This window comes from Urocitellus parryii, chromosome 3, assembly GCF_045843805.1.
Source record: "Urocitellus parryii isolate mUroPar1 chromosome 3, mUroPar1.hap1, whole genome shotgun sequence".
NCBI lineage: Eukaryota > Metazoa > Chordata > Mammalia > Rodentia > Sciuridae > Urocitellus > Urocitellus parryii.
Window position 1 is genome coordinate 209,840,560 of NC_135533.1, and position 275,788 is coordinate 210,116,347.

Below are 275,788 nucleotides of genomic sequence, written 5' to 3' on the forward strand. Positions count from 1 at the left end.
CCCAGCCCCGCCCTGCTGCCCCCTCCACTGGCAGCTCCCCTCCCCTCCCCCTCCTTCTCCTCCCCCTCCCTCCCTCTTCTTTCTCTCCCTCTTCCTCCTCCTCCTCCCTCTCTCTCTGCCCCTCCCCCTCATCTCTCCCCTCCTCTTTCCCTCTCTCCCCCTCCCTCCTTCTTCTCCCCTCCCTCTTTCCCTTCCTCTCCCCTCCACCTCCCCCTTTCTCTCCCCTCCCTCCTCACTCTCCCCCTCCCTCCCTTTCCCTTCCTCTCCTCCTCCCTCTTCCCCCCTCCCTCCTCTGCCTGCCTCCCTCCCCTCCCCCTCCCTCTCTTTCCCTTCCTCTCCCCCTTCCTCTCTCCACCTCCCCTTCCCTCCTCCCCCTACTTCCCTCTCTCCCCCTCCCCCTTTCTTTTTCCCACTCCTCCCCCTCCCCTCCCTCTCTTTCCCTCCCTCTCCCACTCCCTCTTTCCACCTCCCCCTCCCCTCCCTCTTTCCCTCCCTCCTTCCCCTCCCCCTCCCCCTTTCCACTTCCCTCTCCCCCCTCCTCCTCCCCTCCCCCTCCCCCCCTCCCCCCATGCTCCTCCCACCCCCTGTGGTCACCCTGAGCTGTGGCCTGGGGAAGGCCAATACTCTGTCCTCATCTGGCAACAGGAGACATGTCCCCGGGCAGAGCCCAGACGGGAGGACCAGCTCAGGCCTGGCCACGGGTCTGCGGCAGCCCCAAGGGCTCAGGATGCAGCAGCTCAGGGGACAGGGTGGGGTGGGGGGAGCACACGCTGCCGGGTGCCGTCTCGCCCTCTGCACAGGCCCCGGGCTGAGCCTCAGCTCACCCACTCTGTCCTCCACATCAGGGACCCTGCTGCCCGCCATGTCCCCTTCCCAAGCTGACCCCGTTTCTGCAGGGGGGCTGCAGAGGACCAGCACCCGAGCCCTGGTCGCTGTCCCGGGCCGTGGGTACCACGGCTGCGTCCAGGTCTGCAGGCTGGGACCTCGCTTTAAAGCATCCCATCTGCTCAAACAGGTGTCAGGGGCTGGGCAGAGCAAGAGCAGGTCCCACGCAGCCCCACAGTGATCACGAGGAGGGGGAAGAGGGTCCCGCCAGGGCCTCGGGGTGGCACAGACTCGGCCCCTTGATGGACGGACTGTTAGGCTCTCTCGAGTGCAGTCATGCTTCACTTATGATGGGGACACAGGGTGAGAACGCATCCCAAGATGATTGTCACTTTCTGTCACTCTGCAAACATCACAAAACAAACTTACACAAACCAGCCCTGCCCTGTCCCTGGGGGTCATGACCTGTGGGCCACCTGGACCAGGTGTCTTTACCCAGAGCTCAGCTGTGTGCCGTTGTTCCAGGGCATCCAGCCTTGCCTGCAGCTCACAGAACGAGCCACCTGCACCAGGCTTGGTGGCACACGTCTGTGATCCAGCTCCCCAGGAGGCTGAGACCGGAGGATCACAAGTTTCAAGGCCAGCCTCCAGACTTTAGTGAGACCCTGTCTCAAAACTTTAAAAAAAATTAATAAATAAGAAGGGAAGAAAGGAAGAAAAAAGAAATCTGGACATGTTTGAAGTGGAGAGCACTTGCCAGGGGGCCTGAGACCCTGAGGCCACTCCCCAGCACCCAGAGGGGGAACACAAAGCCACCTGCACCCTGGAGAGGTCCTGTTTAAAACTTTTTAAATCCTTCCTGTGCCAGGAAAGGTCAGGACAGGGATGCCAGCCCCCCACCCCACCCCCCGGCCTTGACAGGTTTGCAGATCTCGCAGGAAGTGGGAGCATGAGGTTTTAAGCGTTCTGGCAAGTGCCAGGAATTCTCTAGAACACAGCTTCATAGCAATGAGCGCACCACAGGGGGCACCTTAAAACCAGGACAGTGGGCTACAGTGGGCTGGAGAGGAGGCCGAGGCCCCGCCCTCCTCCCTGCTGAGTGTGCAGACCTGGCGCCGCTGGCTGGGCACCTTGATCCAGCCACTCCTGCACACCCGAGACCCAAACCTCCAAACAGCCAGAGCAGGAGCCCTGGAGCTGCTGCTGCCTGGTTCCCAAAGCCGCCCCCTGGCCGCAGGTTTCTGACCTCCTTTGCCTGAGGCGTGTGGCCTGTGAGGACTGTGTCGTCCTTTCTCGTCTTCCCATGCGGCTCTTCTCCTCTTGGATCTTCTGCTGTGTGTCCGTCTGCTCACAGAGAGGGCAGGACACCCCAGCCCTGGGCCAGCCTCCTCTCCCAGGACAGGCTCCCGCGTCCAGCTGAGTGTCCTCGTTCCCCGTGTCCCCTCGTAGGGACCCTGGGCTGGAGGGCAGGAGAGTCGCCCGGGTGCAGCCTTGACCCCCGGGGGCTGGGGAGGGGCACAGACCTCTCAGTGGACTCTGCGGCCACAGCCCACAGACAAGACCCAGGGCCCCGGGAGCCGGGGCTGCGAGGAGGAGGCTGCCCCTGGCTCTTCGGCCAGGTGGGTCGAGGCCGGGACCCTCCCCGGTGCCGTGACTGTGGCCCCGTCTCTGTGTGGGAGACGCCCTGGGTCCCCCGAGGGTGTGTCGAAGCCTCCTGCCAGTCTCCACCCTCCTGCCCGCTCCTGCCCTCTGCTCTGTGTGGTGTGTGTGTCCCTCATCGCTGACCAGCCATGTCTATGTGACCACCATGAACGCATCATTTCACCAGCCCTGGGCCAGCGTGGCCCGCTCCGTGCCCGTGCATGGGGCAGCCGGCTGACGTTCCCCGGCAGCCGGCAGATCATCATCCCACCCTCGCTGCCAAGGGTCCATCTGGTGCCGCCACTCGTCCCCCAGGGCAGGACCACAGCCGTCCCAGCTGGCACAGCACCCTGATCAAGCCGCTCCTGCATCCTCAGGAGCTGCGCTTCCAGGAAGCCAAAGAGGAGCCCTCGGGCTATCTGCCCCTCCCACGAGGGCACCATTTTTCTTATATCTGATGAAACCGAGGCACATCAGAGCTCCAGATAACGCACCTGGGTTTGAATCTCCACCTGCCACTTCCTGGCTGTGTGCCCTTGGGAAATCAGTCTCCCTCTCTGGGCTTTAGTTTCCTCATCTGGAAAATTGGCATAATGGTGCCATCTTCCTGCAGCCAAGTGCAGTGACATTCAGAAGACTTGGTCAATAGTTGAGGCTAACATTTCTGTCACCGGATGCCTCCTAGTCGTGAAAGTAGAAGCTACACAATCGCACGTGTGTCACTTAATTCTCCAATGCTGAACCCTGAGGACCCCGTGCTTTGGAGAGGCCGGCGGAAACTGCAGAAGCGTCTCCCTTTTAAATTCGGCAGGTTTTGTTTTATTTTAAGGGTCTCCCTGTGCTGCCCAGGCTGGCCTTGATCTCCTGGGCTCAGGAGACCCCCCTGCCTCAGCCTCCCTCGGAGCGACCACAGGCCCCTGCCGTGGCGTCTGGAGGCAGAACAGCCTCAACACCCACCCACGGTCCCGGGGCTCCCGCATCCCTCGCGCCCTGCCCTGGTCCAGCCTGGTGGTGCCGGAGTGGACTCAGGGCCCGAGGGACGCTGCAGACCCAGAACCGGCCTTGGGCCGGCCCAGGCTGGCCCTGAGACTGAGCCTGGTTCCAGGGCGGTCCTGGAGGGTGCGGCCGGTGCAGAGGACCCCGAGGGTGGCCTCTGCTGACCTGGGATTCCAAGGCCGCCGGGCACACTGGAGGCCAACGGCGGTGTCACAGATGAGGACCGCCAGGCAGAGGCAGGCAGAATTCAAACCCAGGTCCTTCCCCAAAATTCTGCCCCTTTCAGAGGCTCCCGCAGCCCCTGGCAGTGACCTGGACAGCTCTGGGGCGTCCTGCCGCTGGGACAGACTGGGACGGACTGGGCCTGCCCGGGGTGGGGGCCAGGGGGAGGGGCTTCCGTGGAAGGATGGACCCCAGGGTCAGAGCCGGAGCCCGGGGGGCTGGGGCGCCCGGGTGTGGCCAGTGTGTGTCCCGAGGCCGCTCACGATCTGTCTCTCCCTCCAACGCCACCTTGCCAGGAGCAGCACACGGTAAAGTCTCTCGCTCTGTCTCTCTCGCTCTGTCTCTCTCGCTCTGTCTCTCGTCCTCTGGGTCTCTTCCGTGGCCTGTGTCCTTGCTGCTGTCCTGTCTATGGAGGTGACCAGAACCTGCTCCCGAGGGCCACAGCCGCGACCCACCGGTTCTTGCAGAGACCACCGAGGCCAGGGGTGTCCTCTGGGTCCAAGCTCAGCAGGGCCAGGGAGCCGGGGCAGGGCGGCGGTGAGGGCCACGAGGGTCCCAGGACCCCGGAGGGAGCAGGCGCTGGCTCTAGGGGGCATGTGCCCTGCCCAGTGGCTGGAGGCTGAGGCAGGAGGATGGCGAGTTCGAGGCCAGCCTCAGCCACTCATACCAGGTGGCCGGCCTGAGCCAGAGACCCGCGCTGTGGCGCCTGTGTCCAGTGCTTCCTCCCAGGGAGCCGGTGGGTGCCAGGGGCCCCAAAGCCACCAAGGAGTGACCGTCTCCCCCCACGACCGGGTGCAGGATTCTGTGTCCTGCTCTGGCTGCCCCCACGGACTCAAGGCTCCCGTTCGGGTCGCAGCCCCGCGCTCCTGGGGGGACCTGGGTTTAAACCACGGCCCCGAGCTGCAGGCCCAGGCGGCCCCTTGGGTCCCCAAGAAACGAGGGGGGAGCCCGAGGGAGCAGATGGCGGGAAAGACCCTCTCGCGCTGCATGCCCTGGCGCCGGGCTGGGGTCCCTGGAGCCCGGAGGTTGGGGTCTGCAGCCCCGACTCCGACGTCGGGGGCGAGTGAGGGGTGGGGAGAAGAACCCGGTGATGTGGAGGATGGCCACGGAGGAGGTCGCAGCCGGGTGGAGGCTGAGATACTCCCCAAATGGCCCCAGAGGCTGCCTGAGCCGGAGGCAGGGAGGCAGGCCAGGGAGGCCAGGGAGGGGAGGTGCACCCAGGGTGCACAGAGAGGTAAGTGGGCACGGGTTTCCAGGAGCCCTGAGGGCCACACCTGGAAGTCACTTGCTCTTCTGAGAATTCAGAGCCCCAGCAAGCCGCCACCCTCGTTGGCCCCTGGGTACAGAAAAGAGGGAAGAGGAGCCGGGCGCAGTGGCTCAGGAGGCTGAGGCAGGAGGATCTCAAGTTCAGAGCAGCCTCAGCAACAGCAAGGTCCTAAGCAACTCAGTGAGACCCTGACTCTAAATAAATACAAAACAGGGCGGGGACGTGGCTCGGTGGCCACGTGACCCTGGGTCCCATCCTTGGTACCAAAAAAAAAAATAGGTGGAAGAGGAGACGCAGGCCTGGAGAGAGGGCGGCGGGACGGGGGTGGGTCTGACCTCAGAGGGTGGCCAAGAGGGACGGGACGTCCAGGCCGTGACCTCAGGGTGCAGATGAAGGACAGGTGGTTCTGGCTTGGTCACCTGGGTCGGTGCCATCGACAGCCTGGGCCACCCAGCGCCGTCCCCTGGAGTCTGAAGGTGGTGGCCGAGGGTGTGATGTCTGTGGGTGGCACGCGACGGCCCAGGCTGCTCTGCCGTCACCTCCCTGGCAGAGAGGGCTCGGGCGCCGTGGAACCCGGCGCCACCCGGCAGCTGGGAGGGCGGCTGCTGCCCCCGTGGGCCGGGGACGCGGAGGGGGCCTGGGGGCCACTTTAAATGCCCCCCGTCCTGCTGGGCGGAGGGGACGCCCGTCTGCTCGGAGCCCCCAAGACGGTGGCTAAGTGACACTCTGGCCACCAGACCCAGGCCAGGCGCTTTCTAGAGGTGGCCACGCAAGCCTTTGGGCCTGGGGCAGCGGGCGCCCCGTGCCAGTCCGGGGGCCACTGGGCACCTGCTCAGGTCCCGCCAAGGGGCAGAGCCTTCAGCAGACCCCAAAAATCAAGCCACGAGACCCGCTGCTCGCGGCTCCCTGAGCAGGGGGTGGGAAGCCAGCCCTGCGGGGAAGGGGAGGGTGGGAGCGCCCGGAGCTGGGGCCTCCCGCCTCCCAGCCTGACACCCAGCCTCTCTTCCCTCTCCCCCTCACATCCGTCCACAGTGGCAATAGCAAAGGGAAGGACATCAACACCATCAAATCTCTCCGCGTCCTCCGGGTGCTACGACCTCTGAAAACCATCAAGCGGTTGCCAAAGCTCAAGGTGAGACTGGGGCCCGTGGGGAGGGGGCCATCAGGTGGCCGTGTACAGTTGAACAAGTCACGCACTGCTCAAAACCACCACCACCCATGGAAGGAGCCGCTGGTAAAGCTCAGCGCTGGCTGCCCTCCTCTACGGGTCTGGGTGTTACTACAGATGGCCCGCAGGTGGCGGTGAAGGGCCCGACCTAAGGCCCCCGGGTGTGATTTCCCACCAGGTGAAACGTGTGGCCTTCAGGGTCCCTCTCCTCATCCTCACAGGGTGTCCCGTGGGCGACGGGCAGCAGGAAGCTGGGTTTCCGGTCGTACGTGACCTCTCACCTGCCTGGTCTAGGCCCCCAGACCCCACATTCCCAAAAGCTCCCTGTTCCAAAAAAGGACGGAAAACAAACCCTAGCATGCCCACAAGTGCGGTGCCACCGAGGGCCACCGGTATTCTCTCGACATGTCAGGCCGGCACTGGCTTCCCGTCAAGCCAGGTTATCAATTTTACTTTGAAAGGAGGAAGCACGGCCTCACCTCTCTCAAGTTCCAGAGCCCACTCTCACAGGAGGTCAAATGCGGATCTGTCGTTAACACGTGGCCAAGGACGGCCGCGCAGCGGCCCTGAGCCTGCTATGGGCCCGGGTTGGAGAGAGTGACCAGGGCAGACGGTCACCCCACAGTCGGAGGAGGAGGGGGAGGAGGTTGTGACCCGAGGTTCAGCCTCATCCAGACCAGCCTCTGATGTCCCCTCTGGAGGCAGCACCCTGAGGAATTTGGAATCCGTTGATGGTGTCCCTTCTTGGCTCGGTGACAACCAGAGGGACTGTGGCTGCCCTTTGGGGTCAGGGCTGGCACGGGGATGCTCCTCCCGGGGCGACTGGGGACCCTGCCTCTGTGTCCCACGAGGTGCCTTTGAGGTGGAACCGGCATTGCCCTGAGGAGCTGGGGCGAGGCCAGGGAGGCCAGGGAGAGCGCTGGGGCCGGGGGTGGGCCCTGGCTCCTGGGGAGCACAGAAGGGGTCCGTCTTGCGTCAGGCGCACCAGGTCACCTCAAAATCCAGAGAGCCCCTGACTGCCCGGGAGGAAGGAGGGAGGAGGCCAGGCACCGGGAGGCGGGGCTGTGGTGACAGGAACACAGGAGTGACAGGCGAGGCCTCTCCAGTGAGGATCCTCCCCTGGTCCTCAAGAGCCCACGCCAAATTGGAAAGGCCCTGGAAAGGGGCAGCCGGCCCAGGGGTTCAGGTGCATGGAAACCCAAGACCCAGGCTGGGTGTTGGTGGTGCCCACCTGTGACCCCAGCGACTCAGGAGGCTCAGGCAGGAGGATCCCAAGTTGGAGGCCAGCCTCAGCACCTTAGCAAGACCCTGCCTCAAAAAGAGCTGGGGACGTACCTCCGTGGCAGAGTGCCCCGGGTTCCACCTTCAGTGCCAAAGAGAAGGGGTTGGGGGGACACCCGAGACTAGACGAGTAGCAGCTCCGACACTTCCGCCAGCCAGGTGACCCTCCCTGAGTGACTTGGGCCTGGCCTCCGCGGTGAGGTAGCAGGTCAGGCCTCCCTCTGTATCTGCAAGGGACTGGCCCAAGATGCCCCTCGGATACCAAACTCCCTAAGGGGGCCGGGCGCGTCCCTGGGTGGCGACCGCAGAGCGCCGTGCGCCCCCTGGTGGCCGGCGCGCTCACGCCCCTCCGCCGCAGGCCGTGTTCGACTGCGTGGTGAACTCGCTCAAGAACGTCTTCAACATCCTCATCGTCTACATGCTCTTCATGTTCATCTTCGCCGTGGTGGCCGTGCAGCTCTTCAAGGGCAAGTTCTTCCACTGCACCGACGAGTCCAAGGAGTTCGAGAAGGACTGCCGGTGGGTGTCCCTGCCCAGGCAGCCCCCGGAGTGGGGACCGCGGGGACAGGAACAGGCTCTTGGGCCTGAGCCTGGGGATGAACCCAGGGCGGCTGCCTTCGCTCTGGAGGAGGGAGGTTGGCCATCTGAAGGCCCTGGGTGTCGCAGGATCAGTGGGAGCCGCTCTGCCTCTCGGTGACCTCTTAGCAAGCTCAGAGAGACTCAGGGAGACCCTGTCTCTAAGTAATAGATGAAGAGGGCTGGGGAGGTGGCTCAGGGGTCGAGTGCCCTGGGCTCAATCCCGGGACTGCACAGTTTTTAATTAATTAAATATAATAAAAAGGGCTGGGATGTGGCCCCGTGTGGAGCAGCCCGGGTTCCAGCCCAGCACCGAGAACCGACACCGCCAGGTGTGACTTGGCAGCTGGCCTTTCCCTGCTGCAGGGTGGGGACATCTCCAGGCAGCCTGGTCCCCATCTGGACCCACGTACAGCCCCCCAGAAAGCGCAGGAGGAGCCATCGGGGTCACTGCTTCTGGGCTGCCTGGGCTGCTGTCCCCCTTCCTCCTCCTGTCCCTGGGGGCCCAAGCCGAGTCCCGTCCCGTCCCGACTGGCTCACGGCCCCCCCTCGGCAGCGGCAAGTACCTGCTCTACGAGAAGAACGAGGTGAAGGCCCGGGACCGGGAGTGGAAGAAATACGAGTTCCACTACGACAACGTGCTGTGGGCCCTGCTGACCCTCTTCACCGTGTCCACGGGAGAAGGCTGGCCGCAGTAAGTGACCCTCGGGCGGGGCTCGGAGGGCGGGGCTCGGAGGGCGGGGCTCAGGGGGAGGGGCTCGGGAGGCGGGGCTCGGAGGGCGGGGCTCAGGGGGAGGGGCTCAGAGGGCGGGGCTCAGGGGGAGGGGCTCGGAGGGCGGGGCTCAGGGGGAGGAGCTCGGAGGGCGGGGTTTGTGGCAGGGCTGGGGCGGGGCTCGAAGGGCGGGGCGGGGCGGGGCTCAGATGACAGGGTTCCTGGGCGGGGCTCGGAGGGCAGGTCGCCCACCTCCCGAGACAGGAGGGACATCACCCAGCCCCCCCGAAAGTGCCCCTGCATCTGGGGACTGCACACTGCACAGAAGGGCCCCACAGGGCAGGTTCGCCCACCTGTCCCCATGATGAGGTGGGGATGTCACTGGGCCAGGGTGACACTCTCACCCAGGCCGGGCCAGGACCAGAGTGAGAGAGGAAAAGCCGATCGATCGTGCAAGCCCGGGTGGACCCCGTCTTTATTTTGGTATTTGGCCCAGTGGCCAAATACCCAGCTGGCGAGGCTGAGGCAGGAGGATCCCAAATTCAAAGCCAGCAACTTAGCGAGACCCTGTCTCAAAATAAAAAAATAAGAAGGGCTGGGGAGGTGGCTCAGTGGTCAAGTGGCCCTGGGTTCAACCCCTGGAACCATGATATGTGGCTCACGGTGGGCTTTTTGGAATTCATTTTGATGTTTTTTAATGTCACAGATTTTTTTTATCTTAATCTCTTGTATTTTGGGAGCCCCCATAATTTGTGTCCAAGGTAAATGTGTCTCCCACCTCACCCCTGGCCTAGTTCTCCTCCCAGAGGACTTGGGAAGGCCGGGATGAAGGCTGCAGAGTCTGGCATGTGCTGTCAGCACCTTTATCCCCAAGCCCACTTTGAATGAATTCTTAAAGACACCCCTTAGACAGCCTTTAATCCCACCTGTCAGAGAACCATTACAGTATACTTAATGATTTTATTTGAATAAGGCACCTAATAGTGACCTTCCAAAAAAATATATCATCTTGCACGCGTGAGCCTGTCACATCTACTCTTTGAAGGTGTGGCTTAAACAGAATTCTTCAGCAGTGCACACCCTTTGCAACTGTACAGGGCTTCCGTGCACATATGTGTTCCCCACTTGTCACACCTTCTCAGCACCCACCAACACTGTGCTTAAAAACTACCCCCCCACATGACAAACTCCTGCCCCTGTGACCCCCTACTTGCTCCCATTCATGACTGTTAACTTGGTTTCAAATCCCAACGTGACTGCTCCTGAGTAGGTGCCTTCCACGAGTCCCTTTCGTTGCTGAGCCTGGGCTCCCCATGTGCAGGAGGGCACCAGTAATGACCTCCCTGAGACGGTCACTGGGAAAGTAAATCAAGCTTTGAAAATCCCTCCCGGCACTTCACCGGCCCTAGATCCGCGGCAGGCTAGGTGGGGCCACCATCCGCCTTTCAAGGATCGGGGGCTTCCTCTTCCTGTCCCGCCCACCCTCACCCTCCCGCCCTCTTGGTCCCCCCACCATGCCACGCAGGGTCCTCAAGCACTCGGTGGACGCCACCTTCGAGAACCAGGGCCCCAGCCCGGGGTACCGCATGGAGATGTCCATCTTCTACGTGGTCTACTTCGTGGTCTTCCCCTTCTTCTTTGTCAACATCTTTGTGGCCTTGATCATCATCACCTTCCAGGAACAGGGGGACAAGATGATGGAGGAGTACAGCCTGGAGAAGAACGAGGTGCCGTCCCCTGCGTCCTGTGGAAACTGTCACGCACACCCAGGACCCCACTTCTGGGGGCACCTGGGGACCGAGGGCAGCCCCGCTGGGGTTTCCCGAGGAAAACACCCCTCACTGTATCGGTCAGTTCAGACCAGGGCCCGCAGCAGTAACGAGCAGCCCCGGGCATTTTCAAAGGCGCTGACTTCTGGCTCACGTCCCTTCGCCTGTCCCAACCGTGGGTGGCTCTTCTCCATGACATCTCTAGTCCTGTCCCGGGCTGGTACGGAGGCTGCGGCGCAGAGCAGGAGCAGGTGCAGCCCAGCTCTGGAGGCTGGGCCCTGAGTCGTGCCCGACACTTTTGCCCCATGTTCTTGAGCTCGAGGGAGCCCCATGTCCGTGTCGGACGTCAGGAGGGTGGGGAAGCAGCACCTTCCCGTGGGAGGGCCAGCAAGCGGTCACAAATGAAAGTCTAGTCACCGGGGAACAGCACGGGGGCCCTTTGCCCTCCTGGGACCACCCAGGCTGCTCAGAGGACCCAGGGCACCTGCCTTCTGTGCCACTGATCCCTCGGACTCAGTGGCCACTATTTCTCCTTCTCTTTATCCCTCCAAGAAAAGGAGAAGGAAAGCCAGGCGGCCCCTTAGAAAGAATGGCCAGGCCCCGAAGTCAGACCTCGGGTGTCATTCAGATTCGGCCCATGCAGCAGCTGAGCCATCTCAGGCAAGTGGCTCAGCCTCTCTGGGCCGAGACAGCGAGGCTGTTGATCAACCTTCTCTGCGGGGTTCCAGGGGATCACAGGGAAGCCGAGGTCCAGACACCCCTGGACTCCTGGGGCAGTGGGGTCGGCAGGGCCCGGCGCCGGGCCTCCCCACCCCTCCGCCTGCTCACGGCGGCCTCCTCCCCACAGCGGGCCTGCATCGACTTCGCCATCAGCGCCAAGCCGCTGACCAGACACATGCCGCAGGACAAGCGCAGCTTCCAGTACCGCATGTGGCAGTTTGTGGTGTCCCCGCCTTTCGAGTACACCATCATGGCCATGATCGCCCTCAACACCATCGTGCTGATGATGAAGGTGAGCCCCAGGCCTACCCTCGCCCCCAGCCAACGGGGTCGACTGCAGCGCCCCAGCCAGACCACACTCGGGGACGCCCGCGAGTTCCCTACCTGCTGTTCCCACTGCCCGCGCACTCCCCGCATTCAGCCTGCCCAGCTGCATGTGCAGACCCTTCTTCCAGGAAGCCTTCCCTGACTCCCTGGACCGCACAGAGGGCCCGTCCTCACCGCCTCCTGGCGATGACCTCAGTGTGGACGTGCAGCAGGACTTCCCTGCCCCTGAGGGCCCCAGGGAGCCCTCACCAGAGTCCCCAGGTTCAGAGGGGGCGAGAAGCCACACAGACGTCTGGTGGCTGAAGTGCAGGGAGAGGGCTGGGGCCTCGGGCCTGGAGCCTCCCGGGGTGGGAGCCACGTCCACGGGCCTGGGTTCAGGTCCAGCTCTGCACCAGCTCCCGGGCTCTGCTGGCCCCAGGGCGTCTGTTTCCCAGTCAGTGAGAGGAGGAGGGGTGAGGAGAGGACGCTGCAGCCTCCACCCCCTGGGCGTCAGAGGACCGAGGGAGGGAGCTGCCGTTCTCTTCGTTCTTCCCCAGCCCCGGAGTGGAGCCCAGGGCCTCGTGCGCGATGTGCCCGTGTCCACCACCTGGCCAGTCTCTTTTTCTTTTGTGCCAGGGATTGAACCCAGGGGTGCTGACCGCCGAGCCCCAGCCCCAGCCCGAGTTTGTATGTTGTTTGGAGACAGGGCCTCCCTAAATTGTTTAGGGCCTCACCATTGCTGAGGCTGGCTTTGAATTCACGATCCTCCTGCCTCAGCCTCCCGAGCCGCTGGGGTGACAGGTGTGGGGCTCTGCACCCAGCCTGGCTGTTAATTCTTGATAGTGAAAAAACTGGACCAAGCTCCCCTGAGGCCTCCCCTGCACGGTGGCCCTGCTCTGGGGAAAACGTCCCAGACAGTCCTCAGATGCCTAAACCACGGAAGGAGCCCGACCCGCCTGCACAGACCGGGCTCTTTCCCCCAACCCACGCACCCACTGGATGAAGGCTGTGAACCAGGGGCAGGGCCTCGGGGAGCCGGGCGGGCGCTGGTGCCAGGCCCTGGGCTCCACCCCAGCGGCACCAAAGGAAAAAAAATTAACGTTCAGTTGCCACAATGTCACCTGACCATTCAGTCACCATCGGTGGCGTCTGGTACGTTCACCGAGTTTGCCGCCCTGCCCACAATCGGGACACCCCCACCCCAACAAGAGGCCACCCCCACCCAGCGGCCAGCCGTCTGCACACTCTCTGGGTGACGTGCCTCTCACGCTGCAGCTGTTTTGGGTTTTGTTTAATTACTGTAAACAGGAGGCCCAGGACTATGCCCTTGAACTCTTCAGGAGGTTTGATTCCTTAAAAATCAAACTTTTGCCGGGCCCCTGGTGCGCGCCTGAAATCCCAGCGGCTCTGGAGGCTGAGGCAGGAGGATCCCGAGTTCAAAGCCAGCCTCAGCAATGGCGAGGCCCTAAGCCACTCAGAGAGACCCCGTCTCTAAATAAAATACAAAAGAGGGCTGGGGAAGGGGCTCAGTGGTCGAGTGCCCTGAGTTCAATCCCCAGGACCAAAAATAATTAAAAAATAAATAAATAAATAAAAGAATGAAGACAGGGCTGGAGATGTGGCTCAAGCGGTAGCGCGCTCGCCTGGCATGCGTGCGGCCAGGGTTCGATCCTCAGCACCACATACCAACAAAGATGTTGTGTCCACCAATAACTAATAAATAAATATTTAAAAAAAAAATAAAAGAATGAAGACAGTTGCACTTTTTCACTTAAGATTTACTTAGACCTCAATGGATATTAATCTTTTAAAAAAGAGAAGGCTGAGGGGCTGGGGCTGTAGCTCAGTTGGTAGGGTGCTTGCCTTGCATGCAAAGGCCCTGGGTTCAATCCCAGCACCAGAGAGAGAGAGAGAGAGAGAGAGAGAGAGAGATCTAAGCTGAGTGAGGTCCACCCCCATAGTCCCAGCTACACAGGCGCCTGAGGCAGGAGGCTCGCAGAGCCCAGGAGCACTAGACTGGCCCCAGACTGCAAGACCCTGCTCAGAGAGAGAGAGAGAGAGAGAGAGAGAGAGAGAGTGTGAGTTTTCTAGAAATGCTAAGGTTCTGATGGAGACGCCAATCACCTTTATGATCATTGCACGTCGTATACACGTGTAGAAACATCACACTGTGCTCCATAAAAATGAACAATTATGGGGCTGGGGATGTGGCTCAAGCGGTAGCACGCTCACCTGGCATGCGTGCGGCCCGGGTTCGATCCTCAGCACCACATACCAACAAAGATGTTGTGTCCGCCGAGAACTAAAAAATAAATATTAAAAATTCTCTCTCTCTCTCTCCTCTCTCACTCTCTCTTTTAAAAAAAAATGAACAATTATTATGTGTCAGTTAAAAATTATAAATGTTTTTTTTTAATTTCTTTATTTATTTTTTAGTTTTCAGCAGACATAACATCTTTGTTTGTATGTGGTTCGAACCCGGGCCGCACGCATGCCAGGCGAGCGCACTACCGCTTGAGCCACATCTCCAGCCCCCATAAATGTGTTTTTTTAATCTAAATTTTTTTTTTTTTAGTTTTCAATGGATCTTTATTTCATTTGTTTTTATGTGGTGCTGAGGATGAAACCCAGTGGTACAAGGGGCTGGGGCTGGGGCTCAGCGGTAGAGCACTGGCCTCACATGTGTGAGGCCCTGGGTTCCATCCTCAACACCACATAAAAATGAATAAATAAAATAAAGGAATTAAAAATTAAAAAAAAAATAAATAAAAAGCAAAATGCAAGTTGGGTGGGGTGGGGCACAGCTGTAACCCCAGCCACTGGGGAGGCTGAGGCAGGAGGATCGCAAGTTCAAGGCCAGCCTGGGCTACTTCGAAGACCCTCGGCAACTAAGCGAGACTCTGTCTCAAAAAGAATACGAAAAGGGCTGGGGCGGCAGCGGGTGGAGAAGCACCCGGGGCTCAGTCCAGTGCTGCACAAGGAAAAGAACAAGAGGTGCTACGGGGGGCGGTGGACACTGTCCTGCGCGGCCAGGCGGCCCAGGACACAGAGGCCGGGATGGTCTCGAGACAGTTTTGACTCTGAGCGTGCAAAGACTCCGGGCGGCGGGTCTGGACCCTCGGTGCTCCCTCACAGCCCTTGCTGGGCCTGGTGGGCGGGCCAGGTCACTCCTGGGAGGACGAGGGCCAGGCCACTCTGCTGCTGACACCCCCCCTCCCCCCAGTTCTACGGCGCCTCGGTGGCCTACGAGAACGCCCTGCGGGTGTTCAACATCGTCTTCACCTCGCTCTTCTCCCTGGAGTGCCTGCTCAAGGTCATGGCCTTTGGGATTCTGGTGAGTGGTCTGGGCTCTGCCCTGTGCTGGGGGCAGGCTCTGGGCGGGGCTGAGGGTCTCCCCACCCGGTCCCCAGGCCCCACCCAGGTGGCGGCTGCACAGCTCCCGTGACTTCAGCCTCTCCCCAGATAGTCAAGGGACACCAGTGAGACCAGGCACTTTGGTGACCTGCTGGGCCGGGGACATAAGGATTCAGTTTTTCCTCCAAAGGATCCCAAGGAGGGAAAGTAATTGTCATCCATTTCAGAGACAAGGAAGCAGACCAGGGAGGCCAAGTCTGGGGGATTCAAACAGTTTTACCCACAATCCACTGGGAGAGTCCACCTAACTGTGGAGCCAGCACCCAGACACCTCAGCCAGGCCAGGGAAGTCAGTGTCCAGCCTCCCCGCCTGCCTTGTGCTCTGAAGCTGTCGATTCTCCTCGACTCCATTTTTCTTTTTTTCTTTTTTTAATGCATTCCATGACCCGCTAACTTGATTCCGTCTCCTCTACTGCATGTAGTCTCAGCCCAGGACCCTCAGCCTCCAGGAGAGCTGAGGATGGGGGGAGGGGAGGTGTCTGTGAAATTAGGTGGGAGAAAATCACTTCTTTACTTTTCTCCAGCCACTAACTCAACTCGAGTGTTTTCTTTCATCTTGAAGGTAGATGTGCTGGTCAGTTTCCCATTACTGTGACAGAACACCTGAGGTTGTTTACTTATAAGGAGAAAAAGGTCACTCTGGCTCACAGTTTCAAAGGTCTCCGTCTGTGGTTGCTGGGCCTGCTTGGCCTTGAGCCTACAGTGAGGCTCATGGAAGGGCACAGGAGAGCAAGGTGGTCCCCACAAGGCAGCTGGGAAGCCAAGGAGAAAGGAAGAGGAAGGGCCAGGGTCCCGGGATCCTTCTCAAGGGCACGTCCCCAAGAACCTAACTTCCTCCTGGGGTTCCCCACCTCCAGTAGAGCCACAGCTGGAGAGCAAGCTCCAACACAGAGGCCCTGGGGCACACTCAGATCCCAACTGTAGGTTAGGGTGGCCTCTCGAAGGCCCCCAGGGAGAGGCCAAGCTGGACCTTGAACCAGGACGTCAGCTGTCCCGGGCCTCAGCCCCTGGTCTCAGCCAGCGGCTCAGGAGCCGGAGTCCCCCGTGCTACCCAGGGCTTACGGCCTCCTCCAAGGGAGCTCGCCCAGCCCCTCCCCACAGGGCCCCTGGGAGCGCCAGATCCAGGAGCCTGGTGCAGAGGGCCACCAGTAGGTGCTGGGAAGGGCTGTCAGAAAGGCCACCACTGGCCTTGGTCCCCCAGAGAAACGGCTTTGTCTCCATCAGCAGCACTTGGGGAGGTCTCTAAAGTCGAATGACGGGGGCTGGGGACACGGCTCAGCTGCTAGGGTGCTCGCCTCCCAGGCCAAGGCCCTGGGTTCAATTCCCCCCAAAAAAGGAATGATGGCCTAGGGCCACCTCCAGAGGCTCTGCCCACCAATATGTGCTGTGTGTGGTGTGTGGAGTGTGTGGTGCTGCGCTGTGTGGTGTGTGTGGTGTGGTGTGGTGTGGTGCTGTGTGGTGTGGTGTGTGTGGTGTGGTGCTGTGCTGTGTGGTGTGTATGGTGTGGTGCTGTGCTGTGTGGTGTGTGTGGTGCTGTGTGGTGCTGTGCTGTGTGGTGTGATGTGGTGCTGTGTGGTGCTGTGCTGTGTGGTGTGATGTGGTGCTGTGTGGTGTGGTGCTGCGCTGTGTGGTGCTGTGCTGTGCTGTGTGGTGTGTGTGGTGTGGTATGTGTGGTGCTGTGTGGTGTGGTGTTGTGCTGTGTGGTGCTGCGCTGTGTGGTGCTATGCTGTGCTGTGTGGTGCTGCGCTGTGTGGTGCTGTGCTGTGCTGTGTGGTGTGGTGTGGTGTGGTGTGGTGCTGTGCTGTGCTGTGTGGTGTGTGGTGCTGTGTGGTGCTGCGCTGTGTGGTGCTGTGTGGTGCTGTGTGGTGCTGTGCTGTGTGGTGCTGTACTGTGCTGTGTGGTGTGGTGTGGTGTGGTCTTTACAGTGTTGAGATTTGAGCCCAGGCAGACTCTCCTTACCTCTGAGCCACACCCTCAGAGGTAGAGCAAAGCTTTGTTTCTGTTTTTCGTGAGTCAGGGCCTCACGAAGCTGTTGAAGCTGACCTCAAACTTGTGATCCTCCTGCCTCAGCCTCCTGAGTCTCTGGGGTTCTAGGTGTGAGCCACTCTGCCCAACTAAATATGGGGGAGGGGTTATTTGTTTATTTTGGTGCTCGGGGTTGGACTAAGTCGCTGAGGCAGGCCTTCACCTTGTGAGCCTCCCGCCTCAGCCTCCCGAGTAGCTGGGGCTCCGGTGTGTGGATGTCCCATGAGTGCCCTGGGGTCTGAGTCACACCAGGACTGTCAAGCGCAGGGATCAGCACCAGCCTGGTGGAGGGGGCGTCCCAGAATTTTGGTCTCGGTGCCACCTACGGGCTGTGTGGCCCGGGGTGGAGCACAGGAAGATCAAGGCCCAGGCTCCTAGAACTGCCCCGCCCCCTGCCAGCTGTGTGGCCCCAACCAAGTCCTCTGGTCCCCAGGCCAAGAGGAGCTGGCCTCCACTGACCAAGCGGCTCTCCTGTGGGGCCGAGGCCCCCTGTCCCTCGCCCTTGCCAATCCTGCCCAGAGCTCCCCTTCCCATTTTAGACAAAGCCCCAACTTTCCCCCGTGGGAGTCAAGCAACAGAGGGGGCCCTGTACCCTGGGGCTCAAGGCGGGTCCCCAGACACCTGGGGGGCGGGCTTCACCTGGGGTTCCTCAGGAGCAGAGCTTGCCACAGGACTGAGTGCCAGGATGTGTCTGCAAAGTCACCTGGCCAAGGACAGGAGGTGGGGGCGGTGGGGAGGTCCAGGGAAGTCCAGGCCACTGGGGATCAGTTCCACTGGAGGCCTCCAGATGGCAGCAGAGGGCAGGGCTCCGAGGAGGGCGCTGCGTCCTCTCTGGCTGTGGTCACAGTCCAGGCTGCTTCCAGGGGCCCAGGGCAAAGTAGCCAGGTGGCCACAGAGAGGGGTCCACAGCCAGACCGCCCTGACCTCGCCCCATCTCCTCTGAAATGTGTGGGGACGTGGGTAGGTCCCAGCAGCCCCTGCCACACACCAGAAGTGCCTGCCTTCCTCTCAGGCAGTTTTCAAACAGTGTCACCTGCTGAATACTCAGTAGCGACAGTTGTGACCCCCTGCCCCCCAGAACCCCGAGGCCCGATGCTGCAACTCCGAGGGAAGCCTAGTTCTGAAATGTGGATCCTTCTAGGCTGCAGGGCTGCCTGGGGTCAGGCCCTCCGCTGGCCACTGAGAATGAGGCCCAGGTCCTGGCCCACGTTTGCCACGGGTCCCGCAGAGCCTGGAGGTGGGAGGTGTCTGTTTGACCCAGATTCTTAGATCCCAGCAGGGTGCTGGAGGAGGAAATTGGAGGAAGGCCCCTCTCCAAAAGGACCAAGCGTCCTCATTTCAGTGCCAAGTTAAGGGGAGCAGGGGACTCTCAGGGGGCTCAGGGCTGGGGTTTTTTATCAGATGGTGTGGGGTAATTCAAAATTTAAACAACACAGCTGTCCCAGGGTGTCTGAGTTGAGCCAGCTGCCAGCCCAGAGATGTATCAGTCAGGATAGATCAAGTTAAGCTGCAGTAACAAAAAACCCTACCTCTCAGTGGCTTTAATCAACAAAGGTGGTTTGGGTTTTTTCCCCCCACACTCGACACAGGGAATTTTGGCCTTCTGTTTACTCACGACCCAGGCTTATGGAATAGCTGCTATCTGGATGTTGCCGGTCACAGGCAGGAGTGACTACGCTACCTCAGCCACACAGCCCCATCTAACCAGGGGCCAGGAAGTGTAGCCCTGTGTGTGCCTGGAAGGCTTCAAGGCCCTTCCTCCAGTGCCCAGTGACCTCTGTCCTCCTCCTCCAGATCAGGAAATGGAGGCACAGAGAGATCAAGCCACTTGCCCACAGCCACACAGCTCCAGTAGTAGAGCTGGGATTTGAACCGAGAACCTTCCCTCCCTTAGTGGGTGTGCTGTAAGCACAGCAGGGTCCTAACCTAGACTCACCTGGGTGCAGAGCAGGGCCACCCCTCGGCTGCTGACCTCCTCCAAGTGAAAATGGGTGATGCTCTTTCCCTCTGGAGGCCTCGTGAGGCGAAGTGACGTCCTCTATAGAGCGAGCAGGGCTTGGAGAGCCCTCCCAAGTGTTGGAGAGAGGCCTCAGCCCCAGAGGGCAGCCCCCTCCCCAGCAAAGGAAGGCCAGGCCTGGAGGCCCCGAGAGGGGACTCAGCAGAAGCCCTCCAGCAGCCCTAGATTGGCAGCAGGGCCTTTGAGTGGGTGTGACTGTCCCCGGGCACCAGCTGTCCTGCCCCTGCCAGCTGGGGACGGGGGCCTGGAGCCCTTGTTGGCATCTCTGTCTTGTGGGTCCCTGTTCTAGAATTATTTCCGCGATGCCTGGAACATCTTCGACTTTGTGACTGTTCTGGGCAGCATCACAGATATCCTCGTGACCGAGTTTGGGGTAAGTCTCCTGCCGGCTTCTTTCTGGGGTCTCGGGGCTGGACTGGGGGGGGGGGCATGGCGGGGGGGGCGGGTACTGACGCTACAGATTCTGGTACCATAGTTGGCTGTGGCCAGTGCTTGGCCAGGACCTCAAGGAGACCCGGGGCCCCTGGGGACAGGGCAGCCCTTAGGAGGGGGACAGTGAGGGAGATGAGGGCATCCAAAGCCCAGACGCGGGGCTGCGCTACAGGGTGGGCTTCCCTGCCTCCCGGCCGTCGAGTGTGAACAAACAATGCGGATAGGTGTGTCAAGGGCCGGGGAGGCCCTGAAAGGCCCCCAGGCTAGCCCATCCGGACACCCAGTGGGGCCAGAGAGACCCCCGCTGTCACTTGTCTGTGCAGACCCTCTGCGGCTCACAGGCAGGAGGGCATCCTGGTCCTCAGGCCAAGGCAGGGGTGACACTCCCGGGACCCCAGGAGAGTCCCCAGGACACCCACCCTCCTCTGCCCCCGTAGGAGAGGCGGCAGGTCCTAGGTCCCAGGCCCTCAGCCCTTCCTTCGTTCCCAGACCCCAGAGGTCCTGCCCAGGCCCTCTCCTTGGCCATTTGCCAGCGAACCGAGGCTTGGGGCCCCTCGGGAGATGGTGGGGAAGAGACCCTCAAGGGGGAGCAGAAGGAGAAGAGTGTGGAGGTGGGGCCGGGTGGGATGGACCGCGCCTAATAACAGTAAAAATAATGCTAACCGCCGAGGACCGGCTGTGCCAAGCGTCTCCGTGACGGGCTCCTGCAGCAGAGCATCCCCCAAGGGGACGTCCTTCCCCTGAAAAGGACAGAGAGGAAGGGAAGGGACTCGGGCCACCAGCCGCCAGCCACCTGGGAGCTGTTACCTGCCCAGGCGCTGAAGTGCGGAGGGGCCAATTCAAGACCAAAGCCACAGAGCAGCAGGGGCCAGCCCACCGTCCCTCCTGACCCCCCAGGCACCGCCCACTGGCCTAGGCAACCCGGGGGAGTGAAGAGACCCGCCTGGTCACTCAGCCCGGCCCTGGTGACTCTGGGGAGCACCTTGGCAGCCCCAGGGCGTCCCCGCCTGTCACCCAGGAAGGAGATCCTGGGGCCCATCCCCCACCCTCCTTCCAGGAGGCTGCCACAGAGAAGGGGGCGTTGCTGATGGGTCCCGCCCAGCACCGGGGCATCACGGCCACCTCTGTGCCCTCAGCTGCAGCAGAGCCAGGAGCTCCCTCCCCAGCCCTGAAGGCTTTCTCTAGAGGAGTCTCCCCCACCTGCAGGCTTCCCCACCAGGACCCCCAGGTGCTCCTCCTTGGCAGAGAGCGAGGGTCTGACCCAGGGCCCCGCCGAGCGCAGGAGAGCCTGAAACCCATGTCCCTTTGGGTGAGGAGGCTGGGAGGGGCTGCTCAGCTCCCCAGGACAAGTGGAGGAAGTTGGTTGAAACTTGCATTTGCCAGTGAGAGATCTGCAGGGCCGGACGCCCAGCTGTGTGTCCTGTCTGGCCGGAAGGCATAGGAGCCTAGATACCAGGACATCGCAGTAGCCAAGCAGCCCTCCGTACCAGCCACCGGCGTGCGGGCAGCTGTGTCACCTGTGTCCTGTAGAGTGGTCAGAACTGGTGCAACTGATCCCATCAGTTCCTTATATGACTCCCATTCATGCACACATTGAGTGCCTACTGTGTGCCAGGCATGGTAATGATGCTGCATGGGGACACCTGCTCCCAGAGGTCGGGTGTTCTAGGGGGAGCGGCAGCGTTTTTACAGATGAGGACGCTCCACGTGAAATGCTTGGCACAGAGTCTCCCAGGAAGTCTCCCTAACGGTGGTTATTATTATTGTTATTGCTATTGTTGCCGTGGGTATCTGGGCAGTGTGGTAGCCAGCCCTGCATGGTCATATCCTGAGGGGAAGGCTTCAGGGGGTGTCTGGGCCCTCGGGCATGACCAGGTCCCAGCTGTTAGGTCTCAGGGCCCCCCTCTGCCTCCCAGGTAAGGCACCAGGTCTGAGGCCAGAGCCCGGCCACGCTGCAGCGGGGGGGGGAGCCAGGCCCCGGGAGGGCAGGTGGGGGGAGGGTGCCGAGCGGCCTGGGGACGGGTTGGCGCTGCGCGGTGGATAATGACTGTTTCTTGTCTTGTCTCTTTCCATGCCTGCTGTTTAAACTGTATATTGGCACAACGCCGTCTGAAAAACTCATCCAATCAAAATGCACTATGAAATTCATTTGTTCATCCATGACGTGGTCTGTGTGTTCATACACCAATGACTTATCTCCCAACCCACCGCCACCACCACCCCCACTCCCCGCCCGGAACCGAAACCCATTGGTTTTTTGGCACTGGTTACAAATCAACCTAAAAAACGCTGAACTCCGCCCCCAACCGCCCCCGCCCGCCCGCCCCCCTCCATCTTCAACATCCGCATCTAGAATCCGGTTGGTGTTACTTCTTTCTGAAGTCTAAATGCCTTACATTAACTGTGAAGCATCTCGCATCCGCACGCATGGCCTGCCCTGGCTTCCTGGGGGTGCCTGTCTCCCCTCCCTCCCGCTCCCGTCTGTCTGTCTCCCCGCCCCACCCGCCCTCCCCTCCCGCTCTGGGTGTTCCTCGCAGGTTCTGGATGGAGGGTTTCCATTCGGGTGGGTTTTCATCATTTGCAGAAAAAGGACTGTGCCTGGCCCGGTGTTCCATCCGGGACCCAAGGGCCGGCCAGCCAGCATCACCCACACGCAGCCCCCCAGGCCCACCAGCCCAGCCACCTCCCCACACTGCCGCCCGGTTCAGCTCGGGAAGCCCAAACCCACTGCCCACCTCCTGCCACCCCTGAGTCTCTTCCACTCTCTCCCCTCTGGCCTCCAGCCTCAACCCCTTGCAAGCCCACTGCTCCCCGGCCTCCATCAATAGACATGCTCCCAGGCCAGCAGGGAGGCCTCAGGGCGAGGCGGCATGCAAGCAAAAATTTAGGGACAGGGGAACCCAGAGTGGACAGACCCGGGTCTGGTGGCCCGCTGAGGCTCTCCCTGCAGCCCTGATAGGCAGGTGCTCATGCTGCACCCACACCCAGTAAGTGCTCAGCCAGCACACACCTGGCGCAGGTATGGCCTCTAATTCACACTTTTCCTCTCGTCTCTCTCTATGGCTTTACCTCTTGCACGCACACACACACACATGCACACACACGCTCACACACACACATGCACGCACACACACGCAGTCCCTCTCCTATATTACTTCCACCCACCCTGAAGGGCCACACCCCACCCAGCACACACCTCCTTCATCTCTCCCTCTGACTCTGCCCCTTCCCCTCCCACCTCTGCCCTTCTGCCCATCATCACCAAGGAGCCCCTGAAGGGCCCCACTGGTGGCATTTTGCACTGGATCCCTCCCTGCGGACAGCGCACTCCTCCACCGAACAGGGAATGATCACCAACTGCAAGGTGGGCAGAGCCAGCCACCGTCTCTGCCCCTTGCCTGAGTGAGGTGGGGGTGGCAGGTATTGGTCCAGTAACCCTTGACCTCCACTTGAAATCGTAGCTTCTCTGCAAGCTGAAGGCTGAGCAGCATGAACAAGGTAGAGAGGGGAGAAAAGGGCATTCCAGGCCCCAGGACGGTGGGTGAAAAGGCCCTGGGGCAGGGGAGAAAGCAGGGGTCCGGGCTGCAGGTGAGGGGGTGTGGCTGGAGCAAAGCGGCAGAGGAAAGCTAGCGGAGAGCTGGGGAGGGAGGGGCCCTGCCAGGGGACGCTGCTGTGGAATCTTAAGCACCAGGAAAGGCCTGGAAAGATTGAGGCGGTGATGTGATTTGAAATGGTTGAGATGAGAGCGCCTGGCTACAATGAGATGAGGCTGGGCTGGAGGTGGGCACCAGGTCCCAGAAAGAGGTGACAGGTGGCAGTGGAGGCAGCAGGGAACTGGAGGGACTGGCTCAGAGCATGGGGCTGGACTGGGCAGGAGGGAGCTGGCCCTGGGAGGAGGAGGAGTGGGCGTGGTGAGTTTGAGGTCCCCGCAGGACCCGGGAGGCAGGCAACCGGGCGTCTGGAGCTTTGGGCTGAGGTCGGGCAGGAGGAGGGGTCTGTAGGGGGCAGAATTTCTGTGCATCCCTTGGGCAGGTGGTTCCCATGTCCTTCTGCATGCTCGAAGGACACCAGGCTCTGAGCTGTCACTGGAGAGAGGACCACAAAGGGAAGGACTCCATGCCCCCAGGGCCTGTGGCCAGTGGCAGGGCAGGGTCTGGGGAAGCTAGGAGGGGGCTCTGGAGGCTCCGGGGGCACTCAGGACATGGTACAGGAAGAGACGGGTGGACGAGGGCTGCCGGGACCCTCGCCCCACCAGACCCCTCCGGTCCCTACCCCACCTCCCTCGTGTCTCCTCCCTCGGCTCCCCAGGGGCAGCATGCTGTCTGCACGTCTCCCTGCCAGATCCCGCTGCTTCCGCCTGGTGGCAGGCTCCATCCTGAGCCCCGAGACTGCTTCCAGGGCTGCCTGCCTCTGCATGCTCCCGAGTCCACATGTTATGATCCGCCCCATGGAAGGGATGGCTTGCACTCTGGGGGTGTACGGGAGGGGGCTGGGGACACCTGGGCTGTTGGCCCCGTCCCCAGGTGGAGCTGGGTGGCCAGGCAGGGCTGGGGTCAGGTCAGGGGCACGGAGGGTGATCTCTGAACCAAGCTGGGCTGGGGCTCTGGTGAGAACTTGGGTGTTCTCACTGACAGGCCAGTATGGTCAGGTAGGGCCCAGCCCCTTCGGCCACCAGGCCTAAGGGCCAGCTGCTGCATCCCATAGAACACCTGACTCCCCAGCCAACCGAGAGGCCTCTTGCCAACCTCGGAAATTCCACTCCCAGGCCAGAGCTACTGACAGACACAGGCCCCATAGCGGGGAGTCCCCCACAACCCTGTGCCCCAGAAGCACCAAGGACAATGTCCACGTCATCATTGCCCAAATTGGCACACGCTTGAAACCGGGAGGGTTGCTGCGATACCTGGGCTGCCTGTATGGGTCGCCCTGTGCCATTCGAAGGGTGAGGGCTCAGCACTGCTAGGCCTTGCCATGGGGCCTGAATCGCTGCTCCCACGAATCCCTTAGGCCAGACTCCAGGTGGGGTCCCCTTAGCAGGAGACCCACTACCCCCCGCCTCCCACCCCCCAAGTCCTAGCCAGCGACGGGAGGTTTCCACATCTGCCCGAGGCAGGGATCACTCAGAGGCCATGAGCCAGGAAAGCCAGCACCACTGCTAGAACGAGGGGCCTTGGAAAGCTGCAGGGCATGTGGCCAGCCTCCAGGGCCATAGGGGCCCAGGCCTGCCCCAAACCAGACAGTGACCAAATCCTATTTTTAAACGATGTCAACTATTTTTCATAATCAAATAAAAAGATGCTACTCAGGCCCAACAAATTAGCTTCACTGGCCAAACAGGTCCACTTGTGATTTCTAGCCCCCCAGCCAGGGTCCCCTGAAGCCTCAGGACGGTCATGTAAACACCCATGAGTTGTGACCACCATTCCCGCCAGCCTCCTGCTCCACTTTTAGCTTGGGTGGGAGGACACCGAGGCAGTGAGCAGACAAGCTTTTTTGAGCAAATCAGAGTCCATCCAGGGAGGTCCTGGGGGCAGGGACGGCCCCACCTCCCGGCCCCCCGCACCTGCCCCTTGGTGGGCTGGGGTTAATTCGGAGCTCACCCGCCCCATGGGAGCTGAGTCGTTCCTGCTTCCCGCAGGCCTGGTCCCGTGACACTCCACCCAGCCCCAGAAGCTGAGAAGCCATCCCTGAGAGGGGGGAAAAGGGCCCCAAATGCATCTTCTCCGACTCAGCGGGCAGCGAGGACTCACCCTGCAGCCGAACAGCCCCAGCTCCCTCCCGTCCTCCCCATTCCCGCTCGCCAAGGGGGTAAGGAAAGATGCTCTTCTGCTTCTCCCCATTGGCTCCAGCCGCTGCTCCTCTTGGCCGTGGGGTGAGGTCAGGGCGGGCAGGAGCGGGTGGGCAGCTCGGCAGGGCAGGGCAGGGCAGGGTGCCCGGTGAGTCCCGTGACAGATGCATTTCTGGCTCGGAGCGTAACATGCCCTCGGAACCCGCACATGTCCTCCAGGCCTGAGCGTGCTGGCGACCCCCACCCCGCCCCCGCCCCGGTGTTTGTGCATCGTACACGTGTGATGGGTTCCGCAACTTGACCCGCTTGTGTCCTATCGTCTCAGTGCATTTGGTTGTTGGGAGAAATAAAAACCATCTCGATTTTTTTCCTGATTGGATGATTCGGATATATTTTCTTTTCCTTGACCTTTTGTTATTTCTTTCCCACCCCGTTCCCTTCTCCTCCTTCCCCCTTTTCTTTCCTTTTCCCCACTGCGGGTGGGGCTGGCAGGGAGGGCGGATGCTTTTGAGTTGATGCCTTTCCTTCTTCCCACCCTCTGCCCCTGACTTCCTTCCTTTTTTCGAGTTTTCCCTCTGCACCATTGCATTAATAGTGCTTTCTCTCCTTTCCCTCCTTATTTGGGGTCTGGCTTGCTTTTTTCCTGTTGGTTGGCTTCATGTAGGGGCCTCTGTGAGTGGTGACAGCTCTGAGCTCCTGGGGTGGGTGGATGGTCACCCCTCTCCCTCCATCTCCCCAGAATAACTTCATCAACCTGAGTTTTCTCCGCCTCTTCCGAGCTGCCCGGCTCATCAAACTCCTCCGTCAGGGTTACACCATCCGCATTCTTCTCTGGACCTTCGTGCAGTCCTTCAAGGTGAGCCCCTGCCCCTGCCCCTGGCCCAGGGCTCAGAAGAGCGGACTCCTGTGCTCCAGAGGAATCAAACTGGACGTGACTCTGTGCAGGAGCCATCCTGGGATGCCATCTTCGGGGCTCCTATCTAACTTCCTGCCCCTGGGGTGTCTTCAGAGCTCTGAAGGCCTCATCACAGAGCCCCAGTGACCAGCGCTGGCGGGACTCGCGCAGCATGTGGCCCCCCGACCAGTGGGGGGCGCGCTGGGACAAGGGAAGGAAATGGTGGGCCAAGGGGCCCAGCACCCCTCACTGCCTTCCCTCCCGCAGGCCCTGCCCTATGTGTGCCTGCTGATTGCCATGCTCTTCTTCATCTACGCCATCATCGGGATGCAGGTGAGCGCGCACTCTCAGGTGTCGGGCCACCCAGAGGGGCAGCCGCCCCCAGGCAGGAGCGGCCCAGTGGAGCCCAAATCGGGTGGCAAAGAGATGGAGCTGGCTTCCCTGAAGCCACGGGCTGCGGGGCGGCAGGCTGGCCCTGGTGGTCACCCTCCCATTCCGCAGGTGTTTGGCAACATCGGCATCGACGTGGAGGACGAGGACAGTGATGAGGACGAGTTCCAAATCACTGAGCACAACAACTTCCGGACCTTCTTCCAGGCGCTCATGCTTCTCTTCCGGTGAGAGGGGGCGTGGCTTCTCCCTTCCACGGGTGGGGAGGCCTTCATTCTTCTCTTCCGGTGTGTGTGCCCACGTCCATCCCTTCCGGTGGGGAACATGCGCCAATCTCTTAAATGTCCCACTCTCCTCCTCCCTTTCTGGGGAGGTTTGGTACGGGCGTGCGGAGCGCAAGGGTCCATGGCAGGGCAGTTGCTGAAGGCCTTCTTCAGGCTTCAACTCGTTGAATCCCCCTGACTGCCTCCTGAGGTGGGGACGCTTGAAGTCCCCATCCGACACTTGAGGAAATTGAGGCTTAGGGCTGTGGAGGTTGATTCTTTGGTGAAGCCTGGATGCACGTCCTGCATTCGCCGAGCGGAGGTTTATTGAGCAGCTACTGTGTTCCAGGCACTGCCACACCCCGGGATACCGCAGAGGGAGAGGGAAAACACTTTCTATCCTTTGGAAGTTAATTTTCCCATGAGGAAGACACATAATTGGTAAAACAATTATAGGAGATCCTAGATGGAGATAAAATTTTAGATCAGGAGGGCATGGGGATTTGGGTGTGTGGTAAGCCCAGTTATTCCGGAGGCTGAGGTAGGAAGATCATAAGTTCGAGGCCAGCTGGGCAACTTAGTGAGACCCCGCGTCAAAATAAAATGAAAAAGGGCTGGGAATGTGAGTAGCTCAGTGGTGGAGCACTCCTGGGTTCAATCCCCAACACCACACACACACAAAGAAAACAAGGAGGAGGAAAGGGGGCACAGAAAGAAATAGCGTCTGATGCCCCTGGTGGGAGGTGAATTCAGAGCTGGAAAGTGGAACAGGGGTGCGGGGCTGGGGGCGGAGAGCAGGGAGTTACTACTTACAGGGAACAGAATTGGGGAGGGTGAGAAAGTTCTGGGGTGGGCGGTGCTGACAGTCACTAGCGGTGTGACAGCAGTTGGTGCCACTGAGTCGTGTGTTTCAAAGTGGTTAAAATGGTCTATTTAAGAATTTTGCCGCAATAAAAAAATAGGTTCATCTAACAACCAAAAGAAGGGGATGGAGGGCCTGTTGGTCACACCTGTCTGGAGGTGTGACGTTAGAGGGACAAAGGTGAGGAGGGAGCCATGTGGATGTCAGGAAGGGTGGCCAGGCAGAGGGGACAGCTGACACAGGGACCGTGGCCCGGACATGGCTGGCACATTTGAGGACAGTGAGGGGCCAGCTCACCCGGGGCACAGTGACCCAGGGAGAGGAGACTCTCGAGGAGAGTCGCCTGGAGGGGGAGAGCTTTTAGGTTATGCAGATGTCCCTGTGCCCAGTCCGGCCGGGTCCCGCCTGTCGGGTGGAGCGTGGGCCTCAGCTTGCCCCATCCTGGGGGTGGAGCCCAGCGCCTCGTGTGTGAGCCAGCCCTCTGCCCCTGACCAGCTCCTCACCCAGCACCAGCATTGTCAAAAGTCCCCGTGGGCTTTAAAGCTCAGCCAAGGAGGAGAATGTCCCCCCGACATCCTAGGGAGGGGAGGCAGCCCATCCAGCTCCAGAGCCCAGTGTCTGACCCACACGCACCCCTTCCCAAGAGGCCTTGGCCTCCAGCCAGAGCCGGGTGCCCAGGCCCCTGATGCCCCTCCCTGTCCTCAGGAGTGCCACCGGGGAAGCCTGGCACAACATCATGCTCTCCTGCCTCAGTGGGAAGCCATGTGACAAGAACTCTGGCATCCTGACAGCCGACTGTGGCAACGAGTTCGCTTATTTTTACTTCGTGTCCTTCATCTTCCTCTGCTCCTTTCTGGTGAGTCTGCGGGCGGGGAGGCCGGGCGGGCCTGGACCCCTCTGGCTCAGGACCAGATTTCTCTAGGATGAGACCCATCTGCTCCTTCAGGGCTGCTCCCAGCCAGCCTGGGGCTCAGTGAACCCAAGCTTCCCAGTGTGGCTCCCGCTGAGCTTGGGGGCACCCCAACTTGCACCCTCTGGGTGCCCCCGACACTAGATGACCAGGTCAGCCCAAGGAAAGTCAGGCGCAGCGTAATCCCAGCAGCTCAGGAGGCTGAGGCAGGAGGATGGCGAATGCAAAGCCAGCCTCAGCAACTCAGTGAGACCCTGTCTCTAAATTAAATACAAAACAGGGCTGGGGATGGGGCTCAGTGGTCGAGTACCCCCGAGTTCAATCCCAGGTACCAAAAAAAAAATGCATAAGAAAATCAGCTTGAAGGAGGGAGCCTTCTCCTGGCTCAGGGCCTCAGCCACGTGGGTCCGTGGGCACTGGAGCCCCTGGGACGGGCCCGGGGAGGCAGGACATCATGCAGCCAGGAAGCGGAGGGAGACGGAGAAAGAGCCAAAGACCCAGCAGACCTTCCCGGGCGTGCCCCCACTTCCTGTTTCCACCACCTCCGACACCTTCGGTTATGACCCTGTCCGTGGGTCAGTGTTGAGGAGGTCCCAGCCCATGTGACCTGGTCACTTCCCCAGCCCCACCTCCGAACACTGCCCAACACTAGGTTGAGCGTTCAGAGATCATTCCAGATCCAGCTGACAGCCCTGTCCCTCCCCGAAATAGGGTGACAGCCAAAAGTGTCACCAGACATTGCTGCCATTCCCTGGGGAAGGCCAGGATCCCCTCCATTGGAGACCCAGATGGGGGAGGATCTGGGGTCCTCCCCAGCGGTGGTCCCCTGGGTGTGACCCATTTCCCAGCCCCGCCACCGTCCTCTTGGTCTCTCTCAGTCTCCGTCTGCCCTTCTCCCTCCCCGTCTGCACCCAAGCTCAGCGGAGCTCACCCTCGCGGGTCCCCCTTGGGTCAGCGAGTGTCTCCTCGGGGTCCCCTGCCGCTCTCTGTCCCCGGGCCTCTGCGGGAGTTCAGTGGGTGCGTCGGCCAGCCACCCCAGCTCTCTCCCTCCTACTCCCGTCTCCCCCTCCCCGGGGCCCCACAGATGCTGAACCTCTTCGTGGCCGTCATCATGGACAACTTTGAGTACCTCACCCGAGACTCCTCCATCCTGGGCCCCCACCACCTGGACGAATACGTGCGTGTCTGGGCCGAGTACGACCCTGCCGCTTGGTAAGGAGGGCCTGGGGCCTCCGGCCACACTGGGGCCTCCTGCCGGAGCTGGGACGTGGGCAGGCGGGTCCTGGGCGTGGGTCCCAGGCTCTGGCAGGGACCCCACCTGCGTCCGTCCAGAGGAGAGAAGGAGAACCGTGACCCTGAGCGCCGAAGCCTAAGTGCTCAGGGTCTCACCCCTGCCAGAGCCCTGTCCCCTAGGAAGAGAGGGGAGGGTCACCCGGAGTATGAGGGAGCCCTGCCGCGCCCTGAAGGGTTAGCGCAGCAGGCCCTGGGAGGAGCTGAAGCCTCCAGTGGACTCCGCTGGGGCATAGGGGAGAGGCTGGCCCAGCTGGGCAGCCGAGATCTGGCACAAGACGGGAGCCCCAGAACCCCATCCCAAACCTGGAGCGAGCTGGCTGCGGTGACGCCCGCCTGTCACCCAGCGGCGATCGAGAGTTCGCAGCCAGCCTCAGGCAAAGCCAGGTGCTACGCAATTCAGGGAGACCCTACCCTGTCTCTAAATAAAAGACAAAATTGGGCTGGCGAAGTGGCTCAGTGGTCACGTGACCCTGAGACCGATCCCCAGTGACCATTAAAACAAAACCACTAGAGTGGCCAGGGGGTGGGCCCTTGCCTCCCCATGACCTTGAAGAAAGCGCATCCATCTCTGGAGAGCAGAGGCCATTCGGGCTGGGGGGGCCCAGCTCGGCTCCCCCGTACCTGGGTGGGCTCTGAGTGCGCTCGACACCAGGCCCTTGCAGACACTCAGAGGCCCCCGGAGCGGCCTGGAGCCCCCAGCCATGGGGACTCTAGGTGGGGCTGCTCTCGGCACCTGAAAGCATTACTGAGGGGGCCTCCTGTCCCCTGGCCACCGCCCTGGCAGGGAGGCCTCAGGGAGGGGGCGGGAGGATGGGTCTCTCCAGCCCCGCAGCCCAGACAAGCCCTCCCCAGGCCAGAGGTGCCGCGGGTTCCTAACTCTTCCTCTTCCGATTTTAGGTGCGCTGCTGTCCCCCTTCTCTCTGTCACCAGCCCCTCAGTGTAGCCCACATAGACTGTGCCAGGAGGCAAGAAGCCCAGGGCCTGGGGGAGGTGCGGGTCTAAGACCCCCAGCACAGCCACCAGACCCGCCCGGGGCCCAGTGTCCGAATGTCCCCAGAGACCAGGAGGTCCAGCCCCTGCTGTCCCTGCCCCGCCGAGGGCTGGGGGCGGGGGCGGAGCAGCCTGGGCGGCGCTCACTAACCCTGTCTTCCCTTTCAGCGGTCGGATCCATTATAAGGACATGTACAGTTTATTGCGCGTAATCTCCCCCCCTCTCGGCCTAGGCAAGAAATGTCCTCATAGGGTTGCTTGCAAGGTTTGACTTCCACTAAAACCTGCTAGCATCCTGGAATGAGCGTGGCTTGGGGTCTTCAATATATATATTTCATATATATATATATATATATATATCTCTAAACACAGAGCCATCTCTCTCTTGCATTGAACTAGAAGACGCGTAGGCGACAGAATGCGGCCATGTGGTCGATGAAGCATGGACGCACACTCCTGTGTTCCCTCGGCCATCTCTGCTTGCTCTTAGCTGGCCGCCCATCCCGGGGTCTCCACGGCACCCCAGATCAGCTCCACCTCGGGGTGGGGTGTGACTCTGCTCTGCCCCACGCTCCACTCTCCCCCGGACCCCACTCCCAGAGCCCCAGCCCCCTCCCCACCTGGCCCCTCCCCCTCGGCCCCCTCAGAGACCAGCCTCAGCCAAACCAGAGAATGTCGCCCCCCTTTCCAAATGACCCCGCGAGCCAGGCTCAGCTCCCGGCTGCCCGCCAGGAGACCCCCCTCCGCACCCGCCACGTCCCAGCTCCCACCCAGGTCGAGCCCGACTCTCCCCTGCTCGTGAGCAGTGAAATACTCATTTTTAATCACCTTTTCTTCCATTTTTCCCTCCTCTTTTCCATTTGTTTGAAATCTCTATTTTATCATTTCTCTGCATCTTTCTCTATTTTTTCGGCTCGTGTGGTTTGTTTGTTTTGGTTTTGGTTTTGGTTTTCCTCCGTTCCCCCTCCTCCGCCCCCCCCTTGGTTCTGTCCCTGTTTTCTGTTCTGTGCTGCCAGGGGCCGCATGCCTTACCCGGACATGTATCAGATGCTGAGACACATGTCTCCGCCCCTGGGTCTGGGGAAGAAGTGTCCGGCCAGAGTGGCCTACAAGGTAGTCTACCTGTGCCGACCGCGGTGTCCAGGCACTGGGGATTTTTCAGTGCTCCACAGAAACGCCCGGCCGAGTCTTCTTCCACCCCCTCTTTTCTTCTTCTTGTTTTTCCTTTTTTCTTTTCTCCTTGAGTAACTGGCTCCTGCCGTCCCTCTCCTCTAAGCAGCACAGTGTTGTCCTTTCTGATGAGTGTCTACGTGCTCTGAGACTCCATTATGGCCGACATGCTGGAGGGAGGGGGGACACCCAGGTCCCCTGGCGGCCACTCGGTCCCTGGGGAACCACATGGGATACAACCTGCTTCCAGGGAGTCACAGTGGCATCTCTGACCCCAGAGCAGCCCCTGCACCCAGGACAGGACAGGGACCCTGCAGGACAGAGGCTAGGCCCCGGCCCATCTTCTGTGCCACCTGAGTCCCCAGGCCCCGGGACCTTCCACGCACACACCTGAAGCTGATCTCTGACTCAGGCCTTGGGGATCCGATGCTCCCAAGAGCTCCCCCTCCCCTGGAGGTGCCTCCCCAGCCCCCATCCCACGCCACCCATCCCCCAAAGTCACCCCAACCGGCCTCTCCGTTGTTCCAGAGCGGGCAGGCGGGCCGCAGCTGGACCCCTGGACGGTGGCACACTGACGCAGGCCATGCACGCTGCCTTGGCGGGGCCTGGGGCGGGCAGGCGCCGTGGCCGACCGGGGGGTGCATGCTTGCTGAGGGTGTGAGGGGCTGCCGCCAGGCGGCTGGGCCAGGCCCCAGGCCCCCCCTGGAATCTCCCGTGGCACCCCAGGACAAACGCTCTGTTCCCCCCACTCATCCTCGAGAAGCTCAGGGACATACACCTGCAAGACCCCACCCCCCAGAACAGTCATCCTCTTCCTGTCCAACCCTCACCTAACCTCCGCGTGTCTCCTGTCTGTGTGGTTCCCGCAGCCCCCCCCACCCTCTCACCTGGTCTGCCAGCCCCCCTCCCCTCCTCATCGGAGGCCACGACCAGCTGCCCTACCTGTCCCCCTCAAGCTCCCCCACCCCACACTGGGGATGGAACCCAGAGTGCCCTGCCTCTGAGCCACACCCGGCCTTCTTGTTTTGAGATGGTCTCACTAACCTACCTGGGCTGGCCTGGAACTTACAATCCTCCTGCCTCAGCCTCTGAGCAACTGGGATTCTAGGTGTGCACCACCACACCGGCTCCATTTCTCCTGTCCCTTCTCTCAGGGTGTGTGTGGGCACAGTAGAGGGGGAAGGAGACCCCTCGCTCTGTGTCTATGCAGAGCCTCCAAGGCACCTTTGTGCAAACTTAAAAGGATGCCCATTCCACAGAACACTTTGTCTGCTGGGAAATTGTTGGAAGCCACGGATGTGATCAGACCAAGATACTTTTATGCTAATGAGAGGAACTGTTATATTAAATATGCAAATCCGTGATTTCTGAGATGGGGAGCCCTTTGTGCAGTGCATAGCCTGCACAGCTGTACACCAAGCCCCCCTCTGTGTTCTTTTATTTTTTTTAATATTTATTTTTTAGGTGTAGATGGACACAACACAATGCCTTTATTTTTATGTGGTGCTGAGGCTCAAACCCCTGTCCCAGCCCCAGCCCCACCCTCTCTGTGTTTAACCACTGCCTCCCTCTCTGACCTGCCCCAGACGCCACTTGTTCCTTCCCCAGGTTTCCTGTCCCCCACCCTCTTTCCCTGTTTCCTGTCCATGTGTATCAGAAATCCCTGGTGAATCCCAAAGCCCTATCTGTGCCACCTCTGTCTGGGCTGGTGCACACCAGCCTGACACCCCCTCCGTCACCACTCAGCAGGGGACAGAGCCCCTGCTTGGGACACAGGGAATATCATCTTCCCTGGGCCTGGGAATGCCCCACCCCGTCCCCTCCTGCTGCACACAGCCCAGGTGCTGCCATGCCCCAGATACACTTTCCACAGAGCTATGACTGAGTCTCGAGATTCCGTCTGCATGCGCCTGTCTGTGCTGTTCCGTGTCACCTCGCTGCATGCTGCGAGGGGCCTGCCCCACCCGCGGGGCGCCTGCCTGCTGCCTCCCAGAGGAATGTGACCTGTGCCCAGCGGGGCTGCCCGGGTCCAGCCGTACAGGGGCGGGGCGGGTGCCTGTGACTGTGCCGGGGACCCTCTGCTGGCTGCTGCACGTGCTGGACTGGGCTTTGCTCTCTCTGAGGTCCGACGGGACGGAGCCATCCAGGAGAGCTCTGAGGCCAGGCGCCTGGGAGGTCGGCGGGACGAGGAGGGGCGAGGACGCGCAGGAGAGCCGCGTGCCCTCCCTGCGGCCACCGGAGGAGACTGGGAAACTCGGGGCTGGGCGTGGGGCCGCCGTGGCCTTCAGAGTTCTCCTGGAGGTCCCCCGATGGGGTGGGTGTGGCTCTCCGGGGACCCCCGTGGAGGACCCGAGAGTGACGGCCCTCCCCCCGGGTTCTCTGTAGAGGCTCCTGCGGATGGATTTGCCCGTCGCCGATGACAACACCGTCCACTTCAACTCCACCCTCATGGCGCTGATCCGCACAGCCCTGGACATCAAGATAGCCAAGGGTAAGCGCAGGGCCGACGGGTCGCCAGGAGGGGGAAGCAAGCACAGGGCCGAGATGTCGCCGGGCACTCTTACGCAAACCCTCAGGGTGTCCTGTCCTGTGCGCCAGACAACGCTGTAGACAGGGGGGCTCCCCAAGAAGGTTCTGAGGGAAAAGCCTGGGGAGAAGGCTCGGGAGGCGCAAAGGCCCTGAGGCAGGGGTGGGGCAGGACAGAGCTGACGCAGCCAGGGGCTGCCTCAACCCACCCGCCTCCAGGAGGAGAGCCCGGCTCTGGAGCAGAGGCGGGGACCCCTCCAGCCTCATCTCCACGGGCGCCCTCTGTGGGGACCACAGACCCGGGCGGTCCACCTGAGTTAGTCCAATGTCTGTCACTGTCGTGAAATAACCTGAGGCTGGGAACCTTATGAAGAACAGCAGCTGGGCCGGGGACAGCTCGGCGGCAGGGCGCCTGCCCAGGTGCACGGGCCCTGGGTCCGGTCCCCAGCCCCACAAACAAACAGAAAAGCAGCTCATTTAGCTGCGAGTCTCAAGTCCCACCAGATTTAGTGGCCGCGGACGCCCCTGAGTCAGGAGGCGGTTCTCAGACGCCCGAGGGCCCTGAGCTCCACACTTGGGTCCTGGAGGCCGGAGCCCAGGGCTGGGCCAGGCCGGGCTGGTCTCTGACTTTATCCAGGAGCCTTCAGTCCCCGGCCACAGGACCGAGGCCGCCTCTTCCGGGTTCCCTGGAGCCTGCCATGGGGGCGCCCTGCCGTGGGGCACCCACCCGCCCCTCCCTGGAGGCCCTGAGCGTCCTCTGCTGCTGGCCTAGGCCACAGGGGACAGATGAGCCCCCTCACTTTGCAGGTTCTCAGATATGATGTCGCCACCCTGTGCACCGGGGAGGCAGGTGGGGACCCTCTCTGTCCCTCTGCCTCGGTCCCTGTCTTCTCTGTGTCTGTCCAGGAGAATCTGGAAAAGGCCATTCCCCCGTCCTCCCTGGGTCCTAGATGTTACGTTGGACCCGGGGCCTCCTCCTGAGGGACTCAGGCCTCCCTCTGCCCCAGGCCAAGAGGGCAGAGCCGCCACCTGCCTGGGGAGATGTAAACCCGCAGCCCTGGCTGCCCCTGGAGGGCGCTGACCCTGATGGGCAGCAGTGTGGTCTCCTGGGGGACAGGAGCTCCGGGCGGGGCAGTAACAGGGGCCAGATCTCCTGGTGGCCACACCGTCCTCCCCCGCACAGGGCATTCCCAAGGCAAGGCCGCCCTTGCCTTGTCCTTGGAAGAGCTCCTAGCCGGGAGCCTCGGCTGGCCCTGGCTTCCTGGCACCCTGTCTGGGGCCCCCACTGGCGACCGTGATGGTGGCTCTGAGCAAAAGCATTAGTCGAGCACCTGCTGTGTGCCCAGCCCTGCCCTCAGCATTTGGGATACCACAGGGGATAGCGACCCCCTGTCCCCAGGCAGCGAGGAGAAAGGGGCACAATACACACTGCGGCTGAGGCAGGAGCCGGCCAGCCACCTGGTGGAGGGGCAATCTGCAGGCCTGGGTCCCAGGAGCCACCAAGTAGAGTTAACAGCTAGAGGGTGACAAGCACTACGGCGAGAAGAACGGGGGAGGTGGGGTCCAGGTTCAGAGGCAGAGGCAGTTCCGCCCTCAGGGACACTGGCCAGTGTCCAGGGACCTTCTTGGTTGTCACTGCATGGAGTGGCCTCTGTGTGTCGAACCCCGAGAGGTGGCTCTGCGTTCCCCACACAGGGGCACCTGCAGCCATGAGGTGGGGTCCAGCTGACCACGCGGGGGAGACAGGAGGCAGACCCCTAGGGCAGCACCTGAGGCAGCCAGCTGGGGTGACTGCTGCCCACCTGCCAGGGACCTCCTGCTGCGGGATCACCAGTGCCAGCAGTTCTGTACCCAAGAAGGAGCAAGCCCAAGGCAGCCTCACACGAACCCGCCACCTCGCAGAGGCCACACCATGCTTTTCCCAGCCTGAGTGCAGCCCAGAGCCACTGGGCAGAGGGACGGGTGGTTCCCATCGAGGGCATTCTGACCCAGGGACACCTGGCAGGCCTGCCACGGCCTGGGTCTCCACGTGGGCAGGGTGGTGCTTCCTGCAGGGAGGCCGCTCAGCACCCACGGCTCCAGGTGCCTCAGCCAGGATCGTGCCCAGCGTCCTGGCTGGCGAGGTCAGAGGCCCTGCTCTGGCCTGAGCGCAGGTGTTTGTCTGCTCAGGCCACCAGGACCACACACTGGGTGGCTGCAATGGACGAGGGTGGCCGCAGGCTTGTCCTCAGCCTTAGCCTTGGCGCCCAGGGGCCACCCTCCCCGGCCCCTTTGTCCAGGACGCCAGCTGCCCTCCTAGGGCCCCACTGACCTCGCTGAGGCTCCAGCCACAGCCATGGTGGTGGTGAGGGCTGCACCGTGGGAACTTGGCAGGGGACGGGGACGCAGTTCAGCCCCTCCTAGCAGATGGTTCCTTCTCTCCCAGAGAAACTAGAAACATGTTTGTAGTATATTTCTTTTTATAATTTTATACCTTTATTGATTGATTGATTTCTATGGGGTCTGAGGATGGAGCCCAGGGCCTCGCACGTGCTAGGCGAGCGCTCTACCCCTGAGCCCCAGCCCCGCCCCAGTTCATCTTATTTTAAGTTGACATGTAATAATTACAGGTGTCTGTGGGGTGCGGTGTGCGGGGGATAGATCAGGGTGTGTCGTGCGTGATCAGATCAGGGCAGTCAGCACCCAGTGCCCCCAGCGCCTGTGGTTTCTTTGTGTTGGGAACATTTAAAATCCTCCTAAGGGCAGGGCGCTGGTGCCCACCTGTAATTCCAGTAGCTCAGGAGGCCGAGGCAGGAGGATCTCAGGTTCCAGGCCAGCCTCAGCGCCTTAGCGAGACCCTGTCTTAAAAGAAAAAAGGAGGCCGGGAGTGCAGCCAGTGGAGGAGCATTCCTGGGTTCAAGCCCCAGCTCTGCAAAGAGAAAGGAAGAAGAAAAGGTTCCCGCGCCACGGGGATCCCAGGTCATCACCAGTGGTCTCCACCTCCCAACCGGAGGATCCGCCCAGGGACCCCAGAACTCCACATCCCTAGACCCTGTGCCACGAGAGAAAAGAAAGGGAAGCCAGGGGCGAGGTGCGGTGCTGCACGCCTGTGGTGCCAGCCACCGGGGAGGCTGAGGCAGCAGGATCACTGGAGCCAGGAGTTAGTTGCCCGCGTGGGCAACAGAGCGAGACCCTGAGTCCAAAAAGAAAGGGGTGAAAACGGGCGTGCGCGCGCCCTCTCGCGGTGATATAGGGGACAACCACTTAAGTCAAAAGAGAAAGCCGAAGTCAATAGAAAGCGATGGGTGGGGGGACGGTGCTTGGTGACCGAGGTCCCCTAGGCCTCTTCGGCAGAGGATCTGAGCAGACCGCTGCAGGAGGAGCGGAGAGAGGGGGCCACGCAGATTTTCTTAGGAAACTGTCCTATCACAGAAAGCACGCCGCACAAGGATCATGGAACGGCCTGAGGCAGGAGCATGCCGGGCACATTTAAGGAGCAGTGGGGAGGTCGGTGCGGCTGAAGGGGAGTGAGGAGGAGCCGCGGGACTGAGGACAGAGCAGGCAGGGAACCGTGAGCCTGGCCTGAGAATTCGGGCGCTCCGCCCGAGTGGGGCCTGACGCAGGTGCTCGCGGCGCCCTCTGGTGGCGGCAGGCGGAGTAGACAGCGGGAGCCGGAGCCAGCCCAGGTCCGAGGAGGCGGGGTGGGGCAGCAGTTCAACTGTCCCTGGCTTCAGTGTCCTTGCTCCAAAATAGATCTGAGCTTTGAGTTTCACCTGCGCGTTAGCAAAAAGGCCCTTCTAGCGCCAGGGTGCAGCTCAGTTGTAGAGCCCTGGCCTAGCTTGCGTGAGGCCCTGGGTTCCATCCCAGCACTAAAAAAAAAAAATTTTGGCTCAAGGTATGGAAGGTCCGGCATCAGGGGACCTCGTTTGGTGAGGGCCTTCTGGTTATCAGAGTCCCAGGCACCAATCACATGGAGAGAGACGGGTAGTACCCGAGGCTGTGTGTCTTTGCTGTCTGCCCTTTCCCTCTCCAAGCCTCAGGATCCAATCCAGGGACAGAGCCCTCGTGGCCCCTCCAGACTGTAGTCCTCACACCTCACAAGAGGAACTGGGTTCCAACAGGGGCTTGAGAGGGGGTGGCCCACGTTCAAAGGATAGAGCTGCAGTACTGACCCTGGGGGAGACGCTGTCCGAGGGCTGGACGCACATTAACTCCCTTGGTCCTCAGCCAGACAGATTAGGGACCCTTGCCACCCCATTCTCAGATGAAGTAACTGAGGTTCCTAACGGTGCACGTGCAGAGGCTGGGTGTGGCTCGGTGGCAGAAGGCTCTGAGTTCCATCCCCTGCACAGAGAGAGGAGAGTCTAGCGACTTAGCCAGGCACTTGGTGAGAGTGGCAGCCAGGACTGGGCCCTCAGCTGACCCAGCCCCTTGCAGCACTGGACTGTCCCTACAAAGCCGTCCCCCAGCCCTGGCCCTGCCGAGGACCAGGACTTCCTCTGGGATCACAGTGGCTGTGGCCACACTCTAGGGAGCTGTGGCTTGGCAGCTGCCCCAGAGGCTGCTGGTGCCGGGGAGGCGGTCAGCATCTGTTGCGCCCACACTGCAGGTGGGGCCGACAAGCAGCAGATGGACGCAGAGCTGCGGAAGGAGATGATGGCCATCTGGCCAAACCTGTCCCAGAAGACGCTGGACCTGCTGGTCACACCTCACAAATGTAAGAGCCGAGCCCACCCTGGGCCGGGACCCCCAGCACAGTGGGGGCGGAGCCAGGAGGGGCGGGCGGCACCTGAGCTCTCCTGTGCCCCCAGCCACGGACCTGACGGTGGGGAAGATCTACGCAGCCATGATGATCATGGAGTATTACCGGCAAAGCAAGGCCAAGAAGCTGCAGGCCATGCGCGAGGAGCAGGTACCAGCGGCCATCGCCCTGGGGACACCCAAGCTGGAAGACAGGGGCTGGCTTGTTACCATGGGAACCAACCAGAACTAGGGCAGGTCACTGCCAAGCAGGGCCATCTCAAGGAAATGCAGCCTGGACAATTCGTCCCCTCCACCAGCACTTGCTGAAGGTCACTGGGTGTTGGGTGCTGTCCCCAGTGCTCGGGGTCATCGGTCACCGGGGGGTTGCAGATGGGAGCAGAACAGACCAGATTCTAGCCGTTCTAGGTGGGGACCCACCAACAGCAGCAAGTGACTAAGCACATCTCATGGTGGCAAATAATGAGGGCCCTGCGGACCTGAAGAGGGGAGAAGAGGGGAGCGGTGTTGGAGCCACGCAGGTGGGGCCTGGAGACCGGAAGGCAGGGAGGGAGGACGGCAGGAGCAGGCTGGTACCCAGGGAACAGCGTCCTCGGCAGAGGGAAGAGACAGTGCAAAGGCTGAGGCTGGAGGACGAGGAGGACGGAGAGGGGCAGAGGACGGTGAGCCAGGGGGACATTGGGCTGGAGTCACAGGGCAGAGCTCAGAGATGGAGGGGACACTCAGTTTTGTCCCAACTGAGAGGGGAGCTGGAAGGGTGCTGCACAGCGGAGGGCCCAGGTCTAGCCCATGGACACCCTCCGGGCACTAAGGTGGGGGAGCCGGGAGGGCTGGGCTGCTCCAGGTGCCAGGTGCCGGGCAGAGGCCAGGGCGGGGCCGGCTGGGGAGTGGAGGAGTCCAGGTGGATCAGACCTGAGTGACTGATCAGCAGGCCCAGGGTTCCACCCCCGACACTGCAAAAAAGTGGTGGGGGACTTCTGGAATGTTGCAGGGTGGGGTCTAAGCACCCCCTCCAAAGCCTCCCCCTGCTCTGCTCAGCCCAGCCTCGCCCACAGCCTGAGCCTCCGTTCCCCTCCTCCGTCCCCACCCTGTCCCTGCCCCTGTGCACACATGCTGCTCTCTGCCCCCCAGAACCGGACCCCTCTCATGTTCCAGCGCATGGAGCCCCCGTCCCCGTCACAGGAGGGGGGACCCGGCCAGAATGCCCTCCCCTCCACCCAGCTGGACCCCGGAGTCAGCCTGTGAGTGTGGGTCTGGCCAGAGTGGGGGGGGCAGTGAGGTGCCAGCGCCCAGGCAGAACCCCTGAGTGCCCCGCCCACCTGCCTCTGTGTCCCCCACAGGATGGCTCATGAAGGCGGCATCAAGGAGAGTCCATCCTGGGTGACGCAGCGGGCCCAGGAGATGTTCCAGAAGACGGGCACGTGGAGCCCAGAGCGAGGGCCCCCGGCAGACCTGCCCAACAGTCAGCCCAGCTCTCAGGTGCCCCTGCCCCCACGGGTCCCAGGTCGCAGGGCCTGCAGCAGGCACCCCCCACAGACACCGAGCCTTCCCTGGGGCCCCGTGTCAGGCCCCGGGGCTAACCAGGCCCTGCCCTCTGCCCCCGCAGTCGGTGGAGATGCGCGAGATGGGCACCGATGGCTACTCGGACAGCGAGCACTACCTCCCCATGGAAGGCCAGGCCCGCGCCGCCTCCATGCCCCGCCTCCCGGCCGAGAACCAGGTGAGGGCTTTCACCGCCCCAGCGGGGCCACCGCACCGCACCGTGCGGGCAGCCCCCTCCTGCAGCCCCCACGCTGGCCTCACCGAGAGCCCCTGACGGGCCTGGCCCTTGGCCCCCCTGGTGGAGCCAGGAAGGGGAGGGCCCTGGGGTGAGCTTGGTGGCCGTGGCCAGTGGTTCTCCTCTGCCCTGCTGGGGACAGAGAGGGAAGGGCCGCAGCCGGGAGAGCTGCCCTCCGGAAGCCATGGCCCAGGGGGCACCGCCCTGCTCGGAGCCGGCCCTGTGCTGGGAGGATCCAAGTTCAAGGCCGCCCTGGGCTCTGAAAACCTGAGGGAGGGCCGCAGTGCAGCGCGGGGTGGAGCCGCGGGCTCAGTCCCCAACGACAAGCCCAGGCCACTACGGGGCTGGGCGTGGCCCTCGTGCCGCCGCCTGGCCCCCGCACACGCCCCGGGTTCCCTCCCAGCACTGGGGAAAACCCAGCACGCGCACCCCGAAATTCCACGCACCTCACGCACACGCACCTCACACACGCACCTCATACACTCCCACTTCACGCACCAGCACCTCACGCACACCTCATACACATGCACCTCACGCACCCGCCCTTCACGCGCGCAACTAACACGCGCAACTCACGCACACGCACCTTACACATGCACCTCACGCACGTGCACCTCACACCTGACACCTGCATACCTCACGCACCCACACTTCACACCTGCGCACCCCACTTACCCACCCCTCACACGCGCACCCATGAACGCGCACCTCACACGCGCACCTCACGCACCCGCCCTTCACTCACGCAACTCTAACACACGCACCTTATGCACCTCAAGCACCCACACCTCAAGCACGCGCACCTCACACCTCCACCTCACACCTGCGCACCTCACACACCCACCCCTCAAACACCCACTCACGCACGTGCACCTCACGCACCCTCACACCTCATGCACATGCACCTTACACACCTCATGCACCCGCACCTCACGTGCACGCACCTTGCATGCACACCTCACACCCGCACCTCATACACCCCACATGCGTGCACACCAGCACACTCACTTGTGCGTGGCGTGTGCCGGGCACGCACACTCGTGGGTCTGGCATGGGCGGTCCGGGGAGGCAGGGCTGGGGGTGTGGGCAACTGCGGGCGTGTCCCTGTCGGGTCTCCGTGCGGCTGCGGGGCAGCGTGTGCCTGCTGCGTGTGTCTGCGTGGCCGTTTGCCCCGCGGCTGGGCTCACTCGCGGGGAGGCAGGAGGGACCATCCCACCGCCCTCCCGAGGAGGGCAGAGGCCAGCAGCATGGCGGGCTGCCTGCGGGCTTTCCAAGTGCGGCTGGAGTGCAGGGCAGCGCCCCTGGCGGCTGCGGGCGGGAGCTGCGGGTGGCGGGCGGCATGTCTGGCTGGGGAGCTTCAGTGCTGTGCTGTGGCTGTCTGCACCCGGCGCAGGCTGTGCTGTGCCTAGCGGGGCCAGGGTGGCCCGAGGGCCTGGCCTCTGGTGGCTGTGAGGCTGGGTGCGAGGCCCTGTGCTGCATGTGGCTGCCCGGTCCCTGGACTGGGACGTGGCTGCTGGGCCCCAGAGAAGACCGGGCGGGGCAGCTGGGGCCCCCCTGGAAGCTGGGGGCCTCCCCGGGAGCCAGGGCCAGGGCACTGCATGGGCAGGGGCCTGTGGCCAGCCGCCCCCTCTGTTGGTGTCGTGCCTCTGCCATCTGTCTGTGTGTCTGTCTCTGTACCTGCTGGGGACAGCCAGCGGCCTGCTCACCAGGACCTGACCCCCCTCCTCACACCTCTCCATGCTCCGCCCTCCACCCCCTCCTCCCTGCCTTTTATATTTATTTTCTTCTTTCTGTTCTTTCTGTGTGCACCATCCCGTGGGGCTGTGACAGAGGAGAAGGGGCCGGCCACGTGGGAATGACCTCAGTGTATGTACGCCCTGCCGCCCAGCCGGGCTCCGGCCCCTCTTCCTCCCCAGCCCCGGGGCACGCCCCATCTCTGGCCGCCTGGCCCCACCTTTCTTTGCAGACCACACCCTCCCCCATGGAGCCCTCTCCTCATGTGTGTGTCCTGTGTGTGCGGGGCCATCCCCCACTCCCCTCGTCACAGCCCCCCGCCGGCCCCTCTCTCTGGGGGTCGTCCTCCAGCTCCACCGTGGACCCCAGCCCTGCAGTCTGAGTCCTTCACAGCCCCCGCCTAGGGCAGGGCGTCCAGCAGCAAGCAGGCGGGTCCTGCGTGAGGGTGGGGTCCACGCCATGTCCCTGCTGCTGTCTTCCGCCGGCCACAGAGAATCACAGGCCCTGCACGGGTCAGCGCTTGACCCAGGGGTGCAGCGAGTGAGGCCAAGGATGGGGTTCACAGGGCCTCGAGTGCCAGGGCAGCCCCTAGCCTGGACCTGGGCAGCTGGCACCAGGGTCAAGGGGTCAGAAGATAGTGGCCCCTGGGCCAGCGAGGTGCTGAGTTGAGCTGGGCCCGGGGAACCTGGCTCCTCTCCATCCCTGGAGGGCAGGTGTGGACCTGCAGCCCAGGGCTCCCAGGCTTGCACCCTGTAGGGGGACAGTGCTTCCCTTCGTCCACCTGCCCACCCTGGCTGGGCCCCCAGGGCTGTGGGTCCTAAGAATCAGTGGCGCAGTGAGGGGCCAGTGGACCTGGAAAGAGGACAGAGGAGTTCCCAGGGCTCCGCTCTCACCGCACCTAGCCAGCCTGTGTCCAGGACCCTAGCGCACCCCTGGACCCACTCCCCAGATGGCCACACCCCAGTCTCAGATGGCCCTGCACCAGCCAGCCTGCCAGGACGGGGCGGGAAAGGATGGCACTTCTCAGTGCTGGCCTCTGACTCCAGCCCACGGCCTGTCCCCCAACCCCAGACCATCTCCGACACCAGCCCCATGAAGCGCTCAGCATCAGTGCTGGGCCCCAAGGCTCGGCGCCTGGACGACTACTCCCTGGAGAGGGTCCCCCCAGAGGAGAACCAGCGGCACCACCAGCGCCGCAGGGACCGTGGCCACCGCGCCTCTGAGCGCTCCCTGGGCCGCTACACGGACGTGGACACAGGTGGGCTGCCGCAGGGACTCCACTGGGCGGAGGAGGTGGAGAGGGACAAGACTGGACAGGGGACAGGCGCCGCTGCAAAGAGTGCAGGGACCGGAATCCCAACCGGCCTTGGCTGTCGCCAGGCCTCTCTCTAGGGCCCCTGGACCCCGGCTGGGCTCCTGTGTGCACACCCTGCCATGCCCCAAGGCTACCTGGGGTCTGTCCTTCTGTGTTCCCGGCCCAGGCTTGGGAACCGACCTGAGCATGACCACCCAATCCGGGGACCTGCCTTCCAAAGAGCGGGACCAGGAACGGGGCCGACCCAAGGACCGGAAGCATCGGCACCACCACCACCACCACCACCACCCCCCGCCCCCCGACAAGGAGCGCTACGCCCAGGAGCGGCCGGACCACGGTCGGGCCAGGGCGCGGGACCAGCGCTGGTCCCGCTCGCCCAGCGAGGGCCGAGAGCACATGGCGCACCGGCAGGTGGGTGTGGCACGCGGCAACCGCAGGCGGGGACCGGCCCCCCAGCCACGGCCACCCGGGCAGGTCCCGACCGGCACACGCTGCCTCCTGGAGCCCAGGGCCCCGGGCGGGGGTGGCCCTGCGCCCTGACCCGGCTCCCTCGCCCGCCCCGCCGCAGCCCCGCCGCCGCCGCTCCCTCCTTGGTTGCGGGCGCGTAGGCGCCCAGGACCCGCGCGGTCGGTCCCCGCGTCCCGCCCGCGCTGCCCCGCCTCCCGCTTTCCTTTAACCCGGCTTCCCTTTTTGTTTCGATTATGATTTCTGTCCTATGGACGCCTGTGAGTAATTTTTGAAACTTCTGCTGTTTTAACCCCGAAACTTACAAAACTCCATCTCTCATTTCTCTTCTCACTTTGTTGTGTTGGTTTTGACCCCCTCCTGTCTCCCCCTCCCTGTGGCTGTGGCTTTTCTCCTTTTTTTCCATTCGGATGTCCTGTGTCCCCTCCTCCTCCCGGACCCTCTCCTGTCCCGTTCGGTTTCCGTTGCCCTCCCCTCCCCCCCTCCTGTGTCTCCTCCCGTCTCCTCCTGGTTGATTTTGTTGTATCTTTTGTTTTGATTTCCTTTGTTTCAATTTTCGTGTAGGGCAGTAGTTCGGTCAGTGGAAGCCCAGCCCCCTCAACATCTGGTACCAGCACTCCACGGCGGGGACGCCGCCAGCTCCCCCAGACCCCCTCCACCCCCCGGCCACACGTGTCCTATTCCCCCGTGATCCGTAAGGCCGGCGCCCCGGGCCCCCCGCAGCAGCAGCAGCAGCAGGCGGTGGCCAGGCCCGGCCGGGCGGCCACCAGCGGCCCTCGGAGGTACCCGGGCCCCGCCGCCGAGCCGCTGGCCGGGGAGCGGCCGGCCACTGGGGGCCACGGCAGCAGCCGCTCGCCCGGGATGGAGCGGCGAGCTCCGGGCCCTGCCAGGAGCGAGTCCCCCAGGGCCTGTCGCCACGGAGGGTCCCGGTGGCCGACGTCGGGTCCGCACATGTCCGAGGGACCCCCGGGTCCCCGGCACCACGGCTACTACCGGGGCTCTGACTACGACGAGGCCGATGGCCCGGGCGGCGGCCGCATCGGCGAGGAGGCCATGGCCGGGCCCTACGACGCGCCACCCCTCCCACGACACACGTCCTCGGGCGCCGCCGGGCGATCGCCCAGGACTCCCCGGGCCCACGGCCCCGCCTGCGCCTCGCCTTCCCGCCACCGGAGACTCCCCAACGGCTACTACCCGGTCCACGGGGTGGCCAGGCCCCGAGGGCCGGGCTCCCGGAAAGGCCTGCACGAGCCCTACAGCGAGAGCGACGACGATTGGTGCTAAGTCCGGGCGAGGTGGCCCCTCACCCGCCCGGCGCCCCCACGCACCCCACGCACACACCCCGCCGGGAGGAGCCGCCGGCCCGGGCCGCCTCGCGCCAGCTGCCCAGAGGACCCGCCCGACGGAAGACCCCAGCCTCGGGGCCAGGGCTGGGCCTTGAGGGGGTCCCACAAACCCCTCGGCCAGAAAAGACCCTCCCGGGCATCGACGGCCCCCCAGCCCTGACCTCCCCGGCCAGGGGCTCTGGGCCGGCCGAAGACAGACCAACCACAGCCAAGGGGTTCCAAACACTCAGCCCTTTTTGGAGAACTTTGGGGAAAACGGGAAAAAAACAAAAAAAAAATAATAATAACAACAACAACAACATTTTTAAAAGAAAAACGGGGAGAAAACAAATCGCTTCTATTGATGAGTTTTATCATCTCAATTGAATCCTTTCCCTGGTGACTGAATGCTGGTGGCTGCTGTGGCGAGGACACAAGGAAGATGGACCCCAGAGCCCCACGCAGACGGGACACATCACACTCCCTCAGCCACACACAGGAGTGCTTGCTGGTGAAACCAAACCCTCCTATTACTGCCTGCAGAAGTCAATCTAAAGAAAAATAATAACAATAAACAATTTTAAAAAGGACAAAAAAATTAATGATTGAGAAAAAGAAGCATTTTTTTCTGACATTTGGTCCTGCTTGAAATAACAAAAGAGAAAAAAACAAAACGGAAAAAAAAAAAAACCCACCACCACCATTCCCTGGCTTCTTGTTTCCTTCTTTCCTACCTTGTTTGAGAACCGTGGGCTTGGGACTGTGAATTATTGCATGACATTAAAAAGAAAAAAATAATAAAAAAAGTTGAATTCAAGGGCTTTCGGATTCGTGTGGTCTTTGTCCTTTGCCAAGTGCTGCCCAGGTCTCTTTGGGGGGATGTGGTCGTCTGGAACAAGGGGTGCTTACCCAGAATGCACCAGGCCCTTGCCCTGGGGGTGGGGTCACAGCTCGGGTCACCCTGAGGACCCACCCCTGGCCTGCACAAGCCTCTGGCACCTCCCAACACCCCAGCAGTTGTCTCCGCAGGGCTCTGCCCCAGACTGTGGCTGAGGGCGTGGATTTTCCTGAGAACCCTACATGATGGGCGGCCAGTGAGGACTTCAGAGGTCAATGTTGGCAGCAGCCCAGGGAGGGCAGGGCTGGGCCTGGCCAGCTCCAGGCAGACACATGAGTGAGAGCCAGGCGTGCTGGCACACAGCTGTGGTCCCTGCTCCTCCAGAGGTTCAGGGCCAGCTTAGGCAACTGAACCCTAACCCTAACCCTAACTCCAGCTCAGCACCCCTGGGTTCCATCCCTAGTACTGGGACAGATAGGAAAGTCATCCAGTCTCCCTGCCCCAGGCACCGGACCAGGGATGGAACCCAGGGGTGCCCTACTCCTGAGCTACATCCCCAGCCCTTTTTATTTTTTATTTTGAAACAAACTCTTTGGGCTGAGGTGGTGGCTCAGTGGCAGAGCACTTGCCTAGCATGTGTGAGGCACTGGGTTCGATCCTCAGCACCACATGTAAATAAATGAATAAAATAAAGGTATATATATATATATAATATTTTTTTAAAAAGAAAGAAACAAACTCTTGCTAATTTTCCCAAGCTGGCCTCAGACTTGAGACCCTCCTGCCTCAGCCTCCTGAGTCCCTGGGACTACAGGCTGCACCACCATAGTGGGCCATCATGTGGCCTTACGGACACCCCTGGAAGGGTTGCAATGGCCCTCAGGACGGTGGGCCCCTTTGAGAACCGCTGTCCCCAGTAGTAGTGGCCCATGGTGACACATTCTTTACTACCACCATCATTATCAAGCATGACAGCAAGTGTCTCCCCCAGATCCTGCTCCACCCCATACCTGGGGGGGCAGGAGGCTACGGGCTCCAGTGGGGGCAGGCAGAGGGCTAAGGCACAGCCCGGGGAGAACCAGGGGGTTTTAACCTCCTCACGGAGCCGCCTGGCCAGTCCCCACCCCACGGGTTTCTGAGCCAGCAGCCTGGGCTTGGCAGCCTCTGACCAGGGCTCACCTTCCACAGTGCTGGGGCTGCTTGTGCTCAGGGGCCGACATGGTGAGCAAGGGCCGGTGGATGTCCCTCCGCAGCGAGGACAGTCATCTGTCCTCCAAGGAATGGAGCCCAGGAGGAGCCTCCAAGACTCCCGAACCTGAAGGCCAAGTCTTCAGTTTAGTCCCCGGAAGCTGGACCCAGGTCTCCACAGCCCTCTCCCATCCCCCCAGTCCCTACCTTGAGGTGCATCACCTGGAAGGTGAGGGGCAAAGGAAATGGGGGCACAGAAACCCAAGGCCCCGTTTCAGACATGTCCTCGGTCCCTGTTTGCTAAATCTGCCAGCCTCGATGTCCCCTCTATGAAACGGAGACCCACCCTGTGTCCAGGAGAAAAAAACTCAGTCTACCCTTTTAGGTGCAGGAGTGAAGGGCTGTGAATTAAACTAACCAAAAAAGGGATGGACAGAAGAGCAGACACAGTCTTCATGAACACTTACACAGAAAAACAAAGCTCCAAGTGGGAGACACAGCGGCTTACACTCCACCTTAACAAAGGAAGGTGGGCTCAGGCTTGGAGGGAGGGAGGTCGTGGGGAAGTAACTAGTAAACACATGAGGAGGGCGGCTGCCGCAAACTGCCCGACCCCGGGCCGGCTGAGTCCCGTTCCTGCTGCCGAGCACTGCCTGCGGCACCCCTGCTGAGCGATCCCCTGCTGAGCTGTCAGTGCACGCCGGCTTGCAATCTTGCAACCCGGTTGGGCACAAAAACACAAGCCAGTCAAACTGAGACAAAGTTTTATTTAGAGAGAGGCCGTGTGCGTCCCCTAACAGGTGGGTCCGCCACGTGTGTGTTCTACCTGAGCCGGGGGGGTTTCCCCTTCCCCCGGAACACCCTCCTACCATCCTTTCCCAACCAATGGGAACTCTCCCATTACAAGAGTGACATGAGTAACCTGAGTCCTGAAATTGGGCCCAGCTGGACAGCATGAGTCCAATTACCATATGAATGTGAATTGCTGGCTGGCAGTCAATAAAATCCAAAGGTGCCTGTATCAATATTTTTGCTGTGGCTCCTAACAGGCGGCATGATGGCACGCACCCGCAAACCCAGCCACTGGGGAGGCTGAGGCAGGAGGGTAGCGAGTTTGAGGCCAGCCCGTCACCAAATAAAATTTAAAAAATAGAAAATAGAAAAGGCTGGGGATGTGGCTCAGTGGTAAAGCACCCCTGGGTCCCATCCCCAGATCCAAAAATATGTATATGATAAAGTGGGGAAATCTAATGGGGAGCTGCGGGTTTCTGAGACGGTGCGGGCTCACCCCTGGGCCGGCTCTCCGTCACCAACACCGGGCCACTCTTTCTGGCAAGGAGACAGGGGATACCTCCACGAAGGGAAAGCTGTCACCTCCTTGCTTCTTTTTATTTTATGTATTTATGTATTTATTTTTGTGTTGCTGGGGATTGAACCCAGGGCCTTGTGCCTGCGAGGCGAGCGCTCCACCAACTGAGCTACATCTCCAGCCCCTCAGTGCTTCTTTAAAAAAGAAAAAAAAATTATTATTTTCTTTTTTATGTCTTCTTCTTTTTGGTACCAGGGATTGAACTCTGAGGCACTCGACCACGGAGCCACATCCCAGCCCTACTATTTTACTTAGAGACAGGGTCTCACTGAGTTGCTTAGTGCCTCGGCGGTGCTGAGGCTGGCTTTGAACTCACGATCCTCCTGCCTCAGCCTCCAGAGCCAGTCACAGTGGTGCATGCCTGTCGTTCCGCTGAGGCAGGAGGACCACTTGAGCCCAGGAGTTCCAGAGCAGCCCAGGTAACATACCAAGACCTCATCTCCAGGGGGAAAAAGAAAGAAAGAAAGAGAGAGAGAGAGAGAGAGAGAGAGAGAGAGAGAGAGAGGAGAGAGAGAAAGAAAGAAAGAAAGAAAGAAAGAAAGAAAGAAAGAAAGAAAGAAAGAAAGAAAGAAAGAAAGAAAGAAAGAAAGAAAGAAAGAAAGAAAGAAAGACTATATCAGTCAGTCCTCACTGGGGAGCCGGGCCCGGGGGTGCCCCCCTGTCATCCCAGCAGCTCGGGAGGCTGAGGCAGGAGGATCGCAGGTTCAAAGCAGCCTCAGCAAAATCAAGCTAAGCAACTCAGTGAGGCCCTGTCTCTAAGTAAAACACACAGTAGGGCTGGGATGGGGCTCCGTGGGCGAGGGCCCGAGTTCCATCCCTGGCACCAAAACAACAACAACAAAACCAGCCTGAGCGAGGCACAGAGAAAAGCTTATTTAGCTCCTGACTCTGGAAGTCCCAGTCCAAGGACGCTGTCATGTGGGGCTGCGGTGAGGGTGGCCCATCACAGTAGCAGGTTGGGGGACAGTCCAGTCACACCATGAGGCGGGATGCAAAATGAGGAGGAGAGAAGCGTCACAATCCCCTCTTGGACACTCCCACCAAGCCCCCTTCCAGAGGCCCGGCACCTACCAGCAGGGGAACCCGGACGGAGCCTTTAACTCAGGGACCTTTGGAGACACTCATTCCAATCTCAGCAAATGGCGGAGTGTGGCTCAGTGACCTGGCACAGGGCCTGGGTTCCATCCCCAAAGAACAACATGAATAATTAAAGAAGCCAAGTCCCTCGCAGGGCCTCGCAGGGTGGCGTATTGACCCGCCACGGGCCATCGGCTGGGCATGGCAGAGCGCCCTCCCGCCTGCCCGAGGCCAGAGTCTGAAGGGGGGGGGCTGGCGCCCCCGGAGCCCCCAGGGACCCTCTATCCCGGGGCTGTCCTCCAGTTTCTGGAAGCTGCTGGCGATCCTCGGGGCTCCCTGGGGAGGAGCTGCGACAGGTGCCCCCAGGCAGCGGCAAGGGACCTGCGGACTGGGGCTTCGGAGCCTGGCCCTGGGCGTCCAGCTGCAGGGCCGACAGGGCCTGGGGTCCCCACTGCAGCCAGGGGACTAGGCAGACCCCACCTGCCACCCAGTCACATCAGCTGCCAAGCACTCGGAAAAGCTGAGAGGGACATGGCTCCCAGCCAGCCAGGTGTGACCCTGGCTCCGTCCCCTGCAGGAGCTGGCTTCACGCTGAGCATGCGCCCTGTGTGCCCAGTGACCCTGTGAGGAGTCACCCATTCACCCCCAAAGTGGCCCAGCACGTGCTGAAGGTCAGGTGGGGACATGCCGATGAGGAGTGTCCTCGGAGGGGACAGACACAGAAACTGCTGTCCGCCCGCCCACACCTTGAATCTTCGATGACAGTGCCATCTGTTCGACTCGACGCCCACACCCCATCTGGCCTTCTGTCCCTGCCACTCTGTCCTGCTGGGAACGGCGTCCCGTGCTCCTCCTTCGTCTCCTGGTCACACCAGGCCACCGCTCACCCCAGGAGCTGGCCAGGGCTCCAGGCCCCTCCCGGGGCTCTCACCACCTTGGTTGGCTCACGTCTGTCCACAAGGCCCTGCCAAGGGCCACCTGCCCCGGACCCACCCTTCTCCAGCTCTGAAGCATGTGAAGGACGTCCCCGTGCCCGGCCACCCCATACGTCCTCCACAAGTCCCTCCAGCTTGCTTGCTGCGGCTGTGCTCACCCCCGGGGGCCAGGCAGGGCCAGCCCAGGGCCCCACAGAGTGTGAAAGAATTCAGTATGGCACCGAACGCAGCTACACCAATGTGAGATGGCTTTTGTTAACCGGGGGAAAGTCTGAGGTTTGTTTGTTTGTTTGTTTGTTTTAAGAGAGAGTGAGAGAGGAGAGAGAGAGAGAGAATTTTTAATATTTATTTTTTAGTTTTCGGCGGACACAACATCTTTGTTGGTATGTGGTGCTAAGGATCGAACCCGGGCCGCACGCATGCCAGGCGAGCGCGCTACCGCTTGAGCCACATCCCCAGCCCCAAGTCTGAGGTTTTTATTTTGCTTTAGATTTTTTGCAGCGCTGGGGAAACGGATCATGGCCAGAAACGGGGGGTTTATTGTCTGTTTTTGAAGGGCATCCGGGCACCTTCTTTTCCAAAAGCTGCTTCTAAGTTCCAGAAACACCCTGGCCTATGAGAGATGGCTTCATAAAACCAATCAGGGCTGGGGCTGGGGCTCAGTGGCGGAGGGCCCCTGGGTTCAATCCCTGGCACCAAACAATGAACAATCAATTGAGAGAGCTGGTCCCAGAAGCAGACACCAGTGATCTCAGCAACTCGGGAAGCTGAGGCAGAAGAGCGCAAATTTGAGAACAGCCGGGCAATTTCATGAGATCTTAAAATTTAAAAATAATAGAAGTTTTAAGGGCTGGGGCTGGGGCTCAGCGGTAGAGGTTTGCCTGGCAGGGCGCCTTGCCCAGAAAGCCCTGGATTCCATACTCATACCAGCAGCAGCAACAACAAAATCAACCAACTGGACAATTAAATTAGACTCCAACCCCAAACTAAGACCCCAGCTTGGTTCAGGAGCTATCCTGAGCTCCTGCTCCCAGGAGGGCCCCACCAGGCCCCAGGAGGACAGGCAAGGCGCAGGCAGGCCGACAGTGCCACCTAGAGGCAGGACGGCGAACAGCCAAGGGCGAGTCGGCTCTGCAACCACCTAGCACCAGCAGGCACCCTAAGGTCATCTCAGTTCTCAGCTCCAAGGACAGCAATGTGACCAGTGGGGACATCATGGACATAGATTCCTGGCCTCGCACATGTGAGGCACTGGGTTCCATCCTCAGCACCACATAAAAATAAAATAAAGATATTGTGTCCACCTACAACAAAAAAATATTAAAAAATAAAAGAAGAAGACGAAGTAGTAGTAGTAGTAGTATAAGCAGCAGCAGCAGCAGCAGCAGTAGTAGTAGTAGTAGTAGTTTGGGCCTGGGTGTCGTTCAGTGGTAGCATCTGTCTAATGAGTGGGAGACCGTGGGTTCAGTACCCAGTGGGTGGGGCGCTTTCTAATGATGGGATCTACTCAGAAGAAAGCAGATGGCTGAAGAGACCCAAACCTCCAGGAGCTGGAAGAAGTTGGGAGTGGAGGACGCTGTGGGCCTCTGATTTCTATCTCTATTTTTTCTCAGGAAGAGGCCAATGCAGGTAGGAGACCAGAAGAGAAGGTGGAGAGGGACCCAGGGAGCGGAGGATGGGGGTAGCAGAGGCAGAGGAATGGGGGGGCACCATCAGATCAGAAAACTAGGAGTCAGACACAGTTCGTTATTTGTACAAGGTCACACAGGGTCAAAAAAAAAGTGGATCTTGACTCCCCCCTAGGTCCTGTCACTCCAATCAACCTTGCTGCTCCCCGGAGGTGAGGACATGCCCAGCTGGCTGAGACTTAGTTACCTCCAGTCCCATCTGTCCCCACCTTCACATCAGACACCCACTTCTGGTTCTCAGGTCCCTTTACCCTAAACCTGCCCCCAGGTACCATTTTCCTGCCAACCGGGACCCCTGGGATTGCGGGGGCCACCGAATCACGATGCATTGAATATAACAGTCTCCGGGTCCTTGAGCTCCAGTGGTCAAAGGCTCAACGTGGCTCAGGGGTGGAGCACTTGTCTAGCATGTGCAAGCCCCGGGTTCAATACCCTGCGTGGGGTTGGGGGAGGTTCAAGGTCCTTTAAGGTATTACAACTCCGCTCCTCCCCCACTCCCAGCTGGCCAAGAAGAGCAAGTTCCATGGCCTCCCCAACTGAGCCACAAATCCAAAGTCTAAGCCTGGACACGTGGCACATGCTGGCAAGCCGGATTCCGGAGTCTGAGGAAGGAAGATCTGAGTCTGAGGCCAGCCCAGGTAACCGGGAGACCCTGTCTCACAAAGTAAAGGGGCCCAGGGTACAGTGCTTGCTTAGCATGCCTGAGGCCTTGGGTTCAATCTCTGGTACAATAAGCATAAATATATAAATGAATTTTCAAAAATAAATACGAGGGCTGGGGCTGGGGCTCAGTGGTAGAGCACTTGCCTCGCATGTGTGAGGCACTGGGTTCGATCCCCAGCACCCCATTAAGTAAACAAAATAAAGGTATTGTGTCCATCTACAACAACAATAAAAACAACAATAAAAAAGAAGACTTAAAAGAAGTAAGAGTCATCCATCATTTTGCTTTTCTTTCTTTCTTTTTTTTAATTTCAGTGCTGGAGATAGAATTCAGGGCTTTGTACATGAGAGGTGTTCTACCTGGGCCACACTCATAGCCCTCCATCAGGAAATTCTGAGGAGACGTTTGTATGCCTGGGTGCCACCCATCACTGAATGTGAACACAGTGCCACCCAACAAAGCACATGACAATGATGTAAAATCAGGACATAACTGTATACCCAATACTGAAGCGCACGACAGCGATGTGAAAATCGGGAAGGAGGAGGAGGGTGCCTCAGAATCCCAAAGAAGTTACCAGGCTACAGAGACCTCTGCATGTACCAGTTGGCTCTGTAACATACCTGAGAATAGGTCAGATGTAAAGAAAAGAGATTTATGGAATTCACAGTTGTAAGGGCTGGAAGTCCAAGACAGTACAACCCACCAAGCTGATCCCTGGCGCGGGCCCTCCTGACTATAGCATCACAACAGAGGGAGGACTGGGGTGGATTACACTTAAAATCTAATTTCAAGACAGGAAGCCAGAGATGGGGAGGAACAAGCTTGGCCCCTGGGCTTACGTAGCGCTGTGTTTTAGGTAGGTCTGTAGGTCCCCCAGTGGAACTATAAGAGGCAGAAACCAGGGGGGTGCGGTGGCACACCCCTCTAACCCCAGTGACTCAGGAGGCTGAGACAGAAGGATCGCAAGTTCAAAGCCAGCCTCAGCAACTTCACAAGGCCCTAAGCAGCTCAGCAAAATAAAACAAAAAGGACTGGGGATGTGGCTCAGTGGTTAAGCCTGGGTTCAATCCCCAGTACCAATAGAAAACAAAAGGCCGACCCAGGGGGAGGTCCTTATGTCAACTCCCCCCTTTTTTAAATCCTTTTTGTGGTACCCTAGAGTGAACCCAGGGAAACTCGACCACTGAGCGACAACCCCAGCGCTTATAAACTTTTATTTTAAGACAGGTCTTGATATATTGTCCAGGATGGCCTCAAACTTGAGATCATCCTGCCTCAGCCTCCCAAGCCACTGGGATTGGAGTAGTTTGCCACCACGCCCAGCTAGGAAACCCTCTTTCATAACAAACCTTTCTCAGAACTAACAGGACCCAGCAGAATCTCCTAACCCTGGGGGACACCCTCCAACCATATCCACCTCTTAGGACCTAAGGACCGCCCACCGACTGCCTCTTAGGACCTAAGGACCGCCCACCGACTCCACCTCTTAGGACCTAGGGACCGCCCACGCACTCCACCTCTTAGGACCTAAGGACTGCCCACTGACAACCTCTTAGGACCTAAGGACCGCCCACCGACTATACCTCTTAGGACCTAAGGACCTCCCACTGACAACCTCTTAGGACCTAAGGACCGCCCACCGACTCCACCTCTTAGGCCCTAAGGACCGCCCACTGACAACCTCTTAGGACCTAAGGACCGCCCACCGACTCCACCTCTTAGGACCTAAGGACCGCCCACCGACTCCACCTCTTAGGACCTAAGGACCGCCCACCGACTCCACCTCTTAGGACCTAGGGACCGCCCACCGACTCCACCTCTTAGGACCTAAGGACTGCCCACTGACAACCTCTTAGGACCTAAGGACCGCCCACTGACTACCTCTGAGGACCTAAAGACCGCCCACCAACTCCACCTCTTAGGACCTAAGGACCACCCACCGACTCCACCTCTTAGGACCTAAGGACCGCCCACCGACTCCACCTCTTAGGACCTAGGGACCGCCCACCGACTATACCTCTTAGGACCTAAGGACCGCCCACCGACTCCACCTCTTAGGACCTAGGGACCGCCCACCGACTCCACCTCTTAGGACCTAAGGACCGCCCACCGACTCCACCTCTTAGGACCTAAGGACCGCCCACCGACTCCACCTCTTAGGACCTAGGGACCGCCCACCGACTCCACCTCTTAGGACCTAGGGACCGCCCACCGACTCCACCTCTTAGGACCTAAGGACCGCCCACCGACTCCACCTCTTAGGACCTAAGGACCGCCCACTGACTCCACCTCTTAGGACCTAAGGACCGCCCACTGACAACCTCTTAGGACCTAAGGACCGCCCACTGACAACCTCTTAGGACCTAAGGACCGCCCACCGACTATACCTCTTAGGCTCTAAGGACCACCCACTTACTACCTCTAGGACCTAGGGACCGCCCAAGGACACTACCTCAGAGGACATAAGGACCGCCCACCAACTACCTCTTAGGACCTAAGGACCGCCCACGACTCTACCCCTTTAAGGCCCCACCTCTCCTCTTTGAAAGCCTGGTCCCTGGTCACAGCAGGGACCAGGCTTTCAAAGCAGGCAGCCCTGGGGGACACCCTCCAACCATATCCAAAGCTCAGCACAGCAGAAATTCAGGGAGCCCTCTCTGTCTTGCCTTCCCACCAGTACCCTTGAGTAGAGAGGGTCCCCTTTGGGGCTTCTCCTCCTCCCTGGCTCAGGAATGGAGGAAGCACCCTGGAAGGAGACCCCAGCCTCTCTCTCTGGGAGGACACTGCCACACCTTGCTTTGACTATGTCATCGTGATGAAGGACCAAAGTGGAGGCGAGAAAGTAACCTTTAAATATGGCCCAGCGGCCAAGCATGGTGACCTGCACCTGTAGTCCCGGGGACTCAGGAGGCTGCGGCCAGAGGATGGCTTGAGCCCAGGAGTTCAAGGCCAGCCTGGGGAACATAGTACATCTCATCTCAAGAAAATAGTGCGCGTGCATGCCTGTACACGTGTGCGTGCGGCGTGTGTGACAATGTATGTTATTTATCTCAGCACCTCATGCGCATGCATTTGGAGCCAATGGAAGCCTGCGGGTGCCCTTGACCCCCCCCCCCAGCCTCTACCCGCAGCCTCCTCTTTGCTGTCTTTGCGCTTTCCTGTAGGCCTCGGACAGCACAGAGACCTAGGCTTTTTGTAAATATGAAATATAAAAAGAACGGTGGGGTGGGGTGGCGCCGGCTGGTTGGGAGATGCCACCCCCATGATGCCCGCAGCGCAGCGAACACCCCCTTCACATGTCCGCCTGTGCGCAGGCGCGCGGAGAGCCACATTTAGCATCTGGGCTAAGGAGGCCGGCCAGCTGGGGGCCCGCCAAGCATGATGTGGGCACAAGGCTTCCCTCCCTGGACAGAGTTGGCCCCGGAAGTGACACACGCGGGTCACGCCTGCCCAGGAGTGTGGTGTCTTGGTGGTGACATGACTGTCTGCACATGGGGCTCTGGATGCTGGCCCCTCCAAGGGCTGCAGGCCACTTGCCCTCCCTGATCCTGCAGACACGGGCTGTGGATGTAGCCATGGGTCATCTGAGCCTCCAGTCCCTGTTTCAGCCCTGTCTCCAGCTGGCCAGGTGGCCATACTTCTGCCCAAGGAACCCACCTCTCCATGGCCATTTCTCTGCTTCCTAAGACCCTTCCTCCCCCATCGGGTGTCCAGCCAACCCACAGGCTCCCTGCTGATGCACCCAGCCAAGCTGCAGCCCTTTAAGAGTCCCCCAGCACCCCCAGAGCCACCAGAGGCATCCACCGCCTGCCTCCCAGGTGACCACACTCTCTCTGTTCCCCCACCTGCCACCTCCTGCTGTTCTTTTAACTTTATCCTGGGGGCAGTGGGGAGCCACGGAAGGCTCAAGAGAGCTGGTATGCCCAGACTTCATTGTAAAAGCTCACTGGCTTAGAGTCAGAAAGAAGAAAGGGGTTACTGGGGGCAGTGAGTTGATGTTTAATCGCGCAGCGTTTTTCCGTCTGGGTGATGAAGGTGTTTGGAGATGGGTGGTGGCCACCTTAGCACAACAATTGAAATGTTCTTAATGCCGCGGAACCGGGCACCTAAAAACAGCTGAAATGGTGAGTTTTCTGTGGTGTGTGTTTCAACACACACACACACAACACACTAAAAGGCTCATTGGCTAAGGTGGAAGCAACCCAAATGTCCATCAACTGATGAATGGATAAACAAACTCTGGTCTGCCCGCACAATGGGGTATTATTCAGCCTTAAAAGGAATGAGGCACTGATCCATGCCACGGCGGGACGAACCTCAAAAGCATTATTCGGAGTGAAAGAAGCCAGACATGAAAGACCACATAATGGATGATTCCATTGATATGAAGCGTCCAAAATAGGTAGATGCTTAGAGACGGAGGGGTGGGGATGAATGGGGGTTGCCAGGGGCGGGGGAGGGGCAGTGCCGAGTCCCTGGCTACTGGGGACAGAGCTGCAGTTTTGCAAGATGCAAGGAGTTCTGGAGATGGGTGGTGGTGATGGTTAATGCAGCAAAGGGGATGCAGGAATTGTTCATTTTAAAATTGTTGATTTTGGAGGGCAAAGGTCGAAGTTCTGCAGCACAGCACTTGCCTAAGGTGGGAAGCCCTGGGTTCAATTGTCAGCAAGGCAAAAAAAAAGAGAGAGAGAGAGAGAGAGAGAGAGAGAGAGAGAGAGAGAGAGAGAGAGAGTGTCTCAGAAATCCTGGGATCAAGGGTCAAGGGATGCATCCTACTGTGTCAGCCTCCAGATTATGGGCATGTGGCACCACACCCAGCAAAAAGCCTCTGGATAGATTTAGCAAGTCCTGTGTCAGATGGTTTCGACACCACTCTGGCCAACATCTGCCTCTTCTAATGTTGTATCAAGGTCAAGGAATCTGGGAGGATTTTCTCATTTCTCCCAACCACAATGGAGGCTGAGGCAGGAGGATTGCAAGTTTGAGGCCAGCCTCAGCAACTTAGTGAGACCCTGCCTCAACATAAAAAGAGCTGAGGATGTGACAGTGGTTAAGTGCCCCTGGGTTCAATCCCCTGTACCAATTTTTAAAAATTAGTGTGAGATGCTGGGGCCTCACCTGTGCTGGGCAGGTGCTCTACACTGAGCCACACCTCCAGCCTCTGTGTCTAAATTATGAACTAAATTTTACCATAGGTATGTAAATATGGGCAAAATGCATGCGGTGTATTGGGGGCTTGGTCCCATCCACAGTCCACGCATCCCCTGGGGGCCGTGGGACATATTCTATGGATAAGGGGGACCACTGCCTAGGACGGGACGGAGCGTCCTGCTCTGCTCTCTCCCAGCCTGCCCACAGTCAGTTAAGGTGACCCACGGTCCTGCATGGGGAGCTGGGCGCAATGGCGCATGCCTCTCGTCCCAGCCACTTGGGAGGCTGGATGGTCACCTGAACTCAGGTGGGTCCTGGCAGGCTTGTGAGTCTCAAAAAAGAGAGAGAGAACAAGGGCGCTCGGCAGGCAGCAGGAGTGAAGCCGGCCCACAGTCAGCCCCTCTCCGGAGCATCCTGAGGGACAGCGGGCTGGGCAGGGGACCACGGTCTTGTGTGTGCTGAGCACAGGCTGCGTGCCGGCACCTCGAGCCAGTTGTCCATTTTGCTTGGAGGAAGAAATGGCCAGAAGTCTTCTCCCTCCTGGCCGGATAACCCGGGACTCAGAAGAAGCATGCCTGGGGCATTGGTGATGAGGAGCCCGCCATATTGTATGTGGATAGATCTCCAAACGGTGTGGGGGGAGATGATATTTGGGTCCCAGGAAAATCATGGCTCACCAATGGGTGACATATCAGAGGAGGGTTTTATTTTTATTTTGTTATTTGTGGGGGGGGGACGGGACATTGAACCCAGGGGTGCTCAACTGCGGAGCAGCCCCAGCCCTTTTGATTTTTCACTTTGAGATAGGGACTCCCCAGGTTGCACAGGCTGGCCTTGAACTTGCAATCCTCCTGCCCCAGCCTCCAGCTCACTAGGATTACAGATGAGCACCATCGTGCCTGCAGAGGTGGATTTCAATCAAGTGGACAGGATGATCTGGTTTGGACAGACAACTCAGCCTCTCTCCCCAGCCGCCCTCCTGCTGCCCACAAGGGTGGTCGCCATTAGCCATTGGGCCTGTGTTCTCACTCTGGTCTGACCACCATCCAGACAGCTCAGGATTTCTGAGTGGTTCCAGTGCGCACACAGGGCACGGGCTCCTCCCCATATCCCAGAGGCCCCTGGAGCGGCTGTGTCTCAGGTAGGAAGCTCTGAGCCCTGCTGGAGGCCAGGAAAGACCTGGCAGCCTCTTCCCACGGAGCATCCTTAAGCTTCTGACCGCCCGGAACAAAGCTTGGGAACTTGCTTTAAAAAAAGAAAATGAGGTAAAATTCACATGTATAAATATCCACATAGCATATGATTTGCATAACATTTGCATAACAATACCATATGATCTCACTTACATATGGAATCTAAAAAAGTCAAATTCATAGAAATAGTATCTGAAGCTGGGGGTGGAGGGAATGGGGACATGTTGGCCAAAGGACCCAGAATTTTCAGGCAGGAGGAATAAGTTCAAGAACTCTACTGCACATCAGGGTGACAACAGTTAACAACAGTGTATTGTAGGTGGCCACACCTGTCATCCCAGCAACTCAGGAGGCTGAGGCAGGAGGATCAAAAGTTTGAAGTTAAGTCTCAGCAATTTAGGGAGACCAGGTCTCAAAATCAAAAAGGCTTAGGTGTAGCTCAGTGTGTGTGCCGGGGAGGAACCGATGGACACCACTGAGTCCCAGCCCCTCTGATATTTTATTTAAAGATAGGGTCTTGCTGAATAGCTGAGGAGCTGCTCAATTGCTGAGGCTGGCTTTGAACTCGCGATCCTCCTGCCTCAGCCTCCAGAGCTGCTGGGATGACAGGCTAGGGACCCCGGGCCCACAGGCTGGGCGAGTGCTCTCCCCTGAGCTCCAGCCCCAGCCTCCTCGGGTGTGTCTTGCGCGGGGGACTTCTGCGCCACCGCACACCTGGACGGTAGCAGGCGCACCGGCTCAGGATCCAGCCTCCCTCCGGGAGCGCGGCCGCAGCCTCCGGCCTAAAGATGACGGCTCTCGGCGGCCTCCCCGCTGGCTCGAGCCCGGAGAGAGCCTCCCCCGGGGAGCGCGGGCAGGGGAAGGGGAAGGGGTCTGAGTCGTGGCTTCCAGGGCCGCGGCCGCTGGGGACGGCGGAAAGGCGGAGGCTGGGAGGGTCCCGCACCCCACCCCGCTCCCCACTCCCGCCGGCAGCCGGGTGAGTCACGCTTCCTCGCCCACTCGGCCTCCGGGGCTCCTCCGCCCACGGCCCCGGCTCACGCCCTGGCGCCGCCCAGTAAGCCCCAGGCGGGGCCGCGGCTGCCCACGCCCTCCCGCTTCTGGGCCACCGCCGCCTCCCACCCTGGGAACCAGGGAGGAGGGAGAAGACCAGCTGACTCCACCCGCCGCCGGCTGCAGGGCACCCCTCTCCCCGGGCACCAGGGCTGTGCCTGGCCTTGCTGACCACTCCCCAGGTGCCTGAACCTGCCAGTCACCTCCGCCACCGACACCGGAGCCCTGCCCAGGCTCCGAAAGCCCAGGGAAAGCCGGCTTGCCTGTGATCCCAGAGCCCCGGAGGCTGAGACCGGAGGATTGCAAGTTCTAGGTCAACCTTGGAATTTCGGAGGCCTAAGCAACCTGGCGAGACCCCGTATCAAAGTAAATAAATAAAAAGGGCTGGGGATGTGGGTCATTGGATCTACCCCGGGTTCAATCCGTGAGAGAGGGAGTCAGGGAGTGGGGGGCAAAGAAAGACAGGCAGGGTTACCTCTGAGTTGGCACAAGTGTGGTGAAGCAGGACACCCACCTCAGCTTCCAGCAACATCGGGAGACACCTTTGGTTGTCACAGTGGTGGCTAAAGTTGGACTTGCAGTTTGAGGCCAGGAAAACTGCCCCCCCCCACACACTGGGGATGGAATCCAGACTTGGCACTCCCCTGGGCCCGCACTCTACCCCTGAGCTGCAACCCAGCCCTCTTTTTTTCTTCTTTTTTTTTTTTTTTCTGGGTACCAGGGGTTGAAATCACGGGCACTCAACCACTGAGCCCCATCCCCAGCCCTCTTTTGTAGTTTATTTACAGACAGAGTCCCACTGAGTTGCTTAGCAGCCTCACAGTTGCTGAGGCTGGCTTTGGACTCAATCCTCCTGCCTCAGCCTCCTGAGCCACTGGGATTACAACTTGTGCCACCATGCCTGGGTCCCCAGCCCTTTTTAATTTCTCTTTTGAGACAAGGTCAGAGTTCTCCAGGTTGGCCTCAAACTTGCGATTCTCCTGCCTCAGCCTCCAGAGTCACTGGGATTACAAGTGTGCACCACCACGGGCCCGCTATTACTGTCATTCATAATCCCTCAGGCAAGGGCTGGGGGACTGAGTGGTACAGCATGTGTTGGGCCCTGGGTTCCATCCCCAGCAGCACCACCAACTCTCTCTCTCTCTCTCTCTCTCACACACACACACACACACACACACACTCGTTAAATAATCAAATCTCAGGTCCCAGACCCATGGATCCAAGTTCAAATCTGGCTCTTATCAGCTGAACTTGGACCAGGGTCGCAGCACCCTTCAACTCGGGCTTCTCAGTGGCTCAACTGCTTGTCTGGGCTGGGGAGGAAGTGAGCTTCTGAGCTCACAGTGGTGACACACGCCAGGGACACAGGCCCCAGGAAATGCTGAGCAACCACAAACTGAGCAGAAAAATCCCAGTGACTGAACTTGGAAGTGGCCCAGCCTGGAAGGGGCAGTAAGCAGCTACATCATCCCCTTCTGGGTGCCAGTGATGTCACCGTACCACGGCAGGGTGCACTAGGGTCAATAGGAGTTGGAGGGGTGATGGGAGGAAGTGGCATTGACATCGGCAGGAGGGAGAGTGGCCTCCATTAGGCCCACATGGGTTGGCCTGGCCACCAGAGGTCTGGGGGCAGTGGTTGGCAGAAGGGACATCAGGAGCACCCACTCTGAGGCTCTGTCCCCAGTTTTCCCCAGAATTTACTGCCAGCTGCAGAAGGGCAGCCACGGGAAGCAGGGGGTCAGGGCCAGGGTTATCCCAGGCCTCACCACCTGCAGCCACCTGAGTGGGGGGTGGAGCTTCCCAGGAGCCCCCTGTGGTGAGTGGCCTGGGGACACACTGGGCTAGATGCAGTGGCTTAGATGTGGGGGAGGCCAAGCCTGCTCACCCAGTCTGACCGGAAACACAAGCTCAAATTTGTGACACCAGGCCAGGGGGGTGGAGAGTCACAGTGGAACTGCTGAGGGGCAGGGCTATGTGTGCCCCCTCGTCCCCAGGGAGGGCTGGAGGTTCATGAGAAGAAGGGACAAGTCCAAGAAGGGAAGGGACCAGGGCGGGGGCCTCAAGCAGTGACGCTTTTTCTCACAAGGTTCACCTGGAGCCAGGTGCAGAGGTGCAGCCTGTCATCCCAGTGACCCAGGAGGCTGAGGCAGGAGGACCACCAGTCGGAGGCCAGCCTGGGAAACGTAGTGAGACCCGGTCTCAAAATCAAAAGGGCCGGTGGTGTGGCTCAGTGGTTCAGCATCCCTTGGTTCGGTCCCCAGGACCAAATACACAGAAAAACTTTCACGTGACACAGGAATCTTCAGAATGACGAGTGAAGACCCAGGAAAGTGGTTTATTCGCAGGCCTTGGGCTGGGGAAGAAAGAAGAGTGGTGCACACCTACAGTTCAAGCCGCTCAGGAGGCCGAGGATCGGCCAGGCTCAGCAATTTGCCAAGGCCCTAAGCAACTTCGGGAGACCCTGTCTCTAAGTAAAATATTTTAAAAAGGGCTGGGGGTGTAGCTGGGTGGTTAAGACCCCCTGGCTTCAACCCCTGGTACCCCCCCCCCAAAAAAAAGAAAGTAGGAGGCAGCATAGCAGCGTGCCCACGCCACTAGACAAAACGAGGACAGACAGGGGTGCGGACATCTCTGTGCAGCTCTCTTCCTCCGGGACCTGGGGCAGGACCCTCTGCCATGGGGGTCTCCGAGGGAGAATGGGTTGAGTTTGTCTCTTGAGTAGCTGCGGACGGAGCGCAGGGCCTCAGGGTCGCTGGACAGCCCCGCCGCGGCGCTCACCCCAGCCCGGGAGAAGGAAGGGCGCTGTTCCAGGTTCCGGGTTCCAGGTTCCGGGTTCCAGGTTCCGGGTTCCAGGTTCCGTTCCGTGGCTGGCGTTAGGGGAGAGGAGTTCTGGTTCCTGGGACCCGCTGGGGCTGAGGAATTCTGAGTCCTGTGACTTACTCGGGTGAAGGGCTAGAGAGAGGCTGGGTGTGGTGGCTCATGCCTGCAATTCCAGTCTGGGGCTGGGGACGGGGACCGCAGGGCAGGAGCAAGACAGGCCTGGCTTCCGAGCCCTCCCAGGGGCCCCCAGTCCCAGGAGCTCAGAGTGCCAAGGAGTGCCGTATTTGGGGGGTCAGTTCTGAGTCCCAACAGAGGAGGGAAACAGAATGTGAGGGTGTTGGCAAATGCGGAAGTGCCCGGGACAGTGCCCAGGACCGCCCCCCTCCCCCACCAGCAGAGCCCAGCACAGCCCCGAGGTGAAGGCTGCGGGCCAGGGTGGGGCTGGGCCAGGGTGGGGCTCAGCGAGGAGGGGCCCTGGGTTCCCTCCCCCACACACCCAGAGAAGAAACGAAAAAAGAATTCAGAGCGGAAAGAAAGCTGCGCTGTGCCCTTCTGAACTGGCTTCAGGGCCACCACCCTCCCAGGGGACTTCCTCCTCCCCACCAGGACAGCACTGTTGACAATTCCAGTAGCTGTTTACAAGGCAGCGTCTGCAGGGATTCGGGGGCACCTGGGGGACGCCAGGGATGTTGGCTGCTCCTCCCCACCATGCCCCAAGGGGGGACGGGGCCCCAGGAGCTCCCTGTCCACCCAGGCTAACCGCAGTCTGAGAGCTGCCGCCGGCAGGGACCTGGCGGGGAGGAATGGCAGAGTCACTTCAGCCTTTCTGGAAGAGCAGGACAGAGACAGGGCCAGGAGAGAAGAGCAAGGCTGTGGGCAGGGTGGCAGCCGGGGCTCCGCGGCTGGACGCAGCCCCAGCCCCGTCCTGGGGTCCTCCAGACAGGCCCTCCCTCCCTCAGGTCTAAAGGGCGCAGCGATGAGCCTTCTCCTTTCCTGTGCGCTCGGCCGGCTGGCCTGGCCCCAGACACCAGCCAGGAGGGGGTGGGGCAGGGGCAGCGCCGTTCAGTTTTCTCTTTCTTTTCTTTCTTACTTTGCAGCCTGGGGATGGAGCTGGGGCCTCACACCAGCGAGGCCGCACCCCCAGCAAGGGCAGCTTGGTTTTTCTCTGTAAATAATGAGCATCTCAACAAACAAACAATTTTATCTTCATCAAGCCCCAGGGCTGAGCACGCACAAATTGGCCCCTGGGGAAGTTTTCACCCTGTGGAAGGGAAGGAAAAAATGCACAGCCACCCAGCAAGGAACCTGAGGAACCCCGTGAGTGGAAGGAAGAAAAGGTGGAGAAGGGCCCTGGTGGAAGCAAGCAGCCCCCCCCCCCCTGCTTTCCTTATCTGAGGATCAGAGACTGGGCTGGAGCTAAAGTCCACTGGCCACTTTATTGCCCCAACTCCACCTGCACTCCCCGGGAACTCTCCCAGCCCTCAACCCGGCTCTGTGAGAACTCAACCGGAACTCCAAAAGAACTCAAAAGAGAACTCAAAAAAAAAAAAAAAAAAAAAGAGAACTCAAAAGCCCAAAAGTAGTGGGCAACCAATGCAGCAGGAGCCGCTCTATTGCAGGACAGCAGGGGTCTATATACAACTGAATACACAGCCCGTTTCAATCCAGCATCATCCAGTCACAGCAATTATACACAGCTTAACTTAATTATCATCATCTTCATGGCTCACTGGGGTCACCTCTAAACCACTCCTTTTGGCAAAATGCCAGGCTGACTGGCTGTGGCTCTCAACAACTGATGGGCGCGGTGGTGCATGCCTGTAATCCCAGGAGCTCAGGAGGCTGAGGCAGGAGGATCAGGAGTTCAAAGCCAGCCTCTGCAATTTAGTGAGGCCCTGTCTCTAAATAAAAAAGGTGTAGAGCTCAGTGGTAAAGCACCCCTGGGTTCAATTTGCAGTAACAACAAAAGTCTTCGGGTATAAGATTTGTCTGGTCTGTCAGTCACTAATCAGAAGCCCCCAAGGGAGAGGTTGAGATATTAGGGCCCTCCTGAGGACCCAGAACTCTTCTGAGAGCACTTCTCAGGCTGGCTTTGTAAACAGAGGGGACAAAGCAGCCAATTCCCCTGCATGGCTCCCCAGTGCTCCAAGGACCGCAAACTATTGCTAAGGTTCCTGGTCTACTCTGGTCCCTGAGGGAGGTCCTGGACTCCGTGGACTTTTTTGATTTTCCCCCAGGACTGAGGATGGAACCCAGGAGTGCCTGACCCCTGAGATACATCCCCAGCCCTTTTTTTCTTCTGAGACAGGGTCTCACTCAATTGGTCCAGCTGGCCTGGCACTTGGGATCCTCCGGCCTCATCCTGCTGAGTCGCTGGGGTTGCAGGTGTGCGCCACCCCACACCTGGCTCATTTTTGGAGACAAGGTCTCTGGGCTTCCTGTCCTTCTGTTTCATTCTCCCAGGTAGACGGGATCCCTGGCGTGAGCCTCTGTGCCCAGCCCCTTGCACTCCTGCCAAGCCCTGGGGAGAACTCCCCCAGCCAGGGGAAACTGAGGCGGAAGGCAGCCCGGGGAACTGGCACGGGGCCGGGGAGCCCTGAGGAGAACCTTGGCAAGTTTTCTACAGCAAAGGTGGATTCCACCTGGAGCTGGTGGCCCGCCTGCCCCAGGGCAGTCCTTCTGCCCTCCCATCTGGGCTGCACAGCCTCCAGCCATACAGGGACAGGAGCCAGCCCCTGGAGGGAGGGTGCTGGTGTGGTGGCACTGTCTGTACCCACGGCTCCAAGGCCGAGGTAGGGAGATTGCCAGGTGGAAGCCAGCCTGGCAAGACCCTCCAGTCTCAAAATACGAGGGGAGGGCCGCTCGGTGGGGCGCTGGCCGGGCCTGGGCTCAGTGGGGGTGGGGGCTGCCCCTACCTCACAGCTAATCGCTTTCACAAACTGGACGGGAGCCCCGGAAGGAGAGAGCCTGTGGGCTTCGGTCACTCCCCGGTGCCCCCTCCCCAACATGGCTGGGCCACCGAGATGCTCCCCGCGGGGCACCTCGGGGAAAGGGTTAACAGGAAGCGCCTGGCGTCCTGCAGCCACAGAAGCTCCATTGTTCTCCGGCCGGTCCCTTCCCCCTCATCCAGGAAGACCCTCCGGGGAGCCCCTTCAAAGGGGCCAAGCACCGTCTCTAGGCTGCAGCCCAGCGGGCCCGGGGCAGAGACAGGAAAAGGAAACCGGCCGGTGCGGGCGGGCCGGTGGGGGTGGGGCGCAGCTGTCACCGCGGGGTCTCGGGGGATTTCCGAGGAAGGGGTGTTCCGCCTGGCACACCCCCGGGGGCGGGGCAGGCCTCCCTGCAGTCCCCATCTGGAAGCCAGAAGGCTTTGATCTCGGCTTTTAGGTACCGGCCGAGCTCCCGCCTCTCCGCTCCCCTCCTGCAAACGTCTCTGGGTCAGAAAGTTTCACGCTCGCACGCCCCTCCGCCTGATTTCGGCTCTCCCCGCCGCCCCGGTCAGCTGGTTCCGATTAGCCGACTCGGGTGGGGTGGGCTGGATCTGGGGGTGGGCTCAGCGAGGAGAACTGTTAGCAATTCCCTGGGCGCCTCCAGGGGCAAACAGGGCGAGGGTGAGCAGCTGGCGACCAGATGTGGATGGACAGGCAGAGGAGGAAATTAATTGGTGCCAGTCGGCTGGCGGGCGGGCTGGGCAGGCAGGACCCCTGGGGACAGGCCAGCCGCCGGGGTGGAGGAGGGGGGGATGGGTGGGGGATCGTCCCCGAGAGTCAACCACACGCTGGGGGACGGGGCTGGCCCGGAGGCTGGGGAAATAAAAAGGGCGGGGAGGGCCGTGGGCCTGGACCCTGGAGGACTTCCGCGGAGAGGAACCCCTCTCTGGACCTGGGGGACCTCAGCTCCCCTCAACAGAGGTGGGTGGCGTCACCCCCTGGGCGGGGCCTCAGGAAACAGACGGACGGTCCCGGGAAGGGCGCCCCTGGGAACCGGCGAGGTCGGGCCCCCTACCCAGGTCGGGGCTCCGGCGGCTGCAGGCTGAAGTAGGTAGCGAGAGGCTCCAACTCCCGCGAGCCCCATTCCCACCAGGCCATCTGCGTGACCGAGCAGAGCCCGCTCCCGGCCCCCGAAGTCCCGGTCCCCCGGCTCCGCGGCGCCCGCAAGCTCCGCCCTCGTATTCGTGGGGCGCGCGGAGGGAGGGGGACACAGGCTGCTGAGGGACCGAGCCGAGCCCGGAGGGTCTGGGCAGAATCCGGAAGGGACCGGTTTGCGGCGGGGAGGCGGGGCCCAGGCCACCGCCCACGCTGAGAGTTCCTGGAAGTCGCCGGTGGCCGCGCGCAGGGGCGGGGCGCCGAGGAGAGCGCGAGACCCGGCGAGGGCACGCCCCGCCCCTGGCGTGAGGGACACGGTCGCCCCGCCCCGCACGCCGGCCACTCACCCACCCCCGCGTCCCGTCGCCGCTCAGAAGTCCACGCCGAGATCAAGTTCCCACCCGGTCCTGCTCTGCCAGCCACCCGGCCGAGGCCCGCTTTGTCCCCGCGCGGGGAGGTGGAACAGGGTCCTGGAACTCGGTAAACCGGTCTGGGTACTTCTGTGCTGGTCCCGACCTGCAGCCGGCCCTTTCCCAGTCCCCAAAAGACTGGCTCATGCTTTTTTAAAATGATTCTTCTTTCAGTGCTGTGGGTGGACACCGAACCCCGGGCCAACTCGCTCCGGCCACTCAGGACTTTGGTTTCCCCATCTATATATTTATATTTTAAAATTGCACATTAGAAAGGTTGCAAATGTATCATTCATTCACAAGGTCACTTAAGCACCTGCTAGACTCAATCCCTGCCATCCTGGAGACCTCAGGCTAGGAAACAAGCCGAGAAACCATCACACACACACACACACACACACACACACACACACACGGCCACGTGGTGCCGTGGCGCCATGCCTGTAATCCCAGCTGTTCAGGAGTCTGGAACATAAATTCGAGGCCAGCCTGGGTAATTCAGAGAGACCATGTCTCAAAGTTTTAAAAGGGCTGGGGATGTACTCGGTGGTGGAGCACTTGTCTAGCATGTGAGGAGGCCCTGGGTTCAATCCTCAGTGCAGGGGTGGGGGGATTTCTGTGTGTGTGTGTGTGTGTGTGTGTGTCTCGGGGGTGCTGCTGGGGATTGAACCCATGGCCTTGTGCCTGTGAGGCAAGCACTCTACCAACTGAACTATATCTCTAGACCCCAAATTTCTCAATTTGAGTGTCAATAAATACAGAGATCATGGACCAAGATGGCAGGGGTTGCCGCAGTCTGGCTGGGCACAGAATTACGAGCCACCACACACCTTGTAGATTCAAACAGCAATTCTTTTTTTTTTTTTTTTTTTTAAAGAGAGAGTGAGAGAGGAGAGAGAGGGAGAGAGAGAGAATTTTTAAATATTTATTTATTTATTTTTTTAAGTTCTCGGCGGACACAACATCTTTGTTGGTATGTGGTGCTGAGGATCGAACCTGGGCCGCACGCATGCCAGGCGAGCGCGCTACCGCTTGAGCCACATCCCCAGCCCCTCAAACAGCAATTCTTTATTCCCGAACTCACACCGGCCCTCTACAAACACGTTCTGGGAAAATTCAGGTTCTGCCCGCAAAATTCACGTACTCCCCCAGGCTTTTAATCCCAAATACTTTCTGAATTCCATGAGAACTCAAGGGGAACTCAAGCAGCAGGTTGCGCCCTATTCCCAGCAGGAATAACCTTAAACCTGGAACCGCCCTAAACCCAGATTGTCCTAAACGGGAACGCCCTAAACCCAAGGAGCGGGATACTTCCTAAAACCTGCAGAATACACCCTAAACCTGGATCTGCCCTAATCCAGTAGGATCCTCCCTAAACCCGGATCCACCCTGGTCCTTGAGCAGGGTCACCTTTCTCAAACATACATGCAATGTCACTTCAAATGTCCATTTCCAGGAGTCCTTCCTCTAAGCAACATGGGGTACGCTGGCAAGGAAATTTCGATGCGTCATTCCTACTTGGCAATGGCCCTCAGCAAGGGGTGGGGGTGCAGACAAACCCCAAGGTTTTTGCCCTTTGAGCTGAACTGATTTAACATGGTGCACAGGGCTGGGGATGTGGCTCAAGCGGTAGCATGCTGAGAGCCATTACCAAGTAGGTATGACGCATCGTAATCCTTGCCAGTGGACCCCATGTTAAATGGACTTGCCTTGGAAATTTGCTGCGACCTTGCTTGTGTGTTTGAGAAAGGTGACCCTGCTCAATCACCAGGGTGGATCCAGGATTAGGGTGTATCCTGCAGGAAGTATCTCCGTCCTTGGGTTTAGGGCGTGACAATAGGAGTTTTAGGGAAGTTAGAGGTTGAAGATTATGGCTGCTGGGAGTAGGGCGTGCCTGCTGCCTGAGTTCCCGCTGAGTCCTCGTGGAGAAAAAGTATTTGAGGACATGTAATGAGAATTTCCCCTGAACGTGTGTGGAGGCTGGTGTGAGATCCGGAATAAAGAATTGCTGTTTGAACCTACAAAGCTGTGTGGTGGCTCGTGATTCTGTGCCAAGCCAAGACATTGGCATTTGGCAGTAGCACACTCACCTGGTATGCGTGCGGCCCAGGTTCAATCCTCAGCACCACATGCAAACAAAGATGTTGTGTCCACCGAAAACTAAAAAATAAATAAATATTTAAAAAGTTCTCTCTCTCTCTCTCTCTCTCTAAAAAAAAAAAAGATATATTTAACAAGGTGCACAGAGGTGGAAAAGAGACTGAGGAGGTCACAGCACATGCAAAGCTCTTGTGGCTGGAATGATTGAGGAAGTATTGGAACATAACACAGGACAGTGTTAGAAGGAGGTGATTTCAGATTATTGCAGAAGTAAGCTGGTCTAGATCAGGCTGGCTCTTACCTATAACGACCAAGGGTTTTTACTTGGTACCAGGATTGATCCCCGGGGCACTTAACCATTGAGGCAGGGTCTTGCAAAGTTGCCTATGGCCCCGCTAAATTGCTCAGGGCCTTGCTCAATTGTTGAGGCTGGCTTTGAACTTGTGCTACTTCTGCCTCAGCCTCCCAAGTCACTGAGAATACAAGCATGTGCCACTTTGCCTGACACAATTATATAGTGTCTGTGTGTGTGTGTTGGGGATAGAACCTAGGGCTTCTGTGTGTGCTTTACCAACATAGCTATACCTCCCAGCCCCAGATTTCAATGCTTTTTAAATGACTGGGAATGAATCCCTCAGTCTCTTCCTGTTTCAGTATGCTGTCCATATCCTTGGCAATAATGTGTCTTTATCACTTGCTAATCTCTAACAAAAAAAGCTACCTGGAACTTCAGACTGGCTACTGTATCTGCAGGATTTTACAACAGTTTGTTTACATTGTAACTTAAAAAAATGTTACAATCTGAGCATGGAGTGTGATTAAAAATTAAATCAGAGATAAATGTTAAGTAAATAATAGTAGAGCTGTAAAGCAGATGAGAAAGATCCAGACCCTCAATCCCCGGAAGTTTGGGACTTTTTTTTTTTTTTTTTTTTTGTACTGGGGGATTGAAACCAGGGGCACGGAATCACTGAACTTCATGCCCATATTTTTTATTTTTTATTATGAGACAAAAGTCTAAGTTGTCAAGGCTGGCCTTGAATTTGCAGTCCTCCTGCTTTGGCCTCACATGTGTGCCTGACTGGGAGATTGGGAGCCACAGGGAAGCCACAGGTTGAGTAAATCAAGTACTTAGTGGGTGGGACATGGGGCTGGACATTGGTGGGACTGGCTGAGTGGGGGTATAGAACATATATGTGACGTGTATAGCATTTCAGAAGGCAAGCAGTGTTCTCAGGAGGGCTGAAGTGGGGTAAGTGAGCACAGCAGCAGAGTGTGTGTGTGTGTGTGGGGGGGATAGGTTAAAGAAAGCCTTCCCAAGGAGGCGACATTTCAATAGAAACTTGAAGAAAGTGAGAATAGGCTGGGCACAGTGGCATACACCTATAAACCCAGCTACCCTTACTCTATTCAGGAGGCTGAGGCAGGAGGAGAGCAAGTTCAAGGCCAGCCTGGGCAATTTAGCAAGACCCTGTCTCAAAGAAGGAGAAGAGAAAGAGTGAGGGTGCCCATGTGGGTGTCTGGGAGAAGAGCACTGCAAGCAGACAGGGACAGCAAGTGCAAAGTCCCTGGGGCTGGAACATACTTGGCCTATTCTCCAAGCAGAGAGAAAGCCCGTATGGATGGGACAAGAGGGAACAAGAGTGGAACTAGACATTTGTCTCTTATACAGTGATGAGTGATGAACAGATTGGTGAAGAGGCAGGATGGAGGCCACCACCACCCTCTAGCAGGCAAAGGCAGCTCACACAAATGGACCATAAAGGTGGGGAAAGGCTTGGAGTCTGGTGAGAGGTCAAGTTGACAGCATCTTCTGCTGGATGAGGAATGAGGGAAGAAAACAGTGAAAGAAGCTCTCAGGCAGTGGGTGTTACCATTCAAGGTGAGAGGCTGGAAGGGACAGCAGGAGTCCATCTTGGGCACTTATTGCTACAACTACTACTGCTACCGTGGTGCTGGGGGTTGAATCCAGGGCCTCTGCACAGCATGCAGCTGCAACCTTGGTGCTCACTTAAATTCTTTCAATAAAATTAAGAGAAAGGAATCATTATTTTCCCCCTTTTAGAGCCAGGGAAACTGAGGCCCAGAAAAGTGAAGTGATTGGCTCAGGGCTGCACAGCAGGCTGGGGAGTGTGTTCCTTAGACCACGCCTTCCGCAGCGGCCTTTGTTACTGGGCTCAGGGTTCCTGGGCTGCCATCAGCCGGCCTCTCCTGCAGGCCTTTGGCCCTCTGGGGAGGGATTATGAAGCAGTCGCCGAGGCCTGGACCCGTCCTGTGGGATGGGCCCCATGGGATGGGCGTGGGGGCTGCTTCCCATTTGGTGGATTTCAGACACCAGGGGACCGCCTTTGGGGAGGAGCCTGCTGGTCACAGTCTGGCAGTTTTATTTTTCGAAACTCTTGCCCTATCTTTCCCTCTTGGTAGCCCGCCCAGGTAATGGTGTGGAAACTCCAGACCTCGCTGAAATTGCTTATGGTGACACTTTCCCCCCCTGGTTCTGGGGTTGGAACCCGGGTTCTCCCACAAACTAGGCAAAGGCTCTGTCACTCAGCTGCGGCGCCCCCCCCCGTTTTTAATTTAGCCAGGTGTGGGGGGTCAGGGGGTCTAGACAAGGGTTAAGTCCTAGGGGGACATGTGTGGAGGTGGCTTCTTCCGGCCCTGTCGTCTGCCCCAACATCTCTAGTCCCAACCTCCAGCGGCCAGGCACCGGAAACCCCCAGCGGGCCCCGCGGGGGCCGGGGTCGGCCGAGCAGCTTCCCGCGGAAGGAAGGGCCCGGCGGTTCCTGCGACAGGATGCGAGGCCAGGTCCCTTCCCCGGCGGCCAGGGGACTTCCCGGGCCGGCCAGGCTCTCGGGAATGTGGGGCTTGGGTTCCCCCACCCTTGGGGAGTTGTGGGTTGGCCCTCGGAGTTGGTGGTGCTGAGTCCCCCCACGTTTTCCCGTAAGAAATCAGGAGGCCCCGGAGGGGGCGAGCTGGCTCGGTGGCCCTGGGTGCCCTCGCCTCCAGGGGGAGGGGGAGGGGAGGGGGCCGGAGGGAAGCGCGGGCCTGGAGGACCGCGGCCAGGTTCCGGAGCCGGCCCACCCCAGCACCTACCCTCCGGCCTCGGGTCCGGTCCCTTGGGATCACGGGAGACCCGCCGTGGCAGAGCCAGCCATCCGGAGGCGGGGCCGGCGCTGTGGTGGCGCCTCCCGCCACCCGCTCCCCGCACCTGCGACTCTTTTGTCCTCTGAACAGCATCCCCCGCCCCGCCCCTTGCCCCTGGCGGAGCAGGGCTTACCGCCTCCCAGCTGACCAACGTGGGTGAGAGGCTTTTCCCACCCAGGGTGGCTGACCCGGAGCTGAGGCAGGACAAAGGCAGGTGGGTAGGGTTTGCGGGACCTTTCTAAATCTTAGGACGTGGAGAGGCAGCCGTCGGGGGCCCGTTTCACAGATGAGGAAAGTGAGCCTGGGAACTCACCTCCTGATCCCAGCAACGCTCCGCGCCTCCGGAAAGATCGGGATCCCCACGCAGAGGCGCAGGCCTGCCATCCCAGCCATTCGGGAGGCCGAGGCAGGAGGAGTTCCAGGCCAGCCTCAGCAACTTAAGGAGACCTCAAAATGTCTACAGAGGCCCTGGGTTCAGTCCTCAGTACCCCTAAAGATGAATGAATCAAGGTGTCTGCAGCTGCAACTAAAATGTATACCTTAGAAAGGGCTGGGGTGGCGCCCGGTGGTAATGTGCCTCTGGGCCCAGTCCTCAGCACTCCCCTTTTGGAGGGGGACCCTCTAAAGCTCCTGCGCAACTCCACCCCCCGCGGTGGGGACCCCACCGGAGCTGGCTTCATTAATTAGTCTTTCCTGGCTCAAGGAGCTATGGGTTCCCCCAATTCAGCGTTTGGGGCACAGGACCTGGAAATCACACCCCCCCATGTTTGAACTCGGTAAAACTTTCCCCGCCCCCGAATTTCGAAGTAAACCCCAAACCTGGGGGAGTCGCAGTGGAGCGCCCACAGCACCGAAGTTCTGCGGAGAGAAGGGGCCCAGCCTCGTCCCGCCCACGTGGTAACTGGTCGGACGGGTTCCCAGGGGCCGGCTCCTGACCCTTTGACCCCGCCCCTCCCCCGCCCGGGAAGAACAGCCGACAGGCAGCGCTTTACTCAAATCGCCTTTATTCCCTGACATTTCCAACAAAACGCCAGGTGGATGGGGAATTCAGAATTGGTCACGGGAAAGGTAAACACCCTACAAAAGCCCTGGAGGGTTCCCGCCCTCCCCGGCGGGCCCAGTCCGGCCTGCGGCGGCTCCCGGCTCAGCGGGAGCGCACTTGGGACGCCGCCTCCCCCACTCCGCTCCCGCGGTTCAGACCCGGCATTCGCTCTGGGGGGATGGTGTCCGTGTCCGAGGGTCACGTTTGGGACTGGGAACACACTCGCCACCTCCTAACGCACCATAAGAGAAAAATTTTCAATCCGAAGAGTTCGGCTGCGAGGCGCGGGGCGCTCGGCGGCAGCAGCAGCACGCGGGGGCGAGTGACTCAGGCCGCGCTCCTCCCGCGCCCCAGGGCGGACCCCCAGCCCACCCTCCTCCCAGGCCCACGCCCACGCAGCAGCAGGAAGCTCCCCACGCCTGCCCCGTGACGCCACGATGACCGCTTGCTCAAGTATGTCGTGGAGGGGGACAGGGAGTGCCGGGGTCCTCTGCGCTGGGCGGCGCGCCCACCGGCTGCTGGAAACCCGGAGGGCAGCGCGGCCGCGTGAGAAGTGAAGTCCGACCTGAGGAGGCTCCCTGCTCCAGCCGCGGGGCAGGTCCGCGTCTCAGTCCAGAGAAAGCACCTGTGGGCGCCGCAGCTCGCGGCAGAAGGCGCCCGCGCCGCCAGCTCCTTGGAGCCGCCGCTGCTCACGAGGGCGACGGCTCCCCCGGGGCAGAGTCCCTTCCGAGCCTCTCAGCAGCCCGGGCGGCGGCTCTTCTCCACGGTTCCCGCCGGCGATCCCCAGGGGGACGTCGCCAAGGGTCTGCGCACTCGAGCCGACGGTTCGGCGCGCGCTCTGGGCTCCGGTAGCGCCGCTGGGGTCCTCAGAAGGCCACCACGGCCCGCACGAGCACGTTCAGCATGCTGTCCGCGGGGCGGCAGGCCGGCGGGGCCTCGCACGCTGGGGGCGCCGTCGGGGGCGCGGCGGGGCTGCAGTTCAGCAGGCCGGAGAAGCGCCTCTGTAGCACGCGGGCCAGGTTGGGGAAGGCGCCCTCGGCTTGTGCGGGAGCGGGTAGGAGGCGGGCAGGAACCTCCGACGACGCGCCCTCCTCCTCCTCCTCTTCCAGACGGGCTTTCTTACTCGGGACCAAACCGGCGTCTCCGCCGTCGCTTAGGCTGCTGCTCCGCCGCTTGCGGCTTACTTTGGCGAGAGGCCGGGCACCGCGGGCAGAGGTCTCCTGGGCTCCCGATGCCTCCTCCTGCGTGTCCATGGGCTCCGGGGAAGGCTGTTCTCCGTCGGGGGGCGCTACTTCGGCAGGGGTTTCCGCTTCCCGCGGCGGGTGCAGGCGGGGGTCCGGGGACTTGGCCGGAAGCGAGGACACCTCGGGCTCCTGGGCTTCCACCTTGGCTGAGAGGTAGAGCTCCCGGGCGCTGCGCATGACCAGCGACAGCTGCAGACTCCGATGAAGGCGCAGGCCACCACGCTGCATGCGCGAATGGTACATCTTCCACACCGACAGGGTCATGATGCGTTGAGCCTCCTTCTGCACCTCCATGGCAGCTCGACGGTGAGGGCAGCAGGTACTCCTGGGACGGACAGGACTGGCAGCAGGTGTACTCTGAACAACACGCCAACCCACACAGTGACACTGCTAGAACGCTCTGCCCGGGCTCCGGCCACCTGGGCCCTTTTATCCTTAGAGTGACGTCATGAAGAGGCCCCGCCCAATCAGAGGGCCGCATCCGGGCTTTCCACCACAAGGTGGCCACTCCTTAAAGCGACAGGGTGAAGTTTAACCAGCCGGGAAGAGGGTCGGAAATCCCGGCGAGAGGGACGGTCTCCTCCTGCACACTGAGCTCTTGGGTGGTCTCCTTTCGTAGAACCCCGTGCGCAGGACCCGGGGAGAGGAATCGCGGGTGTGGCTCAAAGCCCACCTATGTGCTCGCGTCCGGCGACGCCAGCGGGTCGTAGGCGGCAAGTTTCCCTTTTCACTGGGGAAAACCCGCGTTGGAACCCGAACATCCCCCGTGGGCACCGTTCCTGGCATCAAGGAGCCGTCTAATTAATGTTTTCTGAATCAGTAACAATGCTGCCACTTACTAAGCGCCTACTACACGCCGGGCTCTGCTAAGGATTTTCCTTTCATTAACATCTGATCCCTCATCTTCACAGAACAGACAAGATGCGTGCTTTCTTAGGAAAAACGAGGTAGTCACTCGCCCAGCATTTGCTAAACGAATGAACGGGCTGCTGCGATGAAAGGGGGCCACTGGGGCCTGCAGCTCTAAATTATCTAGCGAATACCGGCCCTCCTCATTTTCCTGGAATCTAGGTGGTAAAGAGCGGATGGCGTTGGCTGGTTCCAGGGGGAGTCACCCGGCGGGCAGCGGATATCCGCGGACCCCAGAGCACAGCCCAGATTGCCGTCCCCCACCCAGTACCAAGCATTCCCATTTCCTGAGGCTCGACCTCCACGGATAGGCTTGGCCCTCGCGAGGCAGTGGACCCAGTGGCAGGACTGTCCCAGCGAACACGTGGCTGCTGACCCCCCCCCAACCACCACCACCACCACCGACAATTGAGCCGTGCTCCGCCTTTCCTCTCGGGGAGGCGGGATAGGGGTGGGAGCTGAAAACTGAACAACTCAAAAAACAGAAAAATCACCATCGGGCCCTCCCTCCGCCACGCGATATTGCTCCAAGAAAATTTAATTCCAGTTGAGAGGGGAAGAGACACACTGTTCCGATGGTTCCATTGATTCACGGTGTGGGCCCTTTAAGGAGTGCCCCCAGACGCACAACTGGCGAGCAGAGGCTTCCCGCCACTGGAGCCCGCTGACTTCCACAGCTAAATTTGGAAGGAGTGACGTCCGGCGGGCGCCAGAGCTGCTTCCGGCTGCCCATATAAGGGCAGGGGCCGGGATCGCCGGAGCCGCCGGCAGCCGCGGGCTTCCGGGCGGCGGGGGCGGGGCCTCGGCCGCGGGGAGCGCAGAGGGGGAGGTCTCGCCTCTTTCCCTCGGGGGGCCGGGGAGGCGGTTCGCCCGCTGCTGGCGGCGACCTCAGGGTTACCGCCGCGTCTCCCGGCGACCCCGACAGCACGCGGGGCGGCCGGCTGATCACCCTTCCCTCCGGGGAGGCCCCAGTTGTCCCCCACAAGGTCACCTGGTTATTCCGTCCCCCCCCCCCCCGCGGTCCCCCTGGCCTTAAGGCACCCTCAGGACGTCCCGCCTCTCGTCTCACGTGGGAATCCAATCACTCCCCCTCAAAAGGCCCCTCCCCATTCTGCCATCCTGCCACTCTCGGCGGTGACCTGCCGGGGACGCCTCCCTCCCGGTCCCGCTAGCCACCACGCAGATTCCATACTGACACCCCCAGCCCAGGCGCCATCCGTGGGACCCCACGTGGGGGCGACCCTTCCCCTCGGACACCCCGCCCCGATCCTCGAGGGGGGGGGAGCCCTCCGTTCAGGCGATGGCTTCCTTCCACTCTCCCCAAAAAAGTGCTTTCCCGGGAGCCCCACCGAGGCGGCTCTGTCGCACAGGAGGTGACCCAGTAAGTCCCTCTCTAGACGGAGACGCCACGCGCACGGAGGTCCCCCGGAGTCCAGAGCCTGCGCAGCACCCCGCTCCCCGGCTCACAGACCTGGCGCTCACGCAGAGACGGGCGTGGGAACCCACCTGCACACACGCTCTGGAAGGTGACCCTTCCGGACGTCTCCGGGGTCCCCGCTCACTACCACCCCGCCCCCAGGCGACCTCAAGGCGACCCCTGCTCTCTCCTCCCTCCCACAGGCCTTTTGTAGGGAAGAAGAGTGGAGAGTCCAGCGGAAGTCCCCGCAGAATTCCCACTCCTCACTTCGCCCCCGCGGGGAGGAAGGGCACCGGCTCTCCCCGCACCGTTCCATAACCAGCCACCCGGACCCGGGCTGGGACGATCTCCTGGGACGGCCCCGGGTGCCGACACTGGAGTCTGTTAAAAGGTTCAAAGCGAGGCTGGGGCTGGGGCTCAGTGACAGCGCTGGCTCAGCACGTGTGAGGCACAGGGTTCGATCCTCAGCACCACATAAAAATAAACAAAGACACGCTGTCCACCTACCAAAAAAAGGGGGGGTTCAAGACCTAACCTTGTCTGACTAAACGGAGGCTATTATTATTTTTCATTGCCCAGAAGGGACACTGAGGTTATGGAGTAACGGCCCGAGGACTTGGGTCTCGAACCCAGGCTGGGATCTCGGACCCAAACCCCCCCCCCCGACATAACTAGGACACCACCCCTCACCCGGGAGAAGACGATGATGATGGGGTGGAGCCTGCGAACAGGAAGCCGTCTTTGCCCACAACCAAGATGACTGCGAGGAGGACGGAAGTTGTCGTACTTCGGGCTTCCAAGGACTCTCTTTCTCTTCTGGAGGGCCCGCTCTCTATGGTAGCGCGTCGAGGGCTGGGTTGGCGGCGCATTCTCCTGGCTAGGAGGGAACCAGCTATCAGTCACAAGGAGGGGGTTCGACTGGGAGGGAGGGGGACTGACATGTCTCTCGAAGACCCTTTTTTTGTAGTCCGAGGGTGAGTGATAGTGCTGGGGGAGGGCGGAAGGTCATCAGTCCCTTGCCAGCCAGTGCATGGTCAGACGTTCTGGGCACTGCTGCACCATCGGGGTGCACGGGTCGCCCCGTGGCCGAGTGGGAGGATTCGCAATGAGATATGGAGGTCTCTTGAACCCCCCATTTCGTTTGGGGGCGAGCGAGAGGGCCGTCTGCCCACAGCCACTCCCACTGTGCCCCTGCCCGCAGCGAGGTGCAGAAGGCGGTGAACACCGCCCGCGGGCTGCACCAGCGCTGGTGTGAGCTCCTGCAGGATGGCGCTGCGGTGGGACGCGAGGAGTTGGACTGGACCACCAATGAACTGCGGAATGGCCTGCGCAGCATTGAGTGGGACCTCGAGGACCTGGAAGAGACCATCGATATCCTGGGGTTTTGGAGGGGTGGCATGGGAGAGTCCATTGCTGTAGCATGTGCTCAGGGAGCCCACCTTCCGGGAGACTGGACACCGGGAAAGTATTGGAGGCTGAAAAGTGAAGGCCCAGGGGTGTATCTAGCTCTGGCCTTGACCCTTGACTCAGCCCACGCATAGTGGAAGCCAACCCAGGCAAGTTCAAGCTCCCAGCAGGGGACTTGCAGGAGAGAAAGGTGTTCGTGGAGCGCATGAGGGAAGCTGTTCAGGTGAGGAGAGGTCCTGATGGGGTGAGTTTGGGGAGGTTAGGAATGTCTATACTAGCTAATGCTGCCCTCACTCCCAGGAAATGAAGGACCACATGGTCAGCCCAGCAGCCATAGCCTTCATGGAGAGGAATAACAGAGAGGTAATGCATCCAGACCCAGCACACACCTCTAAGTCTGTCTCGGGGACCCGTTGCTTTGAGTGCCAGCCCGATCTGTGTTTGCCTGCCTTCTCTGTGTTTCCATACCAGTCTCTTCTGCATTAATATCCATCCTCTGTGCTGTTCTCCAGCCGCCTACCTGCATGCTCTTTCTGGGTGTGTACACCTAAGCACTCCTTATCTGCAGGTTCCACATCCTCAGACTCAAGCAATCAAAAACATTTGGAAGAAAAAAAAAAGTGTCTATACTGAATATGTGCCTGCTTTTTTCTTGCATTTCCTAAACAATACAGTAAAACAAATACATATTATTTGCGTTGTATTAGGTATAAGCTCGGAATGATCTGATGTCTACGCAAAGATATGTAGTGATTCTATATGAATGTTATGACATTTTACATAATGGGCTTAAACATCCTCAGATTTTTGTATCTATGGAGGTCCTGGAACCCAAATCCTGAAAATATCAAGGAACACTCATAATTTCAGTGTGTAGTTCTCTAAGTATACTGGCTTTTTTTTTTTTTTTTTTTTTTTTTGCAGGAGAGGGCCTGTATACACTTGTCCTTTGTGCTGACCTGCCATTTGCTTGGTGTGCGGCTGTTTCCAGGATGTATGCCTATGTGTTTTTCTCTTTGCATGCACCTGCCCACTGGGGTGTGTGCACTTGACCTCTGAGTACATCTCTGTCTCACCTCCATGCATGCACTACTGCCCTCTGTGTCTGTGTTCTCATTCTCACTGCCACTTGTCTACCTTTTTTCTTTTTCCACACCAGGGACTGAACCCTGGGTGCTTAGCCACTGAGCCGTATCCCCAGCCCTTTTTCATATTTTATTTAGAGAGAGTCTCACTGAATCGCCTAGGGCCTCAGCAAGTTGCTGAAGCTGGCTTTGAACTTTCAATCCTCCTGTCTACCTTTTCCCTGTGTGTTACCTGTCCATTCTCTGCATTGGAACACACCAGTCCTTCTCCATCCCCTCACAGACCCACACGATCAGGAAGTGTGTGGGTCTGAGGCCCATGTCAGTTTGCCATCCTGAAGCAGTGCCCACATGCCCTTCCAGATGTGCCACCTTGGAGATTAAATCCAAACTCTGAAATACATCTATTGATAAAATAATAACAAGTGTTCTGTCGAGTAAACACTCAGTGGCCAGGGGAAGTAGCTCAATGGTAGTGTGCTTGCCTAGCATGCACAAGTCCCTGGGTCCAATCCCCAAGACCTCAAATAAATAAAATAAACACAGGCCAGGCTGTACCTTGTGCTAAATGCATTGCAATTTAAAAAGGGAAAAAAGAGGGGCTGAGCGTGTAGCTAAGGGTTAGAACTTACACTTAGCATGTGTGAGGCCCTGGGTTCAATTCCAGGCACAGAAAAAAAAAAAAAAAAAAAAAGCAACAAAATAAAATAAGTGCATTGATTGTATTTGTCTGCACCCAATCCTGCGAAACTGGGAAGCAGGGACTGAGGAACAGGGAGGAAGAGCCACTTGGCTGTTGACTGTCTCTTCCCAGCATTATGAAATAATTAAAAAATAACAAGAGACAAATTTATTAATAGTGTATAGGGCACTGTTCTAGGTGTTACTAATTAATGAGATTCTCATTCCAACCCCAGAAAACAAGAATTACAGATCTCATTTTATCAGGAGAAAACAGGCACAGGGAGATCAATGTCATGGCCTTGGGGCTATTTTGCTAGGAAGTGGCAGGTCTGAGGAAGCAGTCCCACCTGAGACTGCTTCCTGATTAACTATGGATGTCCCACAAACATGCACCTGGCCCACTCCGCATGGGTGTCCCTCCCTGTATTCCAGGAGGTGCTGATGGCCAAGCCAGATGCTCAGAAGTCACACAGTGACCTGCTGGATGCCAGTGTGGTCTCAGCCACCTCACGCTACATTGAGGAGCAGCAAGCCACCCAGCAGGTTTGTTGTGGGTGGCAGAACGCCCTGGGATCCTCTGGACCTCTCAGGGGTCCCTGCTCACCGCAGCTACCCCCTCTACCCTGCAGTTGATCATGGAGCAACAGGACCAACAGCTGGAAATGGTGTCTGGGAGCATCCGGGTTCTGAAACACATGTCAGGCCGTGTTGGGGAGGAGCTGGATGAACAGGGCGTGTAAGGCCAGGACCCAGGGGGTGGGCTGGGTGTTCTAGTGTGCATGGGCCCTTTTGAGTCTGATGCCATCTTGGTCTTGGCAGCATGCTGGATGCCTTTGCTCATGAGATGGACCTCACCCAGTCCCAGATGGACAGGGTTCTCAGGAAGATGGCCAAAGTGTCCCACATGACCAGTGGTAAGTGCCCTTTGAAGGGGGTGGATCTTGGACTGGGGAAGGTGATGGGTGGTTCCACTTACCTTAACCTGTGACCTCTGACCCTTCTGTCCCCAGACCGCAGACAGTGGTGTGCCATTGTGGTGTTGCTGGGAGTGGTACTCCTGGTTCTTATTCTACTCTTCTCTCTCTGACCTGGGCTTTTCCTGGGGCACTGGCCCCTGGTGCCCTCAGAACCTCCAAGCCCTTTTGAGCTGACCCTGCCCCCTGGGAGGAGGGTGTGGAGCCTGGGGAGCTCTCATCTAAAGCCAGTGGGACTGTCAGGGCCACAGGGGGGCACCTTGCCACTGGTCCTGTCTCGAGTGCGCTCAGGGAGTAGTGGAGGCAGGGATCCCTGACACACTCCACCCCACTTCTAGTGCCCAAAGCCATCCGCCCTGTGCCTTCTACATGTGCCAACTTGGAAATAAAACCCTAGCTTTTCATAAGTGTGGATCATTCAGCGTGTTGACTATGATTGAGACTGACCCCTGATGGGACTCTTTCTTTTTTTCCATTTTATTTGCACTTATTTTATGCTGAATCGATTCTTGTGCAATAAGTTTTTGTTTTTTCTGGGATATCTTTTTCTTCTGTGAAACCTCCTCTTCTGGTTTAGGAACTATCTGTTCCTTTTCAGTGATGCTCACTGCCATGTGGCAGGGGAGGTCACAGGGGTTAATCTACCAAGAGCACTTTAAGTGCAGCAGTGCATCTTGGGTACCCCATTCACCTGTGTGTTCAATGATCAGAGAATCTACCTCTGAACCCTTCAGTTCAGCATTATTTTACATTTCAAAGCAGATGCAACAAAATATCAGTACTCTTTTTGGGTCACCAACCCTGTATCTAGCCCCATGGTTTGGCCTAGGCTCACTTCCCAATTCTACCAGAATGGCACACATTGTTTCTTTAAAAAGACGTAAAGCAGGCACTTGGTGACTTTTCAGATATGCATATCCTTGGTGGCCTGGACAATTTCACAGGTGTTCTTAAAGTGAACAATATGATTTGAACCTTTTTTCTTTTTGGACTGGGGATTTGGCCCAGGGGCACTTAACCACAACCCAGTCCTTTTTAGACACAAGGAGAGTCACGGAGTTGCTTAGGGCCTCGCCTTTGCTGAGGCTGCCTTTGAACTTGCCATCCTGTGTCAGCCTCCAGAGCTGCTGGGATTATAGGTGTGGGCCACCATGCCTGGCTCAATCTTATAGGTGTCCTATATAGAGGATGATGGGACAAAATAGGTTAATAATGGAAAATTTGAAAATTTCTGCCCAGCATGGTGGCACACACCTGGAAGACCACACAAGAGAAAATATTTTGGTTCCAGATGTGGTGGTGCATGCCTGTAGTACCAGCTATTTGAAAGGCTGAGGCAGAAGGATCACAAGTTCAAGGCCAGGCTGGGTAATTTTTATTGAGACTGTCTCAAAAAGGGACTGAGTTAGGCTGAGGCTGTGGTTGAGTGGTAGAGCGCTTGCCTAGCATGTGTTCGGTCCTCAGCATCACATAAAAATAAAGGTCAAAGAAAAGGGGGACTGAGATGGAAGTCCCTTCTCTATCATCTTACAGGATCTCGGTTGCTGAGCCTCTCCCATGGAAAATGTCTTCTCTGGTGCTGCAAATCAAACACAGGAGCTTTCGCGTGCAAAACGTGCACTCTACCAGTTTCACCCCAGCGTGGTTTCCACTATTTTTCCTTTTTGGGCACTGAGAACTGAACTCAGGGGTGCCTTACCACTGAGCTGCATCCCTAGCAAACCTCCCCCTTTTGTTTATGAATTTGAGATGGCCTTGCTAAGTGATCCAGGCTGGCCTTGAACTCACCTTCCTGGCTTATCCACCCAAATTCCTGGGGTTGCATTAGTGTGTTTCCACAAACATTTTCTCTTCTTCCAATCATGGGAGTGCTGGCTGTGAACAGGGTGAAGGGGCAAGTGTGTACAGGACTTCCTGGGTTCTGGAGGACTTAACTGCAGGGGCAGTAAGCCAGCATCACAGTAAATTCTAGATAGTTGTAGCTTTAAAAAAAAAAAAAAAAAATCAGGAACTGAACCAGGGCTGCTAAACCACTGAGCCACATCCCCAGCCCTTGATGTATTTTTATTTAGAGATAAGGCCTCACCAAGTTGCTGAGGCTGACTTACTCATGATCCTCCTGCCTCAGCCTCCCAAACCAGAGATTACAGGTATGTGCCACAGTGCCTGGCTGCCCCTCTAGCTTCTGAGGGGCTGTCTAGGAACCCACAGGGCTAGCCCAGGCGCACCCCCTGGAGTGAGCAGCATGCTGCAGGACTGTTACAAAGGCGTTCAGTTTATTCTCCTCATCAGCATCACTGATATTTTCATGGTTCACATTTCCCAACGCCACTCCTCTCCTTACAGTAGTTAATGTGCAATCTCAGGGGCGGGGGCTAGGCCCAGGGCAGGGAGGGCGTTGGCACTTCACGCAGGACAGGGCGGGCAGACCCGTGGTCTGTCCCCTGTGAAAGAGGCGTGGGTGGGTAGACGGCCAGTGGAGTTGGGGGAGGGCCCTACATTTTTTTTCTATCTGGTAGGTGGATGATTCTCCACTTGTATTTCTTCCTGGCTGCCCAGGGTTGGGGGACCATGCAGCTCAGGGCAGGGGAGGAGAGGAGAGGGGAGGAGAGGGGAGGGGAAAGCAGCTGGCCGCCAGGGCAGGGAGATGCAGGGGTGGCTCCTGGGGTAAGGCACAACCCTGTCTTTGGCTCTCCTAGTGAGGAGTTTCCTCCCCTGCACCCCCTGCCCAGACCCCTCTTCCCACCCCTAACCCCTAGACACCCTCACAGTCCCGGGAGCCAGGAGCACCTCCTGGGGTCCCTGAAACAAGTAGGCCCTGCCACCCAACCCAGTGCTGCGGGGCTCAGAGAAGGAGTGGGTTGGGAGAAGACCCTAGTCCCAGAGAGCTGCCCCCTCACTAAGGCCTGGAAGGAGGGGAGCTGACTGGAGTCCCCACCTGCCCCTCACCTTGGCTGGGCCCAGCTACTTGCCAAGTGACCAGGATATTGTGCTTTGGGATCAACGCTGGGGTGGGGCGTCAGGCCAGGGGAGGGTGGGGGGAGTGGGGGTGCGACTAAGGTGCTTGTGCTTTAGCTGGGGGTGTCGACTCCCCCCACACACTTGGGCCACCAGAGGCTAAGGTGCTGGGGACAGGCCAGGAAAGCAGAGTGTCGGGACCCCAGCCAGACCTGACACATCTGACAACCCCCTCCCTGCAACAAGCAGATATCTGGAGGGACCCCCTACAGGCTAGGGGGGGGTGCTGCTGGGCTGGGGGTGAAGGTCTCCAAATCAGATTCCAAGGGTCCAATCCTGGCTGGCCCCCACCCGACCTCCTGCAATCCCCTGCCTGCGGGAGAGAAGTGGCTGGGAGCTAGGGGCAGGCAGGAGTTTGGGAGGAGGAGGAGAGGAGGACAGGGCAAAGAAAGCAAGCCGAGATGGCGAAATGATGATGTGTCTGGGTTGGGGACCCCGGGTTCACAAGTAAAACTCAAGAAAACCAAACACTACCTCTAGGCGAAGTAAAAAGAGGAATGGTGAGAAAATTTCACAAATGATTGCTCACAATGAATGTGGGCCCTGCCCTGCCTGCCTGGCCACCCAGCCAAGGCCCGGGACATCCTTTAGCTGTCGTCTGGGTGGGGAGTGAGGGGGAAGCTGGTTGGACCCACAGGAGCCCAGGTGGTGGCTGAGACTAGGGACCCACCGTGGAACCACACCCACACTCCATGCACCCACACATTCAGCCTGACCCAGCACCCCCAACCTGCCTTCCACAGCCCCCCGGGGAATGAGGGGGACCTCAGACACAGTCCCGTTGGTTTGAAAAATAAAAGGAAATCTTATACTTCAATATTTCATTCGCTAAAAAAATGTTTTAAAAAGTATGTACAGGAGGTGGGGCTGGGAGCCCTGCTGTGGGGCGGGGTGGGGGGGGTGGGGGAGTGGGCAGTAGCCCCCCCAGCCTGCTCCCCTGGGTTGGAACCCTGGTCTTACCGCCTCTCATGTTTTCACTAGTTTTTGAAAGCAAACCTACACACACGCACACATGCACACCCACACGCTCTGCGAGCCCCGGAGAGCTATCCTGTCCTCTGAGACCCTCCCTCTGCCCCCAAGAACTCCCTCACTTAGGACCAGCCTCTCTCAGGCCCAGGGGACTGGCAGGGGCAACAGAGACTGAGCGCAGGGTGGTGGGAGGGAGGGGCACTGGGCCACCACTGGCCCCTGCCCTTAGTTCAGACTTGGGATTTCTGAGCCTTCTCTGGGCCCCATTTCCTCAGCTGTAAAGTGGACAGTCCCTCTAAGCCTCGCCTATCCTAGCCCCCAGGTACAGGGACAGACGAGGGAGACAGGAAGGCGCTTTTGGAGACTTGGAAGCACTGGGAGGTGGTAGGAGGGGTCCTGAGAGCCCCCAGGGCCCCCTGAGTCCCAAGGGGCTGCAGTGAGGGGACAAAGTGGCCCAGAGCCTGGGAAAGGGACCTTTCACAGGTCTCCCAGGCTGGCCCCTTCCCTGTGCCAGGCCTGGTGAGCAGGGAATGACTACTAAGGGTTAGGAAGGGGAGCAAGGTGCTCCCCACTGCATGAGTGTGTTAAAGAAGGCAACAGGCCCTGGCACCACCTGCCCCATCCTCCCCAGCCTGGCTCGCATTGGGGGAAGGGGATGGGACAGGGAGGCAGAGGGGCTGGGAGCATGCAGCACCCCCCAAGGGTCCTGGGGAGGGACAGACAGTAGCTCGTGACCAAGATGGTGGGCGGGTGTGTGACGGGAAGGGGGAGTGTGACAGCCCCTTGGGGAGGGTCCTGTGGGGTTACTGGAGGACCTCAGCCGAGGGGCCGGCCTCGCCGTCGTGGCTGGCTGTCTCAAAGCCGTGTTCCATGCTCATCATGTCCGGCTCCATCTTGCCTGTGTCACTGATGAAGGTGGTGTAGGCATCGCCCTCTGCCAGCATCGGCTTGGCCTTGGGCATCCAGCTCTTGCGCACCACGCGGCGGGCGTTGGTGCACATGTCAGCGGCAATGGCGTTCATCTCACTCTCCTTGAAGTTGGGGGCAAAGTTCTGGCAGTAGTCTGTGCAGGCAGAGCAGGTGGCTCAGGCCCATGAGGCCTGCCCTCCCGCTGCACGACTTTCCCAAATCCCCACAGGGAGACCACTGACCGCTCCCAGTGGTGGCTGACTGAGCTCCTAACAACTGGCAGCACTGTCTGGTGGCCACCTCTTTGGGGGATTTGCCTGGCTGTTTAAACCTTTCTGTGCCTGCCCAGGGTTTGAGACCCTCCTGCCACAGACCCCCTGGCCTCCCTTTAGCACTACCCAACTGTGGAGAAACCGCTGTAGTTACAGCCCTCTTCCCAACAAGCAGGGGAGATTGAGCCTCAAAATTCTAATTTTTGTTGTTTTGCTGGGATTGCAAGCATGTGCCACCACACCCAGCTCGGAATTCTTAACACAAAACTGCACCCATCCATTAGGGCCCGCACTGGATAAAAATACAGCTGCCTCAAGGCTGCCTCAGACCCCAACCTGCACTCCAGAAGGCTGGATACTCACACTTGACGGCGTGGAGAACACGACTGTCCAGTGGTTTGCGTCTGGGATCATTGGTGGAGGAACGGATGCCGGTACCACAGCTGTTGGCCAGAGTGTTCCTGGGAATGCAGGGGGTAGGGTGAAAGGAGTCAGGGCTCCTGGTGGTGATGGGGTAGAGGACACCCACCTCCACCCTAGGGCTCTGGCAAGGGTCTCACCGGTCAAAGAAGGAGGCCAGGAGCCGTCGCAGCAGGACCTTGTGCCGAGTGCCTGCGCTGACGTGGCAGTTCATGAGCTGTGCCCTTGTGATGTACACATTGGTACCTGGTAAGGGAAGCAGAGGTTGACCGAGGGTGCTCCAAACTGCCAACCCCCATATGGCCTGAGCCCGAGCCCTTCTCAAGCACCACTCCTTACAGGCCCTTCTGTGTTGGGCTTTGGAGCCCACCCACTGGCCCCGGAGGCCCAGAGCAGTCAGGTGGGGTTCCTCAGACCTCTTCTGCCATGTCAGTGCTCAGGAAAGGACAGAAAGAGTACAGGCACCACCCATGGGGACCTGCCACCTGCCAGGCCCTGCAGCAAGTCTGGCTTGACACTTGTGTGTGGCAGGGGTTCTGACCATCCCCAGACAAGGAGGCAAAGACTCATCAAGGTCAGCTGGGAGCAGAGAGAAGCCCCAGGTCACTGTGGCAGTTTGCCCCGAAGGCAGCTAACCTACCCCATGTGTGCACCAGCTCCCAGAGCCAGAAACCTCGGAATCCACCCGAGGTGCCTCAGTTCATGTCACCTTCATTTTCTATGAGTGGTACTAGACACCGAACCAGGGTGCTTTATCACCGAGCTACATCCAGACCCACTGCCCACTCTAGCTTTTTACAACTGGAGACAGGTTTTTGCTAAATTGCCTAGGCTAGCCTTGAACTTGGGATCCTCCTGCCTCAGCCTCCTGAGTAATTGGTTACAAGCTGGGCCACCATCAGCCTAGCTAACTCACCTGATCTTTTTTTTTCCATACTGGGGATTGAACACAAGGCCTTGCACGTACCAGAAGAGCACGCCAATGAACCACAGCTCAGCTCTCAGCTCATCTAACTGCACCCCTGGTCTTGCCAGGATGGGCCGCTACCAACATCAAAGTCCAGATGGGGAAACTGAAGGGCCGAGGGCTTCAGCTGCCCCAGGATAGTAGCTTCTAACCAACACAGGACACGAGGCCTGAGGACACAGAGCGGGGGGATCTAGGGAGACAGTGGGGCCAGCACACCTGTTACCAGCTCCAGCTTCTCTGAGGGGTCACCCTCATCGTAGAGCTTGGGGTGGCAACGGTTGCCTATCTGGTTGATGAGCTCAGCTGGGAGAGATGCCAGGTCTTGCCGTACCCGAATACGACTTCGGGACTCTGGGGCCACCTGTTCCGGGAGGGCCTCCACCTTCTCGGCTGTGGGGAGAAAGCAGAGTGTACATGTGAATGTGTGCACCTGAGGGCGCAGGGCAGGCGTCCAGGCAGGGAGCAGGGCCTCACCCGTCTGGCCGACATTCATCATGCTGTACATGGTGTACATGTTGCAGATCTGCCGGTACTGCTCGTCGGCGCCCTCCTCGCCCGCGTCCTCCTCCTCGTCCTCCTCGTTGTGGTAGGAGCCAGGGCTGTCACTGGTGTAGGCGCTCGAGGTGCCGGGGCTTGTCCGCTCTGATGTACTGGGCCCGCTCATCACACCCCCCGCTGCCACTGCTGCTGCCACCACCGGGGCCGGCTGGGGCGTCCGGTTTGTGGCCAGGTCCGGCGTGGAGAACTTGGCCATCTTGCGACTGCCGTTGCCACTGCTGCTGCCCCCAGCCTCCTTCTGGCTGCTGTCCCACAGCCTCTTTGCCACAGGTGTGCACTGCACAGAGTCCGACTCTTGCTGCTCTGTTTTGACCCGAGACACGAGGGGCAGTGGTGTGCTGCAGGCTGGCCAGCCTGATGTTTGTGCCACAGGGCTCTGGGGCTCAGATGATGGGGCCTCTTCGGCGTGCAGGCCCTGGGAGTCGCAGCTCGGGGAGCTCACCTTGAGGAAGAACTCGGTGCCCTTCTCCATGATTTCCTGGATCTGCAGGAAGCCGGCTGTGTATATGAGCAGGAACTGGTCACCCATGTTCATGCTCAGCCGACCCGTGTAGCAGAACGTGAGGATCTGCTGGAAGGACTGGGGCTGCACGGCTGCCGGCAGCTCCACCACGGCGCTCCGGCTGCTGTTGAACAGGTCCCGGAAGTAGGAGCTGCTGGCAGCCAACACAGCCCGGTGGGCCTTGAAGGCGTGGCCCTTGACCACCACAGACACGTCACAGTACAGGCCTTGCAGCCGCTGTTCGTTGAGGCACTCGAGGATACTGTTGCCAAAGTTTGGGATCTCCATCTGCAGGGTCTGGGCCATGGCGGCAGCTGCAGACAGGGAGACAGGGGGCAAGGTGAGCAGCAAAATCCAGTGCTGGCTGAACCCTGCTTCATAGACCCCAACTGCTGCAGGAAGCCTCGCAAAAGCCCAGACACCCTTGCGGCAGAATCAAGCAGATTCCTTCTACACCAGCAGACTTGCCTTTATGATACTCAGCTGTCCCTTGGTGGGGGACTAGTTCCAGGAACCCCAGTAGATAACAAAAATCGAATTCCCAAGTCCTTCAAATGGCACAGTATTTGTACAGAACCTTTGCAATCGTCCTGTGGACTTTACTCACTTTCTTGCCAGGGGCCTTATGGGTTTAACCCAGGATTTGCACGTGCTGGGCAGGTACAAGGCTGGGTCTTGCTAAATTTTATCCAGGCTGATGTCAAACTTGCCATCTTCCTGCCTCAGTGTCCAGAGTAGCTGGGATTAGAAGCGGGTGCTACTGCAACTGGCTTACTTTAACATTTTTGTGGCGCAGGTGATTGAACCCAGGATCTCAGGCAGGCAAAGTGGACATTCTACCACTTATCTATACCCCGGCCACTCACATGCTTTAAATAATCTCTAGATGGCTTACAATACCTGATACAATGTATATAAATATATTAATTAGGTAATAATGACAAGGAAAAGTCGCACATGTTTAATGAGATGCACTACACACACACACACACATTTATTTAGCTGTAGTTTCATTTTACGTCTTGCTGAGGATTGAACCCAGGGCCTTGTGCACATGAGGCAAGCACTCTACCAACTGAGCTATATCCGCAGCCCCTTCTGAATATTTTTGATCCTTAAAATACTTTTTAAAAAATCTTTTCAATCTATAGTTGATTGAATCCATGATGCCAAGCTCACAAATATTGAGAGCCAGTCAACTGTACTGTCAAATCGGCAGAGCCCTGCTGTGATCACAATGGCTATATTCTGTCCCCTGCAGATAGAAGACCCCTGGCACACTTATCCACATGTACTTGAACATTCAACAGGTCTACCTAAGTGCCTGGAAGGGAGACAGCCGAGATGCAGAAGTGCACCATGTATGACATCTCTGGACACTGATAGGTAAATACCAGGAGCCAAAGTCACAAGTGTCAGCTTTGCCAAGCACAGGACTCGAAAGCACTCTGAACAATCAGACATGAGATTACATATAAGCCCGAGCTCCCCTCCAGCAGCACAAGGATGGACAGCAAGTGCTGGTAAGGATGAGAAATCGGAACCCCCAGACACAGCAGGCGGGAAGATGAAAGGGGGGAAAGTCATTCCTTGTTGTTAAAGTCCTTCTGGGTTCAATCCTCTGTTCAAAACAGAACAACACACCCAACAGCCAACAGGTGAAAACAGAAACGTCTATTAACTAATGAATGGATTAAAAAAATTTAAAATGTGGTACAGGGCTTGGCGGTAGCCTAGGCTACACGCTCACCCAGCATGCACAGGACCCCGGGGTGCACCCCCAGCACGTAAAACAAACCAGGTTATACCCACAATGAATGATTTAGCCATAAAAGGGAAAAAATTTTGACACATGCCACAACATGGAAAACCCCAGAAAACACTGTGAAGAAGCCAAAGGACCACATATTGTATGATTCCACTTACATAAAATATCCAGAATAGGCAAATCCATTTAGACAGAAAGCAGATTAGTGGCTTCGGTTTTTAGGGAGTGGAAAGCAAAGGGACGTAGGGTTTATTCTTTACATACTGAAAGTTGTCAGATGGGCATGGTGGTGCCCGCCTGAACTCCCAGGACGAGACAGGGAAATCACGAGTTTGAGGCCAGCCTCAGCATCTTAGCAAGGCCCTAAGCTACTTAGTGAGACTGTGTCTCAAAATAAAAACAGCCAAGGACATAGCTCAGTGGAGCAGTATCCTGAATTCAATCCCAGTACTGGGAGGTGGGGGTGGGGGAGTCTAAGTTAACTATGGCGATAGTTGCAAAGCTTTATATACTGAAAACTACTGACTTAGTGAGACCCTCAGCAATTAGGAAGACCCTGCTTCAAAACAACAAAACAAAACAAAACAAAAAAGTAAAAAGGGCTGGGGATGTAGCTCAGTGATAAAGCACCCCTGGGTGCATCATCAGTACTAAAACCAAAACCAAAATAAAACAAGACTCTGTACACTTTAAATGGATGTACTATATGGCATATCTCAATAAAGCTATTAAAAAAGAAAAAAAAAAGGCAGCCATGTAGCTCAGTAGTAGAGAACTTCCTAGCATGTATGTAGCCCTGGGTTCCATCTCCAGCAATGCAAAGGAAAAAAGAAACTGCAGCTGATACCCTCTGGGCAAAATTAAGGAATGAGATCTGCAAAGTAGACTTTTTGGATTTTGCATTTTGAACCTGCTCATTTGAGCAAGCAAAAAAAAAAAAAAAAAGAAAAAAAAGAAAAAGATAAGTACTATGTTTTTAAAAAGAAATGGGAATTGATGCTGCTCAGGGAACTCACTCCCCTATTCTGGGCATCTCTCAATATGTGAACTTCTGTATAAGATCCTGTACTACCTCTTCCAGGGAAAATAAGTGAAAAGGTAGAAAGGCCATGTTCCTTACTTGGGGATGATCTTCTTTGAAGGAAGACAAGTGTGGGTTGATAACGTGACCCCACCAGTAGAAGGGAGTCATTTGCAATTCTGTAGTCTATAGAGGGAGGTGGTCCTAAACGGACAGGATGCAGGTAAGAAGGCTTCTGCTGGTGAGAGAAGCCTGAGCTGAGTCTGGGAAAAAAAGGAGAAAGGCAGAGAGGGTATGTGCAAAGTCCCTGAGGCAGGAATGGAATCCCAGCTGTTCTTTCCTTACTCTGAGTTAGCTTTCATATATATCTGGTTGATTCTGAAAGGGCTGCGATGAGGAACAGAAGCAGCTTGTGGCCAAGGCTCAGAGGTGCATGCCGTAGCCAGGTGCACCAGAGTGGACCTGCTCCTGGGACCAGGGGCTCCAAATCCCTGCCTTCTGTCTGAAAACTGAGGTCCATAAAGCCAGCCCAGTTCTGCAAACTCAACCTGAACTGAGATGCTATTAGGTGCTAGCTGCTCTGGTAGAGTAGGAGGGAGACCCAGGCCCTGCCCCTCCCTGGCCTGCATGACTTATACATCGTTGATAACTTATATAATACAAAGTAAACACTGTATACATAGTTGCTACAAATAGGGACAAGAAAAAAGTACTCTACCACTCCAGTATTTTTTGTGGGGGGAAGTACTGGGGATGGAACTCAGGGGTACTTGACCACTGAGCCACATCCCCAGCCCTATTTTGTATCTTATTTAGAGACAGGGTCTCACTGAGTTGTTTAGCGCCTCGCTTTTGCTGAGGCTGGCTTTGAACTTGCGATCCTCCTGCCTCGGCCTCCTGAGCCACTGGGATTACAGGTGGGTACCACCATGTCCAGCTTGGTGGCGCATACCTGATTCAGTATTTTTTGAGGTTCAGTGCATCTGAGGATGCAGAAACCGCAGATACAGGAGGGCCAACTGAACAGTTATTGCTTAAAGGAGGACGTCAGCTTCCTAAGGGCAGGTGTCCTGGCTGGTTCTGTTCAAGATTAAAACAGAGCTAGATGCTCAACAAATATTTGTAAATGTTAAGAGAACACTGTAGAGACGCCAGGCCTGTGGTGCACACCAGGAGCCCCAGCTGTTTGGAAAGTTGAGAAAGGAGGATCACAAATCCCAAGTCGGCCTGGCAACGCAGCAAGACCCTGGCACAGAAATTAAAGAAAAAAGAAAAATAGGAGGTGGTAGAGTGCTTGCCTCCGTGCACAAGGCCACAGATTTCATGCCCAGCACCAGCAAAATTTAAAAAATAAAAATGAAAGCAGCAGCTGATAGAAAGCACCAAGATAGGAATAAATGACTGGAGTTCGGGACGCTGCAAGTGGCAGAGAGGCCCAGCAGGGCCCCACCAGCTCCACCCAGTGCCCAGTGGCGCTGCAGACCTCTCCATTCACTCAATGGCTCACAGCAGCGAGGCTTTAGAGGTGGGGTACAGCCCAACTCCTCCCCAGGAACAGGCACAGGAAAAGCTGCACGTGAACCTTACCGAGTGCCCAGTACGGCCTGGTGCACAGGGATCATTGACAATGTGGACTTTGGGGCTGAGGGAATCCGGAACCCCTAAGAGAAAGGCCACCTCATGAGCCTAGCAGCCAGGACTCGGGAGCTCTGACAGTGATTCAGGGGTTGGTGGTGCAGGAGTAACTGGTTCACAGGCTCAGCTGATGGGTTCACAGGAACTCTCCCTGCTCCATGTGACTCGCGAGTAGGGCAGTGGGTCTGGGAGCTGCAGACATCTGAATGTGGCCTTGCCCCAGCACCAAGTGAAGAAGGTCACTGTCAACAGGGAAGATGGGGGTGGAGGGAGACTGCAGAGTGCACTGGGCCCCGAGCGTTCGCTCACACTGGGTCCGCAGGAGAAACAGGTCCTCAGCAGCTGGCACCTGGCCATATCGCTTGCTGGGTGGAGCAGTGGTGGCATAGTGAGGGAACGAGGCCTCTAAACCTGCCAGTGATCTGTCCCAGAGCTGAGCCCACAGAGCAGCCAGCAGTGTAGGATGACTCTGCTCTCGCCGCCTCACAGGGAGGACGTGCACTTCCCAACATCTCCAGCCCAGGCCCCAGCACATCTCCCAACTGGACCCAAGGGCAGTCTCCATGACCTCCAGACAGTCACTTAACAAATATTTGCCAAGTCCCTGCTGGGGCATGAAGTACTTGGGAGCCCCGGTCCCTGCTTCTGGAGCTCATAGCCCAGCTGATGTGCCCACTCACGCAGGGTCAGGAACAGGACAGAGGCTCTGACTTTGCCCACAAGAGGCGACACCAAGATCTGGAGGGACAGTGGTGGGCTGGGAGCGCTGGTTCTTCTAGGAAATGTTGCTGCTTCTGGAGGATCAGCTCAGTTTCAGGGCTTTGTTACGGACTGAACTGTGTCAAAAGACAAATTCACGTGGTAAAGTTCTGACCCTCAGTTGCCCATCTTTGGAGGAGGGATTCTTTTATTTTGTGGGGGTGGACACTGGGGATTGGCCCCAGGGACATAATGCCACTCATCTACTTCCCCAGTCCTTTTTATTTTGAGACAGGGTCTTGCTGAGGCTGCCTCCAACCTGAGATTCTCTGATCCTCCTGCCTCTGTCTCACCAGTCAGAGATCACAAGCAGGCTGGACAAGTGCTCTGCCAGTGGGCTACATCCCTGGCCCAGAGGCAGGGGCTTTAGAGGGTAATTAAACTTTGATAGAAGCAAAGGCTGCTGCTATACGCAAACCAGGAGAACCTTTGCCAGCACCCGGCCATGCTGGCAGCCTGACCCCTCACAGCACCCAGAACTGTAAGGAAATGTCTTTGCCCGACCCAGGCTCAAAACACTAGGTATTCATTTCTATTCAAAAGGAGCCTCTGGGCCACACCTCCCATGGGGCCAGACTCACAGCCCCACCGTGCTACAGCTAAGGGCCTTCAACGTCTGGCCCTGCCTGCTCTTGGCCCTCCTTGAATGCTGTCTCCAAGATGGCCAGCGCTCTTGGTACCTCCCACTAAGCCCTTCCCAATACCAGCCCGGTAGGCTGCTCCCCACCTGAGCCTCCCTCACTAGTGCTCTTCCCATGACCTGGCAAACGAGGGTTTTTATTGCTGTGCCAGCTCTGCAGGGTTAGGGAGTCGCCTGTGTGGTTCACCTCTGTGCCCCCTGCCCCCAGGACACACAGTGAGTGCTTAATAGTCATCTGTGGAATGAATAATTATGTCCATTACTTCCAATCCAACTCCCGTTTTTGTTCCACATCAGCGAATCTGTAACAAGAGTAGGGCGCGCAGGCATTACCTCAGCCAAGCACATGCGTGCCCTCTTCTGATGGCTGCTACAGTGGGGTGGCCTACAGTCAGTGTCCCACTTGGGGCCAATGTCACTGAATTTCATATTGCTGACCACCACTCACACCAATCACACTGTGGGAAAGAAGCTGAAGGAGAATTCTGGAAATAGAAACTGCTAGCTCTTTGCAAAGAGCTCCAGAACCCCCCAGCCAGCAAGGGCATAGACTTGAGCCTCCTGAGGACTGTCAAATGCCCGGACAGATGTTTCCAGGTGATTTTCAAAGAAAGTTGTTGAGATACTACTGGCATGTATTACGGTTTGAATGTTTATGTCCCTCCAAAATTGCCTGGGCTGGGTGTGGCTCAGTGGGAGAGCACTTGCTAGCACGTATGTGCAAGGGTTTGGGATCCATCCCTAGCACCACAAAAAATAAAAACAAATTCTTATGTTTAGGGCTGGGGATGTGGCTCAAGCGGTAGCGCGCTCGCCTGGCATGCGTGCGGCCCGGGTTCGATCCTCAGCACCACATACCAACAAAGATGTTGTGTCCGCCGAGAACTAAAAAATAAATAGTAAAAAATTAAAAAAAAAAAAATTCTTATGTTTAAACCTATCTCCAATGCAGTAGTTTAATGCAGGAGTGTCAAGAGGTGGGCCTCTGAGAAGGAAGTAATTTATAAGGGCTCTACCTTCATAAGAGGTTGATGCCTTTACAACAGAGGCCAGGCGCTTGCTCACCGCCCCCCCCCCCACACACACTATGTCAGGACACGTGGAAATCTGTGAGGAACGGGTTCCTTCACCAGACAGCTAACTCTCTGGTGCCTTGGTCTTGGACTTTCCAGCCTCCAGAACTCAGCAATACATTTCTGTTGGGGCTAAAGTGTAGATCAGTGGCAGAGCACTTGCCTAACTTCTTAGACCGCAAGAAAAGTAAAAAACAAAACAAAAATCCCCCACAAACTTTCTGTTGTTTATAAATTACCCAGTGCAAGACATTTTATTATATAGCAGCCTAAATAGACTAAGGCAACATGTAAAACAGCTAAGGGAAAACATCAACTCCATGTTTAACGAGGAGGAAAGGCCCTGGAAAGTACCATAATCCTTTATCCAGCTCAGCAGGAGGTAGCTGGATCCTGGCCCAGAGCCACTCAGACCCTTGGTCAGGGCCAAACACGAAGCTGGCCTCCGCTAACATACTGCTAGAGAAGGACTATTCAAATCCTACTGTTGGCATCTGCATATTAAATGCATGCACATTTCATTTTTTTTTTTTTTTGGTACCGGGAATTGAATCCAGGGGTGATTAACCACTGAGCCACATCTTATTTAGAGACAGGGTCTCACTGAGTTGCTTAGTGCCTCACTTTTGCTGAGGCTGGCTTTGAACTCATGATCCTCCTGTCTCAGCCACCTGAGCTGTGCATGCGTGATGGCGCCAGCATTTTCTTTATCCCAGATAGGCCAACGTTAAATCATCCTTGGTGGGAATGCGATTAGTGACTAGTTCAGCTCAGGTTTTGCTGGGCCTGTTGGGCTCCAGTACCCAGCAAAGGCTCAGGCAAGGTTCATTCACTCCTCCTGACAGTTCCTGAGGAGGCCACGAGCTCTCCCATCATCTTAAGGATGAGAACAGAGGCCTACATCACATAGCTCTTAAAGGACAGACCTAGATGTGGACCCTGACTTTTTTGAGAATCAGGCAATGCTGTGAGGCAACAGGGTGAGGCCATTTCATAGATGGAATCACTGCTGGGGTCCTCACCTCAGGGTCTCAGATGCCTTGCAAAGGTCAGACTGGCATGGTGCTGCTTCTGCTCCCTAGGAAGGCCTTCTTCCCTTCCCTAGCTGTTCTTCAATACTTCCCCGACCCCCAGCCCACCCCCAGCCAGTCTCCAGGAAAGAGCAGTCTCCACCTGCTGTCTCTCCCTCCCACTTCTCCTCACAGCCCTCTGCAATCTGAATGGACTCGGTGCAGTAACTCCAGCTCCTTAGAGGACCTGGCAGCAGCCCCATGCCATGCACTGCCCCCAACTCTGACCATAAGCCATTCCCAGAGTGCACTTAGACCCAAAAGACAGTATGGCAGGAACAAACAGTAAGTGCAAATGTCCTGAGGGCCTTGGCAAGGAGGAATTGAAACTGTGTGTGTGTGTGTGTGTGTGTGTGTGTGTGTGTGTGTGTGTGTGTGTTTGGGGATCAAACCTAGGGTAGGAGGCAAGCACTCTTCCACTGAGCCACAACCCTGGCCTTTTTCTTTTGCAGGCTGGGGACTGAACCCAGGAACACCCTACTGCTAAGCTACATCTCCAGCCTTTTCTTAAAATTTTGCATCAGGGCCTTGCTAAATTGCTCAGGCTAGCTTTGAACTTGTGATTCTCCTACTCAGTCTCCCAAACTGCTGGGATTATAGGCATACACCACCACACCCAGCAAAAGAATTTAAATCTTGCTATGCCTATCTATAGACTCAGGAGGCTGAGACAGGAGTACCACAAATTGGAGGCCGGCCTCAGCAACTGAAATTTAGCAAGATCCTGTCTCAAAAAAAAAAAAAAAGGGGGGGGGGGCTGGGGATGTAGTTCAGTGTCCAAGTGCCCTTGGTATCTGTTCAGGATTGGTTCTAGGACCCCTAAAGATTGCAAAATCATGTTTAAATCCATAATATAAGATGGCATATATTGTATAGTCTACATTTGTCCTACACTCATCTAAATTAAATCATCTCTAGATAAAGTTACAATAACTAATACAAGTAAATGCTGTGTAGAGTTGTTAAACTGTATTTTGAATGATGACAACAAAAGTCTGCACATGCTCAGTACAGATGCAATTTTTTTCACATATATTTTTGTTCTGCTGTTGGTTGAGACTGCAAATGAGAGCCCACTGCATTTTACTCACCTTGAATCCTTTACAAAGCTTCTCACTCAATAATGATGCTTCGAGACAACATTTATCTATAATATTGTTGGCCTCCTGACATCAGTCTCCCTGACTATAAAATGGGCTAACAGCAGCAGCCAACCATGAGACTATTTCAAGGATTAAACAACTGAAGAACATGGGCAGACTGGTGCCCAGCTCACAGTCAGTGCCCAGTAATGCCAGCTGTAATTAGTCATGTCCTCTCAGTCCATCCCTTTAGGCCCTTCCCAGACTGTAAATTCCCTGAGAGTAGGAGACATCTTTTGCCTCTTACTATCTCCCAGAACCTGGTGCTATTTCATGGGATTACCAAGAAGTAGCCCCCGAGGGTCTGCCAATGCATCCTCAGCATCAACCAACCACACTGCTTACCTACCCCTGGCTTAATCCCCCAATAACCAGAAAACAGGCGATCCTGACCACTCCACTACTGCCCCTTGCACTGGATCATTCTTTGTGGTGGAGCTGGCCCTACATGTTGTCCCAGGCCTCTAGGCCAGTAGCATCCCCTCCCATGACAACCAAAAATGTCTCCAGACATTTCCTAAGTGTCACTGGACAGGGCAGGATTGCTCCTGAAGAATCACCATGGGACAGACATGACTGCTTGTGCCCATTTGTTGGATGAAGAAACTGAGACTCAGAAATTAATTCCTCTGTCCAGGGTCTTGTGGACAGGAAAGGTGGTACAAGTCATCAATTTTGACTCTCAAATACACATTTCCCTCACCCCTACCTCCTGTTGGCTCCATTAAGAAAACACTACTGACACACGTCATCACAGAAAACCCGCAGGTCTCTAAGGACTCTCGGACCTTTGCTGAGGCAGCAGCATGGGACAGATGGAGAGTGGACAGGTGATGGCAACCATGCACTGAGCGTAACCTCTGACACATCCTCTCTGCAGACTCACCCAGTCCTCAGCCAACCCGACACTTGGGTCCAGTTCAACCTCATGGCCTCTGCAGCTCACGAGCTTCTCCAGCAAAGACATGCTTGGCCAGAGAGACAGAGGACCACTCCCACAGGCTTCAGAAAGAGGGGAATCGGATGACTGGCAGGGGCATCCGTTTGAAGAAAGAACCAGAGTGCCTCAGTTTCCTTGTATGTCAACTGGTGATGACAACACACAGGTCCCACACTGGTCATGGGCTTGTGTGAGTTCAAACGTGGGAAAAGTGCTCTCTGAAAAACGGGAGGGGAGGGTGACAAGGGGCAGGGAGGGTCCAAAAGAGGGAACAGAGAGACATGAATACCACCTGTTTTTGAGTCATCACCTCCAGCACAGCTCAGGTATCCTGGCAGGCTCCCATTGTCCATCAAAGGCTCTGGCGATGATGAACTCCCGGGTCAGACCTTGCCAAGCCAATTCCCAAACTCTGACCCTCTGTCTAACCAGATCCCCTGGAGCCTAACCTGAGAACATGCTGGGGCTCCCCCCTGCCCAACCAAGGAGCCAGATTAAAAACAAAACAAAACCCTGAAGGCAGGCCAAAAGGTGTGAACTTTCAACTGGGGGTGATGGGGAGACTCTGAGACCAGGCTTTTCTTTCCTTTGGATGGCACTAGGGTTCTTTATCGCCACAGTAGGGTCATCCTCACTCCCTTCCCTCATGAAGACAAAATGTTTCAAGCACTTAGCAGGAGGCCTGGCACATACTCAATAAAAGCTTTGAATGTGCTGTCCTCTTGGCCTAGAACACCCCCACCCTCGCCTCAGCTAATTTCTTATTATTCAGATCACAGCCCTCCCGGAAGCCTTCCCTGACCACCCAGCTGAAATCTCCCTGCTGCTCAAGGCCTACCACTCCTTCACCTTGTTATACCATCTTCATAAATACAGCAATCTGGAATTCCCTTTGCCACCTCTTGTCTGAGGTCAGTCACTTCCGCCAGAAGTTGCCAGAGAGCTGAACTGCTTCCTTGGCCTCAGCAGACACCCAGTGTATGGCAGTGACGTCACATTCCTCTTGAGCCGCCTGCCTGCTGCCCTCATCCCCACTGTTTGTGCACCCCAAGTTCTCACTGAAAAGCCAGTGCCTTCTTCTCTCGCTGTGGACAAGGCCCCTGCCTCTTCCATCTTCCACATCTGGGCCAGCTCCCACCAGTCTCCGCCCGTTTCAGCAGTAACTAGATGGTACCCCCCCACCCCTGTCCTCAGTACATAGCCCAAGCGAACCCCAGGAGGATCCAGTCTGTGCCACAGCAACTCCAGCAGCCAACCCAGACCCATCCAAGCAGGAAAGAAGGTCTCTTTGTATATCTATCCCAAGAGACATGGCGGCAGCAGCACAGGGTAGAAGTAACAAATGAAAAGTGCAAAGGTCCCAGGCAACAGTGATGCCAACTAACACAAAAGAGTCCTGCAGGGACAGAGGAAGGGCGGTCCTTCTGGAGATGGGCTCGTTGAGATGTGTGCTCAGACTCAAAGGAAAGGTCATGGCAGAAAAAGGTGAAGGGAACAAAGAACAAGTGCAAAGTTCTCTCCGTGGGGCAGCTGAGGCCAGTCAGAGAGGGGAGACGGGCAGGGCCTGGGTTGCTACTGGTGGGTATTCTGGGAACTGCAGGGAGACTGAGGTGTGGATTAGGGAGACAAGCCATCATTAAACCCAGGAGAACTGGATGATACCACTTGACCCAGCAGTTTGTGGCTCTTGCCTCAGGTGCTGTGGATCCCAAATCAAAGTCCCCAGGACACCCTGGTAACAGCCTTGCAATTAGTTGAAAAGAAAGAAGAGCTGGGCAATCTGATGAGGAACCAGAGTAGGGGAGAAAACAGCCTAGACAAGCCAAGTCACATCCAGCTCCAGAGCCAGTGGCATTCCATCTCACAACCCCTTCCCCCACAGGCCCACAGCTCCGTGACCCTTGACCTCTTGGCTCTCAGACCAGGAATGGGGAGAAGATGTGACCAGGTCTCTGAGAAAGAAGCTTCCACTGTTTTCCTTTTGGATACCAGGGAATATCAGTCTGTCTGCAAGGGAACTGAGCAGTCCTGGAGATGGGAAGCAGGTAAGTTTGGGACCAGGAACTCGGAAAGAATAGGGAGTTACTCCACTCATATCCCTGGAAGGATGACCCAACGGCCCAAGGGATTGGACTGAGGGGCAGTCAATCCCAGATGGGCCTGTCCAGTCATGTGACCCTGGAGGAACCACACCCCCCAGCTTCCTCCTCTGGACCACAGAAAATGCCTAAGAGAAGCCTGTGGTGGTGAGCAATCCATGAGCTCATCCCACCAGCAAGCTCAGCACAGGGCCTGTCCAGCACGGCGCGGGGAGGGGGAGGTAGAGACCTGGGGCCTGCAGTCCAAAGCCTGGGCCACGGTGCAGGTGCCTTACTCCACCCCTTAGCCTCCCCCAATAACCCGCCTTTACCCCAGCAAGAACCTCCAAGACACAGTCAACAAACACGCTGTACACAGTCCCCTCCTAACTCTTCACCTCCAGGAGGGGCACACGGAATTCGGGCGTGGGAACTAGCACTTAAGACAACTATGGCCTGTGACTGTCAGGTCCTGGTCCACAGGCTCCAGTTCCAACAAGCGGAGGACGAATCTAGGAGCAGGAGGCTGCCTCCCGTCTGGTGCATGGGGTGGGGGCAGGCGAGGGCCACCCGAGTGGTAAACAAGATGCCTGAGCTAGGTGTTCCAGACCATGTCCGGAGCTGCCCACACCAACACCCACCCGCCGGCCCGCTCCTGGAACAGTTGGCGGAGGCTCCGGAGATGGGTGTGGGAAGAGGAAAGCCCTGGGTCTGACCCTGCGTGAACACTTGGGGTGTGGGGACCCATCTCGGCTCGCCCCTGCTGGTCACACTAGTTTTTCCCGACCGGCCCCCACATCCCCACCGGCCCAACTCAAGCTTCAGCCTCCCGCAGCTCCCCAAGCTGCTGCCGCGGTCCCTTAACTTACCCGGCGGACCCTCGGGTCCGGACTCCCCCCCAGCCCCCGAGCCCTGACCTCGGGTGACCCTCGGCCCGCATCCCCGGGCGCCTCCTCTCCGCCCCCACCCACCGTGCCCCACTTCCTGGGCTCCTCCGCGGCCGGCCCGGCCTGTAACCCGACCCGCCACCTCGGCCGGCGCCCGGGCAGTACCTGCGGCGGCCCCTCCCCGCCGCTCCGGGCCGTTTCTCCCCGCCGCCGCGCCGCTCTCCCCTCCTCCCGCAGCGGCCGGCCCGAGCCCGGCTCCTCCCCTCCCCCCGGCCTCCCCGGGCGCCTCCTCACTGCTCCCCCTCGAGCGCTCCAACTTCCCGGGACCCCCCGCCCTGGCCGGCCCGGCCCCCGCCGCGCCGGGAGCAGGGCGCCTGGGCCCAATCCCGCCGCCCCAAGCCCCGAGGCCCGGCCCGGAGCCGGACGCTGTAGGCCGCCCGCGGTGGCCGCGTCTCCGCGCAGTCGCCGGTCCGGGTACAGGGTGGGCTGCAGGCCCGGCTCCCCGCCAGTCCCAGAGAAGCCCTCGGCCTCCCGTCTCAGCCCTAGCCGGCCCTCGGCCGCCCTCGGCCGCCCTGGCTGGAGGAGGCCAGAACCGGGCCTGGGGCAGACCACCTCACCTGCGCCGTGGCCGCGCTCCGGGGGCTCCCGGCGGGCTCCGCAGCGGCAGCTGGGGCCGGGCCTGGGCCCGGGGCGCGCCCCCCTGCGCCGGGGCCTCGGCCTCCGCCTCCGCGGCCTCCGCGGCCTCCGCCTCAGCAGCAGCGGTAGCCGCGGCGGCCATTCATTGTGGGCCAGGCCGCCCCAGCCGAGCGCCGAGCGAGCGCAAGCAGCGCCGCCGCCGCAGCCGGGCCGGTGAAACGGCCTCGGCCCCGCCTGTGCACCTCCCCCAGGCCCCGCCTCCTAGGCCAGGCCAGCCGAGCTCCGAGCCCCCCCCCCACGCCCTCCCGCTCCTACCGGCTTCTCCGTCTGTCCCCTCTGGATCCTCGCTAGTACCTCGGTTCTGCAGAGTAACTAATTCGAATTCCGATCCCACCATCTTCTAGTCCCAAGACCTTGGGACACGTCACCGCCTTTCCGAACTTTAGCCTCCTGTAAAATGAAAATAATGACTGCTATTTATTGTGCCAGGCACTGTTTTAGGCTCTCTCTCTCTCTCTCTCTTTCTTTTTTTTTTTTTTGGAATTAGCTAGTTGCAGAGATACGAGGAAACATGCTCAAGATCACACAGCAAGGAAGTGATTCCGTGTGCCAACATTTAAATCTTATTGTCGAATAAGAACTAAAAGAATTAAAAACTTTTTAAGATGCTTAAGTGATGTCAGCCTCCGTTAGCATTTTGCCTGTACTAACTCATTTAATTTCCACCACAGTCCATAACGAAAACTGAAACGTTCTGCCCGTTTTACGAATAGGGAAACTTAAAAGCAGAGTTAAGAATTACCAACACGGTGAAGTAAGACTGGGACCCAGGTAGCCGGGTCCGCTACTCTCAATTTTTGGGACCCGTTAGAACCTACAGAGGGCTTATTATGTGTGAGCGGCTGCTTTGCACACTTTCCAGGAATTCTGTCGTTTTACTTTGCTCTTACTTGGAAGCCAAGATTCTGCTTTAACATGTAAGGAAAGTGAGGACCCGAGAGTTTAATTAACCTACTCAAGAGTATGTGAGGGGGCTGGAATTCAAACTCAGTAAATCCGATCCCAGAGCCTGAATTATTCCTTCAAGATGCTCTGAAATAATTTGTATACTGCACCCAGCACACAGGACGCGATCAGTAGGTGTGGAGTTTCTGTTTACTTCTCCCTTTCCGAACCACAATATCTTCAGTTTGACTAAAGAGATGTGATGCGTTTCCTTCCCGGGGAGCTTTTGTGCTTTAAGACTACCTGCGCAGCACATTCAGCGCACTTTCTTGCCGCGATAAATTTTGATCCTATTCGCCCACCGTGAGTGTTGTCACTGACTGGTTAGCCCTGGTCATGTGACCAGCCCCTCCCACACTGTGCCAATATGGCGGCTCCCAGATCCTAATTCGGGAAACGTGCATCCAGACTGTTCAGCTCTCTATGCCTGAAGAAGTGAGAAGAACTTAGATGATGCCGGGAGCGATCTAGACTTGGGGCGGGTTCACCTGAGAGCTTTAAGCTCTGCAGGGGCTAATGTCTCTGGAAACGGAGGGTGTCAGTTTACTGAAGCCACTGGGTTTACTTAGTCCCTACTGTGTAGGCCACTCCTGGCCCCGGATGCAGCTCTCTGATCCTCCCTCTATGTCTTCCCCGGTCCCCGAACTAGGTTTGGTGGGCAGAAGCGACCGTGGATGACCCATGCGAGAATTGTTCTGTGGCTGAGCCTCACTCTCCGCTCCACCCGCAGCCTTTGTAGAGCTCATTTTGTGGAGTGGCAGCCCCCAAAGCCCCCGAATCCTGTAGCAATGGAGAACGGTACTGGGCCCTGCAGAGAAGAGCGCCCACCCACGGCCCAGGAGACTACAGTCACCGAGGGGGCCGCCAAGATCGTTTTCCCCAGCTCCAACGAGGTCTTCTACAACCCGGTGCAGGAGTTCAACCGCGACCTGACGTGAGCAAGGGTCAGGGGTCAGCCTAGGAGAGGGAAATAGGTCAGTGAGGCTGAGGGTGTTACCGGAATAAGTTGGCTGCCAGCTGCTCGAAGACCAATCAATAGGAGAGAAGAGTTAGTAGGAAGGTTTCGGGTTTATTCGAGGGTTGGCATCTCAGAAGATGGATGAGCTCAACCTCAAAGCTCCATCTTGAGGGGCTCAGGGTCATAGAGGACTTTTACAAGGAAGGGAAGGAGGAGCAAAGCCGGAAAGCTACTTGCTGAGTAGGGTCTTTGTCATCCTGAGCATGTGTCTCCTTTTTTTCTAATCTGGAACACTGCATTTGACCTTAATCTCCTGGGGCTAGTTCCTGTAGATCTTAGACATTTTCTGCAAGTTAAACCTCACAGTAATTTACATGTTTTGTGTTAGTTGAAATAAAGGTGTTGTGAAGGTCTTGAGATGTCCTGGGTTCTGTAAATCTAAAGAAAGATTTAACAATTAACATCTTAACTATTTAGGTGGGGCTTCTCTTTAGAATTTAAAATGCTGGACAAATGGGAGGTGACCTAAAAGGATTAGGGTGGTACTACATTCTTGCTGAAGGGCAGAGGGAATGACACTACCAAGGACCACTCCAAAGGAGTGGCCCTGTCAAGAGGTACCAGTTGACCTTCCATCTCCCACCAGGTGTGCTGTGATCACAGAGTTTGCTCGAATTCAGCTTGGGACCAAAGGAATCCAGAGTGAGTGGAGGTCCAGGCTCCCAGTGGGCCAGGCAATCACACAGAGCTCTCTCCCTGTATCATCCCATTCTCCCCCAAGACTCCAGAAAGGCCCTCTGCTCTGTCAGCCTTTCCCCTGGGGTTTTCAGAAAGATTTTCATCTGTGAATCTAAAGTATTTTGAAGTTTATGGGGTCTCAGAGGGTCATTGATATCCTCTGATTTGTGTCTTTGGGTGACTGTAGTCAAGGTGCCAGGTGAGAAGGACCTGCAAAAGGTGGTTGTGGACTTGTCCGAGCAAGAGGAGGAAAAGGTTGACTCGAAAGATGGTGAAAACCTGGCCCCAGGAGATCAACCTCAAATAGCTGTCGTCGGGGAGATCTGTGAGGTAAGACCTAAGCAGAGGAGGTGCAGGCTTGGAATCTAGTGGGTAGTAGGGGAAGGAGAGCTCTTGGAAGGGGAAGGGCTGGGGTGGTGGGGAATCTCGGGCCCAGAAGAGGAAGGAGATATAGATGGAACAGGGTCCTTGCTTCCTCCAACAGGAAGGCCTGCGTGTCCTGGAGGGCCTGGCAGCTTCAGGCCTGCGTTCCATTCGATTCGCCCTGGAGGTGCCTGGGCTCCGATCTGTGGTTGCCAATGATGCCTCCGCCCGGGCTGTGGACCTCATGCGCCATAATGTGCAGCTCAATGGTGTGGCCCATCTGGTACAACCCAACCAGGCAGATGCCCGGTAGGTTCTGGGTGACTCTGCCCTATGACTGTAAGGTACACTGTAGAGAGAGACTGTCTGGGGCCAAATCCTGGCCCTGTCACAGTCTTGACACATGACCTTGGGAGATTGACTGAGTCTATTTGAACCCTACTTTTCTTGTGTGCCAGAGAACAGTCGTTTTACACAGATTGTGGTAATGTTCAAGTAATAGAGAAGAATGTTTGGAGGGCTGGGGCTGGGGCTCAAGTGGTAGAACTAGAACAAATCCTAGTTCATGTGAAGCCCTGGGTTTGAGCCTCAGCACCACAGAAAGATAAATAAATAAAGGTACTGTGTCCATCTAGAACTAAAACATTAAAAAATAAAATAAAGATATTGTGTCCACCTAAAACTAAAAAATAAATATTAAAAAAAAAATAAAGAATGTTTGGTCCAAACTCTGCCAAAAGTAAGTGTAGTCATATGTTGCTTCACATTGGGTACATGTTCTAGGAAATGTGTCAGTAATCAATTTTTGTTGTGGGAACACGAGGGTGTACTTACACAGACTAAGACAGCTATAATGTCAGTAGGTAATACGCAGTGTCATTGGCTGAAATCTCTATGTGGCATGTGGCTATGCTGTGTGGTCTCCATTTTAGACTCCTTGTCCCCCCTTTTTATGTGTGTGTGTGTGTGTGTGTGTGTGTGTGTGTGTGTGTTTAGCTGTTGGTGGACCTTTATTTATTTGTATGTGGTGCTGAGAATCGAACCCAGTGCCTCGCACATGCTAGGCAGGCATTCTTCCACTGAGCTACAGCCCCAGCCCTTGTGCTCCTTTTATTTGTTAAAATGAACCATGGCATATCCAGTGTCTGCTGTGTGCCAGGCGCTGCTCTGGTGCCAGCAGTGGGTTAGTAAACACAGTAGAACTTGTGACCTCTGCACTGGCTGCCTCACTGCCGCCTGGGGGCTTCTAGCCTGGTTTCTCATGGATTCAGAGGGCCAGCTCTAAGTCACGTCTTGGTATTGGCTGTCACCAAGATTTTAGACAGCTCAGCTGGGGCCTGTCTAAGGGGGAAAACCATGCTGTTAACAAATGCCCAAGATAGGACCTGCACCTGGGGAGCTGGCCCCTGAGTTCAAGGCCAGAACCACTACCCTGCAGGAGTTCATGCTTGTAAGGGACAGAGCTGGGGTACCTGCTGGGGGAGGCTGAGGACCTGGACCTTTTTTGCCTAGGATGCTGATGTACCAGCACCAGAAGGTATCAGAGCGGTTCGATGTCATTGACCTGGACCCCTATGGCAGCCCCGCCCCCTTCCTGGACGCAGCTGTGCAGGCTGTGAGTGAAGGAGGTGAGGCTGGGCTGATGTGGGGGTTGGAGCAGGGCTGGGGGGGTCCAGAGGGCCTCACTACCCAGTTCTTCCCCAAAGGGTTGCTGTGTGTCACCTGTACGGACATGGCAGTGCTGGCCGGGAACAGCGGGGAGACATGCTACAGCAAGTACGGGGCTATGGCCCTCAAGAGCCGGGCCTGCCATGAGATGGTGAGGGGTGCTCCCAGCCCTCCAGGGAGGGGAGGCACCAGGCTTGGAGAAACTGCCCCTACCCAGCACACCTTCCTACACCTAAGACCTGCTCTGCTTCCTCCAGGCAGCCAGGGCTAGATTAATCCAGGGAGTGACCACAAACAGGTCTTTAAGGGGCCGGGTAGCAGTAGGTGGTTGCATACTTGTTCCTCTTTTTTTTTTTTTTAAAGATGGAATCTTGCTATGTTGGCCTCCAACTTGTGATCCTCCTACTTGAGCCTCAAGTAGCTGAGATTGCAGGGGCCTGCCACTGCGCTCAGCGTAAGGAAAAAAAAGAGTTGTTTTTCCAGGTTTGGTTCAGATGTTTGCTGGGCAATTGACAGCACCTTTCTGGGCCTTGGTTTTGCATCTATTACACGAGCATGACGATGGTACCGACCCTAGAGGGTTGCTGTGGGGAGTTGAGGCAGGGGCTCCTTGTTCCTCGAGGCCCATTTCCCAGGTCAGTCTGGGAAATGCCCACCCACCTCCTTTCCCATGTTGGAGTCTCATGGCAGCCTCTGGCAAGGAGAAGGCTGGGCAGTTCTGCATCACATAGTGTCCCCACTTCCTACACAGAGCCCTTGGGGCTAGAACTTAGGTCCTCAGCCCACAGTCCACAGTGAAGGAGGCACACTGACAAGGTCAACAGAAGGATGACCATTCCTCATTCATTAGTTCCAGCAAGGCCACAAAGACACAGGGACGGTTGTGATTTTGCGGATGAGGAAACGGAGCCCAGGGGTGCTGCTGGCTAGCCCCCGGGGTCACACAGCCAGGACACTTGGGACTGGGTTTGGAACCTAGGGAACCAGCCTGGAACGGGTGCTTTGAGCACTGTGTGTGTGCGGCCCCTTGCAGCAGAGGGGACCTTGGAGGGAGGGCTGACCCCATCCTCCGCCCCCAGGCCCTGAGGATCGTCCTGCACAGCCTGGACCTCCGCGCCAACTGCTACCAGCGCTTTGTGGTGCCGCTGCTCAGCATCAGCGCAGACTTCTACGTGCGTGTGTTTGTGCGCGTCTTCACAGGCCAGGCCAAGGTCAAGGCCTCAGCCAGGTCAGCGGAGGGCAGGGGAGGCATGGAGGATTGAGGGGGAGATCAGGCCTCGTCCTGGGGACTTGGGGGTCCTAAAAGGGATGGAGCCAGTCTGAAGGAGGAGTTGGCGTGGCGACCACACTGGGAGCTCATGGCCATGCCCTGGACCCCACAGCAAGCAGGCGCTGGTCTTCCAGTGCGTGGGCTGTGGAGCCTTGCACCTTCAGCGCCTCGGCAAAGCAGCAGAAGCCTCTGGTGGCCGGTGAGCAGGGGTCCTTGGGCAGGAGGGTGAAGGTGTCCCAGGGTCACCACCTGCCTAACTGCCTTGCCCCTTGCAGGGTCAAATTCTCTGCAGCCTGTGGTCCCCCCGTGAGCCCCGAGTGTGAGCACTGTGGGCAGCGACACCAGGTAGGACTGAGCCAGCGGAGGGAGGGGGTGCAGCAATCCCAGCGGCCACTTGCCGCCCCTGCTCACTGCTCCCTGTGTGTCCGCAGCTTGGTGGTCCCCTGTGGGCAGAGCCCATCCACAACCTGGATTTTGTGGGCCGTGTCCTGGAGGCTGTGAGCACCAACCCTGGGCGCTTCCACACCTCAGAGCGGATTCGGGGAGTCCTGAGTGTCATCACTGAGGTAGGGGTGGGCCGTGCCTGGTGGAGGGGCCCCCACCTGTGCCCATGTCCTCTTGAGCCTGTCCTGTCCACCAGCTGCACAGCCCCTCCTGTGCCCCCTCAGGAGCTCCCGGATGTGCCCCTGTACTACACGCTGGACCAGCTGAGCAGCACCATCCACTGCAACACGCCCAGCCTCCTCCAGCTGCGGTGAGGGTGGGGTGGGGGTGGCCAGGGTTCTCCAGCACACTGGCCCGCCAGGCCGCCCATGCGTGGCCTTACTGCTGTGGTCGCTGGTGTGCCACTCCTGTGCGAGGAGTCCAGTCTCCCATCACAGTCCCTGCTGTCCCCAGGTCGGCCCTCCTCCATGCTGGCTTCCGGGTCTCACTCTCCCACGCCTGTAAGAGTGCCGTGAAGACGGACGCCCCCTCCACGGCTCTCTGGGACATAATGCGCTGCTGGGTGGGTGAGGGCAGGCTGACCACGCGGGGATGGGCGGGTGCCGGTCCCCTGAAGGCCCCTTGGGCCCAACATCCCCTGACCTCCTCTCTCAGGAGAAAACGTGTCCTGTGAAACGGGAGCGGCTGTCTGAGACCAGCCCAGCATTCCGCATCCTCAGTGTGGAGCCCAGGTACAGATGGGAACTGCGGGAGGGAACAGGGCGGCCCACGTATGGTATGGGGACCCCTGTATGCAGAGGCCAGATCCTCCCTGCACGGACTTTTTCAAGGAAATCCAAAGCCTGGCCGCTCCTCCCTCAGCTTCTGCCCTCCAGACCCACCCGCATCCTGGCTATCGCCATCTGCTGGGGGGGCGGGGGCTGTGCATGTCTGAAGCAGCAGAGCACCCTTCCTCTGCCCAGAGCCCTCCATGGCTCCCACTTCACTCGAGAGAAACCAAAGTCCTATCTGTGGCCCCCCAGACCTTGAAGAGCCCCCCACCATCATCTTCTCTGTGCTCTCTGCTCCTTGTTGACTCCTAGTCTCGCTGGGCGGTCACCTCCAGCTTCTGCCTGTGCTCGCTCTCCGCATGGCTTGCCTCTCACCTCCTGCCTCCCCAGGGAAGCCTGCCTTGACCCCACCACCTGGGCTGGCATCGCACCCCTCCTGGCTCCCTGTGCCTTTTACCAGAAAGCTCACCACATGTCCTGATGCAACCTCGTTTACCTATTTCTGATCTGACCCGTTGCTTGCTCATCTGTCCCCTGCGCTAGACAGTCAGCCCTGCCTCACGCAGGCCTATTCCCAGCAGAGAGAACCATGCAGACTTGATAGTAAAAGCAAAATGTTTATTAAATGAATGACAAACCCGGGCAGGGGCAGCCACGGCAAGCTGCACCAAGCTGGACAGGCTCCACAGTGGTCCCTGGACACCCATGCGGTGGCTGCCCCAGTCCTTATCCCCATTGCCCAGGCTGCAGGCCAACTTCACCATTCGGGAGGATGCTAATCCCAGCTCGCGCCAGCGGGGACTCAAGCGCTTTCAGGCCAACCCGGAGGCCAACTGGGGTCCCCGGCCCCGAGCTCGGCCAGGGTGAGTGGGGTTGTGGCTCTGCCAGGGCCAGGCGGAGGCAGCCACCAGCTGGGGTCCCAGCACTCTTGTCTCTTGTCTACCTGCAGGGCCAAGGCAGCCAGCGAAGTGTTGGAGAGATGCAAGCTCCTCCAGAATAAGCGGAAGGACCCCCCTGAGGATCGGGCCCAGCGCGCTGCTCGCCTAAAGACGTTTCCTTGCAAAAGGTTCAAGGAGGTGAGGTACCTCCTGTTTCCCCAAAACCTCTGGGCATGTGGATACCCCTCTTGGCCTGAAACAACTGGGGCCAGCCACATGCTTGCAGAGGGGGCTTCACGTCGCCCTCTTCCCACCAGGGCACCTGTCAACGAGGAGACCAGTGCTGCTACTCACACAGTCCTCTGCCCGGAGCCTCAGCTGATGCCACCTCCACAGACTGCCCAGAGACCCCCCCAACCAGAACCCCCCTAGACCCGGGGCCTGCTGCTGGGCCAGGTGTAGACTGAGCCAATAAAGACATGTCATTTTCTGCTGATTGTCATTCTGAGTGGGGAGGCTGGCTGTGGGCTGTGAGGGCCTCCTTCCCATCCATCCAGCAGTGTGACTGGGTCCTAGTCCTCTGTCTCCTTTTTCCTTACCTGAGGTGGCTGTGCATCTGCCTGACTGGGGGATGTCTGTCCCTGCCTGACTGGGAATACGAGCTGACCATGTGTGGTATGTCCCTCTGCGGAAAGGGTTGCTTAGACACCCCCCAGAGCTGCCATTTGCGATTCCCAAGGTGACCACAGGGCGGCAGCCTTGCGCTCGCACCCGTGGGACTTCTGCTCCTCCCCCCTCCCTTGGAGCCCTCCTGGGCCCAATGCAACCAGTGTGTCCTCCCATTGCCACCGCCTCCCCGCTGCCTGGTTTCTTTTGGCCCAGCTCTCCCGGGGCTGTGGCGGCGGAAGCTGGACCGGAACCAGGCACTCTGTACATCCGCTCCAGACCAGGTGCTTCCTGCCCTGTGGCCCAAGTGGGGGTGCTTGAAGAGAGGGGCCAAGCAGGCTGCTGCCCAGACACCCAATGAAGGGAAGCTGCATCCCCCTCCCCCGAGGGCAGCGGCTCAGTAACCTTAGGGGGAATCCTGGGGCAAAATTCCTGTCCACCACGTGCACCCTTCATCCCCAGCTGAAAAGGAAGACCAATTCTAGAACTTCCTTGCAGGGGCATCAATTAATTCAAGGGCTTAAAACTTGAGTTTCCCCTAGGTGGGGTGGGGGACAGGAGGGCGGTTGGTTCTGGACTCCAGGGAGAATGGTAGCTGTGGTGGTAGGTGGCAGTGGAGGGCCTGCCTGGGGAACCCCTGCCGTTAACCAGATACAGGGCGAAGGAGAACAGATCCTTATGCAGGATAGGGGATAAGAGAGGCCTGTGCTGCTACTTAGCTGTGACCAGAGCCCCTCCCTTTGTGAGCTTTCAGCCCGGTCCTGAACAGAACCATCATTCCAGGATGCTGCCAGCCAGGAGGTGGCTCCACCCTTCGGGGTGACTAAGTAGTCCAGACATCCAGGTTGTGGGGACTGATTGGAGCAGCCACTGAAGTCCTCTCCAGTCCCATCACCTAAGAACTGGACCTGGAAATGGGTGGAGTGTGCCCCAGAGCCCAGAACACTGCTCAGCCCAGCCGCTCAAAGCCAGGCCACCAGAACTGTATATCCTGGGGTGCCCCACCCCGTCATGGGGGTGGAGAAGTTGGGAGGGGATCTGTTAAAAAAAAAAAAAAAGAGGAACCAACCAGGCGGGTTAGGAGGGGAGAAGGGGGCCCGGGTCACGAGGCCCCAGTGGGCCGGAAAGGGCCCCCCTCCACCCTATCAGCAGAGACACTCCATTAGGGCAGGGGGTGTTCAAAGCCAAAGGACAGATCCAGACAACACCAAAGGCTGAAGTTTCCATGCCTCGGTTTCCCCTCGGTATGCATCCGGGCCCTTCCCCCAGGCTGTACGCTGGGGCCGGGGTACTCCGGTGCCTGGGGAAGCGGAAAGCCGGCCGGTGAGGGGTGACCGCCGAGTGCTGCCCGCGCCGGCCGGGGGCGGGGCCGGGAGGCGCGCGCTCGGAGATCCCCGCCCGCCGGTTTCCTCCGGGGTCAGCCCGGCTCCTTATCAGGCGCGGCCAGGCGGCCTGGCCCTTATCTGAGCTGGCCCAGCATCCTCTGGCCGCTGCGCCGGGGGTGAGAGGGAGGAAACCCGGCCGCCGGGGGCGGGGAGAGGGCGGGCCGGGCCGGGAGCCGTTCACTTTCCCTCGGGGAACCCACGCCGCCACCGGCCGCCGCGGCCTTCGGGAGCCCGGTAGGAGGCGCGGCCCAACTCCTGGGCCGACGGGGCGCCCTGGAGGGCATTGGCTGAACCCCGACAGCGGAAACCGCATCCTGGCCTGGACTGCCAGTCCTGCGGAGACAGAGCCCAGGCACTCACCAGGCTGCTGGAACAGCGCCGGGGTAAGAAGGGAGCCGGCTTGAAGGTGGAGGGTCTCTGCCTGGGACCCCACCAGCATTCCTTTTTCGTTCATTCATTCATTCATCAGCCAGGATTCCCTAAGCTTGGGGCCAGACCAGCTCCCCCAGCTGGAGAAGTCAGGGCAGAGGGGCAAGGAGTACCACACCTTGCTGGGACACCCCAGACCCTGGGGTCCCACAGACAGGAATGTTTGAAGGGTGCAGGGCTGGGAGTGCAGCTCACTGGCCTTAGCATGGGCAACGTCCTGGGTTAATTCCTAGCATTGCAAAAAAGAAAAAAAAAAAAAAAAAGCAGGGTGCAAAAGTATAGATGCTGGTGGGGGTGGGTGTCTAAGCCAGAGGGAGGGTGTGAGCTAGACTGAGCTGGAGTGGGCACTGGAAACAGTGTTGTCGGTCCCAGGGTCAGCATCAGGCACCATCATCACCCTATGATAGTGGGATTACAGGATTAGTAAGGGGAACATTTTCAGCAGGAGCGAGAGTTCCAGAGCAATTATGGAGGGCTTCCAGGGTCAAATGTGGAGGCAGGGTGAAGAACCTCAGGGCCATACCTGAAGTCCATGGGGCCAGCCTTGGGGTGTGTGGGGGGGAAGGGGTGGCTAGAGAAAGAGAGTGGATCTTGGAGGGACTCCAAGGTCACATGGCACCAATGAGTCAGTGAAGGATCTCAGAATCAGATCTTCAGATCTGAGGGTCACAGTTTCAATCTTGGAGTTTCAGGAGATCCCAGGGTCAGTGGGGGGCTTCTGCTTTGTCTCAGCTCTAGGCTGTAGGTGAGAGGGAATTCTGGGAGAAATTGGAGGCACATCCCCTCACAACACAGCCCAGAGAAGGCATTGCCAGGCTCCATGCTGCCTACCACCTGGTAGACAACCCCTCTCTTGTAGAGAAGGCCCTCCGATGTCCTGGTAGTTTCTGGAATCACTCACTTGTCTTTCCCACTGAACTTCCACCCTCCTTCCTCCCCGCTTTACTTTCCATTTGAAGGTTCTGTTAGCCTAAGCAGGTGAGGGGAGGTCACACCTGTTCCTCCTCCCACTGGCTCCCCTCCCTCCCACAGGTGAGCACCCCTCCTCGGGGTCCATGTGCCCACCCCAGGCCCTGGCAGAGGTGGGCCCCACCATGACTGAGAAGGCCGAGATGGTCTGTGCTTCCAGCCCAGCCCCTGTCCCACCCACTAAGCCTGCCTCACCTGGGCCTCTACCCTCAGATGAGGTGGGCCACAGAGGTGGCTCCCCATCCAGGTTGCCCCCTGGTGTACCAGTGATCAGCTTGGGTCATACCAGGCCCCCAGGGGCAGCCATGCCCACCACAGAGCTGAGTGCCCTCCGGCCCCCCTTGCTGCACCTCTCCACTCTGGGAACTACCCCGCCCACCCTGGCTCTGCATTACCACCCTCACCCCTTCCTCAACAGGTCAGTGGGGAGCTGGGGCTTGGGGGTGGTGTTGGATATTGGGGGCCAGGGTCCTTGCCCACAAGGCATTTGTGACCCACAAACCCTTACAGCGTCTACATTGGGCCAGCAGGACCTTTTAGCATCTTCCCTAGCAGTCGGCTGAAGCGGAGACCAAGCCACTGTGAGCTGGACCTGGCTGAGGGTGAGTGTGTGTGTGTGTGTGTGTATGTGTACTTGTGAGTGGCTCTCTCTGCCTGGGCCCAGGTCTGTACCACACTCTTCCACAGGAAGATGTGTTTCCAATGCACACACATACGTGCACGTGCACACACAGGTCGTACCCAAGTACAAGACTACAGTTCCATAGGTAACCCCACTCGAGCACTGTCACTGAGCAGCCACGCCTCACAGCTGCACAGTCACAGCAAAACAAAGTTGGCCACAGTGGGGCACAGGAGCCACAAAATGACAGCTCCACTGGGACATACAGCCATGAAAGAGCCACAGGACCAAAGATACACAGGAGACATCCACACAACCACAACCACACAAGAGTCAGCCACAGAACCACAGTTATGCATGAAACATCCACCATCACATGATAGCGTCACACATGAGCACAGCCATCAGGAATCACCTGGCCACATGAGACCCCAACAGGACCACCGTCACCAACAATGTGAGCACTTCTCAGAACGATAGGCAGATAGGCACACCCAGCTGCACACTGAGAATGCGGGCCGCAGGGGGAGTTTCTCAGAGTGACAGCTCCAAGGAAACGTTTCCTTGGGGACTCTCAGCCATGGGTATGAAGGTGCAGAGAAGTGCCCTGGTGTCTACAGTCTGGACTTAGGATCCTTCTCTGTGGGGCCCGTGGGCAGAGGGGAAGCTACACGTGGACCCCACACATGGATCCCTTGTGTGGTGGTGCCACAATCCACCACCTGGGCGTAAATCCCATGAAGGTGCTGTGCCTGAAGTGAGGCTGGGAGGGGGTGCCCTCTGGGCCTGGAGGGTAGCCCCGCCCGTCCTATCTGCAGGGCACCAGCCCCAGAAGGTAGCACGGCGCGTGTTCACCAACAGCCGCGAGCGCTGGCGGCAGCAGAACGTTAACGGCGCCTTCGCAGAGCTCAGGAAACTGCTGCCGACTCACCCGCCCGACCGGAAGCTGAGCAAGAACGAGGTGCTCCGCCTGGCCATGAAGTACATCGGCTTCCTGGTGCGGCTGCTGCGCGACCAGGCAGCCGCGCTGGCTGCAGGCCCCGCCCAACCCGGGCCCCGTAAACGGCCTGCTCGCCGGAGCCCAGACGATGGCGCCCTCCGGGGGTCCGGGCGCAAGGCCGAGGTGGCGGTGCGCTCGCAGCCCGCGCCCCTGGCAGACTCCGACATCAACCCCAATGGGGCAGTACGGCCCATCAAAATGGAGCAAGCGGCTGTGAGTCCCGAGGTGCGGTGACCCCCATACAGCGGCGCCTCTGAGCCGTGGGTGCCACCGAAGACTCAGACCGGGACAGTGGAGGAAAGGTCTCGCTTCGCCGGCTCCCGAGCGAACTGTCAAAGAGGGACTTAGACACGACGTCCCCGATAGGGGAGTGATCCTGGGGGTCTGGAAGGGTGACCATCATCCCAAGGGGCCCCGCAGACTTTTTTCCGCCCTGTAGATTACCCAGGAAGCGCGGTCGTCGGACCCAAGTGGTGCTCCACCTCTGCACTTGTGGGGGTACTGGGGTCGCTGTGGGGGAGGGAGGAGTCTTCCCCTTCTCACGGCGCCCCCTTCTGGAGACTCAAGAACTGACTCTCGGATGGCGTGTGCGGCACACCTGGCGCCCGAAGAGCCAGGCAGCATAGACACCCGGCACCTAGCCCACAGACTCGACCCGGTCCCGCACGATCGCATTAGCGAAGGCTCTGGAGCTCTTGCTTTTGTTTTTCTTTATTTCTTTATTTCACATACACATTAGCCATTCAATGGAGAAGCCGGAGAGAGTCAGGCAAAGATGGTATAACAGAAGCGCAGTGACGGGGGCGGGGCGGGGCGGGGCGGAGAGGGAACAGACGGGCTGGCTGCCTACTTGCATTCCGCTAGGACACTGAAAACCCAGAAAACAAAACAGACAGTAAACTACCCTTGTTTCTTATGTATCTCAGTGCAGAGACGGGGGGCGGGTGGAGGGCAGAGAGGGGGAGACCAGGCTGAAGGAGGAGCAGAGGGAGGGGGACGCTAAGGGGGAAGCACACCAAATCCATTAGTACTATATATAGAGATACTCGTATATACTGCGTTTCTTAGCCTAAGAAGAAACTTGTTTGACGGGACGGGCGGCCTTTGCGGTCCGCGATGCTGGTGCTGGTCGGGCGCACGGATCTCCCGGGAGGGGCTGAAGCGGGGCTGGCCCAGGCTGGCTTGCGGGGTGAAGGGGGCGCCCCAAGGGTGGGTGGGATGGGGGCAGCAGAGGTGGGGCTGGGGTGCCCCTCGGGCTCTCGATTGGGGGACAAAAGTTCTCGTGACTTTATTGCTCCTTATTTTCTCTCGTGTGTGTGTGTGTGGGGGGGGGGGTCCGTTCAGCACGGTCGGGGTGGGGAAGTGGTGGGTCGTCTGAGCCACCCGGCCCCTCTGGGACCCAGAGCGCGGCGTCCGCTCCGCCAGCACGGGGGTGAGAACAAGGCACTAGGTCGGCCGGCCAGCGCGGGGGCGGGTGTGTAAGGCAGTCGACAGGGCTGGTTGCGGGATGGGGCGGGGCTATGTGCGGGGCCGTGTGCGTGCGTGCGTGCGAGCGCGGGTCTGGGCAAATCAACATGTCAGCGTGGCTGGTCCTGTCCTGGAGCATCGAGCCTTCCGGGTGCTCCCCGGAGCGGGCCGGGGAAGGAGGAGTGATGTTGAGTAGTGGTGGTGGTGATGGTGGGGGTCACCGGGGAAGAGGTTCGGGGAGGAAACTACCAACTTGCTGAGCGCGCTCCTGATAATGCTGGTGAGGGTCAAGTTGGCGTCTGGCTCGAAGAAGGGCGCTCGGGGCGGAGAGGGAGGGAGGGAAGGAACATTTGTTCGTTGGCATTGACCTCTGCAGGGGAGGGGCTTGGGACCCCCTGCGCGCCCCTGTGCCCAGACGGCGATGGTGCGAGGAGGGGGCGCAGTGCCCAGGGAGGGGACGCCCGGGGAGATCCGCGGCAAGAGCAGCCCAGCCGCCGGGCGCACGCCGCTGTCCCGTTCCGTTAAACTCAACAAAGAAGGGATATGCGTGTTCCTAACAAGTGCAGGATATTTAATTGATTCATAAACTTATGTATAATAGTTTGTGGGTTTTTAAACGTACTTTATAATGTAAGAAGCACCAGGGTTTTTATGTTTAATTATCTTAAAATAATTTCTCTCGTCCTTTTTTCCTTTTTGATATTGTGTTTTGTTTTGATTTTTCATGTCGAGGTGTTTTTTTTTTTTTAACTTCAAAATGTGTACGTTTCCTTCAGCCCTCCCACCGAAACCGAGAACGAACGACAAAACAAATAAAAACCCCAGATCATCCTCGTCAACGCAGGAAAATGACTTAAAAAAAAAAAAAAGAAAGAAAAAGAAAAAAAAGGAAAGGAAAAAACACTCAGCTTTCGTCATCCCCGCGCAGGGCGGGGCAGGCCTAGTTCTTTTAGCGTCCCCAGAGCCGCGAGGACATTACAACAAAAATAGAATTTTTTTTTCTTAACAATCTCTTAACATACAAAGATAGGAAAACTCTCTGATGCATTGCACTTGGTTCAATGAAAAAAAAAAAGTTCATTTCCCCCATATATATATTTTTGTGGGTTTTTTTCCCTCTCCTGACACGTCCCCACATCTGTCGCCCTCATTGCCCTTCGCCTGCCCCTCACACCACTACTTGGGAAAGGAGCGCACCTTGCCCGCCCAAACGACCCCGCCGGGCCCAGCTGGCCTGCAGCTTTCGACCTCGCCCGGGCGGGTGCCCCGCAGACCCCGGCTCCCACAGTGTCACAGCACACTGCGGCCCGATTGTCTTCGACGGAAAGGGCGCACGCGGCCGGGCAGGGACCACCCTCCTTCCGCTCCTCTTAGCTCTGACCCTGTTTAGCCAACCGAACTGAAAAATCATTGCACTTTGACCGCGCGTCACGCCCGGCCCGCCCGGCCCCCCACCCCGGGGCCTTGCTCCTCACGCCCCGGGAGTCTCCCACGGGATCTCCTGCCCCTCAGCCCTGGGGTCCTCTCAGCGTGGAACGCCGAGGAGAGCGGGGGAGGGCTTCGCTCAGTTTCCAACAGAAGCCGCCCCTGGGGCCAGCCACCTAGCGGCTTCGCCCTGGGGAGCAGGCACCACCTGCCAGCCGCGCAACCCCAGGTAATGGCCCTCCTTCCTCCCCGGACGGCTCCTTCCCTCCTTCCGCCAGCTCAGGGCTACAGCCTCACAAACTAGATTCTCAATAAATAAAGCCCATAACCCACCCCTACTGGTGCAATGTTGGATTGATTGACTTTCAGAGGATCCTGACCTGTGCTTTGTGTTTTCATACCGTTAAGAAAGAGAGAAAGAGAGGCACAAGGACTTGAAAAGGGGGTCAGGGAGAGGAGACGCAGGAAGGAGGGAGTAAGGCACAGAAAGACAAGCCAGAGGGGCCAAGTCACACCCTGGAGGGGGCTGGGCGTGCTCATGCTCCCCTCCCTCCCAGGGGGACTTCTAAAGAACCTCTGGACAGGCCCCCACCATCCTTTGGGGAAGGAGGGGACTTGGGGGGAGCTACTTCCTGTGGTGTGTTACCAAATTGTTCCCAAGTTGCTCAAATAGAGGAGGAGTTCCCAATTGCAACAGCAAAGACCCAAACAATGACTGCCCCACCCCTAAATAAAGAGTAAAGACATTACAGCTAAAATCCAGAGAGAAGTGGCCATGGGGGGGTGGGTGTGGTGGGAAAGGTGGGGGACAGAAAGCTCCAAAACACTTTTGTAAAGGACAACACCCAACACCCTCCAAAGGAACTGAAAGTCGGTGAGCAGGACGCCTACCTAAGCGCAGGTGGCAGCTTAACCGGCGCAGCAGAAGCTGCTTCATCCTCCTCGATTGGCTCCAGGGGTCCCCTTTCTGCTCCATCTCGGGCTGGCCCCAGTAGTGCTGTAAGCATGAGGGGCAGGGGCAGGGACCAGTGGGGCGGAGCGAGGGCACCTGCATGCAGGGCTGGGGCGCAGGGGCGACCTGGAGCCCGACTCCCTCCCTTCACTCCTGGCGGGAATAGGGGACAGCCCTCCTGGTCTTCAGAGAGAGGGAATAGGAGGCCTGTCCCAAGCTGGGGCGGGATCAGTTAGAGCATTCCATCTTTTTCCTGTGGACTGTACAAAGGGGTTTGGGGCCTCAGGAACTGCCCCTACAGCTCAGGGTGGAATGGCAGAACACCTTCCATTCTGGGCTGATGCAGCAGGTAGCTCCAGGGGGTACCCCCTGTCCACCCGAGGGCCTCTCTCACCTGGTCTGGAGCAGCTAGGAGTAGAAGCCAGAACCCAGGCAAGAAGGGAGAGAAGGAGGGGGCCAAGTATAGAAGGGAGAGCTCGCCAACCTACACCCCATTATCTTCACAAGCTGGTCCTCCAGGCTCCCCAGGAAAGCTCAGGCTGGAGTGGAGAGTGGGGTTCCCTAGAAAGGGCAAGGGTGGGGGCCAGGCCCCTTCAGAACTGTGCTGGTTGCTCTGTTTGGGAATTTTGCTCCTTCCCCAGAAGGCCGGGCTGGGGTGGGGAGAAGGCAGTCCTGCCGCATCCTTTCTTTCTGTCTGTCCTCTGCCTGGCAGAGTCCGTTTTGCATGTTTCTTTCTGCTTGGCTGCTGGTGCACAGCTCCGTTGAGACCCCTTCCAAGGGCTCTCTGAGAACTGGGCTGCTTCGGGGGCCTGCAGGGGTCCCCGGGCTGGAGGAGAGAAGGGCTGAGTGGCTGACGACATCTAATTTTTGCTTTTCGGTGGGGCTGGGCTGGGCTGGGGGATTTTTCCATGTCTCAAAATTTCTTCTCCCCCCTTTTGAGGAACCTCTTCTTTTCATTTTGTTGTTTCTTTGCCGATCTTATCAGAGGAACCAGGACTGAAAGGAAGCCGGAAAAAAAAAAAAAAAAGGCAATATTGAGAACAGTTGGGGCAGGGTCCCTGGCACTGTGACTGCTGATTCCTTGAGGATCCAGCTCAAAGTCCAGCTCATAAAGAGCCAGGGTGCTGGGCAATCGACCCACCACTGGGGAGGAAGTGCAGCTCCCCTTCATGGGAATCCCCCAGACCCTGCACCCCAGTGCTAGAGTCCAGCTGGCCTTCCCGTGGGCACAGTGCCCAGCGGGTGGGACCCCCGTGGCTGGCGCTGGCACAAACCTGGGATCTGGCCATGTTTGCAATTGTTTAGGTTTTTGTGTGGGTCCTGGAGGGTGGGGAGGATGCCAGGCTTGAGCTTTTGTGCCCAGAGGGGTTTGAGGAGTGGGGTGGGGGTGGCCCAGCTTCTTGCTGAGTTTTCTTTCTGTCTCTTTGGATTAAAAGCAGAAATTCCCGTCTGAACATCCCAGCCAAAGTCCCACAGGCTGAAAGGCTGGGGGCGGGGGAACCACATGGCTTCAGTCCCCAGCAGTGCCAGACCTGGGGGAGGGGCCATAGCCCACCCTGCAGATCCTTTACCCTTAGGGCACTAGAGTCTGGGGAAGGACCCCAGGCTCCCTGGGGTGGGCGTCCTTCCTTCATGAAGCCAGCAGGGGGCACCGCCTTCCCACATACAGGGCGTTGTCTAGCAGCTCTGCACCCAGCACACCCTGGGTAGACCCCAGAGGCAGGGCAGCTTGCAATTTGCTCTCCATCAAAGGCTCCAGTCCAGACCCAAGGCCAAGGGTTGGGTCAGGAGGCTGGGTACACCTGACTGTATCTACAAAATGGGGGTCTCCAAGACTGGGTCACAGTTGCTGGTCTGTGGGGATCAGACAGAGCTAACTACCAGAACACATGCCAGATGTGTTCATCCTATCCTTACCCAGCCCCTCACAGAAGCCAGACATAGAAAGGGTAGGTGCCCTGCCTGAGGCCACACAGCCTTAGGGTGACACAGCTAGGACTGAAATGCAGGGGGCAGTGAAGAATTCATGCTCCTAACTGCTACCAGTGTGGTGATCATGAGGAGGCAGGGTCTGTGGTGGCCAGAATGCCTGCACCCTGTCTAGAGCCTGGCCTTCCACACTGGAGTAAGAGCCCTGGTGACTGGAGCCACCAACTTTTCAAAAGAAGCTAGAAGTGCAACAGAATTTCATGTGAAATTTTCCAATATTTACTTTATTATTCCAATATTGGTTAGCTTATGGTCTACAGGCCAGATCCACGACTCAAGTTCTGGTTGGGACCACATGATGTTATTCACTGTGAGATGGGACACTGAGTGTGAGAATTAGAAAGGGATTCAGAGAAGCCAGGTGCACTGGCACATGCCTGTAGTCCAATACTCAGGAGGCTGAGGCAGAGGATCACTTTAGTCCAGGAGTTGGAGACCAACCGGGGCAACATAGTAAGATCCCTCTTAAGAAAAACAAAAGCCGTGGGGGATAGGGTTCAGAGATTCTCTGGAAGTTTTTGTGACAACAGAAATTCTATCTGTGCTGTCCAATGCAGTAGCACAAATGGTTTCTCAGCACATGCAATATGGATTCTGTGACTATATATTCTTTAGTTAATTCATTTAAATGTTCACAGCCACAAGTGGCCAGTGGCCACCACAGTGGATGGGTATCTGTGGTATCTATAAATGTGGGATCTGGGATCACCACAGTGACCAGGCACTGCTGGCTGGCAGAGGTGAACCGCCTGCCACATACAGGAAGATATGCACATAGGAGACCTGTCCTCTTTCTGTGCATTCCCCGAGCACCTGCCCCAAGTCTGACCTGTCAAATGAGTAAAAACCAAGCAGAGGCTCAGGGGGTCTGATGAAGATGAGGCAGAAACCCAGGTCTGAAGCACCCCAGAGTGAGCAGAAGACAGCCAGGGCAGCAGCTAGCTCCTGGGCTTCCCATCCCGCGCCCTTCGCCCTGGCAGTCTATGGGACCCCTCTTCATAAGGAATGATATGCAGGACTCTTGTACCCAAGTTGGGGGCAGCCAGCTCCAGAGCCATCTCTCCTTCAACATGGACAGGGAGGGCTCTAGCTGCCCTGTCTGTTAGCAGATCATTCCAAGGCCCCAAGCTGGCCCCTTTGGGGTTTCATGAGCTTCACAGCAGGGGGCTCAACAACCAAATCTCAGGTTGGGGGCCCTCCTCAGAAGAGGAAGACTCGGATTCCAGTCCTGGAGCTGGGGACAAAGGCAGTTCCAAGGGAGCTCCCTGGCACCTCCCCACAGGTCCCGAGAACAGAAGATCTGCTGCCAAGCACGGAGTGGCTTTTCTGCTCACCCTCCCTGCTTCCTGAGCCAAGTCCAAAACTGATTAAAACTAAGTAAAAAGCGCTGCCCAGGGAATGACAAAATTGCTAAAATTCTCTTTTCTTCCCTCATTCTATTGTTCTCTCTCCATCTGGTGCTCCAGGGATCAGCAAAAGTCACTCGTTACTGTGGAAACCACTTCTGACTGTACCCCCTGTGCCCACTGCAGCCGCCCGCCTGCCCCAGGCCCGGGGACTCCTGCTCAGCAGCATGTCCTGCTCTGGCTTCCCCACTGCCCCCTCGACACACCTGCCTGCTCAGGCGCCCTAGACCCCGGCAGAGAATTCCTTCCCCGAATGCCCAGAGCCCAAGATGGGAACATGGGAGAAGAGAAGTTATTTACCAGACTTGCCTCAAACTCTGCCTTGGCCCCAAAACGTCCAAGCAAAGACAGCAGAGAAAGTGAAGAAGGAGGCGAGAGGGGTTGACTGAACAGGGAGGGCTCTGGCAGTGGTCAAGCACGAGCACTGCAGAGCTGCAGGCGGCCAGGGGTACAGCAAGAGGGAGGGAGTAAGTGAGCCCTGCCCTTGGTGCCAGCCCAGAGCCCAGAGGGGAGGCCCGCCTGCTGTCCCTTCCTCTGGCACCCCCTCCCGCCCTCTGCCAGCAGGGCTTTCTCGGCCTCCCTGGCACAGAGCAGAGGGGGCTGGCTCCAGCCCCTGCTCGGAGCCATTGTTTTTCTTCTCAACACCCCCAAGTTCAAGTTCATCTGGGTGTTACATCATGTCTGGTTGCTCCTGGAAACCAGACGGGTCAGACGTGACTCTGGGGAAAGGGGGTGGGAAGCTGGAGGGGGTTGAAGTTCCCTTCCCCTCCCCTCCTTGCCACTAGAGAGCTCTGAAGTTTGAAGTTTGACAAAGTTTTTTGGCTTTTTTTTTTGGATGGAAAGGAAAAGAAAGAAAGAAAGAAAGCCCTCAAGCCACACACACAAAACTTCCATCCACTAACTTTCTCTGGATGGGGGCCTCAGAGCAGAGGCGGAAAAGGAACCAACAGAGGTAGCTCTGGGGCTCTGGGCAAAAGTGGGTTTCCCAGGGCCAAGAAAGTCCACAAGGAGATGTTCTTGTAAAATGTGCAAAAAGAAGACATTTACACACTCTTTTCTGAAACCCTGCCCTGTGAAAGCCATGGGCCCTCAACAGCTGGTGTGCCCTGCTCCTGAGGTGGGTCCTTCCTAGCTCCCAGGGCCCTGGGTTCTGCTGACTATTCTCAACCTCTTTGGGGACAGGTACACAGGGGACACCCACATGTATGTGCAAGGCCAAGTCCAGGGGCTTCCAGCTAGAGGGGCTGAGGATGGGCTTATCCCTTTAAGAGAAGTAGGGATGGTGTCAGCAGAAGAGGGGAGTGGGGACTGGGGGCTCCCGCAGTCTGGCTACCCCTAACAGGACCCATTGGGACTTGGGGGAGGGGCTTCCAGGGCAGCAGCCAGTCCTGCCCTGCCCTTGGTGCCAGAGTCTCTGGGCACTCAGCCCACCAGGCCCACTCTGTCCCTCCTCCACCATTGCCCAGCCCACCCAAAGCCAGGGAAAAGGGGAGGGCGGGGTGGAGGGTGCTTGGGGCAGGACTTCCAGCCAGTGTTGGGAGGGAGGGGCAGTGGGAGGGCAGTGGGAGGGCAGTGAAGCAGACGCCTTCCCGTTCCTGACAGGGTGCCTCGGGCTTCCATCTTTGCTTCCACCAGGCCTGGCCCAAAGCGCCTGGAGCCTTGGGTCCTTGGCCGCCTTCCCCAGGGCCAGGGCTGTCAGAGCTAATTATCCAATTAGCTGATTAGCCAGGGAGCCTGGGGGCTGCCTGGGGAGGCAGGCTCAGCTGGGCATGCAAAAGTCTGGGTCCTGAAGCTCCGCCTGCTCCCTGATTAGCTGTAAAGACCCCAGCCTCTTCCCTCACATCAAGGTGTCCCCAACCTTGTCTGTCCATCTGCGCCTGCTTACAGGTGGTCTCCTACCTGAGACTGCTGTGGGATGTTCAGAAAGTTGCCGTCCCGGGGTCCGATGCTGACAAACCGGTTGGCAGAGGAGGCGCCTGTCGCTGCGAATGCTGTGGGAGCAGGGAGAGAGGGAGAGACCCCGTCAGGCCTTGGGCCACCTGGGTACTGCCCTTCGGGACTGCTGAGAGGGAGAGACTGGGTTAGACTGTGCTGTGCTGCCAAATTCAGGCTGGGCCAAGGGCTCCTGTGCTAAAGACCAGGCTCCAAGCCTGCCCCTCCTCCACACGAGGGGCCCCTCGTCCTCTCCCCGACCAGAAGCACACACCCCACCCTCCCCCAGCCCTGGCAGCCTCAATCAGGCAGCCTCTTTCAGGGCCCAGGGGAAGGAAGGAGCCCTGGAGGCTGTAGCTGAGGTCTCTTGGACCCAGTTCTGTCCCCTACTGAGATACTGGACAGGGTTGGGGACAACCTGGTCCTTAATGTGCCCTCAGTGGGTATCCTGGCTTTCCTACTTGAAGAGAGGGTCCAAAGAAGGGTGGCAGCTTTGGTGGCCTGCCTTCACCCTGCGTGGGGAAAGTGTTCTCAGGCCACCTTTCAGGCCATGTCAAGTGCACCCTGGGCAGTCCTAAGGAGTGGGTAGGTGATGTGGGGAACTCCAAGGGGACCCAACAAAGGACTGAGCCAGGAAGGATGGGGTCAGAGAAGGACGTAGGAGCTGACCTCTCAGCTTCGGCCTGGGGCCGCAAAGCCTGTGCCTTTCTTCTCTGATCAATGCACCTGGCCCAAAGGGTTCACGGTCCCAAAGCCTGAAATGGGCCAAGGCTACAGAGGAAGAGGAGGCCAGAGTGCCTGGCAGAGCCCCAAAGCTCAGTCACCTAGGGACAGCTGTCCTGCAGCCCAAGGTGGCAAATGAACGGAACACCCCTGAGTTCTTCTTGGGTTATCTGGCTAGAGCCCGACAGGAGGGAACAGGCCTTGCACTCCCAGGAGGGAAGATGTCCCCAGAGGGGAAAAAGAGTGTCACCGGTTGCCCATCCCCTGCCCTACACCAGTTATACTCAGGGACCCCATGCTCACCAGGTTCTGTCCACCTCTCTTCAGAAGTGCCCCCCAACCTGCGGCCTGAACTCCCTTCTCCAACCCTGCCCACTTCAGATGGCCATGGTCATGACTTCGTGTCTTATGGTAGATGCAGATGAGAAGATGGCATGAGAAGGATGGGGGGAAGAACTCAAACCGAGAGAAAGGAGGAGAAACAGGGCCAACAGACAGCAGTGAGATGGGCCACCTGGCCACCACTGCAGCACCCTGGCCTATGGCCTGCGAGCCACAGGGCCCTGCCCACCCTCGGCCACCCTGCCCACAGACAGCGCACAGCCCACCCTCCATCTTTCCTGTCCTTCACGTCGGGTCTACCTGGGGCCTCTTGACTCAGATTTTTTCTTTTCTTCCTTTTGATAAAATTTGTCACCAGTTTTAAAGAAAAGAGAAAAAAAGGGGGGGGGGAGAAGAAAGAGAGAGAGATGAAGTAGCAGAGGCCCAGAGCCCTCCCTTGTCCTTGGAACATCAACCTAGGAAAGGAATTAAGGGATTGAGGGGAAGGAAGGGGAAAGGATGGGAGGAGGAGGAAAAAAAAAAGAGGAACAACGAGAAACCAAATGTGAGACTGAGGGTGGGGGTCAGGGGCTGGCCTCCTGCATCTTTAGAGGCCCAAGAGCCAGGAAGGGAGGTAAGGGAGGTAAGGCAAAAAGGGGATGGTGGTGGCGTCGCCTTGTGGTCACATTTAATTTTCTTGGTGTGTGTGTAGGAACAACGAAACAACAAAAAATTAAAAAACAAAAACAAAAAAACAAAAAACAAAAAAACAGCAATCAGGCATGAAGATGGCATGGCTGTGCCTCCCCGCCCCCTCCCACCCGCGCCAGCACCCCTGGCCTGGCACCCCACTGTGCTGTCCCTCCCGCCCCCCCAGGGGGGCCTGGGCCAGGGGCCCCAGCTGGGAGCAGCAGGCAGGGGGCTCATGGGGTGCTGGCTGGCGCAGCAGAGGCCCAGGAGGCTGTGGCTGGGGGCTTGGCTCTGCTCTTGTCCGGGCAGGTGGCTCCGTGGCGCTCTGGGCTGGGGGCTTTGGCATGGGTGTGGGGCTGTTCTCTTTTGCAGTGCAGACTGTTTGGATGGGCTGGGGACGCTGGGCGTTGTGGTTTCAGTTTCATCGTCCACTTACAAGGTGATGGAGGAGTCAAGGCGGCGCCGTCTGGGGCAGTGCTGGTGGATTTGGAATCAGGCATAGGAAGGGGCACAGGTCTGGCCACTGGAGGCGGCGGCGGTAGCAAAAATGACCCCGGGACTTTGCCCTGGCCGCTACCGTTGGGCTGCGAACAACATAAATAGAGTGACGCATGAAGGCACATCACACACAGACACACGCTCCCCTGCGCGGCCGCACCAGCTCGCTCCGGAGAGCCGGCGCTCCCGGTGGAAGATGCAGGATTGGGAAGGTCCTCTCATCCGGGGCACAGGATGGGTAAGGGTGTAAGGCCTCTATTTGGTCTCTCGGGTGTTTCTCTCTCTCTCTCTTTTTTTTTTCAGTCCTCTTTTGAAGTTGTGGGAGAAAGGAAGGGGGTCGTCCGACAGGTGATTTGTTATTTCTTAAGGAAAATGTTTTAGGTACAAAAAAAAAGTGCCACCTAGCAATGCGTGCAACTGTACTCAGCGTTCTCACACTCCTGAAGACCTTCTCCCACGGCAGGAAAGACGAGCCAGCTCACCCCCACCATCCCCCAAAGGCACATGCGGGCCTCCCTCCAGGGCCCGGCCGGGCGGGCTGACCAGCCAAGGACTGCAGGCCCGTCCAGCATCCATTCTTGGCACAGCCTCAGGAGGACGCCGGCAGGGAGGAGCTCACTCTGGGCCCCGGCAGCCAGTGTCCTCAGTGCCTGTGGACAGTGGGGTGCTGGCCTTTTCTCTAAAGAACAGCCAGGGAGGAAAACGCGCTGCTGCCAGCTCCAGTTTCCGTGAGGTTCTTCAAGAGTGCTTCCCTGGACGACGCCCTCAGGAGCCAGGGAGGTCAGGCCACCAGGTTCCACTCCTTGTCCTTTATGCCCTCTTTGGCCTCAAACTTGAGTTTCCTCCTCCAGGCCCTGTGCCTGGCCTTTCGTGGGTCAGCCTTCTGGCTTCAGAGAAGGGAGTTGCCAAAGGCTCCCTTGCCTCTTTCCTGGAGCCTCCTGCTACTCTGGGCAGCACCCTCAGTGCCCACCTACAGCCCAGACATGGGGAGGCCCAGCCCCAGCTCTTTGTCCTACCCTATGGGGCAAAGCTCTGCCCTTCTGACCACCCAGCTATGAGACCCGTGGGGGGTCCCTGTGCTCCTCCTCCTATCAGTGGACAAACTCTGTGAAGTCCACCCACCCAGTGCTTGCAGTCAGCCCGTCATTCTGTCCTCATTCATTTCACCAAGACAGTGATAGTGACACTCCAGGGGTGCCCCTCTGCCACAGTGTGTCCGTCAGCTCTGTGCCTTTGGTGCTCAGGCCTAGACCAGGCACTTTACTTCAAGTCCTGCTCAGAGAACACTTCCTCTCGGCGGGACCAGCTAGATTCCTGAATCACATTCCTTGCTCTCTGTCCTGTTCCTCCAGGACACCCTGGACCTCCGGGTGGTGCCTGGAGATGGCAGAAATGGGCAGTACTGAGTCCCACTGAACAAGAGGGCTTGCCTGCTGTCCTGCTGCAGTTTAAAATCACAGAACTCACAGCTGACCTGTGCAGGCCTCACTCCGCTCAACTTTAGCTTTTAGCCCTTTGTCCTCTATCCCTAATGACCAGCACTTAAGTCTGACATATTATTCCTCTAAATTGTTCCCTCAACTAGTCTTGCTTCTCTGAGGGTGACAATTCTCAGAGGCCTTGGACAAAGCATGCAGTGGCTTCTGGTCCCTATCTGTGTCAGGCTGGAGACCCTTTGTGCTAGGTGTCTTTTTGGAAAGGGCAGGGATTTCCAGTTCTGCAGGGGTGACACCCAGATCCAAATAGTACTGCCTCTCCTCATTTCCATGGCCAACCTGGTTCCTATCTCATTCTTCCATCAAGACAGAAAATAGAATAGTCCTGAATCCTCCTCACTCCTTCTCTCTGGGCGTCCTGGACTCATGCTCCCAGGAGCTGAGACACAAGCTTTCCAGGCGGCACTTGTTGCCCCAGGGTGGCCTCTGCCTCCTTCCTGCCTTCAGAGCCTGTCTCCCCTAGGAGTATCTAAGCTGCTAATCTCACTGGCTACAGTGGGGCATGCCTGTGATCCCAGAGACTCTGGAGGCTGAGGCAGGAGGACCATAAATTCAAGGGAAGTCTCAGCAAATCAGAGAGGCCCTAAACAACTTAGCGAGATGCTGTCTCAAAATAAAAAAATAAAAAGGCTGGGGATGTAGCTCAGTGGTGAAGCATCTGGGTTCAATCCCCAGTACCAAAAAATAAAAAAGTAAATTAAACCACTAATTCTATCCGATAGGGCTAGTCCTGGCTCGGTCTGATAAGGCATTACAGTTTGTGATGTACAACATTCTGTTTCTAGAAGTAACTTTCAACCAGGCTGGGAGGTTAGCTGCGGCTGGAGTGTAAATCAAGGTTTTATATATCTCAAGTTCCTGTGACTCTGCGGTACCTCACAGAGTCACAACCTCACCTGAGAGCTGGTATGGCTCCTCACTTTGGTCTTACAGTTAAAGATGCGGGCCTGGCCATCCCAACGTGGGCAAACAAGGCTGAGCCACAGCCAGTCTTCCTGCCTCTCAGAATCATGCCTTCCCAGTGGGTCTATGACTTTCCCATTCACTTGACCACCTCTTCTCCCTCCCCAAAACACAACTCCTCAAGCATCTTCTTTCTGTCCTTCTCCTAGTGGTGTCTCCACTTGCCCTTGCCTACTATTGATTTGGTTCTTTGAAACCAGTGTGTGGCCAAGGTGTGGTACCACATGCCTGTGATTCTAGCTACTTGGAAGCCGGGGGCAGGAGGATTGCAAGTTTGAGGCCAGGCTGGGCAACTTAGCAAGAACCTGTCTCAAAAAAATAAATAAAAAAGGCTGCAGATATAGCTCAGTAATAGAACATCCTTGGGTTCAGTCCTCAGTCCCCTCAAAAAAAATTTTTTTTTAATGAAATCAGTGCATGCCTTACCCTGGGGTCCAAGGACAAGCTATCAGGGTGCCTGGGAACCCTCCTGCAATTGTTTATAAAATTTTTCCATGTATTTTCTGCAAAGTTGGTCAATAACTTCAGATTCTTGAGGAGGTTAGAAAGTTTCTTCTCTAGGCTCTAGATCACTGATTTCAAAGTGGATCTCCTGGCCAGCAACACCAGCATTACCTGGGAACTTGGGGGAAAATGCAGCTTCGTAGGCCCTCCCCCAACCCCACTGAAACAGAAGCTCTGGGGCTGAGGGCCTGTGAACTCCTCTTGTGCACACTAAGTCTGAGAACTACAGCAAGTTCAGCTGGCCTTTGGCTCTCTGCAGCTACATCAGACTCTTCCATAGCATGCTGGCGACTCTTGGCTCTCATCTCCTCTCTGAACCTGGGAATGGCCCTCTGGAGCAGGCTCCCCGCAGATCCCCCTCCTCTCTCTTCAGATGACAGACTACAAGAGGAAACCCAGAGAGGCTGCTCCCCAGCCTGGCTATACTCTGCTTCATCAGGGTGCCTGTTCACAAACCTGCCTGCAGGTTTTCTCTGAAGCAAAAGAAGAAAACCTTCTTAAGCAAAGTGAAATCTCAATCTTGAAAAGTCAAGTGAGAAGTTCAAGACCCAGCGCTCAGTCTCTAGGTCCACTCCATTTTTACTCCAAGCCCTGGCTGCCTAGGTGAAAAGGCAAGCAAGGCAGCATTCCTGGCCTCTCAGTTCTGCATTCCTGACATCAGGCCTTTTGGGAATCAGGGCACAGGCTAGTGGCTCCCTGTCAACACTGCCACATCTCTGAAGGAAGTACAGCAGTTGCCAAAGGTCAGGTCTATTCTTCTACGCCCCTGAAAGCAGAACAACGCTTGTCCCGAGAGGAGGGCAAGGCTACCAGTGTCCTGAGGAGCTGTAGTCAGCCAGGGAAGCCCTCACAGGGCAAAGGGGGAAAGGAGATAAGGAGGAAAGAGAAAGGAAAGCAAGAGGGAGGGAAGAGATGGACGGAGAGCCCGGAGGCCGCGGCTCCAGGAGGCCCATCTCTAATCACATACCAGCGCACAGCAAATGCCCACTCTACGCAGAGTGCACCAAGACAGCACCAGCCGAATGGAGGACGCTGGCCACTCTCGCTGGGCTGCCTCTGGCCATAGCCCTGGAGCTTCCCCGACACCAATGTGACACACACCTCTCACAGCAGGAATCCAGGCTGCCACAGCCAGCTGAGAGGGCTGGGGCTGTTCACAGCACAGCCTGCTGCCTGAGCTACAGAACCTTCCCAGAGGTCTAGAGACAATGTGTCCCAACCCAGAGTGACCCCCGAGGAACTGAGCGTCCCACCTGGGGTCATCTCTGGCCCACCACCTAGGATAATCCCTTTGCTGAGCTGTCCCCTTTTTTCTGCTCCTGCATAATCGGGCCCTGAGGCTCTTGGGGATCTCCTCTGTCCCCAGGGCTGAGAAGAGCTTCACCATAAAACCAGAATGGTCCTGGGAACCCCTTAAGAGTCCTGCTGACAGGAGAATCCATAGCAGCTCCATGGACTGGGGCCTCCCTTCACACAGAGGTGCTCATCTGGGCACGGCCTTGCTGCCCACACAGCTCACTGAAATCCGGAGACATTTTGGATTGACACAATTGGGGAGCAGAAAGGAACTCCTGGCATCTGGCAGGTAGAGGCAAGGGATGCTACTCAGTATCCTACAATGCCCAGGGCAGCCTCACACCACAGATAACAAACAGCGGCAAATGTCAACAGCCATGCCAAACTCTTGCCTGGAACCTTGTCAAATCTTTGCGTCTCTGAGGTGTAAGAGGGGCCCTGGGAGGTGGGGGGCTCAAGCCCTGGATGGAGAGATCACAGGTTCACCTCTGCTGAGGAAATAAGGCCCACAGGGAGGGCGAGGAGCCCAGGCAGGATGGGCCCAGATGTTGATGCCCTCCACCTTTCCAGACCTTGATGGATAGGCCCTGACATAACGCTTGGACACTCAACCCCAGACCCAGAAAAATCAAGGTGTGTGTAAGACTGCCTCCCTGTTGCTCCAGCCCCAAGTGGGCCCTCTCCTTGTAAGCCCTGAGACAGACAGACAGACAGAGGTGCAGAGATGAGGCTGCCGCAGGGCTCCTGGGGCCCTCTGGACTCACCTGTCCTGTGGCCTGGCCTGAACCATCCGAGCACACAAACTGCACAAACTCCTTCAGCGAGTCCTGCCCATGGTGGTGGTGGTAGCGGATGGTCGGGTGTGTGAAGTATGGGCTCGACTGCTGGATGATGGACGTGGAGGGGAAGTGCAGGGCTGACGCTGTGGCCCGGGGGCTCCCTGCGTACACATGGGCAAGGAGAAGGAAAAGGCATCAGGGCTGAGGAGGCAGCATTGGGGGCATGGCAGAGGGGAGCTGGTGATCCCAGGGCTGAGGAGGTTAAGGAAGAGGGAGAATGGGGAGGGAGGAGGGCGAGGCAGGACAGCTACTTGACAGGCACCAAAAGAGCTGTCATCCAGGTCAGTGAAATTTAATGTGTCCTAAAACTAAAGATAAGCATGTGTGAGGCCCTGGATTTGATCCCCAGCACCACAAAATAAAACCAGAAAACCCCCCCAAATACCCAGATAATAATCAAATTAGTAGGCTCGGGCCTGAGGGCCAGCCACTTGTTTTTATAGGCAAAAGGTAGGCTGGGGTCTTGGCTCAGTACACTTCAAACCCCGGGTTCAATTTCCAGTACTGAAGAAAAAAAGAAAAAAAAAGAAATTAAAACTTTTAAAAAATTAGAAATGTGATTGGAACTAGGCTGGGTATTACAACGAGGAGACAGGTGAAGTAGGGTCCTGCTCAGACAGAGATCCTGTCTCTGTATAAAATTGTTTAGCTTGTTATTTGCTTATCGTATGCTTTTTTTTTTTTTTTTCTTTTTCCCTTCAGTGCTGAGGATTGAACCCAGGGCTTCACACATGCTAGGCAAGCACTCTAACACTGAGCTACAACCCCAGCCCTTTTTATTTTAGTTTGAGACAGGATTACACTAAATTGCTGAGGCTGGCCTCAAATTTGCAATCCTCCCATCTCCACCCACCATGTAGCTGGGATTACAGGTTAAGTGCCACCCTAGCCAGTTTATCATATGTCTTCTTGTAATAGTTTTTTTTTTTTTTAAAAAAAATGCATTAAAATATTACCTATCTTGATGACTGTGTTTTTGGCACCCTCTGACATTCTATGCTGAAGCTAAACAACTGGCTTTCCTGGGGTACAGGCCCTGTGGGAAGCCTGGGTGAGGGACTATGTGGGCAGATAGCTACCAGGCTCTAGATAAAGACCTGCCCCATGCTGGTGCCGGAAAGGCACTGGACATACACACTCACACCTCCTGAGTGCAACGTGGGATGCTCCCACCCCCAGCACAGGCTGCCTTCACGTGCTCAGCCCCATGGCCCTTGCACGTGTGCCCTTGCACACACAGTCCCCCCGGCACAGGCCTCCTCTCCTGACGGGCCCTCCCTCTCCGGTCTGTTTCCAATCAGCTGCTCTAGCTGGTTTCATTAGGAGGCTAAGGAAACTTGGCTTCTCTCTGGAGTTCATAAAAACTGACTCAGAGCAGAGTGGGGCCTGATGCCCTCCTGCTGCCTGGGATCCCTGCCCCCACCTTGCGGCCACCACACCCTGCCCCAGCACCCGCTGCCTCTGGGCTCCCAGCCAGGAGGCCCTGAGGAGGAAGCCAAAAGGTAAACCTCCCTGTTCTGTGTCCTGCAGCAAAGAAGCCTGCTAGAGAGGCAGTGGACAGATGTAGGCCTGTGCCCAGGCCACATGCTACCAGGTGGGTACCAGGCAGGGACGAAAAAAGCAAGGAAGTGAAGGGGCTCCCCAAGTGACACCCCCCAACCTCCTGCCTGCTCCCACTCCTCACACTAGAGACACTGAAGGGAGAGATGCACCTTCAAGGCAGCAGGTTGAACCCTTTCCCAGGGGCCACCTGTCCCCCAGGCCCAGGCCTTCACATCTGGAAAAGGGCAGAGAAAACCAGAGAAGGCAGCTGCTTGCCCCAGGATACAAGGCAGGAGACGGGGGCTCTAAACAGTGTTGTTTTTTCCCAGTCCTGGTGATGGAACCCAGGGCCTCACACAGTCTAGGCAAGTGCTCTGCCGCTGAGCTCCATCCCCAGACCTTTTTGTTTTGTTTTGAGACAGGCTCTTGCTAAGTTGCCCAGGCTACCCTCAAAATCGTGATCCTCCTGCCTCAGCCTCCTGCATCACTATACCAGGCAGAGTGTCTTTTCAATCTATGCCACCCTGGGTTCATGTTGGGAGACCAGACCCTGGGCTCAGCTAGGGGTTGGTAGAGAAGAGCCAAAGGCAGGCAGGGTGGGAGGGTGCTTTCCCACTATGGCTGACGGGATGGAGGTAAACTGGGCCCGAGGCCTGTCTGGCTGGAGAGCAGGTTGGAGGAGACTCAGGAGGTTCCTAGTGAACATGCAGTACACACATGCACCCACACACTCTTGCACATGGGAGTCAGAAGCAAGTGGGAGGGTACTTGGGAACCAGGTGAGCAGACTCAGGGCCAGGCCTGGTGGTGGGTGGTGCTGCAAGAGGGCCCCCCGTCCCACTTATCCTTGCTGCCACTTTATCACCCACACAGGGAGCCTTGGGCTGTCATCCAGTCAGTCTTGGCCCCTGCACCTGGTCAGCTTCCCCTTGGCACTTGGCCACCTCCCATACTGCCCGCTCCGGGTCCCCCATTTCTCACCTGGTCTGACTCCAGCAAGCACAGGCAGCGGGTGGTGGGTGAAAGCCATGCGTGGGGAGCTGCCCTGAGAGGAGAGGGCACTGCAGAAGTCCAGCTTTCCTGACTTCTTTAGAGAAGCCGGGCCTGGGGGGAGGAAGCAGCAACACAGGCAGGTTTAGCCAGGCCGGGGTGGGAGCAGGAAAGGTGGGAAGCCAGCAGCTCGCTCCCTCTATCCTCAGGGTGCCCCTGCCAGCCCTTCTTCCACCATGAGGCCTCCTGCCCACGATGCCTTATCTGGGCTCCTCCATGCCCCATGTGCAGATTGGCCGTGGGTGCTTCTGGCAAGAGAGGAAAATAAAGCCCCTGCATGACATGGGCTGCATGTGCTGGGCTGGGCTGAGCAAGGGGAGCCCATCCTGCCCACTAACAAACACATAAGGGAATAAAAAGGGCGACCACAGGGCCAGCATCAGAAATGGGGTGCAGGAGGAACCTAGGGAGCCAGTTTGAGAGCCTGGGTGATGGCTGTGATGAAGGGGGCCAAAGGCCAAGCCCAGGAGGTACTCTGGGCCCTGGGCCGCTCTGGTGGGAAGAAACCAGTGCTCCCTTTTGGGAAGGGAAAGCACAGTCAGGGGCCCTGGGAGGGACACACATCCAACAGAGCAGCAGGGAGTGGGGCCAGAGGGCCTGGGTAGGTCCTAGGGGCAGAGCCAGAGGGAAAGGATGCCCCTTTTCAGGGGATTTGGAGCTGGGGATGGGCTCTGCTCCTGGTGCCAGAGTGGTATTCTGCAGGAGACAGGCACAGAGAAGACACCCTATTTGAGCTTCTTCAAAGAGCCAGAAACTACCAGCCAAGGGCATCTCTGCCCAATAGGTGTGACATCCCAAAGACACCAGGGCAAAGAGGGCTCCCAGTGGGTGAGGTCTCTGGGGGAGTTCATCTGGACTGAACCTTGTCCTGGCTGAACTTCTCTTCCTGGGAGAGGTGAGGTGGAGGGGAGGCAGATCTGTAGAGCTGCCATCTTTGAGGGACAAATTGCGTCAGTTGAGGGGGGGCTGTAGAACAGAGAAAGAAGAGCCACAACGGCATTGGAAAGAGGCGGGGGAAGGGCGAGCTCCCAGCCGCCAGCAGAGGTGTTATCTGGCGGCAGCTGTGTGCCACCTGATAGCTGGCATGGTGGGGGGAGGGAGCCCCCCACCAGCTGTGCACAGCTGTCCCTGCTGCCGCACAGCGCCTCCCCAGCTGTTCCCCATCCTGCAGCTGGGCTGCTTAATTGGCGATTTGTCGCAGCCCAGGGAAACACGACAAGGAGGGGAGGGAGCTGGAGGTGCTGCAGGAGAATGTTGGGGGTGCCGTGCATGGCAGGACTGCAGGAAGAAGCAGAAATGGCAGGCGCGAGAGCAGAGAGCTAAGAAGGAAAAAGCAGGGGCCAGGAAGAAAAGGGCTCCTTGGATACTAGGTCTGTGAGGAGGGTTCTGGAAGCCCTCCTCCCAGGAGCAAGTGGCAGCAGATGGGGCCTCAAGGCATACCAGTGGCAGTCTTGCAGGAGGGATCACCTGACTGAGGTCCTGGCAGGGGCCTGGGATGCAGCCCAAGTCTCCTGGGTCCTCTCAATTCCCCCTCTCTCTGCCACCAGAGGCTCCCCCAAGGAGCGTATGGGCCATGCTAGCCCAGGACTTGTCACAAGAAAACACAGAAGGGCCACCAAAGTCACGCTCATGCTGGGGCTTCTTCCTGCAGAGTCCAGTCTCCACTAGAGGTCTAGAGGGTCTTGAGACCACTCCCTCAGTCAAGGCTTGGAGGCTTTGCTTCCTCCCAGGAGCTAAGAGCAGAAGCCAGAGCCTGCATCTGTAGCCCTTCCACTGGCCACCCCTATCCCTGACCCCAATCTGTAGCAGACAAGGTGCCATTAGGTCAGACCCTGAATGAATAAAGCCCAGTCCTCCGTCTCCAGCCCTGTCCAGAGCAAATATGCCCTGTGTACACCCCACATGAGCAGATATGCACTCCCAGGCCCCAAGACCTTCATCCCTTAAGGACCTACATAGGCCATAGGTCCGACATGTCAGGCAGGATCCCCTACAGTGAGCCTCCTCTCTCTCACCCTTTCCCCCACCACACACACACACACACACACACACACACACACACACACACACGAACACGCACGAGCATGGGCACACACACTCCCTCCTGAGCTCTCTAGTCTGTCCACACCCTCAGCCAACACTGGAGGTGAAGGTGGGTGGGCTCCACATGTGTAGGCCACTCAGAGGGAAGCAAAGGTCTGAGCTGCTTCTTACAGGCTTCTCAGAAGTTCACCTTTCACTAGAGCTTCCCCGCCTGGTCTAAAAACAGCTCTGCCTGCTCTTCACTGGGCTCTGAATCTCCCTGTAAGTTTGCCTCCTTGAGGCCAGGAAGAGTCTGTCCCCTAGCAGGTATTCAGCGATGTCTGAAGACATTTTTGTTCCTCAAAACAGGGAGTGAGTGTTTACTACTGGCATCTGGCAGGTGGAGGCCAAAGATGCCACCCAGCGCTACAATGCACTGGGCTGTCCCCACTGCAGAGTGACCAGGTCTCAAATGCCACTGGGGCCCTGGTTGAGAAAATGGCTTTAAACTCTGGGGACCACCAGGCTGGGCAATCTCTGCAGAAATATCAAGAGGAGGAGGCTGTGAAGCAGAGGCCATAGCCCCCCACCACAGGGCACCTGAGGCTTGCAGACTTTTCCCCACCATGCCCATAGGTTCTGCTGCCCACTCAGGGGTGGCCCAGCTCCTTGCCTCCACTCCCCTCCTTCAGTTGGTGTGCCCACTTCAGAAATCTAGGAGGGAGACTGGCAGGGCCACCTGACAATGGGGGAGTCAGTGGAGCTCTGGCTGCTCTGGGGCTGAGTGAGATGGAACTGCCATGCCCATACCTGCATCCACATCGTTGGGCCACCCACTGGACTGGCTGCTGCCAGCTGCTGGGGAGCGGCCTGTCCCGGGATAGAACACGTCGTCGACAGGGCTCTCCATCTCACTGTCATCAATGGACTTGGGGCGCTTGGTGGTGCTGGAGAAGGAAGAGAGGGTCAGATGGGCCAAGGCTCCAAGGAGTCACTGGGTGCCCCGGCTGGAGAACTGTATATTGACAGCTCCCTGTGCGAGGAGCAGGTGCCAGCCAGTAGCACTGCTTCTGGACGCTCCCCTGGAATCCCAACCTGAGACCAGCCCACTTGCTCCCTGGAGCAAGGCAGCTCCAAAATCTGCTCCCTCACGAGCCCTTCATGGTCCATCCAGGGCCCATCCTAGAAGGGAGCACCTGCTTCCTCTGCCCCACCCACCATTTCCTGTCAGTCCCCAAGGGCCGGTGAGGTACTCTCAGAGACAAAAAGGTCAGAGGTGCTACAAAACTCAGTCATCAAGGTAAAGAATATTTTAATGAAAGATTTTAAAAACTCAAAATGAATGCATAACCAGGCATGGTGGCACATGCCTGTAATCCCAGCAACTCTGGCGGGTTGAGGCAGGAGGATCACAAGTTCAAGACCAGTCCAGGCAACTTAGCGAGACCCTGTCTCAAAATAAAAATTAAAAGGGTTGGGATGTAGCTCAGGTGTAGAGTACCCCTGGGTTCAATCGCTAGTCACATACACACACACACACACACACACACACACACACACACAGCCTAAAACCTCACAGTGAACAAAAAAATCCTAGTTTTAAAAGAGGACAGAACCGGGCTGGGGATGTGGCTCAAGCAGTAGCGCGCTCGCCTGGCATGCATGCGGCCCGGGTTCGATCCTCCAGCACCACATACAAACAAAGATGTTGTGTCTGCCAATAACTAATAAATAAATAATAATAAAAAAAAAAAAGAGGACAGAACCATGGGGGTGGGGTTATGGCTCAGTGGTAGAGCACTTGCCTAGCACGTGCGAAGCCCTGGGTTCAAGTCTCAGCACCACATAAAGATAAATAGATAAATAAAGGTATTGTGTCCGACTACAACTAAAAAGTAAATCTTTAAAAGAAAATAAAAAATAAAAATGAATAAAAGAAGACGGAACCTGACTCTTCCCTGCAAGATGTGCCTGATGAGGCCAACTGAGTACCGGCTAGCACCTCTCAACTCTTCCCCTTCTCTCTAGCGTAATCCACCTACTCAGACCCTTCCCCACCCCAGCCTGGAGGCTCGGCCTCCCCACTCTGTCAGCCCTGCCCACACATTGCTGGAGGAGCTGCTGGAACACACAACCCCAGCATGCCCCGCTCAAAACTCTTCAGTGTCTCTGCCGCTCTAGATGAAGTCCACATGCCTTCCTCAGGTCTCCAAAGTCCTCTTGGGGTGGCCCTGCCAACCTCTCCAGCTTTGACTGGAGGGAGGCTGCCTGGAGCATCCATCCCACGTCCCCCAACCACCACCTCTGCCATGTGTCTCGGATCAAGTGCCACCTCTCCAAGAGGAGACCTTGCCAGACTCTACTTCTAGCCATGACTTGTGCAGGTTTGGTCCCCAGGGGCAAGTGCTGTGTGACAGGAAGCTCAGTGGGGTAGCTGAGTACAGTGGGTCCAGGCCACTGCGAGCTAGTGCCTCCAACAAGGGGTAACATCCTGAAGCATCCAGGCCCAGGCACTTTGAATAACGGGGGGTCATCTGGGGCAGACCGAAGGCTGCAGTGCTAGGCTTACCTGGTGGAAGGTGGGGAGGTGATGGACCGCCGCCCCAGGGTCACCTGGTTTATGTTGTAGTAGCTGGGACTCTCCAAGTCGGCCAGCGAGAAGTTGGGCCCTGACGCTGTTGCCACAGGAGCTGGGAAGAGTAAGAGGCTGGTGAGGTTTAGAAGGTACCAGAGGCCCCACAGGGCCCGTAAACTGCCGTGAGCAGCTCCCAGAAGCCCCGGGGGGGGGGGGTTGCTGCAGGAACACAGGATAGGAAGGTGGGCCACCTGTGCTGCTGAGAAAACCTCCCCCCAACCCCTACTGGGGGTCCTCAGGGAAGAGCCTTTGGTTGTGACTTTTTTTTCCCTAAAGCAGCAGAGATTAGAGCTGGCTGGGGCTCTCTGGACAACTCTGCTCCACCCAGCCTACGGCCAAAGAGACAGAGGAAGTCCCTTCTCTGTTTCGCTTGATCTAAGACCCCATCAGAACGGGGGCCCTGTGAGGTCCAAGTCCCCACACCTCAGCCCAACCTCAGCCCAATTCTGGTCCCTAGCATGAAGGAAGGACTCACTTACTCTGTGATACTCTCACCAGCTCCGTCACATTCCAGACCCCGGAAGTCACAAAACAGTCCTGGAAACTTAAGTGCCCTAAGATGGAAAAGGGCTAGTGAGTCAGGCCAGGTTGGGAGGGGGCTGTCCGATTGTTTCCCCAACGCTCCTTCCCATTTTTCTGACTCCCTCCCTCCCAGCCCTGTGTGGGCTCCAGGCTAGCTCCCAGGTCTTCCCTGAAGAGGACATTTGCCCCAGGTGAGTCCCTCTCCTTGGGAGGGCAACCCAAGTTCAGTCAAAGGATGGTTGAGGGAAGGAGAATCCCAGTCGGCCAGGCCAGAGGGTGGGGCAGCAATGAGCAGGGGGCGGGGAGTGGTGGGCAGGGAACACTGACCGTTGGGCAGTGGTTTGATGTCCGCATCTCCTTGCTGGTTTGAACTATCTGATTGTCCGGATTCTGCAGGAGACACAAAGGGGAGCATGGGTCAGGGGCAAAGCTTTGCATCAACTGCAGTTCAGCAGCTGCCCTCAAGCTCTACGGGGAGGGTGGCCCACCCTGGCCAGCAGACAACTTCACCCAGTGCCCTCTCCCCAGCCAGCCCAGGGAGACCAGCAGAGGGAAAGACAAATAGCTCTAGCCCAGTGCAGGTTTCTCTGCCTATTGACAACCTACTGATATTTGGGCTGGATCATTCTCCATGGGGTGGGTGGGGTGGAGGGGGGCATCTTGTACATTACAGGGTATTTAGCAGCACCCTTGGCCTCCATGCTAGATGCCAGTAGCCCCCAACAGTAACAACCCAAACTGTCTCTAGATACTACCCAATGTCCCCTGAGGAACAAAGTCACCCATGGGTGAATGGCACTAGCTAAGAGTTAGAAGCAAGGAGGTGCCCAGGAGAGAAGCCAGCAAGCAGGGCCATCTGTGGCTGTGGCGGACCCAAGGGTCCCGAGGAGTATGCTCACCCCTAACCTCATCAGTTGAAGCCAGTCCTGTGGGCCTGCACCTCCCCCACCTCACCTTTGTGCTTGCAAGCAGAGCCTGGCAACCCTGAGCGGGAGGTCTGCCCTGCCACCACCCGCTCTGTGCCAGCCTGTCTAGGCTGTCTCATGCCCCAGTGCCACAGCTGCTCAGAGGGAGCCCCAAGACAAGGGCTCATTGTGCAGTGGAGCTCACAGAGGGCTGGGGGCAGGGTGGAGTGTGTGTGTGTGTGTGTGTGTGTGTGTGTGTGTGTGTGTGTATGTGAATATTTTGCTGAGCTTGGGAAAGCCCCCCCATCCCCGCCCCAGGTCCTCAAGGCTTTGTGTGCCAGGGACACAACGGGGACCTCCAGAATGCCTGCCTGGACACGACAGCTGGCAAGAGGGTGCCAGGGTGGTGGGGCAGGTTGTGGGGCAGGAAGAAGGCAGGCGCTTGGTAAAGCATCGGCCGCTTGCAAGGCTGGTGGTGTGGTGGCATCTGAACGGGCTGTGGTGCTGGCCAGGGCTCTGTTCAACTCTTCAGAGTGACCCTACCCCCTGGGCCTCCCCACAACCTGCACTCAGTCTGCTGTCCCCAGAGGCACAGGGAGAGAGCTGGGCGCTGGGCTGGCATGCACAACAGCAGCCTGCTGCTGCGGCCCTGCTCTCAGAGTGAAGGCCCTGCCACGTCTGGAGCTGGGAGTTCTGGCCACGCTCCTGGCTCCCTGCCTTGAGGTGATGTGTGTGGAAAAGGGTGACTGTTTGGGGCCCCATTCTCCCCATCCTTTACCTTATTCCATTTTTTTTTAAATTTCAAAAATAATAAGAAACTTTGTTCTAACAAATCAAGGAAACATTGTAAGGAAAGTGCCTGACTCTGGCTTAACACCTCCCTTTTTGCCTGCAGATAAAGACAGTGGATCCTGGCTGGGGCCATATCTTGGCTGGTGGCACTCTCCACTGTGGAGGGAGCCACAAGACCTCCCTGGCAGGGCGACCTCTCTGTGCCCTAGTGTCACAAGGGGTGAACTTTCTCATCTTGGCCCATCCCCGGATCCCTGGCCTGTCCAGGAGGGAGCTGAGGGACCTAGGTGGCAGGTGGCCCACGCCAGGGCCTCCCGGCTGTAAGACTCCCTCACTGCGGGCCTCAGGAAAGGGCACATGCCTCAGAACTGGCATGCAGAGTCCAGCAGGGAGCATGTGGCCCTGACCCTGCTGCCCGACCCAGCCATGAGCCATGAGCCCTGGGGCCAGCTCCATCCCACCAAGGCCTCTGGGCCCAGTCAGTGGGGTAGGCGGCCTCAGAGTCCACCCATGGGAGCACCGCTGGCCCACTGCAAAGGTGAGGAAGGGAGGCTGCGCACACGCTGCCCGAGGCGGTGTGCACAGGCCCAGCCAGGGACAGAGAGCGCCTGACAAAGGGGTGGAGGTGCGCCAGCCCCAGGCAGAGAGCGTGACAGGCAGGAGGGACCCCTGCAGCACAGGACACTGCCCCAAGGGCACTCCGGTCGTCACCATTAGCCACTGTTAAGCAGCAAGTGGAGGGAAGGCGAGGCCGACCGGCCACGCCACGCGCCTCCAGGCGCTGCTCCGGGCGCTGCTGGCAGCCATCTTAGGCTTTGGCAGCCATCTTACAGCCGGCGGCCCAGCCGGCGGCCTCGCCAGCGTCCCCACAATGCCGCCCCCGCCAGGCCCGACATGCTCAGCTCGGTGTCAGGACAAAAGGCAAAGGCACTAGAAAGCTGGACCCGCGATCTGAGGTGGAGGAGCCAGCCCTGCAGCCGGGGCAGCTATGGCCAGGACCCCGCTGGTCCGCTCCAGCCGCAGCCCTCACCCTCCTGGCACAGACAGTGGAAGAGGCAGGGAGGGAGGACAGGGTCCTGGGGACACCACTGCTCTGCTCAAGGGCTGATGAAGCCCAAGTGGGCCACATCCAAGCCCAAGGACTCTACTGGTTGATCAAATGTGGACCACTGCCCGACAGAGTCATGGCCACACTGGGACAGGAAGGGATGTGAACCTCAGCTCAGGGACGTGCCTCGGACAGACAGGGCAGGGAGTTCACAGGGACCCAGTCGGTGGCTGCAGGGCCCAGGCAATCACTGGGCCCATGGCGGTCTGGCTCCGAGGAAGACGAAGGGACATTCTGCCCCTCGAGACGAGGGAGCCAGCGGGCCGGCATCTCCTAGGGTGGGCTCTCTGGGAGCCCTGACCAAAGGGCTGCCTGCTCTGGACAGACCCCAGGTACCAGGAGCTGTGCCCAGGGAGGCACACTGCGCAGCAGCCTGCACCTTGACCCCTTTTTGTTTGGGCTCCCTGGGGGAGGGGATGACCCGGGGATTCCGGACACAGAGGAGGAGGCCCCTTTGTGACGCCCCTCCCCAGGCCCCCCTCATGGCTGCTTGGCTTTTATCTGGCAGAATAGGGCTTATCAGAGCCACCAGCTGAACAAACACACAAATCCACGGTTAGTGAGAAAAAACACTCTGCCTGAACTCTTTATCTCTTGTTCACAGGCCCCGCACACTGCCCACTGCCAACACACAGGAGGGGACCTGATGGAGCACAGCGGGGCTCCGTTCTCCACTCTGGAGGTGGAGGGCTGCCTCCCTGACTCTGGTTGTGCCTCCAGGATCCGATCCTCCGATCCGTGTCCCTGCCACCCCCCTTCCTCCTTCCTTGCCCCCAGCCCAGGGTGGCTCTTCCCTGACAGTCCCTGCCAGGCACACGTGCATGAGTGAGTCCCTGCCCACACAGAGCCCCCCTCCCAGGGTCTGCTTTCTCACCGGGGACAATGGGCCAGCTGGTGGCCTGTGGGCCAGTGGAGAAGCAGGGATGGTATTGGCTGGCACAGGGCAGGCAGGTGCTGGCTCCCTCTCTTATCCTCTCCCAAACAGCTCATACCCAGAGGCTCTCTCCGGGTCCCCAGGCTTCTGGGGCCACATTCCTGGCACCTTTTCCACCTGGACCTTCTCTCTGGCCTGGCTGCCAGAGGAGAGGAGAGGGGTCCCCAACTGCACACCCCCAGTTCAAGGCCACTCTGATTAAGGAGGGGAAGAAACCCCAACCCCCGCCCTGTACCCACCCTCTTCAAAGGCCAGAGCTCCCACCACTTCCTGTAGAGGGAGGAGATGGGATAGAGGATCCCCCTACCACCCTGGACCCAAGACAATCCAATGGCCCCGGGGTCCTAGTGCTGAGGAGCGCAGGTCTCCTCCCAGCTCTACGCTGCCTCCCACTCCACCCATCAAGTGCAGCTGCCACTGTGTCTGACAGATGCCTGGATAAGCAGGCATCTGGGTCCCTACCTTAGGCCAGCTTTTGGGAGGGAGAGAATCTCATTTTCAGTGTTGTTAGGTGGGGGGTGTTCAGGCTGGTTTGTGTCACATAGTGCACAGCTCTGCTGAAGGTCCCTCTCTGGGGACCTGGGCTGCTCAGGCAATTCACGCCTCTAAGGCACAGGCACCCCTGCCAGGGGTTGTGGCTACCCCGAAGGCTGATAGAAAGGAGGGATCTGAAGGGGCAGATGATAAATCTGGACTCTGGGCAGGGCCCAAGTGGACTCTGCAGAATAAGCCTCTGACACGGGATTTGGCTCTGGGCTCCCCATCCACCAGCACCATGGGTCACTCCACTACATCAATGGCTGGTGGACTGGAGGTGTCAGGCAGTGCCCAGAGCACTGCCAAGCCCTGCTGACAGTAGCCAGCATGGGCCCCTCCCTCCCTCGGGTCCCTCTGTATCCCCAGACAATTACAAAGCCCCCCAGTGCTGCCCTTGACCCCATGCAGACTCTGGCTTCTCACCCCCTGAACCTCTACCCGCCAGGGACTTCCTTTATGGTTCTGGGCTCCTGCTTCTGGGCTCCCCTCAAGGTGCCTCCCTCCAGTCCCGCTCCTCTTCTGCTGCTGTCTGCACAGTGTGTGTTTGGAGAGGATGCTGCCTCTTCAGCAGTGTTCAGGAGGGGAGGCTCCCACAGCCAGGAGGAACCTAGCATTGCCCGCAAACCTTGACCGATAGCGTGTTTATATACATATATATATATATATATATATATATATATATATATATATATATATTTTTTTTTTTTTTTTTTTTTTTTTTTTCAGCCACAGACGGGGATATATTTATGGCGCCCACTAGGTGAGGGAGGAATTCCTGCTCACTGCAGCCAACACTCTCCTCAGCTCCCACACAGAACAAATGTGCTCTATGAAAGGGTTGCGTGTAATTTGCCGGCCAGCTGCCCCTGTGGACTTCACCCAGCTAATTCTTTGGGGGCCGAGAGGGGTGCCCAGATCTGCTTAGCTGCACCCACAAATGTGTGCCCAGGCATGTGTGTAGACTCCGGAGAGCACACTTGTCATCAGAAGCACATGCACACTTGGAGATGTCACAAGCCCTGACTGTCAAGAAAGGGTAGAATAAGATGGCACAGCCAAAGCTGCCTGAAAAGAATCCCCTTTGACCCAGGGGACTGCTGGCCTCCAAGGGTGGGGAACGCAGCCCTTGGGGGATGCCTGCCCTCCCCCTGGCCCTCCCCAGACCCGAAATTCCAGAAGCAGGCAGGGTGCCTCCAGGCAGCCACAACACCCGCCCTCCCCCAGCTGCACCTCCTCTGCCTGCCTCCCCCTCCTCTGAGAATCAGAAGCGTTCAGGGCACGGGAAACCCAATCTTGAGGGGAGCCAGAGGCCCAGCCTGCAGCAATCAGAGCTGGAGAATGTGACTATTGTGCCTCCTGAAACCCAAGTCCAAGAATCTGAGACACCCCGAGGAGGGGGACACGGATGGATAGGGGCTAGGGGGTGGGTCACAGAGGGGGTTCTCCCTGTTTCAGCAAGCAGGACACTTGGGGGACTGAGGAAGTCCTTGAGAATACAGGGCAGCCAGAGGGCGGAGGGCGGAGGGGCTGGGCTGAACCCAGGGGGCTTCCAGGACCTTCTCCCTCCCCTGCCTTCCCCACTGCCCCCATGGGCCAGCACACTTGCACACACACATGGCCGTCCTGAGACAGTGGCTTTCCCCTCCACTGCCATCCCCAGACTCCATTTGGAAGCAGGAGCCTGGCCAGGAAGCACAGCTCTGAAGCCTGGTGGGAGCCAGGTGGCACAGGAGGACAGGACACCCTTCCTTCACCCCTCTCTCTCTTCCCTCATTCTACCTCTGCTCGTGGATTCAAGGGGAGGCCTTGAGTCAGCTGCTTGGTGAGGGTGGGGGGAGAATGTGGCAGAGGGGATGGGTGCCAGGACGGGGAAGACACCCATGGATACAGTGTTCTACTCCTCTCTGGCTGCTCCTGAGGCGGAGGCTCAAGGAAAGCCATGGAGTGACGGGTTGACGGGTGACGGGTTAGGCCACAGGCAGCAGGCAGACCAGGGTGGACATTCCACCCCCACAGCCGACCCTGGAATAACCACCTTCCACCCTGACCCAGCCCTGCCTCCAGAGCTGCTGGGGCAAGGGCCAGGCCTGGCTGCTGCAGGCCTCACAGTGTGACAGTGAGGCTGCAGGAAGGGAAGAGGATGGCCAGGAGGCCAGAGGGGCATGCTCAGGCTCCACCTGAAAGCCCAGGGCCCAGGCAGCAACAAGGTGGAGGAGGCCCACTCCTCCAGCCCTTGGTCACCACTCGCTGCTCACAGAACAGCAATGGAACCCTAGCTCAAAGCCCTCCAGACACAAAGCCCACCTCCACCCCCCTCAATTACTGAGAAAGGACTTCCTAAACTCATGGTTTTCCTCCAAGATAATAAAAGTCAGAACTTGCACCTGCCCTTCATCCCTAACAAGCAGCCTTCCAGGGACCTCTCTTGGGTGAGCATCTCAGGGTTGTCCGCCAGGCACCTGCCACCTGCCAGAAGGCCCAGGGAGAACTGGAGCTGAAGTCCTGGGCACTCAGGAGTGGGAGGAGCCATGAGGGGACCTGGGTGCTCCGTTGCTCCTCTCTGAAGGATGACAGGCAATGAACAAGAGAGGAGAGAGAAGGGATGTGCCCCTGCTGCAGAACACCTGGCAGGGAGGACAGGGAAAGAGCCCAGGTCACCTGCCTGTCAGAAGCCACTCCAAGCTCTGCTCAGTAGCTAATACATGAGACTTTTGGCCACTGCAGAACTGGGAGGTGGGAATGTGCCTGCAGGTGGACACAGCGCGGACCTTCAGTACCTCAGACAGGGCTCCACAACCATCTGCAGAGTGAATGAGCAGAGCTGGGGCTTGCTCGACAGCAGCTGGGTATTTCAGAGGTGCCCAGGAGCAAGGAATGCCCATCAGAGCAGAATTTGCAGACACTACCGAAAGAACACAGAGAAGAACCCCACAGAGACAGAGAGAGGCGGAGCTGTGGGGCCCATGCCTGCTTCTGCCTCCCCATTGAGCCTGTCCTTGCCTACCCAGGGAGGTGCCCTTGGTCTGGACCCTGTGTCTGCTGAAGTGGGCACAATGCAGTGCTCTACCACTTCAGAGACCCCAGCCTGGGTGGGGACCCTTGCCCCAGCAAAGAGGGGTGGAAGAGGGACTCTTAGGCAGAGGGAAGTAGAGGAAGAAGGTGGGCAGACAGCAATGGCATTCCAGTTCTCTCTGGTCCTGTCTGAGCTCCAGTACCTCCCAGCCAGCAGCCTTGACCAAGTGAGCACTGTGCCCTCTTTTGTAAGGTGGGGAGCACACTTACCCTGCATGGTTGCTGGGCAGGGAGCGAGTGAGAAAACGTGAGTAGGGTGCTAGCTCAGGGCCCAGCTTAGGGCAGGGGCTCCGTAAAGTGAGCTGTCTTTCCACCTCATTACCATTTCCATCTCCATTTAATGACACCCTTGACCCTCCAGGCTCTGCTCAGACACTATCTCAGTGGGGAAGCTGAGGCTGGCCCTCAGCTCCTGGCCGCACAGGAGCTCTTGCTCTATGACATGGTAAACATGTCTGAGATTGTAGTCTTGGCCCAGAGACCATGGCTGGCCAGCAGAGGAGCTCCCTTAGGGCCTGGCCCACCATCTACAAAGAACAGCATAGAGGTTTCTAGGCAAACAGAAGGCAGAGCCAGGATGGACACTTTGTACAGATGTCTCTCCCCACATCAGTGTGCAGTAGCCATCAGTGAATGGTGTCAGGCTGGTCACCGTGCCGGAAGAGGAGAGGCAGGGAAAGAGAAGGCCAGGAGATGGGCCAGCCCAACAGGAAGGGGGAAGACAGAGCTTGTGCCCCTGTATTCTGAGGGTGCTGTCCCCAAGGGCCCAACCTGGGGATACAGAGAGCTAAGGGTACCAGGAGTACAGGTGCTGACCCTTGGGTGGCAGGGCATGCCATATCTCCTGGCAGAGCCAGCTGGTGCCACAACTTGGCCATTAGCTGGAGCCAGCATTTCCAAGACAGCCTGAGGCCAGAAATCATGTGATAGTGGGGTCCAGGAAAGTGGCCCCAGCCCTTGAAACCTGTGTTCCCTCCCCAACCTATGGATAGAGACTGATGGTGGAGAATGCTCTCCATGCCTCACACCCCAGGAAAATCCAGGGGCCCAGTAGAAGGGGCACCCGTTCCCAGCAGAGTCTGCAGATCTGCTCCCCATCCCCACCTTCTCTATTTCCAGCACTGCCCTTTCTGGCCCTTTGAGTTGCCCAGGCCAGGCTGGCCAGACGTCCACCCCCACCCCCAGCTGCTCTTTGGGCTATTAATAGTGTCCCCATCTTCCCAGGGTAGGGCACCAGAGTCCTCCCCCAGCCCCCAAATACATTTGCCCTTGGCCTAATTATTCATAAAGGGGCACAGTCCTCCTGGCCCTCATGCCAACCTGGGAAGAGAATGGGGCAGCAGAGGCTCTGGAGGCCACATGGGGTACTGCCAGGCACAAGCAGGAATTGGGGGAAAGAAGGGAAGGAAGCAGTAACCCCAGAGCACTACAGTGACAAAAAGACAAAAGTACAACCAAGAGATGGAGGGGACAGAGAGAGGCAGAAGCTGAGGAAGACAGCAAGGGCCAAAGAAAAACACATAAGGAAAGAAGGCGGGACAGAAAGCATCAGAGCAGGCCAAGGCTCCAAGGAGGCAGGTAAAGGGGACCCGCAGAGAGGAGGAGGCAGAGGAACACACAGAAAGGGAGGGGCGAACCTGACGAGAGAGACTCAAGAGCTGCTTCCTGGCTACAGCTGACTGCCAACATCTGCCTGGTGGGGACTCAGCAAGGAGAGGGGATGGGGAGGCCTCAGGACAAGGACCCCCGCCCCCAACACACAGGCAGCTTCTCAGGAAGGGAGGGGAGGAAAAGGGAAAAGAGGCTGGAAGAAGGAACACCTGATGGATAGGAAGTGGAAAGTGAGTCCACACAGCAGGAGCCGCCCTCAGCCCTGGGGAGAAGGCCCTGCGCCCTGCACCTGCTCATCAAGACAGTGGAGCTTGCAGGACGGGGGCTGCAGGGAAGGAGCACCAATGTCCCCTTCAATCTGAACCTACCCCCCTCTTTTTGGCCTTGATCAGGGTCCTGGTCCCTCCTACATCCTACTGCCCCGCTTCCTTGAGAGAATTCATCCAGGAAATCCAGGGGTCTGGAGAGGAGAGCCCACCAGAACCCACTACCTCGATTCACCCTTTGGGGAAGCAGCAATCAGGCTGAAGGTACCTGTCTCCATCCTTAGGTGCTCTACCTTTTATAACCTCTATGGGGCAGTATCCAGTACCAAGTGAGAGAGCCCAAGTCCTCTACCTGGGAACTTGCCCTGGTTGCAGGGAGACTGACTCTGGCTCATTGAAGAGCAACAAACACAAATGCACCCCATAATCGGATGGTCTGGCAAGGCCCTGCTCCTGCCTGCAGGCTGAGCAGTCCTTCCTTCGAACACCATCCAAGCCAAAGCCTCTGGCTGGGCTGGGCAAATGGGAGACTCTGGCTCTGGACTGCATGAAAGCCCATGGACCTGGACATCAGATCACCCTGGTCAGGAGCTTTCAATCTTCAGCCCCTCAAGGATAAAGCCTCTGTCTGTTCCTCCAACTCAAGGATTGAACCCAAGCATGCTCTACTGAGCCACAACCCTATCCCTTTATTTTTAGGTCTTGCTAAGTTACTCAGGCTTGCGATCCTCTTGCCTTAGCTCCCTAGTAGCTGGGACTGTAGGTGTACACCACTGTGCCTAGCTCCTGTTTTGTTTACTGCAATATCCCCTGGCCCTAAACCCACAGCTGGAGTGAATAAGACTCTAAAGAGACCTTTCTAGACTCATCTTGCTACTGTAGCCACACTGGCCACCCAGGGGACAGAAGTACCAGCTATCTGGCACTTTCTGCCCCTGAAAAGAGAACATCTCCTGCAGGCCAAATGACCTCATGCCCAACAAACTGGTGCGGAAATCCTGGTAACACTAACCCTCCTGCAAAGTCCAGCTAGGCCTGGGTACAGGACTGGCCACACTGGGGTTGGGCTGACCAGAGGAAGGAACTTGAGGCTCCCTGTGAATGGCAGGGCAAGCCAGTGGAGCCTCTCTCCCAGGCCCGCTCCTCTCCTCACCTGGGTGGCCCCATAGCTGCCACAGTCCTGAGATGCCCAGATAGGCAGAAAGGGTTTGGAAGTTGGCTCCAACTTGGAGCCCTGAGAGCCTTAGCAGGGCTAAGCCCAAAAGAAGGCCTCCTAAGGGCTGAGGTAGCCCTAGGTGCTGTGGGGCCCCTGCTCTGCAACTGGAAGCCTCGGGTCCAAAGATAGACCTGCTGTTGGACCCCCAGTGTGTCTGTCTGGCCTCCTTGTGCAAAACAACCAATACCTGTTCAAACAGTACCACGGGACTTTCACAGAGACTCCCTGAGAATGAGCTGAGATGAGATGGTGCACTGTAAAGTAACAAGCAGATATAAGGGCAGTTCAAGCTTCTGAAGGGACAAAATGACAATGACCCTTCAGACTGGCAGACACAAAATTCTCCCATTCATAATTCTCCAAAGGATCAAGGGTGGCCCTGATGCGGGGCTTAGGGAGGGCCACTCTGCGCTCCCAGACACCATAGCTAGGTGGCGCAGCAAGTTAACACTAGCTGGCCTCTGTGGATTGCAGCAGGGTAAACCTGTGGACAGCCGGCCCAGAGCTCCAGGGGACCCAGCAGGTTCCTTCTGCACACCCACGAGGCCCCAGCAGGAAGGAGAAAACCTATCCAGGCCCAGGCCACTCACACCCCAGGTTGTGCATCAGGGAAGGAGCTGCTTGAGGCACTGGCTCCTGCTGTTGCCACTGCCAAGCACATCCCGTGATGTGATGTGAGGGCCGAGCTTCCCGTCTGCATTGATTAGGAACAGCTTGCAGTGCGGGGGCCGGATGAAAGGGGGCCCTGGAATGGGTGGGTGAGGAGAAGTGGGGGGCCTGCCAGGTGCATGGCTGGGAGGGATGTAATCCTGAGGGCCCAGTCCCACCCTGCAGGCCCAGCAGCTCGGGTCCTGCCTGCCTCTCTCAGAGAGGGGGATTCTCGATTAGGGGGATTCTGTGGCCATGTGACCCCAGGAATGCTTCTAACACACCAGGATGCCCTTACCTTTTAACAGTGCAGACTTGTCTTTGCACTTGATAAACTTGGGAAAAGGAAGATCCCCCACCCCCAGCTACTGCAGAAAAAAAAAGGGTAAAAGAAATGAAGACTGAAAATCAGAGATCAGGAACCAGAGACAGGCAGAGAAATGGAGAAAAGTCAGGAAGGGGGGAGCACTAGCACTCTGCAGTGGTGGCAGCAGCCGGGCAGGCACACCCTCCCGGTGGCGGTGGCGGTGGCGGGGTGGTGTGGAGAAAGGCCCCTTTGTTCCACTGGGAGGTTAGCCGAGGTGAGTCCCGCCCCCCCAACCCCCCTGACCCTGGGCGGTGCAAATCATTTCACTGGGCCTGGGGCTGGCCTAGCTGTTTCCCTGGCCTCCCAATCCTCCACCCCAGAGCAGAGCCATGGAGTTTGGCTGTGAGAGGACTGCTTCCTACCCCTGCCTTGCCCAAACACTAAGGGTCACACTTGTGGGGCTGGGCTAAGCTCCTCCAATGAGTCTCTGGAAGCTTGCTCTGCCCGTCTTGACTGCAGCTTGTCCAGGCTTCTCCTAAGCTGTGGGCTTTGGGGTAGATTCAACATACAGCAGCACAGTGCAAGAGTGAAGCACGTGCTATGCTGGGAAATGGAGCCCAAGAGGCCGGCTGGCTGGCCACGCCCCTCCAAATCCAGGCCTTTTCCAGTGACTTCCCAGGACTTCCTCAGAGTGGGGTCTGGGCTCTGCGCTAGTGTTGCCCTCAGTGGTCATCTGTCTCCAGTAAAGGGGGCTGAGGTCCTGTACCCCCAGAGCCAGCCAAAGCAGAGGGTGAACTGGGGGTGGGTAGGGATAGGAAGTGAGAGATTTCTGAAAGTACCCCTCTGCTCTGCAACACATCCCTTCCCCATTCCCACTCCCAGCTCAAGTGGGGTGCAGTACACACACACACACACACACACACACACACACACACACAGAAGCACTAGCACTCCCCTGCCATCCATTAGAGCTCCTGGCTACTCCTATGGGGTTTTCCACAGTCCTAGGAGCAAACTCCTCACACTTCCCAGAGCTTGGTGGTTTACACTTGACTAAGAAGTGTGTCCCCTTTCCAAACAGTGGTACCCTCCAGCTCCCACCCCAGGAATGTGCAGCAGAAAACCTGAAGAGGGGATTGGCCAGGATCCTTCTGTCCCTGACAGTCCCCTGGCCTCAGGATGGTAGGGGGAATATCTTCTCTTCAGGACACCCCAGTCTCCCTTTATAGCAGCTAGAAGCTGAAAGTAGTGACAAAGGGAGGAGGAGGTGGTGTCCCTAACCTCCCAGGTCTTGTTGGGCCTCTGGCCTGGGAAGTGGGGCAAAAGAGAAGGGAAGGGCAGAGGGGCGAAGACAGGGAAGGGCAGAGGGGCGAAGACAGGGAAGGGCAGAGGGGCGAAGACAGGGAACAGGGCAGTGGCAGCAGCAGCTGGAAGTACAGGGAACCTGAACAGGGCTGTTGAAATCAGCTTCAAGAAGCTGCAGCTCAGATACACAATGTCCTGCCAAACCCCCTCCTTTAATTAAATTAAGAACGGGACAGACTTCCCAGATTTTTCTGTGTGAGTGCATGTGAAAATCCTGATGTGCATGAATCCGGAGATCTGTCAGCATGTGCGTGTGTGCACATGTGGATGTGTGAACCCTGATGGTAGAGGAAGAAGAGTGAGGCATCAGGAATGGGGAGGGGAGAGGTGGGACAGAGAAGCTCTCCCTGGAGGGAGACTCCAGACAGGGCTCTCAACCCCTACACCCTGAACTGTGGTCAGCTCATGGTCTGTGGTGGGTCCTGGGGCTGTCTTCACTGTAGGATATTGTGTGGCATTTCTGGCCTCCACCCACTCAGTGCCAGCAGCCTCATTGCCAAAGTCCCTTGGGGGCAAATCCAGTCCTGGTGAGATCCACTGCTCTTGGGCATCAGATGAAAACCAGCTCAAGCCCTTACTATGGAGATGCGTCCCATCTCCCGTTCCCCCTGTAGCACGCATGCTTCCAAAGTATTCTTGGGCCTTGCCACCTGGTCCCAGAAGAATCAGTGATAGTTCTACAAAGGGCAAGGTGCCCCTGACTTCTCCCAATGGGCATGGCTACACAGAGTCAGCTGAAGTCGGGATCTGAGGTATGCACTCCTGAGGCCCAGACTAAAGCTGGTATTCTGCATCACTGAGGGAAGGGTCACAGAAGTGAGGGCTTACTTGCCTGGAGACAGATCTTGCAAAGACATCCTGCCTGGAGACAGATCTTGCAAAGACATCCTGCGTAGCCCCAGGCCAGCAGAAGTCTACCTACCCCACCCCCAATCCTCTTGCACTATCCAACCATCCCTCACACTGGGAGGCTCCAAAGAAGCAGGAGCTGGGGGGGGTTTCCAGTTCAGCCCCAACTTAATCCAGTCCCCTCCCAGAGGTCACCTGTAGCAGTCTTGTTCTGAGGGTAGGGTCAGTTCCAACAGCCCTTCTCCCCTAGGCCCAGAGGAAGCTCGCCTCTCTCCCCAACCCTCTAGGAGCCCTGAACAGTTCCCTTCTGGGAGCAGAGCCAAAAAGATGGGAGAAGGATGTTTATAAGCTGCTAAAAGGGAAAAGTGGGAGGAGGGGCTGAGAGGCCCAGGCCTCCAGGTAGTTCAGACTGGGGCCCTGCGGGGAGGGAGGAGGAAGGTGGCCTTCTCTGGGGAGCTCAGTATCTGGCAGACTGGAGGAGGAAGCAGCCTCTACCCACCCGCCACCACCACCCTAACTGTGCCACCAATGGGCTTCTAGTCCTCCACAGTAGCCTGCCAAATGACAGCTTCTTGACACTGGTTCCTGATCCACAGGACTCTGAGACATTACTGGGGTTTTTTGTTTTGTTTTTTGGCTTGTTCCCCTCTCCTCAGCCTGAGGAGAACAGGACCAACGAAGGACGTAGGGCCCTGGGAAACCCGGGAAACCGAGGCCAGGAGTGTGGCTTCAGGAGCTGCCTGGTGGGAGCGAAAGCCAGTCTCCAGCTCCTAGGGCTCTGCACACAGCTAATGGGAGGCTGGCAGCGGCAAATTGTTGTTTACTTTTAATTAAGTAAACAATGTCGGCTTCCGCCTCCTCCCCTGCCATCCCAGCCAGTAATTTGGGGGATGACAATGGGGCTGCTTCCTTCCTCCTGCCTTCTTCCCTCCCTGCAGGCGCTCAGGCTCCCTCTGGCTCTGCGCAGTCACTGGAACTCACCGCTGGTGGAGAAGGCTGGGGGGGGGGGGGGACGACAGGAAGGCCCCAGTCAACCTGCTACCTGCTGAGTCCAGCAGGCTTCAGGCGCGCCCTCCGGAGGGTTGGCTTCACTGCCATCTCACTCAGGGGCCTCGAGGGCAGCCTGGCCTCACACTTAGGACACGGTCCATTCTCTCCGCTCCCCTCCACGCTGCAGCTCTCCTAACCACTGTCCTTCAAAGACCAAAAACAGGGTGACCAGGAGTCCCTGAGGGATGAGGCGGTAGAGATCAAAGCACAAGTTGGGAAGATATTCACCAAATTAGACAAGTCTTGCACAGGTATCCAGCAAGTGGAACCTCTGGTCCCCTGGGGCAGAGCCTAACACCCACCCCCGCCCAACACCCACCCCTGCTGCAGGCCACTAGGTGGTACCAGATTTCCTCGGATGAGGAGTTGGCTTTATGGCCCTAGTTTCTGCTGTTGCTGTCTTGAAATTCTTAACTTGCGAACAAGGGGCCCTGCATTTTCATTTTGAACTGGGTTCCACAAACCCTGCGGCTGGTTCTGCTGGGTCCTGCCTGGGGGTGTGAGCCCTGGACTCCCCCAGTGGAGAGACAGGCAACAGAGCCCTGAGCCCTGGGAAGGCTGAATTTCAAACGAAGTATCCTGAAGATGGGGCTCCAGACAGATACACCTCTCCAAGCCCTCTGCACAGCGGGTGCACAGCGGGTGCACACACTGCAGAACTGAGTGGAAGGAAAGGGAATCCCTCTAGTTCCTCTCCCGCGTCTCCCTCTCAAGGATGAGCAGATGGGTCCAGAGTCAAGCCCAGCCTCCCTCCAGCTCACTCACACCCCCTCCTCCCAAGATTTTCCAAGGTGTGTGTATGGGGAGGGGTGCTGAGTTGTGTGCAATCCCCACTCCTCCCCCTGCCCCGGCTGCTTCCCCACCTCCTTCAGAAGGGCGGAGTCTGTGGCTGCAAAGTTGGCTGGGGCTGGATGCAATTTCAGCCGCAGAGCAGGGCTCCCTGGCTGGAAGCAATTTTCTCATTAAGACCCCAGGCCTGCTTGCCCGTTGGTTCTCAGCCCTCACTCCCCTCCTGCGAAACCGCACCCCACAGGCCTCCCGACAGACCACTCACACGCACAGGGAACCGCACATGTACTGAGTCAAAGGGGCGATTGTGGGGTCAGTCCAGTGAGGTTGGGTGCAAGGAGAGTTGCTGGCGCAAAGCCCTGGCCAGGATGCTGAGGCACCTTCAGGACTCCTCATCCAGCAGCCTACTTCAGGCAAAGAGTGAATCCCAGTCCCCAGGACAGAGAGCAGAGCCTAGGGGATCTGGAACCTGGCCCACCCTGAGGGCTGACCTCACATGACACTCCAGAGAGACCCTCCAGTGCTCAGGTCTGGCACCAGTGGATCCCCTCCTTGCTCAGCTGGGCCTGGGGCGAGCAGATGGGCTCTCAGGAGGCAGCCCCCCTCCCCCAGCCCTGAGGCTGCTCTAAGTGGAGGGTGGTCTTGGCCAAGGGAGGGGGGGAGCCGAGGCCCCGGGAGGGGTGGCTCCGCTCCGCAGACACATGTGGTTGGACTTAAAAAGCTATTAGGGAGTGAGGCGCTGGCGGGAGTGCGGCCGGCCCTCGCACCAGAGGCGGGCGGTGGGGGGGGTAGATGCCGAGGCGGTGAGCTCAGCACCTCCTGCTCCCTCTCCAGCAGGGCCTGGAGAACTCAGAGGACCCTCACCCAGCAGGAGAGTGGGGCAGGCCCACAGGGAAGGAGAGGCAGGCTGCTAGCCCTTGGTCCAGGACAGATTCTGGAAAGCTCAGCAGTATGAGAACTCTAGAATCTATGATGGAGCTAACTTCTGGGGGAGGGGCGGGAAAGTTGTGCCCAGGGTTGGATGGGACCCAGAAGGGCACAGACAGGTCCTTAGCTTCCCTTCAGCCTTCTTGGGGTGACAGCTGGCTGGGGGTCTGGAATGTGTGTGGGTTCTGCAGGGCTGGAAAGGGGGATTATTAGGACACCAGAAGAGAGCAAGGGAAGGGAAAAGTGGGCCCCACCCATCACGAGGCCAAAAAGAACCGACGGAAAGTTCCCTAGAGCCGCCAGCTTGTAAAAAGTTCCTTTACTTTCCAAATTATGAGCATTTTTTAACAAGGGGGGGGGCAGAGCCATGATCTAGGACTTCATAGGACTGTGTGTGTGTGTGTGTGTGTGTGTGTGTGTGTGTGCGCACGCGCATGCACACCCGTCTGTGACCATGTGCAGTCATGACTGAAGGGTGTGCAACTTGCATCTCAAACTGCTCTACTCCCAAAGTCAGGTCACTGTCCTGTCCGAGGGGTTCCCACCCACCACCCTCTTCAGGTAACCACCATCCTGTTATGCCTAACCCCAGGGGGCACCCCACTGTTGTTACAAAGTGAGGTGTTGCTAGGGGGTCAGGCACAAGGAGCAGGACCAGACCTGGGTCTGGCAAGCCACTTGCTAAGCTCATCCCCATCCTGCAGGCCTCAGCATCCTCAGGAGTAGGCTTTAGGATGGAATGGAAGGATTGCGTGGAAACATCCTGCCCAAGGCTCTGGAGACCTTTCTGAGCTCCTCAGACATCCACTGAGATCACCCCCAGCTCCGCAGGATTCCAGGGCACAGTCAGAAGTGAAGAGTTGGTCGCTCTTCTGCTGTGTGGGGGCAGGAACTAAGTGTTTGGGAGACATTTAATCTTCCTAACTGCCCCATGGGGTGATAGTTATTTTCCCCATTTTTGTAGATCAGAACTGAGATGGTGAGCAGATGGTGAGACTCGGGGGAGTCCAGTGCTCACACCCCCAGGCAGGACCCAGCAGAACCCATCTGGTCAACCAAGACCAGCCAGGGCCTGAAGGAGTGGAACCTCCACTTGCCTGCCTCCCAGGGCTCCCTCCACAGGCCAGGGGCTCAGCTCTACCTAGGGGTCTTCTTTCTCAGCCTGGATCCAGATCCACCCACAGGAGAGATGGGGAACTGTGGGATGACCCTGGGCAGGGCAGGGCAGGAGAGAGGGGACTGCTCTGAGCCACCAGGAGTGGGGCCAGGCAGGCTGAGTGGGGGAGGAGTTGACCACGGAGAGCCGGGATCCTCGCTCAGGAAACTCGAAAAGAATGCGGTTGGCAGCAGGCCAGTGGGCCAGGACCACAAAGAGGCCTTTGTTTTAGGAGGTGTCCAGGGAGTGGATGGACAGAACAGTAGAGGTGGGGGCAGCACCCCTTGGGGTGGGACTGGGGAGAGCACACACTGCCCCCTCCTGTCTGCCTCCCCATGCCTCAGCCCAGCAACAGCAGGTTCCCGCTCAGGGTCCCGACTCCAGGGAAGACCCCTGGGCCCAGGTTGTCCCACTTCTCAGCTCCCCGCCTCCCTCAGCTGGTAGGAGGGGATCTGCCCTAAATCTACCCTTCTGAACCCCAGAATATCCTAGGAACCCTGGGGGGAATCAGGGATAGGGGTGGTAGAGGGGCTCTCTGACCTCCAGGACGGATTTTCAGAAGATGGCAGAGTCGTCCCCTCCCCAGTTGTCCCTGCTTTCCTCTGGGGAAGGAAAGGAGAGGTTGAAACAGTCCCTCCCCCTCCCTGCTCTGCATTTGCAGAGTTTCTCTGGCCTCTTCTTGGCATCTGGAAAAGTTTGGGAAACTCAAAAATTTTTTTTCTTTTTTTTTTTTTGGAGAGTTTTTCTATTGCTCCCTAGACCTGCCAAGAGGAAGAAGGAAGAGGGGGGCGGTCTGGGGAGTGGGGGACAGAGTAGAGTCAGAAGAGGAAAAGAGCACTTGGGGAAGGAGTGGAGGAGCACTCAGCGTGCCCCATAGCCCACTGAGCTCCATCCAGGTTTTCTGGAATTAACAGAAAGACCCCCCCAAAAAATGCCCTCAGGCCCACCCAGCACACCAGATTCACCTGGGTCCTACCCTGCACCATGCTCAGGACCTTCCCTGGCCACCCCTACCAGACACAAGTGTGCTGCCACCAGGGAACACCTGGGCTGTGGGGCCCCGTGGAAGAAAAAGACAGGACATCTTAAGGATGAGTGGCACCAAGGACATGCCATATACAACTCAAAATTCATCCCAAATCAGAGCTCGTGCCTGACACAGGACTGTTTCTCTGAGAGGATCAAGACTGTCTTGGTTAAGTGAGGTGACCCTTTGCTCTGATGGCCCCAGTAGTCAGGTTGAGGGCAAGATGCCGCCTTGAATGACCCCCATGAGTCATGGTGGCACTGCCCAGCAGCCCCAGTGTGATCACCAGGCCATCCCAGGTGGTCCACCTGTGTTTCTGGCCCTTGTGTTCCCTAGGACAGCTCCCATCTAATCTGTGCCCTGGTCCAGGTAGCCAGCAGTGTGCCTTGGTCTCCCAAGGATGGCCCCACTCCTGGGGACAGAGTGTACACGTGGAGTAAGGGACAGCTGAGGCTGGGGGACAATCTGGAGGATTAGTAGCACTGGGTACTAGTTGGAAGAGCAGAATCACAGGTCCTACTTATGGGGCAGTCCCAGGGATCCCTCAAGGGACTCTGGTGAGAGGCTCCTGACTGGGATTGCAAGAGGAAGGAGAGAGATGGGAAAGATGGAGTGCTGGAGAGAGACACAAGGGCAGCCAGCTTCTCTGCTCACTGTTAACCTGGGCACCACCTGGATGCCAGTGGACATTTGGTCTCCAATCCTACAGGCAGAGCAGAGAGCAAAGGAAAGACATAAAGGAAGTAGTGGCACAGGATGGGCAGCTGGTGGGAGGGAGGTCTGCCGAGGAAGAGGAAAACCCCGCCAGCACAGAACGGGGAGCCCAGAGGGCAGGCACAGTGGGAGGGGGCACTGCAGAAGCTCCTTTGCCTTCCAGCCGCCGCTGGCTGCTCCCAGGAGCCACCCCGCCCCCTCCAGGCACCTGCTAAGGCGGCAGTGGCGGGTTGTGTTTCTTTAACCCCTGGGGCCTGTTGACACAGATTAGTATCGCTGGTCAGGGGTCAATAGGGAAGGCTCTTGAGGTCGAGACCTGAACAACTGGAGTTGTAATGAGCCACGTGGGGAAGAGGCCCAGGGAGAGGAGAGGGCTGAGGAGGGAGGAGGAGGCTGGGCTGCTCTGAGGAAGGGCCTCTCCAGCACTTGCCTGGGCAGTTCTTGCCTCCCTGAACCTGCTGTGCTTGGGGCTTAGGAAAAATTGGACTCACTGGCCACTGCTGTGGAGATGCAGATGCGTCCCTGAGTGGCTGGAGCTGGCACCCCAGGGAAGAATCTGGTAGAAAGAAAAGACATGAACAATGGCCAGGGGCTCTGACCTGTGTCCACCCTCTGGGGCCAGGCAGCCCTTCCTCTCCCTTCACCCCTATTTCCCTGAGAGGGCACTGGTGGGCCTCAAGACACCCCTGCTCCTCCCTGGGTCTACAGTGGGGTGGCATGGCACCCACCTGTGGCACGTGTCCACCTGGCTACCTGGCAGAGCCTGAGCTGAGTGACTCACTTGAGTCATCTGGACCTTAAGAGGGGCTGGTGCAGGGCCTAGACAGTGCCCCAAGCTCCTGGTGGGACAATCTCGATTGAAGTCTTTGCCTTCGTCAACAATGGGATCCCCAGCACAGCACCTAGGTGGTGAGGCAGCTGCTCCCGTGCCTCCTAGAGGCATGCAGGGTGCTTCAGCAACACATACCCTCCCAGTGATCCGCCAACACCATCAGTGCCACCACACTCCTCCCAAGAGCCCTGGAGGCTACTCAGGGGGCTGGCTCCAGGCCTAAGGCCACCTCCAGGGGGCTGGTCTTGATAGGAGGAGAGGATTGCCCCTCTGGCCGCTGCAGCTGCTTAGCCACTCCCACAGAGGAGTAAGTGGGGGAGAGAGGAAAGCCAGGCCGCATGTCCCTTGGGACTAAAGCCTCCCCACTGTCTGGAACAGCAAGGCATCTGTTGTAAAGAGGACTGAGCTCCCTCAGAGTCACTGGCGCTCCCCAAGTCCTGTCCTATTTACCTCCTTTAATTGCTCCATGTGGCTGGGCACCATGGCCCATGCTTGCAATCCCAGTGATCTGGGAGGCTGAGACAGGAGGATCACAAGTCCAAGGCCAGCAGGTGTAGTATGCTGGAAGTCTGTGAATGCTGAAATACATGGCCTCAGCAGGGACCCAACCATGAGTGACCTGGTGCCTGCCTAAAAAGACAGTGCCTCTTGGCAGAGAAGAGGATGGAGAACAGCTGCCTCTTTGCAGGCAGTTACAAATCCCCAGAAGATAGCAATTCCCCTCCCAGATGCATACCTCGAGAGAAGAAGAATACATGTCTACTTAGATACTTGTACACAAATGTTCACAACTGCCAAAAAGTTGTGACCATCCCAAATGTCCATCAATGAATGAACAGATCATCAAAATGTGGCATATCCCACACAATGGAATATTATTCAGCCTTTAAAAAGAACGAAGCAGGCTGGGCATGGTGGTGCACACCTGTAATCCCAGTGGCTCAGAGGCTGAGGCAGGAAGACTGCAAGTCCAAAACCAGCCTCAGTAAAAGCAAAGTGCTAAGCAACTCAGTGAGACCCTGTCTCTAAATAAAATTCAAAATAGGGCTGGGGATGTGGCTCAGTGGTCAAGTGCCCTGAGTTCACTCCCTAGAACCCCCCCCCCCAAAAAAAAAATAGAAGCATTGATACCAACTACAAGATGGATAAACCTTGAAAATGTTATGCTCCATGAAAGAAACTACTCACAAAGACCATATATTATATGATCCTGTTTATGACACAGAAAGCAGATTAGTGGTTACTAGGAGCTGGGAGAAATGGGCCTAACAACTAGTAGGTATGGGATTTCTTTCTGGAGTGATGAAAGTGTTCTGGAATTAGTGGTGATGGTTGCACAACACTGTGAATGTACTAAATGCTGCTGAATTGTACACTTTAAAGTATAGATGTCAGCTGGGTGCAGTGGTGGATGCCCGTATTCCTAGAGTCTCTGAAGGCTAAGGTTAGGAGCACTGCAAGTTCAAGACAAGCCTGGGCAACTTAGCAAGACCCTGTCTCAAGGTAAAATATAAAGCCAGGAATGGTGGCACATATTGTAATCCCAGCGCCTCGAAAGGCTGAGGCAAGAAGATTACAAGTTCAAAGCTAGCCTCAGTAACTTAGTGAGACCCAGTATCAAAATTAAAAAGGATTGGGGATGTGTTTCAGTGGTTAAGTGCCCCTGGGTCCAATCCCTGGTACCTAAATAAATAATTTGAAGAAATAAAAAGGTGTAGTTATGTAGCTCCTACAGAGCGGCCCTGGGTTCAATCTCGAATATTAGAGAAAAAAAATACAAATGTGCTTCAACTCACAATGGATTTATCTGCTGATAAACCCACTTTAAATTGAAAATATTATTAAGCTGAAGACATGTTTAATACACCTAATCCATTGAACACTGGAGCTCAGCCTCGCTTACCTTAAATGTTCTCAGAATACTTCCATTAGCCTATGGTTGGGCAAAATCATCTAACATCAAGCTTATTTCATAGCAGTATCCTATAATTCACTGGATTCTGAAAGTGAGAAACAACGGCTGAATGGGTGTATTTTCCCACTATCATAAGGTCAAAAAATCCTAAATCAAACCATTCTAAGTCTGGGCCCATTGGTAGTGAGTTTTATTATGTGAATTATAGCTCAATAAAATACAAATCTGGAAGAGAGTAGAAGCTGAATTCAGAAAATGACAGTGGGGGGGTGAAGAATTGGGAGGCCTGGGGCTGCCATAGGGCCTGTGCTCAGCTGGCTGCGAGGCTCTGGATGAGGTGGTGATGTTCCCAAGAAGGCCTGGAGCAAAGACAAGAGGGAGCAAGGGGCTTGGGAGGTCCCTCGTGAGGGCAGAGCACCAGTATGAGGGTGGGGCTGGAAAGAAGAGTCTGGGGCCCACGGGAGATCCAAATCTGAGATGAGCTGGGATGCCCAGTGGAGAGGGGCAAAGGTGCACAGTGGGCCAGGCACTGCTGCTGCTGGCAGGTGGCCTTGAGCAAGATGCTCCACCTGCCCAGCTGCATGTGTGGCACTGTGTTTCCACAGCCCCTAGCTCACCACCATCCTGGGCTTCACAAAGCTGGGGTTCAGAGGTGCTGACAAACAGTGTTACCCAAGGCAGGGAGAGCACTGGCTGTGTGGGGTGTGGGGAGCAGCAGAGTGTGGCCAAGCCCAGGGAAACCAGCCCTTCACAGCACAGAGAAAACAAGAGAACCAGGAAAGGGGCATAGGAAGAAAGAGGCAGGGATGAGGGACGGCACAGCCACTGTGGGGCAGAGAGGGCCCCAGGCCCTGGACCAGCCCACGCCATGGGCAATGCAGACAGAAGGCCAGGTAGGAGGGGGCAGGCTCCAGACCCAAGGCTCACAGGGCTGCCTGGGAAGCCGCGCATTCTCTCACCACGGCCTCTGTACCAGGCTTCCACCCTCCTTGTCCTCAGCAATAACCCTGCCCACGGCTCTGGGCCCTGGAGCTCAACACATGGCACCACTCAATGGTTTCTGGCACCAGAGAGGAATTTATTTCCTGGATAAAGCAGCCAAAATCGTTCTGCACCTTTGTTCCGCGAGCACGGTGCAGTCAGAGCCGACATTTTCTAATGGGGCCAGAGAAGAGAAACTCAAAATGGATTCAGGGAGGGTGAGGCTGAGGAGCAGTTCAAAGGCAGAGCACTCTGTGGTCTCAAAAGCTAATGGCGGGAAAACGGATGTGGCTGGGCTTATAAAATCAAATAGCCCAGGGTTTCTAGTGAGTGAGCTGTAAATCAAGCCCAGGACAGGTAAACCACCTGAAGCTTAAAAAGGGGACCCCCATCTAAGGCAATACGTTCTACTCTGTGGGGAGGGGGTACTGGGGAATGAACCCAGTGGTGCTCTACCACTGGGCTACATCCCCAGCCCTTTTTAACTTTGAGATACAGTCTCACTAGGTTGCTAAGGCTGGCCTCAAACTTATGATCCTCCTGACTTGGCCTCCCAAATGCTGGAATTACAGGTGTGCGCCACCACGCCCAGCAGTAAGTCCTTTTTAAGCAAGGAGTCACCTTGCGGAGTAGGCTGACTCCAAGGAGAAACTTGCTCCCAATTCATGGTGGAAGACTGACGTCTATCCCAAGGATCTAAGTGCTGACAGTCAGTCAGGGCTAGGCAGGAGAAACAGCCTCCTTCAAACTAAACCTCAAGGCCTTGAGAGTCCTGGATGGCTGGATTTCAAGGCATTCTGGGGGGGGGCAGCCCCACTGCTCCATTCCAGCACTCACGAACAGCCTGCCCAGAGCTACCTAGGAGGGCAGTAGCTGCCCTTCTGATGTTCTTCATGGCCCTTGACGGGTCCAGGCCTTGGGCCCTTTCCTGATCAGGGTCTGTGATTTAGACCAAAACAATGTCCCAGGAAGGAAGCGAGCTGCCCCAGTGCCCCCAGAAACCATCTCTCTGCTCTCTTCACCCTCCCTTCCCCTTCTCTCAGCTCCTTACATTCACATGCATGGAGACGTGCACAGACACAAAAAGACGCTCACGTGCACCGGGATCCGTGTAGAATCACCGCCTTGCAGCCTATTTACAGACATTTTACCAAACAAAACATCAACTCCCAATGTTTGACAGGAAGCCCCTCCTCTCTTGTCAGACACGATCCCTCCTAAAGGGGGTCCCCAGCGAAGAGCAGCAAAAGCCCCAGGAAGGGGAAAAGGAAGAAAAGGAGTGCGTGTGAGGCAAGAGAAGGTAAAATTATAAGGTTGGAGCTGTCAAGGCAAAAAAGGGGGGAAAACGCAAAGCGACTCCACTATTAGGGACTCGGTGTGAAATGCAGCATTCACAACAGCTGAAAATCTCAGCGCTTTGTCTGCAGGAAACATGAGACATAGTGGCCCAAAGGCTGGGAGGGCAGCAGAAGCCCCCACATGTGGCAAGCAAGCAGTGATACACCCCAAAATAGAGGGCAATGTGCCCACACCCCTCTCACCCAGCTCACAGGCTACTCCTCACTGTGCCCTCCTGTCCCCCAACCCTGTCCTCTCCCCCAGGCACTGTGGAGGGGGGGTCAAAGAAATGTAGGAAGAGGACAGTCGGGCCTATGGGGTGCTCTTTTGGTCAATGGGACTGGATGTTGGGCAATGTCCTATCCATTAATCAGCACCCCAACTCTTGCCTACCAGGGTTCAGGGACCACCTGCCCAGCTCTGTTCCTCAGAGTAGAAGCCGGGCCAGATGTGTGTCGGGGACGCTGGGGCATGGCCAGTGTCCTTGCAAGACAGGAGCTGGAGGGTGCCAGCCCTTCCCATCCCTGCACACCCTCCTTCCAGAGGAGGCTCAAGCTGATGGAGGAGGTCCAGCCCCTACCTCCAGATGCTTCTGGGGGCCATAAGGAGATCCTGGGGAGGGAAAGGGCAAACTCCTCGATTTTGGGTCCAGCTCTTACCACTGGAGGAGAAAGGAGCCTGTCAGGAAAAGGAAGGGGAAGGTACAGAAGTGACAAAGGGCTGTGATCCTCAAATGCCTGCCACTAGGTCAACACTGTGGGGTTGTCAATCTGGGGTGGCTGCCAGTCTTCTCTTCTACTTCCTGGCCACAGACTGCCAAGTGCCCTGGGCCTGGGTCTGCAGGCACAGCACCAGGAAGGCCTCAGGACGCTGACCTGATTCCTCCTGGCCACCATTTCCTCTGCACAGCAAGGGTTTCCACACCTTCAGAGCCCCGACACTGGGGCTTGGTGTTCGGTGTTCTCTGCTTTGGGGGGCCATCTGTGGGGGCAGGCCATCAGCAACATTCCTGGTCTTTCCTGCTAGATGCCAGTAGCTTACTCACCCCCAGTAGTGACAACCAAGTTTCCAGACATGGCCAGACATCCCTGGGGGAAAAAATGGCCATCACTGAGGACCCCTGTGCTACAGGACAGCCTCACATTCTCCTCAGGGGCCCAGCCTAGGCACACATTAGGTACTTCTGTTTGTCCATACAAATCAATGGCAGTGATGGCTAAGCAGACCCCTCAAAAGAAAGCTACTGACCCCCCCTAATAAACACCACCTCAGAGTGGAATGCCAGGTGTCCTCCACTCCATGCCTATGAAGGTCACCCAGAGATGGAGGCAGCCTTCAGCATGGGGTGGGGGAGGTCAGGATGCCAGGCCCTGTGTGGCTCAGAGGTCCCAGGCTTCCTAGAGGCTGGCCCTATTCACTGCCCTTGGTCCTACAGTCTCCCAGATCTCCCCAGCCAGACCAGCCCCTCGCCTCAGGTCCCCTGCTGTCCCTGTGCCATATCCAACCAAACATGGGGCTTTTAATAGCAGCTTCCTATGGGGCTAACTCCCCCCACCCCTTGCCTCTCACTCAGTCCTGTTCCTGACGGTGGAGACACAGCGCCCTGTAATTACAGCAATTGTAATCTCTTTTACTAACAGGTAGATTAATAGCAAGGCAGGTTCACAAAGAGCCCCAGAAAGAAACTGCTCAGCTGCTGAGCGGGCGGGAAGGGCCTGACACTTCTCGGTAAGCACACCCACCTGCTGATGCGGAAGCTGGAGCCATGGGGGCGCCAGGTAGGGAGTTGAGCACAGGAGGGACACATCAGCGGTGACCCTACTCAATAGGTGATGGAGGCAAGTCACTACACCCTCCCTGGGTTTCCAAGTTCTCACGAGGACAACAAGATTTGAGCCTCAAGACCTGAGACACTTCGTCTTACATCCTCGGGCGTAATGCATGCTGACATTTACACACAGCCCCAACCCACCCTGTATACAGACCCCCAGCTCCTGACACCAGGCACGGCACCAGGAAGGCCTCAGGACACACATGCAGACACCCACAGGCTATCGTGTGCTGAATGCCCACAGAGGAGAGGACAGACCAAGCTCCATAAGCACAGAGTCTGCCTACCACGGCCTGGCCAGAGGTCCTCAAGGCTGGATGTCCTGGCTTGGCCACGCTGCAGAGGAAGGGCAAGCTGGGAAGAGGGGACTCTGCTGCTATTCCCTGTCCTCCACAAGCTGCACCTCACGGCCTCCTGCCAGGCCTCAGGGATCTTGGGACAGTTCTCACCACGGGAGCCTGAGGACAGCCAAGTTGTGGGCAAGATGGAACACTACATGGAAAGGGTGGGGAGAGGGTTGGGCTACAGCTTGGGGGCAGAGCTCTTACCTAGCATGAGTGAGGCCCTGGGTTTCATCCCCAGCACTGCAAAAACAACAGAATACCAGGATTCAGAGAAAAAGAGTGCCAGAAGCAATAGATACTTCAACTTCCTTGAGCCAAACAGGATGTAGAAAGTGACTGAGGCCTAGTTTAGAAGTGAAGGAATACGTGTCTGTGCACAAAGATGGGAGTGCTGTGGCAGTAGGACCTGAGCCCAATAGGAGCATGCTCACTCACACTGAGGGACCCAGGCCAGGACACGAGGTGGTCGTTTCCTGCATGCTGGGATGGAATTAGAGGTGTCTGTGAGTGAAAACAAAGTCCACAGCCCCGAGGCAGGGCTCCTTCCTGAGCCTCCCCTCCAGTCCTGGAGGACACAGGCTGCAGCAGGCAGGCTGGGGTCCTGGTGCAGACTGCGGGTTGGCATCAGGGCTCAGGGATCGGCAGCAGCTGCTTCTGTAGGAGTTCTAGGGGCACATGCTGGTAGCCACTGTGAGCTTGTACCTCAGCAGTGGCACTGGAAGTCTGCTGCCATTAAGATGCCATGGCCAACACCTGCTCATTGCCTGGCAGCATCAAGAGCCGCTCCTGCAGGCCCTGGGCTAGATGCTGGCATGGAATTGCCATGCCAGGGACCTCAAGGGGCCATCTCCTTTAGGCACTGTCAAAAAGGAGCGGCTTCAGAGTCCCGGGAGGGAGCACCTCAGACTTACATAAAAACATGGCTGGAAGGTGTGAGAGTGTGGGCTGATGTCCAGGGTTAGCTCTCTCAGTGGGCGACAGCACGCGTCCACCAGGGCATGTGTGAGTCGATGCAAAGAATGAACGTGGAAATGTGACGTTCACCTAGAGAAGCGTAGGAGGACTGACTCAGGAACATGCATCCTAAGGCGACATGCACGCAGAGGTATGGGTGATGGCGTCTGCCTGGGGTTCTGAGTAACGTGGACAGGGTGCAGCCTGGGATATAATGAGATGGGCCCTCAAGTACTATCTGCAGGCATCAAATTTCCAGATATCAATGCACAACATATATTAGGAGCCTTCAAAAGAGTCCACGCCTTCTGCCTACTAATTCATCTGCTAGGAAGCCCCCTCTAAAGTTAATAATGAAGAGTTACAAAGCAAGGTCTACCAGGACATCCACCTGAGCAGAATTTATAACAGGGATAAAGCTGACCCAGCTCACAGCCCTTGATAGGGCTGGGGGCTGTGGTGCACCTCTGTAATCCCAGCAACCGACCTGGAGGCTGAGGTAAAGGATTGCAAATTCAAAGCCAGCCTCAGCAACCAGCAAGAGCCTGTCTCAAAATAAAAATCAAAAAGGGCTGGGGATGTGGCTCAGTAATTAAGCACCCCTGAGTTCAATCCCTGGTACCCCCCCAAAAAAATAAAATAAAGAAGCCTTGATGGAGGCGGGGGTACATCAACTCTAGCAAAATGAAATCTCATGCTGCCATTGTAAAAGCACTATTTTAAAATCTGTTATTATCTATTTGCTATACCAGGGATTGAACCCAGGGATGTCTACCACTGAGCTACCTCCCAGCACTCCCCACTCTTTTTGAGACAGGGTCTCCCCAAGTTGCCCAAGCTGGTCTAGAATTTTTAATCCTTCTGCCTCAGCCTCTAGAATCACTGGGATTATAGGTGATGCCACCAAGCCCAGCAAGCACATTTGAGCACCTATTACATTTGTACTAAAAGGAAATTTCTCATTCCCAAAATAAAAAAAGGATGGAAATCTCTTTTTTTTAAAGAGAGAGAGAGAGAGAATTTTAATATTTATTTTTAGTTTTCAGTGGACACAACATCTTTATTTGTATGTGGTGCTGAGGATCGAACCCAGAGCCGCGCGCATGCCAGGCAAGCACGCTACCACTTGAGCCACATCCCAAGCCCAGAAGTCTCTTTTTATTATTAGTGGCATTGCTTCTGCTTCTCAACGTTTTAAAAATGTTGAGAAGCAGAAGCAATGCCACTAATAAAAAAGATACTAAGCCATTAAAAATTAATTTTCTGAAAAATACTGACATGGTAGAATACACATTGTGTTAAAAATTTTAAAGCAGGATCCAAAGTCTATACCATGAACACCAATAAAAAATAAAATATGGTGGGGCTGGGGCTGTGGCTCAGCGGTAGAGCGCTCACCTAGCATGTGTGAGCCACTGAGTTCAATCCTCAGCACCACATAAAAATAAATAAAATAAAGGTGATTGTGTCCAACTACAACTAAAAAAAAATTAAAATAAATAAATAAATAAAATATGGGCTGAGGCTATGGCTCAGTGGCAGGAGCCCTTGCCTAGCATGTGTGAGGCATTCACTGGGTGGTTCCATCCCTAGCACCACATTAAAAAAAAAAAAAAAAAAGGCATTCTGTTCATTCTGTCCATCTACAACTACAAAAAAAAAAAATACATGTAATGGGTATAAAAAAGTGCAAAAAGGCTAATAGTAGGCTACTGAAATGGTAAAATTTTGATAATTTTTATTTTCCTCTCTACACTATTGTTTTTTGTTTGTTTAGCACTGGGGATTGAACCTGGGGTACTCAACCACTAAGCCACATCCCCAGCTCTTTTTATTTATTTTGAGGCAGGGTCTTGCTAAGTTACTTACGGCCTTGCCAAGTTACTGAGATTGGTTTTGAACTTGCGATCCTTCTGCCTCAGCCTTCCAAGCTGCTGGGATTACAGGTGTGTGCCACTGAGCCCGGGCCTAAATTTGTTTTTGTTTGTTTGCTTGCTTGCTTTTTTTGGTACTAAGGGCTGAACCCAGGGGTACTCTACCACTGAGCTACTTCCTCAGCCTTTTAATTTTCTTTTAATTTGAGGTACCGTTGCCCAGCTGGCCTGGAACTTGACACCCTCCTGCCTCCACTTTCCAAACTGCTGGGATTACAGGAGTGTTGTTACCACACCTGAGCACTTATTTTGTATTTTTATGATCCTCAGCCCTTTTATTTATTTATTTACTTAATGTTGAGGTGTTTTTTAAAAATCTTTATTATATTTATTTATTTATGTTTTTTATGTGGTACTGAGAATCGAACCTAGTACCTCACACATGCTAGGCACATGAGCCACAACCCTCGACCCCTTTTTATTTTTTGAAACAGGTCTCACTAAGTTGCTTTAGTGTCTTGCTAAATTGCTAAAGCTGGCCTCAAATTTGCAATCCTCCTGCCTCAGCCTCTTGAGTCACTGGGATTATAAGTATGTGCCACCATGCCCCAGCCCCCTGCACTTTTTAAAACAGTGGATAGACTGAGAGGTATGAATGTGGTGCTCTACAAATCAGAACACAGTGAGACAAATACAAAACCTTGGCGAGTTTGAGTTCTCTAAGCCTCCTGTCCTTTTTTTCATGCTAAAATGGACTCCAGCTCAAAGGACAAGAAGCAGCATGGAGGGAGACATTCTCAAATTACTGTTACACTCTGTGCACCTGCCACACAACCAAGATTGGGTGCCCAAGGCTCCCTGATGCTCCTCTGCTGAATGGTGGGTACTTCGCAGGAGAAGGCAGGCTTCTGAACGGGCCAGAGGAAAGAGACTTAAGACCAGGTGCAAGGGGAGGAAGCTGGCAAGCTGGCTGGAGTCTAAGACAGACACACAAGAGCTGGGAATTCATTCGAAAACTACTGGAAATGGCTCTGGAGTCTGAACAAGTATAGGGGCAACACCAGCAGCAGAACTGACTTTGGGGTCAGCTTAGAGAATTGACTGTGCATGTGCTAGCGTATGAAGAAAAAATCCCCCTTCCACAGGAAGAGGCAAGAAGAGTGACCACAAGCCCATCTGCAGGAGGGACCTGGAGACTAGGGCTTCTTTGGAGAGGGAAGCGAGGCAGAAGGAGCCCCAGAACAAAAGGTGAGTGATCTCCATGAGCTCAGGGTCACTCCTTGCTAAACTGCGCTGCACGGCATCCGCCAGGCTAGTATGCAGGGGCATCTGGCCTGGAAGAGAACTTACCCATCATCAGTAAGAGAACTTACCATCACCCCTTGGACTTAATCTAGAGAGGATGTGGCCTTTGGAGGCCATTTGATGTGTGGCCAGAAGTGGGGACACCCCTCAAAGAGGACTACATAGCAGGTACAGCCAAGGAGACAGAAGGCAGGCCTGGGTGTGGGTAGAACGAGCTGAGCTGGGGCTTACTTGCCCACTGAGTGGGCAAGTAACAGGGCTACCCTCTGCAACAGGGTGCTAGGGGTGGAGGAAAGGCCAAGAAGAGGACTACTCTTCCCCCACTTTCCTGATACCTCATTGAAAGGGAAAAATACATATTTTTTGAGAAACCAAGTCCCTTTCAACCAATAAACCCATAGCATTCACTTGTATGCTGTGCTTCTTCTAGTGTTCCAGAAGCTTCTGTCACTCAGCTGTCAGGACTCCCCTTTGGTGATATCTGCTCACAGAGTACACCTGCTGCTTCCCATAGCCGACCCTTGCTCCATCAGCCCCTTTCTGGTTTTTACACCACTGCAGGCCTTTGCTCCAAATCTCAAGGACAAACCATCAGTTGCTCTCCAGCTGAAGGTTAATTCAATACTCAGAATGGGTTTATGGATCCGTATAAAACTATATGTGGGCAAGAGACAGGTGTAAAAACAGATAAAACACAATCCCCACTCCAAAATTCCAGCCTAGCAAGAGAATCCTACACAATTATGTGCAAAGTGACACAGGGGAGAAAAGTAACCCAGCCTGCAGCTACAGAGAACTGGGGCCCGCCCAGCAGGCTGCTCAAGCCTGTGGCCGACTCTCCAGAGGTGCCTGTCTTGTGACAAGACACAAAAAGGCAGGACCTGCCACAGTGGGAGGGTGTGTGGGAGAGTGCCTCTGCCCACTGCCCACAGACAAGGAGGCTCACCAGGGCATCCCTGTAGCCAGAATGCTTTGTCAGAGAGGAACACAATTCAAGAGGCCTTGCCAAGCCAGGCTGGCATCTGAGTAATTATATTAATGAATCTCTGAGTTACAAAATCTAATATTAGATGGTGGCTTTGGTACCATCATCCTCAGTTACCGTCCCACGTGGCCAGGAACACTCCTGGGCAGCAGCATGGCTTGAACAGATCGTGTGCGCACGCACAGCAAATGTGTGTGTGGTGTTTAATTTAAAAGAAATGCATGTATTTGAAACTGTGCCCAGAGATCTGTGTGCTGGGCCCACTTTATAAACCATGATACCATAAATAAGTGAGAGAAATCTGGCCCGTCCTCAGGGCAGGGGCCTCTCCCTTGGCCCTCTCTCTCGGGCTGGCAATATCCTGAGGATTGTTGTTCTGTGGAGCTACGGCTTTTGTGCTAGAAGCAAGCACCGCTCCCCAGTTTCCTTTGCCCAGCAGGCAGGGCCCTGCATGCAGACCCTTTTGCCCTGTCTCCCCATCCCTGCCTCAGCTGTCTCCAGCCCACAGCCAAGCTCAAAAGGCAGGCTTGACACACACAAAGAGTAGGTAGCCTGGGGTCTAGCTGGTCCCCACCTCTGGCCAGACCGCTGTACCACCATCATCCTGGCCATTATCTGTGGGCCCCAAGTGAGGCCAGCAAAAACGATGACCCAGTTGGCCACATTTGCATGAGGTCAGGGACAGAGGGTGCCAAGTCAACTGTAGCTAGGTAGGAAACTAAACTGACACTACACACAGGTGAAGGAGAAAGTGCTGTGGCTTGTGATGAGACTTCACATATGCCAGGCAAACGGACTCTTCTATTTGATTGATATCACATAGCTTAGAGCCCAAATTCCTGTAAACCCCACTTGCCAGGAGAGGCTTTTGCTCCCCTATGTTGCCAACTTGTCTATTTCATTTAAGAAGTCTTTTGGAGAACTCTTGTCAAGCCCTGGTTGCTGGGGTTAGGAAACAGGCCTTTATGGATACAAGTGCTCACCCTGGGGCTGGTGCAGTCGGGGGAACTTGTGAGCCCAGAGGCTGTCGCAGCCTGTTTGGGTCTTTGTAGGAAGAGATGACCTGGAAGGCAGGGAAAGCAGTAGCTTTTGCATTTTGAAAGCTCTCTGGCAGGCAGTAAGAGATAGCTATTGGGTAATTTCCTCTTTTTTTTTTTTTTTGTCATACTGGGAATCAAACCCACGGCCTAACTCATTGTAGGGAAGCCCTGTACCATTGGGCTACACTCACAGACCTTTATATTTCTTATTTTGAGGCAGGGTCTTGCCAAATTGCTGAGATTGGCCTTGAACTCGTGGTCTTCCTGCCTCAGCTTCATGAGTCGCAGGGATTACAGGCGTGCACTAAAGCCCCCAGTATTTTTTAGACAACAGGCACAAGGTCTAGAGCAGTGGTTTCTTGCAGTGGTTTCATGCTCAGAAGTCTCACCTGCAAAAAGCTTCTGAGCTTTGTGAGGGGTGAGACTCTGCAGAAGCTTCAGATTTCCTAGTGCGGTCTCCCAACCCCAGACCCCTACACAACCAATCAAAGAATAGAAAACAAGGCTGTAAGAAGTTCACAGAGGCAGCTGGGCAGCCCACTTGGCCAGCAGTGGCAAGGAACATCCTAAGGAACACACACAACAAGGTCTGCCAACCCTCCCCCCAAGGCAGGGTTTCTAGGCCTCCACGCTAGATGATTCTTTGTTCCTGGGGTATTGTCAGTGCACTGGACTCTTCCCCCTGGTAACAAATACTGTCAAATGTTTCCTGAAGGGCAAAATCACCCTGGTTGATTCAAGAATAACCAATCATCCTGGTTTTCTGGGACTTAGGAGTTTCCTGGGACAGCACAAGGGACTTGGTACTAAAACTGAAAACCTCTTGATAAAACTGGGTCTAGATGGTCATCCATATTTACTCCAAATTAACTTCAATACCCTACCTGCCAACAAAGAGACTCTCCTCCCTATGCTCAGGAATATGAGAACCAGGCTCTTCACCACCCATAGGAAACTCTCTCTCATACACCTAAAATACTGTGGCCCACCTCACACTGTCCTGTCTCCTCTTCCTTCCCAGGCGCCAACTCCCTCCGCCATTATTGCCACGAGGCTCCCTGAGACCTTTGCCAAATTGCTTGCATATTTCTTCTGTTACTAAGGCTGAAACTGGCCTAAAACCTCTGGTTGGAGAAACAGCCACACCCTGAGGAGGACATGACCAGGGCATAGAGCTTGGGTCTGTCCACATTCAACTTCTCTTCGATGAGTAACCCCAGAACTATGGAGAGGCCACCTGGGACAGAGAAAGACAGGGGAGACCATTTAGCTCTCCTCTTCTCCCTGACGCAAGGTCAAGGCTGGCATGACCTGCTACACACAGGGAAGGGGACTCTAGATCCTCTAGAGGTTCAGGAGAGGAAATGGAGTCCACTGCCTTGTCACTGTGTGGCCTGTCTCACTGCCCCCAGGACTCCACCCCAGCCTGGTCAGCCCTCGGCTCAGCACCACCCCCTACCCAAGTATTCCACCCATTTATCTCCTCCCTCTAAAGGCCTCTCTTCACTTGATCCCCTGGGGAGCGTTCCTGTTACTAAGGAAACAATGATGTCATGTGGCCGGGTGGGGCTGCAGGTTCCTCCTACCACCCCCTAACTAGGTACCATGCCCACTGACGTCACTGCTTAGAAATTTATAGCCCAGCAAGGGTATTTATAAGGTGGCTCTGGTGTGACCACATATTCAGTGTGGGGCTGGTGGTTATTTATAGCCAGAGGATATACACTTATTACACCCCCTGTCTGTATTCTGGGCCACCTGTTATATAACTGCCATTATGCAATAACGCCCATTATATAATAATTATGCGCTAATGGGGATATAATCTGCAGGCATAATAAGGACACACTCCCTAAGGGCTGCACTGGCCAGCCTCCTGCAAACCGCCTCAGGGATCTCCTGATCTCTTCACCCTGCTCCGCCCAGCCCAGGAGGGTCACCAGGTGTCACCCTACTCCAGGATCTCTCTCTAGCCAGCAGCCTTCCCTAGACCAGCAGACCCAGTGGCAAAGCCCTCTCTGGACTCATTCTCCAGGTCTTGTCTGGCTTCTCATCTCCCCAACCCCACGCCTGTCTGGAGAGGATGCTTTCTCAGGCTGAGCTGGTATGCACGCTCCCTCATAAGCTCAAGCTCCCCCCACAGCTCCCCCCCCCCCGCCATGTCTTTAATATTGTAACAAAGATACGATGGATATGATGGAATAAATTCTGGAAGTGACTGATGTTTTACGCGGCCCCCACCATCCTAGGACAGGAAGCCTGCCAGACGCCAGGACAGCTGGAGGAGGGTCTGCCCCACACACGGATGTACTCTAACCCTACAGGAAGGACTTGGGAAGCTGACCCCAGAGGCAAGGCGCAGAGACCAAGTCAGGTAGCCAAATGGACCTCTTCTCAGCAACCTTCCCACTGGCCTCAGACCCCTAGCAGGCACTGAGGTGCCCAGAAGAATGAGGCTGCAGCCCTGATTTCTATGGTGGTCAGGCTACACTGCCCCAAGGATCCCCAGGGCAGGATCCTGGCCACTTGGACACCAACACACACTCTGCTATTCCCCCTTCTTCCAGGAAGGACAACCTGAAGCTGTCACCTCAGGGGAAAAGAAGATAGGGACAATGGCTCTGTACCTAGGATGACAGGAACCAAGTATAAAGGCAGGGGGCGGGAAAAATTAAGACCACCAAGGCGTTCTACAGAGCCAACTCAATTAACCCAAACATACTGTCTGCTCCTAAAATAGATCTCTATATTTAAAAGTTACTTGATATATGAATTGATGAAAAAATTAGAAAAGCCTACATGAATCTGTAAAGTGAGGTCCTCAAAAGCATGGGGCCGTGATCTGGGGAGGAGGTCTTGCCTCTTAAACTTCCCAACTGTTTAAAGTTTCACAGTGTGTTTTACTACTGTAATTTTAAAAACTCAAATACATTGTTTAAAAAGGATACTGCTGAGAGGGTGCCATAATTCCAGTGACTTGGGAGGCTGAGGCAGGAGGATCACAAGTTTGAGGCCAACATGGGCAACTTAGTGAGACCCTGTCTCAAAATAAAAAATAGTAACAATTTTAAAAGGGCTGGGCTGTAACTTGGTGGTAGAGTGCCCCTGGGTTCAATCCCCAGTACTGCAAATACATAAATTAAAAAAGAATTAAAGAATTAAAAAGAAAGACTGCATGGGGCTGGGGTTGTAGCTCAATAATAGAGTGCTCACCTAGCACGAGGGGGCCCTGGGTTCGATCCTCAGCACCACATAAAGATAAATAAATAAAATAAGGGTGTTGTGTCCAACTACAACTATAGAATGGATACTTGGGAAAAAGAAAAAAAGAAGACTGCTGGGCTGGGTTGAGGCTCAGTGCAGAGCACTTGCCTAGCATGTGTGAGGCACGGGGTTCAATCCTCAGCACCACGTAAAAATTAATAAAATAAACATCCATCAACAAGTGAAAAAAAGAAGAAGAAGAAGACTGCTAAGACCCTGCTACAACCTTTCTGGTCTCTGCATCCCATGCTAAAGGAAAAATTTCTACTGTTCTTTGGCGTCTGGGATGGGCTCATCACAGGGGCCTGGTCAGCCCAGAAGCAGACCGCCTGTTCCAGGCCCCATAACAGCAGCACATAGAGACCAGAGTGCAAGAGCAGTGTTCAGCAGGGGCATAGGAAGGAGGTAGACTCATTACCCCACGGGGGAAACGGAACACAGGCTGCATCCTGAGCCCCCAGACTACTTCAGCCCAGGGACCTACTGTTCAGATGGGGAGAAATGGCAAAGGACACACAGGGGAACCGCCAGGCTCAGAGGTTTCGTCGCCATGCAAAACAAAAAGGTATATGAAGCCCTAAAATGGAAGAAAGGCAAGGAGTAATAAATACAACAAGCAGTCTGTCTGGATCCCCGTTTCTTTCAGGCCAGAGGTCATGAGCCAGGAATGATTCTGTCCCCAGGGGACACTAGGAAATGGGTGGGGCTATTTTGGATCATTAAACCTTGGGAAGGGAGGTAAACTTGGGATCTAGTGGGTCAGGGCCAGAGATCCTGCTAAGCCACCTGCGATGCTCAGGAGGATTCTTCAGGACAAAGGAGTCCAGTCCAGGCATTCACAGTGTCATGGTCGGAACCATGGATGTCCACATTCATTTTTATGTCAAACTGTAATTCCAAACAGACTCCCAGGAAAAAGATGTGACAGAGCAAGGATCAGGGTCTCCAAATCCCACAGAGTCGCCTGGGCTAGGCCTGCATTTCCTATACAGTCCACCTGCACTGCGGCCTCTCCCAGAGCCCCAGGGAGGGATGATAAGAAGCTGAGCTAAGAAAAAACAAATAAATAAAAACTAAAAGAAGCTGAGCTGGCCACAGCAGGGTGGCAGCATCCAGACCTTGTCTAGTTAGTGAGTCACCTCTCCAGGGCAGAGTAGGGAGCTGGGGCAGCTATCGGGAGGCAGAAAGGCCAATGCTCAGGACAAGGCCAGGTGCCTGCTCTCTCTCTCTACCCCCACGTGCTCACAGGCTGGGGGAGTCCTCGAGTGGAGCCCCAAGCTGGGCTCTAGCCCCTCCTCTAGAGAGTGATGGAGACCACAGGGATAGAACTCGCCACCACCGGGATCCATAAGACTTTCTTCTCTGAGATTCTGCCAAGGCCAGTAATCTCAGAGAAGTTCAAGGAGCTGTGAGGCCCTCAGGCCAAGTGTTAACTGACCTGAAACCTGGGGTCTGAGCCATTCTACGAGAAACTCATTGGGTGACGGAAGTCCCTTGACATCTCCGTACTTTGGTTCCCTCCTCTGTATGGTGGATAAAATAATACCTGCCCTGCCTACATCACTCAACCACTGTGAGGAGGAAATTGGCTCCCAGCAGGCTGAAAAGGCTCAGTCAGCTGACAAAAACAAGCTAATTCTTTGCTGTCTTGCAAGTATCTGTACACTCTACCTGCACAGGTCAAGGTTCAAGGCAGAAAGGCCATCTTCCAGGAAGCCTCACCGGTCTCTGAGTCTGGTGTGCTGGTTTTTCCCTATGTACAGAGACCTCTACGTGTGTCACCTGAGTGCACACACACTCAGCCAGGAGTACAAGTATAAAACTAGAATATGCCCAAAATTGGGAGAAATAATACATGGCTAAGGCCATACTGGGTCTTCAATGGAAAAATGGAATTCAAGCAAGGAACAGTCACCTTCCTCTGTCAACAAGATACAAAAAGTTCTTGGGAACCTGGTCAGACAGACCACCCTTAAGTGATTGGGTGACCCCCAATAATAGCAATGGAGGCCCTGACCCTAGGGTAGCAGTGGTGCACCATGTCAAAACTGAGACATCAAAAATGTGGTGAAAACCCAGAATACCTGCTACTAATAGGCCATGGCAGCTCTTGAGGGGACAGAGAAACTGGTCACAAAGGTCACCGCCAAAATAATTTTTTAATCCCCAAAGGACCAGAAAATCAGGTATAAGTATCTATAGAGACAAAGTAAAGAACGCAGGCACCCAGGGGTGTGAAACTCAGGCCTTCCAACCCCCCCACCCCAGCCCCTCTGCCTTCTGGGACCCTGTTCTAACGCCAACAACCCTTCGGCTCAAACACGCTTAAAATGGCGACGGCGGCCTGCAGGGCCGGGCGTTTGTCATGCTGTTTTCCATGGTGCCCTTAGTGCCAAAAAAAACCTATCATCAGAAATGCCATCAGCTATATTTATCTATCTCTCAGCCCCCCAGCCTCCTCTTCCCGTCTGCCAACCAGGCCCTGCGGAGCCCCCCCTCACCCAGTGGGCACACGTCCCTGTTGCTGATGCCCGTGACCACCTGCCCAAGCCTCTGTCTCCGCCACTCTCTTCCTGAGCCCCAAGTATCAGGCCTCAGTGTATGTGAGCCAGCCAGCAACATCCTGGTGTGCCACTGGTGTGTCAGAGACACCCAAGTGTGCTCCAGGTATACATTCTATAGGTACTGGTCGGGTGACTTTGGTCTCAAACCTTGGGCAAAGGTGGCCTTCCATCTCCTCTCAGCCTGGACTCCCTGCACGCTGGGGCCGTGGCAATGCTGCTCTGCCTGAGTCCTACATGCGTGGGGGCCCTGGGCCTTTGGGCACCATTCCTGGGAAGATACCTGGCCACCAGGTAGACCTCTCATCCCCTCCTCTTTACTCCCTGACGCAGAGCAGGAAGCCCCAGCCTATATTCTGAGGCACCTAAAATATTTAAAAACTGTGTAGGCTAGAAGGAAACCCCTGCCCCTCCAACCAAGAGGGCAGGGGTGGAGTTGGGAATGAAAAACAGAAAACGGCAGTCAAGACTCACGACCCACAGCGGTGACGGTGATGAGTCTTACGCAGATACCAGGGACAGTCAGGGAGAGCTGTGTGGTGTCGGCACTTCAGACCCTTTTCCACCCAGCAGCAGGCTCCAACCAAGCCTTCCCACCCTCGGGCCCAGCTTGGAAGAATTGCCAGATCCCTGTCTATAGGGAGAATCAACAACTATATCCTAAACCCTACCCCTCCTGCTGTGCTGTGGAGGCACCCCTGCCGCCCAGACCCCACCCAGCCCTGCTCCCCAGAAGGCCATCGCTGCCTCGAGCCCCCAACTCAGAAAGGAGTTCCAGGGAGCCAACTCCTCTGAGAATGAAGCAACCCAAATAAAAATCTTAAAACCCAGAAGCTCTTTCTCTCCTGCCCCCCTCCCCCTCCACTGGCAAATGAAAACAAACAAGAAATCAAAGAGGCCTTTTGTGTGAGCACCGGGCTGACACGGCTGGGGCCTTTGAAAGACTTGTGAATCGGACACTGAAGGATGAAATAACTGAAGCGTGGCAGCTCCTGAGACGGGGGCTGGACAGGGCAAAGAGAAGGGGTGGGGAGGCAGCCACCTTCTCTGGGCAAAGGGGGACACTGCCACTCCCTCTCTGCCCAGCTGCCGCAGGACATCAGAACAGGGAGAGAATGTGGTTCTGGCCTTGCTGTCCCTTCTTGATCTGCTCTGGACCTGGACCCTGGGTCTCTGCAGCACTGGAGAGTGGGCACGGAGGGCCCTGCCTCCTGTTTCACAACCAGTGAAGGCTGAACTGTTCCCAAGGAACCCTAGCGGCCTTGCCTCCCCTCCAGCATGGGTGGCTGCAGGCTCAGGCCAACATGGTGGAGCTCTCGAGAGGTCATCAGCAGGCCTTCATCCAGAGGCTGACGGACACAGGAAGGATTTTCTCATTCTTAGAGATCTCAGAGCCCCTAGGTAACACCTTGCTCACAGTACGCTAAGTGTGCATTTCATGGATAAAGGAAATTCTTCCCTCCTTTAGCAGTGCCTCGGGAAGTTCTTCTGCACGTCTGGACCCCAGCCCTCCTGCTGTAGAGTGGCCTGTTTCCTCTGGGCTGGGATGGAACACAGCTGGTCACCATGCCTGTAATTATGGGCTTGGCCATCCAGCCTACTCTGGCTTGTTCACAGTCCACACTCTGTGGCTCAAGCTCAGAAAAGGATGATTGATTCTTTTTTTTTTTTTTTTTTTTTTTTGGTACTGGGGATTGAACCCAGCAGGGCTTTACCACTGAACTACATCCCCAGCCCTTTTCATCTTTTTTATTTTGAGACAAGGTCTAAGTAGCTTAAGACCTTGCTAAGTGCTGAGGTTGGCCTCCAACTTCTGATCCCCCTGCCTCAGCCTCCCGAGTCGCTGGAATGACAGTGTGAGCGCTCAGGTAGGGCGATTCTTTTTTTCCCCTTGTGCTATTGCCTCCAAAACAGCCAGCAGATCAAGCTCTCTACCCATGTGCTTAGGCGGCTCAGGCACTGACTGGTTGGGAGGACCTCACTATGAACAAAGGGGACAAGGGCAGGTGGTCAAAGGAGTCTGAAAAATAAGCTCAGACCCAAGGACAGGGAGCAGGCAGTTCTGCTCTCCTCTCTGGGGTCATGGCTGGCTGACCCCAAGAGAGGCTGGTCTGAGCCTTGTCATCCTTCCACACCGTCCGGAGCCAGGCATTCTAAGTCTCATTAATAGACAGAGGGTCCACAGCACAGGCGGCCTTGGCTGGCTTTGTGGGCAGGCAACCTCCGTGATCGGAGACCCTGCACTTGGCTGGATGCTCTGTCTGCTGTGAAGATGCCATTCCAAACAGTTTTGAAAAAGGAGCACTGCGTTTTCATATTACTCTGGGCCTGGCCTATTACGTAGCTGGAAGGCCCTAAAAATGGAGCTACCATGTTTAGCTGAGATCTGATCATGTTTGGAGTTTCTGAGTTCAATTTGACCACTCCAGCTTAAGGAGACAAACCAGGGCCTTCAGGGGATGGTGACCAAACATGGCATGGGCAGTGGGAACTATATCCAACACAGGAGGCAGGGGGGCCAGGGACATTGGCCTGGAGAGAAGACAGTTTCCTAGGGGAAGGCGTGGAAGGGAGATGTGAGAGCTACCTTCAGTCAAAAAACTGGTGTTACAGTAAAATTGGCTTACACCTGGGGTGTTCCCTAAGACACAAACAAGATCAACAAGTGAAGGTGACAGGGAAGGACCCTGAACTCAAAGCAGCTGCTATTCCTGCTTGCCTGCTAGGTGCCAGGATCTGTATCTATGGCTGGTTTAATCCTGGAGCCATTCTTTGAACTAGATGAACAAGAGAATTTTACAACCACCAAAGCTAACAAAGACAGACTCTACTTACAGGATGTTCTAAGGGGGACCCTACATGGGGTTAAAGGATGATCCACATATTTTGCTAATTTCACTGATCCGAGTTCCTAGGCCCTGCGGTCTTTGCCAACCCTGGCACCAGATGGCGCTGCCTCAAAGAGAGACCAGCAGACTTTGGGGCCTTGAAAAAGGAGGTGATGGATATGGGTGGACCCTGAGAATGCACCTGCACTCCTGCGGCCCCTCCTGCACACTCACACCAGGGCTGCCAGAGAGGCTGAGAGTCCACCAAAGGCTTGTGGGGCATCCTGGTACTGTCTTAGCAGGGTGGACACTGCCAAACAATATCCTCTACCACTAGGGAAGGACGTAGATGAGAAGCCCCCCACTGGACCTGAAAACTAGTGCTCACTACTAATCCCCAAGCCCTAGAGCAGAGAGCTAACACCAAGAGAGTGAACCCACACTTGAAAAAGGTCACTTAGCAAATCCACAGATGCTAACCCATTTCCCGTGACAGGTAAGGCCAAGCCCAGTGGTCCCAGGACCTGGAAGCCCAGATGAAGGCAGAATTTCCTTTCAGAGCCACACGCTGAACCACCCAGGGCAGCACAGCCTGCAGAGACCAGACAGGGAAACTCTACAGGACAAATGACGTAGTCCCTTCAACTACAAAACTGCCAGAAAAGAAAACAAGACCAAGGAGGATCACGACCACAAGGACAATGACAATGACAACTGCCACCATCACCACGGCAGATGGACTAACTGTCACAATTCAATCTATATCCTAATTCAGACAAACTATAAACAAAAACTAGAAGATAAGTAGGGGAATGGGAACATTAACCAAGTATCTGATGAGATGAAGGAAATTTGATTTTTTACAGGTGTGATAGTGGCATTTAGTTCCGTTTTTCCAAAGCCCTTATCTTTAGATATGTGCACAGAAATGTTTGTGGATGGAAAGACTAGGATGCTGGACTCTCTTCTAGATGGCCCAGTGCTGGCAGGCAGTGGGGGTTGGAGGAGTTGAGACTGGCCCTGACTTGGTGACTGTTGGCACTGGTGATGAGTGTCAGGGGGGTTCCCTCAAAGTGTGAAAGCCTCCATCACGAAGGAGCTTGGATAAAGAAAAAAGCCACCACCAGAATACCTGGATTTTATGGGCTTCCCCTATGGGCCCACTGGAGGGAGCTGACCGGAGTAGGTGGACAGTTCCATTTGGTCAAGCATTTTACTGGATTTTTGTTTGTTTCCTAGGACTGAGCCAAAGAAGCTCTGGAGGTAGTCTAGCTTCGCTTCCGGGTCCGCCTGGCCGTCCTTCCTCACACAAGGTCTCCACTGCCTGCTTTCCTTGCTGGGCCTCCTGCTCTGGAACACCTCTTCTGGATGGAAGGACATCATCAGGAAATAGACATCCTCCTACCATGGCGATGCTCTCTGATCCTACCCTGCCTCAACAGATTTTGCTAATTTCACTGATCGAGTTCCTAGACCCTGCGGTTTTTGTCAACCCCTCATAAAATACAGAGACACAAGTCAACTCCTCTCTCCATCAGGAAGGCTGGCTTACGGAGCCTTCAGATGCTGTGTTCTGGGAGTGGGGCTCTCCATGCCACACACACACACATACTTTACTCTCTCCCAACCCACCACCTCTTCATATATATAATGTTGTAGATGGACACAATATCTTTATTTTATTTATTTTTATGTGGTGCTGAGGATTGAACCCAGTGCCTCACACTTGCTAGGCAAGTGCTCTACCACTGAGCCACAACCCCAGCCCCCCAACCTATCACCTCTTGAAGCTTCTTCCAGGGCATAACAAGGGCCCATGAGGGCTATGGGTGATGATGGCACCTGAGAGCAATGCCACATCCCGACACTTAACGCCAGGTCAAGTTGACAGTCATCAACCTGACACCACTAGCTCAGCCCAGATTCGGCTCCCAGATCCAGTTTTTGTTTTGTTTTGTTTTGTTTGTGTGTGTGTGTGGTGCTGGGAATTGAACCCAGAGCCTTGTGCATGTGAGGCAAGCATTCTACCAACTGAGCTATATCCCCAGTCCCCAGATCCAGTTTTTTTTTTTTTTTAATATTTATTTTTTAGTTCTCGGCGGACACAACATCTTTGTTGGTATGTGGTGCTGAGGATCGAACCCGGGCCGCACGCATGCCAGGCGAGCGCGCTACCGCTTGAGCCACATCCCCAGCCCCAACCCAGATCCAGTTTTAAGGGAAGAAAAAAACCCTTATTTCACAGTCCAAAGCAACTCTTATCTGGAAGCAAGTCTCATCTGCACCTCAGTTGCTCCAGACCTTGACCTCAGTCTATAATACTAGGAAGAAGAAAGAAGGGGACAGCTGTACGAGTGTATCTGGTGGGCATGGGCTTAGAGAAGGTGGTACCAGGGAATCAACACTGTCAGGTGGCTCAGCCAGGGAGAAGACATTTTCTAGCAAGCCCAGGTAGCTCAGGGAGGAAGCCTACCTGCTCCGTGCCATCTCAAGACTACCAACTGGACTCCAAGGGGGAGTGAGCAATGAGGCTCACTGATAGCCCCAGCAGTAGCAACTCAAACTTTCTTCACAAAGGTATACTCAATTCCAGCAATTCCTCCAAGAAAAACCCTATTCACCAAGATTCTCTGAAGTCTGTGGACTGAATTAGAGAAAGTAAATCCTTAGTTCTCTATTTGGCATTTGCTGAGGAGACTCAGCCTCAGCCCAGACATAGGTGGCCTTGGCTACACTCAACGGAATAGGAATTCACTCATATTCCTGGACAAATGATCTCACTGGCGGGGGTGGGGGTTACTTCCCCTGACACCTGCCTGGTCAGTCCAGAGCCAGGAGGCTGGCCAGGAAATGGTCTCCTTCATACACACACTTCATCCTACCTCAGCCCCATGCTGGTAGTAGTCAAGATCTGGGCCTACAATGAAAGAGGTCAGGGAAACAACTCTGCTACAAGGGTCCAGACATAGGGGAGAGGAGAAGAAATGGAGTGTTGATTTTCCTTGCAGATACGCCTGGGATCCAAGTTCTAAAACTGGAAGGTGTAGAGTCCTCTTGAGGAAGAGCTATCTGATGGACACACTAGCAAGCTCCAGGTTCTAAGCAGCCGCTGCTGGCCGCCCCTCATCTCCTCTAACATCACCAGGCACACACCCTCCCAACTGTGGCTTGCTATGCTGACAGAGAATGAGAGACACCCTCCCCATTTAGTCTCTTTTCCAAAAAGAAAAAAGATGAAAGAAAAAAAAAAATCCAAGCTGGAGAGGGGAAAGAACTGGCAATTGGCCCTTCAGTATAAGGGGTCCTAATGGTCACACAGTGCCAGGTACAGGCCCAGAAAGATCCACAGAAGCAGGCAGGGTTCAGGGTGGCATCCACAGCCTCCAGCCAGCCTACCAAAGCCACCTCTCAGAACAAGAGAGAATGAGTAAGAAGAGAGACCTCAAATGCCATCTTTTCCTACCCAGAGTTCTCCAACACACTCTCAGCGCTCATTCTCGGCAGGAGAGATTATGTTCCAAAAGCAACCCCCCTCCCAATTTATTTCTGGATCCAGTCATATCAATCCTCCCAACTTCCCAAAGAGGCAAGGGGGTGACCACAGCAGTTGTGAGTGGCTTTTTCTTTTTTGTGAATGAACAGGAAGGAAAACACTGAGACGCATACTCACAGGAAAGAACATTTTGGAGAGTTGAAGTGAAGTCACATTCTCACACTCACATAAAGAGAGGAAAAAGGGAAATGAGAGGGAAAGAACACTGGAATGGTGGCGAGGAAAGAAACACACACATACAGAGAGAGAGGCTCGGTAGCCCTCTCATTACAAGTTGGTTGGGCATAATGTAAACACACTTCTGCCTTGCTTAATCACAGAGTGCCGCCCGTTTAGGTTTCAAAGGCGGCAGTAAATTGGGCGTAGCTGAGTGGAGGCTAAAAATTAACCAGCCATCTCTGTTTCAATTTGTAAGAAAACAAAAGCGGAAAGAAATTATAAAAAGGGAAAGGGTAAGGGGGAAAAAATGAAAAGGATCAGAAGAGGAGAACTAAACCAGCTCAACCCAAAATGCAGAGTGAGACTGGAAAAGCCAAGAGAAGTGGAACTACTTGGAACACAAAAAGAAAGGAAATTTTACAGGTTTTGTTTGTTTGTTTGTTTAAGACCTTTTCCACAGCAACGAAGCTCCCTGCCAGGCCTGCTCCTCAGGAAAGCCTCTCCACCCCCAGCACAGGAGCCTGGGCCGGCTGGGCAGCACACACACCCAGGGGCCTTCCCATTTCTGCAGAGAGACCAGGTGAGGGACAGAGCTCAAGGAATCTCCCGCTTGTTTTCACTCTCTCTATAAAATCAAATTACTCTCATGCTCTTTGATAGCCAAATCCCAGCCAAAACAGCTCTCGCCTGGGCATCTGGGCCCCAGAATCTGCCCGCTGCTGCCTTCTCTCCTGTTCTCTATTTGTTCAGTCTCATGTGCGGGGATTTCACATGCTCCTCTCTCCACCGAACTGCTGCCCACCCCGCTTGTGCCAAATCTAGCTTTTCCTGGAACTTGACATAAAGCCACAGGAAAGCCAGCACCTAACCCCCTAATATTTCTTCTGATTCAATTTAAATAAGAGTAAACACTGGTTGTTGGTGATGCTGCTGTTGTCTCAAACTCGCCATCACGGATAATTCTGGGGCAGCCTGACCCGTCCTAAGACACAGAGTATCCTTCTGATTAGATGAGTCCTCCAGAGATGGAAATGCACACAGTGGGTATAAAGGCAAGGGAGCAGAGGAAGAGGACAGAGAGGGAGACAGGAGAAGGAGAGGCAGAAAGGCACATCAGACAAAACACAGGCCCCCCAGGACAGGTGTGCAGTTAGGCCCATGGCCTGGTACGGGTTAGAAATAAGAGGAACAATAAACAGAATAAATGCTAGCAAATAAAACAGGGGTAGAAAGGTTAAGAGCCACCTACCCGGAGTGTGGACAAAGTAAGCCAGATAAAGATCCAGTTCTTTGATTGTGACGCCAATATGATGTGGCTGGACGCACAGGCCGGGGTTCGAGCACTGGGGCGACTTGTAGAGCCGCTCCCCATCAGTACTTTCCAGGGGGATCCCCTTAAACAAAATCACCATGACCAGGTCCAGCCGCCACACCTTGTCGGCCTGGCGCAGGCAGTCAATCCGCCGGATCTTGCCCTTCTGGTCGGGGTTGGAGAGCACGCAGCAGGGGGGCTTCTTGCCGGTGATGGTCAGCACAAAGTCCTCACGGAACTCAGGCCGGATGTCTTTGCGCAGCTTGGCCAGCAGCCGGGATGCCCACTTCTGCTTGATCTCGGGCTTCTCGCCCAGCAGCTCGTCCTTCACCGCCCGCTCCTCGTCCTTCGACATCCGCTTCTCGTGCTTCTTGAAGTACTTGCGCTTCCGAGCCTGCAGGTTGAACCAGGTGTAGGAGAAGGCTCGGACGTGAGGCAGCAGCGCCTCGATGAACGGGTGGAACTCATCCTGCAGGCGGCAAGCCGGGAGCATGCGGGGCGCGGGAGGACGGGAGGAGGGGAAGACGGGATGAGGGGAAAGAGAAGGAGAAAAGCGGCGTTAGAAGGGGGGTACGAGGAAAGCCTCTTTCTCCTCCTCCTCCTCCTCCCTCCCCCCCCAACAATTTTCTCTTGCGATTGTTCTACAAAAGTGTGGTTTGAAGCCACCACCAGCTTCGCCAGCCACTTGCTCCCATCTCAGCCTCAGCAGCCAGACAGAGCCACCGGGAGCCTGTCCACACACCTATTCTCTCTCTCTCTCCCTCTCGCTCTCCCTCTCTCTCTCTCTCTCTCTCCCTCACACGCGCACAGACAACATTGCCGTCCACACACACACGCTGTTGGTATCCCCGCCAAGCTCTGTCGCGCCCATGACATTCCATGTTCTATCGCAGCTCGCCCCAGCGCCGTGTCCGTCTGCACAGATGACCGTGGATGCACGCGGGGCACACGGGACCACCGCCTGTCCCAACACTGGCTGATTTTTGGCTGCCCCCAAGAAGACAGAAAATGACATCCACTAGCGATCGAGGAAACGGCTCTGGATTCCCTCTCCTCAGGCTGTTTTCATTTTCTTTTCTCCTGATCCAGTTGGAACATCCACCCCAGCATTTTTAAAATCAGACCTAAATCCTAAATATGTGATTTCAGCTTTGTTATCGACATCAATACTAATGTTAATCACAGTCATAATGCACAAAAACACTTCTTGTTAACACAAATAAGGTGGTTGTCTCAGCCACATTAGGGTTAAAAGCTGCATGGGTCGTCTTGCGGCCCCTTCCCCAGCCTCCCACGACCCCTTCACCCTCTTTCCACTCAGTCAGGTGACAGAAGGCCGGGCTCTCAGCTTTTGCTTTTTTTTTTTTTTTTTTTTTTGCTTGTTTGAAGTTTAAATAATAACTGATTTCTGCTTACAAAAATAAAACTGGAGAAAATTAAATAATTACCATTGATCTGAAGCACCCGGCAAAGCCCAACGCCCGATTCTGAGATTCTGGACTCAACAGAGTTGTGAGTTGGGGGCGGGTGGGGGGAGGGGGGAGGGGGAGGAGCAGGGGAGGAAGGTAAATGTTTTAAAGGGGGTTATTATTGGTGTTCTGGGGAATAGGGGCCGGGCTTGGGTGGATTCTCAAACCCTTCCCCCTCTGCCCCCCCACACTCCATTGCACAGAAGGGGGAAATTAATATTTTTTTTTGAAAAGGAGCAAAAAGAAAGAAAGGTCAGGGATAGCAAGCAGAGAGAGGGAGCGAGCTGGTTGCCACACACGCCAGGTAAACAAAAGCCAACAAAAAATTTGTTTTTCAATTTCTCCCCCTGTGCATACTCTTTCAGTTAAAAAAAAAAGAAAACAAAAATATGCAAAATTTAAAAATCAAAACCAACCTCCATCTCCCCCCACCCACACACAACAACTCACCCTACCCACCCCCGTGCAAAACAAAAACAAAAACAAAAACCAGGAGGGAAGAAAAAGCGGCAGCTGAAGAAAAAGGCTTTCGGCTTTGGCAGCAGCACAGGGGTGTAAACTTCGAGCTGCCTCCCTCCACCCGATCGCAGGAGAAGGGGGAGCTCGCAGATTCCCGGGAAAGAGGACGAGTTCTGACCGGCTGCAGACTGTGGCTGGCAGACGCGTGCAAAAGAGAGAGAGGGAATGAGGGGGAGGGAGGGGGAGAGACCGAGGATCCAGGGAAGACGCTGATGGGATGGGGGTGTGAGTGTGCGTGTGTGAGTGTGCATGTGTATGTGTGTATGTGTGTGTGTGTGTGTGTGTGTGTGTGTGTGTGTGTGTGTACACGAGCGCTGGCTGGGTTTGGGGGGTTTTGTTGCTCCTTTTCTCTCTCAAACTCCCTCTCTCTCTCCCCTTTCATGCTCAATCCCCATCCATTTGCTCGTGCCAAGCCAGGAAAGGGGGGGGGGAGAAGAGAGGGAGAGGGAGAGAACGAGAGGGAGAGAGGGAGAGGAAGAGAGAGAGGGAGAGGGAGAGGGAGAGAGGGAGAGAGAGAGGGAGGGAGAGAGGAGAGAGAGAAGAGAGAGAGAGAGAGAGAGAGAGAGAGAGAGAAGGATCCACCTATTTGGCAAAGAGACCTCCGAGCGCAGCCAATGGCTGCGTCCAAGGGGAGGAGGGAGCTGGGCGAGCCGGGAGGGTGGGGAGAGCCCCCGGCAGTTGGAGACCAAAAACAATTTGCCCAATCGACAAGTTCACGTCTAATGAACAAGCAAAGTCCAGCAGTTATGAATTTTTCATTCCAGGCTCCCACTCGGGTCCATTTGGCAGTAGCCATCCAGCAAATTTGGGGGTGGTGGGGTGGGAGGAATGGGATTGAAGAAGACACAGAATTTTTTTTAAGCCAGAAAAATAAATAAATAAAGGCCTGATTCCGGGCGGGCTGGCGGGCGGGAGCCCCAGAAGGCCTTGGGGAAGCAGCTGCGCCTTCTCTCTGTTTTGGTTTCAGTCTTTCTCTCAGGCCCGCACACTCTTTTTCTGGTTCTAGTTCTGTTCTTTTTCTTTCTTTCTTTCTTTCTTTTTTTAATTTATGGCGCACACAGAGGCGACTGGAAGTTTCTCTCCCTGGACACACACACACACACACACACACACACACACACAACACACACACACATGAGCCACGAGCCGGCAGTGCTATGAACAGAAAAGAAACAGCTCAGAAAGTGTCCCTGCCAGAGGCACCTCTGGGGCAGGACCCTATATGCCCAGGCACAGCCACCCCTTGGCCCCCGGGTCTGACTGCTCCCGAGGCAGGAGCACTCCCAGACAAGGGGCCAGCACCCTGCGCCTCCCCCCTTCCCCAGCCCACACCCAGCCACGCACGCTCCATTAGTGGTGACGAGGGATGCCAACGCAGTGCAGCTCGGCTCGCGGAACTGCAACAGTTTATTAAAATAGCCTCCTGTCACAGCACTCTGCTGACAAGCACCACACGCAGCCACAAACACAACAGCCAGCCCCAGAGAGAAGCGACAAAGGAAGATGGACGGTCGGTACCTCTGAACAGAGGCATCTTACAGATGCCCACCCCCCACAAATGTTGAATTCTTTGCTTTCTCCAAATTTACCCTCTCTACTTAGTGGAAGGTTAGTTTTCTTAGCTGTCCCCATATCAATTCAGATGAAAGGACCCAAAATAAAGTATAAGATGCAAAAGCGTAAAATGGGAAACCCGAATGAAAGGGAGGGAGCTAAGAGAGGACACGGTGAGATGGAAGCACAGGGTGCCATCAGGGAACTCGGACACCTGGGGAAACCAATCGCAGAGAAGAGACCCACCAGACAGGCCCCTGCTCCTGGTCCCCAACTCCAGGCCTTCCCCCATCAGGCCAGGAGGGTGAGAAGTGGTGGGAGGTGGAGCCCCCCTCCTTGGGGGATCTCTCCAGTGAGGGCTACGGGGCAGCCATGCCTTAGGCCTTAGAAACACAGTAAGAAGGAGACTGTTATGAAGGAAGGGAAAGCAGATGAGAAGGGCGTCCACGCAGACAGGGAGTGATCTGACCTGCTCAGCTCCAGCCACCCCTACAGCTTCCCTCTCCCCAAGCTCAACCCTCAGCTGGCAAAGGAAAAAAGGTCACTGCTCACTCGTGCCCCTTTCTTCCCGATCTGAAACCCTGCACTCAGTGGCCTTTATGTTCATCAGAAAGGTTCCCGGAAGAGCACCTGAGGTGTTCCAGAACAAAACATCCAGCACGGGGCTGGCACTGACGCCTGATAATGGGAGAGGTGCCACCCGGCACCTGGGACCCCTCATCCTAAATGGCAGACTCAAGTGAAGTGAGCTCACAACTGACCCCAAGATAAACAGAGGTAACAGTGCAAGAGGCAGGTGCCCTCAGGAACAGGCCGCTTAGGGTGTTGTTCAATAATTCATGTCCTGTTAATAACCAGCTTTGGTCCAACCAGCCAAGCACATTAGCTCAGCAACATAAGGTAGGGAACCCTGCCCCTGCCACTCCACCTTGAGAAAGCAATTTTACTCTCAAAAGTCAAGATGAAGCCATAAAAACTGTAAGTGAGTTTGTATTTGGCACAGGGGGTGTTTTCTGGTATTCTGATTATGCTAAATATCAGACATTGAACAGAAAATGGCCAGCATGAGTCTCCTGGTGAATCCTGGCATGTTCCTTTCCACAGACCACGGTGCTAGGTAAAAGAGATGTGCTTCACATGGGTTGAATCAGAATCTGGAGGTACAGCTGGATCAGGTTGGGCGAGGGAAGGGGGAGAACACATTCCCACAGCTGGGAGATGCCCATGGAAGGATCTGTGGAAATCTGGGAAACAGGATGGGGTGCAGGATTCACTCCATGGGAAGGAGGCAGAAAGGGAGGGATCAAAGGTTGGTGAACTGACAAAGAGATCTGACAGAGCAGTGGCTGAGGAGGGGCATCTCCAAGGATCCTCAGGGCCCATTTGTAGAGCCCTGCACAGGAGTAACAGGCCCCCTCCCTGTTTTGCGGGGGGGGGGGGGCTGGGGCTGAGGACAATTGTCAACCGTCCCTCTGTAGCTAGTGGCCATAACCTTGAAGGGGTAGGCAGAGGATCCTTAGGCAACATTCTCTCTGATCCTACTCCCCGCAGGGCGGCCGTTCTGAAAGAACCGCGGGTATTCAGAAGGCCTGGGAAGGGGAGAAGATCAGTCTCCCCTTAGAGTTGCTCAGGTTCCATTAGAAACACTTCAAGCACAGCCCCCGACAACTCCTCCTGCTGCTCCAAGGCCACTAGGGGTGGCCGCCAGCCCAGACACGCCCCTCAAGAGCCCCAGACAAAAGGGGACTGTCCCCCTTTTGTTAGGAGAGAGTCGTGGCTCCTGTTGGAAGATTACCTGTCCCCATCCCAGCCTCCTTCCTTTCTCCCCTCCACCCCCCTTCAGATCAGACCGCTCTGCACCCAGCACACAGGACCAGAGCCAAGACCCAAGAACCCTCAGATGAATCAGGGCTTCTCCAGGTCTGAGTCACCGCAAGAGTAGGGACTTGGGAGACAGAGGAAGTGAGGGGACTGGCAGGCCCCTGAAGGAAAGGAGGGAGGAAGAAGGGAAAGGGAAAGAGGGAAAAACAACCAACGGGAAAGGAAGCCAGTGATGCTAAGAGTGAGCAAAAAGGGAAACCCAAGACAACAGGGGAAAGAAAGAAAAGGAAGATTCTGGGGAAAAGGTACTTTCCCTATTTAAAAGAAAAATCCAGAAGCCAGAAATATGACTTTTTGAAATTCACATGGGCTTTTCATTCTCCAAAAGGAATTTTTCTGCATTTGTGAAATAAAGGCCTCCCTCTTTTATTGTTGATAATATAGAATTTGGCCATAAACATCAACAGTTTTCACGAAACAAGTCTCAAATACCCCTGCTGGCTTCAGCCATCATTAGGGGAAATGTGCCCCCCACCCCCCCCCCCAAAAAAAAAAGACTAGAGGAGCCACAGAGGTACAGAAAGAGAGGCAAAGGGCAAACCTGGAGAGAGAGGGAGCTTGAGCACGCGCACCAAGCAGGGCCCAGAGCTACAAACAGAAAGGACAAGATGGAAGGGAAAGAGACAGCAGAGAAGGAAAAACAAGCAGAGAGACAGAACAGGGTGCTGGGACGGGGCAAGGAAAGAAGACTAGCAAGGAAAACACTGATTCCAGAGGTGAAAAGGAAAAATATGAGGCTTTCAAAAATACCACAAAATACAGTCCTACCGACTGAGGCCTGGTGGGTTATTTGAGGGAAAATAGGAAGACATGTACAGCATCTCACTCACATGTGTTAAAAATTCTTCAAGACAACAAAATAATTTTCTCAGCCTGAGACAGGTTCTACAACTGGTCTGTACCGGTACCTGCCAACAGCAAAACATTTAAAAGCACAAGAAGCTGTATTTCTAAAGACCAGGCCACCGGTAGGAGGGAGATACACATTTTTAAAACCCCATTTGTCCACAACATGCTGGTTTGGGGGCCCAGATTTATTCTTTCAGATCCTGGACACACAGGCCCAACTGATTTGGATAACTATACAGTTAGCACAAATATCTGACAAACTTACATAAAAAAATAACCAGATATTCCAGTATCTATTTTACTATGGCATTGTCTGCAGACTCGGTGAGAAAAGATGAAGAAAAAATTTAAAGACCACAAATAGGGATCCAATAGTTTGCCCAGTTTCTGGCATTTTACAATCTAGCCTTGGTAAGAACCAAAAGAGGCCAGCCAACTTCATATCCCTGAAATCCCCCTCTTGTCCCATGATCGCTGCTTCATGGAAGGTCACAAGAAGGCAGTGGCCAGACTCATGGACACAGAAGGGAGGGGACTATAGACAGGACTGGGCAGCTCAGCTCAGGATAGCAAAGGGAAGGGACCCAGCTGCTTATTCTAGAGGTGGGTGGGGCCTCCCCTCTGGGGCTCTTTCTAGGATAATGCATGGGAAGGGGCTCTGCAGCCACAGCAAAACCACCCAAGAGTCTAGAAACACCAGTAATGGAAACCGGAAAAGGCACTTTTTGAGGAGACTCAGATAATTTGGACAAAGCGGGTTTTTGGCTGACTTGGGCCTGTTTTCCTCCACTCAGGAAAAGCGGCCACACAGTTCCTTGGAGAGCATCCTCAGGCTGGCTGAACGGATCTGCTCCACACCCCTATGCTGGGTCTAGCACTAGTTCCAGGCCTGTCTCAGAACCAGGCTGCACACTTCTCTCCTATATACTGTCCCCCTTTCCCCTGCCTTTCTCCTCCTGACTACACACCCGAGCGGTGGCCTGGGACTGGGCCAACAGGCAATCTCATTCTGGCTCCAAACGGCTCCCCTGCTCCGGGCACATCTCCCCTCACCCTCTTGGCACAGAACAGGCTAGGGTGAGAATGGGGGTGCTGGGGGAGACAATCTATTCTCTCCAGTAGGACTGGAAATTGTTTACTTTCATCTGGTTCCCTACGGGCAATGGGAAACAAAAACCCTAGTCTTTAATTCATTATTTAGCTTGTAACTTCCTTGTGTCACCAAATACAAGAAAAAGCCAGGAAGGCCAGGCCCTCTCCTCTAGCTGATGGGCTCTGTGGGGAGGAACCCTCTGCAGACCCTGTAGGACAGATGACAGCCAAGGGTTTCAAGGGGCAAGGGTGCCGTTGAGCCTCACCAACTTAGTTGGCCTGGAAAGTGTTGTTCCACAGTGGCTCCGGGCCTGGGAAGAGGGAGGCACCCCACCGGCCAGCTTCACAACTCTCTCTAAAGAAGAACTGAAAAACCGACAAAAGGCGAGGGAAGGAAAGACCGGCACATGACAATGAGGTCTGTGCCCGGTGCACTGTGAAAATATCTCGGGGGTAAGAAAGGAGGCCAGGGCAAACGGCAAGGTGTTGAAACCACTGCGCCAGGCCCAGCAGCAAACCCTCTTATTCAGGAGGCTCGGGAGATCACAACTGTGACAAAATTTGAAGGGCAGGAGCCTTCCCAGCCCCTCTGCAGGAGGTCAGGGTCCATCCCCACACTGCCCGATTTTGCCTGTCACGTTTTCCCTGGCACAGGAGCAAGAGGCCAGAAGAGAGGAAGGGTTTCTCTGAGCCCCCTATGCGGAGCCCACTCTGATCTGCCAGCACCCTCAGCCCTGAGGGAGCCTCTTTCTTGCAGTTACTGCAGCAACAGGCAGAACCCAGCTCTGGGATTTTCAATGCTCAAGGGTTCTGAGGAAGGTGGGTCACCCTGTCTGGGCAAGCAGCTTCCCCAAAATGTACAATTTGAGGAGTCAAAAGGATATTTTTCAATCCCTCAAAATGTACTGCTCCCCCAATTATTTTGTTATCAGGATCAGAGCCAAGGAAATTCGAGAATCCTCATTTCGCTGGTGTCTGGCCCCTGCGGAGGCTGGCACCAGGCGCCTGGAGGAGCTGGATGGACGCGCCCACCCCTCAGACGCTCTCCGTCCCCTCCCGGCTCCCTTTCTTTCTCACCCTCTCTCCCCCTCTGCGTCCTCCAGCTCCAACACAAACTGTTTGCACGGGAAGTCTCCCTCTATGACCCGATTCAGCACACACAAGAGAAAACTGTGGGCGACAGACCCAACGTCCTAACGAACTTGAGTTAATTAATGCTGAGGAAGAAAAGCAGCGCCCTCGCTCTGTTGAATCACGGTTCACTAGCCCTTTCAGTGTGCTGTGGGTGGAGGAAAAAAAAAAGAGGCTTTTTGGTTCAAATATTTTTGGGGGGCGAAGAGAAAACAAAAACACCACAGAAGGGCCGTGGAGGGCGATGCTGTCAGTACCTGCCCGAGGAACAGAGGCAAAGAGAGGGAGCTGGGCGAGGGCAGCCGCCCGTCTTCTCTGGGCACTTTTGGCCTGAGCAGTTCTGGGAATACGGAGGAGCGAAGGGAAAGGGAGGGGATTACCGATGGCTCAGGCCTGTTCAAATAAACCGCTCCAAAAATCATGCTGTCAGACTATAAGATACATACTTTCTAAAAAAAAAAAAAAGTCTAAACCCAACAACTCAATTTGAATAGAGCCGTGAAAATGTTTTAACAGTGCAGAAAACTGAAGTATGGATGGCAAGCATACAAAAAATTAAAGTGTGCAGAAAAAAAGAAGAGGTGGCAATCAGCAGGGCAGGAAGACAGCTGCAATTTTGCTTTCCAGATGTTGACAGCAAAATGTAATTGGCAAGTAAGTTTCCCCTTACCACTTCTTATCCTTCAGTCCTGAGATTTTAAAATCCTACATTTACACCTACGTCTACAAGTGGTTTCTAGGCATTCCACACATGTGGACAGGTCAGGAAGCCTCAGCACCACACGCCTGCCGAGCTTTTTTATCAGACCACTAATTTTTACAAGCCCTCCCACTATTCGGAGCAGGGAGGATTTAGGGAAACAGGCTGGAGGACATTTTAATTTTATTTTTTATTATTATTTTGTAATGCAAGGCCTTTTCTTTACCTTTGAGGCCAGGGCTTCTGCTTTTTAAAATAAACTTTCTAACATAAGTGTGGAGTATATAAAAAGAAGAGTGCACCCATTGTAAGTGTGCCTCTTGATACATTTCCACAAAGAGAACACACCCATGCAACTCCACCCAGATTAAGAAATAAACATTTTCAGCACCGTTGAACAGGCCTTAAAATTTTAAGCTATAGAGTTCCCCTAATTTATATGCTTTAGAAATAGCTCTGCTAAATACAAGTAGCATCAACTGTGAACACCTATGTGCACAGCCGTGTTATAGAGCAGCATGTGCCACTCATGTGAACCACAGATATGTGTGGGGGAAAGAAGGCCCGATAACCCTCCCTACTTCAGAAGGGTTCCCTGTCTCTTTCTCAGTGCCTGCCCAACTCTGATCCCATCAACAGGGCAACCAGCTGTACAGCGGGTTTAGCAGACTAGCAGGGCATGTGTGGGGGACAATCAGGACCCATGGAGCTGAAAGCCAAACTGCCTAGTGACTGAGGGGATCAAGGCCCCCTTCTCACCCTGCCTGCAAGCAGGAACTGAGGTGGGGGTCTCAGTATGTAGGTCAGGAGGGAAAGTGACTGCAGAGCCAGGGGTTCTGGAGGCCAGAGTGAGAACCAACAGAGCTGGCTGCCCTGGTCCAGGTCCACAAGACCCCTACAAGATGATGAAGGGGAGTGGGGTGCTTAGAAAGAAGGGGATAGAGGAAGAAGTGGGCAGCAGCAGGCTAGGCCCCATGGTCCTGGGCCGAGCGGCTTCTCAGAAGGGAGCTGAACCCTGGTCCGCCTACCCTTTCCCTGGCTCAAGCCCCAGCTGGCTCCCCCCTCACTTTCACTAGCACTAAATTTACTTTATAATTTTAAAATTAAATTTTAAAAAAAGCAGGAAAGAGAAAGCACTAAAGGCAAAATACCTCCCACAATATCTCTCCAAGGAAGGGGAAAAAAGTTTCTGCTTATGTAAAACGACAAATGCAAGGGATCGCTGAAAAGTCTAAGCACCAAATAACAAGGAAAATACGAGAGAAACACATTTAATTAAAAACACCTGAAGCAAATAAATAAATAACTCCCTCTGCAACTTGCAGGCACTGCACAGCCACTGGCGCCTGTGGGCAGGAGCCCCTGCCCCCACTTCTTGCCTACTTTCCCCTTTCCTTTCTCACAGGGAGCCTCCTCTTTCCCAGGCTCTTTGGAGGCCCCCTTTTCCTTCCAAGTGATGTACCCCACACCTGGAGGAAGACCCAAGACATTCATCCATCTCACCCACCAGGAGCAGCTCTCTGCAGCCCTGTTAGAAAGCCCCTTCCCCAATTCCCACATCTCTCCAAGCAGCACCCCTGGACCCTGCTCTTCCTCTCAGATCTGGGCCTTGTGGACACTGTGGGAGAGGTGATGCCAGGCCCAGCCCAGCGGTCAGCTCTGTCCCCTACCAAGCACACAGGGCTGCCAAGGCAGGCTCTCCAGGACCACATCTTCTTTTCCTAATACATATGGAGACTAGGAAAAAAGAACTACTGGCTTAATTTAAAATATGACAAGGGGCTGGGCACAGTGATGCATGCCTATAATCCCAGCAACCAGGGAGGCTGAGGCAGAAGGATAGAGTGTTTGAGGCCATCGTGGACAACTTAGTGGAGGGGGGATCCTGACTCAAAATAAAATAGACTGGGGATATAGCTCTGTGGTAAAGCACCCCTGAGTTCAATCTCCAGGATCAAAATATAGAATAAAATAAGACAAGGGATCTAAGCCCTCAGAGTGGTTGATCTTTAGAAATACTTGATCCCCTTTTCTTTTTTTTCTTTTTTTTTTTTTTGGGGGGGGGATGGGGATGTGGGTGAGCTTGAAGCGGCTTCCCCACACTCTGGGTTTGACTCTCCCACCAGCCGGCCGCCTGGGAAACGCGCCCTCGGCTGGCATCGAGGTACCAGAGCCCGGCTCCTTTCTTCCTTTCTTTCTTTTTTAAACCGCTCTAGTAGAAGCCAGGCAGTGGGTCAGGGCCCAGAAGCGGGGGAGGGTTGGAGGGTTGTCTCCAACTCGGGGAGAAGAACAACCGGCCGCAAGTTTCCCGGCTTGTGCCAGTTTGGGGATTTGCGAATCAGACCGGAGCGAAGGGAAAGGCGGGTGAGGGAAAAAGCCGGCATTAAAACTAACCAGCTCCCGGGAGAAGCGCTCTTTCCGCTTTTAAATAAGACAATGCCGGATGGAAAGGAGAGAGGAGAGACGAGTTATTTCTCACTCTTTAATTATTCCAACGCTTAGCATTATTTAAAAAAAAAAAAAAACCACACACATTAGCCAATGATATATTCTAACCCTCAACAAAGCTGGTATTTTTCTCTGATTACAGACCTTGCAGTGGCAAACCCGGGCTCCGACGATAGAGGCAGCGCAGAAGCGCGCTCCTAAATGAGACACAATTTTATTAAAATCATAATAATTCTTTGCATTTCTATAGCGCCTTTTCAGCCTCAGAGATCCCGAGTGCCTGACGCCCGGTTCTACCCGGGAATCAGCCACAGCAGTCTTGGTCCGGGCAGGCGAGGATGGCCATCTCCCGAGTGCCACCCGAACGTACATTACGCCCCCCTTTTGAAACAGCCTGTTTCTATCAGTCAGCCTCTGTCTCGCATGCTTTTTTTTTTAAAGTAATAAAAACTCCTTTAAATTAAAAAAATGTTTTTAGAGAAAAGGGAAGAAAGGCTCGAAATATAAGCGGGGGAAGAGGGAAGGAGCTAAGTGTGGTCTGGGAGCTGGGAGTGGAGCGGAGGAGTCTGCAACCTGGATGGGTCGCTCTGGGTCCAGGGTGCAGGGCCCCCTTCACCTCCCCGGGTGCAGCTGGGGCCGGCTGAGTCACGTGCACGTGGAAAAAGCCAATGGACCTACCACCACCAAAGCGCACTGAAGTAATTCGGGTTTTGAGAAGATGGTTACAACCGACTTCCGAAGGGACCGGAGGCCCCAGGGCACTTTCTCTGAATGCCCCGGGGCGGCTCCGGGCCTTCGGGCCTTCGGGACACCCGCTTCCTCCTCCAACAGGTTAAGTCGGGTCCGCTGGACGCACAGGTTTTCTGGCCGCCGCACCCCCGCCCATTTTTCCTCCTCTCCCTCTGGCCTGCCCCGGGAGTCCCACCGCAGCGCTGCTGGCCCTGGGTAGGGCGGCCTCGGCGCCCCAAATTCAATTAGCTACCTCCGAAAGGCAAGGCAGTGTTGGTCCGAGGGGATTTAGGGGAAATTTTTTTAAAAAAATGTTCTTTTAGGCTTCGCATCTCCGGCGTCCTGAAGGCAGGACGAGGGAAGCGCATTTTCTGCCACTTAGTCACATTTCTTCCCGGTTCTCGCTGGACGCCAAACGCCCCCAAACTCAGCCAACCCTGCAAACCAACAATACTCTCCCCTAGCAAATTTCCCCGCCATGACTCCCTAAAAAGAGGCGGCTTAGGGATGGCTGGGAAGGCTGGGAGCAGGCCCGGGTCCGCGAGCGCACAGGACGCGGCGCGGTCGAGGGCAGACGGTCTGAGCCCACTGCGCCGCCCGCTGCCGTCGGACTCTGGACGGCGGAGGCCAGACACTTGGAGGGAATCGCAGCAGGAATCGCCGCCACCACGTCCGATCCCAAACCTCCACGGGGTGTCAGGACGGCCGCAGGAGGGAGAGTGCGCTGGGCCGCCCTGGACCCCACCTCGTGCGCCCACATCCGAGTCCCTTCCGGCCGCGGCCTTCGGAGTTGGAAACCGCAGGCGCCCCAGAGCCCAAACCAGGCCAGCCCTCCACGCTGCGGGCGCAGGTGTCTTCTAGGGGGAGTCACTTGGGGGGGACTGCTGAGAGGGATTCAGCCGTCCCCCAGGCAGTAGGGAGCCGCCCCGCGCGCGAGAGGCCTGGAGGACAAAAATGGAACCCCCAAAGGCCTATGGCAGCCGGAGGGCTCATTCTGGGGCCTCTGAGGAGGACAAACGGTTGAAGGCCTCGCTTATTACCGCTACCCCTTCGCACTCTTCGTTCTCTTTCCCCTCACCTGCCCGAGAGGTCTACGGTCCAGCACTGCCCACTCAACTCTCGGTGAGACTCGGCCTGAGCGCCCTGGGGTGCGCCACAGGCGCTTCCCACATCCGGGGCCTCGAAGCACTGCTTCCCGCCTTTTTGCTGCCGCGCACGCGCACCATCCGCTCGTAGCCAGGAGGTTCCCTAGTGCCCCAGGCTCCAGGACACCATCTACACCATCGAGGGTTGTGTTGTTCCCTCCATCCCGCGGTGCGCCGTGCGCGGTGCAAGTGACAGCCGCAGTGTGCGACCACGTTCTGTGGAGTGGAAAGCTGAAGGCCTTCTTCCGGCCTGGGCCCAAGCGAGGCATCCCCACCACCCCCAGCTCCGCGTGCACTCCCCAGTCTTGAGCCAGTTGTAGCAATGGGTCCAGGAAATGCCACGCGCTAAGAGAACACCCGGGAGGCTATAATGAAAGAAGCCTGTGGGCGGCGGGCACCTGTCAAGGGGCACAAGCTGGGGCTAGCACACTTCCCCGGAGGCATGTCTTTGCCCGGGTATGCACAGGCACGTGGAGTAGTGCCCTTCCGGAGTGGGGTGGGGGCTTCAGGTCTACGTACAGAGCAGACCCTCTCCTCCCCTCGAGGCACTCAGACACAGAAGACCATCTGACTTTCTTCAGCAGGGTTAGGACATTGGAGCTCTATGGTTGGGCATTGGGGCACTCTGGGAAGTCCTGGGACACCCTTCCCCACCTTCGCTCGCCAAGCGCTTCTATTTTAAGACGTCTCCCACCCCTCCAAAACCCACCCACACTCACTCCCGAAGTCCATGGCGCACGCTCAAGGAACCCGCCTCCACGCCTGCGGCGCACCTTAGGGGAAGGCCAGGAGCGCGACGAAGCAAATTCCCGAGCGGCCAAGCTGGACCCAGGGGGGCAAGTGGAAATTTCGCCCGGGGTTGTGTGGGGGGGGGGGCGTTAAATGGCCTCTTTGTGGAGAACTGCGAGCTGTCACTCAGGATTAATTTAAGCAGCAACAGCAAACACACCAAAAAGCAACGTCTCGCCGCCAGCACCCACCCCCGCGATTGTGTTTCGGGAAGGGCTGCGGGATTTGGCGGTGCAGTCCCGCCCTTCAGGAGAAGGGGTCTCGGTCTTTACAAACGTGGGGCGTCCGCGGTAGGGGGGGGAACTCCTCCTGCCTCGCCCCACCTCCCTGCCTAGCAAAATGGGTTTTGAAGGTTTGGTACGAAACCTACTGGGGGTGTTAAAATCCAAGTATAAAAAGTGGAGCGGGAAGGACGAGGGGAGCAGTGTATGTGTGTATATGTGTGTGTGTGTGTGTGTGTGTGTGTGTGTGTGTCATATTTTATATATATATATATATATATATATATATATATATATATGGAGGTACAAATTTCAAATATAAATATAGTGCATGCAGGGGTGTTGTTGTGCGGAATCAGTTCTGGGGTGTCTCACCTGTGCCCCCAGGGACATTTGGGGAGATGAGAGTTCACAGAGAAAAGGACAAGGTGGGAATTAATCCCCCCAACTCCCTTGCCCAACAACCTGAATGCGGCTTTGGAGCCAGGTGCCCTGGGCGGCCTGACAGGGCAGGTGTATGGTTTGTGAAATACACGCTTGTGCAGGCCAGGGAGGTGTGTGCTCTCGTGGGCCTGGAACCATATGTGTGGGCACTAGCGGCTCTTGCAGGCTCACCGACCCACCCGAGCCAGGAACACACCCCTCACCTCACCCTCTTGAAGGCGCAGGGCATTATTTCGGCTCGCAAAGCCCATCCCAGCTCCAGCAGGGGAGTGAAGATGGATTGTGTTCCCGACCCCATTAGGTACCAGGCTCGGCGTGTTTATGGGCATGTGTGCGCCCGGAAGCCTCGTTGGAGTGTCAGGCCTGCGTGTGCAGATAAGCCTGGGATCCGGATGGGATCCCAAGGCGTGCTCCAGACACGGGTTGGAGTGAAGTGCGGGAGAGTTCTTACGTGCGTCTGCGATCCCCAAATATCCTGTTGGGGTTTCGGAAAGGGGTCTGCATGCGCCCGGGTCCCTCTTCTGGACCGCGGCGCAGAACTGTGAGCGGGTGCTTCCAAGCGCCCTAGACGAGTGGCCACGTGCGCGGCGGCCGCCCGTCGGGCCTCCGCGGAGCCGGGATCTGGCCCCCCAGCAGGCCAAGGGGCAGGGCCGGCAGCCCGGCGGGCCTCGGCGGGATGTCGTTGGAACCGTGTTGGTTTTGGCTGAGGCAACTCAAATGGGGGAAGCCCCGGGGAGCAGGCGGGGTGGAACAAAGAAGGCAAAAGCTAGGGAAGGCGAGCTGCAGAGGAGGTGGTAGAGGAGGAAGCGCCCTGGAACGCGGATGAGTGGGGGCGGGGTGGATAGGGTGCAGATGCCCTGGGCTCGGGAGCTTGGGAGGCCCAGGCGCCCACGAACCCCACTCCACCCGTGTGGACGGGGACTGGCTTGAAGTCCAGAGACTGGTGCTTTTTAGGACTCCCGCCCCAGCCTACCCAGGAATCTCCACAGAACCGCAGGCTGACATCACTTCGGGCCACGTGGGTGCTTCTCCAAGGGCAACCACACATCAGACCTCAAACTGGTGCCCACAGCACATGTAGGAACCCCCTCTCACAGCCCCACACTGCCCATCAGTGCCCCATTTGGAACCAAGTAGCATGTGAGGTGGAGGACAGCTCAATTTTCCCGAGCCTAGGACAATTTAAGCACGCTTAGGCAGGGGACTCCTAAGCCCCTTCCCATTTTTTGACCTGGGCTACTTACAACTTCAGTTTTCCCCGCTGGGGGGAAGGCAAGGGAGGAGAGCAGAGAAGAGCCAGGAGGTGGAGCCTGTGGTGGACAAGAGGAGGTGGAAAGGTGGAGTGACCTGTTTTAGTCCTGCATGCCCCTGGGGACATGGCTAATTCCTGTCACCCCACTTCTAGCCTCATGACCTTGGTACTTGACCTTGTGGCCTCTGTTTCCTCGTCTGTAAAACAGGTTCCTCACAGACGCCTCGTGTTGGGAGGTCAGGTCACAGGAGGTCATGGATTCCTGCCTGCCTGCCCACCAACCGCCTGCCCAGCGCAATTGCTCTGGAGATGGTAGCTGTTATTTTTATTGTGAGGAATCTATGGCTGTGACAAGCTGTGACGCTTGGTGTGATCGCGTGAGGCTGGCTGTGTGTGCGACTGTGCCGCTGTGTGTGTGTGTGTGTGCGTGCGTGTGTGTGACAGGTTGTGTGTGAGACTGTGCGTGGACGACAGATTGTGCCGGTGTGCGGCGGTGCCTGTGACAGGCTGTCACCGCGCGACAGACTGCGGGTGGCGGGGTGTTGCGGGCGTTGACTGTGAGTGGAGATGAGGCAGTGTGTGGGGCTGGGACTGGGGGACCCCATAAACCTACCTCAGTGAGGATTAGGGTGACAGGGAGGGTGGGGAGGCTCTTGGGGACTGAGAGTGGCAGCCCTGTGTCCCCTCTGGGCCTTCGCTTTTCCATTGCATTCCATGGGGGCCACCTGTTTGCAAACCTCAGAGATGAGAGATGGAAGGGCACTGTGACAGAGGCCCTCCTGACCCACTGTGTGAGCTCAAGTGCCCAGCCCTCAGCTTCTTGCTGAGGCTTGGAGTACCCACAGGAGGGTGGTCAAGGACACGAAGGACCCTAGGCCTGGCTGGCTTCGATGAAGGACACACACTTTGTGCCTATTTCCCACACTTTCCCTGAGCTCCAGGCCAGTGCAGACCTAGAGAAGGAAGAAGGGGGATTTGGAGAAAGATGGGAAAGGCTGGAACAGAAAGGGAGAAAGAAACCAGAGAGAAGGGCCTGCGGAGGGAAGAGAGGGAGCGAGCACGGTTGCCATGGGCTATTCCCCAGCACCTTGAGAGCCCTGAGCTGGTGGGGTGCCCTGCAGGGATGGGGGACACACACCAGGCTCGGGCCATCAGGATGGGCAGGAGCATCAGTGAATACCATGCTCCAAGCCCACCTTTAGGGACTCAGCCAGCCAGAGGGATGAGAAGACCCCAGGCACAGCCGAAAAGCAGCCAGACCAAGATCCCAGCCCAGGTGCTCTCCTGCTCAGCTGGGATTTGCCTCCTGTGCCGTTCCTACCCACAATTTCCCTTTATGGTTGGGGAAACTGAGGCTAGGAGGCACCTGTCCACCTATTCCTTGGGCCCCCGAGTCATGAAAATACCAGTCCAAGTGTCAGAGCCACGCTTTCCTCAATGTGGCAAAACTTCACCAGCTGGGAGAATCCAGGGACCTGGGCTGGGGGCACACCTGAGACACACACACACGCCCCAGGCCTCCTTGGTGTGGCAGTGTGGGTATGTTGTGTGCACACGATGAGTGCTGTGTTCCACAGCCATTCCCCTGCCGTCTCTGAGGCACAGGCCCGAGGGTGATGTGAAGGTCCCTCTGTTGGCACTGGCCTGTGTGTGTCGGCTCCATGTGTCTGAGTGTCCATTCAGGGCCAGCCCTTGCCATGGAGGGGGAAGAGGCATGGAAGCAAACCCCCCCCCCCCACCGAAAGTGTGTCTTTGATACTTGCAGCCTCGGCAGCGAAAAACAAGTTTCCACAGGGCCGCCTTGGGTTGAGGCCAGGCCGTCCTCAAATAACATTTGAAGTTACTTAGCAAACTTTGTTTAGTGCCGAGAGAGGCGCGGGCAGCGGGCTTGGGGGGGGCCAGTAAACCGGTTTCTCTGAAGTCCCTTGCCCCTCTGGGGGCACAAGGGCCCAATGTAGGGCTTGGTTTCCCCCCACTCCCTAGCTCTGGAGAAGGGGAGCAAGAATCTCGGGGATCTGAGGGGATCTTGGGAGAGGAACACAGGGACACTCCATGCATGAAACTTGTCTTTTGCTAATCCAGGCCCTGGGCTTGAGTGAAGATGCCCACATTGGTCTCCTGGCAGCCCAGAGAGCAACATGGGGCCCCGGGGGGCTGTGAGACACAGAAGGATCCCCATTTTTCATCGCATCTGGCTCTGCCAACCTTGAGGCTAAAAGAAGACATGGGTGGAGCCAGCTGGCTGAGGGCACATGCCCTCCAGACACATGCACAGCATCCAGAAGGCCCCAATGCCCTCACGCCTGGTCCCCCCAAACCCTCATCTCCAGGTCCCAGCCCTTAGCAGCAAAGAAGGCCCGAGAGCCAGCAATGGCGGGTTTGGAAGTGAGGTTGGCGCCTATGGGAGGGGGAAGGGGAAGAGATGCCAAAAATGGTGAGCCATTACAGGAGAGGGAGAGAGGGAGGGAAGGAGCGGGAAGATGGAAGCCAGGCGGGCATCCTCCCGAGCTCCGGGCTGGGCTGCAAAGGGGCAGCAAGCGGGCGAGGCAGCCAGGGGCCCTCCCAGGGAGGATGAGCCCTAGGTGGCACAGGACAGGCAGGGGGCCCACAGGCGCACAGCACTCCCCCACCCCCACCCCAAGCTTCGAAATGGAGACTGGCAGCGGCAGCCGCTCATCTCTGCCCAGGCACAGGGTGGGGGTGGCGGACAGGCAGGGGGCCAAACCAAATGCCACCAGGCTGGGCACGGTGGTTGTCAGCCTGCAGCATGGACCCCATCAGCGCCCAGTTCAGGGCCCTCAACCCAGAGCTCTGAGGGGAGATGGAGCCCAGTGAGAGTTGGGGGCCCAGCAGGCAAAGCCAGGTGTGCCCCCAAACTATGGGCAAGTACCCAAGACCCTGCAAAGATGGCGCAGCCTGGTACTGCCAGGGTGACAGGCTCGGGTAAAAATAAACTGGGCCCGCCCTGGGGGAGCTAAATCAAGGGACCCAGGTGGAAGTGCCACTCTGGGCCACCAGCTGCCCCTGCTCCACCCCCTGGCTCAGAGTGGCAGGGTTGAGAATACCCAGTGCCCATCGAGGCCTGGATTCTGTACAGGAGAGATCCCAGCCATCTTGTCCCCAGGTCCTGGGTGGGCAGCATAGGGTGTACCCACAAGGATATCCATCCTTGATATCATGAAGCCACAACAGGCCCTACATTCTGGGCAGCTGGAGACAACCATGCCCAACCACACACCCTGACCTCCAGACTGCCTGTCTGAGATGGAAAGGGGCCTGCAGGCCACACTTGACAGGCAGGACAGTGCTGATCCTTGACCCCCTCTGCTAAACTCATCCTCCCTCGGGCCTGTCCTGAGCGCTTTCCCCCCTGCACCTAGCACCGTCTCAAGGACAGGGCACTCCCTTGTTTATCAGATTCTCTGTCTGCCCTCCCACCAAGGCTGACACCTTTGCCAGGTTTGCTCCCTGCCGAGCCCCTAGGGCCTAGAACAGGGCCTGGCACCCAGGATGTGCTTGGTAAATATTTGTCAAAGGAATGCACAGGCCCCCGGCTGCACCCCCAGCATGCGGGCTCCGGCTGGGTGCCCAGCAAGGTGTGGGAGAGGTTGTCCAGTCCTGTTGGGGTGAGGGCAAGACTGGCCAGTGTAGGTTCAGAGTGGGTGAGACCATCATACACCCTTTCTCTGAGCCCTAGTTGGAAGAAGATCTGAAGGTCAGAGTAGTAAGGAGAGGATGAGGACTGACAGCTGCGGCATGCTCCAAATGGCGGTACGAGAGTGTGCAGGTAAAGGCCAGAGAACCTGCTGCAATTCTCTTCCATCGGCAAGACTTCGGATAGTGGTAAAGGACTGACGAAGGCCCCACAACATCCCACCTTGACTGTAACAGTGGACTTCCCTTCTCTGATTCTTGGCTTGTCATCTATCAAATAAAGCATTTGCTTCCCATCAGCACAGTTTTGAAGCATTTTCTGCAAACCAGCTCCTCAGATCCTTACTACAAGCCCTGTTTTCTAAACGACAAAATGAGGCCCAGAGAGGTTGAGTGATTTGCCCAACGTCACGCAGCTAGAGAGAGGCAGAGCCAGGATCCAAACCCAAGAAGCTGAATCTGAAGCTCCACTCTCCTAATCAACAGTACCCGCCTTGCCCAGGATTCCAGGAGGTAAGCTAAGAAGCACTTAGCATGGTGAGCGATGGTACATGCTAGCTATCGCTGTGATTTGGGGGACAACAGTTCATTTTGCTATGATCCTACAAAAGGCTTTCTCCCACTACTATTCTGCCACCCATCTTTCTTCCCTCTCTCCCCAGGGTCATAAATGGGGAAATCAAAGGCCAAAGGATTGGGCTAGGGGTGTGGCTTGGTGGTAGAGTGCTTGCCTAACACACACAAAGTCCTGAGTTCCATCCTCACCACCACAAAAATAAATACATAAAAAGTCAAAGGTTTGGAGAGACAGCCCCGTGGCAGACAAGCCTGAGAACGCAGCTTTGTCCCCCTTCCTTCTCTCTATGGCCGAAGGGCAGTGAGGTGGGGCCCTCGGCTGCTGGGTCCAGAAAGCCAGTGATATCCTGGGCAGGGGTGGGCATATGGAGTCCCAGGCTTGCCCCCATGCCAGGCTTTTACAAACCAGGGCAGAGATTCAGGGCTCCAAATTCTACACTGAGAGGCCAGGTTCATGGATGCTTCTTAAAATCAGTCAGAAAGGCTGGCGGGGCGAGGGGCAGGAGGCAGGTCTCATCTTCCAACCAGGGCCAGTTGTGACCAGGCTCAAACTCATGTGGGGGTGTGAGTCCTGCCGCTGCGTGCTGGGGTGACGTGGCACCGTGCACACGCCGCACAGTCTGTGCCCCGGTTTGTGTGCGGATAGCTGCATATAAGACAATACCTGCGTCTGGGAGGGTGAGCAGCACCGCGTGACGCCACATCAGCCAGCCTCGCATTTGAGTGTGGCACGTGTGTGTGCACGCCACGAGTGTTGAGGGCCAGCCATAGCCACATCACCCTGTGTGTGTTCGGGGCAGGCTTTCCAACCTTGGCACTACTGACTCTTGAGCTGGATCATCCGTTGCCTTGGGGCGTCCTGTGCACTGTGGGGTGCTGAGCAGCACTCCCGGCCTCCATTACCCCCAGATGCCAACGGCAGTCCTCTCTCCAAGTGTGACAACCAAAAATCTCTCCAGACATTTCCCAGTGGACAAATCACCCTGGGTGGGTCTGGGAGGTGTGTGTGTCCACGTGCCCCAAATGCTGCACGGTCCGTGGTGCCGTGTGTGTTCCTGTGTGCTTGGTGCTGGCTGGATTTTTCTGGAGTCTGATGTGCCACTGGGCACGGGTGCCGTGTTCCTCACGGTCTTGGTGTGTGCTCCTGGGTGACCGAAGGTGGTAGTCTGTGTCTATACTGTGCTGTATAACCTGTGGCCATGTCACTGGGTGTCCCATGCATCTGCACCCCTGAGGGGAACCCCTGGGCGTGCCATGCTGTGTCAGTGTTTGGTGTGGCTAGGTGTCTGCAGGTGTCTGCGTCCAGGGCAGCCTCTGTGTGTGAACGCCTATGTCTCTGTGTGCCTAGGGGAGGGAGGCACAGAATGCCAGTGTATGGCAGCAGGATTCTTTGTGCCCACATGTGCCAGTGAGGATGTGTGACTTTGTGTGAAATGGACTCAGAATAACCCCCAACACACCAGACGATCCGACTAACGAAGCCCATATTTGCTCGGAACCACCTGGATGATTTGGCCCCCAATCCCAATCCCTAAGGCCTGGCTGTGGGGGGCGGGGGGCACCGGTGCACCTATGAGCAGTCCCTTCCTCCAGCTTAGCTCACACAAATTCAGGTGGGGACGGACAGACCCCTGGTCTTGCCTGCTCTGTGCCTGGAAGGCTGGCACTGAGTTTTAGCAGTGGGGGCAGGGTCCTCGATGGTGGTGGTAGGTGCTGCCCCTTGCCTGCTGCTGGCCACCACCCCCAGCTCCCCTCAGGGTGGGGCCCAGTAGGGGGAGAGCTCCCCAGTGCAACCCCGGCTTCTGATTGGCTGCGGAGCGCCGCAGTGCCCGCGACTCGCCTCCCCTCGCTGGCTGGCGCAGCCACATTGGTAGTGGTGGCAAATGCAACTCGGAGTTCTGGGCACAGCTGCGCCTCACAGAGGCCTGCCAGCCCCACCAGAAGCCAGACACCCCAGCTCCATGCCCCGACCCCTCCCCGCCTGCCCGCCCAGCCGGGCAGCACAGTTACCCTGCCCACTGCCCGCCTGGGGCTGCCAGGCCCAATCTACCCTGCCCCTCCCCCACCAGGCCTGTGCCCCCCCTGGCCAAGCCCACTTGGGGGGCTCAGGCCACTATATGAGGCCACTCCCGCCCTCAGAGGGGCTCCTTGGGAAGGGGGAGGCGGTGAGGAAGGGTGGGGGCGGGGAGCTAGCCCTTCTTCCTTTAGTGAGCGCGCCCAGAGCTGGAGCCAAAAATCGAGGAGGAGAGATATTCAGACAGAGCCAAGACGCGTTTGGCAGGAGGAGAGAGAGGGAGAGAGGGAGCCGGAGGGGGAGGGAGGAGAGAGGGAGGAGAGGGAGAGGAAGGGGGAAGGAAGGGGGGCCTCAGTTTCCAAATCCGCGCCCTCGGAGCCTCAGAGGGCCTGCGAGTGGCTCCCGGGCAGGGACCTGGGGCAGGCCTGGCTGTGGGGGTGGCGGGAACGGCAGGGACAGCGGGCTCAGGCCCTCAGAGACAGCCGGACACCCAGCTGGCCAGGCCAGGGCGGCCACAGGCAGAAGCCAAGATCAATGTGCACTGGGCAGACAGAGGGAGGCCTGTGGGCGGCCCAAACACACACCCGCACCTCGCCGCACAACAGGCTTCTGTCCACGCCGGGCCAGGGCTGCGGGCGGGGCCCACAGCAGGCCACCACCGCGTGCAGCCTCATGGGAAGGGACCAAGCGGCCAGCTTGCTGGCAGCCACTCACCCAGCCGCCATAGTGGGCATCGTGCACCATGTCGAGAGGACAGGAATGCCAGGGCGAAGGGACCATGTGGCCAGGAACACAATGAGAGTCACAGGGACAAGCCCATGATGCACAACAACACAGCCGGGGTGACACCCGGAGACCGCATGGGCATGTATGTGGATTTGGGTTGACGGGTACAGGCTGGCACACACGTGGAGGCGTAAGCTCTGGTCCGCCAGGGTAACACACTCGGTCTCACTGCTGCACATAGGACACACTGTGCGGTGACATGGTCATTTCCATGGGAAGCAGATAATCAAAGATGGAGACGGTGACAGCTACACCAATACCAATCCCCATGGACTGCCCAGGCAGCACCATGACACAAAGACCATGTCAAGCACAAGGACATGCCTGATATCACGCCCCACCCCCGACCACTGCAATGTCACCAAATACACAAGAGAGGGAAAGTGTGATGGTCCTCGGAGTCACGTGCAGATAGCACCCAGGGACAGATACTCAGATATGTGAAAAGGACCCCACAGACGCTTGGCCATACAGACATCCACAGGAAAATGGTGGCCCTGAGGGGGCATTGATCAATTCCCACCGACCTAGAAGAACCCCAGCACCTCTGAGAGCCACTCTCACCTCCCAGGTCCCCACATCCAGGGCTCCGGGGAGACAGGAGCCCTGTCCGCAGCATCATGTCAGAGAAAATGACAGGTATCAGCCTCCCCTGCCTCCCTTGGTCCAGCTAGAGGATGAAAGCTACAAGACCCCAAATTCCCACTTTGAGATCTGGGGACAAGACCCAAGCAGACCGCAAGGCCAGGTTCCCAGCGGGTTCCATGCATAGGCCAGCAGTCAGACAGTGACCACAGGGAGATTGTGCCAGCAGCTATGGCGTCAGCTTGCCACCCACTTGCAATGCCCACCTGATCTAGCCAAATCCTGCCCCACAGTTGGGTCCAAGTGACAACACCCAAGCGCAGATGTAGAAACAGCTCTGGAGCTGTGGGGACATCCCTGAGGTTGCTATCGAGATGCACCAAGTCTCTGAGCTCTTTGTCTCACTCCCTCTGGGACGTGCATTTGTACACATTTCTCTTTACTGGTGCTCAGAGCCTACGAAGGAGGGTGTCAGGTCCCCATAAGACAGTGCAGGCTGCCCCCCCCTCCTCACCCTCGTCATCATCCCTTCCTACCTTGAAGCCCTGCCTCCTTGTGCTTGGCCTATAGGACTCCATGCAAGAGGAAAGAGCTGGACCAAGAGCTAGCCCCCCAAATTCTTCGCTTGCTCCTTCCTCCAGGAAGTCCACTAGATTTCCATGGTGGGGAGGCGCCTGACCCTGTCGTCCACCGCTCAGAAGCATCCTTCTTTCAGATAGATGGGTCCAGGAGGATGACCACCCAATCGAGAACAGGTGCATTTCTGGAACATCTGCTACATGCAAGTATCATGCTGAGCCTCCTCACAGCCCAAGAGAGAGAGATACACACTGTCATGCCCATTTTATAGACCGGAAAAACCCTGCACTTCGAATCACAGGATTAAGAGATGCAGAGCCAAAGCTGAAACTGGGTGCTGAACTATGGCAAAGCCTAGCCCTTGACCCCTCTTCCCACAGCCTCTGTCTGGAAGCTCTTGGGCTTACACAAGACTCTCATGGCTGGGCAGGACCCCTGGCTCCAGTTCCCAGAGCACCGTATTCCCCCTGCCGCATTGACCCAGCAGAGTCTCGGCTCTGAACTTGGCCTGGCCCCGCACTAGAACATCTCATACAGCCCCTGTCCAGCGCCAGCAGTGACCTTCCCCAGGCCTCCTGTATGTCCACTGCTGGGGTGGGACGTGTGTGCCGGGCTAGAGCCAAAGAGAGAATATGCTATGAAAAGCAAGTCCCAGAGCCAGGTAGGATAGCACCCGTCTGTATTCCCCAACTCCGTAGGCTGGGGCAGGAGGAGCACAAGCTCAAGGCCAGCCTGGGCAACAAAAAAAGTGAAAAGGGTTGGGGAGGAAGGTCAGTGGTAGACTGCCCCTGGTGCAATCCCCAGGACCTAGTAGGGGTGGGGGGAAAAAAGCACCAGGTTAGTACAGGGACAGAGAGCCAACGCTTCGCAAAGACAGAGACATGGCCATAGTGACCCAGAGGATCAGAGCAAGGGGGCCAGGGGGCATGCCCCCCCCCATAGGAGTGTGTGAGATACTGCGCAGAAACAAAGGTGCAGGGACATTCTGCGGCTCTGGAGGCAGGGACTATCGGCGTAGGTGTGTGTCTGAGGGTGAGTATATCTGCGCACGCCCATGGATGTCTTTGTGTTCGCAAGTGTCTGCATGTTGTATGTGCAACCCCGTGGCCAGGAGGGGGGCGCACGCATCAGTATGTATCTCTGTGTTTGAGAAGGTATGTGTGCGCACACCCGTGTGAACCAACAGCCTCTTCTCTCCGTGTAAAAGCTGTACACCCGGCATCACTCCAACCTGGGATCTGTGAGTGTGTAGGGTGAACACACTCCACCGAGTGTGTACTGAGGGCTCCACTGGTCTGAGAGGTATCACTGTCTCCGTGAAATGATGCCCAAGTTCATGTCCCGCCTTGAGGGGTGTGTGTGTGTGTGTGTGTACGCACAAGCACGGGCACATTATGAGTGTGTTGAGGGTGCTTGTGAGCACAGGTCTACAGTTTTCTGAATCCATATGCGTCTCCATGGCCATGGGTCTGGGAGGTATTCCACATCTCTGAGCCGACATGGATACATGGGTCCCATCTTGAGGGGTTCACATGTGTTTCCGCGTACATGCTGAACACACGTCCACATTTTCCTGATCTGTATCTGTATTTTCCTGATCAATGGTCATGCGTCTGCATGCCAGTGTGACCAAAATGCTTATATCCCCACCTTGGTGGTAGAGTAGCATGTGTGTGTCCACATCTCAGCGCATGTCTCTCTGTTTGTTGTGGGGTCCCCTGTGTCTACCTCCACCCCCTGTCTCTGCCTGGGACTTGGGCCTGTGTCTGAAGTGGGCTTCAGCATCTCCAGCAACTGCCCTGCCTGGCCGCCCTGGATTTTGATGCTTTTTCTAGAAGGAGATTTCCGCCCCCCACCCCCGCCGCCCTTCCCCCTCACCCACAGTGCCTTTCCCCGCCAGGGCCCCGCTGCTCCAAGCTCGTTCCTGCTCAATCATTTATTGACTTTAAAATCGAAGCCAATTCTGGTTTGAAAAAAAGGAAAGGGGGAGAGAGAGAGGCCAGAGAGAGGCTGGGGAGAGACAGAAGAGTCCGAGACTCAGGGGGCGGCGGGGGAGGCAGAGATGGGTCCAGACCAGAGACAAGGACAGTCAAATTCAGGAGGACAGAGATGGAGAAAGAGAGACAGAAAAGGAGCAGAGACAGGGAAAAAGACAGCCAACGACAGAGACCGTCAGGAAAGCAGAGACCAGCAGGGCAAACTATGGAAGCAGAAAGATTTGTAAAAACAGAGTTGTGGCTGCCGGGGAGGGGCAGCCAGACCCTGCTGACCAGCGGACAGCCTGCCCAGAGCCGAGGGGTTTCCCTGCCCACCACGCAGGGCTGGCAGCCTGGTGATACCATGCCCACTCCCCTCCCAGCCAGCCTGGCACACTCGGGCTGCAGCTCACACAGAACTAAGCCCATATTCCCTTCTGGAGTATCACAGAGCCAAGCGCGGCCATCACCCTGAGTCTGGGGCCACCCAGTCCCTTCCTAGTCTTGTCACCAGTGAATCAGCTGGCATTTTCTCTCCTGAGGTTCTGTGAAATCCGAAGGGTGGGTGTCTCAGCCAGGCCATGGGGTGGGGGTGGGGAGCAGGCCCAGATGTCGGGCATGCTTGGATTGGGAGCAGGGCTGGCAGCCTGGTGGACAAGGGGCTGCTTGAGCCTGGGGTCTTGGTCCCACCAGGCCTCAAACTCCAGTCACACAGGCCAGCGAAGTGTCAACCGAAAAGCAGCCACAGCGCAGACCCAGTTGGCTAGGCAAAGGCCTCATGTGGGTGATCCAACATACAACGGCCAGCGGGAGAGTTGGAGGCACAGATGTAGGGGTCTCCCACATGACCAAGGTAGTCAGAGTGCCTGCTCACACCTGCACACACACAGTGAGACATAAGCACACATGTGCACCCCTGCCCACACTCACTTAGACTCAGACCCGCCTTGTATAGGAAAACCCGCTGTCTGGGTCATACATGTCTATGCCACGCAGGCCTGATCTCAGCCAGCCCACAGGGCCGCACGCAGGCTCTAGATTAACTCTCTCTCACACACACACACAAACTTGCACCTGTGCATACAAGAGCACTAGCAGGCCTCGATTCACACCCACCTGAATGTGCCCTCCTGCCCCTTCAAAACCTCCTGGCACACCCCAGGCACAGTCACTGGCCACATCCATCTGGACATCCACTATAAACTGTGGGCACGCTGGCAGGGCTCAAGCTGGACAGAGGGGACAATTGGAGCCCCAGGCCTAGAGAATTGCCACAGACAGGCCTGGCCAGTAAGCAGGTCTAGGCAACCCCAGGTGTCCCCTTTGGCGAATCTGTGTTACCTGCCAGTGGCCTGGCCCTGCAGGCAGTGCTGTTGGGGCCACTATAGTATTTTGTGCCTGCTCAGAGCCTTATGCTACGGCCCAGGGAGAGTGGGACAGCAGGATAAGCATGATTCGGGCCTCTGTCTCTGCCTCAGCCGCGCAGAGAACTTCGCTGGAGGCGGGACTCGCTCTCCCAGCGCGCCAAGGTCGGCGCTGTTGTACCCGAGGCTGACCCGACGGTGTGGTCGCAACACAGCGGTCTGTGTCCACCGCTGCCTCCCGCCCCTCCTGCCTCCGAGTGGCGGGACGGGATTCCCAGGGTGCCGCCAGGTCCACTCCGCAGCAGCCCAGGTCGCTGATACCGAAAAGTTTGCACCAAGGAAAGTTTTTTTTTTTTTTTTGGGGGGGGGGCGCGGCTGCGACGTCCAGGGTCGGTGGAGAGGCGCGGCCCCAGCTGGCAGTACGCCCGTTCTTCCCTCCCCTCCTCTGCCCCTCCGAAATTTGGGAGCCCCGCCATTTTCTTAGCCCCGCTCCCATGTGAGGCCTGAACAAAGACTTTGGGGAGACGCCCGGGCAGTTCGGCCCGCCCGGGGCACCCCAGCGGCACGCAGAGGCAGCCGCCAAACACCCCAGACACTGCCACTGTTGGGAACCGCTGCGCCCGCCCCAGGGAGATCGGCAGACCCAAGGTCCTCTCTGTGTCCTCGAGACCACCCTCCGGCCACTCTGTCACCCTTGCAAACACTGCCAACGGCCACGCTGCCCCGGTGCGCGCCACAGTCACCCCACAGGTCGACTGGAGTCCCGCTGCCCACCGCACCCCAGTAGAACGCGCGCGCACACTCTCACGCACTCCCGCCCTGTGCCCCAGGGACAGCGCCACGCACGCAGCGGGTCACCAACGAAGTCCCCAACAGGAGTCCTCCGGGTGGCCAGGGTCGCACGCGCGCGGTGACTCCCACACGCGTGCCCGGACTCCCGGCGGCACGACTTGCACCCCTCAGCGCCCGCGGGCTCACTCCCGCTGGCCGCCGCGCGCCCCCTCCGCCCGCCCGCCCGCCCGCGCCGCCCGCCGGCCTCCCGCGCCCGCTCCCTCCCCCGGTCGCGCGGGGGCGGAGGCCGGTACCTGGGTGAGGCAGTACGGGGAGTACATAGCTGGGCGCCCGGGCGGGAGCGCGGCGGCCGGCCGCGGCGAGGGGAGGCCCGGCAGGCGGCGGTCGCGCTCGGGCTCCGGCTCCGGCTCGGCTGCTCCGGCCTCCGCCGCGCTGCGCCCGCCCGGCCCTCGGCCCCGCGCTCGGCCGGCGCCGCTCCGCGCTCGCCGCTTGCAGGCTCGGCCCCGCGGGCTCCGGGGCCGCCGCCGCCGCCGCCGCCGCGCTCGCCGCTGCCTCTCGCGTCCGCCGCCGCCGCAGCCGCTGCCGCTGCTGTCGCCGCGCGTCTACTCCATGCCGCCGCCGCTCGGCCGGTCACCCTCGCCCGCCGCCGCCGCCGCCGCCGCCGCCGCCACCGCCGCGCTGTGAAAGTGAAAGTTTAGACAAAGTTTGGAAGCGGCGCACTCCGGGGAGAGGGAGCGGGCGGGCGGCGCGGGCGGGAGGAGGGGCGCGGGGAGGGGCGGGCGGGGCGGGGGAGCGGCGGGCGGCCGGCGCGCACACACGCACACACGCACACATGCACACATGCACACACACGCACGCACACACACGCGGGGGCGCACACCGACGCGGCCACCTCGACACGTGCTGGCCAGCGTTCCAGCGCAGACACACGCTGACACGTAGCGGGGCTCGGACCCGGACACACATGTCACGTACAGAACGCATGGCCACCCTTTCCTCATGCAGCAACAAAGCACAGACACCAACGCACACCCGGCATAGACACATACCCCTGCCCGCACGCCGTGATACCCACACCCAGACCCACACGCTGACACACAGGCCGATCACATGATGGTACCCACACAGGCATTCCGAAGAGGAAGCACCCGCAGAGACACAGACTCACCGATGCACCTCCGTGGGCCTCACAGATACACACTGGCACACACTAAGCACACCGGTGCACGTTGACACCAAGTACATACCAGCACATGTACACATCCTGAAAAATGTTCCTGCAGAGCACTGACACATGTATGATCCCACAACCACACCCTGTCCCAAAACTTCTGCACACCAAGCTAAAATACAATGGCAGTTGTGGCAATACACCCCAACACAGAATGACACTGAGAAAAGGATGAACACATTGTCACACCAACACACACCATTTGCTACCTGGAGGTACAAGCCAAACAACGCAGAGAGATACAAAGTGTCACTGATACAATGTAACACAACACAGGGACATACACATCACACACAGTGTTGCCCAAATGTACCTCTAGGCCTCCGCACCGGGTCCAACAGTTTCTGATACCCACTCAGCCGGCAGACCCCTAAGAGGATCACCCAGCCATACACACAGGTGTCATACACAAACCTCAGACCCTCCACATGCCCCCACCACTTGCATGTAGCCCTGATCAAGGTCATACACAGACACAGCAGGAGAGGGCTGGGGTGCGGCTCAGTGGTAGAGAGCAAGGCACAGGCCCTGGGCTCCATCCCCAACTCTGCACATCCAGCAAGAGACACACAGCCCAACCCTCAGGGGCAAATATGGGCATCGGGCCTCAGGTACATGGACACACACACACACACACACACACACACACACACAATGCTGAGGCCCCAGCCCCTCTGGCAGGCCCCTGACTCTTCATTTCCAGAGCAGAAAGAAATAATGCAAGAGGTTGGTGCTGAGGACCCGGAGTACCCCCCAGGGTGGGTAGGGAGGTGCCTGCAGCCCCCAGGCAGTTCCTGTCGAGACAGAACCCTTCTGCCACCAGGTGCAGCCGGCGCCATCTCACCCTCCTAGGCCAAGAAGCTGTGGCAATGCTCAGCTGTGCATTGTCTTTCAGAGGCCATGGGTGCCTGGTGTGTGTGTGTGTATATGCGTACACATATGTTCAGGCAGGGCTGGCTGTTGGAGGGCCCTGTGCTGTGCCCACTGAGCCCCTGTGAGCGGGCACAGTGCGTGTGTGTCTACGTGAGAATGTTCCTGAGGGGGAATGTTTCTGGTTCCAGTGCCTCACTAGGATGGGGGGGGGGCGGGGGGGGCAGGCAGCATGTCTGGGAGTGTCTGGAGGGGGTCTGGGAGTCCTCTGGGGACTCCTAAGAAGTTCAGGTCAGGTTACGCTCAAGAGTTTTTGTATGTGGATCAGCACATTGTGAGTGGTGACATGGGTCTGGCTGTATACGTGGGGGTGTCAGTGAGTCAGAGAAGGTGTCTGTCAGGCCCTATGCCAAGCACTAGGGACACAGTAGGGAACAAGACAAATGTCCCTGCCCTTGGGGGCTAGCATTCCTGTGGATGTCAAGTGCAGAAGACATTGATGGGTATCCAAGTGTGACGGCAAGTGCTAGCCGGGGCTGCATCACGAGTGTCTTTCTGGAAAGTGTCATGGCGAGCTGGGGGGGGTGAGTTGGGGTGAGTCAGGGTGAGTGTGGCAGGGCTTTCTGGCGGGATCAGGGTCTCTATGTGATCAGGGATCAGTGCTCTGCCCATGACCAGGAATTTTGTGCAGAAAGTGTCCCTGCGGGTCCTGTGCTTGGGTGAGTCGTTCCCTCTGTGTGGTGGTCTGTGCAGTGGGTCTGGAACAGTGATGAGGATGTGTACCAGAGTGGCCAGATGCAGGTTCCTGGGTGTGTCAGGGAGGGTTTTGTGACTGTATCAGGGACATCAGGCCACGTCAGTGTGTGTGTGTGTGACCCCGTCAGTGTGTGCCCGTGTGTGTGTGTGTGTCAGGTCATGTTAATGAGTGTGACTAGGTGTGTGAGTGTGTGAGTACACCATGTGTCTTCGTTGGACATCTATTTCTGTGTCAGCCCATGTGACTGGGGTGTGTGGGGTGGGTGTGCACACTCCAGGAAAGGAGCATCTGTGGGTGTGTCTAGTGCCTGCGTTTGTGTGATGCGTGTGCATGTGCAAGGGAGGGGTCTCTGTGTCTGTATTGGGTATGTGTGTCTGTGTGTGTCAGCCCATGTCAGTCTGTGCTTGGAACTCGGTGTGTGTGTGTGTGTGTGTGTGCGCGTGCACGTGTGTGTGCGTGCACGCGGCAGGGAGGGGGACTCAGTGTACTGGAGGTTATGTCTTGGGGGGGGAGCGTGTGTCTGCCACTGGGTGCTTGGGGACCTCCATATCTGGGACCCTGCCGCTGGTTGCCACCGCCTGGCCTGCCCCTACGCCCGCAGCCGCCGCTGGAGAGAGGATGCAAGGGAATCGATATGTCCTTAAAAATTCAAGGGCTTCTCGTAAACAGAAACTTTTAACACCGTTTACAGTTTCAGGGCTGCTGAGGGGAGGGGGAGGGGCTCCAAGGGGAGGACGGAAGGGCCTGGAGGCTTGGGGGTGCCAAGGGAAGGGGCAAGGTTGTGGGGGGTCCTGGGGGAGGGGAGGAGGAGGCGCTGCTGGAAGGGGCAGGAATGGGATTTGGGCGTTGAGAGGGCTGGGGACCTGGACGGTTCCAGAAAGAGGTGAGGGATAGGCTGTGGGGTGGAGAACTAGGAGAGGCAGGGGGTGGGAAGAAAGGGTCTGGGTCCTTTGAGGGGACCCAAGAAAGGCTATGAGCTGGGGGGGGATCAGGAGACAGATGGCCCAGAGGAGCTTGGGGGACAATGGAGCGGGGTCCCTTGGATGACTGTGGGAAGGAGCAGATGTTTTAGGGGTTCATGGGCCTGGTGAAGGGACACTTGAGTGGGGGTCTGCCAGGGGGGCTGGGAGGGGGAAGCAATGATGGGGAGGTTTGGGGGCATCTTCATCCCTTCATGGATCCAGGGGCTTTCAAGGTCTTGAGAACCAAGGGACGCTCCCTCTGCAAATGGCTATGGGGGCACATCTCCCAGAAGCCCCAACTCTGTCCTCCCCCACCCCCCATGCCCCAGTGGAGCCCAGCCCATGACCCTCCCGGGCCTCCACTGTGTGCCAAGCAGGCCACCTCACACGAAGCGCCACGCCTCACCCCAGCACGAGCGCGCCCATCCTACACACACACACACACACACACACACACACAACACATCTTTTGCACACATCCCCCAACCTCCCTTCACACTCACACACCACACGCACCACAGAACTCTCCCGCCACTCCTTTGCACACGCAGCCCACCCTCAGGCCCCACCATAGCACCAGACCTGCAGGCACAGCCACATCTGTCTGCACACACCACACTATCACCCTTCCACATGCACACCCCGCCCCCCCACGTCCACGGCCCTCATGCCCCTCCTCTGCTCTCACAGCCTCCCTGCCTCCACCCGTCACGGGGCACACATGCTCACACCCCTCGCTGCTCCTTGGTGTTCTGGCGCACACTCACCACCTGTGCCCCCCCACAAGGCCACTTTTACACATGCACCTGCAACTCAGAGCTCTTGACACCTCCAAGACCCCCTACTCAATGCCCACCACCCCCGTGTGCACACACACACCGCGCATGCTTTGCTGCCCCCTTCATAGATGCCAGCTGGGTGGCTGCTCTGGAGGCTGCCCCAGCTCCTCCCTGACCCCCCCTCAGAGACAAAATTGTAGGGCACACCTGGCCTTCAAGACGTTGAGGGGGAGGAGGGTGCTGCCAGGGGCTGGCACAGCTGGAACGCCACAGCTGGAATCCCCCACATTCCTCCTGCCGGGGCTGCCCACCTGGCTGCAGCTGGCAGCAGGTGTGTTCTTACCATGCAGGTGTGAGGGGAGGGGGAGGGGGAGGGGGAGGGAGGAACGGGAAACAGGCCCATGGCTCTACCTGGCCAGGATGCCAGGGGCAAAGGGGAGGAGGAGGGCGGAAACATCTGGGCTCTGGCAGCCACATCCCGGGCTGTGGAACATGGGGATGGGCAATGCTGGGCTCCAGGGCTGCTTGGCGGCAGGGCAGGCCTCCTGGGGGAGATGGGCAAACACCTAGCACATGGGATAAGCAGGGGTTCAGGTATGGGTGCCACCTGCTGGGCAAAGGGGCACTCTGGGTCTTCCTGGCAGGACTGGGATTGCCCACTAGGACAGCCTGGTGCCCCACCCCTATCAACAGTCTGCAGCTGCCTGGGTCTGTGCACCCTCTGCCCTCCTCCCCGGGCTGGGAGCCCAAGGTGGGACTGAGTGTGGGGAGTCTGGGTTCCTGCTGATGAGGCACGCCCACGGCCCAGGGCACACAGGTGGGTACAGGCACAGGGGTCCCACTGTGACACTCACACAGAGTCAGGAAAACACACACAGGCACAAACACACAAAGGTACACACCCTTCTCCTTCCCTCTCTCCCAGTCCTCCTCTGCTCCCTCCTCCAGCCCCTCCTCCTCCTCTTCCTTCTGTTTCTCCTCTCCCTTTGTAGGGTCACATAAAATCCAGAATCACACTCAGACACAGGATCACCTAGACAACATTGCACATCCTTCCAGAATAGCACACAGACAGGCACACAGCCTCAGAGAAGCTCAGACAGACTCCCTGCAGCCACCCATAGAGAGACGCCAGTACGGCCAGGTCACACACGAAGAAGACCTTTATCACCATGAAGATGCCCACATAGTCTCCAGAACACCAAGTCACGCCGGCATGGCGGCACACACCTATAACCCAGCTCCTCAGGGGCTGAGGCAGGAGGAGCAAGGGTTCGTGGCCAGCCCAGGGAACTTAGAAGACCCTGTCTCAAAATAAAAACTAACCAGGGCTGGGGATGTGGCTCGGTGGTAGAGCATCCCTGGGTTCCATCCTCAGTAACACACACACACACACTATACCAAGTCACAAAACACACACAGTTACACAGATGTGCAGAATCATAGGCTGAGCCCTGTTACACATAAGGTCACACAAAGTCCACAAGAACACAAAAGCCCACAGAAATCTACGTGGACCCACTGAGTCACACAGAGTTCTCAAAGTCTTCCCCAGTGCAGCACCCAGAAACCCCCACAGAGATCTCTACATCACTGGGCTGGGGTCGCCGCTCCATGAGGGACACTTGTCTGGCATTTGCAAGACTCTGGGTTCCATCCCCAGCACCTGGGGGTGGGGGGGCGCGGAGATCTAGATCACACCGTATACAAGGTCACTCATGGTCCCATGCACAAATAATTGACCACACCAACACCCAGAAATGCACGCAAACATCCCCAAATCACAAACAGGCCAGGCAGTCCCACTAGCAGCTGCACACGAGGTCACACACACACACTCCTTGCCCAGGAGGCTCAGCCTGGCCAGGGCCTCCTGTGGCTGCTGCTCATCTGGGTTTGGGGAAACATTTCATTTGCAGCCGGCTGAGACCTACCCGTCCTGGAAACCTGGCCCTGACTCCTGAATGGGGCCTCTGTATGCCGCCAGCAGCGCTCAGCCGTCCCAGGGTGTGGGTGTCAGGGGGGTGAGGCAGGCACACCGAATCCCTTGCCGAGCCACGTATGCTGGAGCCTAGGACCTCGGGGGCCACCTAGCTACAAGCCAGGTCCCCCAACCTCACCCCCCACAGCTTTCCCTATTGCTTCTAGAAGCTACTCTCCAAACCCAGCCTGTGGCAGGGAAGACAGAGGGGTGAGGATCTGTCTGGGCCGGTATTAGCTCCCCTGGTATCCCTCTCTCGGATGATGCCAACTTGCCATTCCCCACACCAGGAGTCCCCTTGCTCCGGCTCTAGGCTCCCTGTGCAGCCTGGGGTGAGGGCCCAGGCAGTCACAGCTCATTGGCTTATATCATCAAACACAGCGCTGGTGGGACAAACCTGTCATCCTGGCAACTCAGGAAGCTGAAGCAGGAGGATTACAAGTTCAAGGCCAGCCTCAGCAATTTAGCAAGACCCTGTCTGCCTCACCCTCTCTGAAACCCACGGCCCAGGGTGGCTGAGCACTGCTGGTAGGCCCCCAAATAATTTTTTTTCAAAAGGCCTGAGGATGTGGCCCAGCGGTAGAGCACTTGCTCAGCACGTGCAAGGCCCTGGGTTCCATCCCCAATACGACTCCCCACCAAAAACACAACCACTGTCACGTCTTTAACTCCATACACAGCCACCCAGTCCTACCATAGTGTCACCTGCACATCTGCACTGTGTCACACCCTCAGTCACCACACTGTCACATAGAAATAGCCTCACACCCTCAACAGTGCTGGCTGCCTTCAGGCCCACTGTGGGCATCCTCCAGTCACCCCAACACTCTGGCCTCCACGTTACATCAACGTTGTCGCACTGGCCAGCAGAGGCATGCTGACATACTCCATCTGCATGCCCCTGCAGCTGAGCTAGCCACATGGCCACGCGGACTTGCTGCCCCACACCATCACAAGGCAGGGGAGCAGCCTAATCACTGTGTCCCCAGGGTGTGGCACACTGTTGTCCCCCGACCAAGGTTTCAACCAACCCAGTCACTCCAACAACACAGCACTGTCACAGAGTAGGCAGCCACATACACACTGCTGCTCAAAGTCACTCTGATAGCACACGCTCAGTCTCTATTGCTGGTGATAGCCACCCATCTTGCTCACACTGCCACACAACAACCATAGTCCCCGGACAGAGCTACCATGTACAGTGGGTTGCAGAAGTGCCACAGTTGTGGGGACATCCTGTCACACCACAGTCACACTCCCCAGTGCCTGTCACAACATTGAGACAGCCCCTTAGCCATCCCAATAAGCAGTCATGCATGCTAACACGGCCCCCAAGATTGTCCCTAGGACACCCCCTGGTCCCCGAGTCTTGAAGATAGGAACAGACGTACTGGCAACCCCCTCTCCCCTCTACAGTTGGTGCAAGCAGAGCAGGGAGGGGGCTAATGGAAGCGCAGCTGTTGGCAGTGGGTGCCAGCCCCCCCACCTCATGAATATTCATCAGCTGGGGCTCTCCCGAACCTGCAGGGAGTCGGAGGTCCCCGGCAGCTGGGCACCCCCTTCTGTGCCAGGAGGCCCTCAGGTGAGGGGGGGCTCAGCCAGGCCCCACAGTCCTTGGAACCCACACACATAAGCACACATGTTTGTGAACACCTACCCCCAGACACACAAACAACATTCACACAAACTCACAATCACATCATCGATACATAGCCATTTAGCATACACACCAAGCATGCAAACACAGGCATGCACACAATCATGTGAACTCACAACCACACCCAAACCACACACCCACACTCACACACACACCAGATATGCAGACATGGGGGTATGCAAACACTCTGTCACAAGACCACAGACCCCAAAATACACACCATTGCACCCAGATTATACAGACACACGTCATCATACATAGGCACACAAGCATACACACACACACACACACACACATACACACAATCCCAGACACACGGGCACGGTCACTCCCAAGCTACAACCAACTCCTCAACTGCTTCTCATACAACGCCCACAAGCTTGTAATCGTGGACGCACAAATTTGCACCAATACACAATTCCAATACACAGCTGCCCTCAGAGTGTGAGTACCTCTCCCCCCACTGTCTCCTCTCTCTCTCACACACACACACACACGCATACACACTGCTTTCACTCTGCCCACCCCTGAGGTTTTACAGCTGGGGAAACTGAGGCAGGAGCCTTTGCCGGCTTCGTGAAGGCTCCCTCCTGACACTGGGCAGAAGCTGCGGTCGGGCGCCCCCTGCTGGCCCGGCCCCTGCAAGGGCATGTGGGGCGGCGGCGGGCACGCGCCTGACGTAACCATGGCATCCTCTTGGCACGCGCGGCCCGCGCGCGGGGAGGGCGGGGCGGGCGCGTTGCCATGGCGCCGGCAGGCCGCGTGAATGGGGCATTGTTCACCGCGGCGCCCGGGCCGGGCTGTCCGGGACCCACCCGGACCCACCCGGGGCCGGCAGAGGCAGGGGGACATCAGAGGTGAGAGAGACATGGAGAGACAGAGGTAAACGACGAGATGAGGTGGAGAGAGAGGAAAGGTGGGAGAAATGGAAACCCAAGGAACTGTTAGGGTTGGGACCGCGAGGACCATCGGGGATGGAGAGGGACAAGCAGGACTTGGGAGGGGAAAGAGAAGAGGGACAGAGGTGGCAGACCAGGAAGAAGCAGAGATGGGAGGGGAGAGGAGGAGAGCCCCAGCCAGACAGAAGAGTGGGGCTGGGAAACCATGGGGACAAGACCCTTCTCCAAGACCCCTGAGCCCACTGTGCCCAGTGCTGAGCAAGGCAGAGGACGGGACCCCAGACAAGGACTGTCACAGGCACTGAGAGGCGGAGAGGTGGAGGGCTCCGGTCCCATCCATCCAGTCCTCTCTGCGGGCTCTGGGTCAACCCTCTCAGAACACACACCTGTGTCCCACTACCCAGGCATCATCCACAGTGACACAGCTACCGGGGACACTGCTCCTGACACTCCAGGGCGCCTTCACCCAGGGACTCACAGCCTCACGGGAAACACAGTGGTGCTTCATACGTGTGGTCACAGTCACAATATGGATCCATTCAGATGACGCATAACACAGTCAAGGACACAGACACATTCATATGACAAAGACTAGGCTCCCCACACCAGAGTGACACCTCACTGTGGCTCTGTCACATGAGGACTTTGTCACACATGTGGTCTCTGTCAGACTTAGCCATACACCATTACACAGGCTCTCTACCCTGGACCATTGGGCACCCAGACATACACTCCACCCTCACCTTAACCTGGACACTCACTGACACACTCATGCATGCACCTTCCACTGCATACCAGACCCACTACTTGGGTGGGTGACCTATCCTGGGGACAATTTGGGGGAACTTTGGAAATGCTGAGTTCAGTTCTCCACATTTGACCCAGGCAAAGCTGACAGAGGCCAGTCCCCAGTGGAGACTAGGAAGGCTGAAGCACAACCCAGTCTCAAAGGAATGGGTCAAGCCAGGCCAGGGAAGTTCCCTAACTCGGCTGGGGCTAGGGCTGCCAGTCACAAATCTGGACCAAGGGCGACCCCTGGTGGCTACATGTAGTCTCTGCACTCATCCTTAGGGAGATGATGGGCTGCCCAGTTGCACAGTCCTGGGGGAAGACAGGCCTAGGCTGGAAGGCCAGAGTCCAACAGTGAGAACCCAGACTCGGAATTCAGAAACCGTATCCAGACCTCAGAATGCAGAATAAACATCTAGATTCTGGGCTTGGGGGTGTAGGTCAGTGGTACTGTTTGCCTAGCATGTACCAACTCCTGGGTTCTGTCCCCAGCACCAAGGAGGGTAGAGAGAGACAGACAGACAAACAGAGGAAAGAAAGATCTAGATTCCAACAATACCAAGATAAAAAATCAAGATACAAGAACGCAGCTGCTCATGGTCACTGAGGGAGGCTGAGGCAGGAGGATCACGAGTTCAAAGCCAGCCTCAGCAACAGTGAGGCTCTAAGCAACTCAGTGAGACCCTGTCTCTAAATAAAAGACATAAAAGGGCTGGGATGTGGCCCTGTCAGTGTCGAGGGCCCCTGAGTTCAATCCCTGGTACTTTCCCCCACCCCCCAAAAAAATCTAAGAATGGAGAACCCAGAATCTAAAATCCAGATCCATAATCCAAATCAAGAATCCATCCTCTAGAACCAGAATCCAGAAATGCACATTATAATACTCAGAATTAGAATCCAGCTCCAAGAACCAAGAACCTAGAATCCAAAGACCAGGCTACAAAATTCAGAGCCCTGAGCCCTCTTCTGAATCCTCTGGCTTAGAGCCAGGCGCAGGGACTGGTGACGGTGGGAACAGGCTGGAGGGCAGGAGAGGAACCCAGCAGTGAGCTCATGCCCCTGCTGCCCCACGGCCCGCCCAGCCTCCCCCCTGTGTGTTCTCTCTCACACACAAAGACGAACACACCACTAGAAAGGCTCCTGCACACACAGCCACACCCTCAGATGCCTAGCTCGTGACAAGCAGATGCACCACACACACACATACACACCCTGACACAAACGTCACCCGAGACCGAGAACCGCACATCAGCTGCTCTCCCAGCACTGAGACGTGCTCACCTGCACACCCACGCGCTGTCAGGGCTGCGCCCCAGCCGTCCCACCAAACTCCAAGACACAGCCACCACCACCCAGAGACACAGAACCCCACGACTCTCAGCCCTGCACCCAGACACATTGGAAGAATAGTGGAGGAGGCTGGGATGGGTGTGTGGCATATACACATGTGCACGCTCACACACACTCCTTCGAGCAGAGAAGCCCGTGCCTTGGCAGCCACGCAGCCCCTGGGAATGGGACCCCAGGGATGAGGCTCACCATGTACCCCCACACCCACCCCAGCCCTCCCCTGCCTGGCCGGCTGGCGGGCTTTAATACAGATGCCAAACTCATAATTGTAACTGAGGGTGACAGGGTCACCTTGAGCCCCAGATGCTCGCGCGGTGACAGATGGCGTTGGCAAACCTGATTAGCGGCCCCTGTGCCAGCGCCTGTGGCACCTGCATCCCCACCCCTCCCCCGCTCCCCTAGCACTCATTACCCACCCATTACTGGGCCTGGGGGGCGGGGTGGGGGCTGGCTGGCACTGCCCGGGAGGGGACAGGGACTCTGGGGGCCCCCTGGCACCAAGGTCCCCAGCTGGCTCTCCTGGCTGGCAGGGGGTGGGCACAGCTGAGGGGGTGAAGCCTCTTGCCCGCCAGCAAGGGGGAGCTAGGACTGAGCTGCCCACTTGGACAGGCCCAGGGGTTGGCACCAATCTCTAGAGGGAGGGGGAGGGGCACTCCCGCCCCAGGGCCCAGTGAGGCTCCCTGCTGGCCTGCGAGTGGGGTCTTGAGAGCCGCCTGCCTGGCCCTTTCCCACCCCCTGGTGCAGGCCTGGGGGTCAGAGGTCGCAGGCTCCCACGCCCGCGGGCCCATCTGTTTCCTCGCCGCCTGCTCCCTCACCTGGGGCCTTCCTTCCTGAGGCAGGAAGAGGGCTGAGGGGGACCCGGCGGCTCCCCCGCCTGCGCTCCGGGGGGCATTTGGAGGCAACACTGACAGTGCCACATGTCCCTGCCTCTCTGCCAGACAGGCCCATCTGCCAGGGCCCTGGTTCCAGCCGCCCAAAGCCAGGCTGCCCTCACCCGCAGTAAACCCCGGGCCCCAGCTGGAGAGGGAGCACCCCGATACCCGCACCCTGTCCCGGGAGCCCCAGGTGGAGAAACAAGCACACGCAGCTGGACCTGGCCGACCTTTATGGCCCCGCGCAGCGCCCCGCTGGCCGTGGCTGTGTGGGTGGGCCTCGGGTGGGCTTCACAAGGGAGCCAAGGCCACGGTCAAGGTGAGAGGCAGCTGGGAGTGGGGCCTGCCCCTGGCCCGGGACCCAGGTTCCCCGCAGCTGCCTGCCTGCCTGCTGGGCGTTGGCGTCCCCAGGCCAGGATCATAGCTGTGTCTCCTGGTGGGGTGGGGCCGCCTGTCCTCCCGCAGCGCGGGTGCTGGGCTCCTTCCCTGAGAGGCAGCTGAGCCCAGTGGTTAAGATCAGATTCGTGCTGGACGCCGTGGGGCCTGGAATCCCGGCGACTGAGGCCTGAGGATTGCACGTTCAAGGCCAGCCTCAGCAACTTGGTGAGACCCTGTCTCAACAACCTGGTTTCAATCCCCAGGACCACAAAAGACAAAAAAAAATATGTGAATGCGGGCTTGGCCACTGACTGCACGGTGACGCTGGGTGCGTGCCTTGCAAAGTCAGGGCCTCAGTTTCCTAATCTGTAAAATGGCATGAAGTTGACCCTGCCTCCGTAGGCCTCTGAGGATCACCTCCTGAGGAGGACATGAGTGAGCACTTGTCAAAGAGCCCAGCAAACAGTGGGCAGTCAGTAAGTGCGTGCTGTGGCTAGGAGTGGTCCAGCCCCGTGAGTGGGGCTGTGCCTAGTGTCCTCGGGAGCAGGGTGACTTTGGAGAGCCGTCTGTGGCCCTGACTCCCTGGTCTCATAACCCAGAATCCATCATCTAGGTCCGTGTCGTCGTCCCATCTCTCCGAGATTCGTGTCTCTGTGCGTCTGTCGCAGTGCTGCGTCATAGCTTTGGTCCACACCGACAGCCCTCCACCAGCCTGGTGGACACCTTCAGCCGCCGAGGGGAGGAGGCTGGGCTGCCCGGCCGACACCACAGGACCACGGGTGTCCAGCGCTGGCGAGTGGGCTCGCAGCTGTTGCAGAGGACAAGCGGGGTGGGGTCTGAGCCCGGGATGTAGAGGGAGGAGCAGCGGCCGAAGCAGAGGTGATTTCGGACACGGACAGCAGTGCAGCCAGGCCGGGAGAGCACCTGAGACCAGAGGCAGGGTGACAGGTTAGGGCAGCAGCGGGTGAGGCTCATCCACTTCCACCCACCCTCAGAGGTATGGGTGATGCAGCAAAGCTGCCTGGGTTCCAGTCCTGGCTCTGCCATCTCCTGGCTGTTTGGCCTAGGGCAACTTACTCAACCTCTCTGGGCCTCTGTTTCCTCAACTGTAAAATCAGTGGAGTTCAACTAGGAAAAGAAGAAACCACTCTAGGTCTTTCAACAGAGAGGATTCATTCAGGGAATAGAGCAGCTTAACCAATCAGGAGACAATGACAAGAACAACTGGAGACAGTCACCAGCAGGGCTGCTACCACCCCAAGGATGAGGGACAGTGGGAGGAGGTAGTAATAAAAGAGGCCAACTAGGCATGGAGGTGCACGCCTGTGATCCCAGCAGCTCGGAGGCTGAGGCAGGAGGATGGCAAGTTTGAGGTCAGCCTCAGCAACTCAGTAAGACCCTGCCTCAAAATATAAAACAAAAAGGGCGGGGGGTGCAGCTCAGTGATAAATTGCCCTGGGTTAAATTTCCAGTAGCCCCCACCCCCCAAAAAAAATAAAAGGAGGCCAGGAGGATTAAACAGAAAAAAATTAGTGTGTTTCCTGACACACAGTTGGTGCTCAATAAACGTTAGTTCCTCCTATGACCCCCTATCATCTCACCACTAAATCCTGGCCATCTTCTGCTTCAACCCTGCACCCCTCCCCCAGCACAAGAGGCTTCTCATCTTCCTTAGAATGAAATGCAAAGTCCTCCCCAAGGCCCAACAGTCCCTGCACACTCTGCCCTGTCCCCTCCCTGCCCTCTGCCCTCTGGCCTCTGCCTAGATCACCCTTCCGTCCACCCTTCCCCAGCTGACTCCAACTCCTCCTCCCTCCAATGCACCCCACAGGGAACTTCCCTCCCCTTGTGACAGTGCTGTCCTGCATGCCCTCAAGTGACTGGTAGATGTGCATCTTGGGATGCTGTTCTGTTTGTCACCCTCCTCCCAGAGGTTAAGCCACCTGAAGACAGGAACCTCGTGTTGCCCTGGCTGTGGCCCCAGTAGGTAGATGCCCAACTCCTCCCCGCGTGTCCAGAGGAGGACACCCAGGCTCCAAGCCCAAGGTCCTGCAGTGCCCAGAAGGCGCAAGCCCGCAGGGCCCCTCTGTGTCCCTCTGGGGCAGCCAGATTCCAAGCCAGAGTCTCTTCTGCTCCGTGAAGCTTGCACCACTGGACAGGGTGGCCTTGAGGCTGGGGTGCCACGGAGGCAGGACTGGGCATAAGGCAGGTGGCTCCAGGGCCAAGCAACTCCTGCCACCTGGATTCAGGGTTTTCTGGGCAAATGACAAGCCAAGGAGTCTGGGATATTGACGGCTGGGCATGGATTTGAGCACTTGGCATCCTTCACTATGCCCGACTCCCTTCTGTAAAGGTTCAGAGAAGGCAAGCTACTTACCCTGAATCACACAGAAATCATTGATTTTACCAACCCTAATCCTTGGGTTGGTAGCAGTAGGATTTGAACTCAGCACACTGTATGTATTCCCAAGGCCCTTATGGAGCACCAGCTGGATACGGCCATGAGATTGCTCCCCACGCCCACTCATTCAAGCTGCCTGATAGCCCCTAGGAGGCAGATAATTCTAGGACTCATTCATTCACTCGAGAAACACTGAGTGTGCTTGGCTCTGCTTGTTCTGAGTGAGGTGGGAGCCCTGGGGCCTCTGAGGGGAGGAGGAACATGATCTGACTCAGGGTCCATGGGCACCTCGGCTACTAAATGGAAAAACAGACTCAGGAGGAGGAGTGGCCCAAAGACAGGAGATCAGGTGAAGGCACCCTCCCTCCCACATGAGAGGCCAGTACCCCATTTGGGGGTTGAGCCCAGGGGTGCTTAACCACTGAGCCACATTCCCAGTCCTCTTTAACTTTTATTTTGGGACAAGATCTCACTAAGTTGCTTAGGGCTTTGCTAAATTGCTGAGGCTGGCCTTGAACTTGTGATCCTCCTGCCTCAGCCTCCCCAGTTACCAGGATCACAGGGGTGTGCCACTGTGCCCAGCAATCCTGTACCCAATGGACACGGGAGAACACTGAGACTCAGAGCCATGTAGGTGGATGATGTGGGTCATGAACTCAGATCTGCCTTGAGCCACAGCCTGGGCTTCCTGCAGGCGCTGAGACCGGCCCACCCCCGCCCCTACACTCACCTGAATGAAGGACACAGCCTTACACATTTCCTGGGTCACTTCTTTAGGGTCCAATGGCAAAGACACGGAGGTGGTCACCTCCTGCCCATCCTGCAGCCCATCTGTCCCCAGCCTCCTGGGTTTCTGCAGGCCCAGGAAGGCCTTCCAGCTGCCAAGGGCAAGGGCCGGCCCCCGGGGGGCTGGGGGTCCAGGCCTCCCTGAGCCTGCAGGCAGCCAGGCCGCACTCAGCAGCCCCAGGAGAGTGGTCAGCCATGCTCGGGACATCTGCTCAGCTGTCCGTCTGTCAGTCCAGGGTGGGGCTCAGGGTCCTGGGCAGTTGACCCTGCTGTCTAGTGAGTGGAGTCTGGACCCTCAGACCTGCTTTTAATCACTTGTCCCCACCTGGGCAGCCTGGGAAGCGCCTCTGTAAACTCACAGCAGGGAGGAAAGTAAACCAGACCGCGGGGTTCCTCGCAGCCTGCGGGCTGAGGGCTGGGCCTGCGGGTGTGTGGGCTGTGGGATCAAAAGAGGCAAGTCGAGGGGGTCGAGGTGCAAGTCTAGGGACAGGAGCTGAGGGACACCATGCCTGATAGCCTGCAGGGATACTTTTCTTTGCAACCAGGCTTCTTGGGTTTCCACCCAGTATGCCAACTTCCTGGCTGTGCAACCACAGGCAAGTCCCCGAACCACTCTGGGCCTCAACTTTCCTCTTTTGTACTATGGTGTTGATAACAGGCCCTGCCTTGTTCTAAGGACTCAAGGAGACAATTTAGATAAGGAGCTTAAAACGGAGGTCAGTTTGCAGTAGCATCATGAGCCAGGGTGCTGCAATCCCAGGACCTGTGCTACTAACCAGACCCGTGACACCTGAGCTGCAGCCCCAGTCCCAGTCGGCGACAATTAACATGATTGGGGCTACTGTTTTCCCTTTAGTACCTGTTGGAAGCCAGGCATAATTCTTTCCCATGAAGATTCGCAGAGACTAAACAGAAACTGGGTCCCTCCTGCCTCACATTTTACATCAGAGAGTCTCAAACAGACAATAAAGGACAAATGAGTTCAGCTTCAGGATAAAGACATTAAAACAAAATGTGCTTTAGAGGGTTCAAGGCGGGGGCGTCTGTCCCAGGGTGGTCAGGGAAGTCCTCCCCAAAGAGGTGACACTTTTGCAAAGGCCCGAGATGCCGCCAGAGGCTTGGGAACAGCTCGGTAGGGGGTGGAGGTTGACCTGCTGGAAACACAGAACGGGAGGGGAGCCACGTCCCGGGCTTTGGGCATCCCGAGGCGCCTGCAGGTCCCGGCCGGGTCTTAGCACCTGGGCGGCGCGCATCTTGCACCAAGGTGCGGAGCTCCAGGCGTCCGGGCCGTGGGAAGCCGCGGGGCTGGCGGTTCCCGAGTCCCCACCCCGGGAGCTGCGACCGCGATGGGGCGCGCTCGCCCTCTGGCGGCGGTTTACGGGACTGCGCAGCTGCTGCGCGGAGGACACCTGCCTCCCGGGTGAACCACCTGCAGGAGGGCGGGCGGCCCCCACTCAGCCCGGCTGGATCCAACCTCCCTCCTCTCCCCGAATCCGTCCTTCCATGTCCTGTAGATCCAGTCAGCTGCAGGTCGGTCCTGGCAGAGGCTGATTTCACATTTGGGACTCCCTGTGCCACCCCAACCCAGGCTGACACCACAGCACGACGGTCCGTATCAGAAACCAGCCAGCATCCTCCCGCTTCTCACTCCTACCTCGGCCCCTCACCTGGATGCGGCTCCCATCACCTCCCACCTGGATGGGCACATTCACCACCTGTGTCCCAGTTCCCGCCATCACCCCTCCCAGTCTATTCCCCTCACAACGGAAAGAGGGCGCCAGTGAGCACCTGAGTGGGGTCTCCACCTCCCTGGGTTCAGAACCTCCCATGGCTCCCATCTCCCTCCTGACTCAAGTCAAAGTCCTCCCCCAGGCCCATCAGGCCCTGTATAATGTGCGCTTGTCTTTCCACCATCGACTTCCCACACCCCCCCTTCTCTCCCCCTCAGCCACCCCAGCTCGTGCCTGCTTTCCCAATTCCTCAGGTATGATCCCACGATACTATGCAGCTAGAGACACCAACTTCCACGGCGACAGGTTCTGCATCCAAGGATTCAGCCAACCCCGGAGGGTGCACTCTACTAGATATGTCTGGATTTCATTTCTTGTCATTATCCCCTAAACAAGCTGGGACAACTATTGGCATAGCACATACATGGCATTAAGCACCATAAGTCACCTAGAGATGACAGAAGCCTCTGCGAGGGTGTGCATCGGTTCTGTACATTTTATACACAAGACTTGAGTGTCCCCAGGTTTTTGTACCCACAGGAGTCCTGGAACCAAGTCCCCACAGGTACCAAAGAATGACTGCAGAAAACTGAAGAAGCTCTAAGTTTCCGCATGGAAGTACACCCACCAAAATTAAGTAAAACTAAGTTCCTAGCAGGGTGTCCATTATGCTGACATTTTAGAGGAGAAAAAAAGGGAATTAAAGTGTGTGGCTACTGTTTACTTAGATTGCTTACTGCAAAGAATAGCAGGGTCTTCCTGCTGAGGAGGGACATGGGACGAGGAAGGTTCACTTTAGACTCTGAAACTTATTTTAGGGGCTGAGGGTGTAGCTCAGCAGTAGAGGACTGCACACGTGAGGCCCTGGGTTCGATTCCCAGAACTGCCTGATCTGTCAGCAAGGTTCCCCAGGACCTTCCCTTTCCCCACCTTCTTTACTCCCTGATGACAGACATTAATTTTCTCTCCATTCTGGAGGCTGGAGTCTAAGATCTAGTGTTGGCAGGGTTGGTTTCTTCTCAGGACTTCTTTTCTTAGCTAGTAGATGGCCACCTTCTCCCTGTGTGTCTATGTCCAAATTCCCTCTTCCTAGGTGGACACCAGCTATGTTGGATTCTGGTCCACTTCCATGATTTCATTCTAATTTAAGTACATCTTTAAAGGCCCTATTTCTGAGATCCGGAGGCTTAGTGCTGTAACATGTCAATGGGAGCACAATCCAACCTCAAATCCACAAGTACTGGTTCACATCACAACACGGGGTGAGGCTGGACCACATGCCACATGAAAGGATGTGAAATGCTAGGTCACATAGTAGATGGTTCCGTTTATACAAATGTCCAGAGAGGGCAAATGGAAAGGAAATGTGTTTTCCAGGATTAGGGGGGAGAATGACTGTTTCAGGGGTGATGAGTTTCCTTTGGGGTGATGAAAAAGTGTTGGAAGTTGTAGCCCTGGTGGCTGTGTGACACTGTGAATGTATTAGAAAGCTGTGGTCGATTTGTGTGTGTGGTGTTGGGGATCAAACCTGCTGCCTCTCACACACTAGGCAAGTGCTCTACCACTGAATGACATCACCAGCCCTTTCCTTCTGTGTTCTGCCCACAATGACCAGAGCCTGTTTGGAGCAGGGGTGCTGCTCTACTTCATTTCCTATATCTTCAAAGGTCAAAGGAGGAGAAGTGACTTTGAGTCAAATGTGAATAATGAGAAAGAGCCCACCACTGGGCACGGTGGTGCCTGTCATCCCAGCAGCTTGGGAGGCTGTGGCAGGAGGATCTCGAGTTCAAAGCCAGCCTCAGCTAAAGTGAGATGCTAAGCAACTCAGTGAGACCCTGTCCCTAAATAAAATAAAAAATAGGGCTGGGATGTGGCTCAGTGGTCGAATGCCCCTGAGTTCAATCCCTAGTACCCACCTCAAAAAAAAAAAAAAAAGAAGAAGAAGAAGAAGCCCTCCATGTCTACACCTTGGGGAGAAATGTTCTAGGCAGGGTCATAGTAAAGGTAAGGAGTGCAAAGGCCCTGAGGCAGGGCTGGTCAGAGGCCATGTGCTCCTCTACCTCCTAATAAGTCTTCCTGCTTTTACATGTTAACTCAATGTCTTTTCTGCTCAGCAACCAGAGGAGAATCAGAAATCAGACCCGTCATTCCTCAGCTCCAAGACCTTCCAGGGCTCCCTGTTGTCCTTTGAATAAAACCCAAGGCCTGCTGGTCATGGTGGCACACATCTGTAATCCCAGCAACTGGGGAGGCTAAGACAGGAGGATCTCAAGTTCAAAACCTGCCTCAGCAAAGGTGAAGTGCTAAGCAACTCAGACCTGTCTTTAAATAAAACACAAAAAAAGGGCTGAGATGTGGCTCATTGGTGAGTTCCTCTGACTTCAATCCCCAGTACTGACCTCCACATACAAAAAAAAAATCCAAGGCCCTTACTATGACCCCCGAGGCCTGCGTGGCTGCCCCTGCCCATCACTCACTGCTGCGTCTCCTCCCTCACTCCCTTCCTTCACTGGCCCTTAGACACACTGGCCATCTGTCCCCCCTAGCAAACCCAGGGGAAATACTTGGCTGTTTTGAACATGCACCTCAGGGAAACTTCCCCCTGGGGACACAGGACACAGGAAGGGACACAGGAAGGCCCTGTGTAGCACTGCTCCTGCAATCAGGAAAAATTAAAAACAGCCAATGGAATAACTGTAGTTTATTTGTGCCATGAACAATACAAAGCAGAGCTTTTTACAAAGTATCTCCACAGGAGGATCTTGGGGGAGAAAACGAATCCCACCCGAGGACCAGGCAAGGACGGTGTTTCCCAAACAGGCCTCAACAATGTGTCCGGCCACGACAGGTCTCTGTGGCCTGCCCTTGCATCTGGATGTGTGTCAGCCTCCGTTAGTAATTAATAAAGACCTGAGGTGCTCGCTTTATGAAAGGGAAGGTCTATTTTGGTGACGGGGCGCCAGTCCCTGTCAGTTGGCCTCCCGCGGTGGGAGCAGGCGGGCAGCCAGGCTGCTCTCCTGGGGGCTACTAAGAAGTGGAGACAGGAAGAGACCAGGCTCCCACGTCCCTGAGGGCACCGCACAGCGACCCAAGGCCACCCCTCTTAAAGGGTGTACCTCTCCTCCCCAGTCGTGCCCTGGGCTGGGGACCAAGCTGTCAATAAATGCGCCTTTGAGGGAAATTCCAGATGTAAACAACAGCACTGGGCGACCCTGAGCTCAAGTCTGTGCTGTTCTTGTGTTTGTGAGGTCCTGGGGGTTAACCCAGAGCCACTCTACCACCGGAGCTACATCCTCAGTCTTTTCAAATTCTATTTTGAGGCAGGGTCTCCTTAAGATGCCCAGCCTGGTCTCAAACTTGCAATCCTCCTGCCTCAGCCTCCTGAGTTGCCTGGATTCCAGGTGAGTGCCATTGCGCCCAGCTTAGGCAACCTTTGTGACTGGTTTGACCCACAGACTGCGACGGAAGGGATTCTGTGTGATTTCCGACACTCAGTCATAAAAACGCCATGCACTTCAGTCTGATTTGCTTGAGACTCAGCCTCCAAGCAGCGAGGAAGTCCCAGCTGGCCCATTCAGAGAGACTACTGTGCAGATGTGCCAGCCAATAGCCCAGCTGAGGCCTCAGCCAGCATCAGCCTTGAGACATAAATGAATGAAGATGACTCCTGATATTCTGGCCACCAGGTGTCAAATTGCTATTCTTCCATCCCAGGCCTGTAATCTCAGCCACTTGGGAGGTGGAGGCAGGAGGATCACAAGTTTGAGGCCAGCCTGGGCAATTCAGCAAGACCCTGTCTCAAAATAAAAAAAATTAAGCCCAGGTGCAGTAGTGCACACCTGGAATCCCAGCAGCTGAGAGGCTGAGACAGGAGGATTTCAAGTTGAAAGCCAGCCTCAGCAATGGCGAGGCACTAAGCGACCCAGTAAGACCCTGTTTCTAAATAAAATACAAAATAGGGCTGGGGATGTGGCTCAGTCATTAAGTGCCCCTGAGTTCAATCTTTGGTGCCCCTCCCCCCCCCCAAAAAAAAAGAAAAGAAAGAAAGAAATTAAAAGGACTGGGGACGTAGCTCAGTAGTACAATGCCCTGGCTTCAATCCCCAGCATGGGGTGTGTGTGTGTAAAACAGTTAAATTTATGTGTATTTTCCCACAAATTTTTTTAAAAAGACACAACTTTTGGGCTGGGGCTGTAGCTCAGTGGCAGAGCGTTTGACGAGCATGTGTGAGGCATTGGGTTTGAGCCTCAGCACCACATAAAATAAATAATTAAATAAAGTCATGCTGTCCATCTACAACTACAAAAAAAAATTTTAAATACAGAACTTTTTTATTTTTAAATATATTTTTTAGTTGTTGATGACCTTTATTTTATTTGCTTATTTATATGTGGTGCTGGGGATTGAACCCAGTGCCTCATCCGTATGAAGCAAGCGCTCTAGCGCTGAATTACAACTCCAGCCCAATAACACACCTTTTAAATTAAAAAAGTTTTCCACACCGGGCACGGTGGCACATGTCTGTAATCCTAGCAGCTCAGGAGGCTGAGGCAGGAGGATTTCGAGTTCAAAGCCAGCCTCAGCAACTTAGCGAGGCACTAAGCAACTCAGTGAGGCACTAAGCAACTCAGTGAGGCCCTGTCTCTAATAAAATATTTTTTAAAAGGCTGGGGATGTGGCTTGATGGTTAAGAACCCCTGGGTTCAATCGCTGGTACAAAAAAATTTTTTTTTCTACGAATCATTCTTTCTATAGTTGTAAATCTAGAACTAGATAAAGAGATAAAACTCACGTGGTTGAAGACCATCATCTCATTGATTTCCTGAATCAGTAAGGTGTTCAGTGACCCTCAAAGTGGGTACCTTGGAGATATGGGGATCTCCATGGACACATGAAAAGCAGGAAGTTAAGTAAGAAAGATAAGTTGCAAACCAGACACACTGGATACCCTTTATGTAAATTGTTAAAAATAAATATACATTGTATACTATTACCAAAGAGCTACATCTAGAGCAGGCAAGGCTGGTCTTGGAAGAATAAACTAATTTCAAAGAAACTTACTGTTGCCAAGAGCAAGGAGGGAAAGAGGTGGCATTGAAGGAGGCTTTAATAGTATCAGTCAAGTTTCATTCAAAAGAATTTCCTTTTTTAAAAATATATATGCAAGGGGCTGGGGATGTGGCTCAAGTGGTAGCGCGCTTGCCTGGCATGCGTGCGGCCCGGGTTCGATCCTCAGCACCACATACCAACAAAGATGTTGTGTCTGCCGAGAACTAAAAAAACTAAAAAATAAATATTAAAAAAAAATTAAAAAAAAAAAAAATATATATATATGCAAGCCTGGGGGTGTAGCCCAGTGGCAAAGCATTTGCCTAATATGTGTGAGGCACTGGGTTCAATTCTCAGCACCACATATAAATAACTAAAATAAAGGTCCATTGACAGCTTAGAAAAAAAAAATACATATACAGCCGGGCACCTATGGAGCAGGCCTGAAATCCCAGTGGCTCAGGAGGCTGAGGCAGGAGGATCACAAGTTCAAGGCCACCCTCATCAACTTAGCTAGGCTCTAAGCAACTTAGCAAGACCCTGTCTCAAAATAAAAAGTAAAAAGGGCTGGGGATGTGGCTCCGTGGTTAAGCACCCCTGGGTTCAATCCCTGGCACCAAAAGATAGATTCCTGCATACTGAGGGGAGAGTGGCAGATAGCTCAGTGGTAGCCACTTGCCTAGCTGCAGAGGCCCTGGGTTCCACCCCCAGCAGTGCAAAAGGGAGGAAAAAAAGAACCAAGTGTTACTCTGTTAAATCTGGGCAATGATATATTTTATTTTTGTTTTGTTTTTTTAGTATTTTCATGTGGTGCTGGGGATCGAACCCAGTGCCTTATGCATGCTAGGCAAGTGTTCTACCACTGAGCCACAACCCCAGCCTGGGCAATGATATAAATGGCTACTCTCCTGTCCTTGTCAAGTGATTCCTTAACACCATCAATTAGGACGTTACGAAGCCACTCTCCAGGACACCCTTAGAGCTGCACTGTGCAATTAGGTGACCGTGGAGAGTACACTTTGGTTTTTCTTTTTCCTTCTGCAGTGCTGGGGATGGAGCCCAGGGCATCACTAATATTAGGTGAGGGCCCAACCAATGAACTGCATCCCCAGCCCTTGTTCTTGTTTTGTTTGGAATTATGGCAAAAAACAGGCATTTACCATTTTAGTCCGTTTTCCATGTGCAGCTTCGGAGGCCGGGAGCATGCTGTTGGGCAGCTGTCACCACCTCCATCTTGCTAAACGAACCTCTCCTTGTTAGACACTGACTTCTCTTTCCTTCTCCTATTTTATTTATTTATTTTTATTTAGCTCAGTGGCTGGGCAAGGGCTCTACCACCCAGCAACATCCATCCAAGCCCCCCTCCCCCACTTTTTGTTGTTGTTGTTGTTGTTATTTTGAGATAAGATCTTGGTATGTTTTTCCAGGCTGGCCTTGAAGTTGAGATCCTCCCACCTCAGCCTTCGTGGTCTCTGGGATTACAAGCATGTGCCACCATTCCTTCTATTTTAAATAAACATTTACGTATTTAAATTGGAGTCAAGGGGTTCCGGGAATTAGGGGATGGGAGACAGTGGGACTGACACTTATTGTCATTTTAATTTTATCTATCTTAATTTTATCAATCTTAATTTTATCTATCTATCTATTTATTTATTTTGTTTTGAAACAAGGTCTCACTGAGTTGTCCAGACTGGCCATAAGGATGTGCCCCTCACTGAGCTACACCCAGCAGCTGTGTTTTTATTTTTTAAATTGTGAGATATGAGTCTACAGAAAAGTGTACAACACACGTATATCAAGTGATGGACAACTTAATGATTATTATTCAGGAATCACTATAACCCAAGTCAGGAAATAACGGTGAATGTCGCCCAGATACAGAAAAGCAAACAGACTGGAATGATCAGCTAAGAGACATGTTACCAAACAAACCCGTTGTCATAGATGTCTCTCGTCCTGCCAGAGGTGGCTCCCACCCTGAAGTCAGAACAACTGCTGCCTTGCTTTTCTTCACTGGTGACTCCTGAAGGTGTGCACACCCATAAACACCAGGATTTTTCAACTGTAAATGAAAATTGGGACCATTTATATGATTTTACAAAATGGAAAAAAAAATTTGAAAACCTGTGTCTAGATAAAAATTTAAAATATAAAAAAAAAAAAAAGGGGCTGGGACTGGGCTCAGTGGTTAAGCACCCCTGAGTTCAATCCCTAGCACCAAAAAAAAAAAAAAAAAAAAGACACTGTGGTGTTGAACTATGACACAAGAAAAGAACACTGACTCCAATTTTAGATCAAATTAAAGCTAGCTTGTATTGTGTACATAAAAGCTGGCCAGCGACTGTCTCACCTGAAACTTGGGCCAGAGAACAGCCTCCAGCTCTCCAGAAAAAAAGGTTTTATAGCACAAAAAGTTGCAAAGGGGGGCGTCTTGAGAACTTACAGCTAACAAGATTTTGACAAGCATAATACAAAGGCAGGCAGCAGGTAAATGATCTACATGGCATGCTATTTCAAGGTATGGAGTAAATTCAGATCCCAACATCAGAATTTATGAGGCGCTGCTGAGGTTTCAGAGAGGGTTGTTATCTGGACAGGGGAGTGAGAATTTATGAGGAGCCACTAAGAGTTAGAGAGAGTTGTTATCTGGTCAAGGAGACCCGGACATGGGTGAATTCAAGGCACAGGCAGGAATTTCAAACAAGTTTAGAAATCTCCGTAATTACAGTAAAATAGAAATTAACTTTTCATAACTTTGTCACGACGAGATGGCTCCCAATCTTAAAATGGAATTAGGCTGGGTTCCTCAGGGGATGGAGCCCCTGATCTTGCACAAGGTAGGCAAGCACTCTATCACTGAGCTACAATCCCAGACCTTCTCATTTTCAGAGAGGGTCTTGCTAGGTTGCCCAGGCTAGTCTTGAACTTTTGATCCTTTGAGTGTATGTATGTGTGCCACTTCACCCGGCTCTTGAGTACAATTTGGTGGCATTACATACATTCAATTGGTGTGCAATCATCATCTTTATCAATTTACAGAACTTTTTCATCACACCAAACAAAAATTCTGCACTCATTAAGCAATAATTTCCCCAGCCACCTGCTCAGGTCCTGAGGACCTCGATCTACCTTCTGTCCCCATGAACTCAGCTACTCTAGTAACCTCAGAGGGGTGGAATCACACAATGTTTATCCTTTTGTGACTAGCCTGTTTCATTAGCATAATGTTCATCCATGGAACTTGAACATGCTAGACAAGTGCTGTACTGCTAGGCCACACCCTTAGCCCCCCCCCCTTTTTTTTAAAATTTGAGACAGGGTCTCACTAAGTTGTCCAGACTGGCCTTGAACTTGTGATCCTCCAGCCTCAGCTTTGGGAGTAGCTGGGGTTTTAAAGGAGTGCCACTGCACCTGACTTCATTCCTTTTTAATGCTGAAAAAAAAAATATTTTTAAAGATAGTATTTGCTTTCGACATCTTAATCAATCATTTTAAACACTTTTCACCATAAAACATTGGATTACACTGGGGATGTAGCTCAGTGGTATAGTACGTGCTTAGCACATATGAGGACCTGGGTTCAATTTCCAGCATCAGAAAACAAAAAATAAACAATTAAATAATTCTAATAAAATAAAAAATAAATCAGGCATGGTGACCTGTCTATAATAGCCCCAGTTACAGGAAATGCCAAGGTAGGGAGAATGCATTGAGTTCAAGAGTTTCAAACCATCCTAAACAACACAATGAGATTCCTTTGCAAACAAAAATATATTTGCACATGCTAGGTGCCGGAATGCACGCCTGTAATACCAGCAGTTTGGGAAGCTGAGGAAGGAGGATCATGAGTTCACAGCCAGCCTCAGTAATGGTAAGGCACTAAGCAACTCATTGAGACCCTGTTTCTAATTAAAATACAAAAAAGGGCTGGGGATGTGGCTCAGTGGTTAAGTGCCCTTGGTTTCAATCCCTGGTATCAAAAAAAAAAAAAATCAAAAAAAATTTTTTTAAGAGAGAGAGAGAGAGAGAGAATTTTTAATATTTATTTTTTAGTTCTCCGCGGACACAACATCTTTGTTGGTATGTGGTGCTGAGGATCGAACCCGGGCCGCACACACTCCAGGCGAGCGAGGTACCAGTTGAGCCACATCCCCAGCCCCCCCCCAAAAATCAAATTTTAAAAAGTAAAATGGAGCAGGAATAAATACTTAATGCCATCAACAGCATTTAAGGAAGTGTTCAACATTTAAATGTTCTACTCTAACATAAAATAGAATCTAAATATTCAATTTAAAGTATAAAGCAGGGCTGGGGATGTGGCTCAAGCGTAGCGCGCTGGCCTGGCATGCGTGCAGTCCCGGTTCCATCCTCAGCACCACATACCAACAAAGATGTTGTGTCCGCCGAGAACTAAAAAATAAGTATTAAAATTCTCTCTCTCTCTCTCTAAAAAAGTAAATAAATAAATAAAGTATAAGGCAAAATGTAGTTAGGTCCTTGAATTTTTTAAATTTATTTTTATTTTTTGTAGGGGGACTGGGGATTGAACTCAGGGACACTCAACGCCAGTCCTATTTTGTATTTTATTGAGAGACAGGGTCTTGCTAAGTGCCTCACCCTTGCTGAGGCTGGCTTTGATCCTCCTGTCTCAAGCCTCCGGAGCCCCTGGGATTACAGGCATGCATTATCATGCCCAGATTTAATATTGAAATATTCATGTTTCAAGTAAGTATATATATGATTGTGGGATTTTTTTTTAAATACACTTTTTAGTGTAGTTGGACACAATACCTTTATTTTACTTATTTATTTTTATGTGGTGCTGAGGATCGAACCCAGGGCCTCGCCCATGCTAGGGGAGCCACAACCCCAGCCCATAAATGATTGTTTAAAATAAAAATTAGAAAAAAAAATAAAATAAAATAAAAATTAGGGGCTGGGGTTGTAGCTCAGTGGTAAAGCGCTTGCCTTGCGTGTGTGAGGCACTGGGTTTGATCCTCAGCACCACATAAAAATAAATAAAGATACTATGTGTTCATCTACAACTAAATAAATATTTAAAAAAATTAAAAATAAAATAAAAATTAGGTATTGTGCGCAAGTGAGAATACGTAACAATGAATGTTATGTACAACTGTATGTACAACTGTAATGTACCGATTTTTTAAAATACTGGTAAAATATAAGTAAAAATTAGGGCTGGAGGGTGTAGCTCGGTGATAAGAGCGCTTGCCTAGATTGTACAAGATCCTGCATACCTTCCCAGAAAAAAAAAATTGAAAATAGATTTTAAAATAAAAAATTAAATGCTATTTTAAATACGTAAGACCAAAGTGTCACTTTAATAAATATCTGTTTAAATAAAGCTTAAAGCTATACTTGGAGACGTATAAAACGTACACACACACACACACACACACACACACAAAGCTTAAAGCTATACTTGGAGACGTATAAAACGTACACACACACACACACACACACACACACACACACACACACACACACAAGGGTCGCCCTCTGGCCCTGCCGGGGCTCCAAAACACCTCGCGCCACACACACACACACACACACACACACACACACACACACACACACACACACACACACACACACACACACACACACAAGGGTCGCCCTCTGGCCCTGCCGGGGCTCCAAAACACCTCGCGCCACACACACACACACACACACACACACACACACACACACACACACACACACACACACACACACACACACACACACAAGGGTCGCCCTCTGGCCCTGCCGGGGCTCCAAAACACCTCGCGCTCAGGCAGTGCCGTGGTCAGCCCGGCTGTTCGCGAGGACCCCACACAAGCAAGATGGCGGCGCCCTGGCGGCAGACGCGCACCCTATTTGGGTTGTCGGTGACCCTGGGCCCGGGCTCCCGTAGCTACCGGGCGCCGCCACCCCCACGCCGCTCTTCGGGTCCCTGGTGGCCAGACCCAGAGCACCCGCTGACCCCGCGCTGGCAGCTGGGGCCGCGCTACGCAGCCAAACAATTCGCACGACACGGCGCTGCCTCTGGAGTAGCCCCCGGTTCACTGTGGCCGTCTCCAGAACAGCTGCGCGAGCTGGAGGCCGAGGAGCAAGAATGGTACCCAAGCCTGGCAACCATGCAGGAGTCGCTGCGGGTGAAGCAATTGGCTGAGGAGCAGAAGCGTCAGGCCAGGTGCGTGTGTGCAGGAAGGCTCGGGGCTGCCCTCAGTGGCCCGCCGTTCGTGGGTAAACTGGGCACGCTCGGTAGGGGGCGAGGACTTAAGCGCATGCTCACGTAACTGCAAAACTCATCTGCAGATGTTTACTGAGCCTTACTATGTCAATGACCTGTCCTAGGCGCTAAGGACATAGCAGGGAACAAAACAGACAAGATAGTTTTAGATGGCAACAAAAGACCGTTAGGAAGATAAACAGGGTGGGTTGCATTCTGGAGGACGACTTCGGTTTTGGAAACCTGGGGTGCATCTGAGAAGGTGATGTTTAAGCAGGGCCCTGGGTGATCAGGCAGTATGGAGCGATTTCAGGTAGAGAAGCAACTGGTGCAAAGGTCCTGAGATGGAATCGTGTTTTAAGGAATAGCCAGGAGCCCACTGTGGCTAGGAAAGAATGGGAAGTGAGGTTGTGACCTCAACTCCGGACCTGGAACCCAGAAGTCGGATTTGGAAGCCGATCTGAAGGATTAGATTTTAGGGAAGAATGGAAGTGCGATTGGGTGCATCTGGTTGTTGCTACTTCCTGGGGGAGGGGCCTGGTCAAGTGTGTTCCTAGTGTTTAATCTTCTTGTCCTTCCAACAGCCTTAGAGGAGAACATCACTCATTTTAGAGACAGGCTTGGGAAAGTTAGATGTCCAATCACATTGGCAGTCAATGGTGCAGCTAGGTCTCCAGTATCTCTGCCCCTCCCCCTAGATAACCCAGGCTCCGGAGTTAATTCTTCAGTTTCACTTTTCTAATTCTTGAAATGGGGCTATCATGGGTATCTACAAATTCACAGGACTGGATGGAAACGTCCAATGTTTCTTGCCTACACTCCTGTGCCTAGAATTGGACCTGGCATACAGTAGGTACTCCATGAAGTCTGGAATGGAGGAGTGAAGTTATCTACGGGAATGGCACTTGGATGGCTCAGTAGACAGCTCAATGAAATGTTGGGCTGACTTGGCATCAACCCCTGGGGATTTTTGGAGCTTGGCCCACCCTTGTGCTCAAGTTCACACACAAGTTACACAGACCTTCATGTCTGTTTCTTCACTTGTCAAGTACTTTTCCCGACAGTTAATGGCAACGAATAGTCTTCTCATGTTTTTCACCACAGTGGAGTTGGGAGAGGCAGGTGGTGGGCAGAGGCCTGGTGTGTGTGGAGGTCTGCTCTGGCAGTGTCCCTGCCCTCATTGCCCTCCCTCCTTCCCCTGCAGGGAGCAGCACATTGCAGAATGCATGGCCAAGATGCCACAGATGATTGAGAACTGGCGACAGCAGCAGCGGGAACGCTGGGAGAAGGTGCAGGCAGACAAGGAGAGGAGGGCCCGACTGCAGGCTGAGGCCCAAGAGCGCCTGGGCTACCACGTGGACCCAAGAAGCACCCGCTTCCAGGAGCTGCTACAGGACCTAGAGAAGCAGCAGCGAAAGCGCCTCAAGGAAGAAAAACAAAGACAGAAGAAGGAGGCGAGAGCTGCTGCATTGGCTTCTGCTGCAGCAGCACAGGACACAGTAGCCGCTGGGGCCCCCAGCTCCTGAGCTGTCTTCCCAATAAAGCCTGCTGCCTGACAGATCCACCTCAAAAGGCTGTGACTCACTCAAATTGCCTCCCAGGGTCCCCTGGTTTCTTCCCTGAAACCTGGGACTAGGGATTCCCACAACTGGCTCTGTTCATACTGGGATGATAGACCACTAACGGGGGGCTTCAGAGGAAAAGAAAGGGAGATGTGATGGGCAAATAATGGAGGAGCAGATGGCAGCAGAGAAGAAGGCTTCTGTTTACCAACATTAATCTCCAGTAATTAGCCAATTACCAGGGGGGAAGTGCAGCCAAAACAGAGTGCCATGATGATGGTGGGGGGCAGGGAGAAGCAGCCCTTCCAAGGCTGAGCTGGGGCCAGGGCCCAAGGCCTGGGAATGAGACAGCTTCAAGGGGGAGGAGACACTGGGGCCCCATCTGCAGGAGCTCACAGGCCCCTCTCCCCCTTGTTGGCATTTCTGCATCTCCTGTGCCCAGCTAGCTCCCAGACCCAGGCAAGCTGGCCTGGGAGGCCCCAGCAGGCAAGGACCATTGTTAGGGCTGGTTTTTAAAACTTTATTCACTTCAAAACCTTTATCAGAGACACGGTTCTGTTCTGAGGTGGGGGTGGCCTTGGCCTCCAGGGCTGTTAGCTCTTCTGCAGGCTGGAGGCCAAGGCCAGACTGGGAAGGGGGCCTCGGGCCTCTCGGGGCTCACCCCAGATGGAAAGATTTAGGCCACTCCAATAGAGGATCAAAGTTTGGGGCTCCAGCTTCCCCTCATCCTGGAAGAGGGAGGGGTGGGAGGGTCCTCAGGGGCGCTTCGGGGGATGGGGAAGCAAGCAGCCGCCTCTCCATCTGGCTGCAGGGAGCTGGGACAGAGGCCAAGAGGGGCCCATCTGTCGCCTCCTGGTCCTGCCAGCAACTTTTGAGCAGGCTGGGCAGAAAAGGAGGATGGGGACAGCTGTCTGGCCTGGGTCTTCTTAGACCAAGATGGGAATGAGGGCCACTTTAGGAGGGTGGGAAGCTAGGCTTTGTTTTTTGTTTTTTTTGGTTTTTTTTGCAAGGTTTTTGATTTTTTTCCACTTCTTAAATAAACATGAATATATATATATACTTTTTTCTTTTATAAAACTTTTGTGGAGGTGGGGTGGGGTGGGGTGGGGACGGTGGGCGGCCTGGCCTCCCAGCATCACTCGTCATCAAAGTTCTGACTCAGGAGAAAGTTGGCAGCCAAGTTCTCGTTTTTTTCACATGCGAAGTAGGCCTGGATCACCAGACTCTCTGGGAAGCCCAGGGCCTTCAACTGTGGGAAGATGGGCAGGGGTGAGCAGGTATATGTGTGGGGGCTGCCCACCAGTGAGGTCACCCCCCAGCCAGGCCTCTTACCCTCTCTATAGCTTCCTTCTCCTGCGGCGTCACCTGGATATAGTTCATCTGTGGGGCCTCCTCGCCTATGGCACCCACCTCCCCCTCCACGTCTGAGATGTCTGCCAGCTCACCAGGGGGTTCATTCAACATCTGGATGAACTGCTCCTGGTGTCTGCTGATTTGCTGTAGAAGAGGGCGGAGGAGAGATGGTGATCCATGTCTCTTGTCCCTTCTCCCCAGGTCCCCAACACAGTTTTTGCTTTTCCACTCATTCAACAAACACTCAGAGGTTGTCTATTTCTTCTAAACACAACATAATGGAAAGAAGCCCTCTCTGTCCTGGTGGGATGTAGTCAGGAGAATTAAATGCAAGCAAATAAAAGACCAGACAACTGCAGACATGGGGCTAATTGAGGGAGCCAGGCAGGGTGGTACAAGCCCTTAATCCCAGCCTCTTGGGAGACTAGGACAGGAGGACTAAAGTATAAGGCCAGTGCCAGGTGCAGTGGCACATACCTATAATCCCAGGAGGCTGAGGTAGGAGGATCACAAGTTCAAAGCCAGCCTTAGCAATTTAGCCAGGCCTAACCAACTTAGCGAGACCCTGTCTCTAATAAATAAAAATACAAAAAGGGCTGGGGATGTGGCTCAGTGGTTGAGTATTCCCTGGGTTCATTCCTCAGTACCAAAAATAAATAAATATTAAATAAAGTACAAGGCCAGTCTTGGCAACTTAGACCCTGTCTCAAAATAAAAAGGGCTGGGGATGTAGCTCAGTGGTTTAAAAAAAAAAAGCCACTGAGGGCCAGGTGGAAGGGGCTTGTGGTTTGTGGCATGGGAATAAGAGTCCCTCTAGATAAAAGAAGCAACAAGTACAAAAATCCTGAGGTATGAAAATTGGGCATGTCTCAGAAACATAATACCCACATGGCAAGAACAAGCAGACAAGAAAGGGAAGGGGGAAGAAGAAAAGGAAGGATGAAGAAGCAAGACATGAGATCAGAGGAAGGCTGGGGCCAGGCACTTTATTTCAGTGCAATGGGAAGTCGTAGTGGTAACAGTTAAACAGGAAAAATGTGATCTGGGTAACTTTTTTTTTTGCAGTGCTGAGAATCCAACCCAAGACCTAAAACATGCTAGGCAAGCGCTCTACCATTAAGCTACAGCTCAGCCCCTATGTACATTTTAAATTTATCTCATCTGAGTATTAAGAATCTAGAGATTCTGATGCATCTCTACATTTGTATATATCTAACAATTTCCGCATTTAGGAAAAAAGTGCTTTTTCAGGAATAGGGCTTTTAGTGAACAATGGATCAGAAGGACTATGTGGAAGTAAAAGGCCTTAAAGCTGGGAGTGGTGATCCTGATTCCCAGTGAATCAGGAGGCTGAGGCAGGAGGATCCCAAGCTTGAAGTCAGCCTCTGCAACTTAATAGCAAAACCGTATCTTAAAATGAAAAAATAAAAGGTGATGGGAATATAGCTTAGTGGTAGAGTACCTCTGATTCAATCTCCAGTACCTTAAAAAGAAAAGAAAAAGAAAAAGAAACAAAGGCCTCAGAGGAGGCTGTCAAGGTGTCAGGTGGGCCAGACATGGTGGCACACGCCTGTAATCCCAGCGGCTCAGGAGGCTGAGGCAGGAGCATCACGAGTCAAAGCCAGCCTCAGCAATGGCAAGGTCCTAAGCAACTCAGTGAGACCCTGTCTCTAAATAAAATACAAAATAGGGCTAGGGAGGTGGCTCAGTGGTGGAGTGCAAGTTCAATCCCCAGTACACACATACACACATACATATACATACACATACACACACACACACACACACACAAAAAGGGTTTCAGGGAAGAGATGAGGAAATGAGGCAGCCATAGAGGCAGGGGCTGGGCTAGATGGAGGAGTAGGGCTCATCCCCAGCAAATTCACAGAGCTAGGGACTTGGGCAACCCAAGCACAGACAAGAAAGTCTGTTCTTGAATATCTGAAGTCTACAAAGTACTTTCATTGAGATGTGAAGTCAGTAATGGATGAAAGTAGTATTCAGGGAGATCTGGGTTTGTTATGTAGGCTGAAGGGTCACCACACAGTAAGACCCTAGGATGGTAACAGGAGGACTGAGCACAGATTAAGAACACAGGGGAGAGGAAGAACCAGCACAAAGGACTAAGTAGTAGGGGGAGGAGCAATAGACTGTGTCCTGGGTCAGGAGAGGTAGATACTTCCTCAAGGACCCAAAAGAACTTGCTACATTCCTCCAGGCCAGAGACTGGGCCCAGGACCTGGACAAGCATCCTCCAGCTGCATGACCCCAAGCACACAAGCTGCTCTACGCTTCTTCTGTCCTCTTTAGTAGGGTGCGGGGTGATGTGGATGCACCCATACCTCAAAGAGTAGTCAGGAGAATTAAATGCAACTAGGTACCTCAACAGATCCCAGGGTAGGGGGTGGGGCCTATGCTTAGCTCTCTGCTTTCTCCTTCAAACGATGGGTTGTGGGACCCCCAGGAAAGGGGAAATGGTACCTGCTATGGCTCCCTCTGCCCCCGGGGGCCACACCTGCAAAAGTTGAGGGTTCTCCTGGCCCAGCTGCTGGAGCAGGGCGGGCAGCAATGCTGGGTTCTGCTGAATCACCTGCCGCATGTTCTGAAACTGGGGCTGGTCCCGCAGGAACTCCAGAGGGTTCTCTCCTGCTGACAGCAGAAAAGGGTGTAGTGAGATACCCATTCAGGGCTGGAAATGTGTGGATAGCTCACACCCCACATGCATACTTCCCAGTTCACTCACCTGCTTCTGTGGTTGGCTGCTCAGACACCTGGCTCTCCTGGACAGAACCATGTTCTGGCTCAGGGCTCCCCGGAATTCCCTGTCAGGGATCCAGTTTAGTTCTCATGCACAGAACACCCGTTGCTTCCCTCCTGCATGCCCAGCCTAGCACCAAACAGGTGAGGCCTCAGCCCTGCCCTCCAGCAGCCCACCCACCACTCATGTCCAGCCTCCTGGGGGAAGTCTTCTGTGGTACAATCATACCCAGAGGGGGCAGGATTGGGTTCCCCGACTACTGATAAAGGCAATGAGGCCTGTAGCCTCCCTTGAAGTGGGGAAGGGGGAGCACCTCACCGTGAGCAGATACTCCACAGCTCGGTGGGGGTTGTTGTAGCTGGCTCTCAAGGCAGCCACGACCCGTTCCCGCTCATAGCCCATGGACATGATCTCTGTCAACATCGTCTCATATTCAGAGCCGGTTACTGTGGAAGGAGCAGCAGGACCTGGGTCACCAAGGACAGGGAAAAGCATCTCCCAGGCCCTCCCAAGGCCCAGCGGATGGCTGGGGCACCCAGTTGCCTCTGCCCTGGGGACCACCCACCCACCTAGCGTGGACGCCGCGTCTTCCTCTCGCCCGCTGCTACCTGAAGAGGGAACAGAGCTGCAAATTCAAGAGAGAGAAATCGGACCCTGTCTTCTGGTGGCTCCCCCTCCCCCCAGGGGCACGGGATTCCGTGTGTGGTGCTGAAAAGTGCCTGGAGAACAGGGCCCAAGGCGGGGCTGTTGCCCCTGTCTTACCCTGACACAGATTCTGGGGACGTCATGGGGGCTGACTCCTCCGATGGGCTCTTGTCCTCTCTGGTGGTAGGTGGGGGATGGGACATGCCTGAGGCAGGCGCTGGTGGGAAGGGTATGGAGGACTCTGGGACAGCAGTGGGTGAGACCTCTGGGGGTGCTGAGGTACCCTGACCAGCTTTGGCCTGCAGTAGCAAGAAAAGAAAAGGTGTCAGCAGCTGTATAAAGCCTTAACATCCCAGCCCATCTTTGCCCCACCCTGTTCATGGCTAATCTCTCCTGGGCACACAGGCTCTTCACCAGCTCCCCAGCTAATCTACCCACCTTGGTCACCATGACAACCACAAAGTTCTTCTCATCAATGCGGTAGTCCCTGATGGGGACATCATCACTCAGGATTTTGCCGGCATAGATGAGTTTCTGTCCAGCCACTGGGAAAGCATCACGGCCCTTCTCAGCTTCTATTTTCTCCTTCAGCACCTTCACCTGCAAGGGAGAGGGGAACAGTCATTGCAAACCCTGAGATTCTCTCTTCCCTCTGGCTGAGGGAGAAGACGTAAGCCCTAACAGCAGAGAGGTTTCATATCCAAACATGCTAAGATTTGAATTCACTCAATCATCCATTTAACAGCACTTACTGAATACCTATTATGTGCTAGGTAGTATTTTAGACACTGAGGCTGTTTCAAACAAAACTCAACAGAAGTTCCTGCTTTCCCAGTGAGGACATTAATGTAAGCAAAACATATTTCAGGTGACATAAAATATTCCACACTTCAAACATTCCGCAGTAACAGTGATCAATACTCACTAAGGGGATTTTAAATTGTTAGAACTATTTGTAAATGTACATGTATTGTACTTTTTAAGCCTCAAAAAGAATGTATGAAGTGAAAACCATGGGTCTCTTTACATTTGAGGAAACTGAGGCACAGAGAAACTAAGTAACTTTCCAAAAGTCAATATACTTGAGCTGATTAGGAAAAAAAAAAAAAAGTTTCTTTTAATACGAAAAATGGACAAGTGTTGAGGGTGTAGCAAAGCCTGGGTTCCATCCCAGCACCACCAAGAACAACTTCAATGTCTCTCTCTCACGTGGTAATGGTGCAAAACAGTGCCAAATACAGTCAGACACTCGTTTTTGAACAGAGTAAACGGCCAACAAACACGGACCACCGAAACTGTTAAGAGACCATTTATTGTCATTATCATCAGTCGGCATCTTTTAGTCATTATTGGCAGATCCTCTCGTCGATGACCCAAGGAGACACCTGCAAAGCTGGCAGCGCGGGGCGCCGGTCCCGGACAGCGCAGCGGGGCTGGGAACCCGAGCTCCTAGTTCCCGCCCCCCGCGAGGGCGCTGACACCGGAGCCAGGGCCTGGCAGGCACCGGGGGGGTGGGGCCTAGCCCCAGACTGGCTCAGGGGCAGGGTCCGAGCCGCCGAGTGCCGGGCCGAGGCCCAGCTGGGGATCCGGGAAGTCCGACAGGCAGGGGCGGGGGTGGGCAAGGACGGCCGGTGCCGTCCTCTCCGCCCCTCCCGTTGGATCCCGGCCTCCCCGCCCCCACCCTATCCCCGGCACCCGTCGCTCCCGCCCCTGGGCTCCGGCCCGGCCCGCACCGTCTCGTCAGGCTCCATGCGGATCTTGAAGGTCTGCTGCTGCAGCGTTTTAAGAGTGATGGTGACGGCCATGGCGGGGCCTGAGAGACGCCGCGGCCCCGGAATCCTCACACAACATGCAACTCACGCCGCCGCCATCTTACTGCCCAGCCGCGCCAAGCGCCAAGCGCTTCCGGGGCAGGCGGTGCGCGCGCTGACCACCACTGCACGTGACCTGCGCGCGCCCCTCAGCCCTCTAGAGCATGCGCATCCGTTCTCATTTAGGCCAGGCATGCGCAGATTAAACTCTACCTTAAGGGAGGAAGGTTTTTTTGCTCAGTGCTCTCACTGGTCAAATGACTTTCTGAATGACGCCATGCCCGTTAACGGTGACGTCATGTGGCTGCAAAATGGCTCTCGTGCCCCCAATTTCACCCCAAATGTTTGTTGATATTTAACTGTTTTAATGTACTTGTTATAACATTTTTTTTTCGGTTTTTTGGGGTACTAGGGAATTCAACTCAGGGGTGATTTACCACGGAGCTGCATCTGCAGCCTTTTTAAAAATTTTTGAGACAGGGTCTTAAGTTGCTTAGGGCCTCACTAAGTTGCTGAGCCTGGCCTTGAACCTGTGATCCTCCTGCCTCAGTTGAAATATTTGTATTTCTTCCCTAAAAATCTTTGTTCACGCTGTCCCCGACGAGTGAGTTTTATTCTCGCCTACCCACCATAGCAGGAAGCTTCTAAAGCTCTAAAAATGAGGTACTCGATGTTGTAAGGTTCTTATAATCGCCAATAAAAAAAAAAATTATTTGTAAAGAGCAGCGTCAGACATTTTTGTGCCCCAATTCACTAATTCTTCGAGGGATATCAGATTTTTTTTTAAATTCAGAGTGAGAATTTTTTAATATTTATTTTTCAGATTTCGGGGGACACAACATCTTTGTTGGTATGTGGTGCTGAGGATCGAACCCGGGCCGCACGCATGCCAGGCGAGCGCACTACCGCTTGAGCCACATCCCCAGCCCCAAACATCAATCTTTTTTTTTTTTTTGGTGGTACTGGGGATTGAACCCAGGGCCTTGTGCATGTGAGGCAAGCACTCTACCAACTGAGCTATATCCCCAGCCCAGATATCAGATTTTTTGAATGACCCAGAGTCACAGTCTCTCCCACTCCTCCTCTGCCTACTACATTCATCCACCATCCTGTGACAGTGCTAAGTACTTGATGAAGGTGTCAACTTTCAAGGCCTCCTCATTGAAAACAGAATGCTTCCCCCTTCATAAACTTTCCCTGGATACACCAATGCCGAGGATTCCCAAGAGGTTCTAGGAGGGACCAAAGGACCCCAAAGGGAATGGAAGCATGAGAGGCCAGTCCAAGGGCATGAAAAATGGCTGAGTCTTTAAGTGGTGGCTCACACCTGTAATCCCAGCAGCTTGGGAAGTTGAAGTAGGAGGATTGAGAATTAAAGCCAGCTTCCTCAATTTAACAATACCCTCTCTAATAAAATATCAAAAGGGGCTGGAGAAGTGGCTCTATTATTAAGTACCTCTGGGGTTCAATTGCCAGTACCCCCCCCCAAAAAAAGGCTGGGTTACTATTAGAGAATTAGGTGGAGGTGAGACTGGGGCTTGACCTCCCGTTTAGTAGGTGGAGTATTGAGGGGTGGAGTTCAGCTGGAGACAGGGAGGCCAGAGGCTGTGGCAACATCCCAGTGTCATAACTGTTCCCTATTTCTGCCAGACCAAATATTCACCCAAGCAAAGCACCAGGCAGCCACTACCTGGCACCTCACCCAAGTCTAACTCCTGCCACTTCCACTGGATTCTAAGCCTAGACTCCTCAACCAGTTGGTCAAGCTCAGATAAGGGCCAAGGAGACAACTACTTATGTACCATTCCTTCAACAAGGAACCGATTCCTCCACCCACTGGAGTTGAAGCTATGGCCTCATGGGTCCCAACAGAGGGTGGTGCAGACCCTCCTGTTATCTCTTTATCAACTCAATCTTGCTCCCTCCCATGGGGACATTCTTTCAGATCCCAACTTGGCCCTTAAGACTATGGGTCCTAGGGCAAGTTACATACCATGTCTGAACTAGTATGTAAATATGTTCAAAATTGTTCCATCACTCATATTGATGAGCAACAAATACATATAGCTCTGAAAATGTACCATTTACAACATGGGGTCACATCCCTGCTGTACCTGACTGACTTCTTGTCAACCCAACACTAGAACCAACACTCACCGATTTGGTGCAGGGTTAATGTGCAGTTTGAATAGTGGCAGTCTTCCTCCCATTGGTTTGGGAGATATAGAGTACATGAGTCCTGACATCTTGTGGAACACTCAGTTCTTTGCAGCTGAAAAATGAGTCTTGTTCAGAAGTTGCTCCCCCCTCCCTTGAAAAAAAAGGCCAACCTAGGTTTCCTGAGTCCATCTCCATCCTCCCCCACAAGGAAAACACAGGGGGGAGACACAAAACTTAATTTAATAGAAATTTTGTTTGTAGTTCTTACATTCTCAGTGTGAGCCGAGCTGGAACCCACTGCCCCACCCAGAAGTGGCCCAGTCCTGGAGGCAGGGGAGAAAAAGGGGGGGGGCAGGAAGAGCCCCAGTCTTCCTCAGTGCTGGGGAGCTGAAGATGCCACCCCTTTCTCCTGCCCCCCTCTGGTCTCCAGGAAGGAGAGCAGATGGAATCTCAAGCCTAGGGCTTCTCCACACCCTCACCCCCAGGGTTGGAGAGTAGTAGCTAAGGGACCAGGAACAAAGGGGACAGAAAAAGGGAAAGATGTTGATTGAGAAAATGAGAGGGGTGGTGAGGACTGAAGGAGAATTGAAGACAAAAACACCAGTAAAAAAAAAAAAAAAAAAAAAAAGGGCGGGGGAAATAACCAAAATCCACCCCAAATCTGAACCCGCCTGGAAAAAAATGAAAGTTCTTGAGTCTCATAGAGACATTATTTGGCGTGGCCAGCTCTGCAGTGGGAGCATCCAGGCCTCAGTCCAGCCCTGGAGGTGGCCGGTGTGGCCTCTACAGCTCATCCTTGGCCTGGCCAGTGGCATCTTCCTCCTCATCTTCCTCTTTATCCTCCTCATCCTCCTCATCCTCCTCTTTGTCCTCCTCGTCCTCCTTGTCTTCTCCATCCTCCTCTTCCTCCTTACGCTTCTTTTCCTCCTCTTCCTCTTGAAGCCTCTGCTCTTCATCCTGTTTGTCTTTCATCTGTTTTTCTGCATCCTGCATGGACAGATCATACCCTTCAGCACCTGATCCCTTGCCTGCTAGCCCTGCCTGCCCCCCAAATCAGAACAAGGACCCAGGCCCACCTTTGTGACACCCCATGTCTCATTGCCAAACTGTTCTGCATAGTCCTCATCATTGGTGATGAGGAAGTTATCAAAGATGGTCCCAGACTTGACCTGGAGAATGAATAGAAGAAGAGAGTCAGAATTGACACCCACAGTGTTCCACCTGTGTTCCTATAACCACCATACATTGTTACAATCAATACATTTATTGAAAAGGACTTGAAAGTTGTTAATGTAGGAACACAAATTCAAAGCCAACCTCAGCAAAAGTGAGGCACTAAACAATTCAGTGAGACCCTGTTTCTAGATAAAATACAAAATAAGGCTGGAATCAGTGGTCAAATACTCTGATTTCATTCCCTGGTACCCAGAAAAATTTTTTAAATTTTGAAAAGACTGTGGGGGCCCACTGCCTGGATTCAAATCCCCATTCTGACATTTTATGCCATGTGACCTCAGGCTGCTGAATTCACTTTTCTGCACCTCACTTTCTTCACTGGTTGAACTGGGGACTCACTCCCTTGTTCAGGAATTTTTTAGTGATCTTGTATGCCAGGAATTGTTCCAAGTAACTTTTTGTCAACTATTTTTTTCTTTTTGGTAGTGTTAGGGATGGAACCCATGGCTTCATGCATGCTTGGCAACTGCTCTACCACTGAGCTGTGCCCACCTCCCGGACCTCAGTGTTTTTTCTTTGCACTTCTGGGGAATCAAACTCAAGGTCTAGCATGTCTTGCCCATGCTAGGCAAGCACTCTAACCACTCCAGCCCCTCCATTTTCCTCTCTGCAGTGCTACGAGGGAACCCAAGGCCCTGTGCACACTAGACAAGTACTCTACCATCTGGCTACTCCTGCAGCTCTCCCAGCTAATTTTGTGTTGTCTATATTTTATAAATTAATTTACATTAGTACTTGATTAAATACTTGGTACATAATAAGTAGACCCTTATTGATGTTGTGAGGACTCCCTCAAGTCAGATCAGGAAATACTTCAGAAAATGTACCATTTCTAGGTCAGATTTGCCTGGCACTGAATCCTGTGCCTGTCCGTTTCCTTTAGGTCTCCATCTGAGGTCCTTTGTGTCTTACCTGCCAGAGATCTAGGCCCAGCACAGCAAAGTTATCATAAGCATAGATATTGGCATCAGGGGAGTATTCAGGGTTGTCGATTTCTGGGTGGATCCATATGCCCTTGTAATCTGGGTTGTCAATCTGGCGTGGCTTCCACTCACCCTGAAACAGAAGGGAATCAAAGTGAGCAGAGGTGGGTGCATGACCCACTGTGACCTGTAGCTCTGTTCAGAGTCAGGTTGACCTTGCTTTTGTGTTTCTGTGGCACAGGGGATAGAACCCTGGCCTTGTACATGCTAGGCAAGAACTCTACCACTAAACTGTACCCCCAATCACCAAACTCACCTTGTACTCAGGGTTCTGAATCACTGGGGGTTCCCACTCTCCATCCATTTCTTCATCCCAGTCCTCGGGCTTCTTAGCATCAGGGTCAGGGATGTGCTCAGGTTTGTCCCAGTCCTGGATGTACACAAGGAAGTCAGAGTGGACCCAAGTGTCCCCTACATGCTATGCAGTGGTGGTGGAAAGACCCTGCCGAAGCACCAACCTCAGGTTTGGAGTCTGTGGGGTCATCAATCTTGGCACGCTCATCCCAGTCTTCTGGCTTGGAAGCATCAGGATCCTTTATCTTCTTGGGAGGCAAGAAGTCCCAATCATCCTCCAAGGAGCCTGATTCCACGGGGCTGTTGTCAATCTTCACCTCGTAGGTGTTGTCAGGCCGTACGATCAGTGTATAGAGGTGTGTGAATTCATCATCCTGAAGAGGATAGATGCTGAGTGGCCCCACCTACCAGGCTGGCCTCCAGCTTCCCAGACAGTCACTTAGCACCACCCCCAGGGACACACCCCCAGGCACACCTTGCACCGGATGTCCTTGTTGATCAGCATGTTCTTGCCCTTGTAATTGAAAATGACATGAACCTTCTTCGTGCCTGGGCCACAAATGTCTGGGCCTAGATGGGATTGAGTGAAAGTCACAGGCTGCCCTTGCTGGGCACACAAAAACAATTCTTAAACTCAAGACAAAAGATGTCAATGTTAAGAGGCTGAAAAAATGAGGTTCAAATCCTGATTCTGCCATTAAGGGGCTATGGCAAGAGTCTTAAGTAAAACAAAAACAGAAAAGCAAAACTTAAAATTCATTATCCTCATTTGTGAAATCAGGACATTCCTAGGTATGATCATACAAATTTGTCTAGATCTGCAATCATAACACAGGAAGACACTACCTGTCACCTACCCCTTTAGCTATCCCAGGCTCTCCCCACCCTGACCTCTAGCTACCCCTCCAAAGGAAAAAAAAAAAACTCCTGATTACTTAAGTGCTTTCTATGGTCTTATGAATTCTTCTGGGTTAGGAGGAATCCAAGGAGTTTCATTCATTCTCCACCTTCCAACTGAGAGGACAGTGATCAGCACCGGGGTGGGGCCCCTCACCGAACATGATGTTGTATTCTGAATCTCCATGCATGTCTGTCTGGTCCAAATTATCAGGAAACAGCTTCACGTAGCCACCCCCACAATCAATGTTCTGCTCATGCTTCACAGTGAACTGCACCACCAGCGTCTGGCCCTTGTTGCTGAAAGGTTCGAATCTGGCCGACAGGGCATAAAAGCGGGCATCCTGGCTGGTCTGCAGCCCTGATATGGGATGGGAGTGTAATTACTGTTGAGCTCCAACCCGGGGAAACTAGACCTCCCATGACACAGACGACTCTCCCCAACCTTCCTTCCTCCACCTGCCCAACTCCTGGGGGATGCCCGGGTTGGGTGCATACTGACTACAGCTTCCGCCAAAAAAGTCCTCCTGGATCCCAGCACCCACTCCCTGGCTCTTACCTTTATCCTTCTCCTGGTCACCGTAGAACTTGCCGGAACTAAGGACGAATTTGCCAAAATCTGACTTGTGTTTGGATTCGATCCAGCGGTAGGTCCACTCGTCTAGGGGGTCAGAGGAGTAGATCAGTGCGGTAGTGCTGACCACCCCCACCAACACCTGCCTGAAGCCAAAAGCAGTTGGGGGGCAGGAAAGGAGATTCCTGCCTCTTCCCACCCCAACCTCCAGTTTGACAACTCTGAAGACCCAGAGATCCTGGGACGAACCCTAACTCCCACCGCGGGAGGCCGCTGCATCTTCCACGTTCCCCAGGGACGCAGAAGAGGAATCGCCCACGGCTATAGTCTCCAGGGACCTCTATGTTGGCCCTCTGAGCGGTAATTAAAGGCGACAAGGCAGATCTGGGCTGGGGGACAGGCCGCATCGTCGAGGCGGCCTCGAGGACGGACCAGGCGTTACCTCCGTCCAGAAACTGCTCCTTGAAGTACACGGAGGGCGCGGCGGCGACCAGGCCGAGGAAGCCGAGCAGTATCGGCACAGGTAGCAGCATGGCGGGCCGAGGGGGCGGCGGCGCGCGGGCCCTTTAAAACGATCCTCCAGCAGCGGCTCTGCAGTACGGACAGACGCCGTCGCCGGCTGCGCGATTATATATCCGCCCGCCTCTCAAGTCAACCTGACTCTGACTTTGGGCCCGCCCCCACACCTTGTCATTGGTCTACAACCACAACCGTCCCTTTTCATTTGACCCTTGTCGGGTCAGCATGTTAGGCTGTGCCTCAGAACGCAGGGATCCCAGATGGCCGATTTCTATTGGTTGCACTACCGGCCAATGAGGGTTGACCACGCGTTGTGGGGGACGCCCACCGACGGGGTGGGGGCCGCTAGCCCCTCGAGCCGGGTCATGTGACCAGGTCTCAGCCCAAACCCGCCCTCTCCCGCGCGCGTCGCTCGCATCTGGGCGTTTAAAGAACCCGCGCGAGCGTTGTTGCCGGGCGGAGTGGGGATCCTGTCCCAGCTTCCTCCGTTCCCTCTCCTCTGCGTGGAAGGGTGGAAAGTGATTTCCTAGCCACTTTCTGTCCTGTATTTGGGGAACCCCCCGCCCGGACGCGATCTTTCAGCCCAGGTTGGTGCACGGGGCACCATAGTTCAAGGATTGGGGCTTCATTATATCCCGGTGTTACAGCCATGCGAGTAGCTAGGGAAGGTGCCAACTGTCTCCTACCCACTAGTGCTCTGGCAATCTGTCACACTGCTGCTGTGTGCCCTAGGGCAAGTTACTTAGCCTTTCTGAAATCACCAAAGCTCCTCAGAGACCAGGAGGGGCGACTCAGTTGCTATCCCGCAGAAAAGCTTTCCGTGGTGTCCAGGGACAGAAAAGAGGAACCACAGAAGACTCAAATAAGTGACTCTGCAAACTGTGACTCCTGAGTTGGAGATAGGACTATTTCTCTAGTTGCTGGCTGTTTTACTTTCCTCTCAGTGGGTAAATGAAGGGGGTCTCTGTCTTGTGGTCTCCCACAAACGGCCAGGATTTTGCAATTAAACGGCTATGGGCAGAGACAGGGGGTTCCGTTTAGGAAGAAGAAGGAAAGACACAGATGGTTATGGAGATAGAGCCCTAAGGAGATAAGCAGAACCCTTGGATCTAGAGTCTTCTTCTGAAGACGTGACTGACACTAGTTCCTTCCTCCCCCACACACACTATGAAGAGGAAGGAGAGCTAGGGGTTTTCCAAACGTTGAACAAATTAGTTCTGGACCTGGGTACGCTGGAGTGGACTGGGGGAAGGATGACTCCTGGCAAAGGGTGGAGAGGGGTTGCTTCCTCACTAGTGCTGGGAAATCAGAAGGGGAGGACCTGTGTGCAGGTCCACACAGGCATGGCCACTATTTAGAATTTTCCAACCTAGTCCCACGCAGGATGATGCCCAAGCCCACACTGACTGACCTTTTCACTTTCCTTCCTGTCCTGTGTCATGGATACATGAGCTTGGTGCTTTCTCCCTGAGCCCCCCACCTGCAGCACCTGCAAAGCACACTTAAAAACTACTTGGTGTGGGGCTGGGGAAGTGGCTCAAGTGGTAGCGCGCTCGCCTGGGATGCATGCGGCCCGGGTTCGATCCTCAGCACCACATACCAACAAAGATGTTGTGTCCGCCGAGAACTAAAAAAAATAAATAAATATTAAAAATTCTCTCTTTAAAAAAAAAAACAAAAAAACTACTTGGTGTGTGATGGAAGAAAGGAAGGATTCTTGTAGAAATAAATAAACCAAACCTGGGAAAGTGCTTTGAAGCTGAGAAGAGAACTTTGAGGAAAGTGACCTGAATAAAGGAGCTCATCATAGGATCAGAATTGGGAAGTATTAGTAATCACACATGATAGGTTCGACTAATTGTGATGTGAAATGAGTAAATGTGTTCTGTTTATAACAGTGCCTCAAAGGCCATGGTATTAGCTCAGTGGTGGAGTGCTTACCTAGCACATGTGTGAGGCCCTGGATTCAATCCCCAGCACTGCCAAAAGAGAGGAAGGAGTTCTCAAGGCTGGAGATGTGTCTCAGTGGTACAGTGTCAGCTTAGCAAATGAGAGGCCCTGGGTTTGATTCCCAGCAGTGTCAATAAATAAATAACATAAAAGGTGCGTGGTCTATACTCAATTTAGTATTAGCAAATATTATGTACGTATGTGCATGATATATCATTTCTTATAGTAACCTGGGCTCACCAAGCATGGTGGCAGATACCTGCAATTACAGTGGCTCAGGAGACTGAGGCAGGAGGATCATGAGTTCAAAGCGAGGTGCTAAGCAACTCAGTGAGACCCTGTCTGTAAATAAAATATAAAATAAGGCTGGGGTTATGGCTCAGTGGTCAAGTGCCCCTGAGTTCACTCCCCAGTACAAAAAAAAAATAATAACAATAATTAAAAAATAAGGGCTGGGGTTGTGGCTTAGTGGTAGAGCACTTGCCTAGCACGCCTGAGGCACTGGGTTCGATCCTCAGCACCACATAGAAATAAAGATATTGTGTCCACCAATATCAAAAAAATAAAATATTTTTAAAAATAATAATCTGGGCTCATAGAATCTCCATCAAGAAAGAAAACGTTGAAGCTCAGAAAAATTAAACATGGGGGATGAGGTGAACCCAGGGGTACTTTACCACTGAGCTACACTCCCAGCTCTTTTAATTATTATTTAATTAAATTAATTGGTTAATTTGGCACTAAAGATTGAACCCAGGGGGTGCTTTACCACTAAACTACATCCCCAGTCCATTCTGTTTTTCATTTTGAGACAGGGTCTGGCTAATTGTCCAAACTGGCCTCAAACTTGCAATCCTCCTGCCTCAGCTTCTGGGGTAGCTGGGATTATAGGCGTGCATCACCATGCCTGGTTAAGATTAAGCATTTTGGGGGCTGGGGATGTGGCTCAAGCGGTAGCGCACTCGCCTGGCATGCGTGCGGCCTGGGTTCGATCCTCAGCACCACATACAAAGAAAGACGTTGTGTCTGCTGAAAACTAAAAAATGAATATTAAAAAAAAAAAAAAAAGAGGGGCTGGGGATGTGGCTCAAGCGGTAGCGCGCTCGCCTGGCATGCTGCGGCCCGAGTTCGATCCTTAGCACCACATACAAACAAAGATGTTGTGCCCGCCAAAAACTAAAAACAAATAAATGTTAAAAATTAAAAAAAAAAAAAAAAGATTAAGCATTTTGGTGATTAACTTAAGCGGCAGATGTTAGATTAGAAAATAACAGTGTTCCAGGGCTAGGAATGTAGCTCAGTGGTAAAACATGCACTTAGGATATGCTTGCACCACAATAAAACAAAACTCCCCTCAAAAGTATTTCTTTTTCTTTATTCCTCTCTTTCTCCAACTTTTTTTAGATACGGGTCTTGCTATGTTGCCCAGGCTAGCTTCAGATTCATGAACTCAAGCAAGCCTCCTGCCTGAGCCTCCTGATTGCTGGGATCACAGGCTTGTGCTATCCCTGAGCTACCTGTATTTATGACATAGTTGTCACTGGTCACATGTGACTATTGGTCATTTGAAATGTGGCTGATCCCAAATGAGATGTGCTGCATAAAATACACATCAGAGTTTGAAAAAAATATGAAAAAAATTGTGCAAAATATTTCATTAGTAATCTGTATTGTAAGGGTTAAAAAAATAACCTGGACATAACAGGTCATGTAAATTCTCAAAGGGAATTCCACCAGTTTATTTCTTTCTAATATTTTCTTAGTTATCAACAGAACTTTATTTAATATATATGGTGCTGAGAATCAAACCCAGTGCCTTGCACATGCTAGGCAAGCACTCTACCACTGAGCTACAACCCCAGATGCCACTAGTTTCTTTTTTGAGGTTCCTACTAGAAAATTTTAAATTACATGTCTATTATTATTACTATTACTATTATTATTTTGCAGCACTAGTGATTGAGTCCAGGGCTTTGCACATGTTAAGCAAGCACCTTGCTACTAAGCTACATTACCAGCTCTTTTAAAAGTTTTTCTAACAGGTGTGGTGAGTGAACACCTCTAATTCAAGCAGCTTAGGAGACTGAGACAGGAGGATTGCAAGTTCAAAGCCAGCCTCAGCAATTTAATGAGGCCCTGAGCAATTTAGGCAAATCCCTGTCTCAAAATATAAATAAATAAATAAATAAATAAATAAATAAATAAATAAATAAAGGGCTGAGGATGTGGCTCAATGCTTAAGCACCCCTGGGTGCAATCCCATTTTTTTTTTTCACTGCCAGGAATGGAACCCAAAGCCTCATGCACACTACATTAGCTCTCTACCTCTAAGCTACCCCTCACCCCCAGCTCCTAAATTTCTTTTGAGACAAGGTAGCCCAGGCTATGATAGAATTTGTGATTCTCTTGCTTTGGCCTCCACAGTAGCTGAAATTAGGACTATGCCACCACATCCAGCCACCATATTTTATTTCCATAGGAAGAAACTGATGTAGACGATGCTTCTTCTTTTTCTGCCTCTTCCTTTTTCCTTTTTTTCCTCCCCTGGTACTGGGGATTGAACCCAGGGACACTCTGTCCCTGAGATACACCCCCAGCCTTTAAGTTTTTATTTTGAAACAGGGTCTTGCTAATTTGTCAAGGCTGATCTTGAACTTGCAATCCTTCTGCTTCAGCCTTCTGAGTACTAGGGTTAACAAGGTGTGCCACCATGCCCAGCGTAAAACCATGCGTTATTGCCCTGACGTTGATCTCCTGAGATCTGGAGGGTTCATTTCAGACCTCATTTCTAGCCAATCCCTATAGAAGCTTGGGCAAGTCATATCAGCCTCTGAGTCTCTGTATTCTCATCTGTGAAATGGAGAGATTATGTGGATATCTGCATCACAAAGTTTTTTTTGGAAGAAACGAAATAATACACCTGAAACACTCCTTATAGTTTAGCCTGCACCTTTATTGTCACTAAGTGGGTTCCTCTCCTCTCTACAAATAAGGATGGGCCACACCTCCCTTTCAGAGGTTCAAAAGTAGCTGATACAAGCAATTTGACCATGTTGGGAGCCTGCTACCTTCTGCCCTCTGTAAGAGCAAGAGAGAATCCTAGAAGGGTAGAGGGTTTATGAGCCCATAGAGGGTGAAAAAAGCTCAAGGTCATAGCCTACTGGTGGTGTGGTTGCATGAAATTCAAAACAAAACTGTTTCTAACCTTGAGGTCATCAGGTGCAGCTCACTGCTCGACCAATAGTCACTGGTCGAGCCACTATGGAGGTAGGAACCTAGTTCTTTCCACGCTTTGAGGCTCAGTTGCCACACTTTAAGATGGCGACATCCAGAGTCTGTAATCTGGTTTTCCACACTCAAGATGGCGACGCACGCTCGGGGCGCCGGTTCCGGTTCCGGTTCCCCAGGCCGGGCCTGAACACGCTGAGCGCTCTGGGAGCAGCCATGGCGGATGGTCCTGTGGCGGAGCTGCTGTTGCAGCGGCTGGAGGCGGCAGATGGCGGCCTGGACAGCGCGGAGGTCGCGACCCAGCTGGGCGTGGAGCACCAGGCGGTGGTGGGCGCGGTGAAGAGCCTGCAGGCTCTAGGCGAGGTGATTCAGTCCTGCGATGCGGGGCCTCCTTGCTTCTGCCCCTGTAGCCCCCTTGCCTGCAGAGTTCTTCTTCCAGGCCAGACTCCCTCAGCCTGGTTAGGAGTAATTAAAATGGGCCCATCCGGGTGTGCGCTGACCGGGAGTGTGGAACGAGTGAGCCTCGGGCACTGGTGAATGTGCCTCAAGCGATAAACGTCCTGGGGGAGGATCAGCACGCAGTCGGAGGTGGGGGCGTTGTACTACAGTGGACTAGGAAGACGAGGCAGCAGCGTTACAGTCTACTAAGGAGGCCAAGTGACCGGAGTGATTGGGGAGGCACAGGGAACCCAGCGGTGAGGTCTTAGGAGAGCGGCCCGCCTGGTGGGTCTGTCACCGTGAATGAAAGCCGTGGCGTATAAGGGATCCACTCTAGGGTATTGAGGAGGGCGTCGGGAGGCCGAGGCAGGTGTCAGAGGAGAACAGCATGGCCAGAATTGCAACTCTTTACCTCACAGGGGTACTGGGGAGCCACAGAAATAGTAGCTAGTCAGATGTGGTGACATCTACATTATCTTTGGGAAGGACTGACAGGGCAGGGCTAGAGGCGAAGGCAGAGGCTGGCATGAAGTCTGCTGTGGGGAGGCAGCTGGAAAGGGAAGATTCAGGCCAAAGAAGGGGGAGCATGGGCAAATCCCATCTTGGGCAAATGGAGGGCCCTGGAATCATGGGATGAGGATGCCAGGAGGCTCAGTGAGCCACCGAGGAGGCTGGATTCATTAGGCCAGGATCTAATGAATTTTATTTGTCAAAGCAGTTTTGTGCCCATCCTACTCTCAGCTTTACTTGTCTGATCCTTTCCGTAAACCGAGGATTATTTTCATTTTGCAGATAGGACAACTCATGCTCAGCATAGATAAGTAACTTGATGAGTGTCACTAGAAGGGTCTGGTGAACCTGGATTTGAAATGTAAGTGCTCAGACTGCAAAGCCAGAGGGCCTCAGTGCAGAGAAGAGTTCAAAGTCACAATGTGTGGGTGACAGTGCTTTGATCCATGTGAAATTGACAGTTTTGTAGGTTAAAGAGAGTTAAGTAATGACAGTTTAATGGGAACCAGATGACAGTAATGACAATAATAATAATAATAAGTTAACCTAACATGTTAACCACCGGATATTCTTTCTGTGTACCAATTCACTTACTCCTCAAGACTCATCAAGGTCCCTTAAGGATGAGAAAAGTCACTCAGGGCTGCAGGTGTAGCTCAGTGGTAGAGTACTTGTCTAGCAAGCACTGAAGATGTGAGTTCCATTCCCTAGCACTGGGGAAAAAAAAATTAGGGAGGTTAAGCAACTTGCCCAAGGTCACACAGCCACTGAAGAGCAGAACTGGGATTAAAAGAAAGGCAAACTAGAGCCTGTAGACCCTGTCCACTTGACCTTGTCTGTGTCTTTGTGACCTTGGACCTTTCCTCATCTTGGAGCCTCTGGTTTCTATTTGTAATGTGGACCTCCATTGCCCTTCTTTGGTACTCTAGGCACTGAAATACAAACACATAAATTAGAGTCAAATCTATTTACCTATGACCTTGAAGTATGTCACAGCTTACAAAGTGATAGTAAACATATAGCCACACCCAGTGGTGTGTGCCTGTGGTCCCAGCTACTCAGGAGTTAAGGCTAGCATGGGGAGCCTAGTGACAATGTTCCTGTGAGGCATGTTGGGGGTACTGAGATGGAGCTGTCCAGCCCACACCCAGCCACGGGTGTGGCTCATGTAACACTGTCACTGTTACATGAGAGAAAAGGAGGCTGGGCAAAGGGAAATCCTCCCTGTGGGGTCTTTTGGCCAGAAAGTGGTACAGCTGGCGTGTCAAACAGCTTTAAAAGCTGTTCTTCAAATCTCAGGCCCAGTTCCTCTGTGAGGGCCACCTGGCTCTGAACCCATCCCTGCCTTCCTCTCTCCTGTCCCCATTCCTGTGCAGGTCATTGAGGCTGAGCTTCGCTCTACCAAGCACTGGGAGCTTACTGAAGAGGGTGAGGAAATTGCCCGGGAAGGCAGTCATGAGGCCCGGGTGTTTCACAGCATCCCCGCAGAGGGCCTGGCCCAGAGCGAGCTCATGGTAGGAGTCTGGGGAGCAGGACCTAGGGAGGTGAGGGGGTGACAGTTGCCTTTGTGCCGTACTTCCTGTAACCTAACTCCCTCAGCGCCTGCCCAGTGGCAAAGTGGGTTTCAGCAAGGCCATGTCCAACAAGTGGATCCGTGTGGACAAGAGTGCAGCGGACGGGCCCCGTGTGTTCCGAGTGGTGAGTTCCTGCAGATGGGTGGGCAGGTGGACAGACAGTGGGCCCCTGGCCTTCACACCCCTTGCTGTGGCAGGTGGACAAGGTGGAGGACGAAGTGCAGCGGCGACTCCAGTTGGTCCAGGGCGGGCAGGCTGAGGAGCTGGGTGAGAAGGAAAGGAGCGAGCTCAGGAAGAGGAAGCTGCTGAATGCAGTGTGAGTGGCGCCCCCCCCCAGGCCACGCCTCCACTTCCTGTGTGGCATGTTGGGGGTACTGAGGGAGCTGTCCAGCCCGCACCCAGCCACGGATGCTGCTGGGCTCATGCAACCCTCCGGCCAAGTGCTGTCTCCCACTGACCTTCCATGCAAGGTGTGCCACCACCTCCCTGCTTGTGTGTCATTAGCAATTGAACCCAGGGTGGTGTCCACCAGGCTACAGCCCCAGCTCTTTATTTTTTGAGATGGGGTTTCCCTAAATTGCCAGGCTGGCTTCACACTTGGAATCCTCCTGCTTCAGCCTCCTGAGTTGCTCGGATTACAAGCATGTGTCACACATTCAGCTGCGTGTGTCACCTTAAATAGGCAACCCTGACATCCTCCCTTCCCCACTGGAGTTTCACAAAAGCCCCTCACTGCTGGTATCCACGTCTCCTGCCCTGTCCCTCTCCTTCACAGTACTTAGCACTGCGTGAAGTCCAGAGGATGTGCCCCACAGCTCTGGGGGCCGGGCAGGCTGGGAGTTCTGCTCTCTGTGGCCTAGAGAGCACACAGGAGCTGGGCTGAAGTCCAGGCTCTGCCACTTACCAGTAGTGTGACTCAGTCAAGGCATCCAGCCCTTACCAGCCTCAGTTCCCTTCTCACAGGATTGTGGGGTGGCATTAGTGGAGCAGAGCCTGCATGGGGAATAAACTCTTCCTAGCTATATGCTTAGCACCTTGAGTTGACCCTGACACACATTTGGGTTTTTTTTTTTTTTTTGTATCAGGGATTGAACCTGAACGCTTTACCACTTAGCTGTATCCCCAGCCCTTTTTATTTATTTTGAGGCATGGTCTCACTAAGTTGCTTAGGGCCTTACTAAATTGCTGAGGCTGGCCTTGAATTTGCCATCCTCCTGTCTCAGTCTCCCAAATCACTGGGGTTCTAAGTGTGTACCACTGTGCCTGGTTCTTAATAAGTATTTGTTGAATGAATATGTGAACAAACACAGGGATAGGTAGTAGCCACGTAAGAGTATTTCAGGTGGAAATAAATATCAGGAAGAACATGAAGCAGTTGTCCAGGTGGTATGGCACATATCTGTAATTTTAGCTACTCGGGAGGCTGAGGTAGATCTTTTTTTGAGTCTAGGGGTTCCAAACCAGCCTGGGCAACATAACAAGACCCTGTGTCAACATAGGTGTGGTGGTGTACATCTATAATTCCAGCTACTCGGGAGGCTGAAGCAGGAAGATTGCAAGTTCAAGAATAGCCTAGGCAGATTAGTGAGACCCCATCTCAAAATAGAAAGGGCTGAGGGTGTAGCTCAGTGGTAGAGCCCCTTGTTCAAACACACACAAAACAAAGCCGAGTGACTTGGCAGTGGTTTTAGAACTGGCATCAGATGGAAGATCAAGGAGAACCTGTTGATGACAGTGGCCTCCCCTCCCCTTTGGCTGCAGGACCCTGAAGACTTACTGGGTGAGCAAGGGCAGTGCCTTCAGCACCAGAATCTCCAAGCAGGAGGCAGAGCTGAGCCCAGAGATGATCTCCAGGTAGCAGTGGCTCCAGGGCTGGGGGCAGGTGGAAGCCGGGGAGAGGGGCAGGCCTCCCTCACCGGGCCTGTGCCCTCCACATCCCCCACAGTGGTTCCTGGCGGGACCGGCCCTTCAAGTCCTACAACTTCGCTGCCCGTGGCGTGCTCCCTGACAGCGGTCACCTACACCCGCTGCTCAAGGTCCGCTCCCAGTTCCGACAGATCTTCCTGGAGATGGGGTGAGCACATGGCTGGGGGCCGGGGGCACAGCCATAGGGGCAGGCAGGGCAGTCACCGCATGTCCCCGCAGGTTCACCGAGATGCCGACTGACAACTTCATTGAGAGCTCCTTTTGGAACTTCGACGCTCTCTTCCAGCCCCAGCAGCATCCAGCACGTGATCAGCATGACACCTTCTTCCTACGAGGTGCGTCAGCCCTGGGTGCCTGGCTGAAAGGACAGAGGAGGAGCCTGGCCTAGTTGGGATTTTTAGCCTGTGGCCGTCCCATTTTATAAAATGAGATTTGCCCTCCATGTGGCCAACAAAGCCCCTGGGAGCCTGTTCATCAATCTTTTGTGATCTCCTTGTTCCACTGACCCTAGTCTCTGCTCTTCCCTGATAGTGCCAGGCTGTGCCCACCTCAGGGCCTTTGCTCATACTATAACATCCACTGAGATCTGTTTTGTCTGAGATTTTTAAGGCAACTTAAAAGGTTGTGAGTATGGCTCAGTGGTACAGCACTTGCCTAGCCTGTGTAAGGGCCTCAGTTCCATCCCCAGCACTGCAAAAAAGTCAATAAACAAGAACATCCTGATATATCCCCCTTCCCTGCTCCACCCTACAGCCCTGAGTTTGTGTGTGTGTTGCTGCGGGGAGAACCCAGGGCTTTGCACACGCTAGGCAAGTGCTGTAGTCCTGGGCCACATCCCCAGCCACAGCCCTAGTCTTCATTATAGTTTCCTTATTTCTTCTCTCCCCCTCCCTCCCTCCCTTTTATGCTGTCCTTGATGTCATCTAAAATTGAGTGACTTTCCACAATGGTGGATGTCTCCCCCACCAGATCAGACAAGGTCCTTGGGTACCCATTACCTGATCTGCAGCAGTGAAGTCACTGTCATCTTTGTTGTGGCACCCAAAACCTACTAAGCACTCATTATATATACCAGTCACTGTTCTGATCTTCCACCAGCTACAAAAAAGTAGTACTGTTAGCCCTCTTTTATAATTGAAACTGAGGCACAGAGAGGGACCATTCTTGTCCTGGTCCACACAGCTTTTAAGAGCTGAAGTCGGTATTCATTGGGTCTCAGTCTTTCCAGGAGCGAGCACCAAATTTGTGTCTCTGGAAGGGAATCTTAAGCATTTGCACAACTGGGGGCCAAGTTTTCAGTGGTAGAAAACTTGCTTAGCATGTGCAAGGCCCTGGGTTCCGTCTTTAGCTGTGTGGTGAGGCAGGCGGTAAATGCCACAAGGAGTCGTGTGTGTTTGTGAGTGTGCCTGTGAGTGTGCCTGGCTGAGGAGGAAGGGGTGGTTGCTGTCAGGTTCAAGTCTGTTTAGCAAAGACTGGTGAGGGAGGGGCTGTGTTGGGAGTGAAAGCTCCAGGGAGAGGGAATGGCCCGTGCAAGGCTGGACTGTGCCTGGTGTGCCCACTGGGACGCCTGTGACTGGTGTTGGTGATCAAGCAGGAGTGTGAGCAGACAGGGCAGGGAGGCACTGGACAGGGCTGTGGGAAGACTTTCTCCAAGTAAGCGCAGAGCCACTGAGGGTCCTGGAAGAGAACTGTGGCAGGTCGAGCATGCCAGGCACCCTCTGGCTGCTGCCACCACCACTGTGCAAACCTGAAGCAGTGGCTCTGTGAGAATGTTCATGGACCAACCAGATGGCACTCTGTCCTGCCAGATCCTGCCGAGGCCCTGCAGCTCCCAATGGACTACGTCCAGCGAGTCAAGCGGACCCACTCTCAGGGCGGCTATGGTTCACAGGGGTGAGGCAAGAGCAGGACCTCGGGGTTGCGGAGGGGAAGATGTCGGGGGCTTGACCACAGTGTGACTTTGCTCCTGAAGGTATAAGTACAACTGGAAGCTGGACGAGGCTCGGAAAAACCTGCTGCGCACACACACCACAGCGGCCAGTGCCCGGGCCCTGTACCGTCTCGCCCAGAAGGTGCGGCTCGGCAAGGGCTGGGGGCGGGTGGCTGGTGCCGCAGCTCTGTGGGCTCTGTGACCCCAGGCCCTGTGGGCCTGGCTGTTGCCCCCAGAAACCCTTCACGCCGGCCAAGTACTTCTCCATTGACCGCGTGTTTCGGAACGAGACCCTGGATGCCACGCACCTGGCCGAGTTCCACCAGATCGAGGGCGTCGTTGCTGACCACGGCCTCACCCTGGGACACCTCATGGGTGTCCTGCGGGAGTTCTTCTCCAAGTTGGGTGAGCAGGCGACTGGCCCCGTGGTGCTGAGGGCACTGGGAGGGTGCTGGGGTCACCAGCCTGACTCCCACCCCCACAGGTCTCACCCAGCTGCGCTTTAAGCCCGCCTACAACCCTTACACTGAGCCCAGCATGGAGGTGTTCAGCTATCACCAAGGTACCCCTGGCTGAGCCAGGTCCCCCACACTGCCGAGCCCCCAGCCCACTTGCCCAACTCACTGCCAGGCCCAGCCCGCCACACGCTGCCCTGTCTTCTGTATCCCACACCCACAGGCCTGAAGAAGTGGGTGGAAGTGGGGAACTCTGGGATCTTCCGCCCTGAGATGCTGCTGCCCATGGGGCTCCCTGAGAATGTGTCGGTCATTGCCTGGGGCCTCTCCCTGGAGCGGTGAGTACTGTTTGGCTGCCTCAGGCAACTTCATGTGTCCTTTCCTGGGCAACCTTGCGTGCCTGGCCCTGGGCTGTGAACCGAGAGCTCACAGCCCTGCCTCCTCTGAACAGGGGAGCAAGGATGACTAGCAAGATAAATAAGTAAACTTAGTAAATGAGATCCATGAAACCAGAGTGTCCAAGGACAGCAAGTATTGGCAAGGACAAAGCGGAAGGGCTAAGGAGACTGCTGGGGACGGCTTTGTGGAGCACTTGGCCTGAGCAGGTTGGAGATAGAAGGGGTGAGCCAGGGGGATCTCTGGGAAGGTGTTCCACACAGCAGGTGGAGCCAGTGCAAAGGCCCTGAAGCTGGACTGGTGTCTTTGGAGAACCTCAGGGAGGAAGGGGTGGCTGGAGAGAGGGGGAAGAGATGAGGGAGAGGAGGCAATGTGCAGGACCTTGTGGGCCACAGAGAAGATGTTGGCTTTTACTTTGAAGAAGCTGAGAACCTTCAGAAAAATTCTGAGCAGGGAGCATGACCTGACCTGTTTTAAACTGTGACCCTTCCTCCCCAAGCCCGACGATGATCAAGTACGGCATCAACAATATCCGCGAGCTGGTGGGCCACAAGGTGAACCTGCAGATGGTATATGACAGTCCCCTGTGCCGCCTGGACACGGAGCCAAAGACCCCACAGACACAGGCCGCATGACACAGGCTGCCCCAGGATCGCCCATCCTCCCTGGGTCCCTGCCGCTCAGCCTTTTTACATTCTTCATCAGTGACCCCCTTGTATTTATGAGGCCTCCGTGAGGCCAGTCCCCCTCCCGCCTCTGCACCCATCCCAGAAGCAGGCCCCAAGGGGTGGGTGGCAGCTTCCTTCTGTTGGCCTTCTGTGGTCTGCTGATCTTATGAGGTGGGCCAGGGGAGCCCTGGAGCCCAGCTGTGTTAATAAAGTGGGCACTTGCCCTCATCTGGTGCCTTTCTTCAGGGGCCCCATGTGTCGCTCCATGGGGAGGACATGGGATAATGGGTCCCTGGATGTGGGTGGTGGAGGTGAGTAGAGTAGAGGGACCTGGGAGGCCCTGCCGGCTCCACCAAGCCCTCCTCTAGGTGAACGGAACAGAAACTCCCTGTGCCGGGGACGCCACTGGAGGTCCAGAGGCCAGACTCCCTGCCAGGCAAGGAGGCTGGTTCTGTGTGTGTGGTACAGGGGACTGAGCCCAGGGCCCACTACATGCTAGGAAGCGCTCTACTGAGCTACAACCCAGCCTTTTTTAAAAAATTGAAATGGGGTCTTGCCGAGTTGCCCAGGCTGGACTCAAACTTGTAATTCTCCTGTCTCAGGTTTTCAAGTAGCTGGGGTTACAGTATATGCCATGGCACTTGGCTGGAATTTTTTTTTTTTTTTTTAAGGAAATAAAGTAGTTTTATGTTGAGCCAAATATGAATGACCATGGCCTTTCTGGAAACGTGGATTAAAGTTACCCTGAAAGGCATGTTACTGCAGCAGAGGTTACAGCAGGCAGCTTTAATATTCACAGAACAAAAGAAAGTCATAAATTAACACATTTACCAAATACACAGGTAGGAGCGTCAGGAACTGGGCTACTGCAAGGGGGAAGTCTCTTCGGGTTTGAGGTGGGATCTAATAGCATCGGAGCTTTGGGATTGGTGGAGGCTGGAGGTCTGCTCAACTCAGGGTGCTTTCCAAGAGATTTACCTAATAGGACTACGTTGGGTCAATGGCTACTAAAGGGATTAAGATGTGGACCCGCAAGTCCGTCTGTCCAGTCAGCAGGGCCAGTGTGAAGCAGCTTCTCCACAGAACTTAGGTTCACAAAGAGGGGATTTCTTTGGCTTCTTTTACTTCATTTGCAAAATGAAGAGCACTGAATAAAATATTTGTGGTGGGATTTTAAGCTCTAAAGATCTTGAGTTAATCAGTGGAGAGGTGGTAAGAGCACAGTGGCCAAAATCAGACGGATAAAACAGCTCAACACCAGCACCACCAATTACATTTTCCAACACCCAAATCAAACCCACGATTCTCTGTAAACCAACTGGTTGTTAAAGTATTCAACTCAGTTCTGAAACTAACTACCCATAATTAGCACAGGCCCCACAGGCCAAGGGTTCAATTGGTAGGTCTGTCCCATCAGAGACCAGTCTCAAGCCTGGGGCTACTTGTACTTCTGACCTCGGGTTCCATGAACCTCCTCAGGTTCAATAGTTCGATAGGATGCTCAGAGAATTCAGCATGCTTAGCTTACATTAACGACTCAGAGACAGACAAATGGAAGAGATGCATAGGGCAAGATGGGGCTGGGGGTGATGACATGTAGCTTCCAAGTCTTCTCATGTACTCTTTGGAACCGTCCAGGTACCAAACTGGAAGTTCTCTGAACATGACTGTTCAGGAGTTTTGTTTGTTTTCAATACTGGGGACTAAATCCAGGCCCCATAATACTAGGCAACCACTCTCACTAAGCTACCCCTCAGCTCTTTTTATTTCAAGACAGGGTCTTGCTAAATTGTGGAGGCTGGCCTTGAACTTGTGATCATCCTGTCTCAGCCTCTCAAGAGAAGATGGTTTTCAAGAGTTTTTATAGAGCTTAATCTCCAGTCCTCTCTCATTCTGCCCCTTCAAGGAGATCAGTGGATGGGGCTGAAAGTTCCAGTCCTGGTTCACTAGGTCTTTCTGCCAACCAGCACAATCTAGACACCCCACCCTCTGTCACCTTATTAGCATAACAGAATTTTTTTAGGCAGGGAATGGGGAGATGCTAGGGATCAAACCCAGGGCTTTGCACATGCTCAACAGTAAGCCTTTGAGATTTTTCTGTGTCATCCTCAAATCTTCAAACCCCAGGCTGCAGGAAGTGCATTTTGTTCAACTTGTGGCTATTTGCCGAATCTTTATTTTTTATCAGATGTTTTTCCCTGGAGCTTTTAAACAGCCTCATTTTTGCTTTTTTCACCCTGGTAATAGAATGAGGATAGATTCTGAGATTGAGTGGTACTTTTGTGATCACACTGCTGGTAAGAGTCCAGATTCAAACTCACCTTCAGAGTGTGGGCATCAAGATGTGTCCTAGTCAGGGTATGGCTAGGGTCAGATGCTGAGGCAAAACAGGTAAGCAATGTCATCAGATTCATGCTACATCCTCCCTGACATGGACATTGCAATATATCACTGGTGAGAGGCTCCATTTCTTTTATTTTTATTTTGAGACAAGAATAAATTTCTGAGGCTGGCCTCAAACTTTCAATCCTTCTGCCTCAGCCTCCTGAGTAATTAGGATAATAAGTATGTACCACCTTGCTGGGCTCCTCAAACTCTATCCAACAAAACCTCCCACAGATCTCTGCTTTCCTGCTGGAAGACCTCATGGCTGTTCCTTTACATTGACTGCTTTCATCTCACAACCTTTGCATACACCTGTTGGAACCTTTTGCTCATTTGTGTGTGTGCATGGGTGTGGTGCTGGGGACGAGTCCAGGGCTGTGCACATGTGAGGCAAGTGCTCTACCATTCAGCTACATCGCAACATATACCACCCCTTTTCTTGAGATGGGTTTTGCTATGTTGTCCCACAGGCCCTCGATTTCTTAGCCTTAGCTTCCCCCAGTAGCTGGGACACAGGCATGTACCACCAAGCCCATTCCCGTTTTTATAACCATCTTACTGGGTTGCAAAAGTTCTTTGTAAATGCAGTATACAAGTTCTTTCATAAACAAATATATTTGCAAATATTTTCTCCCCATCAGGCTCTCTGTACTAATTGTTGATTACTGCTGTTTCTGCTGTTATTAATAAGCGGCGCCACACTGTGGAGGCAAACCCCACATTGCTTTCAAGGAGCTTCTAGTTGAACTAATTTACAGTTGTAAATGGACAACTCAGTACTGGGATCTAAACCCAGGGGCGCTCTACTGCTGAGCTGCATCCCCATCCCTTTTTGAGACAGGGTCTCGTAAAGTTGCCCAAGCTGGCCTCGAACTTACCATCCTCCTGCCTGAGCCTCCGAGTAGCTGAGGTTA

General features: G+C 55.8%; 12 protein-coding genes and 1 non-coding gene across 23 annotated transcripts in view; 6 read left to right on the forward strand and 7 right to left on the reverse strand.

Moving 5' to 3' along the window:
* The window catches only part of LOC113190371 (voltage-dependent P/Q-type calcium channel subunit alpha-1A), a gene marked incomplete at its 5' end in the record, with an annotated part of 137,110 nt that extends 91,337 nt beyond the window's left edge, over window positions 1–45,773 (forward strand). Inside the window, 24 exon segments of the mRNA XM_077796545.1 lie at window positions 5,984–6,083; window positions 7,759–7,919; window positions 8,533–8,670; window positions 10,214–10,415; window positions 11,305–11,469; window positions 14,707–14,817; window positions 19,229–19,312; window positions 21,725–21,730; window positions 25,899–26,015; window positions 26,322–26,387; window positions 26,556–26,671; window positions 28,275–28,425; window positions 29,564–29,691; window positions 31,779–31,875; window positions 34,318–34,423; window positions 39,047–39,154; window positions 39,249–39,349; window positions 40,330–40,439; window positions 40,539–40,677; window positions 40,805–40,918; window positions 42,806–42,841; window positions 43,781–43,967; window positions 44,191–44,435; window positions 45,054–45,773. Coding sequence (XP_077652671.1) covers window positions 5,984–6,083; window positions 7,759–7,919; window positions 8,533–8,670; window positions 10,214–10,415; window positions 11,305–11,469; window positions 14,707–14,817; window positions 19,229–19,312; window positions 21,725–21,730; window positions 25,899–26,015; window positions 26,322–26,387; window positions 26,556–26,671; window positions 28,275–28,425; window positions 29,564–29,691; window positions 31,779–31,875; window positions 34,318–34,423; window positions 39,047–39,154; window positions 39,249–39,349; window positions 40,330–40,439; window positions 40,539–40,677; window positions 40,805–40,918; window positions 42,806–42,841; window positions 43,781–43,967; window positions 44,191–44,435; window positions 45,054–45,773 — 3,508 coding nt within the window.
* Window positions 45,774–74,530: 28,757 nt separating this feature from the next.
* On the reverse strand, window positions 74,531–77,516 carry LOC113190446 (immediate early response gene 2 protein). Its single transcript, XM_026399719.2, has one exon. The coding sequence runs from the start codon at window positions 76,104–76,106 to the stop codon at window positions 75,435–75,437; it is 672 nt and encodes a 223-aa protein (XP_026255504.1). The 5' UTR covers window positions 76,107–77,516; the 3' UTR covers window positions 74,531–75,434.
* Window positions 77,517–78,907: 1,391 nt separating this feature from the next.
* Stx10 (syntaxin 10) lies at window positions 78,908–84,460 on the forward strand. Of its 2 annotated transcripts, none has more exons than XM_077796368.1 (8): window positions 78,908–79,112; window positions 79,340–79,509; window positions 79,674–79,768; window positions 79,846–79,908; window positions 81,747–81,857; window positions 81,944–82,050; window positions 82,134–82,228; window positions 83,822–84,460. In XM_077796368.1, exons 1-8 carry the CDS (start codon window positions 78,973–78,975, stop codon window positions 83,968–83,970), a joined length of 930 nt encoding a protein of 309 aa, XP_077652494.1. In that variant the 5' UTR covers window positions 78,908–78,972; the 3' UTR covers window positions 83,971–84,460. The 2 variants fall into 2 exon arrangements, with proteins under 2 accessions (XP_077652494.1, XP_077652495.1); XM_077796369.1 differs by lacking the exon at window positions 83,822–84,460 and adding an exon at window positions 82,325–82,679 and having other exon boundaries at window positions 78,918–79,112.
* Window positions 84,461–84,545: 85 nt separating this feature from the next.
* Window positions 84,546–103,639, reverse strand: Nacc1 (nucleus accumbens associated 1). The gene is made up of 6 exons (XM_077796367.1): window positions 103,540–103,639; window positions 89,324–90,223; window positions 89,066–89,239; window positions 88,020–88,125; window positions 87,823–87,920; window positions 84,546–87,341 (listed from the first exon to the last, which is right to left on the reverse strand). Exons 2-6 carry the CDS (start codon window positions 90,213–90,215, stop codon window positions 87,082–87,084), a joined length of 1,530 nt encoding a protein of 509 aa, XP_077652493.1. The 5' UTR covers window positions 90,216–90,223; window positions 103,540–103,639; the 3' UTR covers window positions 84,546–87,081.
* Window positions 103,640–104,914: 1,275 nt separating this feature from the next.
* Trmt1 (tRNA methyltransferase 1) lies at window positions 104,915–112,255 on the forward strand. Of its 2 annotated transcripts, none has more exons than XM_077795761.1 (17): window positions 104,915–104,998; window positions 105,213–105,497; window positions 106,168–106,223; window positions 106,447–106,589; window positions 106,744–106,931; window positions 108,135–108,250; window positions 108,329–108,441; window positions 109,370–109,518; window positions 109,673–109,759; window positions 109,836–109,905; window positions 109,992–110,126; window positions 110,229–110,314; window positions 110,458–110,566; window positions 110,659–110,735; window positions 111,518–111,637; window positions 111,724–111,850; window positions 111,970–112,255. In XM_077795761.1, exons 2-17 carry the CDS (start codon window positions 105,238–105,240, stop codon window positions 112,117–112,119), a joined length of 1,986 nt encoding a protein of 661 aa, XP_077651887.1. In that variant the 5' UTR covers window positions 104,915–104,998; window positions 105,213–105,237; the 3' UTR covers window positions 112,120–112,255. The 2 variants fall into 2 exon arrangements, with proteins under 2 accessions (XP_077651887.1, XP_077651889.1); XM_077795763.1 differs by having other exon boundaries at window positions 104,916–104,998; window positions 105,294–105,497.
* A 1,267-nt stretch (window positions 112,256–113,522) lies between these two features.
* On the forward strand, window positions 113,523–119,129 carry Lyl1 (LYL1 basic helix-loop-helix family member). The gene is made up of 4 exons (XM_077796375.1): window positions 113,523–114,086; window positions 115,165–115,519; window positions 115,612–115,703; window positions 116,542–119,129. Exons 2-4 carry the CDS (start codon window positions 115,188–115,190, stop codon window positions 116,955–116,957), a joined length of 840 nt encoding a protein of 279 aa, XP_077652501.1. The 5' UTR covers window positions 113,523–114,086; window positions 115,165–115,187; the 3' UTR covers window positions 116,958–119,129.
* On the reverse strand, window positions 117,419–216,288 carry Nfix (nuclear factor I X). Of its 5 annotated transcripts, none has more exons than XM_026399728.2 (11): window positions 216,187–216,288; window positions 187,282–187,813; window positions 141,323–141,385; window positions 140,953–141,027; window positions 140,408–140,528; window positions 138,649–138,785; window positions 135,748–135,870; window positions 133,150–133,325; window positions 128,065–128,212; window positions 125,862–125,953; window positions 117,419–121,563 (listed from the first exon to the last, which is right to left on the reverse strand). In XM_026399728.2, the coding sequence occupies exons 1-11, from the start codon at window positions 216,211–216,213 to the stop codon at window positions 121,549–121,551; spliced, it is 1,509 nt and encodes a 502-aa protein (XP_026255513.1). In that variant the 5' UTR covers window positions 216,214–216,288; the 3' UTR covers window positions 117,419–121,548. The 5 variants fall into 5 exon arrangements, with proteins under 5 accessions (XP_026255513.1, XP_026255514.1, XP_026255516.1 ...); XM_026399729.2 differs by lacking the exon at window positions 216,187–216,288 and adding an exon at window positions 188,793–188,895; XM_026399731.2 differs by lacking the exon at window positions 135,748–135,870.
* Window positions 216,289–229,093: 12,805 nt separating this feature from the next.
* On the reverse strand, window positions 229,094–231,813 carry Dand5 (DAN domain BMP antagonist family member 5). Its single transcript, XM_077795764.1, has 2 exons — window positions 231,550–231,813; window positions 229,094–229,342 (listed from the first exon to the last, which is right to left on the reverse strand). The coding sequence occupies exons 1-2, from the start codon at window positions 231,811–231,813 to the stop codon at window positions 229,094–229,096; spliced, it is 513 nt and encodes a 170-aa protein (XP_077651890.1).
* Window positions 231,814–240,182: 8,369 nt separating this feature from the next.
* Rad23a (RAD23 nucleotide excision repair protein A) lies at window positions 240,183–252,856 on the reverse strand. 5 transcript variants are annotated; one of them, XM_077796370.1, is made up of 9 exons: window positions 252,674–252,856; window positions 251,379–251,540; window positions 251,058–251,239; window positions 250,865–250,920; window positions 250,614–250,741; window positions 250,281–250,359; window positions 250,053–250,186; window positions 247,517–247,681; window positions 240,183–240,449 (listed from the first exon to the last, which is right to left on the reverse strand). In XM_077796370.1, the coding sequence occupies exons 1-9, from the start codon at window positions 252,743–252,745 to the stop codon at window positions 240,291–240,293; spliced, it is 1,137 nt and encodes a 378-aa protein (XP_077652496.1). In that variant the 5' UTR covers window positions 252,746–252,856; the 3' UTR covers window positions 240,183–240,290. The 5 variants fall into 5 exon arrangements, with proteins under 5 accessions (XP_077652496.1, XP_077652497.1, XP_077652498.1 ...); XM_077796371.1 differs by having other exon boundaries at window positions 250,053–250,183; window positions 252,674–252,855; XM_077796372.1 differs by lacking the exon at window positions 240,183–240,449 and adding an exon at window positions 246,951–247,433 and having other exon boundaries at window positions 252,674–252,853.
* Window positions 244,145–246,182, forward strand: Gadd45gip1 (GADD45G interacting protein 1). Its single transcript, XM_077796376.1, has 2 exons — window positions 244,145–244,583; window positions 245,827–246,182. The coding sequence occupies exons 1-2, from the start codon at window positions 244,234–244,236 to the stop codon at window positions 246,146–246,148; spliced, it is 672 nt and encodes a 223-aa protein (XP_077652502.1). The 5' UTR covers window positions 244,145–244,233; the 3' UTR covers window positions 246,149–246,182.
* An 849-nt stretch (window positions 252,857–253,705) lies between the features above and the next one.
* Window positions 253,706–253,778, reverse strand: Trnav-cac (transfer RNA valine (anticodon CAC)). Its single transcript has one exon. It is a non-coding gene; the product is annotated as a tRNA-Val (tRNA).
* Window positions 253,779–255,133: 1,355 nt separating this feature from the next.
* Calr (calreticulin) lies at window positions 255,134–259,507 on the reverse strand. The gene is made up of 9 exons (XM_077795765.1): window positions 259,338–259,507; window positions 258,881–258,982; window positions 258,479–258,682; window positions 257,900–257,994; window positions 257,589–257,798; window positions 257,387–257,500; window positions 257,060–257,203; window positions 255,988–256,080; window positions 255,134–255,898 (listed from the first exon to the last, which is right to left on the reverse strand). The coding sequence occupies exons 1-9, from the start codon at window positions 259,426–259,428 to the stop codon at window positions 255,695–255,697; spliced, it is 1,257 nt and encodes a 418-aa protein (XP_077651891.1). The 5' UTR covers window positions 259,429–259,507; the 3' UTR covers window positions 255,134–255,694.
* A 5,018-nt stretch (window positions 259,508–264,525) lies between these two features.
* On the forward strand, window positions 264,526–272,729 carry Farsa (phenylalanyl-tRNA synthetase subunit alpha). The gene is made up of 14 exons (XM_077795766.1): window positions 264,526–264,631; window positions 264,726–264,955; window positions 266,917–267,054; window positions 267,140–267,238; window positions 267,312–267,430; window positions 268,876–268,968; window positions 269,060–269,188; window positions 269,260–269,375; window positions 270,849–270,933; window positions 271,013–271,112; window positions 271,207–271,375; window positions 271,455–271,532; window positions 271,649–271,763; window positions 272,321–272,729. Exons 1-14 carry the CDS (start codon window positions 264,541–264,543, stop codon window positions 272,454–272,456), a joined length of 1,698 nt encoding a protein of 565 aa, XP_077651892.1. The 5' UTR covers window positions 264,526–264,540; the 3' UTR covers window positions 272,457–272,729.
* The last annotated feature ends 3,059 nt before the right edge of the window (window positions 272,730–275,788 follow it).

Excerpts from the sequence above, each read along its gene's own strand:
- LOC113190446 (XM_026399719.2), bottom strand. The coding sequence starts at position 76,106 with ATGGAGGTGCAGAAGGAGGCTCAACGCATCATGACCCTGTCGGTGTGG.
- Stx10 (XM_077796368.1), top strand. The coding sequence starts at position 78,973 with ATGGTAGCGCGTCGAGGGCTGGGTTGGCGGCGCATTCTCCTGGCTAGG. Across the intron at positions 82,051-82,133 it reads GAGCTGGATGAACAGGGCGT|CATGCTGGATGCCTTTGCTC; the intron begins GTAAGGCCAGGA and ends TGGTCTTGGCAG. Across the intron at positions 82,229-83,821 it reads AGTGTCCCACATGACCAGTG|GATCTCGGTTGCTGAGCCTC; the intron begins GTAAGTGCCCTT and ends ATCATCTTACAG.
- Nacc1 (XM_077796367.1), bottom strand. The coding sequence starts at position 90,215 with ATGGCCCAGACCCTGCAGATGGAGATCCCAAACTTTGGCAACAGTATC. Across the intron at positions 89,240-89,323 it reads GATGAATGTCGGCCAGACGG|CCGAGAAGGTGGAGGCCCTC; the intron begins GTGAGGCCCTGC and ends TTCTCCCCACAG. Across the intron at positions 87,921-88,019 it reads CTGGCCTCCTTCTTTGACCG|GAACACTCTGGCCAACAGCT; the intron begins GTGAGACCCTTG and ends CTGCATTCCCAG.
- Trmt1 (XM_077795761.1), top strand. The coding sequence starts at position 105,238 with ATGACCCATGCGAGAATTGTTCTGTGGCTGAGCCTCACTCTCCGCTCC. Across the intron at positions 109,519-109,672 it reads AAGGTCAAGGCCTCAGCCAG|CAAGCAGGCGCTGGTCTTCC; the intron begins GTCAGCGGAGGG and ends TGGACCCCACAG. Across the intron at positions 109,906-109,991 it reads ACTGTGGGCAGCGACACCAG|CTTGGTGGTCCCCTGTGGGC; the intron begins GTAGGACTGAGC and ends GTGTGTCCGCAG.
- Lyl1 (XM_077796375.1), top strand. The coding sequence starts at position 115,188 with ATGTGCCCACCCCAGGCCCTGGCAGAGGTGGGCCCCACCATGACTGAG. Across the intron at positions 115,520-115,611 it reads CCTCACCCCTTCCTCAACAG|CGTCTACATTGGGCCAGCAG; the intron begins GTCAGTGGGGAG and ends AAACCCTTACAG. Across the intron at positions 115,704-116,541 it reads TGAGCTGGACCTGGCTGAGG|GGCACCAGCCCCAGAAGGTA; the intron begins GTGAGTGTGTGT and ends TCCTATCTGCAG.
- Nfix (XM_026399728.2), bottom strand. The coding sequence starts at position 216,213 with ATGTACTCCCCGTACTGCCTCACCCAG. Across the intron at positions 133,326-135,747 it reads GCTTGCTGGAGTCAGACCAG|GGAGCCCCCGGGCCACAGCG; the intron begins GTGAGAAATGGG and ends ATGTGTACGCAG. Across the intron at positions 125,954-128,064 it reads CTTGACTCCTCCATCACCTT|CATTCGCAGCGACAGGCGCC; the intron begins GTAAGTGGACGA and ends CTGCTCCCACAG.
- Dand5 (XM_077795764.1), bottom strand. The coding sequence starts at position 231,813 with ATGTCCCGAGCATGGCTGACCACTCTCCTGGGGCTGCTGAGTGCGGCC. Across the intron at positions 229,343-231,549 it reads AGGCTGTGTCCTTCATTCAG|GTGCTCTCCCGGCCTGGCTG; the intron begins GTGAGTGTAGGG and ends CTCTGGTCTCAG.
- Gadd45gip1 (XM_077796376.1), top strand. The coding sequence starts at position 244,234 with ATGGCGGCGCCCTGGCGGCAGACGCGCACCCTATTTGGGTTGTCGGTG. Across the intron at positions 244,584-245,826 it reads GAGCAGAAGCGTCAGGCCAG|GGAGCAGCACATTGCAGAAT; the intron begins GTGCGTGTGTGC and ends CTTCCCCTGCAG.
- Rad23a (XM_077796370.1), bottom strand. The coding sequence starts at position 252,745 with ATGGCCGTCACCATCACTCTTAAAACGCTGCAGCAGCAGACCTTCAAG. Across the intron at positions 250,360-250,613 it reads CTGTGGAGTATCTGCTCACG|GGAATTCCGGGGAGCCCTGA; the intron begins GTGAGGTGCTCC and ends GATCCCTGACAG. Across the intron at positions 240,450-247,516 it reads AGAAGGAAGCTATAGAGAGG|TTGAAAAATCCTGGTGTTTA; the intron begins GTAAGAGGCCTG and ends TTTCATTTACAG.
- Calr (XM_077795765.1), bottom strand. The coding sequence starts at position 259,428 with ATGCTGCTACCTGTGCCGATACTGCTCGGCTTCCTCGGCCTGGTCGCC. Across the intron at positions 258,983-259,337 it reads GGAGCAGTTTCTGGACGGAG|ACGAGTGGACCTACCGCTGG; the intron begins GTAACGCCTGGT and ends CTGACCCCCTAG. Across the intron at positions 257,501-257,588 it reads CCACAGACTCCAAACCTGAG|GACTGGGACAAACCTGAGCA; the intron begins GTTGGTGCTTCG and ends GTGTACATCCAG.
- Farsa (XM_077795766.1), top strand. The coding sequence starts at position 264,541 with ATGAAATTCAAAACAAAACTGTTTCTAACCTTGAGGTCATCAGGTGCA. Across the intron at positions 267,239-267,311 it reads GGCCCCGTGTGTTCCGAGTG|GTGGACAAGGTGGAGGACGA; the intron begins GTGAGTTCCTGC and ends TTGCTGTGGCAG. Across the intron at positions 271,113-271,206 it reads TGTACCGTCTCGCCCAGAAG|AAACCCTTCACGCCGGCCAA; the intron begins GTGCGGCTCGGC and ends TGTTGCCCCCAG.